This window comes from Delphinus delphis, chromosome 14 (genome assembly GCF_949987515.2).
Source record: "Delphinus delphis chromosome 14, mDelDel1.2, whole genome shotgun sequence".
Lineage (NCBI taxonomy): Eukaryota > Metazoa > Chordata > Mammalia > Artiodactyla > Delphinidae > Delphinus > Delphinus delphis.
The window spans coordinates 57,672,861-57,933,700 of NC_082696.1; the positions used below are offsets into that span (position 1 = coordinate 57,672,861).

The 260,840-nt window shown below is 38.9% G+C and overlaps 6 protein-coding genes across 23 annotated transcripts; 4 read left to right on the forward strand and 2 right to left on the reverse strand.

Moving 5' to 3' along the window:
* Positions 1-50,393: 50,393 nt before the first annotated feature.
* PRDM13 (PR/SET domain 13) lies at positions 50,394-58,038 on the reverse strand. Its single transcript, XM_060030440.1, has 4 exons — positions 57,895-58,038; positions 56,233-56,364; positions 55,820-55,940; positions 50,394-52,141 (listed from the first exon to the last, which is right to left on the reverse strand). The coding sequence occupies exons 1-4, from the start codon at positions 58,036-58,038 to the stop codon at positions 50,394-50,396; spliced, it is 2,145 nt and encodes a 714-aa protein (XP_059886423.1).
* Positions 58,039-94,287: 36,249 nt separating this feature from the next.
* On the forward strand, positions 94,288-119,827 carry CCNC (cyclin C). 3 transcript variants are annotated; one of them, XM_060030194.1, is made up of 12 exons: positions 94,288-94,643; positions 99,213-99,319; positions 100,170-100,254; positions 100,456-100,525; positions 103,167-103,218; positions 109,993-110,048; positions 110,944-110,979; positions 111,655-111,746; positions 112,517-112,584; positions 115,395-115,474; positions 116,309-116,427; positions 117,282-117,901. In XM_060030194.1, exons 1-12 carry the CDS (start codon positions 94,612-94,614, stop codon positions 117,331-117,333), a joined length of 849 nt encoding a protein of 282 aa, XP_059886177.1. In that variant the 5' UTR covers positions 94,288-94,611; the 3' UTR covers positions 117,334-117,901. The 3 variants fall into 3 exon arrangements, with proteins under 3 accessions (XP_059886177.1, XP_059886176.1, XP_059886175.1); XM_060030193.1 differs by lacking the exon at positions 117,282-117,901 and adding an exon at positions 117,918-119,827 and having other exon boundaries at positions 94,294-94,643; XM_060030192.1 differs by lacking the exons at positions 94,288-94,643; positions 117,282-117,901 and adding exons at positions 96,845-96,982; positions 117,918-119,827.
* Positions 119,828-119,954: 127 nt separating this feature from the next.
* Positions 119,955-127,001, reverse strand: LOC132437038 (thiosulfate sulfurtransferase/rhodanese-like domain-containing protein 3). Its single transcript, XM_060030195.1, has 4 exons — positions 126,852-127,001; positions 123,360-123,533; positions 123,104-123,263; positions 119,955-122,801 (listed from the first exon to the last, which is right to left on the reverse strand). Exons 1-4 carry the CDS (start codon positions 126,922-126,924, stop codon positions 122,729-122,731), a joined length of 480 nt encoding a protein of 159 aa, XP_059886178.1. The 5' UTR covers positions 126,925-127,001; the 3' UTR covers positions 119,955-122,728.
* Positions 127,002-130,972: 3,971 nt separating this feature from the next.
* Positions 130,973-195,987, forward strand: USP45 (ubiquitin specific peptidase 45). 9 transcript variants are annotated; one of them, XM_060030183.1, is made up of 19 exons: positions 130,973-130,988; positions 132,709-132,752; positions 135,824-135,933; positions 139,355-139,527; positions 140,779-140,882; positions 143,563-143,663; positions 156,309-156,448; positions 156,881-156,976; positions 162,821-162,951; positions 170,365-170,452; positions 176,607-176,688; positions 178,607-178,698; positions 180,590-180,646; positions 181,354-181,497; positions 182,804-183,476; positions 185,101-185,198; positions 188,493-188,579; positions 191,426-191,579; positions 192,168-195,987. In XM_060030183.1, the coding sequence occupies exons 3-19, from the start codon at positions 135,834-135,836 to the stop codon at positions 192,296-192,298; spliced, it is 2,451 nt and encodes an 816-aa protein (XP_059886166.1). In that variant the 5' UTR covers positions 130,973-130,988; positions 132,709-132,752; positions 135,824-135,833; the 3' UTR covers positions 192,299-195,987. The 9 variants fall into 9 exon arrangements, with proteins under 9 accessions (XP_059886166.1, XP_069397460.1, XP_059886169.1 ...); XM_069541359.1 differs by having other exon boundaries at positions 139,358-139,527; XM_060030186.1 differs by lacking the exon at positions 139,355-139,527.
* Positions 195,988-202,521: 6,534 nt separating this feature from the next.
* Positions 202,522-229,246, forward strand: PNISR (PNN interacting serine and arginine rich protein). 7 transcript variants are annotated; one of them, XM_060030199.1, is made up of 13 exons: positions 202,522-202,626; positions 209,208-209,288; positions 211,042-211,180; positions 212,634-212,822; positions 214,203-214,426; positions 215,881-216,052; positions 217,396-217,586; positions 220,442-220,579; positions 221,743-221,842; positions 222,573-222,626; positions 223,701-223,871; positions 225,347-226,433; positions 226,680-229,246. In XM_060030199.1, the coding sequence occupies exons 3-13, from the start codon at positions 211,093-211,095 to the stop codon at positions 226,708-226,710; spliced, it is 2,445 nt and encodes an 814-aa protein (XP_059886182.1). In that variant the 5' UTR covers positions 202,522-202,626; positions 209,208-209,288; positions 211,042-211,092; the 3' UTR covers positions 226,711-229,246. The 7 variants fall into 7 exon arrangements, with proteins under 7 accessions (XP_059886182.1, XP_059886180.1, XP_059886181.1 ...); XM_060030197.1 differs by having other exon boundaries at positions 211,062-211,180; XM_060030198.1 differs by having other exon boundaries at positions 211,066-211,180.
* A 1,297-nt stretch (positions 229,247-230,543) lies between these two features.
* Positions 230,544-257,980, forward strand: COQ3 (coenzyme Q3, methyltransferase). 2 transcript variants are annotated; one of them, XM_060030204.1, is made up of 9 exons: positions 230,544-231,040; positions 239,358-239,484; positions 240,362-240,544; positions 242,425-242,577; positions 245,368-245,467; positions 248,993-249,235; positions 252,198-252,357; positions 253,593-253,787; positions 257,745-257,980. In XM_060030204.1, exons 1-9 carry the CDS (start codon positions 230,794-230,796, stop codon positions 257,801-257,803), a joined length of 1,467 nt encoding a protein of 488 aa, XP_059886187.1. In that variant the 5' UTR covers positions 230,544-230,793; the 3' UTR covers positions 257,804-257,980. The 2 variants fall into 2 exon arrangements, with proteins under 2 accessions (XP_059886187.1, XP_059886188.1); XM_060030205.1 differs by lacking the exons at positions 240,362-240,544; positions 257,745-257,980 and having other exon boundaries at positions 230,576-231,040; positions 253,593-255,742.
* The last annotated feature ends 2,860 nt before the right edge of the window (positions 257,981-260,840 follow it).

Here is a 260,840-nt window from a genome sequence, read left to right on the forward strand (position 1 = left end):
TGAAATTCCCCTAAAAAATTAGCAGGTGAGGAAATATAAGAGCTATATTTCAGCAAGAAATATGATTCTCCAGAAATATGGAAAGACAAAGGACAAACGGAAGAAACAAAAGGAGGAAGTAAAGAATGAGTAAGCAGAACTCATGATCAACACAATGAGCAGGTCAAAAATACTACTTTGAGGAATTTCCCTGGCAGTCCAGTGGTTAAGACTCCGCACTTCCACTGCAGGGGGAACAGGTTCGATCCCTGGTCCGGGAACTAAGATCCTACATGCTGCGTGGCCAAAAAACAAATACTATTTTGAAAGACATGTCAATAGGTACAGGAGGTTGATACACCAGGCCTTCCTAATTCAAACCTTCCTACCTAACACTATCAACGTGTGAGTAAAATCTCTGTCAACTGCATTATTTATGAATGCATGAGAGCTTACCACTTAAAGTAGTCCTTTTGGTAAACTATAATTTTTTAATAAAGAATCACTCAGCGGGCTTCCCTGATGGCACAGTGGCTGACAGTACGTCTGCCAAGGCAGGGGACACGGGTTCGGGCCCTGGTCCAACAGGATCCCACATGCTGCGGAGCGGCTAAGCCCGTGTGCTACAGCTGCTGAGGCCTGCACGCCTAGAGCCAGTGCTCTGCAGCAAGGGAGGCCACCGCAATGAGAAGCCCACACTCGCTGCAGCTAGAGAGAGCCCGCGCACAGCAACAAAGACCCCACGCAGCCAAGGATGAAATAAATAAAAAAATAAATTAAAAAAAAAAAAAGAATCACTCAGCAATTTATCTTCCATGCTGACACATTTTCGTCAATTCATTTTCCTGGAACTCTAGAACACCTGTAATTTCGCTATTCTCTCTGAATTTGTAATCAAAATATCAAAATTTTCTTCCCAGAAATCCTGAAAATTTTTTGAAATTTTCTTTTGGTTATTTGACATGAGGAAATTGACACTATTTAATCCCTTTCTTAAACCACTGAATTACAAACAAGCCCTCTTAAAAGTTAGAGAGATGTAATGTTCTTCATTTTAAAAAATAAATATTGCCCAATTAACATAAATACCAGATGCAACCTATGATTTCCAATAAATCTTCATGGAAATACATTTCCAGTATATTTACTAGCTCCATCACCTGAAAAAACTTTAAATCTCTTATTTTCTATGTTCTTAATTAATACAGTCTACTTCCCTTAGAAAATAACTTTTGAAATGTAAAACTAATTACATTACCTAGATTAAAAACAAGAGAGCATTTTTTTTTTATTTTCAAAAGAGACTTTTGAACATAAGCTACAGTAGCAATAATCTTTTGCCCCCCCCAAAAAAGCCTCATAGCTATCAGGCTTCAGGAAAGTTCCTCTGTAGCAACCTGTGGCCTGCCCACGAAACTTAATTAGTTTGAGAGATCATGATATAGAACCTCTTCAAACTGGACAGGAGTGGTAGCTCTCTGTGGAGAAATACAGCAAGCTTTTGTACCAGGTAATTTAAGGAGCAGCAACAGGCTAATATGTAGACAAGAGAGGGTGTAGCATGTGGTGTGGTTCTCAGCAGAGCAGCAGGCCTCTAATGAGGCCCAGTAGTGGATAGCAGCTGGTAAACTTGGGGCTCAAAATAGGAGGGTCTGAGGGCCTTTATTTGCTAACAAAAGACTGAAAATTGCTCAAAGGCCTGAGCAGGCAATGAGAACATGTTCATATGGTGAGCCAATATATAAACTTTCAAAACAAATATTACAATATATGAATTTACATTGCAATGAGAAAGAGTTCCATGATTGGAGACATTTTGGTAAGAATAGGTACCAAAATTGGCTACTAAATTTTGTATAAGAAAATCACAACCTGCTCTTCCGTTTCTTCTGGAACACCCAGACTAAAAGGCACTCAGTGTGTGTTGTAACAGTTTGTGTAACCACACCGACACTCTGTCTGCTCCCTCAGATGAATGACAGTGAAAGCACGATATGGTTTACAGGGCATTACAGAATTAATAGAATGTATACATGATGGAATTACTTCCCAGTTACCCAATAATAAATTAATAACGTAACAAATCATATAAACCACAAGAAAAAGCTCAAATATCTTGTGAGAAGAGCAGGTGACCTCTGACCTGGATCTTAGGAACTGATCCTAAACAGGTTCCTATGGATCCTTCACACAGTTTTCTTTTTTTTTTTTTTTTTGCATTTTATTTTTTTATCTTTTTTATTTTACTTTTTAACATCTTTATTGGAGTATAATTGCTTTACAATGTTGTGTTAGTTTCTGCTTTATAACAAAGTGAATCAGTTATACATATACGTATGTCCCCATATCTCCTCCCTCTTGCGTCTCCCTCCCACCCTCCCTACCCCACCCCTCTAGAGGGTCACAAAGCACAGAGCTGATCTCCCTGTGCGATGCAGCTGCTTCCCACTAGCTATCTATTTTACATCTGGTAGTATATATAAGTCCATGCCGCTCTCTCACTTCGTCCCAGCTTCCCCTACCCCCTCCCAGTGTCCTCAAGTCCTTTCTCCACTTCGCACAGTTTTCGAATAACAAGCACTGACTTCAACAGTCCTGCTGCCAGGGAAGCACAACCAGGGATTTCCAAAGGAAAACCATTCATATGAATATTAAATATGCTAATTGGGTAAACACTGAACTTTTTCACTTGTCATTTCCTAGCACCACTGTGAGAAATCTCCAAAGTTTGTTTCTACAATTCTGTATCTCCTGAGTAAACATTTTTAAATTTTGAAGAAAAAGCCCCAGTATAAGTAGGAATCATTCTGTGCGTGCTCTTTTAAGGTAAAGGAGAGCACTTCTTGCCTCCATTACAGACCCAAAGCAAGAAAGACTCCTACATAAAAACACTGTCACAGGTCACTCTTCTCCATTCTCTTATAATAACCTGAACTGCCATTAATTGCAGAGAAACCCCCTTAGCAATTCCTACACAGGCCCTCACTGAAGGGTTTTTTTCTTCTTTGGAACCCTATAATTGTTAACTCCATGATTTCTAACTGGTGCTATTTCTGACTCACATTTTTCCCGTCCTCCCCACATCTAATGCTTCTCCACGTTTTTTTCCAATCCTTCATCTGAAACCTATCTCACGTTTGTAGCCATGCTCCCGTTCTGGCCCCACCATCTCAGCTCTGGAGATGGAGTCTCCATCTTGTCCTCATCTTGTCAATGCTGTTCTGCCCTCAAAGGCCTCACACTCTCTGCTCTACTCTACTGTGTCACTCCTTGACCAAGGGCTTGCAGGGGCTCCTTACTTCCTGAAGGAGCTGTCTACTATTAAAGCCTTCTCCCAACTGTCCTAGAGTTCACACTTGCCATTTCCTGGCAGGCACTGCTTCCCAAGGAATCCTCTGCTTCCTCGTGTAGTCACCAGATACTGCCTAATTCCACCTCCATACCTTGCCTCAGCCCATCTCCCATGCAGTGGTTTCCTAACTGTTGCACGTGTCTGATATTCAAACTAGGCCGTAGCCAAGAAATTAGTTTTCTGCTGGCACTCAAGTAATTTAACAAACATGTATTGAGGGCACTGAATGAATCAAGTATGATGTTGTTAATTCCCAGTAATCCAGATAGACACATATGAAATGCAAGTTACAACCCACATCCTATATCAGATACAATTTTTTTTTTTTTTGGCCGCACTACAGGGCTTGCGGGATCTTAGTTCCACAACGAGGGATTGAACCTGCACCCTTGTCAGTGAAAGTGCAGAATCCTAACCACTGGACCACCAGGGAGTTCCCTCAGTTTCTTCCTCCATTTGGGATGATTCCTGCACAGCCTCTGTCCATTAGAGAAGATAATTACATTGACCAAACAATGACTAATTCTTTCACCTCACCCAATACACACCCGTTTGCTCAACCCCTCTCTCTCCCCTCCCCTTCAACTATGCAATTCATTAAACCTTATTCATTGTTCACAATATTCTATGCAACAGCCTCATTGGAAAGTATCTCATCATTCATTGGTGAATAGGGTAAGTATTCGATCAACAGAAAATGTAAGCAAGAATTAGCTTAGGGGAAGAAGGCGAGGACATGTAGGTTCACCCTTTTCCTGTTCATGCCAGTACTCCCTACCCAGGCAGACACTGCTTCCTTCCGGACAGATCGTGGTGTCCATGACAGACCAGGAGGAAGAATCCTGAGATCCAAGGAGAGTTGACTTCTATACACAGTGCACACAGCAAGCTGCTCTTTCCAACCAGGAATTTTTTCCTGCTTTCATTCATCATTGTCACTAAGCACACAAATTTTTGTTTATAATCCGTGCCACAGTAAAACTGATAAGACCCCTTGCTTCTGATTTGCTTCAGCAAATGGCCGCAGAAGCAGAGCGAGAAGCAAGCAAGTGCGGTCCACGGCTGCCATCTCAGACCCGTCCCCCACCATCCACTCTCCCTCGTACAGCCCTCTTCAAATCCTGATGAGATGAGCCCATCAAAAGTCTCCAGTGTATGATCCTCATTCAATTATAAAGTCCATTCGACGTTATTATAGATCATAATGAAAATACCTGCCTCGGGCTAGAGGAGTGGTCCGGTCAGAAGTGAGAGAATAGGAGCCACTCGGCAGGGGTCAAGCAGAGCACCAGGCAGCCAGGGTTGGTGGCCCAAGGGGTCAGTCATTTGTCACAGTGAGCTTCTGGCGACATTACCTAACCTCCTTGATGTCACACTGCAGTTCCCCTACTGACAGATGGAGCCCTTGGTTAAAATATTCCTGGGCTTTGGTAAAAAGACTTATGTCTGGTTTTTATATTAGCAACTTGCTTTGACTCATAAAATGATCATTTCTAAGATTGATTTTGCTCCGCGATGGTCTTTTATATGCCACATTTTACTAGGAAATCCCAACATTAATGAGTGTGACCTCAGAGTTATTAGCTTTTACTCCAGTGTGAAGGGTAACACTCAGCTGACGTCTTCTCTTGTGTGTATGAGTGCTCAGACCGCCACTATTATTTGAGAATAACATTGCTAAGCACACTCGTACTCACATACTAGTTAGAATCCCCTACTGTGCATAACACAAGTATAATTACCTTTATAATTTCTTCCTTCCCTCGTGGATAAGAAATTCCCAGGGGGAAACGGGATAAGAATCACCTGATTTGTTCATCAACATACACACAGCCCCAAAGACAATGCCTGCCCATGAAGAAAGATGTTTGCTGAATAAATGGTTAAACCATGTAAATCACATATTAACCTCAATCCTCATTTTCTACCATCAGGATAGATATCTGTGTCCAGTATTTGGATATAAGATAATGCCTTCCAGGTGTTCCTTAGCTTAATATCTAGTAGGACGAATCCTCACCAGGAAATATACCTTATTCAAATATAGAGGAAAGCCAGGAAAATTCCAGGGGAATGGAGACTCTCAGCCACATCCTCTCAACTTTCTGTATTGTTATCTTTTTAAACAACAAGATCGCTTTCCTCCTTGCCACCCTTGGGTCTTGACAAAGATAAGTTGTTCCTACCACCTTTTAGGAAGTCATCCAGCCTGAGTTGAGTCTATGTGTGAATAGGATACAGAGATGCAGCTTCAGCCTTCTTTGGCCTCAAAGTTCATACTTCAGCAGTACCAAAGTACCTATAGTTTATACCTCCATGCCTATGTCCTTCTTTCCTCTGCCTGGAAAACCTGCCCTCAATACCATGTCCCTTTTTATCTAGTTATTTCCTGCTTGTCCTTCAAGTCTCAGTTCAGGTTACTTCCTCAAGGAAGCCTTCCCTGACTACACTAGGCTAGGTATGGCAACCCTCCCTATAATGCCCATAGGACACTGTGCTACCTCTATCATCACACATCACATATTAAAATGATGTATTTTCCTGTCTCCCCTAGATTATTAGCTCTGAAAGTGCAGGGATTATGTCTTACTCTTCTTAATTTCCTCAGTTCCTAACACAATGCTGAACAAAACGTAGGTGCTCGATATATGTGTAATGAATTGATCAGCCCAATAACTTCTGCTTAGGAAGACACAGAGATAATAAGGCAGGGGAATATCCATAGGCAATACACTTAACATTTGTCTAGAGCAGCAGCAGGGCATGGGTAACAGTGAAACTGTGAAGAGGCAGGGCAAGGTCAAAAAGGTTCTGAAGGCCCCAGCGGGCAGTGGGATTCTGAAGAGGGGGAGGAAGAGGGACAGAAGACATGGCCCTGACTTTCATCCATTGAAGGCATGAGCTCAGTCTTGCACATTAAGAAACAAACTGAAAATATAAACCAATTCAGAAAAATTCATGAACAACAAGAGGTTAGGATGGTCACTCAGAGTATATAACTAACTTGTCAAAAAGGACATACTCTTGGGACTTCCCTGGTGGCGCAGTGGATAAGACTCCATGCTCCCAGTGCAGGGGGCCCAGGTTCCATCCCTGGTCAGGGAACTAGATCCCACACGCATGCCACAACTAAGAGTTCGCATGCCACAACTAAGGAGCTGGTGAGCTGCAACTAAGGAGCCCACGTGCTGCAACCAAGACCCAGTGCAACCTAATTAATTAATTAATTAATTTAATAAAAAAAGACATACTCTTGCCAAGAAAGACCGCTGGACTGGATGGGCCACAATAAAACACTGTGGAATCCGAATCTTGAAGCACATTTTGCTGGTAATGGCACTTTTGTTACTAACTGTGAAACTGTGCACCTCAGATTGGAACTTGAACCCACGTGCCGGGACTCAAACCTGGCCAAAACTCACGGTCTTCTAACTGAGATCACACACCTGGTTTTACGACTTAATGATGTTCAGGTTCTTGATGTCTCATGGCAGAAAGGATTCGGTGAGAGACAAAGTGATAGGTAAGAAGTGGATTTATTTAGAGAGAAACACACTCCACAGACAGAGCGTGGGCCATCCCGGAAGGCAAGAGAGGCACAAGGGTATGGGGTTGTCATTTTTATAGGGGTGGGTAATTTCATAGGCTAATGAGTGGGAGGAGTATTCCAGCTATTTCAGGAAGGGGCGGGGATTTCCAGGAATTGGGCCACGACCCACTTTTTGATCCTTATGGTCGGGCTTGGAACTGTCATGGCGCCTGTGGGTGTGTCATTTAGCTTGCTGATGTGTCACAATGAGCGTATACTGAGGCTCAAGGTCTAGTGGAAGTTGACTTGCCTGCCATCTTGGACCCATTTGGTTCTAATCAGTTTATGTCACGTCCTCAGGCTCTGTCATTCTTTCAAAGGTTGTGACCTGCCCCCTTCCCTCCTGTTTCAACTGGATGATTTTCCATTTGAAAGTCCTGGCTTATCAGGAGAGAGTGAGAGCATCTCATTTTTCACTTAGCCACCACCAGCTTTATTCACCACCACAGTCACATTCTTACTTCTGCATAAAACGGGCAGAATAAAGTTTGGAAAAAATTCAAAGCATTAAGTATCAAGATCTCTATTAAGACAACCTAAATCAGAAGTTACATACAACTTACATTATCTCCACGACTATGAACTCTTTTTGTTGACTAATTAGCACCCAGTACAAGAGGTTCATCATAACAACAGAGAGAAAATTTGCTTTGCAAAATGTATTTATTGTTGTTTTATCTTTTTGTTTGTTTGGGGTTTTTTGGCCATGCCATGCAGTTTGTGGGATCTTAGTTCCCTGACAGGGATTGAACCCGGGCTCCCACAGTGAAAGCGCTGAGTCCTAACCACTGGACTGCCAGAGAATTCCCTGCAAAATGTATTTTATCATGAAAAGAAATAGCTAAGTCAGAATTTTTTTAATGTATTATTTTCTAATACAAATTCCAGAAGATGTTAGGAAATAAGGGTTACCTGTAGGGTTCTGGGGTCAAATAAATTTCAGAAATACTGAATTAAATACAGACAGACAGGCTTCTTTACTGAAGGACTTCTCAGAGTAGTTATTATGTTAACATTCATTATAAATCTCTAACAGGATAGTATCTTATGCAGTAGTTTGTCAACTTACTTGAAAGCCCTTTTTCATAGCATATACTTTGGGAAACTAGGCTAAATTTCTAGAAAGGCGACTGGATATTCCTGAACCAGTTAGTTGGCCAGTAGCTAGCGACCCACGATGTAAATGGTAGATACCAGTCTCTGAAACCATATGCTGGCTTCACAGCTGTCAGTCCCCTTACAATACATGATAACCCTGGGCATGGTCTGCTCCCAGCTTCCCAGAAACCCCACAGAGTGGCAGATGCCAAGAAGAATCAGCTGCAGTCAAGTGACCTGCATCCTTGGGCAGGAGGAATGGGAAGGTAAGTAGTGCAATCAAACACACTAACATGTCAATATTGCCAAGGAAATCTTAACAGATATCCATTATCCAGTCACCCACCTTTCACTAGATTGAAATATCAAAGGAAAGCAAGACTGCACCCGAATTTTAAATAGATCATCTAGTTTTATTCCAAATGGAATTAAATTGAAATTATGGATCAAAAGTGCCCTAAGGAAAATCTTCTAAAAATTCTGGGCACATAAGTTAATTTGGAGGAAAGAAAAATAAGGAAAGGCAGCAGCACTAGAAAAATCACAGCCAATTGCAGAACGGGCTGGAAAGTCAGCCAACAGGAGCTGGAGATAAAGCTGTAAGAGACAAACCACGGTAGACTCCACTAATTTTCTGGGTCCTGCTTTACACAGAGCTCCGTTGTAAGGAAAGCAGCCACTGCCGACGGATCACACACAAGTTGCTTCACACTGCAGGGCAAGTGACCCTACCACACGGGCCACAGCTAAATGGACTGGAGATGGAGCTGAACTCAAAGGTGGCCATCTGTAGACCAGCCACAGTGAAGACAGGCCAGGATGGAAATCTTACTCCCCCTTGCTTTCTCATCTTTCAGATGGAAAATCCGATCTTCTTAATGGAAATGCCTCTAACTTTGAGAGAAGTTATGTGAACTGAAAGAATATAGGCATGAATAGAGAAAAAGATTTACCTAACTATACCATTCTACTCTATCTTATTTCTCTTCAAAGTCTAGAAATTCTCAACCACATCTACTGATTTCCTCTATTCAAAATGTTCAGTTAATGCACTTTGTATAATGAAATTCTCAGTTTTCTCATTCCCCTTAATAAAGGGTTAGTATCTTAAAAATGTGGAGTTGTAGAAGGAGATACATTTCACAACTATTAGCCACGGGGGAGGGGAATATTCTTACATGATTTGGTTTCTTATTTATTCTAAAAACAGATAAATTTTTCAAACTCAATTTCCCAAAAGTTTCAAATATAACCATTGATTTCAATTTTCTTCTATTCTTTATCAAGCTTCAAAACAGAAGCTGACTGCCCATCCTATGTCTGGGTGGAAGATGGAGAGCCAAAATAAATAGAAGCCATGGATAACCCAGAGCCATATGCATATTCCATTTTTCCTAAAATTTCTATTGTCCATGAAGTAACTCTCCAGGCACAATCAGGTCATTGATACATGAGGTAAGATGATTACAACACTACATCAGTGGAAGCCAAAATTAGACCCGGTGTAACTTAAAATAAAGCATTGTTTGTAATACATTAACCTATATTTTTTTGCATTCTGTAAGTACCATGATAATATGCAGTACCTCCTCCAAATTTATTGGAACTGTTCATCAATTTTCAAATCACATTACATTTTTAAATAGGCTTTCATAAAAATTAGTCATTTTCCCCAATGAGGCTCTTTCTTTATTTATAATTCATTTCAAAAGATTACATAAAAATAGATATATTACCCCCAAATTTACAAAATGTTGCCAATCTCCAGATGAGTAGCTGCACACACTTGCAGTTCTAATACGGCTTCTCTTGCTCTGTCCAGTAACCAGTTTCTACTGTTGGAAGTCAGCTCCAAGCAGCCTTTTGTTTGTTTGCATCTGCCAGAGGCAAGGCCAGAGGGCCCGGATGTATAAAAGTATCTCACATTCAGAAGGAAGCCCTCAGGCCTTTGTGCCAGTAGATGTGCAAAGAAGCTTAAGTAAGTGTGGGAAAACAGCAACTGTGGATCAGAATTTGCCATAAGGCAAGACCTAACACAGTTTTTTGTTGTTGGGTTTTTTTTTTTTCTGGTTTTCCACAGACAGATGGAATAACAGCATAATAGGCTAGGCAAAGGGTCTCCTGAGCTATTCTCTCCATTGTACACACACAACGGAGACAGTAAAGACACAAAGAGACAGTACTTAGGAAGGAAGTGTCTCCTTAAGAGCAAAGCCCTCTACTGTTCATTATTTTCATCAAAAAGTTGGAAAGAGGATTGGTGCAAAATGCTACTATGCTTCCCCCTGGAAGGGCAGTACATTTGTTTCTGAGGGTCAAACTTGCCCCATGGGTACCAGTCTTCACTCTCTGTGCAAAGACAGGCACTAGGGAAAGGACAGCCAAGACTTTTGTAAGGCTGTATCTTAGCTCAGTGTCACCTAAAGACCTAAATCATGCCCTTTGGAAAAACAGCTGGATATCAGCCGCTGGACATCATCAAGGCAAAGGACAACCAAAAGAGCCACAAGAAAGGTTTTGGCCACACCCCTCCAGCCGAACCATAGCTTTACAAGAAAACTGAATTGTCACCTGAAATAACTGAGAACAGGGACAGAGAAAGTTCCTAAAATATTCTCTATTGCTGCCTCACCAAGTACATTTTTTTTGAATTTTATACAGCAGGTTCTTATTAGTTATCTGTTTTATACATATTAGTGTATATATGTCAATCCCAATCTCCCAATTCATCCCACCACCACCACTCTCGCCCCCCGCTTCCCCACCTTGGTATCCATACGTTTGTTCTCTACGTCTGTGTCTCTATTTCTGCCTTGCAGAAACAATGGTTCATCTGTACCATTTTTCTAGATTCCACATATGTGTATTAATATACAATATTTGTTTTTCTCTTTCTGACTTACTTCACTCTGTATGACAGTCTCTAGGTCCATACACGTCTCTACAAATGACCCAATTTCGTTCCTTTTTATGGCTGAGCAATATTCCATTGTATATACAAAGTACATTTTTTAAATCACTGTTAAATTGTGACTGCTAAACAAGTGAAGAAAGAATGGATAGCAGAAAAGACACCCTTTTCTCAAAATGACTTAAAGAGCTGAAATAAGATTGGCCATGAATTTGTCATTGTTGAAGCTAGGAAATGGAGGCATGGGGCTTCAGTATACTATTTTGTCCACTTTTTTGTACATGTTTGAAATTTTCTATGATGACAATTTTTTTATTATTTTATATTTGTATAACTTTTCAGTTTTTCAAACAAAATATAGCATTGCTATACATAGTATAATGCTCATTTTTAAGTTTTTTTTTTAATCTGAGGTTAAGAAAATAGCCTGATTAAAATAAGAATCTACTCCCAAACACAATTATTCCCATAAAATAAGTTGCCTGTAGACACCTAAGAGGGAATAATGCAACTATATTATCCTTTCAGAGAGGTTTAAAAGGGATTTGGGCAGTTCTTCTAAAGTTTTTCTAAGTTTTTCTAAGGAATATGATCTTAAGTCAAAATCTGTGATATGGAAAGAAACTAAAAATCACTATATTCCTATCCACTGAGAAGCTCTGCCCAAAAGCAATGTCTCTAAGAAAGTCATCTGCTTTCTAGTGTCCAGTAATGTAGACTGATATATTCAAAACACACTGCAGCATAATTTCAATTTATTCTCCGCATAAATGTTTCAGTTCAAAGAGGAAAGCCTTTTTTTTTCTCTTTGCCAGCCTACTTCTATATGTCTGTACACACTCTGAGTGTCGTGTATATGATCCTTTTCTTAATTAGATTTTTTCCCAGCTTTACTGAGGTATAATTGACAAATTTAAATTGCATATATTTAAGCCATACAATTTGATGTTTATACATATATATAAATTACCACAATCCAGCTAATTTTGAAGTTATTCAGCAGTAATATTCAAGCACTAAAGATTTATTTTAAAGCCCTTATTTTTTCAAGCAGGTTCCATTTACGTCATTCAATTGAAGAAAACTTTTATGATTTAATGCTACCAATATATAGTAATGCCTGTGGGCCAGGAACTACAATAACATGGCTTTATATAAGACTAATGAGACAAGATTTCCACTTAAGCCTAAAAGTGATATTTGGAGTGAAATACATAATAGTTTAGAGAAATGGCTGGATTGGTTTTGCCTAGGTTAATTAAAGTAATGAAATAAATAAAATTTTTTCAAGAATAGGTAGTGACAATTTTCAGCACATCAACTTAAACAATAACGAAGAGCTATCCTCCACTCTGTTAAGAAGGGGAGGTAAAAATAAAAATTGTCATTAGAAATCTTATCTAAAACATTAGAAAAAAAATGAAAAATGTTGCCATTTACAATCATCAGTACAATAAACGCATTGTGTCCAGCAGAGGAATCCGAAACAAGTATTCAGAAATCAGAAAGACAATACTGTTGCCTGCATAAGTACATTTGACGGTGAGACATGTAAATAGACACTGACAATCAGTGCTCCCCTCATTAAAAATACAAAGTTGGGAGAAGACTGAAATGTAGTTTCCCTGGCAAGCTCCCTATTCATTACTATAAAACTTAATATTTTAACGTTCATATACCAGGGGTTCTATGATTATGATTTCAATTCTAAGAATATAATTTTAATAAATAATAACATTGCTATCTATTAGTAATGATTTAAAATATGTAATCTAGTTGATTCGTTGATGTATTACCTGTATTTTCTCACAAAACAAAACTGAAAAATGTTCACATCTGTTTTCATTATAGTCGACTTCATTTTTTCTCACTGTATTGAGAGCATCCACACCTGAGTATCATTCTCACCATCTTCTTATATTTTGTAAAGAAGAAAGAACTAAGAAGTGGTCAGTCTAGTAGCTCCCTGCAAACAACAATAACTCCCCCTGGATCCAAGTAGGGGAGTTCAGGGGAAACAGCAATAGATGTACCACTTAGCCACACAGCATCACAAAAGTAGTAATTACCTACGAAATCTGCTGCCTCCCGCTCTTCTTTCTGGTTTGTTTTTTTTTTCTGTCTTCTGACATTTCCAGTGGTGTGGACCGTGAAACAAACAAGCCTCTCACTAGACCAAGGAGAATTAAAACAGACTTGTATATTGACATCTAAAAAAGAAGGGGAAAAAACAAAAAAAGAAAAACAAGGTAACATGAGGGGAAGTATTTCTATTATTGTGACACGAAATACAATAATAGATATAACTAAATATATGTTATTAGTTGAGTTGAGCATTAACTTCCATTGGTGTATATAGTGTGTGCTTCACTATATATAGTGCCATTGTCACTGGCAACAGACTTCTGATAAAAACCAAATTCCAGAAGCCTTCTCCAAATGCAATGAAAGAGGTTTCTGAATGGGATTCCAGTATATCTGTATCATTCCTCTCTCCCCAAAATGATAGCCATTAATAATAATGGCAAATATTTACAGACAGGATCACAAATATTAATGCACAGTCATCTTATGAAGTAGGTACTACCATTATTCCCATGAATACAATGTTATTACTATGTGGTGTGACAGGTTAAGTGTGGCATCACTCAGCTCTTCCTGGAGGAGAGGAAGGACAAGGGAAATCTCCAGAAGATATACCTTGAGCTGAGACCTGGGGGGTAAGTCAGAACCCAACAGTTAGATGTAGGATGGGTGAAGGACATCCAGTCAGACGGACAGCACGTGCAAAGACAGAAAGGTACGGGTAGCTACACATGGCTGCAAGAAGTTATGTATGGCTGGAGCAGAGAAGAGCACTGGGGGCAGTGACTAGAAATAAAGTTGAAAAGAATGACAAAGACCTTGGCCCACCAGGCTAAGAAGTTTCAGTTTTACGCTTCAGACGCTGGAGAGTCACTGGGGGCCCTACAGACAAGTAGATGATGAGATCTACATTTTAGACAGATCACTCGTAGTAGTTTAAAAAACAGATTTAAGTGAAACCAAACTGAAAACAAAATAAGCAATTGAGAGTTTAGTTTAATAGTCAGTCCAGGGTAGAAATGATGAGGGCTTGACTAAAGTAGGGGCTGGAGAGACAAAGAAAAGAGATCCTTAGGAGACATATGATGGAGAAATTCTATATAATTTCTCCAGTTCTAACGTCATAATTGTACTTCAAATGTGTTCACAAAGCACTTTTTTTTTTTTTTTTTTGCGGTACGCGGGCCTCTCACTGTTGTGGACTCTCCCGTTGCGGAGCACTAGCTCCGGACGCGCAGGCTCAGCGGCCATGGCTCACGGGCCCAGCCGCTCCCCTGCATGTGGGATCTTCGCGGACCAGGGCACAAACCCGTGTCCACTGCATTGGCAGGCGGACTCCCAACCACTGCACCACCAGGGAAGCCCCCACAAAGCACTTTTTTACATATTGTATCACTGATCCTTACAACAATCCTATGAAATAAGTAGGGAAAGTATTGTTATCTGATTTCTACAGATGAGGAAACTGAGGCTCAAAGAAATTAAGTGGTTTGCCCAAGTTCCCATGGCCAGAAAGCAGTGGAGCTGGGGATGGAATTCACGTTGTCTGCTTCCAAAGCCCCTTTACACAGAAAACTCAAAGGCTTAACGGAAGGGCTCTACACAAAAGGGAAAAAAAAAATGCATGATGTTAGAGTTGCTCATCAAAAAAAACTGTGTCAAATCATCGTGTTAAGACAAAGTACGTGTTTTGTCACAGGGTAGAGTGTAAATAGCTCACTGAAATTCTGACCCTGAGAGGTGGGGGCCAAGCCTTTCACTGACTGAGCACCTTCCTGAGCTTCAGGAAGCTTCTTTAGGAGTGTGGTGCGAGCTCTTCATTATCTCAGTCCTGCTAGAGGTGGGAGACACATGACTTGGAAAGCTTAATGCTGGGCTCTCTTGTAATTTCCTCAGACTTCTAACTTGACCATAAACGTGAAAAGGGTTTAATGTCCTATCATCTTTTTTTTTTTTTTTTGCAGTATGCGGGCCTCTCACTGTTGTGGCCTCTCCCGTTGTGGAGCACAAGCTCCGGACGTGCAGGCTCAGCGGCCATGGCTCACGGGCCCAGCCGCTCCACGGCATGTGGGATCTTCCCGGACCAGGGCACGAACCCGTGTCCCCTGCATCGGCAGGCGGACTCTCAACCACTGTGCCACCAGTGAAGCCCTTTATTTTATTCACCTTACCCAAACACAATCTTTTGCATATTTGTGAACAATTCTGCCCTCAAACAAACATACAAGAATATATTATACACAGGGACTGATTTCCACCTTTGAAATACAATGTTTAATCTACTCAGATTGTCATCAATCTCTTCTTCCTATGTGCATCGTTTCTGCCATATGGGTCACATAAAGACACGAAAGACAACTCTTTTAAATTACAACCAATTGATGTATTTTGTGTTGCTTTCCAGCCTTTGTGATTGATAACCCCTCTTTTAATTCTGAGAAGGGAGGTCTTCCCACTTGGCTACAGATTTCTTCAATAGCTGGGGAGGGGGAATTACTTTTCCTTGTCTCTGTTCATCTCTGTGCCCCACCAAGCAAGCACAGTTTTTGGAAAAAACAGATGATACATATTTCACTTAGTTAAATGTAATTGTCCTAATACTCTTTTCTGACACATAACCTGTCCATGGTAATCATTAGCCGTGGAAAACCACTGTCCTGAACTATCAGTAAATATTCGTTGTTTTATAATTTTCACCTATATAGTAAAGATTCATAAAGAAAATATATATATATACATAAATATACATATATATATATATATATATATATATAGTCCCTTTCTCAAGAGGAAAGAGCCAAAAATAAATCTAGGTTAATAGCAAACTTATCAGAGCTCCAACAGAAGCAAGAGGGGCTGGTACAGAGCAGACATCTCCAAAAAAAAAAGTGCTAAATGAATGTTAAATTAAAAGATTAGGGGGGCTTCCCTGGTGGCGCAGTGGTTGAGAGTCCGCCTGCCGATGCAGGGGACACGGGTTTGTGACCCGGTCCGGGAGGATCCCACATGCCGCGGAGCGGCTGGTCCCGTGAGCCATGGCCACTGAGCCTGCGCGTCCGGAGCCTGTGCTCCGCAACGGGAGAGGCCACAACAGTGAGAGGCCCGCATACCGCAAAAAAAAAAAAAAAAAAAAAAGATTAGGGCTTCCCTGGTGGCGCAGTGGTTGAGAGTCCGCCTGCCAATGCAGGGGACACGGGTTCGTGCCCCGGTCCGGGAAGATCCCACATGCCGCCCACGAGGCCCGTGAGCCATGGCCACTGAGCCTGCGCGTCCGGAGCCTGTGCTCCGCAACGGGAGAGGCCACAACAGTGAGAGGCCTGCGTACCGCAAAAAAAAAAAAAAAAAATTAAAGATGGATATTTAGGGTACTAAAATCACTTCCATCAGGAAGCACCCCGGATTAGTTTTAGGACCTTCTAAGAGAGAAATAGTATTGGGGGCTTTCATTCCTATGTCAGAGGAACAAAAGGATCAAAAACAGAAAGAGTTTCTGGTCTTAATATTTTTAAGACATTAGCTGACTTAGCGATTTTTTCCTTGCATTTTTGCTATGATGAAATTGATTCTTATACTTAGCTTAAGTATAGATTATTAAAGTACAAATATGTATATTGTTTAACAGAGATGTTATTTTCATAGACCAAGCTTAATTGTGATTTATTCATTCTTAATTTTTTATTGAAGTATATTTGATTTACAGTGCTGTGTAAATTCCAGCAAAATGATTTGGTTATACATACATAAACATTCTTGTTTTATATGCTTTTCCATTATGGTTTATCATAAGATATTTCATACAGTTCCCCGTGCTATACAGTAGGACCTTGCTGTTTCTCTATTTTATATATAGAAGTTTGCATCTGCTAACCCCAAACTCCCACTCCATCCCTCCCCCACCCCACCTCCCTCTTGGCCACCACAAATCTGTTCTCTATGTCTGTGAGTCTCTTTCGGTTTCACAGATAAGTTCATTTGTGTTATATTTTAGATTCCACATATAAGTGATATCGTATGGTATTTGTCTTTCTCTTTCTGCCTTACTTCAGTTAGAATGGTAACCTCTAGTTCCATCCATGTGGCTGCAAAAGGCATTATTTTGTTCTTTTTATGACGGAGTAGTATTCCACTGTATATCTATATACAGTGGAATACTGTATACTGTATACTGATATAAAGATGTATCACATCTTTATCCATTCATCTGTTGATGGACATTTAGGTTGTTTCCATGTCTTGGCCATTGTGAATAGTGCTGCTATGAACATAAAGGTGCATTATAGGGGTTTTTTTTTGAATTATAGTTTTTCCAGATATACACCCAGGAGGATTGCTGGATCATATGGCAACTCTACTTTTAGCTTTTTGAGGAAGCTCCATACTGTTTTCCATAGTGGCTGCACCAACTTACATTCCCACCGGCAGTGTAGGAAGGTTCCCTTTTCTCCACACCCTCTCCAGCATTTGTTATTTGTAGACTTTTTAACGATGACCATTCTGACTGGTGTGAGGTGGTACCTCATTGTAGTTTTGATTTGCATTTCTCTAATAAGTAGCAATACTGAGCATCTTTTCATGTGCCTATTGGCTACCTGCATGTCTTCTTTGAAGAAATGTCCATTTTTCTGCCCATTTTTCAATTGGGTTGTTTTTTGTTGTTGTTGTTGAGTTGTATGAACTGTTTGTATATTTTGGAGATTAAGCCCTTGTCAGTCGCAGCATTTGCAAATATCTTCTCCCATTCCGTGGTCGTCTTTTTGTTCTGTTTATGGTTTCCTTTACTGTGCAAAAGCTTGTTAAGTTTCATTAGGTCCCACTTGTTTATTTTTGCTTTTATTTCTATTGCCTTGTGATACTGACCTAAGAAAACATTGGTACAATGTATGTCAGAGAATGTTTTGCCCAGGTTCTCTTCTAGGAGTTTTATGGTGTCATGTCTTATGTTTAAGTCTTTAAGCCATTTTGAGTTTATTTTTGTGTATGGTGTGAGGGTTTGTTCTAAATTCACTGATTTCCATGTGGCTGTCCAACTTTCCCAACAACCCTTGCTGAAGAGACTTTTTCCCATTGTATATTCTTGCCTCCTTTGTCGAAGATTAATTGACTGTATAGACTATTCTATTCCATTCATCCATATGTCTGTTTTTGTGCCAATACCACACCATTTTGATTATTGTAACTTTGTATTATTGTCTGAAGTCTAGGAGGGTTATGTCTCCTGCTTTGTTCTTTTTCCTCAGGATTGCTTTGGCAATTCAGGGTCTTTTATCATTCCATATAAATTTTAGGATGATTTGTTCTAGTTCTGTGGAAAATGTCATGGGTAATTTGATACGGAATTGTAACTTGTTCTTGATTGCCATTGTATTTACACAGAACCAGCTTTACTCTCTGCCTATAAAAACTAATATGACCTAATATGGTATAATGCTATTGCCCAAATTTAAGATTATTCTTTTTTTTTTTTTTTTTTTCCGGTACACGGACCTCTCACTGTTGTGGCCTCTCCCGTTGCGGAGCAACAGGCTCCAGACGCGGAGGCTCAGCAGCCATGGCTCACGGGCCTAGCCGCTCCACGGCACGTGGGATCTTCCCGGACCAGGGCACAAACCCATATCCCCTGCATCGGCAGGCAGACTCTCAACCACTGCGCCACCAGAGAAGCCCAAGATTATTCTCTTTTTTTGAATTTTTTCATTTTATTTTATATATATATTTTTTATACAGGAGGTTCTTATTAGTTATCTATTTTATACATATTAGTGTTTATATATATCAATCCCAATCTCCCAATTCATCCCACCGCCAAATTTATGATTATTCTTTAAAGGAACAGTCCAAACTGAAATGGGTGTTATAAGGATCATTAGTATTCCCTGAGCTGTTAAGAGATGTTCCTGAAAGAAATGGCTCCATGGTTAAAAAAACTGGAAAATGCTGTTACTCCTTCCACTTAGAAAATCATATTTCAGTTAAGAATTCTATTTAACTATGTTTAACTCAGTGTTTCCCAAAAGTATTTGACCATGGAAACATTTTTGTCAAATAACATCTATTAACATCCTATGAAATCTTGGATAACACAGACTAAAACAATTCCCCCTTATTTTAGTAAGTGATTCAAAGCACAATTCAAGACAGGTGCCGTGTGCAAATAATTGAGTTACCAGAGTTAGGGAAAAAAAACTACAGACATAACTCGAAACTTATGCACCAGATTCAGGCATGCAGGGAAATTGACTTGGCTGCCAAAGAGGCCAGTGAAACGCTATGTCTAACTGTGAGAGGTAGAAAGAGATCTAGACTCCAGGTAACATTTGTGAAAAGGGAAGTGCAGAACTGACCTCAAGTGACTCTCCCTGTACACTAGACAACAATAATTAGATCAGATACAAAGGAAATCTCCAAGCCTGAAAGAAAACTGATGCCAAAAGGACAAGGTAAAGAACAACAGGGTCCCTGTCACCAGGCTAAGCTTTAGGGCTCAGTTACAATCCTACAAGGGAAACCATGGTACTCATCAGAAATCATGACCAACAATGGGTAGGAGAGAACTTTATCTACAAGGCAAAATTAGCACTCAAAGCTCATGGCTAGGATGCCAAGTCATAAAGATGATCAGCAAAGTAGTCACTAAATCCAAAAGCCAGGAAGGTGCACACGATGGCACGGCCACGTTGTTGATAGACATTCCTTGTCTCTGGAAGAACAGGCTCATGTGGTTAAGACTCGGCACAAAACTGAGAGGCATGAGTGGTTCTAGCTCTGAGAATATCAAAAGGCAGAGGCAGGAAAAATGAGGTAGAGGCTGGCATTTTGAGATTGCCATTCATTTCTTAGAAAGAAAAGGGGGGAAAAGTTGCTATGATTCAGAAAAGATTGACAGCCCTGTTCTTTTCTTCCTAAACCATTCCTATTCTTCCTTCGCTATTGTTCCCATTCTGCTCTCAAAAGACAATGAAAACGAGAACAAAAACATAACCTTCTCCCAAATTATCCATATAACGGAACAGAACATCTCAAAAGCACTCTGGCATGTGTTATTCTAGCAGAAAACCCTATTCTGTGGAATCACTGGCCTATCATGCTTACCAGGTCACCTAGTTCCACTGTCTTTCATTTAATTTAGTAGTCATTTATTACCTGCTTACTATGACTGCAGCAATGTAAAAGGCACAAAAGGAGAACCAAAGCAAACATAGGCTCTGGAAACTTAGAGACTAGTTAGAGTCAAGAATTTATAAAAGACAACTTACAGTCAAGTGCTAAATAGTCTCATCGTCATTCACTGTGAAAAGGTGAGGAATTCCTTCCTAAGTAAACATAGAAACCACAGAAGTTACAGTAGAAACTAGATATACCAACAGTTTCTACAGAAGTTACAGGAGAAACTGCTGATACATCTAGTTTTATGAAAACATTGATATATTTCCCCATATTCTATAATCCAAATTGCAAATGTAGGAGAAATAAGAAAATAATAAATTTAAGCTAGAACAATAGGAAAGAGTTTCATGAAAAGTAGTATTTGAGCTAAGCTTTGAAGGAAGAGCAGAAGACATTCCAAGTGGGAGACTGACATTCTGAGTGAGAGACTGAAAGAGCATGGCATGTGCAAGGGACAGAAAAGATATTAGCAGAGGTTTCATTTGGGGGATTATGGAAACAGCAATAGATGAGACCAAATTAGGAAGAACTGTATGTAGAAGAATGGGGAGTTGGGAATTGAGAGGCAGCACAGTTGTAAGTTCTTAAGGATAAACTCACAGGACCATTGAATCAGAGAACCTCAGGGTTATAAAGGACTTCAGAAATCATGTAATACAATTTCAACTCAGTGCAATAATAATACCCACATGTGATCATATAGCCACTGCCAGAAAATTTTCAGTGAGAGAAATCAAATGTTCCATCTCTCAAGAGAAAGACTCAAATTGTTAGAAATGTCTTCTTTGTGGAGTTATCATTGTTCTCTTAAATTGATCTATGAAGATATATAATATTTTTATATATGTCATCCCATTTGCACATGACGGGTAAGTGCCAAGAAGTTGGTGTTTATGGCACTGGTCAGCAGAATATATTAGATAGTGACTGTCAGTTCCAAAGAGATCCTAGCACACAGCTCCAGATCCACCTCAGTCCAAGAGACCACTAGAAACTGGGTCTATTCAGACAAACTCATTATTATCATGAGATAAATTCGTATCTGAACCTCTCCAAGTTGCTCAGAATTAGGCTGAGTTTGGTGTCACACAAAACATTAGGATTTTCCCCAAATGTAATCTAATTTCAAGAAGTAAAAGATGTAAGCAGCCTTTGGTCAAAATATACCTAGTTACAACATTCATGGACCATGTAATTTCTCCCTGCTGGTGAAAGAACGCAGATCTATTAAGGAATTTGTTGGTGATTCTGAAGCGTGTCAGAGTTTAGCATATTAGTTCCATTACACTTCTGCAACACTAGGCAATAAATGAGTTTCTACTTTAATTATAGGAAGACGGGTTGTTTTACATTTTTATTCCTTATTTTTTATCCATAAAGAGTCCCCATAGCAGGGCATGGAAAATCCATTCTCTTTGCAATACCAATTTTTCTACTGAATCAACTATTCTCCAAACCATATAAGTAACTGACTGTTGAGGAGGGAGAAGATTAAATATGCCACAGTGGTCCCTTCATAATCATATGAAGTAGGGTTTCTCAACCATGGCACTATCGACATTTGGGGCCAGATAATTCTTTATTGTGAAGGATTGTCCTATGCACTGCAGGACGTTTAGCAGCACCCCTGACCTCTACCTACTAAATGCCAGTAGCACCTTCCCTCTCCAGTCATGAAAATCACAAATATCACCAGGCATTGCCAAATATCCCTTGGGAGTCAAAACTGTCCCTGGTTGAGAAGCACTAATATAAAGATATGGTCTTGGTTAAAACCCACTCTGGGCTCTGCACTCCAGACACATTTCGAAAGTGATGGTTGGCTGCCTTTTCTGGCTCACATCCACATAAAATCTGCTGTTTATTCCAATCTCTTCATAGAAGAGTGTTAACACTCTGTTTCTTGACAAATGACTTTGATTATTAGATTGCACCACAATGTGCATCAAAGTACAAGGTCAGAGCTTGAGCTCCGCTGTCAAGACAACCGCTGCCTCTTCAAGCAAAAGGAAAAGCAAAGACTTGTAGGATGCCGGTTGAGTCAGAACCTTGAGCCAAAGGCAAGTGCGGTGGCCACGACTGAGCACCTGGCACTTCCCTATGAGAGCTGAATACTCAAGAAAATTGAGACTTCAAATGAGATTCCACCTAACAAGCTGCAATTTTGTTTCATTGGGGGAGAGTCAGGGATGAGTTAGGGGAAGAAACCAGAGGAGAATTCAACATGACAGTCCATTTGCTAATTCAGTGAGGAGGAGTCCAAGACAATCCTCAGAATTCGACAAGACAAAAGCATCATTATCTATAATTACTGCTTACCAGTAGCACGGATTGATAACAAGCTTCCTCTGCCAATCTTACCCCGCCATTATGAGAAGAGGTGATTAAACTAATTAACAAATCAACTTTTCTGTGCAACAGTGGGTTCAATAGCAGAAAATAATGAGAAAAGCTAGTTATTTGAAGGGATGAAATGAGATAGAAATCTGAAGTTAACAACAATATGGATAGGGACCTTGACTAATTGGCAAACATATACATTTTGACATTAGAAAATCTGCACATTGGGAAATACTGGACTATTTGTTTAAAGCCACAGTTTAAATAGAAAATGCTTTATTTGAACATGAAAAGTATATTAATTATAACAATCATGCACAGCTCTGTATATGTGACACGCACAAATATAAAATAATACCTCACTATCGAGAAGTCAGATTGTCAGGAACCTCAGTCACCTTGGTCATGGATACTAAGTCAACAAGAATCCAAAAAGTCCTTTCAGCCATAAAGTCACACTACTCTATAGGAAGAGGCAAAGAACTACTACTCTCAGACCATTTGCTATATTCTGTACTCCTCTCAACTCCCTTATTCCTTTTTTTTTTTAATTGGAGTAGAGTTGATTTACATTGAGGTAGGCAGGGACACTGTGTTTTATAGCCCTGTCTCTAGTCTAATGTCTTTTATACACCATAGTAGGGGCTCCATAAACATCTTAAGCAGTGTTGACCAATGTGACAGGCACAACTACATGTGGCTACTGAGCACCTGAAATGTGCCTGGGGCAATTTTATTTAATTTTAATTATTTTAATAAAAAACTGATAATTTTCTCATTGGGAAACTTTAAAATGTATTTGGCTTTGTGAATCTATTTTTTAACTATAAAGTTTATGAAATCTAAGTAAAGAACAAGTATCTAATAAAAATTTTAGCACTGGAATTGAGATGTGCTATAAGAGTAAAATACACATCAGATTTCAAAGATTTGGTATGAAAAAACTAATATAAAATACATTGTAATATTTGTACATTAATTACATGTTGAAATGATAATACTTTTTACATATTGGGTTAAATAAAATAAATCATTAGAGATAATTTCACCTGTTTCTTTTTGCTTTGTTTAACTTGACTACTAGAAAATTTTAAATTACAAATTTGGCTATTCAATAGGACTAGTCTATAGAGTGAATGAATGATATACAACATACAGCAGCATAGCAGAAGCAGTAAGAGAATACTCACAGCAACCAAAAATAACATCTACTACTTGAGGGAGACCAAAAAAATCAACCAAGCACAGTTATCTGGAGACATTTAAAGTTTGAGTATATATCTCGACCTATTTCAGAGGGTCCTAACGGTTCTACAGTTATTTATGTATTATAACTCAACCACAAAAAAAGGGGGGTATTCTATCTGCCTACTGTGTTTAAGAAGACATGATGCTGAATCTTGTAAATATTTTAATATTTAACAATAAGCTCCATTTATCTAAATATTTCACTAATATTTAACAATTCCCACAATAACCTTATAAGATAGCTATTAGTATCAACTTTCTCATTTTGTAGGTAAGGAAACTGGGACTTAGGTTAAGTATAATTTGTCAAGGTTATATATATTTACTACGATAGTCTATTACCTCTATTACAATTCTTTTCCAGTATTTACATGTATCTGTGCTTGACCAAAGTGCTGTTCTCTTCTGTCTTTGAATATTGTCGCCTTTAATGGCCGGGAGAGGTTTAGCCAAATCAACCCTGGGGATGAAAGTTCTGCCAGATGTCTCATGTAGACCTCCATCACATCCTCAAACATTAGTAAATTAAGTCCTGTTGATGGAGGGTCCATAAGGAGACTGCCTTATAAGGTCTTTCTCTTAATTTCTGGTTAAGAGTTGCAAAATTTCTAAAATTCTCTCTGCTTCTTCCACATGGTGGATAATATCCTTAGCAAAGACTTAACAATGACACGTGAAACCGTGAATGTGATATTTGTACTGCATTACCTGGTAATGACATACTCAAAAAAAAGATAAATATTGTGATTTTTTTCAGGTAAGTAAAAATTATCCTTAATCTCTGTGGCTTCCGCTAATATATAAAAGGTTCCACTCAGTGAAAGGTTAGTGAGAAGAATTAAGATGTTTTAGGACACCTAAAAAGATAAAAGGCTGATTGAGACTAGAAGAGGGTGACAACTAAGAAGGCTAAATAATTAAGCCAACAGGTTGAATGAAGAGAATCAGGAATCAGAAGGCAAAATGCTACAGAAAGATCAAAAGATTTAAACCCCATGTGAAATACAAGGGAAGTGAAACTGAGCAGCTTAATAAGGAACTGATTTAGAGAAGTAATAGCAGCATGCAGTGGAGAAAATGAAGCACTTTTTAAGTGTGAGCATTGTGTAACATAGTTTATTAGCACAGAATGCTTAATGTGCTGTGTGTTGAGCTGTTTAGTTTCTCTATTTTCTATTCATGGCTTTGTTTTTCCTCTTTGATGGTTGTTTTCTTTTTCTGAACAAAAACAAATTAATACACTGAGTCGAATATTATAATTTCAAGACATGGAAAATTAAGCATTTGGAATCAAGATTCTTAGTTTTTGTAAAAGGAACATCAGAACATCATCTCTTATTCAACCACTACCTGTTTTTAACCTATTTGATATTATGAAGAGTGAGAAGAGCTATTCAACAGGTTTGTGGACTACTGAATACCCAGGATTCTGTAGATGGTGACCGCTATTCCGCCTTTTTCTGTTGAGTGCCTTGGGAAACATCATCCTATGTATCTTTAATTTTCTTCTGGTAATTTCAGGGTCACTTCTGGGGAATGAGCCTGGAGAAAGGAATCAAGTTTCTCTTTAATCTCATTAGGTCCCCACAGTGCAGACAGACTTTCCCAGAAGCTGTTTAGTGATTTTTATTTGCTGTGTTTTTCCAACAGGAGATGCTTTAAAGGAAAGACGTACTGCTGGCCTGTCAATTCTGGACACTCTACCACAAGGCCTGGCTATCACCACAAGGGTTTACCCAGCTTGCTCTGCAGGGCAGGTAACCCGACCAGAGTCACTAAAGAACCAATACCTGAGAGTCCAGCAAACACCATGACACAGAGCAAAATCTGGTAGACCAACAATTCATGCTGTTCTCAGATCCTTTGACAGAAAAGGCTGGAATCAGAAAAAATTGCTCTATGGAAAATTTAACGTAAAGAACTTTTAAACCTTTAACTGAAGTTTTCCTATCTTGAAATGGTATCTTTCTCAAAGTTCTTTTTATTACATAACTTTCACAGATCTCCTTATGGTTTAGTCCCTTGGGAAACAACATGTATCTTTAATATATTATTTTTTCAAATCTGTTGTGTTTAAATGCTAGAAACAAGTTATTAAAGAGTCATGACAGCAACTGCAATTCCAAACAACCTTAACAAAAGAAATCCACAATTACAGATATGTTTGCATTTGATTATTTGATATTTCTTGGTGCTTATAAATATTCTAAATCCTTTTCATCTTGTTTCTTTTAAATTAGCTTTTGGGCCTTCAGAAAGAATATACTTTTTTTGCTTTCTTTTGAACATCTTTTCTGGTTTAGAACTTGTCTCAAGGGAAAACCTTGAAAGAATCAAACCTTCTTTTTTTAAAGCCCACATCAATTTATTAATATTTTAAAGCTTTTCAACAGAGTTGTATTCACAAATTGGATTTGTACTGTTTGATATGAAACAATTGTTTTATTCCCACTTCAAGTGCTCCACGGTTTTCAAGCTTGTTAATTAAATGTTTTATTTTAAAAAATGCTGCACAAGTTTCTCAAAACTTCATCTGCACCTGCTCTGTAAATGAAAAGACGTCCTTGGAACAAATCCAGTTTATTAAGTGGAAAGCCATTTATTTCACACAAGAATTCAGTCTTTTACCTATAAGCTTTAACAGGAGTTACTAAGCATTGTATTCTTTCACCTGTTATCTTCTGTCAATTAATACAAGCATTTTCAGTGCATAGAGGGGGAAAATGACATGTCGTTTGGAATGTCACGACCACTGCCTGATGCTCCTATGTGTGTGCTCAGCTGACATCTCTGTAAAGCTATTTGGTGGTTTTATCCTTTGGCCTGGCCCTTTTGGTCTTTCCCATCATCCTTTTCCCAACAAAATTGTGTAGTGTGATCTGATGAGATACAGGGATTGTGTGGAGCAGTAAAACTGCTACAACTTCTCAGAAATTTTCATAGCAGAGCCCAAATTAATGAACTGCTTTCTAGCATAGAAAAGAAATGGGAAAGCCGGAATAATTTGTTTACAGATTGGATCTGGAGCATGAGAGAAAGACAGGAGTTATGGATGACCCCCAAATATTGACCTGAGTATCTGAAAGAAATGCCATTTACTAAGAAAAAATGCAGGAGGAGCACATTTGGGGGCAGAAAATCAGGACTTTAGTAAAAAAAAGAGAGAGAGAGAATAAAGAAATGATACACAGTGACTCCTATAGGACCACTAAGACCTTATGCATTCTTGCCAGAAGCATTTGAAATTGATAAGATTAAACACCACTAAAGACAAGTCCTCAGTGAATGAATTTTGGTCACAGATCAATTTAAGATTTCGGAATATCACAATTCCAGTGCCCATCTACCCTTACTTAGCAAAGAAGGCTCATAACGTCTGCTGAAAGAACTGCTAGGACTCAAAAATATCAGCAATATACAATTGTCCTTTGGTGTCCATGAGGGATTGTTTACAAATATCTTTTATAAAATGGTGTAGTATTTGCATATCAACTATGACCATCCCCCCATATACTTTATTTATTTATTTATTTATTTTTAAACATCTTTATTGGAGTATAATTGCTTTACAATGTTGTATTAGCTTCTGCTGTATAACAAAGTGAGTCAGCTATATGTACATATACATCCCCATATCCCCTCCCTCTTGCGTCTCCCTCCCACCCTCCCTGTCCCACCCCTCTAGGTGGTCACAAAGCACTGAGCTGATATCTCTGTGCTATGCAGCTGCTTCCCACTAGCTATCTATTTTACATTTGTTAGTGTATATATGTCAATGCTACTCTCTCACTTCGTCCCAGCTTCCCCTTCCCCCTCCCCGTGTCCTCAAGTCCTTTTACTATGTCTGCGTCTTTATTCCTGTCCTGTCCCTAGGTTCCTCAGAACCTTTTTTTTTTTTTTTTTTTTAGATTCCATATATATGTGTTAGCATACAGTATTTGTTTTTCTCTTTCTGACTTACTTCACTCCGTATGACAGACTCTAGGTCCATCCACCTCACTACAAATAACTCTATTTCATTTCTTTTTATAGCTGAGTAATATTCCACTGTATATATGTGCCACATCTTCTTTATCCATTCATCTGTCGATGGACACTTGGGTTGCTTCCCTGTCCTGGCTATTGTAAATAGTGCTGCAATGAACATTGTGGTACATGTCTCTTTTTGAATTATGGTTTTCTCAGGGTATATGCCCAGTAGTGGGATTGCTGGGTCATATGGTAGTTCTATTTTTCGTTTTTTAAGGAAACTCCATACTGACTGTATCAATTTACATTCCCACCAACAGTGCAAGAGGGTTCCCTTTTCTCCACACCCTCTCCAGCATTTATTGTTTGTTGATTTTTTGATGATGGCCATTCTGACCGGTGTGAGGTGATACCTCATTGTACTTTTGATTTGCATTTCTCTAATGATTAGTGATGCTGAGCATCCTTTCATGTGTTCGTTGGCAATCTGTATATCTTCTTTGGAGAAATGTCTATTTCAGTCTTCTGCCCATTTTTGGATTGGGTTGTTTTTTTGATATTGAGCTGCATGAGCTGCTTGTATATTTTGGAGATTAATCCTTTGTCAGTTGCTTCATTGGCAAATATTTTCTCCCATTCTGAAGGTTGTCTTTTCATCTTGTTTATGGTTTCCTTTGCTGTGCAAAAGCTTTTAAGTTTCATTAGGTCCCATTTGTTTATTTTTGTTTTTATTTCCATTTCTCTAGTAGGTGGGTCAAAAAGGATCTTGCTGTGATTTATGTCAGAGTGTTCTGCCTATGTTTTCCTCTAAGAGGTTTATAGTGTCTGGCCTTACATTTAGGTCTTTAATCCATTTTGAGTTTATTTTTGTGTATGGTGTTAGGGAGTGTTCTAATTTCATTCTTTTACATGTAGCTGTCCAGTTTTCCCAGCACCACTTATTGAAGAAGCTGTCTTTTCTCCATTGTATACTCTTGCCTCCTTTATCAAAGATAAGGTGAGCATATGTGCGTGGGTTTATCTCTGGGCTTTCTATCCTGTTCCATTGATCTATGTTTCTGTTTTTGTGCCAGAACCATACTGTCTTGATTACTGTAGCTTCGTAGAATAGTCTGAAGTCAGGGAGCCTGAGTCCTCCAGATCTGTTTTTCTTTCTCAAGATTGCTTTGGCTATTTGGGGTCTTTTGTGTTTCCCTACAAATTGTGAACTTTTTTGTTCTAGTTCTGTGAAAAACGCCATTGGTAGTTTGATAGGTATTGCATTGAATCTGTAGATGCTTTGGGTAGTATAGTCATTTTCACAATGTTGATTCTTCCAATCCAAGAACATGGTATATCTCTCCCCCCGTATACTTTAAATAATCTCTAGATTACTTATAATACCTAACACAATGCAAGTGCTATGTAAATAATTGACAGCGTGCAGCAAATTCAAGTTTTGCTTTTTGTAACTTTCTGGAATTTTTTTTTTCAATTTTTTTTTTTTTTTTTTTTTTTTTCGGTACGCGGACCTCTCACTGTTGTGGCCTCTCCCGTTGCGGAGCAACAGGCTCTGGACGCGCAGGCTCAGCGGCCATGGCTCACGGGCCTAGCTGCTCCATGGCATGTGGGATCTTCCTGGACCGGGGCACGAACCCGTGTCCCCTGCATCGGCAGGCAGACTCTCAACCACTGCGCCACCAGGGAAGCCCTTTTCAAATATTTTTGATCTTTGGTTGTTTAAATCTGTGGTTGTGGAACCCACAGGTACAGAGGGCCAACTCTATTGTTAAGTTTTTAAAAAGTAGATTACAAAAGTATATAAAGTCTATTTTTATATAAAATCACATTTGTCCATATACATGATAGAGAAGAGTCAGGAAACTAATAGACCAAAGCATTAACACTGTTTTTCACCAGGTAAAGTGACACTGTGGGCATTTTTTAATTGTCTTCTTCTTGCTTGTCTGAATTTTCTGATTTTTCTGCAATGAATATGTACTTCTTCTATGACTTAAAAGAATGAGCTTTTTAAAAATGTTTTTTAAAGATGTATTAGACTGTGTTATATGGAATACAAGGAGTATATAGTAGAAAAACTTCTCTATATTATTAACTGAATCAATGAAATAAATCAAGGAAATTCCATTTTGGAAGATATGCATATTACTTAATAAACAGCTTTAAAGATATTTTGATAATCATAAGAAATTGTATTATGAAGTGTTTAAGGATATGAAAATATCCATGTCTCATTATCTTCCTTTTTTTCTTTATGTCATAAGTAACTGATATTGTTTTATAACTAAATGCTTTTTACAACTTGCTAATCCAGATATCTGAACCCATCCTGGACTCCCCAATATCTCTTCATTTTCCCTACCATTACATAATCTAAAAAAAAAAAAAAATCAGGTATTACTTTTTTAAAATATTCTATCTCAAAGACAGATGCATCTTTTCCATTATTAAATGGGGAGAAGATCTTTCTTAAAATTAAAAAAAGAAAAGCTTCATGTGGTCTTCCTGAACTATAACTGATACTGTAGTACTCAAGGTGGTACTCTTATTACAAGGTGGGTCCCTGTACCAAGATCATATTGCCCAGAGAAAGACTGGAGGGTTTTTTGTTTTTTTGTTTGTCTACATTTTAAATTTTGTGGTTGTTGTTGGAAAATAAAATAAAATGTACCATACAATCAAGTTTTATTCTACTGTCAATAGCGTTAAGTATAATATATTCTCATTGTTATGCAATAAATAGCCTGCATATCTTCCAGAACTTCTCCATCTTGCTGAACTAAACTCTATACCCTTTAAACAACAACTTTCTATTCCCTCCCCACAGCCACTGATAACCACCATCCTACTTTGTTTTTCTATGAATTTGACTACTTTACATACCCCATATATGTAGACTCATAAGTATTTTTCTTTTTGTGACTGGTTTATTTTATTTAGCATATTGTCCTCAAGGTTCATCCGTGTTATCGCATGTGACAGTACTTCCTTCCTTTTAAAGGCTGAATAATATTCCATTGTGTATATAAACCATATATTGTTTATCCATTCATCTCATGATCAACATTTGGGTTGCTTCCACCTCTTTGCTTTTGTGAATAATACCGGTATAAACATGGGTTTGTACATATCCCTTTGAGGCTCTGCTTTCAATTTTTTTGGATATGAACCTAGGATTTGGATTACTAGGTTATACGGTAGTTCTATTTTCAATTTTTCAAAGGACCGCCATACTGTTTTTCATAGTGGTTGGCTCCATTTTACAGTCGCAGCAACAGCACACAAGGGTTTGAATTTCTCCACATCCTCACGAACAGTTGTTATTTTCTGCTTTTTTTTGACAGCAGCTATCTTAATGTGTACAAGGTAACAGCTCATTTTGGTTTCGATTTGCACTTCTCTAAAGATTAGTGATGTTGAGCATCTTTTCATATGCATATCAGCCATTTGTGCATCACCTTTAGAGAAATGTCCATTCAAGACGTTTGTTCATTTCCTTTTTTTTTCTTTTAATTTATTTATTTTATTTATTTATTTATGGCCGCGTTGGGTCTTCGTTGCTGCGGGCGGGCTTTCTCTAGTTGCAGCGAGCAGGGGCTACTCTTTGTTGCGGTGCAACAGGCTTCTCCTGGCGGTGGCTTCTCTTGCTGTGGAGCACGGGCTCTAGGCACGCAGGCTTCAGTATTTGTGGCATGTGGGCTCTATAGTGGTGGCTCACGGGCTCTGCAGGGGCTCGGCCCTGGCTGACAGGGGGCTGGGCAGCGCCTGGAGGGGCAGGAGCGCCATGCCACCCAGGAGCCTTCTCCTCTCCACCCCCCTCCTCCTCCTCCCTCTCCCTCATTTCTTAATCAGGTTATTTGGCTAATGTTGTTAAGTTGTAGTAATTCTTCATATGTTTTATTAACACCTTATCAGATATGTGATTTACAAGTATTTTCTCCCAATCTGTAGATTATCTTTTCAATCTTCTGATTGTGTCCTTTGATGCACAGCAGTCTTTACGCTTGATGTAGTCTCATTTGCCTATTTTTGCTTTTGTTGTCTGTCCTTTTTGGAAATCATTGCCAAATCCAAAGTAAAGAAATTTTCACCTGTTTTCCTCCAGGAGTTTTATAGTTTTGCATCTTATGTTTAGGTCTTTAATACATTTTTGAGTTAATTTTTGTATATGGTGTAATGTAAATGTCCAACTTATTTCTTTTGTATGTGGATCTCCAATTGGCCCAACACTATTTGTTGAACAGACTGTCCTTTCACCATTGAGAGGTTTTGGCATCTTTGTCAAAATCATATACATGATGGTTATTTCTGGGCTTTCTATTCTCCATTGCTCTATACGTGATCCTTGATTGGACCCTGGATCTCTCTATTATAGAACAATCACTTCCCTCTTTCTAGGGATGTGGGGACAGCATTCTCCAGGATTCTCCAGGATTGCATCAGGTCAACTCCACTTCCACACTCTTGGAAAGCCATGCCATGCCTCAGTACCACCCTCTAAATCTCCTCCTAAGTGTCATCTGCCAACTGCCAGATCCTTCCTCCCATGATCTTGGCACCTGGTTACTTTCTTTCCCCTGCCTTGGCTCCTTTCATCATTCTTTGGGACTTCAATATCCATATTTTAAAAAAAAAAAAAACTTTTCCAAAGCATGGCCAAGATGGCAGAGTAGGAAGACCTTGAGCTCACCTCCTCCCGTCAGCACACCAAAATCACAACCATTTACAGAATAACTATTAATGAGAACAACATGAAGACTGGCAGAAAAGATCTGCCACAATTAGAGATATAAAAAAGGAACCACGATGAGATAGGTAGGAGAGATGGAGATACACTATAGTCAAGACCCACACCCCCAGATAGGCAACCCACAAATGGGAAAATCATCAAGATTGCAGAGGTTCCCCCAAGGATCAAGGGGTCCAAGCCACTCACAGGGCTCTCCAGCCCAGGGGTCCTGCACCAGGAAGATAAGCCCTCAGAATGCCTGGCTTTGAAGGCCAGCAAGGCCTGCACACAAGAGAGCTAGAAGAGGTAGGCAAGAGAAACTCACTCTTAAAGGACACACATAAAATCTCACACACTTTGAGACTCAGAGAAGAAGCACTAATTTGAAAGGATTCTGGCTCAGACCCACTCACTGATCTTGGAAAGCCTCCCAGAGATGCAGGAGACAACTAGGACTCCCCGCTGGGGACACAGGTGCCAGCAACTGCCATTTTGGGGAACTTGTTCTACCATGAGAACATTGGTACTAGCCAGCACCATAATGGGGTCTTCCCTCCAGCCTATTAGCCCTGGGGGTTTACCCACCCTGTTGCTAGTCAGCAACAGTCTAAGGACCCCCCAGGCCTCAACAGCCAGCCACACAGGGAGCTGGCCCTGCCATCCCAGCAGGCTGGCAGCCTGTGCAGGAGGAAGGGTCTGGCAGCCAACTGGGCCGGGGGCCAGCCCCACCTACCAGTGCACCCACACAACCCACACAGGGCATACCCCCCTAGAGCATATAGCTCTGGTGACTAGAGAGGAGTGTGCTGCTGAGTCCCATAGAACATCTCCTATATAAGCCACTTCTCCAAGACTGAGAAACATAACCATCCTACCTAATATACAGAAATAAAAACAAAGAATTAGGCAAAATGAGGTGACAGAGGAACATATTCCAAAGGAACAATATCAAACCCCAGAAGAAGGAATAAGCGAAGTAGAGAGAAACAATCTACCCAATAAAGAGTTAAAAGGTAATGATCGTAAAGATGCTCAACAAACTTGGGAGAAGAATGGATGAATACAGTGAGAAGTTTAACAAAGAATTAATAAATATAAAGAACCAAACAGAGATTAAGGATATAATAACTAGTTTAAAAAAAAACTAGAAGGACTCAAAAGTAGATTAGATACAGAGGAACAGTCAGTGAACTAGAAGACAGTAGTGGAAATTACCCAAGCTGAACAGAAAAAAAAAAAATTTTTTTTTAATGAGGACAGTTTAAGAGAACGTTGAACAACACTGAGCATACTAACATTCTCATTATAGGGGTCCCAGAAGAAGAAAAGAGAGAGAAAGGGGGGGAGAAGTTATCTGAAGAAATAATAGCTGAAACAAATATAAATTTATGACTTACTAAGTTTTCTCATCGGCAAAGTGAAGAATAATAACATTACCTAACTCACAGGATAATTATAAGGATCAAAGTAGTTAATATGTATAAAGGGCTTAGAACAGTGTCTGGTACACTGTTTGCTATTATTATGATTTGTTAAATGAATGAAATAACAAAAACAAAGAGTTACCAACCAGTAGAAAAAACTTTGCCAGAATAACCACATACTGACTCATTAATTTCATTTTTAAAATATGTATTACTTGCCTGCTATCTTTCTGTTGCTATAAGTGGCACTGCAGATATAAAAAACAATAGGTAGTTTCAGTCCTAGAAGAGCCCACATTTTAGTAAAAATGACAGGTTCATAAACGAAGATTTAAGATGTGTTACACGGGGCTTCCCTGGCGGCACAGCGCTTAAGAACCCACCTGCCAATGCAGGGAACACGGGTTTGAGTCCTGGTCCGGGAAGATCCCATGTGCCATGGAGCAACAAAGCCCATGCGCCGCAACTACTGAGCCTGCACTCTAGAGCCCGTGAGCCTCAACTACTGAAGCCCGTATGCCTGGAGCCCGTGCTCCACAACAAGAGAAGCCACCGAGAAGCCCGCGGACCGTAACGAGGACCCAACTCAGCCAAAAATAAATAAATAAGTAAATTTATATATATATAAAAAGATGTGTTACAAATACTGTAATACAGATATGTACAAAAGGCAGTGGGAATAATTACTACTATAAGGAAAATCCAGGAAGTCTTCACCAAAAAGATGACACTTGAGCTGGACCTTTCTTCCACACTGAGGAAGGAACAAGCATTTGAAGCAGAGGTAACAGCATTAGCAAATATCAGTCCATGCCTCAGTTTCCCTGCACTCCCCATCAGTCCCACTCATCTTGCCATCTTTAAACCCAGTCCTACTCCTTCCGCAGTAATGAGGTGGCTCAGTGACATCATGTTGGGTCCAAGGACACAAGAGACCAAGTGGAACCCTCTCTGGGTCACCTATTCATTTCACACTGAAGCAGGTAAGTGTGTGCCTGCCCAGTCTCCCAAGCACTGTCTCCACAACCATGCTGGACCCCTGGGATCCATCCTGCCATCTAATACACGTGGAACAAATGAAAGCCTCCCTCATCTTACTCTGAAAATAAATCAGTATCAACACTAAGTTGAGAACTGGTTAATCACTCCTTCTTTTTATACTCCTGTGACACTTCGGATTTCTGAAATCCTCGTTTACCTGCCTGGGTCCTCTCCCAAACTGTGTACTCCTTAACAGCCTCCCACATAGCCTTCCTGATTCCACTCTTGCCTCACTCCACAATACTTTCTCCACTCAGCAGCCAAGGTGAACTTTTGACCATCCATGTCTTTGTAGCTTTTGTGACTGCGCAATGCCTGGCATTAACCAGGCATTCAGCAAATATTTCATGAATGAGTGAATCAACGAGTGAACAGTAGAATCCACAAATGAATGAAAGTCAGACTTTATAATACATGTACACATGCTTTTATTTTTACAAATAATAATGTGTATACATATGCAAAGATACTGTAATATATATAATATCCCGCATATCAATATTATTTCACATGAAAAATTAGAAAATATTAGGAAGAATTTAATAAAGATACTATGGTATATGATATCTGAACATACTAAATACAAAAATAAATTATGTTAGCTAGCTATAGATAATAAATCTATGAAAGGAGAAAAAGCTGTAAGTTTGTTTTTAATTAAAAGGAGAATTATTACTCTATTATTGCTCTTGCAATGTATAGACAGTAGACATATAACCACCTGATGCCATCACTAAACAGGAAAAAAAACTCTGTTTTGTGTCTTCTGCCTTGTTTTCAAAGGATGTTTTATAAAGGATGAAATAACCAATGAAGCCAAAGTTAATGGGAAAAAAAGTACATGTTTATATACGATGTGTTATTATCTGCCAGTCAGAAGAGTTGAAGGTAATTAGAAATTGTTGGCTTAAAGATACAGTGTTTTGTTTGTTTTTTGTTTGTTTTTTGCACAGGGTGTTTTTCCCAATTTTTATTTGTATAAAGATACCACGTTTTTTGATCAAGAGCCACTTCTCCATGTACAGACAGATTTCCACTAGTTTGCCCAAATTCTGTTTGCTTGCACTGGGTCTGACAGGCGAAGAACACAGCCAGCTGGTTTCCAGAGCAATACGCTCCCTGGTCTGAGGAAGGCCTGTGAGACATGTCATAAAACAGCTGCCTCTGTCTCCCCAACCAGCCAGAAATAAGCTGAGCAGAACAAAACCTGAAATAAAAAAACCTCGACTTTTCATGCAAGGACAAAAGGTGGTTATTAGGCATACCAGGAAGGTTCTTTTATAGCTGGTAATTACAAATAAATTGGGGACATATAACAAGAAAAATCATTTCCCTCTTCATTTACTTAAAAATGTGATTTCTGCAGTCATTATATAATTACTGGTATTTTTCAGTAACATTATTAGGAATAAATGGGCTACTGTTTCTGAAATTATCATAAAGATAAAAATACTGAAACTTCCTTTTTAGAACTGGTTGTTGAATAGGTGGAAAGGGAAAATGGTCCATTTCTTTAAAACAGCAAACTGAACTTTCTTCTTTGGCAAAAGTGATCAATCTGCTATTTTCCACCTTTGAAAAAGTGATTCCTCCAGTTTCTCACATATTCTTTCAAGCCCTCCATCTTGCTTAAATTCCACCTTCAAACTTCTTGTTCTTTATTACTGCTGACCTGTAAGGAAAACTCCCCTAGACCCTAGTATCCCTCTGTTTCGTGCTTTCCGGACAACATGGTAGTCAAGAAAAGAATAGGAAACAGAGTCTTGCTTTTGTTTTCTAGGCTATTTCAAGGGCTTAAGCAGAGTCATCCTCAACAGAAGTACAAGGCAATGATTTGTTTTCTCACATCTTTCAACATTTTTCTTCCCCTGCCTTCGACCCCCTCAACAGTCTTCATCCTTGGAGACCCTCACAGAAAAACCTGAACCAAGCCCCAGGTATGCACAGTATCTGTACCAACGGAAACCTCCTTCCCTCACCCAATAGTTCCTTCCATTCCCAGCTATGTGCTCCAGACCCAACTACAGAGATGACAGGTGGTAAGCAGCTAACAATAAGATAAACAAATTCCTGCCAATAGGTTCATTCGTGTGCTGGTCCCATCCTCACTCCCAGATAACGTCATACCTTAACCTGGTTACCATTCACGAGTCTGCAGAAGCCCCTTATGGGAGAATACCACTGCTGGGGGTGTCAGACAGAGAAGAGGAGAATATTTTCATCAAGCCGTCCTTTCAACTCTTCTCAAAGCGTGCCACGCAAACATCAAAACTATGCCACGGCATGAAGCTGACACTGTTCATAATTGTCATTACCTCAAAAGTTTACAGTTTTCAGTGAGAAAGGAGGAAGGGAGGAAATCTCCCTCTGACTCCAGGCTATTTCTCAAAGCAGCATCAGAATTACAGCAGCCAGCGTACAGCTGTGCCAAGAACTTAGCCACAGCTCCTAGGGGAAGTGTGAGTGAACTGGCTAATGCAACCAGCTACAGAGACTTGAGATTTAAAAGATAACATAAGAAATAGCACATGCAGAAGGAATGGTAGAACTAGAAAACCACTATTTTGCACCCCTAACGAAAGAATGGATCTAAGCAAGTTTCATCAACGGCTGCGGAAACCATTAGTTGGAAAGATGATGACTACACCTGGGACTTCACTGCAGTGGTTAAGACTCCCCGCCCCCAACACAGGGGGCCCAGGTTCCATCCCTGGCCATGGAACTAGATCTCACATGCCTGCCACAACTGAGTTTGCATGCCACAACTAAGGAGCCCGCCTGCCGCAACTAAAGGAGCCCACATGCTGCAACTAAGGAGCCTGCCTACCACAACGAAGAGCTGGCACAACCAAATAAATAAATAAATAAATAAATATTTTATTAAAAAGATGATGACTACACCTAAATCCAATCATCGATCTTCACATCACTAAAAGTGGGACATGCACACATTCCACACCCCCTGATGTGATACAATAAGTATGTAGCATCACCTATGAATTATTCCTGCCCCCTCCCCCAAATAAAAACACTGGACCCTAATCTAATCAGTCCTCTAGCTGTAAATTCCAGTTTATAGAAAATATGAGGGATAGAGGAAGGTGTTAAATAACACACTGGGGAAACAACCCGGCAGAAGGCAGATTCAGAACGTGGGAAATTATAAAGGACAAATGACCTGATTTCTTCAACAAATGAAAGCGATGGAGTGGGGGTGAGGGAGAGAGAGGGAGAGCCATTATAAATGTAATAGGACCTTAAAACCATAAAGCAATGCAATGAGTGGACCTAGTTCAGATCCCAATTCAAACAGATTCAACCTTAAAAAGACATCTTTCAGAAAACTGGAGAAATCTAAACATGGACTGGGTATTAGATGATATTAGTGGAAAACTCAATTCTGGTGGGTGAACTGATACAATGCTGGGAATTTATTTTAAAATACTCAAAGCAAAAGCAAATGAAACAAGGTTGGTAAAACATCGGAAGGCTCAATTTACCATTCCCTCAACTTTGGGAAATTTTAGAAAACTTCCACAGTGAAATGTTTTCCGGTTGCTTGTTTGTTTGGGGTTTACCAAGTTACTGTACAGCCTTGATAATTTTATTAGGTAGTCATATCCCTCATTGTCATTTTTTTAAGGCCTGATTTAATTCAGAAGATCCAGATAATCAAAAAAAGAGACAGTTCTTTGCACAAACCATAGAGAAGGTAAATCAGCAACTCAGCCAGGTGTTTCAGAGCCAGCAGCAGCAAGCAGAGTAGGGAGGGCTGTGTGAAATCTTAGGACCTTCCACAACTGGCTTGATGAAGACAATGTTTCAGAGTTTCCCACCCTGAGCACAGACCTGCTGGCTGGTTTCCCACTCCTCATTGCCAGCTGGCTGCAAGAGTCTCAGCGCCTGTGCCCCCGGCTCCCGGGAGCAGAGGGCAGGAAACAAGAGGCAGCTCTACTTGCAGATGGAGCCGACCATCTCTGAGCCAACTGCCCTCCTCCTCCTCCTAGGGCTCCACACAGAGAGGCCCAGAGGGCTGACAGCTCATCGCCCCGAGCCCGCCAGCCTGGGGACACTCACTGCCATGGCACCAGAGGCCTGGGACCCAGCCACTCTCCAATCAGCAGTGAACAATTCCACCGGACGGAGCAGACTGATCAAGTTATTTCTTTTTTAAAAGAAAATATGAATTGCGAAAATAAACGTGTCTGAGTACTAGATATTAAGGAATTAATTTTGCTTGATATGATAGTACAGTTATGGAGGAAAATGTTCTCAGTGCACACTAAACTATGAAGGGGTAATATGTCATGATAACTATAATGGACTTTACTTCAGCAACGAAAAATACCAACATGTTAACAATTACTAAATAACATCACAGAACTAGACTTGCTAAAGTAAAATCAGAAAAGTCAGGGTAATGCACGTGAGAATATGTATAAGCACAGCACAACTACTTTCATATTTTGCATATTACTTCCAGTCTTTATCTAAACAAATGCATATTCTGTAATAACTGCAATCATAATCATATTCAGCTTTTCTCAGTTAATATTGATATTTTCGTTAAGAGTTTTCCACTGTTTTATCTTAACAATTATTTTTAACATTACTTCATAATATATCATAATATTGATGTTCCCTAAATAACCATATCTTAATTTGAATACTTCATTGCTTTTTTTTTCTATAGAATTTATTGCTGCAGTGAAAAACCACATGCATATATAACTTTATGCTTTTGTTAAACTGTTCCTCTAGAATAAATCCTCAGAAATGAGTTCTGAGCCCATATATCGATATATAGCCCTGGCAAATTATCCACATTGCTGGACAAACACCTTTAGTGACATCAGTAAAATGTACTTGTATCAATTTCAGAAGATTACTGGAATTTTCTTAAATTTTTATCTGATTTTTATATTTAAGGAGCTTTTCATGTGCATCTCTGATTTCTATCAAAAAGAACATGCTTGTGCATCTTTGTTTACCAGAAACTTGTTTAATTCTTATCATTTGCGATTTAATTACTGGAATCATGAAGCTTTCTCATAAATTTTAATGAGCTATTTATATAATGCTATTACCTTCGGTTATTGGGAAAACTAATATCTTCCTTGGACTACAACTGCTGTCTTTATTTACAATAATTTATATATTCAAATGCATTGGTCTTTTTTCTTTTGTTTTTTAGGCTTTATTTCTCAACAAAACAGAACACCTCTAAGATCATCTTGACCTAAAGTGAATTTGCCAAAAGCCCACAGACAGTGTGATACTACTGAACACTTTGTAACTGTCCTATCATGAACACTCTTGACTCTCTCTCTTTCTCACACTCCCCCATCCAGTCACAAAATCCTCCCAATGTTACCTCCTAGACATTTAACTTATCCTCTCCTCTCCATCCCTTTTCCCAATGACCCACATCATCTGTCACCTGAAACGCTGAATGCAACTGCCACCTAACTTGTCTCCCTGCCTCCAACACAGTTCTCTTGCAATGCAAACCATCTGTCCACATGGCTTACATCTTCCACAGACCCTCCTTTTATGGCCCCTGCACAACTGTCCAGTCTCTCAAAAACAATTAGCCAACATGCTTTGAATGTTTACTCTGTGCTAAGCACTTTGCAAACATTACTTCAATTAACCCTCACAAGAACCCTTTAAATACAATGCCGTCGTTGTTCCCATTTTACAGGTGAGTACACTGAGGCACATAGAAGTTACATCACTTGACCAAGCACCCATGGCTGGGAAGATGCAGAGCCAGGATTGCAAACTTAACTCTGCCTAACTCCAAAGCCCAGGAATACCTTCTTTTTTTTTTTTTTTTTTTTTGCGGTATGCGGGCCTCTCTCTGTTGTGGCCTCTCCCGTTGCGAAGCACAGGCTCTGGACGTGCAGGCTCAGCGGCCATGGCTCACGGGCCCAGCCGCTCCGCGGCATGTGGGATCTTCCCAGACGGGGGCACGAACCCGTGTTCCCTGCATCGGCAGGCAAACTCTCAACCACTGCGCCACCAGGGAAGCCCCCAGAAATACCTTCTTAACCACTGCACCACACTTCCTCACACATGGATCCTCATCTCTCAGCAATACTGCCTGCCTGCTGCTCTGCCCACCAGTAGCGCTGCACTGCCTGGAATTTCTCACATCCATCCGTGCTGCTTCTCCACTCAGTCTCTTCCCTCATGCTATCCTGTCTGTTGGAAATGTCCTTCCATCTCTCTTTACACTTGAACTATATGACTCTTATCCATCTTTTAAGACTTAGTTCAGGCGTCACCTCCTCTGGGAAGCTTTTGCCTATTTAACTCCTTCCCTGCCCTTACCCTCTTCTTTATTTGATCAAAGAAGTGTCCTTCCTCTGTGCTTATCTCCATCAATATACCCAGAACATCGTGTTATCAATTTCTGTTCCTGCCCTTGCTTCCTCCAGTAGACCACCAGCAGCCTGAGACAATCTTAACCATCCTGTGTCCCCAACCAGTACAATGCCTGGTATGTAGCAGGCACTCAGTGCTTCAACATAGTGTTCAGAAGAATGAGAAATTCAGAGTATTTAATCAATTAATTCTCGAATATCTGTTGCATATCTATGCCTAAGTATTATACCAGGGATATTTTAAAAAGCAAATGACATATTCTGTGTGCAATATATGCCTTTGACAAAATAAGTGACAAATAAGTCCCATAGACCACTTGCTGTGGAAGTTCGAGGAGGAAAAGACCACCTTGGGCTGGGACAGTCAGAGAAAACTACAGAGGACAGGGGAGATTTTAAATAGGGGTTGAAAGATGAATGAGGGTCAGAAAGCAAAGCCACATAGCAATCATCTAAGTCTAATGCTTGAGGAAATGTCTAGGCTGGGGACCACGGCTAGCAATGAAAGACACAGCCGAGAAGATGTTCTTCTTCCTCTTGATCCTCTAAGTTCAGCTCTGTTAAGTTCAACCATTCCCTTACCTAAGCGCAAGATGCCAGATTCAAGTTTTATTGCAAGACACTTAGCCTTTCGGTGATGAGCATCTCACAGAACTCTCAGACCATCTCCTAGGACAGAAAATCATGGAAATGTTTCTAAATAAATTAAAAACCTAGAGATTGTTAGAACATGAGATACACCAATAATGATAAAATGTCAGAAACATGTGCAAATCCAGGTAATGAATTCAGCAACTATCCTAAGGTCATGGATGTCTTCCTGCAAAACACATGTCATTCTGTTTACATCAAACACCGAAAACTCATTTACAAGTGAATGTCATTTTCATCTTTGTTCCATGGCCAAGTGCATCTCAATTGCCTTCGTTTGTTTCCCTACTGGAGTGCTTGCCACTGTTCTACAGCTGGTGTGGGTTGTGCTCTGTGCGTGCTACTCACCACAGGCCCACACTGCAGTCATCCAGTTACAGATGTGAATCATAATCCCAAAGATGGTTTTGCACAAGGTGTTTTTAAATAATACACATCATAGGGAAATCAAAATCTGAGGGTTGTGTAGATAGAAAAGAACTTTAAAGATTCAAATGCCAAGTACACACAAACACATGTTTTCCATGTTAGTGTAACATTAGGATTTCCATGTTGCTTGGCCTGAAGAAGTGCAGTCCTATAGCTAAGGTCTCCCACGGATTCTTTGCCAAATTCCCAAGAGAACACAAGAATGGGATGGAAGCCCCACTGCTGTCTCCCTTTGAAGAATATGGTCAAGAGCTAAAGGTACTCTGAGTTTTCTAACCACGGAGAAAAGGAGCAAGTTGAGCAGTCAGCTACTCATTCATCTCCTAGAGGCTGGTCTGGTTCTGATACTATCCTGGCCAGCTCAGTCCTCACTGACCACCTCCCCACTATAATCAGAGTAGTGACACCTTCTGAAAAATAACTGAGTCACACCTCAAAATCACTTAGCACAAGTTATTCATTGAAGCATTCTTTATAGAAAACAACCCACTTGTCCATCAACAAAACAATGGTTGAATAATCTATGAATGTCTACACACTAGAATACTATGCAGCAGAAAAGAAAAAAGAATGAGGAAGCTCTCTTTGGACTGCTATGGAAAGACCTTCAGAGTATACTACTAAAAGAAAAAAACCCAAAAGGTACAGGGAAAAAATCTTCAGCTTAAGAAAGGGAGGAAAATAAGAATACATCCATTCTTGGGTGTTTATACTTATAAAAGAAACACTGGAAGTACACAAGAAATCAACTAAATAGTTACAAAGTAAAGATCCAGATTTCGTACCTTTTTTTGGGGGGGGATCACTTTAAGAAAAAGAAGACAAAACTAGGTACAAGTCTTGGAAGGAGCTTGTACCAGAGAGCTTCACAATAAATCTACCCCTGAAATTACCTCTAGGACTGGAGTGCACAGTAATGAGGGAGGACTAAGACTCCTAAATATAAACCTATTTATACCTATTTATCTTTGAACATGTGAGCATATTACCTATTTAAAAACCAAAATTATTTTTTTAGAAAATACCGATATCCAGGCTCCAGTCATTCAAGGTCTCACTCCTTCTCCACCTCCTTCATTCTACCCCAACCTTCTTGTTCTAGTTTGGTTTCATTCTGCTGCCTGTATCTACTGAGATTCTGCCTCAGCCTGGCTCTTTCCAGATGGCAATGTGCCTGACATTCTATTTTGATTTTGCCCTTGTATTTCTCTCTTTCTGATCACCCTTGGTTCTACCATCAGCAGAGCAGCTTCAGGGCAGCCCAGTGCCACCGCTGCACCCCACGTGGCCTAGACTCCCAGGAATCTAGCCTGCTACATGTGAAAAAGTTTGAAAATTGACTGAAGTACACCAGAGGTGATCAGTCCCAAGGGATGCTAGGAGACTGGGAAAAAAATTAGGGACTTACTTGGGAATTGGGTGATTCTCTGGTAGTACATAGTTGGTCCTGAAATTCTCAACAGAATTAAATTATCATACCTTCCTTTCTAGGGTCCTCAGGATCACAGGTGGGACATTCTAGACTCACCTCTATAGATACATCTTTGTGTTTAATAAGACCAAGCCAGGTTAGACTAAACGGAACCCAGACTTATAGGGATTTACCAGAATTCAAATAATTTCAAATATATAACAAGGCAAAGATGGTCTCTAATTTAACTCTAGTTCCAGCTGAAAAAGTCTAGGCACCATTGTTCTTTCAGCTCACTGCATCACTGTCCTAGTAAAACATTCACTGGATCCAGTTAAAGGATTCAAACTGAATTTCTGGATACTTCCTACAGCAGATGACTGTTTTAAAGAGGACATATAGAATGCTGAGAGTCAGGCTTGGATTCCACAAGCCTAGGAATGCATTCTAGGACTATTCCTAGCTGGCTGAGCAACATAAGCTTCATTTCCCTTATCTGTAAAATAGGTTGTTACAAAGATTAAATGAGATAATGAAGATGTAATGAAATGAGTTCTCTCCCAAAACATTCTCAATGCAAAGCTAATTTTTTTTCTCACTTTATATGGAGACTGCTGGCCAGTATGTATATCAGGAAGTCCCAAACTACCAATTCACGACAGTAATACACACATTGATTTTGGAAACAAACATAAGGGACAGTATATATACAAGCACCTATAGTTGCAAAGCCAGTATCCTGAGCTTACATTTCAGCATGTTAACTTTAAATAATTCAGAAAGCCTACCCTATAAAGCCCCTAATGGATTTTCTTTTCTCTGTGTCTTCTTGGTTGCTAAGGCATTTCTTTCTCCAGCTTTCTGAAAATCACAAATAGGCTTATAAAATGCGACATCCTGCATTGACTCATTTCTCACTGGACTGACTTTTAGCATACCTGAAAGTATTTTGTTGCTCACAGATGTGTTCTGCTATGGTCCGATGCACTCAAGTAAGCTTAAACCTGACCTGGTCATGTCTCATTTTACCTTAAGGTGATAATTCAGGAATCAACTGCTCAGTGTCAAGTATAGAATCTTATCTTTCTGCCGGTTGTCAGGGATATTTAAAAAAAGGATTAAAAACTATCTTTGACCTTCACTACGTTCTTATGTAAAGCCATCTGCTATTGCATCTCTCTTCATTGTATCTCCTGTCACATAAGACATTTCCACCTAAGGCTTTCTACTCAAATCACTGGAATTGAGTGTCTCCCATTCAAATACAACTTGCCATGAAAAGCTGGATTTTAAATCACTCTCTACTTAAACTAACCTCCAGGAACATTCCTGTACTGCCAACATCAAAAATAGGAAATATGTATAGAAAGCCATTTCCTACAATACTGAATTATGCAAAAGTGTATGTGGATACCAAAAAAAAAAAGGAGAGGAATATTCATGATATTGGGATATCAGATTTATTTTATTTTTAATAAAGTTTCCTCTGTATGAAAACGTTCCTCTCAATCTATTTGATTCGAATTACCAAAAAAATCTTTTATGCTATCACTTTTATATTGTTTAACCAACTTGTGCTTTAATTTTTATCTACTTACATGATATGCTTAAAACTGAAATTATTAAAACATACTGAAATAAAATCAGTCTTTAAAGGGTTTACACGCATACATAGAGTCCACCCAATCTCAGTCACTTTTTGAAGGGCCCTAGTATCGTTTGCAAGGCAAAGGCATTAACAAGTTGTCTGTCTTACAGCGGTTACACCTAATTTGAATTAAACTACAGTCGCAGAGGACAGAAGCGCTCCTTTCATCTTTTGTAGGAAGGTCACCCAGCCCAGAGCGAGTGCCACACTCCTTCTGTAACTAAACACATTGGCCCCGCCGTCTGTTGAGTCCTCCCCTTCACAACCCACACCTGGGTGGCCAAGGGTCACGGCTGACCTCCCGACGGCGCCAGCGCCTCTTCGCTCTTCCCTTTGGGGAAGCAGCAGATGGCGAGGGCGCGCAGTGCTGGTGCCGCAGCTCCCCGCCACCGCCGGCCAGGGACACCGAAACAAGGACTAGTTCGGCGCCTGGGACTCCCCGGGCCGCCTGCTGGGCGCCGCGGGGGTTTTCCCGCGTCTCTCTCCCTTCTGGGCTCCCTGACTGACTGTACACCCAAACGCGGCGACACTCCCACCCTTCTGCCCGGAACCCAGACCTGGAAACCCTCATTCCCAGGGAGACACACACACACACACACACACACACGCACACACACACACACACACACACACACACACACACACACACACATCCCCCCCCCCCCACACACACACACATCCCCCACACCCCGACGCCCTAACACTCACCCAAGCGCCGCCTGGGCCCGGGGTTCTCGCGAGCCTGCCCGGATCTTCGCGCGCGACCAGCCCGCTACCAATAGCAACCCTGGCTCCAAGGGATGAGCCAATGGGAGCGCTCGAACTAACGGGAGCAGCCAATCACCGCCCTCTCGGCTCTGGAACCCCGCAACCAGTACCACTAAGCTCTCTCGCAGCTCCGGCGAACTATAGTTCTAATCTGGAGGCCCGCCGTCGCCTGCCTTCTTCTCTCAATCTAGGCGGTAAATAAACTTTCCCCACACTACAGCCTTGGGGAATTGCAGCTCCTGCCTTGTACTCCGCCCTCTGCTCCGCTCAGGAGGGAAGATGTACGCACGGTCGCCTCCTTTGCATTCTTCTACTAAAACTCATGGCTCACCGCAAGCACAGCCAAGCATTTCAAAAATTAGTGACAACAGACGAAGAACACTTTTCTTCCCGTTCACGTAACCACTATGAACCATTTGAACCAGTGTCTGAATTTTAAATGGAAAGATGGATTAATGAGGAGCTTGAAGAAATTTCTCTTTAGCAAAAGTGTGAGTCCTTTACTGAAACTGTTGAGAGTTTATCGGGGCTAGAAGTGAACCAAGGGGATAGCGAGTGCCCTGCAAAAAGATGCTAATGCTTATGAAAGGGCATCTCCCCTTATCTCGTTCGTTGATGTCTTCGAAATAAAACCACAGAGAGTTGCTAGAGGTTTGTAAATACTGTTAGAGAGCTCACTGTGTGTCAGGCTTGATTCTAAAAGGAGTTTAACTGAATTAACTCATTCAGTCTTCACAACTACCTTATGGTTCATTTCAACCTGTTTTACAGATGAGGAAATTGAGAAAGATTGGCCCAAGATTCCAAGCAAGTGAGAGAAGGCAAGCCTAGAACCCATGTCTGGATGATTTATCCAGCTTAGCAAAACATTTTCATGTCTGAATTAACTAGACCTAAGCAATCTAGAGTCTTTCACTTCTAAAAGGTATGAATTCTCCTATTTTTTAAAATATCTTTTGGGACTTCCTTGGTGGTGCAGTGGTTAAGAATCCGCCTGCCGATGCAGGGGACATGGGTTCGATCCCTGGTCCGGGAAGATCCCACATGCCACGGAGTACATAGCTACTGAGCCTGCACTCTAGAGCCCGCGAACTACAACTACTGAATCCCGCGCGCCTAGAGTCGGTGCTCCGCAACAAGAGAAGCCACCGCTTGCTGCAACTAGAGAAAGCCCGCGCGCAGAAACGAAGACCCAATGCAGTCAAAAATAATTCTTAAAAAAATCTTTTGTTACAAAATATTCAGTTAAAATCTCAGGAACTTCCAGTGGCTTTAGTGTAACCTTCACAGTTAGCTGCGGATATCAGGATGAGAAGAATTGAGGGTTGGGGGCTGGGAGTGGAGAGAAAGGGATAGGAGACTGAAGGAAGTGACCTGAGAAACATTGTCAGCTGAACCACTTAAAATAAGTAATATTGTTACTGATTGTATATCACTGATTTGATTTCATCATTAAAATAAATAATTGCATTAATTATGTATGATAGTGTGCACACCCGCGGACAAATACAGAGGTTATCTGAGGCAACCTATGGAGGATTATGAATGATCTACGATTGAGAGCCTTTTAAATCTCTATTTAATTTTCATTTTTATGTTGGAATTTATTCTAATAACATAGTAGATATCAATTATAAAGGGGAAAACAGAAGGCTGGAGTTGTTTTATTAGATATTTATCAATTTTAATGTATTTCCTTTCCAAACTATTTTTAATTTATTTCTTTAAAGGCTATTTTCACACAAAACAAGTTATAGGACTGAGTACTGAGCTAAGAAATGGGAGAAGGAAACATGACTTTTATAGCTGTTAAAACTTCCTGTGTTTCAAATCTGGGCAGCCTTTCTCACTTTCCTTGAGGACTTACACGATCTGATTTCAGAAAAGTTTTCCAATATTTCTCTGTAAGTGTGGATTTGGTTTTAAGCTTTGCTTCAAAGGGCAGGACCATAATACTAAGTAGGCAGTGATAAGCCCTGGGCTCCTGGAGCCCAGGCTGAACTGGCAGATGCTTGGGTTCACTTCCAATTCTGTGTGGCAAGGCCATCACTAAACCTTGTTCCTCTGCAGAGAAGAAAGAATTGCAAATAGCATAAGGATCAATGGTAGTATCATTGTCACCATATGTAAATGTTAATCCACACATATATTTTGTTTCTCTTTGGGCTTTCTTTTACAAAGCAAAACATTTTCAGGTCAGCTGACACTAAAAAGCCTATAATTCCCAGCATAAGTTTTCCCATAGAAGAAATCTTTTTTGCTGATCACCGCCCATAGAACTTAGATGCCCTTCATCTCCCACCCATGCCTCCTGCCGCGATGGGTTAGAGAAAGTCCCTGCCTGCCACCCAGTGACTGAGGCCGTGTTCCCAAATGGAAGACAGTAGGTGGAGACTGCCACAGTACTCAGGATGCAGAAAATAAAGGACATTTTTAACTGAGTTAAATCATCAGGGTCATATCCAAGACCCTTTGGTGACCCACTAGATGCTTCCCACCAACCTCTGGGAAGAGCGCTGCAGACCTGGGCTGTTAGGGTACCTACCCTTAGCAGAGGAGTGTGACTTGTCCTCCTCTTCCTAGTAACTGCAGTGAAACCCCAGAAAGCATGTTGGGAGAGGGAATGGGAGGTAAAGGAGGTGTTTTCCAATTTTAGCCCACAAAATTATATTCTTTGTGATATCCTTCCATTAATTAGCATTAATTTTTTATACCCATAAAGTCACTGCTTCTAACTGTGCCTTCTAATTATGGGCCTCCCAGTAGTGACCTTGAAGAGTATACTTTCTCTTCTGTAAAATGGGACCCATTCAGACAGCAGGAGATCGTTGAAAGGTGTACATGGCAGGCGGGGGACCTACATAAAGCAGATAGATCAGCACCTCCAACAAAATAGATCCTCCTTTAGTATTTGTTGAATGAATATTAAACTGTACAAATCATAAAAGCACTATTCACGTTTCCTTTTTCTTGCTTCCCATGGGAAGTTCTGTCGAAGTGTACGTAACAAGAAATAGTGATTCTACAGTTCCACAGTTCTTTTTGATGAGAAATATTGTGTGTGGGTGTGTTTTTCCTTGAAGGTCATTAGCTTTTTTCCATAAAGATGAAAACACTTAGCATGATTAACAATGGTTTCAGAAAACAATTGTTTTGCCTGCTAGCTGGGAGCCTGTGAAATGCACGTATTAAAAATTGTATATTTTCCTATTACAACAGTACTTAAAATTTATTTAATGAATAATCAAAGTATTCAAGTGTCCTCTAATTTATTGTATTATGGAGTCTCCTTGAAAACCGTTTTCAAATTAAACTATTTCTTTAAAAGATCTGCTGAAATTGCTAAGTGAACAAACTCTCATTCTTATCTTTATTTTTATTAAAGATTGCACAAACTGGAACCAAGACGAAAATACTGAATCCACTGTACATCATTCATTATAAAACAACATACATCACATTTGTACTCTACCAAATAGGACATTTTCTTTAAAATTATATATTGCGTGCTCTTAGATTCATGCTTTAGATATTTTACATTTGTCACTATTCTCTTATAAATAATTGCAACTTGACCAATTTGTACACCTGCTACCACTATATCTTCAATGCAGCGAGGCGCAGTCCTTGACACGAAAACAGATGAAATGGAAACAAGTGTATGGATGTCACATCTACCGAATTGTGACTACTGTTTTGCCTATGCAGTGAAATGCTAATGTAAAATACACACACAAAACGTCGTTTCAAAAGGCACAATTTTCTCCACAAAAAAAGAACAATTTAAAAATACGTGGCGGTTAAATTCGGCACCCTCGAGGGCCCTGTGGCTTCACATTAATGTGATCCTAAACTCCGAGAGCAGACCGCCTGGCTTGGGGGGTGACGGAGCCTATTCGCGGAGTACAGGAGCCTGCAGCGCGCTGAGACCCGCGGCCCTCGGTACGCTCGGAAGGCAAGATTTCTTTAAGCCACCTCGAAACCTTTGCTCAGAGTTTCAGCATCGGACCAGCGATTTCTCACCATTCCAAATGCGGCGCCCAACCAAAACAAAACCGGTTTTGTCCGCTGGGCCCTTCTCACCACCAGCAGTTCTTCTTCTCCCAGAACAGAAGCCCCTCTTCTCTCTGTCCACGGCCCCACACTCCCTGCTTCCCAGGAAGACTCGTTACGAGTCGCGCTCGCCACCGCCCCCGGCCTCAGGGTCGCTCTGGTCGTCGGTGAAGCAGACGTCCACGTCGCTGTCGTTGTCGCTCTTGGGCTCCCCCGGCTCCTGGGGGTAGTCAGGCTCCGCGCCCGGGCCGTCGGCCGCCTTGGCCAGCAGGTTCTGGCCGGGGTGGCGGGACTTGACGTGGCGCTCCAGATCCCGGCGGCGTACAAGCACCTTGCCGCAGAACTCGCAGCGGTAGGGCGTGTTGCCCTCGGCGTGCAGCCGGATATGCTTGTTGAGATTGCTGGGGTCGCCGAAGGGCCGCAGGCACACTTTGCACTTGAGCGGCTTGTAGCCCGTGTGCGTCCGCATGTGGATCTTGAGCCCGTACTTGCGCGAATACAGCTTGCCGCAGTAGAGGCACAGGTGGCCCGTCTTGGGCTTGCCCGCGCCGCCGCCCCCGCTGCTGCAACCCCCAGCGCCACCCGCCGCCACGACGGCCGCGGGCAACGTTCCCGCGTCCAGGCGGCCGCGGCCTTTCCCGGCCGCCATCTCCGACAGTTGCTGCGTGTGCATGGCGATCTCTCGGTCGATGGTAGCCAGGGAGCCCAGCTCGGCCGGGCTCAGAGCGGTCGCCGCCGCCGCCGCCGCCGCCGCGGGTCCACTGAAATAAGAGAGGGACTCCGGATACTTGAGCAGCCCGCCGAAGTGCAGTTTGAGCGGGTAATAAGTGGCAGCGGCCGGTGAGCCGTAGAGTAGCTCCCCGTTGTAGACGGTAAAGGCCGGCATGACGGCGGGCAGGTGGCTGCACTCGCCACCTGGGTAGCCTTTGAGGCCGCCTGCGTCGAGGGCGGGCAGCACGCAGCGCTCAAGGGGCAGCCCGGCCGCCGGGGGCAACTGCGCGTAACGCGCTCCCGGCAGCTCGGCGGCTGCGGGAGGGGCGCGCTCCACGTGCTTGAAGGCGGACGCTTCTTCTGGGGGCCCAGGGAGCAAAGGGAAGCCGCGCAGAGCCCCGGAGCAGGGCAGGCCAGGAGGAGGCGGCGGGTCCCCCGCGAGCAGGCATTTGGGGTGGTGGTGGTGGTGATGGTGCGCATGGTGGTGATGGTGGTGGCCCGCTTCGCCCGCCGCCGGGTTCTCCCCGCTTCCCGGGCGTCCGCCCACCCGGCCCCCGCCCAGCAGCCTGCTTAAGGCCAGGCTGGCCCCAGGTTTGCCGCCGCCCTCCTCCCGGTAGGGGTCGCAGTGCGCGGCCGCGGCTGCCCTGGCCAAGCCAGCGGGCTTGAAAGCCGAACGCACGCCAGGATAGAAAGCCAAGCCGCCGCCCCCCGCTGGGGAACCTCCCACGATGCCGAGGAAGTGGCCGTGTCCCCGGGCGGCACCACTCATGTCCAGGATGCGCTCTGGCTGCTCCTTGCCCTTCTTGGACGGCCCCCACTTGGCCAGGGGTGGCGAGGTGGCTGAGGGCGCGGAGGAGGCCTCGCGCTTGATGCTCTCCCGCGCTCCGCAAGCCTGGAGGGCCGGCGGGACCTGCGGGTGGGCCCGAAGAGTGCCCGCCGGGGCGGCCGCAGCGAAGTCTGGCGCTGGGGGTTTCGGGGAGAGGCGAAGGCCATCCGCCGCCGGGGCAGCGCCTTGGCGAGCCGTGTGCTCGTGGTGCAGGTAGGCGCGGCCCCCGCCGCTGCTGAGCACACAGTGGAAACGTAGGTGCGCCTTAAGGCTGTTGGGGTATCTAAACGTCCTCCAGCAGTACCAGCAAATGTAGCGCTCCTCCCCTGGGCGAGAAAAAGTGAAAAAGCGACCCAGTGAGAAGCAAGCAAGCGAGAGAGAAAAAAAGCGCCAGCGCGCCCAAGGCAAAGCCCAGGTTTTGACCAGCAGTATGGGAAGAAGCAGGAGTATTCTTGGGTTCCGGCGAATAAGGGAGTTCGGTAGCCCCATTGTAGCGAGGACTCCGAGAAGCCCCAAATGGCCAACTTTGTCACCATCTCCATCCTCTGAGACTACTCAGGGGCCGAGAGGGGTGACCTGGGCCTTTCCAACGAAGACTTCCTCCGGGCCATGCGAGCAAATCTTCCTTGGGAGGGCAGCGCTCAGGCAGGCTGGCCAGGGAAGAGCCGAGAGCAGCTGTTGCTTTAAATCAAGTGTTTGGGGCTGTGCTGGGCCTGGGCCCATCTGTTGGCGTTTGCAGAATAGGTGGCGTATGTCAAGGAGTTTGGGTAAACTGAACAAAGGCCAATCTAATGGTCGTGAGCGCCTCATTACCAGGCGAGACAATATCCTGTATGTATGGGCCATATGTAATCATTCCTTTTCATAGAACAATGTCTTTTATGTCCACTACCCACCCTCCCCACCCCCTCCCAGCCTTAAACACTTTGCCTGAGGTTTTCCTGGAGCGTGACCAACTGAAGGACCACATAGGGACTATGATTTGCTATTCTTCAAAATTATTTGTATCTTTATTTCCTCTTTAACTCCATTTAATTTGATGGGAGAAAAGAAAAAGTCTTATGTCCCGATATTCTAAAAACAGAAGGATGATGTTGCATTACCTTATCAGTTGTTCCACCTGGTAATTAATTAACTCCTAGATAGCTGCACAAATCCAAGCTTAGTAAAGTCCTTGTAAAATATATATGATGTGTGTGTGTGTGTGTGTGTGTGTGTGAATAATATACTCAACTTTTGATAAGTGCACCATTTTATATCAGGGACTATATACATGCTTTTGGCATCAAACCTTTTTTGTGTGTTTAATATTATTAACAGTTGTTTTTAAATTTTGCTAGGGTCTATGAACACAATCAAAAGACACATGTATGAAACAGATTTTGATCACATGGTAGAAGTTAATTTTTACTCAAAAAGATCATGTTACATCCCTACAGAGAACAACGAGCTTGCAATTGGATGTCTTTTTTTTTTTTTTTTTTTTTTTTTGCGGTACGCGGGCCTCTCACTGTTGTGGCCTCTCCCATTGCGGAGCACAGGCTCCGGACGCGCAGGCTCAGCGGCCATGGCTCACGGGCCCAGCCACTCCGCGGCATGTGGGATCTTCCCGGACTGGGGCACGAACCCGCGTCCCCTGCATCGGCAGGCAGACTCTCAACCACCGCACCACCAGGGAAGCCCTGGATGTCTTTTTAAATGCTGTGGTTGATCAATAATACTGAAGGGAAGGATGTCTATGAGAAAGAAGTTAGTTGAGCCACAAGGAAGTATCCAAAGTAAATGTCAGTTTCATTAAATGTAATGGGAAAGTTAAATTTTTCCTCCTTGCACACAAGTAGCTTAAACTACTAAAACATTACTACAGAAACAACAATGGGGGGAATTTTCAGATATTCCTCCCTTCATGTATTTTGCTTCTGAATTTGTATAAAGCAAGTAGTCCTCCCAAATAACTAAGGTGGAAGTTCAAGTAAGGAGCAGATTATTCCAGCTGAAGCCAAGGTAGAGCAGAACGAAAAAGAAGGGAAGAGGATTTGCCTATGTGCCCTATCCTAATTATCTATGGAAGACTTAAACAAAAATCAATTCAATATTTCTGTTGTATTGAACAGCCATGTAAAATAAATCTTCATAAAAAGAGAGGGAGAAGAGACTTCCTGAGTTCTCTTGGTGGGTATGTTGATTTAATATATTAAGTAACCTTCTTCCTGCTAAGTTCAGAACCTCCCTCTCATCACCCCTTTTTAAAGAGAGCACTTTCAGAGGCTGCCCTAGAGTGACTCAGCTCAATGCAAAGCCAAGTAAGCTTTGTTCCTAAAACAAAGAGTCAGTATTTTTGTTAATCTTACTATGGAATTGAAACCCACTGGGGTTAGTCAATATTGGAAGAATAGCAGTCATTCCTACTTATTTCTTCCTCTTTCCAAGGTTTAAGCAAATGTATGTTTTCTGTTTCACTGTGTTTTTTTGTTTGTTTGTTTATCCTAATGAACTGACATGTTCTCTGGATCCTGAAATCCAACCTATGCCAAAAGTACCAAACACACTTCATAAGTGATTTTGCCTCCTCTCCTGGATGTAACTCTAAGGTGGTCAAGATTTCAAGCACCTCAAAGCTGTGGAAATCAGGGTTCAAAGTAACCCACACATTCCCCAAAAGGAAAATGGTGTCTCTTTTGATATCTGTGACCATATGATGTTTATAGGCTCTATTGACTGAAATGAAAACATGAGGGCCACCACTCAAAAAAGTTGCTTTTGTACTATTTGAGAGTGTCTAAAGAAGGGTGTTCTGTGCAAAAATTCCTGGCCCCCAAAGGCCAGGAGTCCTTGAAATTGTTCTATAGTGGCAGATTTGAGAGTTTTCCACTATGGGGCTTTTGTCATGTTTCCCTTTTACTGGAAGAAGTTGACAAGAGGATGTAATGTGATGCAAGGAACAAACTAAGATAACTTTTATGAATACTGTACATACAGATCTACCCACAAAATCAATAGAATTAGTTTACAGAAGACAGTGACACTCTGAAGTGAAGTGATTCATCATTTTGAATTAACTTCATTCTCTTATTCATTAATTGTTTCTTAAGTCCCACACTAGTATTGAGATCTTTAACTCTATTTCTAAAGGAATGAGATTGAGCAGGAAATTCAGGAGAATGTGTTAAAATAGTTGACGGCATCCATGATGTTGAGTTTAAATATAACTGTGTCTTTAGGAGAAATTACAAAACAAAAACAACTGGCAAAGAACAAAGAAAGTCATGGAAGTGTTGTGCAATAACAAGGAGTCTCAAGATCTTAACTATTTTAGCACCTCCCAGCCTTTTTCCACAGGAAGTGTTCCTCAGTGTTCTAGGGAAGGTTTGAAAATGTTTTTCTCTTTAGTTACTGCACCTTAATTTGCATAAATCCGCTCTTGGCTTTGGAAGGGGTCAAATAAATCTGAGAAGAAACTGGGATACATCCCAGTTTCGATTTAAGTAGGGAGAGGGAAATGAATAAATACCATTTAAATGGAAGGGCCTCAGTACCTGCCAACTGACCAGCTGTAAGTACCGTAATGCTTCTAAAATGCTGTAGAAATACGTTACTTTCCTCCAAACCAGTGAATAGATGCCCCTCGGTTTGAGTTACACTTTTTGGAGCTCATGAGGTGGTTACCCTAACACTACGTTAAAGCATCTTTATTGATTCTTAGGTGAGTAAATAACTGTCTCTTTGGGTATGCAATCAGAAAGGATGACCTGCATGAAATTCACGAAGAGTATTTTTTCCCTGCCATCGAGAGCCAGATTATTATGGTTTGTTTTTATCATTTACTGTTGATTTAAAGGAGGTAGTGATGACGTCGCCTCTGCCCACTCCGACAGGGAGTATGAATTCAGTTTTACACAGCGCAGGAAAAAGGCCCTTCAAGTCTAGGGACGGGCCCAAAGACCGGAGGAGGGCTGGACTCTCGCCTACCCGCGCTGACCCGAAGGCTTTCTCAGAGGCGGTACCTTTCTCGTCATGCGTCGGAGTTGCAGTCGTGGGGATGTCAAACCACTGCGCCAAGGAGTTGGAATACCACACGGTCAGCTCCTCCCCTGGCTGGACGTCTCGCAGCGCTCGGTAGAAGATCTGGGACGCAAGGAACAGGACAGCTTGCTGTCATTTCCTGGGTAATCGGTCAAAAAACAACTGAGAGGAAAGGTTCCATTCCGCGCCCTGACTCTGTGTGACGCTGGGAAAACTATTGGACCTCTCTGAACCTCAATTCCCTCATTCTTCAAACCGGGAAAATAATAGTATCTACCTTATAGGGTTGTTGGGACGTTTAAATGAGACCTCTAGCTAAAGTGCTTTGCTCTTAATATCAGTGACTGTTCGGTAGATAGAACTGGCAGTGGGGTGGGGGGGAAGCCCACAGTACCTGTCCTCCGGGTAAGTCTGCAATAGCTTCGAGAGTCTGTTCCTGGGGGTTCCTGGCTGCCCGGATTAACCCTATCCACTCCAGGGGGGAGCCCCCCGACTCGTCCACCAGCTCCCCTCTCACCATGCGCACCTGCAACACAAGCAGTGGTCGTTCTCCCCCGTGCCACGACCAGGCCCACAACCCATCGGGCAAGTGTATCCTCCACCCCCAGCCGACTCAGGAAAATGGTTGTGCTCATGTTGGCCAGACCGCTGTGGGCTGCTGGGAGGAGAGTAAGTCCTTAGGAACCTTGCTTGGGGGAGGGAGGAAGAGGGGAGGCTGGCTAGTATAACAGTTCCCCCCCCCCGCCGACCCCGCCCGTCTTGTCCCACTTTGACAGCACGAGGAGTGAAAGCATCCTGCCCAAGCGCCTGGGCACATCTCGTGCCAAGACGTCTCCCACCCCCACCGCATCTCTCCGTCTCGCAGTTTTAAGAGCAGCCCCGACACCGGGCTAGAGACGTTTCTAAGTCAGTCCCAGAACGCAGGGTGTCCCGCGCCTCTTCTCTTGCCTCCGCATTCCAGCGGCACCGCACCAAAACGCGGAGCTGCACGCGAGCCCCGCGGCGAAACTGAACAAAGCGGCCGCGCGCTGGCCGGCCATTTAAAAGCAATTAAAGCGCGTTTAAAGAAGATGGAGCGGTGCACGGCGAGCCCGGCTATACTACTCTGGGGAAGAGGATGATTGCGTGATGAGCCAGATGCGGGTCCCGTCGACCGGGCCCGGAGCAATTCCTTACAAGAAAGCTGTAGTCTAAAGTCCTCTTCCCAGTCACCCCTGCCCACGCCACCGGACTCCTGCCTTCATTCCTGGTGTCAGTTGACCGACCTTCGCCCGCTGAGACGCCTCGGGGCGGGCGGGGGCCTGTTAGAACCTCTCTCTGGTCGGGGTTCGCGACGCTGTTCGGGAAGTCGGAGCGAGCGTGTTGGCCCTGACGCCTCCCAACTGCGATTCTGGCCCCTCCGAGCCCGGCTGCAGGCGCTCAGCCCCGGTGCCCCTCGCGGCTGGGCGCTCCTCGTCCTCGGAGTCTGCGTCAGAGCCACCACCTGGCGCACCCTCTCTCCATTCACCCCGAACCCGCAAGCAGACACCCGTGGAAGGAAACACCTGGGGAGGTTCTAGGAACTGAGAGTACCCAAGGATAAATTTTTCGGAGACGATGAGATCAAATTATTTGAAGTCAAATTTAAGCCTCAAATTAGCTCATTGAAGGGCAGAAGGTAAGAAAAGTCCTCAGCGCCTGTGAGTTGTATAAAAGAGAAAAGGCATATTTGCCAAGAGAGGAGAGATGCGGCGGGAGGAGGGGTCGCCTCTGCGAAGAACACCTCAGCGCTCCGGGGAAATCGGGGGTTCCGAGTGGTCCCGGCACGTAAAGAGCCCCACGCACCCCACCCGGGGGCTGTCCCCTCTCAGCCACGTCCTCTCCCCTAGCCCGGCCCACGTCCAGCTCTCGGCTAGTGCGACTTGTGGGAAATGATCGGAGTCCCCTTCCAACTGGCAGAATTGGCAGATAACGACTCAGTCACCCCTTTCCTCCCCTGGCCCTATCCACCCCTTTCCTGGAGGGGATAAGGGGAGGCGAACGAACGGCAGGGGGCGGAGGTCGGAATGGCTAATACCTTTTTCTTGGGCCCGGGTTCCCTGCGGTCTGACAGGTACTTGCCCAGCTTGAAGGTTCCAGGCACCGGCCCGAGGCGCAGGCCGGCCGGGATGCAGCAATCGGCACTCACGCTGGTGGCCGGAGCGCGAGCGGCTCCGTGCATTGCTGCCGCCGCCGCCAGGCAGGCGCTCGGGCGCACTGGGTCCTCGGCAGGGCGCGAGCGACAGAGCCTGAGCCGCGCGCTAGCTGGCTAGCCGCGCCCCGACGTGCGTTCTCCGCCCTCGGAGTGACGCGGCCGGGCCGGCACTGCGCCTTTTCAATCTGGGCGGGCGCCTTTTGGCACCGCTAGCGCAAGGGCGCGGAGTTTGGTGAGAGAGTTGCGCTGCAGAGCAGCTGCAGAGTCCCACCCGAGAGGGTCACATGGAATGGTTCCCTCAGCCCCCTGCATAATCGAGGCCTCTGAATGGCTGGCGCACAATGGTCCAGGCGACCTTCCCATTCCTAAAAATCCAATTTGTCAAGGGCGAAGAAAAGGCGCTGGTGAATCAAAGGTCCGGCGGGACCATTAATCCTCAGCATGGGGCATTGTCCTCGAGACAGTTACGATATTTTAAGTGACAAATCCACTGTATAATTTCTCCATAAATTTTACTTCCTTTTATTGTTCACCGACAAACCAGTTTTGGGAAATAAGTGACTACTTTAAGTCTACTTGGCTGATTCCTTTGAGCCTTGATCTACTTCAAAGATTTTTAATTCTCTCCCCTTGGCTTTATTGTAAAGGAGATTAAACAAAGAGATGGGGACTGTTTGGAGGACTTGTTAACTTCTATTGATTTCTGGCGTGTGCCATACAGAAATTAGGCAGGTACTTGATGGGAAAACACCAGAAAATACCTACACTTTTTAAATAACGGCCGTATTACCATTTCAGGGGATTGGGTTCAGGCCAGTCCTCTATTTAGAACCGCTTTATCGTTCCCTCTGTCCTGTTTCGCCCCGAAGTATGAAGCGTCCGGACTAGTTTTGGGAGACGAGGTCAGTTGTTCATCTCTGCTCCCGGATGCACCCCAGGGCCGCACTTTCTCTGGAGAATGGGAAGAGGCCGCAGGACCGGACGCTGCGGGGGTTCGCGTGCCCTGACCGCACCCGAGGTTTGAAGAGGGGTTCTGCGGGCTGGGTTTTTAATCATGTCTCCCCTGCACACCAACCGACGACTCAAGTCCTGCACGCTTTTTTTGTATTTTTGAATTTTATTTATTTTTTATACAGCAGGTTCTTATTAGTTATCTATTTTATACATATTAGTGTATATATGTCAATCCCAATCTCCCAGTTCGTCCCACCACCACCACCACCCGCCACTGTCTCCCTCCACCCCTTGGTGTCCATACTTTCTTCTCTACATCGGTGTCTCTAAGTCCTGCACGCTTTTAAGTTTAAAACGAGGATGAATTCCTTGGGGCTAATTTCCCCAGAACCAACACACCAGACTTTTCCTTTAAAAAAAAAAAAGGAAAAGCACTATAGCAAAGGTCACAGAAAAGAGGGCGAGGTGGGCGTTGATAACCTCTGCCTTTAGCCCAGTTCGTAAGCTAGGAGAACGAGTACTTCGTTAAACTAGAATGTTCCTCGTTTTCTTTTAGGGAAACCTCCGATTTGCGTGGGGACAATTATTTTCATAAGTTAGGCGAGTGATCAATTTCATTAGATATTTGTGACAGTTCTGCCCTCACCTGCCACGTGCTGCTCACCCCGAGCACCACTTCCCAAATCCAGTGGACCGGGACACGAGGCCGACGTGGTATTCCTGGAGAGGACTGAATGACTCTGTGTTCGGGCCTGGTGTTGGAGGCCCAGCCACTGTACAGATGGGCAGAGGACTCCCCGCTGCCGCCACGCCGAAATCTCCACCAAGCTCTGCCCGCGAAACTGCGGTTCTTAGGCCACTGACGTGGATGACTCTGATTAACAACGGCAGCAGAACGCAAGGTGGCGACAGCTGTATTTTAACAGTTCGTCCCATGAAGCCCTCAAAGAAGCTACGTGTGGCACCCTTCGGTGGAGACCTGAGTTCGCAGTACTGGACAAAGTCAAGAGAATGGGGGTCATTCAGTCTGTGCTCCGTCACTCAAGCCTCGAGGAATTACTTCAGAGCCTCAGTCTCCTAATCCGTAAAATGGGAACGATGATGCAGACTCCTGGCTTCCATTCTGCGATTCACTAGCGTTTGTGCGAAGGTCAACAGCAATGATCTGTAGAGTGAATGAATTTAGGGCGCTCCAAAACTCGCGGTTTGCCTAATAGGGGAATCCAAGCCAGGTCAAGGGTCTCAAGTCTAAACATCACAAGTCAGGCGGGGTGGTGACACATGGATGGCCGCTAGGTGGTAACTCCAAGGCCTGTGTAGGCGCGGCAGCTGGAGCAGAAAAGAGCCGCTCGATGGGTCTGGGCGATCATACGCTGCGGTCCCTCTATCCGTGCATCCACACCGTGCCCAGGGCCACTTTCTGAGGGAGCTACCACTGATTTTTTTCCTTCTTAACCCTCCAATTGCCTCTCTTCGGGCCGCGAAGGCTGCCTGATACGGAGAGGAGGGAGCCTTTGATCCAGCTGCCCATGAATGGCAAAAGCCGGGGGAGGGGAGGAGAGGAAGCCGCTCCGAAGAGTTGGAGGGCAATAAATTTAAGCCATGAACATGTCCCTCTAACCTCTGGCCTGGCGACTCCAGGATGACACCCAGTTTAAATTACCAGCACTGCGAGCGGGAAGGGGCGAGTGCGGGGCCTGGGTTCGGGACTCCTCCCCGGCCCTCCTTAATGAGTGAAAAAGCGTGAACGACACGCGAACAATTTTATCAATAGGACCATGTAAAGGCCGACTGTGAGGAAAGTTATTTATTAATATAGCCAATTGTGGCTGGTTCCCAGCCCCACCAGAAGAAAGGGACTGCGCCAGAGGCATTCACACCAGCTCGCCCAGTTTTATTCTGTCCTGTGGCTCAGAGTTGAAGTTCCCCAAGTGAAATAAATTGTCCACAAAGGAGGAAAGGAACACATTTTCTTTTATTTTTCCTCCCCTAAAAAGCAAGGGTGAAACCAATCTAATGTGCCCAGTGGAGCAAGATGGGCCGTGAAAGGCTGGGTGTTAAAAGTAAAAGCGGACTGTGCAGCAAATGGGATGGAAAATTAAATGAAATTAAATAGCTTGAACGGCCGTATTGTCCCTTATTAAAAAGACACATTAATTACATGGTCTCAGCCTTATTCAAAGACAATGTTGAGACTCAATCAAAACATTCCACTTGGCTTTTTTATGGACTGAAAATGGACGTCCAGAGGCCCCGTTAAAGCGAAATCCCTTCTGCGCCGAGGTGCGGGGCCAGGAGGGTTTGGGGGCGGCCCACCGCGGAACCGCGCGGCCAATGCCGCCGCGCGGGTAACAGGTTGCCCCTAAACAGGCGTGGGCGCGGGAGAGCAGCGGCCCTTCCGCCACAGGGGGAGCCTGCCTGGAGTCCAGTCCCACCGCGCCGCTGCGCTCAGCGGGCCTGCGCCAGGGGGCGGCCCCCGCCCGCGCCTGCTGGCGCCGGAGCGCCGGGCTGGAAACGCTGCCGCGCCGCGCACGTGTGACCCTGCTGGGCTCCGCCTAGAGGGAAAGAGCCCCAGCAGGACTTCTCGCTGAACTGCGGGTCTCCCGGGCTCAAAGTCCTTGGGCTTCGGATCCCCAGGGCGGCGGAGCTGGCTGCTCACCCCCCTCCGTGGCGCTTGGCCTTGAGGACTCGGTTGTTGGGCAGTCACCAACCCCACCCCACTCCTTGGCCCACGCGCAGAGTCCCGAACCCAGAGTTGGAGGGAGCGGTGCGGGGTCAAGGACAGCAGGCGAGACCCGGGCGGAGGCAGAGGCCTGGGTCTCCACCGAGTTTGGGCCGGAGGTGGCCTGGCCGCGCCCCCCGATGGTGTCCGCGCCGGCCGGGCGGGCGGGTCAACGCGGACCAGCTGCGCGGCCCCCGAGGCGCGGGTGGGACATTAAGGCCGAGTCTGAATAGGGCGGCGGCGACGACGGGCTCTGGGAACGCCACCAGATGACACGCCGGCGACGGGGCCGTTTTCCCCTTAATTGCGAGGTCGGTGGGTGCGCCGCGGCCGGGAGGCTCCAAACGCGCGCCCAGGACTCAACCGGGACGCCGCTGGTGGGTTTTGTGGTGCCTTTTTTGTTGTTTTTTAAGTCCTTCATTGGAAGCGGCTCAATAAAAGTATTCAGAGTCCCTCTCAAGTTGCCTTTTAACCGGAGTTCCTCAACTTATTTCTTGGTTCTTTCGGTTGACATGGTGCAAAGAAAAGTCAGCGAGCTGTGTTGCTGAATTGCAATGTCTCGGGGCACCTTCACATTCAACGCTCCTCTGCCTGCCGCTGCCGAATGAGCCCGCACTCAATTCGATTTTCCTTGCTGTTGGGCACATTTAGGAGCGCCTCTATTTGTGAAGTTCATTTCTAGGCAAATGTATTCAAGAGCTGATGGGAATGAATAGGACCGTGTGTCAGCCGCCCCTAATTGGGATTAAAGCACTTAGGAGCATATGCAGAGAGTGACAGAAATTCTCAGGTTGCATTGTGTTCAGACTTCCACCCGCTTGGACACTCCTCCTCCAAAGGAGATTTATAAAGCTTGCAGGGAGAAACTGAGGAAAGCAAAGCGAAATGGAAAAGAACCGGGCTAATGGCTCAGGATGGGGCTGTGGTTCAGCAAGTGGTGGTGACAGCTTCTGAGAAAAGATGCTGGGGGATAATTGAACACGGGCGGGGGAGCGGGTCTGAACTCTTTAATCAGAAAGGCGGAGAGTTAAAAGGCAAAATAAAGATGTTCTTGAGATTCCCAGACGGTTTTCCCCCCTTCCCCCCGCCCTTGAAGAGCTCTGCTTTCTTTCTCTTTATCTCTGCCTCCCATCCCCATCCCCAAAGAACATACCCTCTCTTGGGGCAATAATAAGAACAATTTGGTATTTGAATGGGGGGGAAGAGTCAAAAGAAACAAAAGTATCTTCTTTTGTATGTTAAAGAGAACTTCACACCCAAATAAGTCAATGAAAATATTTGCTGATGTATGTGTAAAATATACACACACTATGTTAAAACACAGGCATAATGATAAGTATTCTTGTACATTCAGATGTGTATACAGATGTATATTCTCTTGTAAATCTCCACTCCAAGGTGGCCGCTGGGTTTCTGAGCTGAAGGAGACAAGGTCTTTTAAACGCTGAAAATCAGCCTGAGTTGAGGCTGGGACAGTTGTCTAAGAAGAGAGCAGTGACAGCCTCTTTTAGCCCCTGAGGAGCAGGGAAGCCAGAAATGACAGATGAACACTACACAAAAGAATAGTGAAGGGGAATACAGATTATCTGAATTTCCTTGTTTCTAAGCTCAGGGACAGATGGGGACCTCTCACTTTAGGTGTCATTTTGGTACCATAAGAATGTATCTCCCACCCCACCCCCCCCAAAAAAGAATGTGTTTCCAATTAAAAATTATTTTGAGATTTAATTTTTTAAAAATCTGCATGGGGCAAGAGAAAAAAGAGGGAGAAAAGAAAAACAGTTGATGTGTGGACCTCAAGAAGGAATAATAACCAGTGGTTTCTGTAATAAATTTCTACTCAAAATTATGTTCCCAAACTCAATATCTCTAGGAACACTTCCCCCTCCCTGCCTCCTGCCTGGTGGGAACGTGAGTTCTCCAGTTACAAGGAGGCTGTCTGGGCCGAGAAGATGACCATGTGACAGATGAACAATCCCCATTGGTGAGCCGTAAGTCAAACATTTTTTCTCTCTTCAGTTCCTCCACAGGCCTAAAACCCCTTCTCCCCAGGCGAGCCCACCTCCTGAAGAAAGAACACGTAAATCTATGTTCAGGAGACACAGAATTTTCCTTTAACCCATGACCCAGTGGTGCGTAATGGGAGGAAACTATCCTAGCAGATACCTGTGTAATCCCTAGGACAACCTGTGAGTGATGGAAGTTCATCAAATGGTCATTATGATAGCAATAGGAACAGAACAATAAAAATACCCAGCTCAATGTCACAACTAAAAATCAAACTCAGGTTCATAACCAGCATCTCTGAATAACAATTAGTAGGTTCACTAGTAGGATCCTGTGTACTATCCTAATGTCACCACGAATTATGTGTTTGATTGAAAATGCGACGCCATCGCTTGTGTTATTCGTGCTCACATTATTGTGTCCATGACCAAATGGTGATACATTTTAGTTTCCTGAAAGCATGTTTGAATTTTATAGTAGGGACTTCATTTTATGGTAGGGATTCACATTCAGAAAAGCTTTCAAATATATATATGATCACAACATAAAAATTAAGCAAGGTTATGAAAGGTACGTTTTTATACATATATACAAAACATTTTTCTTAAACAGTTTTATTGAGATATAATTCACTTACCGTACAATTAACCAAATTAATTCAATTGTACAATTCAATGTTGGTGGGTTTTTCTTTTTTTAGTATATACACAGCATTGTGCAACTATCACCACAATCTGATTTTCGAACATTCTCATCTCCCCTCCCCAAAAGAAAGCCCATACCCATTTCCTATCACTCCCCATACGTTCCCAAATTTCCTAGGTAGAGGCAACCACCAGTGCATTTTCCATCTCCAAAGGTTTGCTTATGCTGTAAGCATAAGCATTTTATATAGATGGAACCATATGACATGTGGTCTTTTGCAACTGAATTCTTTCACTTAGCATAATTTATCAAGGTTCATCTATGTTGTAGCATGCATCAGTATGTCATTCCTTATGTATGGATAATATTTTATTGTATAGATATATATTTTATTTATCTATTTATCAGCTGATAGACCTTAGGATTGTTTCTAATTTGCTATTATGTATAATGCCACTATGAACATTTGCACACAGCTTTCTGTGCGCATATATGTTTTCATTTCTTTTTGGATATGTACCTATGAGTGAAATTGCTGGGTCTATGTTAAACTCTTTGAACAACAGTTTAACTGTTTTCCAAAGTGCTGCACCATTTTACATTCCTACCAGTGGTGTATGAGGGTTCAAGTTTCTTCATATCCTCCAACATTTCCTATTATCTACCTTTTTTTACTATACCCATCTTAGCGGGGGTGAAGTGAAATCTCATTGTAGTTTTGGTTTGCATTTCCCTAGTGACTAATGCCCAATCATCTTTTCATGTCCTTCTTGCAATTTGTTTATCTTCTTTGGAGAAATGTTTATGCAAATCCTTTTCCCATTTTACCTGTGTTGTCTTTTTATTATTGAGCACACATACATTTTTATAACTTTTAAAATGTCCAACACAAAACAGGCTGTTAGGTTTAACCATCATAACAACACTATGAGATAGATATTCTTGTGAGGTAGATTTTTTTTTTTTTTTGCGGTACGCAGGCCTCTCACTGTTGTGGCCTCTCCCTTGCGGAGCACAGGCTCCGGACGCGCAGGCTCAGCGGCCATGGCTCACGGGCCCAGCCGCTCCCCTGCATGTGGGATCTTCCCGGACGGGGCCACCGGCAGGCGGACTCTCAACCACTGCGCCACCAAGGAAGCCCTGTGAGGTAGATTTTATTATTTATCTTTTACCAATGAGAAAAGTTCAGGCGTTAAGCAGCTTGCTTAGAGTCACATAACAAATAATAGACAGAACTCCTCCCACACCTTCTGAGTTCAAAGCCCAGTCTATTTTCACTTGACCACATTATATTCAGAAGTTTTAACTGACTTCACATATCTGCTCTTCTCCATGAGGATCATTAAATTATCATGGGATGTCCTAGTGATTGAGAGAGTGGGCTCTAGAGTCAGACTGCCTGGATTCAAATCCTGCCTCTGACACTTACTAACCGTGTGACCTTTAGCAAAAGGAAACTTTCTATTCTTCAGTTTCTTCATCTGTATAATATGAGTAATAAGGAGACCTACTTCACAGCGTTGTTGAGAAGATTATGAGATGTTGATGGAAAGTGCTTAGCATAGAGCTCAGGACAGAGGATGTACTCAAGAATGTTAGTTAGTAATATTTTTTAATGATACTTATGGTACTGTACTGCTAGGCTGGGAATTGTACATGATAAATTAAATGGAGCAGGACTTCTGACACCAGAGGCCACTTAGGCAGGCAGTCACATAAGATATAGATATGCATATCTCAGAGCAACAAATAATGCTGGAGGGGAAACCTCACTTTATAGACATATTCCAGCTAATAAATGAAGAGTTCAGGAACTCAAATATAATTGTTCTGCAACCCTTCATGGAATAATGGATGCAGGCAATGATCTCCAATGATGACTAGCATCGCAAAGAGCAAGGCTCCAAATGGAAATATGCAACACTGCCTATGAAACAGACTTGTCAGTACAAGCAAGCAAGCAAACGAAATGAAACCTGTATCTGATTTCTCTGATAATAGGAAATAGAGAAGACAGATGAACTTGATCAACAAATCCTCGGGGATACGGTCAGAAAAACAGGCTGTGGAACGCTCTACTGGACAAATGACCTGTTTTTATTTTTCACAAATAGGTTGCAAGGGGAAATAAGAAAGAGAGGGGGAATAAAAAGATTTAAAGAGACTCAAAGGATATAATGGTTTTAAAATATGTCCACAGATTCTTTGACAGTCCTCCCTTCTAAAGGTGGAGCCTCGAATGTGAGTCAGATTTAGTAACTCGTTTGTAATGAAGTGACAGTGTGTGATTTTCAAGACTAGGCCATAAAAGGCATTGCAGATTCCACCCTGATAATCCTAGAACTGACTAAATATTTAATGATATGAGAGAGTAATGTTAATTACAAGTGGAGTAATTATAGTATGTTTAATTTTTTAGTCCTTATTTTTCAGAAATACACACTGAAATATTTAAAGATTAAATATGATGTCTAGGATTTGCTTCAGGTAATTCTAAGGTTGGGGGCAGCGGGTACAGGTATAGATAAGGATTTTTCAATCTCAGCACTCTTGACATTCTGGACTGATAATTCTTTGTTGTGGCAGCTGTCCTGTGCATTGTAGGATGTTTAGCAGTGTCCCTGGCCTCTACCTACTAGATGACAATAGAATCCTTCCCCTAATTATGACACCAGACATTGCCAAAATGTCTGGCAATGTCTGAGGGTCAAAATTACCCCAGGGAGAACCACTGGGTATGGATGAAACAAAATTGGCCTTAAATTGATAACTGTTGGATTTGAGTGATGGTAACGTGGGGTTCATTACGCTATTCTCTCTACTTTTGTATGTGCTGGAAATATTCCAAAATAAAATGTTATTTTAAAGTAAGATTTAATTAAAAGAAAAAACAGTAAGGCAGAAGAGATCAGAGGCAAGCAATGGGTACGTATATGTTGCTAATAGCCCACTGAAATCCGTGGGGAAAAAAATAGGTTCTTTGGTTCTATGATCTTTTAAGAAGCTGTACGAGGGATGAGCCAGAGGGAATGTGTTGAGTTGCAGAGTCTGTGATCTAAATGGCCATCTGGAATCTTCACAGCTACAGTGGTGCCCCACCAGGCTTAAGGAACCCACAGGCACAGTGTCCAAAGCTCTCACAGTCAAAAATGTTAATCCCGTGGCACTAAATAAAACTCTTACTCCTACTCTCAGTTGAAACAGAAACCACCAAATGTGTTCCGCACTTAAGACAATTATAAATGGCCTACATTCATTCTATTGGTACAAATACCTTCTCTTAAAAGAAATCAGGGGCTTCCCTGGTGGCGCAGTGGTTAAGAATCCGCCTGCCAATGCAGAGCACACAGGTTCAAGCTCTGGTCCAGGAAGATCCCACATGCCACGGAGCAACTAAGCCCATGTGCCACAACTACTGAGCCTGCGCTCTAGAGCCCACGAGCCACAGCTACTGAAGCCCACGTGCCTAGAGCCTGTGCTCCGCAACAAGAGAAACCACCGCAATGAGAAGCCTGCGCACCGCAACAAAGACACAACACAGCCAGAAAAAATTTTAAAATATAAAATAAATCAGTGACGTTATTTTACATCCATCCTTGACCTTTGAAGTCTTGCAGTTCTGTTTTGGAGAGCAGTAGAAGGAAAGAAGGCAGCGGGGAGGAGGAGAGTCTTCTGTATTACTACTGAGTTTGGGGGTACTGTGCCCCTAACGTGATGTCCTAAGGCATACCTTCATCAGTGAGGGTTATGTATTGTCATGGGTTGAATTGCTCCCGTCAAAATTCATACGTACCACAGAATGTGACGTTATTTGGAGATAGGGAATTCACAGAAGTAATCGAGTTAAAATGAGGCCATTAGTGTGGGCCCTAACACAGTATGACTGGTGTCCTTATAAGACAGGGAAATTTGCACAGAGACATGAATATAGGGAGAACATCATATGAACAACCATCTACAAGCCAAAGTGTAAGGCCTGAAACAGATCCTTCCCTCACGCCCAGGGTTGTTCAGAAGAAACCAACTCTGCCAACGCTTTGATTTTGGACTTCTGGAGACCAGAACTGTGAGACAATAAAGTTCTGTCGCTTAAGCCACCCTGCTTATGGCGCTTTGTTACAACCACTCTAGCAAACCAATCCAGGTACAAACATCAGAAAGCGTGTCTTAGTGGTTGAAGCAGAAAAGGATATGTGGTGGTTTCATTTCTAAGCAATACCAGAAGTCTAGCTTGGAGGCTACTTCCCCAGGAAAACTACCCAAATTAGGCCACTGGATGGCTCCATTGGAGATACAACAGCCCATACACAGGACACAGGCCCCACAAACTGTGCTGTCAGCTCTTGGTGTGAACCTCTGCCACCGCTGCCTCAGGAAGTGTGCTCTCTGCTGCTACCCTCACAAATGGATTCCACATAGGCATTGGCTTTTACACATTATTTACTTCCAAATTAAAGTCCTGGGTGGTGGTGTCTGACTTAGATTCTAAGCTGCATTGCTATGCCCTATAGATTCTAAGCTGCATTGCTATGCCCTAGATGCAAAAAGAAGGCTGAGAAAGTGAGTTTTGACTTACAAACAGGGAAAGGATGGAGCCACAAAGTAGGATATTCCTGGTCACAGTTTCTCGTAGAAAAAATAATGGTAATAATAATAATATGCAATTTCACTACATTGCCTTATTCATTGTAGCAAAGTCTTCTATTTGTCTCCCAAGTATTCATTCTCCCCATCTTCTAAGAGAACTCTGATTACATTACATTCCAGCTGGTTACAGTGCTGTGGCACAAAGGCTGTGTGTCCCAGCCTCTTTGTAGCTAGATGTGGTTATGTAAAGTTCTGGTTAATGTGATGTAAGCAGAGTGTTATCTGAGACTAAGAAGACAACTCAGCCCCCTTTTTCCTTTCCTCATGCCTGAATGCAGGTGCAATGGCTGGCACTACAGCAGCCATTCTTGTTTATGAAATGACCTTGTGTATGGAAGCCATGTGCTGAGCGAGCCCAAACAAAACATAGAAGAAGCAGGATCCCAGATGACTTAATGGAACCACCACACCAAACCTGGATTACCTATGTCTGGACTTCATTTAGGTGAAAATTAACACTGATGTCTTTAAACCATTACTTTGGATGTGTGTGGAGGAGGAGGAGAAGGGAAGAGGGTCTTATTACTCACAGCTGAAAGCAATTCCTCAGTGGTACTACAGACAACTGGAAGATGTTGGTTTGTCTCCTTTGGGGTTTTGGCTGTGTGTGTGTGTGTGTGTGTGTGTGTGTGTGTGTGTGTGTTATCAATGAATTGCCTTTTTAGATTTACTTGTAATTTGGGTCAATTTTTTTTTTGCAGAGGGACTGCCTTTTTAAAATTTATTTATTTATTTTTGCTGTGTTGGGTCTTTGTTTCTGTGCGAGGGCTTTCTCTAGTTGTGGCAAGTGGGGGCCACTCTTCATCACGGTGCGCAGGCCTCTCACTATCGCGGCCTCTCTTGTTGCGAGCACAGGCTCCAGATGCACAGGCTCAGTAGTTGTGGCTCACGGGCCCAGTTGCTCCGCGGCATGTGGGATCCTCCCAGACCAGGGCTCGAACCCGTGTCCCCTGCATTAGCAGGCAGATTCTCAACCACTGCGCCACCAGGGAAGCCCCTGGCTCAATTTTTATATTCAAGAGATATATAAATAAATAAACCTTTTAAACTGAAACACCATTGATTTTATTTTACTCAAAATACCTGGACAATAAAAACAAAACTTCGAATTATTTTAAAACAGGAACCATTCTCCTGAAAACTGCCACTTAATAGTTTTAAATTAAGACATCCTTTGAATCCAGTACCACACTGCCATGCATTCATGGATTTGTGGTCTGTGGTATAAATTATGCACATTGTCAGCTGAGCCAAAGTTTAAATATATTTTAGTAGCTGTTTAATAAAAGACATCTGACTATTTGCACAGCATCTATCTTCCTCGGTTTCTTATTTTTCAAATTTTACTTATTTATTCCTAACATCAAACAGTTGTGTGACAAATTTTAGGCTTCTCAGGGAAAAGCAACAAATGCAAAACTGTGTTAAGTGCAGGACGTAAAAACAGGTTCCCATCAATGAACAATGAAGGAGATACTCTTACTGGTTTCCAAGATCAACCCAAAGGACATAACAGTATAATTTACCACTGATGGTGACAACAGAGGACTTTATTTAATTTCAGCTGCTTCACTTTAAATCATGTGAAGAATTGAGTTGATTTGAGAGAGAGGAATAATAACAAAGAGAAACTAGGAGAGAGGAGTAGATGATAAAGGGGCAGGAGAAAGGAAAAGGAAGAGAAGGGAGGGAGGGATGGAGAGAGAAATGCTGTTAGAAAGAATTCTTTACATTTGAACAACAGAGACAGATGAAATGATGTGCTGATTACCAGGACTGAAAACATGGGGAGAGATGGATTCTGCCAAGACAGCATCTGGATTTAGTACTTCATAAGGAAAATATAATTCAGCAAATATTTTTCTCTTCTATGGTGACTTAGACATTTCAGTGGCCACAAAAAGAGTGGTTTAACAAAAGAACAGCAATCAGAAGCTACTTACTCCCTCATAATTATACCAGAGCAGAAAGGACATGTCTTTTCAGGAAATGTAGCCAGGTTATTAATGAAGTTGACAAATTGAAGACAACTTTCTGGTTCTTGTTTTAATAATGACTTGACTTTCGTTTTCACAACCCAATGATTCTGGGTAAAATAAAACGAATAGACAGAGAATAAATTAGGACAAAGCTTGGTTGCTTTTGTACATGTAAAATATCTAGGAAGATGCTTCATTTTTATCCTGTCCCTGATTCTATTGCCTTCATCCATATTTGAATTCAGTTTTAGATAATTAAATCTTATTAATTTAAAAAATATATAATAAAGCATACATAGCAAAAGTTTTATTCTGCAGACTTGGCCCTCTCATTTCACTCAGTCAGAGCTGAGAGAAGTTGTATAGCAGACCCAAAAGTATGGCTCTTGGATTTTCACAATTCCTCCAGTGATGTTTCTTTTCTCTTCAGTGGTTCATCTCCTGTGCTAAACTGTTACATCATCATCCCCAATGAACCAAACCTCCTGGTATCCATACTCCTGAATAGCGTCCTCTCACAAAAACTCTGGGTTTGCCCATGTGACTTGCCCTGCTCAATGGGACATCAGCAAATGTGACACGATCAGAAACTTGGTAAGTATTTGCACACTGGAGCTTGCCCTTTTGGTGCACTGTTGATTACCATGTGAAGAAGCTGATCTAGTCTCCTTAAAAATGAAAGATCACGTGGAGAGAGAGACCCAGCCCCTAGCTGCCCACCAACGATTACAGCCACTTGAATAAGCCTAGGTGGCACCAGCAAAGGATCCATTCAGATAAGTCCAGCTCAAATTCTGCAGAACTGAGAGCAAAAAAACAGTTGTTCTATGCCACTAAGTTTCAAGGTTGTTAGCTATTCAGCAACAGATAATAGACAAACATCCTGTAAGTGAATACAATTAAATACAACAGAGACAAATGGGGGGAACTGCCTTGAGTCAAATGGTCAGCTGCCTAGAAATGTGAGAGCACAACCTATAAGAGATGGCCAAGAAAACGGGGGTTTCGGTGGATCACAAGGGTGGAAAACACTATTAAGACGTCCACCCGACAGCCGTTGTCTCTACTTCTTTTTTGCTAATAGAAAAAAGTGGTCAAATACTTTTGAGTATAAAAATGGTCAAGTACTTTTTTTTAATGTATTCTTTCAGTCTTTTTTTTTAAATTGAAGTATAGTTGATTTACAATGTTGTGTTAGTTTCTGGTGTACAGCAAAGTGATTCAGTTATACATATATGTGTGTGTGTGTGTGTGTGTGTGTGTGTATTATATATTCTTTTCCATTATGGTTTACTCCAGGATATTGAGTATAGTTCCCGGTGCTATACAGTAGGATCTTGTTGTTTGTCTATTATATATATATATTAGTTTGTATCTGCTAATCTCAAACTCCTAATTTATCCCTCCCCCACCCCCTTTTCCCTTTGGTGACCATAAGTTTGTTTTGTATGTCCGTGAATCTGTTTCTGTTTCATAAATAAGTTCATTTGTGTCATATTTTAGATTCCACATATAAGTGATATCATATGGTATTTGTCTTTCTCTTTCTGACTTACTTCACTTGGTATGATCATCTCTAGGTCCATCCATGTTGCTGCAAATGACATTATTTCGTTCTTTTTTATGGCTGAGTAGTATTCCATTTTATATATATACCACATCTTCTTTATGCATTTATCTGTCGATGAACATTTACAATGCTCCCATGTCTTGGCTATTGTAAATAGTACTATGTTCAATTATGAACATAGGGTTCATGTATCTTTTCAAATTATAGTTTTGTCTGGATATATGCCCAGGAGTGGGATTGCTGGATCATATGTCAATTCTATTTTTAGTTTTTTGAGGAACCTCCATACTGTTCTCCACAGCGGCTGCACCAATTTACATTTCCTCCAGCACTGTAGGAGGGTTCCCTTTTCTCCACACCCTCTCCAGCCCTTGTTATTTGTAGACTTTTTAATGATGGTCATTCTGATCAGTGTAAGGTGGTACCTCACTGTAGTTTTGCATTTCTCTAACAATTAGCTATGTTTGTCTCCCAGTCCATAGACTGTTTTCTTGTTTTGTTTACAGTTTCCTTTGCTGTGCAAATGCTTATAAATTTGATTAGGTCCCATTTGTTTATTTTTGCTTTTATTTCTAATGCCTTGGGAGACTGAGTGGTCAAGTTCTTTAGAGAATGCTAAGTCCCTCCAAATCCCAGGAACTAGGATTAGTTTACATCAGATCTTGGAGTGAGTCAAGATTAGTTTACATCAAATATGGCAGTTCCTTTTCTCTTGCTTGTGATTGGTTTAGAAATGTGCATGTGAAACAATTCTGGCCAAAAGGACATGAGGGTAAGTTTTCTAGAGATACATAGGAAAGGTGTATCTTGATCTTTAAAAGGGTGTTCAAAAGGTAAGGGCCCCATTAGTTCTGTCTTTGAATGTGTGAGAATGAGATTCCTAGAATAGTTACAATCAATCATGAGGGAACAAACCTGAGGACAGAAACCAACATGGTAAGGAGGCCAGAGACTTATCATTAAGCCATTCTGAGACACTGAGTTAACCAATCTTAGAGCAGTTCTGCCTTTAGATAAATAAATAATATCTGAGATGATAAGTGCTATAAAAAAAATAAAGCAAAGCAAATGGTGAAAGACTAATGGAGGAAGGTGTTATTTTATATGGGATGGCTAGGAAAGGTCTGTCTGATAAGATGAAGTTTGAGACTCAAAGGAAGTGAGGGAGAAGGCTATGTGAGGTATCTGGGGGATATGCAAAGGCCCCAAGGTAGAGGTGTACCTAGTAACCTCCAGGTATAGCAAGGCCGGTGTGACTGGAACAGAGTGTGTGAGGGGAAGAGTGGTAAGAGATGAGATTAGAGAGAAAATAATGGGGCCAATTCATATAGGGCCTTTTGAGTCATGTTAGGGACTGTGGATTTTTCTCTGGTGATATGGGGAATCATTATAGGATTTTGAACAGGGGTGTGACACAACTGGAATTTTACTTTAGAAGTATCACACTGGCTGCAATATGGACAATAAGCTAAAGGGGACAAAGGTGGAAGCAGAGACCAATTATGAGACTCTAACAATATCCAGGGGAGATGATGGTGACTTGGACCAGGGTGGTGGTGATGATGAGAAGAGGCAAACTTCTGGAGATGTTTCTAAGGCGGAACCACCAAGATTGGGTTAGGATGTGAAAGAAGGGTATGTCCTAGGTTTTTGGCATAAGCAAATGGTTAGGATGGATTTGCCATTTACTAAGATGAAAAAGACTGAAGGAGCAGAAACTTGGGGAGACACATGAGTTTTTATCAAATTTGAGATGTCCAGTAGCATCCAAGTGGAGGAGAAGTTAAGAAGAAAGTTGGAATATACAAATTTAGAAAAGCAGTCAGGCTAGAGATGTCGTCAGTGTAGATACTGGGAAGTCAATGGGGAAGTCATCAGTGTACAGTATGCATTTAAAGTCATGATAATGATAATGGATGAGCTTGTTAAAGGAATGAGTACATATAGAGATGAAAAATCCAAGGACTGGGCAATGGGGCACTTCAACTTTTAGAAGTCAGAGAGGTGAGCACCGAAGACAGAAGGAACAACTAGTGAAGTAGGAGAACTAAAAGAGTAGTGTCCTGGAAGGCAAGTGAAGTTTCTAGAAAAAAGAATTATGATCTCTTCCAAATGCTGCTGAGAGATCAGGTAAGTTAAGGATTTAAGAGTTGACCATTAGATGTGGCAACATGGTGGTCACTACTGACTTTGGCAGAAGTTTCCATTGGACTGGTGGGGGTGAAAGTCTGATAGGGTGGGGTTCAAAAAAGAATGGGAGAAGAGGAAGCAGGGACAGTGACTATAAACTACTCTTAGAATGATTTTTGCTATAAAGGGAATCAGAAATACGGTAGTAACTGGAGGAGGATATGGGATCAAAGACTTTTTAACAGTTGGAACAGTTGGTAGATACTACAGTAGGCTTGTACAATGATGGTGATAATTCACAAAAGAGGAAAATATTAATGGTGCAAGAAAAAGGAGAGGACAACTGCTGAGTTAATTAAGAGCTAGATCAGGATGGTTGACAATATATCCCTGAAAACTTGTAGCATACTGGGAGACAGGCTCAACAATTCAATCCCTAATACTATTCCTCCTCATCTCTCATCAAATCACAAAACTGGAGGCTTTAACCATCATCTAGTCCAACCTCTTTTATTTTATAAAGGGAAGCCGCGGCATAGGAGGTAGCCACACTTGCTCAAAGCCATATAACCAGTGAGAGGTGCAGTCTGCCCTTTCCATCTCACCAAGCTTCTTCTAGTGTAATTTAAAAGGGAGGAGATGAGAGAAGCAACGTCCCCTTTTCATCTTGGTCCTCTCATGCCTCCTCTTGGAAGTCAGAGGGATTGACCCTATCCCTTGCAGTCCCCTGCTGCAGGGACGGAGGCTGACTGCATGGCCCATCAGCTCTCCTGCAAGCAGCACTGGGGCCCCAGTCAATTTGGGTGACCAGGATCTAAATGAGCTTTTAGATGCATTCATATAAAAACTTTTGATTCTGGGGTCTGAAACCAAGATAGTTTATGGTCTAGTTTGAACTGATCATTTCCTCTGAGCAATCATTAATTTTTCTCCCAAGACTTGCTGAACTCGCAACCATTAACACAGCCTTACCAAAACACTGACAAAACGTAGTTACTAGGCAACTCCTAAAAGCCATTTGTATTGTGTTTCATGAAGCCAAGGATCTCCGAACCTTGGGAGATCTAGAGATTCCAGGTCCCAACCTTCATATACTTTTATGAAATAAAACATATATATATAGAAACAAATACATCTCTTCTAGGTTTTAGGTTGCTGAATTAAATAAAAGTCCACAGGACGTCTTGAATTTATACTTACTGATACTGGAACAGGTGACCATCTCAGAGATACAGGTTCTTACTTCTGTTCCCCTCTTCATTCCTCTTCTCTAGGCACATTTGATCTTCCTTGATCTCGATATTTTATGGTCCAAGAAAAGAGAGATACTTCCTTTCTCAGTACAACATATAAGTTATACCAAAAATGGGGGGAATCCCATGCAAAGTCACTTTAAAGGCATCAAAGCACAGGCATAAATTCAGGACAGGTTATTATTTCCAATAATATCCCTCTATAGAAACACCTCAAGATCCTGGTGTGTTTTAGAGAAAAACAATTTAAAGGCTTAACTTGAAAACAACTGAAATATTTAAAGAGTTATAAAATGTGACAAAATGTTTACAAATGAGAATACTGAAGATATAAGGTACATTTTCTTGAATTTTATTCAATTTTAAGGAACCATAGCTACTCAGTCAAGGCTAAATTGACCAGCTATCCAAAAAAATTTTTTAAATTATTGATATTGTTTAAATGTTGGATAGCATTACCCTCAAAATTCTAATTTTGATTATTTTACATGATGTAGATGATGAGAGTAAATAAAGTAAATTCAGTATGTGTGTTGACCACTGAAACCATTCCTACTTCTTTCATACTGTCTATATAATGGAGAATGAATTTTCAAGGCTTCCCATTATTACAATGGAAGACCAAGGAGATAACATATGGAAAAGAAGAGTAAATATTGCTTAATCTCAGGAAGAAAGTTACACCCTCTTCCAAGTTGGAAAGAATCTGTGAACTAAAGATGGTTGTGATTTATTCAAAGCCCTAACCTATTCTCGGCACCCAAGACAATAAACATGGGAGAAAATGAAAAATAAGAATATACAAAATTGGGACTTCCCTGGTGGTCCAGTGGTTAAGACTCTGAGCTCCCAATGCAGGGCGCCTGGTTAGATCCCCGGTCAGGGAACTAGATCCGCATGCTGCAACTAAAATATCCTGCCTGCTGTAACTAAGACCTGGTGCAGCCAAATAAATAAATATTTTTTAAAAGAATATAATCAAATTTATTAATAAATTTACTTATTACCAAATAAAGACTAAAGATATTTAGATCTGACCAACTGAAATATTCATTTTAAAAGAAGATATTTGCATAAAATGGTGTTACCTTGAAGAGGAAAGAACACCTTTTGCTCTCAGCATCATAAACTTATTCCTTCCAAAACATATTCCGAATTAGGCTTGGTAGATTTGTTTTATTTTGCTTGGTATATTTGTTCCATCTGAGAAAATCAAGGAAGGTTTAGCTTAGATATATAAATTTTAACGAACCGGGGTTTCTACTGTTGAAAAGTCCTGTCCTAAGGAAGGTTTCTGCCAAACTATTTAAGCCTAGGCAATTAGACCTCCACATCAAAGAAAAAAGAAATGGGTGTTTGAGTAACTTGGCAACAATATCTGTAATCTATCGAAAAAAATTTAAATTAATTAATTTATTTTTGGCTGCGTTGGGTCGAGCAGGCTTTCTCTAGTTGCAGAGAGCAGGGGCTACTCTTCTTGCCGTGCCCGGACTTCTCATTGCGGTGGCTTTTCTTGTTACGCAGCATGGGCTCAAGGCATGCGGGGTTCGGTAGTTGTGGTTCGCGGGCCCTAGAGGGCAGGCTCAGTAGTTGTGGCGCACGGGCTTAGTTGCCTCCGCGACCAGGACTCGAGCCCATGTCCCCTGTATCGGCAGGCGGATTCTTAACCACTGCGCCACCAGGGAAGTCCCAATATCTGTAATCTAAGTGTGAGATGTGGGTATTTCGCTTTTCTTCTTCCTCTTGCAAACTGGGGATTGAAATAAAAGAAAGAAAATTGCTGGGAGAATATTTTTAAAGGGGGACCAGTTTTCATTTGCTGTTTTAACTAATTTTTCTAATAGTTTCCCTCCTGCGCTAGCAACTAATTTACCTTTCGTCATTGTTTGGTCTTTCAAAGACTAACTAGAAATTTGTAACAACATTGCAACTCTTAGAAAATATATTCAAACAATCGATTCTACATTCTGGCTATACCAAATGTTACAGTGAATGCTGGAATCTCAAAAAGATTTTTCTTTCTGGAGCAGTGCATTTAGCCGGATTTCTAATGACTAAATGGGTCAACTCCGACAAGAAATGATTGATTGCTCAAAGCATGAGATTTTACTTTATTCCGTCAAAGTGACGCTCAGGTTCAGAAAGCTCTATACATGCGCCCTTTGACAAACACAGACGTGAGAGTGGAATGAAACGTGAGACTCCATCAATTCCCCCATGTGGTCCTTCAGCCCCCTGGAAAAACTGTCTGACCTCGGGCATCAGCAGAAAAGCAGAGGGATTTTTGGAGGAGGAACGCTGGGGATTTCTGCGGGTCCAGCCGAGGCCCGCTCCCCGGCCGCCGAAGAGGGACGCCCCAATCCCTGGTGACCCGAAGGGCTCCACCCGACAGCCGGACTCAGGCGCAGAAGAACGGGAGGTCTGGCTTCTGCCCCACGTCCGGCGCCCCGGGGAGGAGGAGAGCCCTGGTCTCCTCCGGGGCTTGGAAAGGACCCGGCGCCGAAGTCCTTCGGCTCTCCTCCTGGGATTGGACCCGCCAGCGAGCCAGGCTCTTTTCCGGCGCAGGCGAAGAGGAAAGGCTCACCCCAGACCTCCGCGCTGGACCTTTGCCTCTTCCCGTGGACGTCTCACGCCGCCCTAACGCCTTCTTAGTGGTCCGCGTGCGTCGCGGTAGCCCTGGGACTACGCGCTCCTGGAAAGTCGCGCGCGACAACAGAAGCAGTGGCGGAAGCGCGCGTACCCGCGCGCCTCAGGGCGGATTCCTGGAGCTGCAGGCTGAGGGCAGGCGGAGCTGGGCGGCAGGTCTGCGGACCCCGCCCGCTCCTTGAGCAGAATCACCCTCGCGCCCCGCATCCTGCTCTGCGCCTGCGCTCCGCACGCTGCCCAGCCCCGAGCGCGCTAACCTGTACAGCGCAGGGCGCAGCAAGCCGGACCTCCGGGTCCGGCGGCCGCACAGCTCCATGAAGGTTAGAGCGGGTTTGGGGGACTTGGGTACCAAAATCGGAGCGAGGCAGGTGCCACCATGACTGTACCGGGCTAGCGAGGGACTTCCAAGGTAGGAAGCCTTTTATAATAATTCCTTTAAATGCTTTTTACTGATACAGACATAAATGATAATAAAAGAGAAGCAGGAGCTCAGACTTGTCTGTAAAAGTTGGAGTAACCGTCCTCTTGGTGTGAGCACCCTAGGTTAATTCACGCACCACTCATGCTGTAATGAGCACGTACCGTGGGGCAGCTCTACTTGTGCTTGACAAGCATCATGCTAAGCCCTCCCAGGCCCGTCAAATATCATCTTTCCCCACGTTTTCAGGAGCACTGCAAGGTAATTGTTACAGAGACAGTTTTCACGATGTCTGGAGAGCTTCGTGACCATTACAAAGGAACGCAGGAAACGCAGGAAACGTTGTCCAATTCACTTGCAGGGTCCCAGGCTCATGTCTGTCTGGCCCAGGGTTTTGGTTTTTTTTTTTTTTTTTTTTTTTTGCGGTACGCGGGCCTCTCACTGTTGGTGGCCTCTCCTGTTGCGGAGCACAGGCTCAGCGGCCATGGCTCACGGGCCCAGCCGCTCCGCGGCATGTGGGATCTTCCCGGACCGGGGCACGAACCCGTGTCCCCTGTATCGGCAGGCGGACTCTCAAGCACTGCGCCACCAGGGAAGCCCTGGCCCAGGTTTTGATACTTCGAAAAAAATGGACCAAAGTCAAGGGCTTGGTGCTGCCTGGAGGAAGACCAGGAATCTAAATCAAAAATGACTATTTTTGTCATGATTGTTGTTTACTTAAAAAAGTTTGAATGTAAAATTAAGTCCATTTAGTCAAAGAATTACAACCACAGCTGAATAAACCTGTAGTCGATATAAATATTCATATCCTAAGGAAAAATACAGAAAATTGATGAAACTCTGATTGTAAAAGGTAGTGATTCGTTTCCTGTGCCCATAGTGGGCAGGTAGTATGATTCTGTATATTATGAAACACAAGAAAGAGTGCTTACCAAGACGGAAGATTTTTCTTTTGGAAAATGTTGTAGGTGAAAATGTTGAAATTGTCAGGTGATGTCCAACATTATCTTTAAGTAAGACACAAGTGGCAGGAGGGTACAGATGCAGTATTCCCGGTGGGAGTTTAACTCTTCTGGTAGTCCTCCCTCCCATTCCCCTCCTCCACCCGAATTCACTACACAACAGTGGCAGAGCTGGCAGTGTTTGGGGCTATCAGGCAGAAGTAACAGGGCTTCAGAGCTCTTTGCTTAATTAAAAGATGGTTAGTACGTTCCCGAGTGTCCGAGGACGGGCAGGTTGGAGACACACACACCGCCCAGCTTTTGGCTGCTGCTACTGCCGTTGCTGTCCCCCTGCCAGCTCCGACGCGGCAGCCGCGCTCCCTCCTCCAGATCTCTTGCAGCTGTTGAGGGTTTAAGACACAAGGGGAATTTCAAGTTCCCTCTGGAATTCCACCCGTGAGACTGGCCCCTGAACACTGAGGGTTCCTTTGGCTCCAGCTAACCCTGGCCGGAAAAGGAAGCCGCGATTTGACCCTGCCCGGACCGAAGTGAAAGCACCTCTCGGAAACACCATCGCCCCCTCCCCCCCGCCCCCTTGCACCTGGCGCGGGCCGGCGGGAAGAAGCGCGGTGCGGTGCAGCGCCGCCGCTGCCCTCTAGGCTGCGTCCCACGCACTTCCCCGGGCTTGGAACCCGCAAAGCGGAGCAGGTGAGGTCGCAGTGAAGAATTTGGGGGGTTGTTGGGGACTCCGCCGCTGTTCTGGTTCGCAGCCTGGGGATGGGGGGAGCATCACTCCCTGGAGTCCCGCAGGCCTGAGACGCAGCTGAGACGACAGGTGTGTGCTGCCGAATCCCGGAGCACCGGGAAGCTCTGGGAGCGAGAGAGGAACGTCCGGGCGCTAGTCCGTCGGGAGGAATCATCTGGCATTCAAGCAGCTCCCGGGTCCGTTGCTGGCGCTGCAGATCGGTCCGCGCCGCTGGAGCCAGAGGAGCGCCAGGCCAGACCCTTGCAGACGCGCACGCCACCCAGCGCCGCCTTGCGCTGGTCTCAGCCCAGAGATCTTTCCCTCCGTTAGGCAGAACACTTAGCGCGTCTGTTTTTGTTCTCCAGTGCCCGCCTCCACAGGAACCGCAGTGTAGTCGTCACCTCCCTGTTCGTAGCTCCTAGAGTGGTACCGGCACACAGAAGCTCAATAAAATGAATGGTTCATTCATTTAACAAGTATTTGTTGAGCGCCCACTATGTGCCCATGTGCCAGGTACCGATACAGAAGTGAACAACACAAACGAGGCATCTGGCCTCAGCAAGCTTTTATTTCCAGTTGGCTGAATGAATGAAAAAAAAATCAGGTATCAAGAGCAGCGCCTCTGAACAACCTTCCCATTGACCATCTGAAAAAAGACAGGAAAGGAAAACAGGACCAGGGAGATAAAACCAGAACTATCCCCTCCCCCTTGTGTCTCTAGGGATGATTGAAGGGATCTTCTTTAATGTGTTCAATGGGCAAATTACCTACTTTCTCATGGTATTCAGTGCTATGGTCTGAATGTTTGCATCCTTCCAAAATTAGTATGTTGAAACTTAACGTCCAATGTTATGGTATTAGGAGGTGGGCCTTAAGGAAGTGCTTAGGTCATGAGGGTGGAGCCCTCATGAACGGGATTGGTGCTCTCATAAAAGATACCCCAGAGAGACCCCTTCCTCTTCTGCCATGTGAAGAGACACACAGGGAATAACTGCTGTCTATGAACCAGGAAACGGTTTCTCAACATACATCAATCTGTCCCCAGTCTTGATCTTGGACTTCTCAGGCTCCAGAACTGTGAGAAATAAATGTTTGTTGTTTTTAGGCCATGCAGCTTATGGTATTTTGTTACAGCAGCCTAAGTGAACTAAGATGTTCAGTATATTTTCCATACTGAGGAGAGAGCTTTGTCTTTTAAGTTCTAAACATAATCTGTCATTCTAGTCTCATGGAAGAACACCCAAAGAAGACAAAGTCTTAATAAATAAGGTGAATAAAAGGGGGGTGAGTACCCAAGCAGTTCAATGATTAGAAACAAACAAAAAGAATATTGGGATTAATTAACATCAAGTCCTATTTTCCCTTCTCACAAAGAAGCATTGTGAGTTTAAGTCACGTGAACTCTGCACTGTTTTTTTTTCTTTTAACATAGATCAAAATCTGCCAAGTAAAGGAATTAGAATCATAAAATAAATATATCCTGATAACCTTGCCTTGAAGTGGAAGTCATTATTTGATAATACTAAGTACTCTTCTTCCTCTTAAGGTACTTTAGCTTCTGGCTTTGAAAAGACCTGCTGGCCTGTGTTCTGTGCCTAGGTCTTATTTATAAAGGGGACTGAGTAACACCACAGAGAGGTCAGTGCCACTGAAAGAAAAGTTTAATGTTACTCACGATTTCCCTAGAAACAAGAGGGACAGCTCACCACACAGGGCCACAGAAGCAACACCAGATCTTGATCATGAAGCAAAGGCAGGAGTGAGTGATATGTTTAGGGCAGACTTTTTATTAGGGTTCCTGTGAGAAAGGTAAGGCAGGGCAGGGTGAACAATTTAGGTTTGGCTAGTTTGAATAGTTTCCTTGAGTTTTAGGCTATAGCTGAAACCACAGAATGCGTTTCTGGACTCACTTGAGCGTAGGTTCTTCTGTGTCGGTGCAGAAAGAATTCGGCGAGAGGCAGAGTGACAGGTAAGGAAAGAGTTTATTAGTATAGGACACGTGTGAGAGTTACAAGCAGGCAGGCAATGGAGTGCTGCCCTGAGAACCAAAGGAAAAGTGGGGAGGGGAAGAAGACCACCTTCCTCCTCATTCTTTTTTTTTTTTTTTTTTGAGGTATGCGGGCCTCTCACTGTTGTGGCCTCTCCCGTTGCGGAGCACAGGCTCTGGACGCACAGGCTCAGCGGCCGTGGCTCACGGGCCCAGCCGCTTCGCGGCATGTGGGAGCCGGGCACGAACCCATGTCCCCTGCCTCGGCAGGCAGACTCTCAACCACTGCGCCACCAGGGAAGCCCCTTCCTCCTCATTCTTGAGTAGACATCAAGCTTCCATCATCAGTTCCTCCTCCACATCGGGCAGGGGAGTCTTCTTGTCCCTACATGGTCAAACTGGGACTGTCATGGCACAATGGAAATGACCAAAAATGTGGTAACATATACTAAAATATGGTAAATCATCTCAAATTTCAGTATAACGTCACCTTTCCCTTATATTTTTGTCTTTAGTGTGTGCAGAGGAGCATGTCCTAGGAATCATTAACTTACTGATCTCGCTGGGCAGGATAGGGGTCTCATTCCACCACTGTTTTATTGTTTTGGGGCATGTCTCATGCTTCTGCTGCACAGGTTTTGTTGCTAAGCAGGCCTGCTTGGTTTTGTTGTTAAGCAAACCTGCTTTCTTGAGTGATCATTAACTTACAGGGGGTCTTCCATACTTTTTTCTTTACTTATGATTCCCTAGGGGGATTAACTGTTTAATCGCTACTTTGTCCTTTACTCTGCCCCTATCATAGGGGTGGTCCCTAGTTGCCTGGCACCTAGCCCTGTGAGGATTAAGGCAGAGGAATATTGCCTCCTGGGGTGTACGGGCCAGATTGCATAGGTAAGATGGCTCCGTGTTCGTTAGTTTACATATCAGAGGCATGCGTCTCCTTGGACCCTTTGCATTCTCTAAGAATTGGCTAGCCCTGATAGGGGCAGTCTCTCTCCAGCCAGAAAGATTTTTTAAGATGTCAAAATGCCATAATATACTTTCTTCTCTTCAGCTCCAGAAAATGACTTTGGAAAAGAAGCTGATTAGTTTGTGTGGAGGGGTGATAGAATCAAATGAAAAATTCGGAGAAACAGGTTCAGAGAAGTAGAATCCAATGAAGGGATGAAGTTATTAGCTAGGCTTATGGTGGGCTGTTGAGCTTGGTTTACACCATGATCAAGTCTGTGTAGCAGTGGTTGAGCTGACTTTTCCAAAGGAGTGGGTTCGCTATCAAATGGGCCTGTTTGAACTTAGAATTTGAGACTGTAAAGACTTTCTTTATTTGTTCAACAAATCACGTTTTCCAAAGACCGCCTCCATATGTGGTCCCAACATTGGAAAGTAGGCCCAGCAGGTATTGTTATTCTGGTTTGTTCCTTCTTGGCACTGTTGGTATAATACAGAAGTCATACCCACTCTAGACTCACAGACCGGTATTGCATCCTGCCTGGCTCCACCATACCACACTTGTAGATCTGGGCTCATTGTTTAACCTTTCAGCCCAAGTTTTCCCATCCATAAAAAGAGCATAATAATACCTACTTAATAGGCATGTTAATAGGATTAAGTAAAATATGTACATGTGACTATTATTAACTATGATTTCAGGTGGCTGAATTTGATTTTATGGAGATAGAAGATCAAGAATTGATTACCCAGCAGCTGAATAAGGATTTCTGTATTCAAAAATGTGCATTTAAAAGCCTGCTCATATTAAGTGTTTCTAATCATTATTAAGGGTACAATGTGTACGGAGAGAGAGCAATAGAGCATGAGCTCACCAAATTCAAGTATTTTACGATACTGTGTTAATTTCTGCTGTACAGCAAAATGATTTAGATATAAATATATATCTTTTTTATATTCTTTTCCATTATGGTTTATCACAAGGAAAACTTTTTTGGCTGCGTTGGGTCTTTGTTGCTGCATGTGGGCTTTCTCTAGTTGTGGCGAGTGGGGGCTACTCTTCATTGCGGTGCGCAGGCTTCTCATTGTGGTGGCTTCTCTTGTTGCGGAGCATGGGCTCTAGGCGCGAGGGCTTCAATAGTTGCAACACGTGGGCTCAGTAGTTGAGGCACGCAGGCGCTAGAGCACACGGGCTTCAGTAGTTGTGGCACATGGGCTCAGTAGTTGTGGCTCGTGGGCTCTAGAGCGCAGGCTCAGTATTTGTGGAACACGGCTTAGTTGCTCGGTGGCATGTGGGATCTTCCTGGACCAGGGATCGAACCCGTGTCCCCTGCATTGGCAGGCGGATTCTCAACTGCTACGCCACCAGGGAAGTCCCACAAGGAAAACTTTTAAATCAGCTTACGCAAGGCATTTCTCTTACTGGCCATGGATGCCTGAATCTCTTGCCTCCAGTGTTGCCACTAATCTCTTATTAAATAGATACTTTCCATAAGATCATTTAAAGCTTTTCACTATGCTTTGTATTCCTTGATTTCCTCCCTCCTATCACATTAGAAAGAGAAAAAGGAAAAGAAAAATATGGTAATGTTTTTCTTTCTCCATTTTTTCCTGCTCCCATTGTTTTAATAATTAACATAAAAAATTATTTTCCAAGTTCAGTTCCTACAATTTTTCTAAGTTGCAAATTTAAAGAGATCATGCTGTTTTTTCCCCTTTTCAGCATTTTCAGTGTCTTTGAACAGAAAAGTTTCCTCAAAGAATATATAAAAAGTATAATCCATGCTTCCTAATTTCAAGTCACAAATAAGTTTTATTCTATTTTCTGAGAAGTAGAACAAATAAAATCAGTGCAGTTTAATGTGATGGAAGTGCCCAACTGAGCATCTGAACGACAGTTGGAACTTGTTTTGGAGGTCTTCCCAGAGCAAATAAGATTTCAGAGTCAGTACAAGATTGGCCATTTCCTCCTGCCCTGGGAAACTCTGCTTACAGCCACACCACATTTTTTGTCCTAATCCTTCTCTCTTCTTCAGTGTCAACTAGGATAATCTTGTCTGTGGATATCAGAAATAGCAACTGAAAGTTGTTTAAACAATGAAGGGAGTTATTATTTCCACATAACAGGAAGTCTGGAGGCAGGTTCTTGAGCGTGGGTTAATTCCACAATGAACCAATTTTTTCCCGTCTTTTAGTTTTGTCATTCTCAGTCTGACAGCCTTGTCCTCATAAGCATAACACACCTGCCACACATTCTTCACTAAGGAAGACATCTCTTTTTACCCATTTACTTATTGAAGTAAACATTTGTATCAGTATGGATTCAGGATATTTACTTTATTCTTTGGGTTACAATAGTACATGATTTTGTTGTTGTTATTGCTCAAATATTTCCACCTTAGGCTATCGGGGTCTTTTTCAGGTTGACTCCTGTATCCTTTTGATATATTTCCATCCTTCTGTATTTTTGAGCACTTCCTTCCTTACTGGTAGTGTGACTCAGGATCATCTTGTATTTCCCCTGCTCAGCCTTAGAATTAGCCATTTCTCCAAGGATCCTGCATTCCTTTTATTGGAGAATAGTATTTAGAAACCAAGATTTGGTGTGAGTGAGCTCTTTGCAATCGGGAGTGTCACTGCTTCTAGCTTCTCTCAGTAGGCAGACTAGGAAATATATATTATGCGTACTAATCCATGTGTACAAATGTATATATGTCTGTGTATATAATAAGCTAAACAGAGTTAATTCTGTGATCTCTGACTCTCATTCATTACCATAGAGTTCAGTCTAGCCTTCCTCCCTTGATTGTGTGTAACTTCTTTCTCTGACAGTAAGAAACCTGGCTCCCATTATCTACTATCCATTTACTTATTTGTTCAACCTCAGCATACATGTAAAGCAGGTTCAGAATTGTTAACCTATATTCTTATGAGAAACCAGAGTACAATGTTTCTACAGTTCTTTTTGTTTTTAACCTTACAGTTTCCAGTGGAGAACATCTTTTAATCAGAATGTTAATACAGAAAGAGGCCCCACAAAAAATTTTGCCCAAGACCCCATATCTTAGCAGTGGCCCTGTTCTAACTATCCCACTAATCCCATTATCATTTTAATGTCAAAGCATATTCTTCCACGTTTTTCTCCTTGCTCAAACAGGCATATAAATACATGTATGTGTACATTCGTTCTACAGAAGGTTTTTGTCTGGAAGTAAAGTTTGAGAAATACAATGTTTTAGAAACCCCCCAAGTAACTCTAAAATACAGTCAAGATTAAGGACCATCCTCCAAGGCAATCATGGTAATTCTAATCAGGACTGCCCCTAGCTGTGTAGAGTCCCAGAAAAATATTTTGTGTGTGTGACCTCTATGTATATAAATAAACAAAAGAAATAGAGAATGAAGTAGAGTGGAAGTGAAGCTCAAACTTCATGATGTAGAGAAAAGCTGAAGGGCACAAAAATTAAAGTTACAGTGAGCAGAGACTAGGAAGTAGACACAGAATGGGGAGATAATACAGGCTAGCTGGGAACAAGGAAACAGAGAAAACATACAGAAAGAAGTATGCCTCCATGAAAATATGTTCAACATTGCTATTATTAGAGAAATGCAAATCAAAACTACAATGAGGTACCACCTAACACCAGTCAGAATGGCCATCATTAAAAAGTCTATAAATAACAAATGCTGGAGAGGGTGTGAAGAAAAGGGAACCCTCCTACACTGGTGGTGGGAATGTAAGTTGGTGCAGCCACTATGGAGAACAGCATGGAGGTTCCTCAGAAAACTAAAAATAGAACTACCGTATGATCCAGCAATCCCAGTCCTGGGTATATATCCAGACAAAACTATAATTCAAAAAGATACATGCACCCCTATGTTCATAGCTGCACTACTCACAACAGCCAAGACATGGAAACAATCTAAATGTCCATCAACAGATGAATGGATAAATAAGATGTGGTACATATATACAGTGGAATACTACTCAGTCATAAAAAAGAACGAAATAATGCCATTTGCAGCAACATGGATGCAACTAGAGATTATTATACTAAGTGAAATAAGTCAGAAAAAGACAGATACCATATGATATCACTTATATGTGGAATCTAAAATATGACACAAATGAACCTATCTATGAAACAGAAACAGATTCATGGACATAGAGAACAGATTTGTGGTTGCCAAGGAGAAGGGGGTTGGGGGAGGGATGGAGTGGGAGGTTGGGGTCAGCAGATGTAAGCTATTATATACAGAATGGATAAACAACAAGGTCCTACTGTATAGCACAGGGAACTATATTCAATATCCTATGGTAAACCATAATGGAAAAAGTATTTTTTTTAAAAAAAGAATGTGCATATATATATGTGTGTGTGTATATATATATGTATATATAACCGAATCACTTTGCTGTACAGCAGAAATTAACACAACATTGTAAATCAACTATACTTCAATTTAAGAAAAGTATAAAATGAAACTTAGCTCAAAAAGACAATTAAAAATTACCTCAATCCTATTTAGTTTTCTAGTTACAATTCTGGTGTAAATACGTATTTATTTTTATATTGAACTGTAAATTTCTGGAAGTAACATTAGCAATCAAAAGCATCTAATTAAAAGGTACAGCTTTGAAATAAGAATGACTGAAAAGATGGAAGGAAATTGGTCAGTGTTCCAGGGATAAAGGATGTGATGGGAGCAATTAGGAGAGCATTCAGTCCACAGCCAGATAATGAGATCCATTTTGAGTATCAGTTTGAAGAGAAAAGTATATTAAAGTCAGATTTCAATCATTTGGGAAGACCACTGAGACAGATGGATTTCCTCAGGGTCTGAGGATCTGCCTTTTATTCTTGCAGATTCAGAAACCTGAGCTGCCAGCTTACCAAGTCTAGACCGTCTCTTAGGTTTGGACACACACTAATCAAGCTCACAGAAATTCATATATTAAAAGGCCAATATAAATTTATTAATGTGTGAGGATAATAATAATTACCAAATTGACCAGATACTTTTGTTCACTGCTCAGAGTATTATATTTCTATAGGCAAATCCATGTGAAAAGCCAAATTATTATTGGAAGATTGCTTGGTAAGTATACAATCAGATCAATAGGAGTTGCTATCAAGCTATATCACTCTGAGGCATTCACTTCTATTCTAAGCACATACCTCTTGAAGAGCCTAGATATTTAACTCTGTGAGCCAGAGCCTTTGAACAATCTGAAGACACTGCAGAAGTCAGAATAATGCACCCCCTCCAAAGACGTCCACATCCTAATCCCCAGAACCTGTGACTAGGTTAGGTTACATGGCGAAAGGAAGTTAAGGTTGCAGATAGAGTTAAGGTAGTTAGTCAACTGGATTTAAAATAAAGAGATTGGGACTTCCCTGGTGGCACAGTGGTTAAGAATCCATCTGCCAGCGCAGGAGACACGGGTTCAAGCCCTGGTCCAGGAAGATCCCACATGCCGCGGAGCAACTAAGCCCGTGCGCCGCAACTACTGAAGCCTGCGCACCTACAGCCCACGCTCGGCAACAAGAGAAGCCACCGCAATGAGAAACCCATGCACTGCAACGAACTGTAGCCCCCGCTTGCCACAACTAGAGAAAGCCTGAGTGCAGCAACAAAGACCCAACACAGCCAAAAATAAATAAATTTATTAAAAAAATAAATAAAATAGATTATTCTAGTTTATCCAGGTGGGCCCAATGTAGTAATCACAGGGTACCTTAAATGTAGAAAAGGGAGGCAGAAGAGTCAGTGTCAGAGTGATGCTATGTGAGAGTCAACTGGCCGTTGTTGGCTTTGAAAATGAAAGGGGACCATGAGCCGAGGATTGTGGACAACCTCTAGAAGCTGGAAAAGACAAGAAAAACAGATTCTCCTCTAGAGCTTTTAGGAAGGAACACAGCGCTAGTGACACCTTGATTTCAACCCAGTGGGACCCGTGAATTTAGGACTTCTGACCACTGGAACTAAGATAATAAATCTGTGTTGTTATTTACATCACTAAGTTTATGGTAATAAACAAACAGAAACCTTGCCAAATTTGATCTTCCTGACCTCCAGTTATATATTCCACAAATTTCCCTTTCTTAAATACCTTCTTTTTTAAGCAAAATGATACAATAACTTGATGTAAACTTTTGGTTACAATCACAATCCAGACAAGCTTCCCTAGTTGGTTCACCTTGACTGGGCTTAAAATGTTTATTAATTATTTGGACATTTTTTGTTCTGGACAATCTTCTTGGAAATGTTCCATTTCCTGGTCCTGGGAATTTTCAGACAATAGGGATATTTGGGCTCTGACTCTAACATTTATAACTGACACATTGTGTTCTCTCAAAAGTCATTCCAGACTAACTGAAACCAGACTAACTGAATTCCAGAATCCCCCAAATTGTTTGGGTATTCCAAACCTAGGAGTGTACAGGGCAGAACAAATGACTAATGATATGAGTAAACTGGCACATTGTAAATCAGCACATTTGGTTCTTTTCCCTGTGGAGTACAAATGCATTAAAATGTTAAGGGTTAGTGTTAAGAGAGTACATCTTTCTTTGCATCAAAGTAGCACTATTTTCCTTAACTCTGAAAACAAAGTTCTTTATAGTCCAGCTTGTAGAATCTAAACTCTTTTTAAATAATTAAAAACTGAGTTTAAAAAAAAGGTAAAGGGCTTCCCTGGTGGCGCAGTCGTTGAGAGTCCGCCTGCCGATGCAGGGGACATGGGTTCGTGCCCCGGTCCGGGAAGATCCCACATGCCGCAGAGCGGCTGGGCCCGTGAGCCATGGCCGCTGAGCCTGCGCGTCTGGAGCCTGTGCTCCACAACGGGAGAGGCCGCAACAGTGAGAGGCCCGCGTACCGCAAAAAAAAAAAAAGGTAAAGGATAAGAGTTATTGAGCTCTTACCATGTACCAGGCACTATTCTAGTTTCATTTAAGGTTCATTTAAACTTCATCAGAACCCTATGACTTAGGAACTACAATTAAACCTGTTTTTACAGATGACGAAACTGAGGTTAGAGTGGCTAAGTAGTTTGACCAGTAATAGTTACTTTTATAGACTGAACATATGTGTTGCCCCCAAATTCACATGTTAAATCCCTAATCTTCAGTGTGATGGTGTTTGGTGGAAGGGCTTTGTGGAGTTAATTAGGTTTAGATAAGGTCATGAGGGAGGGGCCCCCATGATGGGATCAATGTTCTTTCTCTGCTATGGGAGGACTAAGAAGGTGGCCACCTGCAAGCCAGAAAGGTGGTTCTCACCAGAAACTGAATCTATTGGCAGTTTGATCTTGGACTTCACAGCCTCCAGAATTATAAGGAATAAATGTCTCTGTTTAAGCCATCCAATCTATGGTATCTGTTATAGCAGTCAAAGCTAAGACAGTTACACAACTAGTTTGTGGCAGAGTTATTACTTGAAGGTTCAAGTAATCAGTCTACTTTAGAGACTGAGTTCTTAACTAGTATGTTTACCATAAGTTAGAGGTTTAGCCATTGTCTACAAATACAGATATCCATGAATTAAAATAAAGGGAGGCACAGTGAATGACTAGATAGAGGACATTTTCACAATAAAGATTGTTAGTACCAAAGCAAATTACAATAGTAATTTGATTAAAAGTGAGCGGATAGTCTCCAATAATAGTGTTTGGGAAGAGAAACCTCTACTAAGAACCTGGAATAATGTGGGTTTTTTAAAATATAAATTTATTTATTTTATTTATTTATTTATTTTTGGCTGCTTTGGGTCTTCGTTGCTGCGCATGGGCTTTCTCTAGTTGCAGCAAGTGTGGGCTTCTCTTGTTGCGGAGCACCTGCTCTAGGCACGTGGGCTTCAGTAGTTGTGGCACGTGGGCTCCGTAGCTGTGGCTCGTGGGTTGTAGAGCGCAGGCTCAGCAGTTGTGGCGCACAGGCTTAGTTGCTCCGCGGCATGTGGGATCTTCCTGGACCAGGGCTCGAACCCGTGTCCCCTGCCTTGGCAGGTGGATTCTTAACCACTGCGCCACCAGGGAAGCTCCTAGAATAATGTGTTTACAGTACTGTTGGTCATTACAGTTTTATTGACGCTGTACAGTTGGGTGAAAAGCTCATTGCATTGGGAATCAGAACTGTATTCTAGCTGTTCTTGACACTAACTAGCTAAGTAAGCTTGATACAGCTGCCAAATTTCTAGGCTCTAGTTTCCAAGAAATAGTATTCATGCTGCTGGAGAAAGCACTACAAGATAAATGATAAATACTTTCTTGTCACAAGATAATCAGTATTAGTACCAAGAATTTACTGTTCACATCCCTATGTGAAAAGCACAAAGCATAAATTAGAAGGGACAAGATTGATTGATTTCAGTGAGTTTAAATTATATGGGTAGTGAGGACTGAGAAATAATACTCCTAAAATCATAAAGAAAAGTTTTTTTAAAAGTATCAGAAAACAAAAAAGCAAACTAACATGGCTCATCATCTTTTGCATCCAGGTAAGCTGAGGTATCTAGGCATTCTAACAGCCTTTGTAAATTGCTCTATTCCACCAGAGATATCCTAAAATGAATTTGCTTTTGGTTCAAGTCAATTCAATTCAACCTACATTTACAGGGTCCCTCAGAGATACTTTGAAACTAATGAAGCCTAAGCTTCATGCCCCTGACTTGCACAGCCATTCTGTGCACTGCAGGCTGCTGGTCATTTGGAGTTCTGGGTAGGAAGCAGACACCAAGTTGCACACAGGAAGCATTTCTATGTAGCATTTCTGGTAAATTGCCTATAAGTTCACAGAAGGAAGCGACCTGAATCTCCAAGGCTCTAGTACTTTGTTGTGATTTCTTTTTCTTTCATTCTTTTGCACTCACTTTTCAACGTAATTTTGTCCATAATATTATATTCTTTTTTCTTTAAGCACACAGTACCCCACCCCCCATTGTATAAGTCAGGTTCAAATACCAGTATCTGCTGTGCCTAATAAGTGTTATGCCCAGAACTAATGAAGATACAAAAATGAAGGGGCTCACAGTTTTGTGGGAAGAAGAGTGCAGAATTAGGTATGAAACAGAATGCTAGTCTAGTGGTAGAAACAAAGTGTTACAGGGGCACACAGGAAAAAAACATTGAACAATGCTATTTTGTTGCAGTATCCTTATCTTCTGAAAGATATCAGGCTGACCAAAAATTACGAGAGTTGAAGAAATTCTGAACTTCTGTAAGTAGCCTGTGGCCTGTCGTTTCTTCAGCTATTGCCTTTCAAACTTTCTTGACTATGATTTGCAGTGTAGCAGACAGTAGTGTTAGCCATGCTTCACGCTCCCTACATCTCTCAGCCTACTTTGAAGTTAAGTTAGAGGCATGTGCCTATTCAGGTCAACAGGTCATAAGAGAAGGGGACTGCGTTGTTTCAGGTTCAAGTCTCTTATCATTGATTAAAAGCCCCAGTGAGAGTCCTCTGCACTCTCTCTAGAAAGATTTTAAACCTGGAATCAAAGATTCAAGATGGAGTATTGTTGACCCTTGAACAACTCAGGGGTTAGGGGCCCAGAGCTCTCCCACCCCCAGCCCAGCAGTTGAAAATCAGCATATGATTTTACAGGAGGCCCTCTGTATCCTCGGTTCTGCAACTGAGGATTCAACCAACCTCAAACAGGTTCCGCATCAGAAGCTTCAACAAACCGCAGATCATGTAGTACTGTAGTTTGTATTTTTTTAAAAAATCCACCTATAAGCAGACCCCTGAAATTCAAAGCCCTGTTGCTCAAAGATTAACTGTAGTTGAAAGATGGAAATATACTAGATTCTTGAAGATCTGGAGGAGAACCAACAATGAGAGCAGTCTAATCCACATCAGACTTTATGGGAATGACATGTGACATAAAATACTTTTATGTTAAACTACTAAAATGCATTTCACATCTTGACCTAATACCCATATACATATATAACTGAATCAAAATTTTCAAATAATACCCTTGCTATTTCTGACATACCTGATATTTCATTTCATTTAGTAAAATGCGTATCATACTCAATTTCACAACCTAATTGGTTCCCCCCCCCCCCCAGTGTGGAAAATACTCTTAAGCTACCTCAGAACACTGATCGTCTGTGAAAAACTTTCAGGTGTGTCAACTTATTAGATTAGCAGCTTTACAATAAATGCAATGTTACGATAATAGAAATGTGAAATACAGATTACATCGCGTAAAATTAAATTACTGCATTTTTGGCTCTATGTTTCTCCATTTGGTACACATATGTGAACATACACACATACATATATATGTAATAAAGGAAAAATGTTTTAGGCTGTTCTGCAAAACTGTTAGTCTCTAACATTAAAAGAAAACATTGCTGCTCTAAAAGTTTGCGCTTCATTCCAAAAGAACTCCATTAAGAACGTATTTGGCTTGGTGCCGGTAGGTTTTGGTAGGTCTTTGAGGCCAAAATAATCTTTATGTCTCTTTCCAAACACAGGAGGAAGAAATGAAGTCGGGAAATCGTATATTTTAGTACAAAGCCATTGTGCTGCTTTGGAAGCCTGCAACCACGCAATAATAAAAGCCCGAACACGGCGTCAGCCTTCCGCATTTCACCCCTTCTCGACGAATTGGAGCTGCAGCAGAAGACCGAACAGCGCGGGGTCCCGGCCGAAATCCACGCGAAACTCTCGCGAGAGCCTTCCGACAGCCGCGAGCCTTCGTGGGAGCTAGTTCCCGTCTCCTTTCTCAGGGCTCCCAAGGGCTGTCTCCTCCCCGCCGGCTTCCTCCGCTACCGCGGGGCGGGCCGGAACTTTTATGCATAGGAACTGATTTACACAGTAGAGTGTTGCCGGCCGGCGTCAAGGAGAATAGGGTGCCCTCCTCTTCCTCTCACCGTCGCCGCCGCGGAGCGGAGCCGTGCAGATCAGATCGAGGAGCGCGGTTACCGGGAGGGCTGGGTCTATGGTCGCTCCGCGGGCCGCTCCGCCGGCTGGTGCTTTTTTATCAGGGCAAGCTGTGTTCCATGGCAGGGAACTTTTGGCAGAGCTCCCACTAGTAAGTGATCTTCGGTCTTCTTGTCCGGGGCTGGCTCTTGGGGGTGCTGTGTGGACGGGGCCTGCGACTCCCCTTGGCCTGGATCCCGGCCCATGTCCCGAGCGCCGCGGAGTCTCCCGGGAAGCAGCGGCGGCCGGAAGCGTGATGAGCTTTTTTCGGACGACTCCCCTCACCCCGCCCCCTGGCCGGGTTTCGTTGGGGGGAAAATCTGTTGCGGGGAGGGAAGGGGGTTCAGTCTCCGGAGAAGGAAGGTTCGGGAGTTGAACTTCTGATTCTTGGTTTAGCTAGGCCGGGGGGTGGTGGGGGGAAGGAGGAGCGGAGCCGGTGAGGGTTGGGATGGGATGGGCACAGGTATGGGAAATGTGACACAGTGTAGAACTGTGAGACTGGCTCTTCAGGACAGTTGTGGTTCGCTTTTGCCTGCTATTTCTAAAGTTGGTCGGCATCGTAATCTTTTGTCATTCATCTTCTGTCTTGTGCGGATTTAATATTACTCCGAGGAGAGGAGGGAGTCAGGCTTGTTTCTGCTCATGAACCGCTTTCTGCCACTACCTTAAACCTAGATAGAGTTTTATGTTTGTAAGGTGTAGGACAACTGCTCTCAACATTTGTCCATTTCGTTAGTCTGTGTCTCATATTTTGTTTTAAAAGTGTATTTTCCAGGGACATTGCCAATATCTTTAACGTTTTTTCATGAATTTTTGTTTCTGTCAGTACCATGGAAGAGCTAGAGTAATATTGAAAACATTTCTCCCTAAATACATCTGTTTAAGCAGGTAGGAAGGTGGGTGATAGGACTAGTTGAACTTTGGGTAGGCTGTACACTGTATACTTGAAAGATGAACAGAACCTTATAAAGATGATATCTTAGTGTAAATAATTTTTAATGTTAAGAGAGCATTAGTAACTAAATTTTGAGTGCGAAGAAGATGGATTCCTATATTGTTCATTCGGTTTTTTAGCCTTTTGCACTAGAAAAAAGAAACAATGGACTTTGAAACCTGTTTTCAGAAAAGCAGGTTTTCTTCTTGCTATAAGTGATCCTGTGGAGATGTGATGCTATAGAAGCTTCACTTCTGATCATATTTTTATTTTGCACTGTGTTCATTCACTGAAATATTTGCTTGGGCAAAATTAAAATATGGAAAATTTCGGTAGTGAAGAAGAGGTATTCTGGAAAACTTTGAAAGAAGCTGAGAGAATTGACAGGTAGCTAGCTGTTGATTATCAGAAGTTACAGCCCTTTTTCAACTTAAAAAAAGAAGAGATCCTGCCCCCTTTTGATAAGCATTTTCATTATGCTTTCATTTACTGTCGGCTTATCAAAAGGGGGCCAGGATCTATTTTATAAAACCAACTGTTTTTTCACTTTTCAAATATAAAATACTATAATATTAAATGTGCTTTTTTGGAAAACTGTCCTTGCCTCCCAATTCAAATAGCCCTGGAGGAAGGAGCCACTTTGTCTTACTCAGATCCCTTGAGAATCATGGAGTCCCTCATCTGCAAAAGGTGACAAATGTGAAAGACAAGACAATCAATTCAGTAAAAACAAAAAGATTATGAAAGCCATTATTTTAGGTGATTTTGGTGAAAGAGGAAAATTGACATGAAATATGCTGTTTTCATGGCTTTAAATTGCCCATTTTAACATTTCTGCTATGAGCATGACAATTTTTTTTCTTAGTAACATATGAAATAATGGTGAGTCTTACAATCAGTGTAATCTTTTTTTTTTAATAAATTCTTTTACTTACTTATTTTTGGCTGCATTGGGTCTCTGTTGCTGAGCGAGGGCTTTCTCTAGTTGTGGCGAGCGGGGGCTGCTCTTCATTGTAGTCCATGGGCTTCTCATCGTGGTGGCTTCTCTTGTTGCGGAGCACGGGCTCTATGTGCGCGGGCTTCAGTAGTTGTGGCGCACGGGCTCTAGAGTGCAGGCTCAGTAGTTGTGGTGCACGGGCTTAGCTGCTCCATGGCAAGTGGGATCTCCCTAGACTAGGGCTTGAACCTGTGTCCCCTGCATTGGCAGGCAGATTCTTAACCACTGTGCCACCAGGGAAACCCAATCAGTGTAATCTTAAATTTGGTGATATGTGGTGTTAATTGGTTTATCTTCCATACTGCATGCTGTGAGGAAAAATTTTAAATATTTGTGAAATTTATCTTTTTAAAAACATAAAATGACTGTGGAGAAGAAATTGATAATTCTGGAACAGAGAGAATCCTAGTATTTTCCAGAAAGTTAAAGTAGAACACAACACATTCTTTGATCGTGATGCAGTAAAGCTAGAAGGACACTAAACATTTGCTGGTCGACTGACGACTGACGTAATGAACAGGTAACAAATTAAAACTACAAAAGCAACTCTGGATACTTTATTGTATCAAAGGAAATTGAAAACAGTTACATATTATCTAGGAAATAACATAATGAGATCAATATATATTCATGTCTATGGGAGGTGGTAAAGCCAAATTTATAAGAAAACATCTTGAATAACTGAAAAAGAATAAAAGAATAAAAACATCTTGAATAACTGAAAAAGAATAAAAATTAAATATTTTACTTAAGATGTTTTAAAATAGCATCTCAGGGACTTCCCTGGTGGTCCAGTGTTTAAGACTCCACGCTCCCAATGGAGAGGGCCTGGGTTCGATCCCTGGTCAGGGAACTAGATCCTGCATGCTACAACTAAAAAGATCCCACATGCTGCAATGAAGATCTCGCATGCTGCAACAAAGATCCCGTGTGCGGCAGCTGAGACCTGGTGCAGCCAAATAAAAATTTAAAAAAAAAAAAAAAAAAGGATGGCATAGGAACAAGAAAAACAAATTAAAAATAGGAAATTATGAAGAAGATCCAAATATAATGATAGAATTATATTTCTTGAAATTCTTTGGTGAGGTTTGGATAACCATTTAACAAAACATTTCGCTGGATCCCTACTCTACCCTGTATTAAATTCCAGATTGATCACAAATTGAAAGAAAAAAGCCTTAAGGTTATTAGAAAATATGAGGGAATTTTGTTTTTAAATCATTTTGTGTCAGGGAAGGCCTTCCCATGTGTGACAAACACAAAATCAAAGTAAAATATAGATTTGAATAAATACGTGATTCAGATTTCTGCATTGCAAATCATTAAATACTGAGAGATCATGCTAAACTTGGGGAATGTCTAGAGCATATTTGACAAAGAAATGATTCTTTTATCCATAATGCACAAATTTTAGATCATAAGATTATCTTAATCATAAAATGATGACCATCCCATTAGAAAAATGGTCATGTTAGAGTTACGATGTACCAAAGAACTATATTTGACCAATAAAGGCATGGAGAAATGTTTAACCTTAGAAGTAAATTAAAAAAAAACAGTGAGATACTAATTTGCCTTTAAGTTGTAAAGTATTTAAAAGATTGGCAGTGACCTGTAGGGTTAAGTATTTTAAGACACCCTTATGTGTCACTCCTCTGAATGGAAATTGGTGTGGAAGGCAAGCTGACAATGCATATCAAAATTACCAGCAAAACTGACCCATTAGTTCTAGGAAATGATTCCAAATATTAATCAAATACACAGGGTGAATTACAAAGATGTTCATTAAAGCATGACTTGTAATAGTGAAAAAGATAACTCACATGCCCATCAACAGGAATTAACTAAATAAATAATGATCCATCCATAATGCTGTGCAGCAATTTAAAAGGATGCTGAATAACAAATTCATTGATGTAAAACTTCCAATACATACTGAGTGACAAAAGCAGGATGCAGAATATTTTGGGGATCACGTCAATTACATGTCTGTTTAAAAATAGACTAGACTAGGCAGGAGGTGGAGGCTATTGGTAAAATAAATTTTGAAGCAGCTTTTTTTTTTTTTTCCGTACGCGGGCCTCTCACTGTTATGGTCTCTCCTGTTGCGGAGCACAGGCTCCGGATGCGCAGGCTCAGCAGCCATGGCTCACGGGCCTAGTTGCTCCGCGGCATGTGGGATCTTCCCAGACCGGGGCACGAACCCATGTCTCCTGCATCGGCAGGTGGACTCTCAACCACTACGCCACCAGGGAAGCCCTGAAGCAGCTTTTAACATGATTAGAACTTGTGAAGTAGGAATATTACTCTAGTTACTCATGAACATCTGAGAGAAGATATACTTCAAATCTAAGGCATCGTCAGTCAGTGTCAATTTCACCATTATTTATCACTAAGAAAGTGTAAACATTACTGCCCATTAAAATGCTAGGCATCACTGAAGATGCATCTTGATTTCAGTCTTAAAGTCAATGAAATACACTATAATAGTGACAGAGGTCGGGTGCGGAGAGATAGACTGAGAAGGAAGAGAGAAAAGATTAGAGCAGATTTTTTTCAGGGCATATTTACATTTATTAGTTAGGTAATTCTCAGTGTCAGAGTTTCAAGAAATGTGAAAAATACTGTCTTTCAAGGTTACTTGCATTTTGTACTTCTCAGAATATTAACAACCTCTTCAATCTTAGAATATTTCCTGTAACTTTGTTAGTTGATTTTCTGTAGGATGTCTGAATCTTTGCTTTTTTTAGTTTGCAGTGGATTTTGGATAAACAAGATCTGTTGAAGGAACGCCAGAAGGACTTAAAGTTTCTCTCAGAAGAAGAGTATTGGAAATTACAGATATTTTTTACAAATGGTAAAGTTTTTCTTTAATTGGTTGAATTGGTACAGTTGGTTACCTGTGAATTAAAATGTTTTTCTGTAGTAATTTGTGATGAGCTGTTTTAATCCCTACCTTACATTTTTATTTACATGTGTATTCTTTTTACAACTTATATATCTTTTTTTAAAGTGATTTAAAAGTTTTTTGTGAATCTTACGTGTCAGAGACACTCAAGATGGTCTAAAAATATTAATCTCCCTAAGCTTTATAATGCATCATTAAACCTAATTTAAGATTGGCTAAAGCAAAGTACTTTGAGGATAAATGATTCTTTGGATTGACATCCTGTATTGGTCACTTCTATCTTACAAGTTTGCTTTGGACGGAAGAGTTTTAGAGTTAAAAGATCCTTGCTCTGCCACATGGTAACTTTGTCACAGGATCTTTCTCACCCTCAGTTCACTTCTATGCAAGCCTACCTCTCTGTTGTTTTGAGGATTCATTTTGGGTTTTTAATAAACTTTATTAAGCAGTAGTTATAACGCTAATAGGGGTTTAATAATAGTAATAATATGAAGAGCATTGAAAATACTTGGAAGATAGAGGGGAAATACCTATCATTCAACCTCCTTGATTCAAGAATAGATTTTACTATGAGGCAGTTTCTGTTTTTTTGTTATTGTTTATGCATACCTATATATTTTTTAACAAATTTGCAATCCTAGTACTAGACCACTGTGATCCAAGTAGAGCTTTATAGCATGTGTAGGTTTTTCTCTTTGTTAAAAATGAATATAGTCATGATTTAACTGCATTGAAGTTATTGTTAAATGTTAATATAATGATTTCAGAAATACATTTAACTTTATTATTTTTCTTTTAGTTATCCAAGCATTAGGTGAACATCTTAAATTAAGACAACAAGTTATTGCCACTGCTACGGTCTATTTCAAGAGATTCTATGCCAGGTAGGGCTGTGTTATTTTGGGAATATGTTAATGCTTATTTGAAACTCTTATCTAATGTTGATGAACCTTATATAAGTGAATCGTGTGTTTGCCATAGAGTTGTCCTGATTTTTTTCCATATAAATGTTTTCTATATGAATTCTATTTTCATATGTGTTTTTCTATATGAATGACATTTAACTTTGTTTAATCATATTTTAGGTATTCTCTGAAAAGTATAGATCCTGTATTAATGGCTCCTACATGTGTGTTTTTGGCATCCAAAGTAGAGGTATGAAATAATTTTCTTTTTTTAAAAAAATTAATTAATTTATTTTTGGCTCTGTTGGGTCTTCGTTGCTGCGCACGGACTTTCTCTAGTTGCGGCGAGCAGGGGCTACTCTTCATTGTGGTGCGTGGGCTTCTCACTGCGGTGGCTTCTCTTGTTGTGGAGCACGGGCTCTAGGCGTGCAGACTTCAGTAGTTGTGGCTCGTGGGCTCCAGAGTGCAGGCTCACTCATTGTGGCACATGGGCTTAGTTGCTCCACAGCATATGGGATCTTCCTGGACCAGGGCTCGAACCCATGTCCCCAGCATTGGCAGGCTGATTCTTAACCACTGCGCCACCAGGGAAGTCCTAGTTTTCTGTTCTTTATCAAAGTATAGTCAACGTGTATTGGTTAATCTGCCCCAGTTTCCACATTAACTGTGTAAACATAATAACGGTGATTTATATAAAATATTGAAATTTATACAAAATCAAAGAAATACAAATACTTATGCAGCATTTTACTATGTACCATGTGCTATTCTGACTCCTCTTACAAATTATGACTTAATCCTCATAACAAACTATGGGCTACATAGTTGTAATCTCATTTTATAAGTGAGGAAACTTAGACACAAAGAAATTAAGTTCACATAGCTGATAATTGACAGAGCCAGTATTTAAACCCTGGGAGTCTAGTTCCTAATCCCATGCTCTTAACTGCTTTGCTCTTCTGCCTCTGAGACATTTATTGTTTGGCACTGAGAAGTATTCCATGAATGCCACAGCTTGTCTACTATAACCTGAGAATGTTCTTCCGTCTCCTTCATATGCTTCCTGTGTTCTGCTGTCTTCCCTTCCTGCCTCCTGATGATTGGCTGCCTAGCAAGCCATAGGGAAAGCAAGAGGGAAAGCAAGGATTGGGGTGGCTATAGCAATATATGTTCTAACGAGGAATGGTTTGGGTAGTGAGGATTGAGAAATTAGGTGAGGGAGAGAAGAGAGATGGGAACTTGCAGCTGAGACCAAATCTCTGCTCACCTTATTTACCTTTTTAGTATTTTTGAGAGAGCTCAGCTAAATCCAGATAATAATAGCCGATATTATTAACTGGTCTTCATAATAATCCGTGTAATCTTCAGTAATATGAATCCTTTGTATTATATTTCTATTTTTAGATGATGTCTTTAGATTAGTAATTGTATTCCTGAATATTAATTGTAATTTAATTGTAAGTGGTAATTTAAGGAGGCAGAACCAGCTCTGTTGTTTTTAAGTTCTTTAATGGAAAAGAAGGTGTTTATAAAAGGCCCGTATTATGGGGTGGCCTTTCCAAATATTACCATGTAATTTTATGTATCTGAAGGACAACCAGTATGAGAAACCAAGACAAAATCTTTATAAACTTCTTCTCTTGTAGATTAACTTGGAGTTTTAATTTGTCTTGTGTGCTAAATATCTTTTGTTACGTGATTTACTGAATAGAAACCTATTTTATGATTTATTAGGTGAAAGTTTTTCCTTTAAGAATTTGGGGTAAAGAATTATTCCTGGAAAGAGATGTATCCTTTCATATTTGGTTATACCATTTTTTAAAATCTTTAACTATGACCAAATCTTTCTGTGTTTTGTCCAGTTGTGTGAGAATTGTATTGAAATGGCATTTAAGAAGATGTCTCAGGCATTTAATTTTCAGTATCAGTTATTATGGTGTGAGGTTTAAATGTAAATATAAATACATACACAGGCATACATATCCCCCACCCCCCACAAACACACACAGTTAGATAAGGATTCAGGTTGAAGGTTTTTGAACAGACTGTATTCAGTTTAGTTTCTTCTGTTGGCTAAGGAACCAATTATTGATTTTTCAGCTTTAAAAATTAAGGCTTTGGAGAAATCCCTAGTGGTTCAGTGGTTGGGACTCCACACTCTCACTGCCAAGGACCTGGGTTTGATCCCTGGTCAGGGAACTAAGATCCTACAGGCCACACCACACCGCACGGCCAAAAAAAAAAAAAGAAGCCTTTAATAACTTTATAAGGTTAATCAAATTAAACGAGACTATATGTAAGGTGGATCACCTCATAAATTTTTGTTATTTTTACAGTGGCAGTATATTAAGTTCAAAGAGGAAATGGGAACTGACATCCGAAGTCTTAATGCTAATCATTCTTGTCTTCCTGTTTCAAAAAGAAAAATAATTGTTTGTACGGTCTTTTGAGTTCTTTTGGTGATATTAAAGTTTATTTTCTTCAGAGATTCAACTGTTTTATTATTAAATTCCCTGAAGTACCTGTTTGTTAGTCCAGGTTCAACTGAAAGGAAGCATACTTAATACTTATTCTGGCAACTAAGTGTAGAATCTAAAAACTCTTGGAAACTAATTTAAGTGCAGAAAACTGGCACTGTCACTTTAGGGTCTGGTTTCTAATTTGGTACCTTCCAATAATATTAAATTATAAAATTATTTAAGCATTTGTGTTAAAGTGTAGTAATTTTAAGGAAAGGTCATAAATTTAGAGATTTAAGTACATCATTCCTCAGGTAGATAACTGCAAACATCGGAGGAACATAGGTAATGCTCTGTTTTGAATAGACCTCAGATATACTTAGGTTCATTGGGTTACTATGTACCTAATCTCCTTTACTTTTCTTTTTCTAGGAATTTGGAGTAGTCTCAAATACAAGATTGATTTCTGCTGCTACTTCTGTATGTAAGTGCAAAAAATATATCCTGCTTTAAGATTGTAATTCTAAAGAAAGCTCCATAGGACATAGATGTTTTTCAGTTTATGAGACCTATGAGAGATTAGTTGGGTCTATTCAGTCTCCTGAGGTGAGATCACCTTTATGCCTAATGTATTTGGCTAAAAATTTTAAAATACAAAAAATTTTAAAACCACTTAAAGTATTATCTCTAAGACATTACTTTTTTTTTTTTTTTTTTGTGGTATGCGGGCCTCTCACTGTTGTGGCCTCTCCCGTTGCGGAGCACAGGCTCCGGACGCGCAGGCTCAGCAGCCGTGGCTCACGGGCCCAGCTGCTCCGCGGCATGTGGGATCTTCCCGGACTGGGGCACGAACCTGTGTCCCCTGCATCGGCAGGCGACTCTCAACCACTGCGCCACCAGGGAAGCCCTAAGACATTACTTTTAATGCTAAAAACGGGTAGTAACTATTGAGCCAAAAACATCAACTCTGTGGCTCTTAATTTTATAATAAGGTTAAGAAAGAATTTTTATTTTTCAATTTTATTGTACTTTTATTGCTTCATAATAACTAGCTATTGTGTCATTCTTGTGGGTGAAATAAACTATTTCTTTAGCAATTGTAATTATGTCTTTGATGGGGATTGTGTTTTTTCCCTCTTTGTGGAAAACTATGGCACAGAAAAATATTCTGACTCTTTAGTCCATAGAGCTGATTCTAAGCACCAGTTCTGTCTCTAAGCAGCAGCTGTATAACCTTGAACAAGTTGCTTTACCTGTTTGCCTTAGTTCTTTACCTACAAACATGGGGTTTACGTGCCTATGAATCATGGCATTAAAGGAAATAACATTGTAAAGTAGCAATCGTAAAGTATTGTACACAAGGTAATAATATTATGCTGTGTTCCATCTTCATAGGTTAAGCAAAAAGATATCACCTAACAAAAGATAATTAAAATTATTATTTTTTACTTCTGTGATCTTACACAGAAGAGGCAGAGGCATTTTGTATTAAGTTTCTGAGCCAGAATTTCATGTTTTGGGGGTCATTTCCCTTTCTGAAAGGAGTGTAATAATCTAATTCAATCTTTTTCATGTCATATCTTATTTTGAGGATAGAAGAGTAATAATCAGTTTTGCCATAGAATTTAATATGTCAAATATATCCCATTGGTGAAGTATTGAATTGCCCTCTGGAAAATCAAAATTATTAAAAAAATTGAAAAATGACTGCAAGGAAATGTACCAGAATGTTAGCAGTGCTCATCTCTGAGTAGATTATAGGTGCCTTATTTTCTTCTTACTTCAGTCTCTGTTTTCCAGATTTTTTAGAAGGTGTATATTTTTGAAAATGTAAAATACCTATTACTAAGGTTTGTTTTTTATTTCTCATGCAAAGGCTAAAAGGCACACTCATATTCATTTTACCAATGAATAGGGAACTTTATAGTAGACTATTTTACTTATTTCATAAATTTTACAGTGTATTATATTGCCCAGGGAGCTTAGTTTTCAAATTTCAGCCCCAGTGCTTTTGACATGACAAATTAAGCAAAATATAATCTTTCTGCTATATGAGGATGTTAATAACATCTATGTCATACGGTTGTTGTGAGGATCAAATAAATTAATATCAATAAAGCTCTTAGAACCGTGCTTTGTTCAGTGTGTTAGTTTGCTAGGGCAGCCATAACAAAATGCCAGAGCCTGCGTGGTTTAAACAACAACAGTTTATTTTCTCATGGTTTTGGAAGCTGGAAGTCCAAGATCAGGGTGTCAACAAGTTAAGTTTCCTGAGGCCTCTCTCCCTGGCTTGCAGATGGCTGCCTTACTGCTGTGTCCTCATATGGCCCTTTCTCTGTGTGTGTGCATCCTTAGTGTTTCTTCCCTTTGTAAGGATACCAGTCCTGTAGAATTAAGGCCCCATGCTTATGACCTCATTTAACCTTAATTGCTTCCTTAAAGGCCCTGTCTCAAAATAACAGCCACATTGGGGGTTAGGGCTTCAACATGTAAATTTGGCGGGTGTGTGGGGGGATAATTCAATTCATAATACTAGTAAACTGTAGCGGTTACTATCATTGTCATCAACAACAGCATCATCATCACTGGAAAACACCATACTGGATGCAGTGGTGGATATAAAAATAAAAACAAAGAATTTAAGGACAAGAAAATGAGACATCAATATACAAATATTAATACAGAAGAAACTAAGTGGCATAAGAGAGTAACAGAGGATGTAATGAATATTTTGAGTGGGAAAAGTTGATTTGTTAGATGAATCCAAAAAGGCTTAGATAGAATTTGGTGAAGAAAGAATTTGAACCTGGGGAAATGCAGGGGAAAGATAGTCTAGGAGCATTGAACAGTTTGATCAATATAAGGAAAAGCTACTGAGTTACATTCAGTGAATGGTGAGTAAGGAAATAGTGGGAAATAGCCCCCCTACCTGGCTAAGGCCAGATAACAGATGGCCTTCAGTGAGGAGTCTGCAGCTTGTTTTGTTGTCAGTGGCAGTACCTATGAAAGCTTTATTTTTCAACATGAGGGTGATGCCAGAGTTGTGTATTAGGAAGATGATTCTGGCAGAATTACGTAAGATGAATTGGAGGAGAGTGTGAGTCGAAGTAGACAGACAAAGTTTGAAGTTTTTCATGTGATACAGCATGGATGAACCTTGAGGATATTATGATAAGTGAAATAAGCCAGTCACAGAAAGGTAAATACTGTGTGATTCTACTTATATGAGGTACTTAGAGTAATCAAATTACTAGGCATAGAAAGTAGAATGGTGGCTGTCAGGGGCTGGAGGGAGTGGGAAATGGGGAGTTGTTGCCTAATGAATATAGGGTTTCAGTTTTGCAAGAGGAAAAGAGTTCTGGAGATGGATGGTGGTGATAGTTACATAACAGTGTGAATGTAATTAATACTACTAAACTGTATATTTAAAAACGGTTAACAGCAGAAACTAACACACCATTGTAAAGCAGTTACTCCAATAAAGATGTTAAAAGAAAAAAAAAACGGTTAAAGATGGTAAATTATATGTAATGTATATTTTACCACAATTTAAAAACCACTGGGAGTTTCCTGGTGGTCCAGTGGTTAGGACTTGGTGCTTTCATTGCCGTGGCCCTTGGTTCAACCCCTGGTCGGGGAATTAAGATCTCGCAAGCGTGTGGCATGGCCAAAAAAAACCCCAAAAAAACAAACAAAAAAACTCACCGAAAAAAACCCTTTCCGACATAGTTTTATATATACGGCAAACTGTAGTGAGTACTGTCACCACTGGGTGCTGTAAGAAGTAAAGCTAACTATTTTAAGGTAGGAGAAAACTTTTAAGTTATTGAAATAATAAGGTAAACACTAATGAAACCTTAAAAATAATGTTTTGGTAGCCAGCAAGGAGAATAAGCAAGCTAGGTTTGAATGATAGAGTCAGCAGGACTTTTGAAAAGAAAAGATTTAAGAAGAGTCAGAAATGATATTTGAGGCTTCATACCTGGGCATTGGGAGGTGAAGGTGGTACTGGAAGAGGAGAATGAGTTGGTTCTGAAAAGAATTAGATTTACTCTTCAACATTCTGAGTGTAAATGTATCAGTAGAACATCCTCTTAGAAATGTGAAGCCAGTGATAGAAATTTGAGACTTGATACCTTTTAAGAAAGAGAGCTGCATAGTGTCTTCCGCTGCATAGAAGATGTATACCAAATAAAAAAACCAGACCTTTGGGTTTGTGATCAGGCAGGAAACATACAAGGTGGACCTAGAGCATCTTACAGTGCCAATAAATAAGTAAGTACTCAAAAAAAACAAAACAAAACAGGGCTTCCCTGGTGGTGCAGTGGTTTAGAGTCCACCTGCCGATGCAGGGGATACAGGTTCGTGCCCCGGTCCGGGAAGATCCCACATGCCATGGAGCAGCTAGGCCCGTGAGCCATGGCCGCTGAGCCTGCGCGTCCGGAGCCTGTGCTCCGCAACGGGAGAGGCCACAACAGTGAGAGGCCCGCGTACTGCAAAAAACAAACAAACAAAACAAAAAAAAAACCAAAACCAAACCCCTCATTAATGGGCGTATGTCGAAGACATATAGGAGCCAACTGAAAGAGCTTTCAATGGCCAAAGCTGGAAGAATTTGAGCAACAAAATAAAAAAGAATAATACTGCATTATAACCCGAAGTATAACCCAAGTATAAAATAAATATTCATGCATCCATACTGGTATAAATAAATGATAGTGTAAATAAATAAAAGGGGGGGGAGACAAATCTCCCATACAGAAGAATTTCAAATAATTTATATAGCTAACTCCCCCCTCAAGTAGAGGAAGCATAAATTCCTACTCCTTAGGTGTTGGCTATGCATAGTGACTTTTCTTCTAATGTGTATATTATTGAAAGAAGGTGGGAGTATAATTTTACAGTGGAGAAACCTGACAAGCACTGTCTCAGCCAGGTGATCAAAGTCAGTATCAACAATGATAAATGACATTAATAGTATGTACTTTTGCTGTAATATAATGAAATGGCACTTCACCTCTGTGGTCTTCTTTCTGAAAACCCCAAACCCTGGTCCAGTCATTAAACATCAGATTCCAATAGGGAATCAACCTACGGAATACTTGACTGGTTCTCCTAAAAACTGTTAAAGTCATCAAAGATAAGTTATGTCTGAAAAACTGTCACAGCATACAGAACCTAAGGAGACATGACAAGTAAATGTAATGTGGCATCCTGAAAGAGAGCCTAAAACAGAAAAAGGACATTAGGTTAAAAACTAAGGAGATCAGAATAAATTATGGATTTTAGTTAGTAACAATGTATCTATCTTTGTTCATTAATTATAATAAATGTACCATACTAATGTAACATGTTAATAACAGGATTCTGGGTGAGGGGGCGTCTTGGTCTGCTTCAGCTGCTATAGCAAAACACCAAAGTCTGGGTGGCTTAAACAAGACATTTATTTCTCACAGTTCTGGAGGCTGGGAAGTCCAAGATCAAAGTGCCTGCCTTGATCAGTTCCTTGATTGGCCATGATTAGCTTCCTGGCCTCCAGACAGCCTCCCTCTCAGTGAGTTCTTACATGGCAGCCTACTCAAGAGTCTTACTTTTAAAAAGTAGAGGCATATAATTTGGTAGAGGTTTCATTTGTTTTGCTTTTAAGGGAAATTTGAGCATATTAGTAAGTGATAGGACAGATTTATTGGAGGAGGAATGGTTAAAGGTGCAAAGGAAAAATGTTGACTGTCAGTTGAGTAGATGAAAGCAAATGTACAAGTGGTAGGGGTAGCAATAGAGAGGAGAGATGCATTTTCCTCCAGGTCAGAAGAAAAGGATTAGGAAGTAGAAAATCAAAACGCAGAGCAATTTTATCATGGAATAGGAGAGAAGTTGACAGCATCAGGTAGAATCTAATTCAGTAAGTTAGGTGTCAAGGTCCAGGGGTTAGGGATGTAGATTTGCTTTATATACAGAGATAATTTTACCTTGTTAATTGGTTAACATGATGTAAGTACCTGTTTTGCTTGTACACTTCATATCTTGCTTACATTAAATGGATTTGTGGGGACTTCCCTGGTGGTCCAGTGGTTAAGACTCTGTGCTTCCACTGCAGGGGTGCAGGTTCCCTGGTTGGGGAACTAAGATCCTGCTGCCATGCAGCATGGCCAAAAAATAAAAAAATTATAAAGGGGGGGGGATTTGTAAAACTCAGTAACCTTGATGGGTACATTTTTAAATTAACTAAAAGGAGAGGAAAGGAAAGGTTAAGTAGACATTTCCTAATGTCAAGTTTAAATGGCTTAGGTTTCAAATCTTGGCAAATGTTACCTATCTAAATTAGCTGTTAGAATAGTTAATTCCTACCATTTTTGAGGAGATAGAGGATTAATTAACAGTTTTTTCGTTTGTACTTTCTTAGTGACTAAGAGTGTGTGTGTATATATTTGTGTGTGGTATGAAGAAAGTCCTAGAGACCTTTGCACATATATTCATGATTTTATTAAAATATGTCTTTTGGTAAAGAAATACCTATTATAAAAAGCTTAGAAAGTTCAGATTAGTAAAAAGCCTTAAATCTCAAGAGATAACTACTGTTAACATTTTTTGGTCCATTTTTTGGTCCAATATTGGTCCTTCCAATATTTATATATATAGTTGACCCTTGAACAACACAGGGGTTCGAGGTGCTGACCCTCTGACCCTCTGCAAAGTTGGAAAATCTACATATACAACCTTGGTTCATGTAGTACCTATTTATTGGAAAAATCTGTGTATGCGTGGACATGCATAGTTCAAACCTGTGTTGTTCAAGGGTCAACTGTATATATTTACAAATATAAACATATATATATATATATATATATATATATACTTGTGAACACATATATAACCCATGTTCCTTTTAAGCTAAATTACTAAATAGAACAATACCATTCTAGAGCTGGAAAGATTTTAGAAATGATAAAAGCCAGTGGGTTTTTTTCCATTTCCTTTAGTTTTTAAGCAGCAGAACTCTTTCTTAATATATTAAATATATCATTGAAACTCTCTAATTGTAATATAGATGGGGGCCTAGGGCTTTCTGCCACTCAGTCTTTCCCCTTGCCTGAAAACAAAAAAATCTGCATCCCTAATCATATTCAAGAGCTCCTACTAAAAATTAAAAATGATTTAGCTCTACCTCTAATATTTTACATTGTATTAAAGAAGTTTTGTGTTTATTCACTCCCCATTTTCTCAGTTTAAGTTTTTTTTTTCTTTTTTTTTTCTGCAGTGAAAACTAGATTTTCATATGCCTTTCCAAAGGAATTTCCTTATAGGATGAATCATGTAAGTATATTGTAAAAAATAAAACTACTTGTTAAAGCTGTATGTAAACTGGCAACATTTTATATTAAAATAAACTGAATAGTCTCCTAGAAATGGCAGTTTCAGATTCTACGAGAATATGGATTTTATTTCTAAATTAAAGCTAAAGTGCTTCTACCATTTAAAAAAATACTTTGTTGCAGTAGTTATCAACCCTGGGTGCCCATTAAATCACGTTGGGAGCTTTTTTAATAATACTGATGTCAGGGCCTCTCTGGATCAACTAAATCAGAATTTTCAGGCTTGAAACCTGGACACTGGTATTTTCTAAAGCTCCCAGGTGGCTACTAATGTGCAGCTGGGGTTGAGAATCACTATAATGGAACAGAATGAAAAACATACTTGAAATTTTACATTATTTTAGAAGATGCATTTCTATTGCTATTTTAATAGGCATGTTTTTCTTTTTCCACCTTGCAAGGGATTTTTTCATTCTATTTATATTGTATTTTTGTTTCATTTTCAGTATTCTCTTCTATTATTAATTTGTAATATAACAAAAATAACAGTTAAGTAGAGATAATTACATTTTTGCATTTGTTGAGTGGGAAGTATATTGGAAAATCTGAAGCTTATACAGGATTATTTTAAATAAAAATAAGTAATAAGAACACTTATATGAGGCTGGCTTTTCCTTACAAGGATTAAAATGTTTCATAATCACAGTTGCATGCATTGTATAACAAGTAATTGTTTATAGCATATGTTCATTCTGATATAAGCTATTGTGTTTTCTTGATTTAAAAAAATTTTAGTAAAAATTTTTGATAAATCCTAATTACATTCTTATGTTAGACTAAGTAGACTCATCTAATTTGGTTTCATGTTGACATTTATAATCTTTTTTTTTTAACAGATATTAGAATGTGAATTCTATCTTTTAGAATTAATGGTAAGTATATTTCTTCCTTATGATTAATAGAGTAAAACTTACTTTCAAATTTAGTGAAGTCATAAATTTAAAGAAATAATTGTAGGGAGGTGCATTTTAAAACCATCCAAGTGATATGTGATGGTAAATCATAGTACCTAGTGGCATCATCACCTATATGCTCTTGGAAGCCTGTAAAATAGTTTGTATATACTACTTAGGATGGGAAATTTATTCTGTTCTATAGTAACTATAATAAGAGGATTACAAGCAAACCAGTCAGGACATTAAACCACTGTAAATTATTTGCACAATTTGTGTATGTGTGTGGTGTTATTTAAAGATAGATTATGTCTTTGGCAGAATTCTGCTCCTCCAGTTGGGAATTACGGATTTATAGGCTAATAAGAGGTTTCAGTGTGTTGCAGATGTGACACTTTGAGTCTCTAAGGGAATGGATGCTGACTGACTGCCAACCGATTTACCAAGGTATATTTCAGAGAGAGCACTGCCTTCACTATTACAGTAGAGTTTAGGGCTGCCATACTGCTTGCTTAAGACAATAAGAGGGAAGCAAGCATGAGTTAGAAAAATACATTTTGAAATACACAATTAAAAATCAGTTGGGTAATGGTAAGGTTTTTGTGTTATAATAAATCTGTTTTTATACATACACATTTTTTAAACTGTTTCTAGGATTGTTGCTTGATAGTGTATCATCCTTATAGACCTTTGCTCCAGTATGTGCAGGACATGGGCCAAGAAGACATGTTGCTTCCCCTTGCATGGTAATTAGAACAGAAGTTATTCATAGTGTAACATGTTATTAGCTAGGAAGGTTGACAATTAAATATGAAGTTTAGTATTTTTAAAGTAATTAAACTAGTGCCCCAAGATATTTTATGTTGAGTGAAATATCTGCTTGTTGAATTCTAATAACTATACTGGTATAAATGCTAAAATGATAGATCTTTAAATTATCTATTTGATGAATATTTCCAATAAAATTTGATTCTTATGAAAAACAGACTGTTTACATGAAAATTAAGATTGTTATCTTTAAATTATAATGGAAAAGAATATGAAAAAGAATGTAAATATATGTATAACTGAATCACTGTGTTGTACAGTAGAAATTAACACAACATTGATTTCAACTATATTTCTGTAAAATAAATTAAATGTTATCTTTAAAATAATCAGAATATTTTTGGTGGTATTCAACATATATATTAATTCGTTGTATAATTTCTGGTTTCCTATCTTTCTAATTTTTGGAAAATTAGAAAAATGTTTATCTTATATTAAAATTTATTGTGAGGTTTTAAAATTTTAAATATATTTAGCTGTAATTTTATTCATTAAAATATGCTTATTCATTGTCACATTCATGTATCCATCTTTTTCCTTTGTTGTTCACCTTTGTATCTGTGTTACGGTAATATAAAAGAGATATAAATATATACAGATATGGGAAATCTGGCCCTCTCTGGAGGGTAATGTACAGTCATATGAGGTAGTTCTGCTTTCAGTAATAATATGATTTACATTTCTATAGGAGGATAGTGAATGATACCTACAGAACGGATCTTTGCCTACTGTATCCTCCTTTCATGATAGCTTTAGGTATGTAAATGTGGTGTACCTTTAGCAGCTAAATTGTTGTATACCTATTTAGGTCATCCTAAAAGAAATTTCACCCTATTGTACTTTATGTTTTTATGTTCCTTGAAGTAATAGACTGTTCCTTGAAGTAATAGACTATTCCTTGCATGTGAACTTTCAATAATATGAACTGCAACTATCACAAATCAGGATTATTGTCCCCCCACCCCCCTTTTTTGGTAAGTTTTTTTTTGAAATCATTTAAAATAATTTTAACCAGTGTCTGAATAGAACATTTTTGTTTGTTTAGCGGGAGAAGTTTGGAATTAAGCCTTCTAATACTAGTTGTAACTTATATAAAATAACTAGGTCTTTTATTTCCTGAGCCCAATTAGGTCCTCAGCAGTCAAGTAAAGGAGCCTTTTGTGGTCCTTAATGCCTTGCTAGAGGGAAAGTTATCACCATTCTATTAGCTGTGGAAGGCAGTACTGTCATGAGTTAGAACAGATGGTCCTAGGTTTAAACTTTTCTTTCTTTACAATCGTGGGAAAATTATCTAACCTTTCTGAGTTTGTTTCCTTAATTGTAAAATTGGGGGAGGGTACTAAAAACTCAGTATAGAGTTGTTACAAGAATTAAACGAGTTATCTTTTAAATATTGCTTGCCATATGTTAGGCACTTGTTAGTTTCTGTTCCCTTTCTGTCTTGTATTCATTTCTATGACTCTGTCTTCTTGATTTTCCCCCTATTCTTTTACCAGTCCAGACTAATTTTTGTTGGTTTCCCTTTATTCAGTTACCCCTTAAATGTTAGTGTTTCTCCACCTTCTTACATGAGGGGTGGTAAATAGGTTATACTTCTGTAGTACTGGAGGCTCCCTGGAAGGATTCTGAAGTGTCATCTGGGTTCAGTGGGAAGGAATACTGGGATCTACATGGGTAGGAAGGCCATGTGCCACATCTTTGTCATCCTTGCTGTTTTTGTTCTTCCCAGGCAGTCTCACTGAGGCCCATGGGTTCTGCTATCTCTTACGTGTTGAAACATTTAAATTTCTTTATTTAACCAAGACCTTGCTCCTGAACTGGCCTTTATATCAATCTCTGCCTTTTGGATAGCTTCCTTTGGCATCTCACTGGCCTTCAGACTCATGATTAGGACTGAACTCATCAGTTTGCCCCCAAATATACTCTTTTTAATGTCTTTGCTATGTTGGTGAATAGCACTAGTTGCCTTAGTTGGAAACCCAGTAGTAAGGCTCTTTCATCTTCCTCGATACCTACATCTAGTTGGTAACCAACACCTGTTGTGCCGCACTCTTTAGTAATCTCATAGCCACCTTCTCATTTTTATCCAGGTTATCACAGCAGTCTCCTTCCTGGCTAGTTGGCCTCCAGCATCCCTGTTCTCAGAGAGCCAGTCTATCCTCCACACTTGAGCAAGGCTAGCAGTTCTCAACCAGGGATAATTTTGTTCCCCACAAGATTTTTGGCAATGTCGGGAGATGGTTTTGGTTGTAACAACGGGGGTGGGATGCTACTGGCATCTAGTGAGTAGAAGCCAGGGATACTGCTAAGCATCCTGCAGTGCACAGGGCAGTCTCAAACAATTGTCCAGTTCATGATGTCAGTAGTGCTAAGGTTGAGAAACTCTGAGCTAGAAAGAGCTTTTTAAAATGCAGAATTTGTGCTTCAGTTAAAATCTTTCAGTGCTCCACCCAATTTCTGGATAAAATCCATAGCTTCTTTTTACCATTTATGTATATATCATTCTCTGCTCCCACTCTCACCTTTATTAAAGACTTGGCTCAGATATCATCTCTTTAGTGACACCGTCCCCAACTCCGCACTCTCTGCATCACCTCAGTCTGGGTTTAGGATGTCTCTTTCCCTAATTTACTCTATGTATGCCCTGTCGTGGCATTTTCCACTGTATTTTTATTACCTGTTTTTATAATTTGTCCTTTAGTCCTCAATCCTTCCTGAACCTAAGCCCTACTTTATAGCTTTCTTTAACTTGGGGCAACCAGAATGTTCATGCACGTTTGAGTTGCTGTTTGCCTAGAATGTCATTCTTAGCAAAGTCATATGGGTAACCAGACCAGAGAACATAACATTTAACAAGCTTGTGTGGGATCAAGGTAGGCAGGCTGCTTGGGAGGAATTATATTAGGCAAACTTATGATGTAGACTGTTGTCTTTGGGCTCTTTCGCTATCTTTGTTAGTTTATGTTGTAAGTAATGTATATAACTACATTGTATGCAGTGCATTACATTTTTTTTTCTCTCAGCTCTGTTTGATTACAACACTAAACTCTGTACTAGGGTGCCCAGTTTTCACCTAACTTCATCATTCGCTAATAACTTTAAAAAGCAGAGGCAACACTGCTTTTAATTGAAATACCAAAACACAGTAGTGTTGAAATTTATCAGTATATTGATTGGCTGGTTTTTTGGTTTGTTTGTTTTGTCACTCTGACTTTTGGGTGCATTTTGACCACTACTGTGTACTGCTATGCAGGGATCCTTTCCCTGCTCTGATTTCCTCAGTGGACTTGTTCCTCTCTGACGTGTCCTCTCAAGGCACCTGCATCATGACTAGCTCACAGTGAGAGCAGATGTAAGGACCTTAATATATATATCGCCCAGTAACTTTTCCTCCCTGTGAGATTAAGTTGATGGGGTGGTCAGTGGTAACTATTATATGAATCTATATAATTTTTAAAAAGAATATAAGAAAATACACATAAAATTTAAGTGAATATCTTGTTCTGAGTCCATACATTCCATGTTTGCAGTTAAACATGGACCTTTGTGTCTCATTTTCTCTCCAGCTTGCCTGCATGTAGCCTGTGTTGTACAGCAGAAAGATGCCAGACAGTGGTTTGCTGAGCTTTCTGTGGATATGGAGAAGGTAATCTTTAAGATTCCCTTAACTGAATATAACTTGAACATTTTAAAGTTAATGTCATATTTACTTACCATGAGCCTACAATTCTTAGCCAGGCTAAGAATATTTTTGGTAAAGAAATGTTAAGAAATGTGTTGGCAAGAAGAACTGATGTTGACCATTTAGGTTATATTTTTCTTCAGTTTAGGATTAAACAGAATGGTAAATATATGTTTGATTGGTTGCAAAGTCACCTCTAATTGCCAGGGTTATTTTAAAAGCTACCTAGTGACTACTGTAAACTTCTGTAACACAGACTGTCTCCTGACAAAGTGATTTTTGTCCTTCTACCTTTTCTGCTGAAATGTTCTAGAATCAATCCAAGGTTAGGTCTACTCAGATGCAGAAGAAGGGCTAATTTGGAAACTGGATTTGAGAGATTTGTATAGCTGCCGGTTTTTGAGCACCTTAACTCATGTGCAAAGTAGTTAGTAGAGAATCAAAACAGTCTTTTGTGCACTACCTCCCATTAAATTGTTTGAAACAATTGGTATTAGAGGAGTGTACTCTATAGTGACATACTCTTTCATGATTTAGACCTCTATTTCTAGTACCTCACTATTTTGTTTTGGTTTAAGGTATCAGTAGGTAGAAGGAAACCAACTACAGAGATGGATGAGGATAGACTGAGCATACATATGCTTTCACATTTATCAGGATTGTCTAACCTAATCTGAAGGATAGAGACTATCTTTTCACTGTTTTCTAAGGGATGTCTAGGATATGATGTGTGTTCCTTGTATGCTAAATGTTGCTTGATAATTTGCCATTGAGAACTTTTCAAATATTTTCTTCTAGATTTTGGAAATAATCAGGGTTATTTTAAAACTGTATGAGCAGTGGAAGAATTTTGATGAGAGAAAAGAGATGGCAACTATTCTTAGTAAGATGCCGAAACCAAAACCTCCTCCAAACAGGTACTTTGTAGACTTTAGTTATTGATTTTATTTAATTATATATTTCATATGCATTATCATAATTTTTCATAGATTATGTTGTTTTGTTTTTGTAAAATTTCTTCCAAAACTTCATGACATATTTTTTCTTAATTTGTGACTTGATAGATTGAGAACGTCTCATTTAAAAAAATACATTAATCTGATCATCTGTTAAGTAACTTTTCCTAATGCAATGGCAGGTCTATTACAGGTATCCCTCAACATATGATTATATACTGTACATAAATTTAAACAGAACAGAGAGAGGCAAGTTCATCTAAAATTCAGGGATAAAGAATTCTGTAGTAGTTCCATGTCAGTTTGACTTCTTCCCCCCACTACTGGCTGTTATTCTATTTATAAATTTCAGTAGCATTTTTCAAAAACATAGATGATTGATCTGATATTGTAAAGGTAAATAAATAATTTTGGCTTTTGAGTGACTCAAAGATCCATTGCAAACAGTAACATAATTTTGCTAAGTATGAGTCACTTGTCCTAAAAAGGTTTTTTTGTTGTGGTGGGTTTTTTTTTGTGTTTTTCTGTTTGTTTTGTTTTTTTTAATAGGATCTGTTCATTTAAGTTCAGTGGTTCTCATCTCTCACTGTACATCAGATCGTTTGGGGTAGGGAAAAAAGGTCAGAAGGGAAACAAAGAAATGCTACCCATCTTAATCATTTATTAAGAAAAATAAATAAGTTATATAACATTAAGATAGATTTGTAGATCTGATATGTTAATGTTACCATTTGGAAAAAATTAATACTTGACTTATACAAGGAGCTGTTTAAGGCAGTCATTCAAACAGCTGCCTTTGGATGCATTTTTTGCAGAAATTCCCTGAGTGATTCTTCACTAGTGGCAGGGCCTGAAGCTGCAAGATGATGATGGACAAGATAAGGCAATAATCCTATTGCCACAGTTACTGGTATCTTCAGTTTTAGTTTTTATTTTAAATATTCAGCGTTTTCCAGGAAATTACCATATTTCTTTCTGACTTTTAATTATAAAGGTTTGCTGTACTTACGTATGGTTTTATTACGCCTTTGGACAATAATTTTTTTTGGAAGAACACTTCTTGATTTTCATAATTAGTAGGAATAAGATTTTCTATGTACGATTTAATTTTATAGGAAATTTGTCTAGAAGAAGCTCTAATCTCTATGTTGAGTGATACCTGTAATGACAACAAAATCCCATACCCTAATTTAAATTTTGGAGTGTAATGGACACTAACTTCCAGAATGCTTGTTATGTGTGAGGGCACTAAGTTACATAAGAATAAAAACATAAAACCAAATGTTAGTCTTCTGGATTTTAATTTTTCCACATCTGTGTCTTATAATTGGGAACGTCTTTGTTTTGTAGAGTTGTAGCGTGGAATAACTTTAAAAATTAGTAGGTTTATCAGGGTGTTGAAAACGAGTCTTTTAATTGGTGTAAAATCTCTTTCTTCCCCACTTGAACAGTGAAGGAGAGCAGGGTCCAAATGGAAGTCAGAACTCTAGCTACAGCCAATCTTAAAACATTCCGAAGAATTCTGTAGTGGACCAGTTGGAAATAAACCATTGGACAGATTTCAATAATGTCTTCAATGGAACACAAATGAAAATGAATAGCTTGTTTCTGTCAAGCATGTTGGGAAGTGATTTTATTTTTGCAAAATAAGTTTTTCCTTACCGAATTTGATTCTAGTACATGATTGATTAAAATCTATTGTTTATGAAAGTTTGGAAAGGTTCTAAGGGGACCTACAGACAGACATACATAGACATTTGAAAGTTAATAGCTTTTGATTAGTATAATTTTTCTTAATTTGGATAATAGAAATTGTTGCTTTTTATTAAGCCAGGAAAGATGAAGCATAATTTGTTTAAAATTCTCTTTGGTCATTGAGCGACCAAAAAAGGAAATAAAAAGTCAAATATATGAGGGTTTTTTTTTCCCTCCTTAAGTTAAACTTTGAAACTGTATTTAAGGAATCAAATCTTACAAAATCCTGGAAGGTTTTGATAATGATGATGATAATTTCAGGGAAATTAATCAAGTACCTATTGATTTTAAAGCGTATTTTATTCAATAGTTTTGGTATCTTGCCATGGAGGATACTAGCCCAGCCTAGCAGAAAAGTGCAATATGTATAGCATATTTTGACATTTTAAAAGTTATATTCCATAACCATTTTGAAATGCTGGGCAAACATAAAAAAAAATCCTATACAAAGTTATTTGCATTTAATTCAGTTAATCAGGCATTTTGAAAGCGAATTGGATAAAACACCGTAATATGATTGAAATTTGGTAACATTTTAATGTTATTTTTACTCTACTGTGAAAAGTTTTTTATATGACATACACACCCTAGTTTATTTTTGTGTCTTAGTGTGGACTTACAAATTTACTACAGGTATCCTGAGCCAGGAACACAATCAGGTTGCAGGCCAGTTTGATACTGGCTATTCTTAATTCTCATATGAGTGTAGGACTTCAGACTAAATGTTATGTCAGTGGGACTGTGCTGTCTGTGGAAGTTAATAAATTACGTGATCATTTTCTTCAGACTTGAAGGAGAGTGATAAATAAGATTTGGAATCATAGGATATTGATGTACAATTTAAGGATTAAAATTTTTTATAAATCAGTTGTGAACAATGGATTATTAAATGTTGACTTCCTAGTATAAAACTGCAAGAATAAAAGTAAATTCTCCAGCTATATTGACTAATGTCTTGAATTTATCTTTTTGAATCTGCCTTATGTTGTCTTCTGAGTCTTTCTTCCTTTGGATAAGTATTAAAGCCTTCATAGTTTATCAAGTGGGTAATTAATTTCAAATGGTTTATAACGAGACATTTACAGTTCTGCTTCCTTGTGGATAGTATCACATAAGCTGGAAAGAGAGATTATAAAGTCAGTACCAATGACAGAAGTAGGTCTCCTAGGCTTATGAAATAAGAAAAAAAAGCTCTCCTCAGGTCTGAAGGAATTAAGATTGGGCTTGGGTTGGAAGGGCAGAGTGATTATATATTATAATCATTGACTTAACCCTAATTTTTCCTTTAAGCTTACCTATATTTCTAAAAAAATTTTTATTTTGAAAATACATATGCCTAGTAGTTTTATTTTCAACCTCTTATTTAAGTAGAAAATTTAACACAACATATACAAGAGTAGATAAAATATTGTAATGAACCTCCATATACCTGTCACTCAACTTTAACAATTATCGACACATGGCCAATTTCATCTAAACTCCCACCACTTCCTCCAACATGCATATTATTTTGAAGCAAATACAAGATATCATTTTGTCCATAATTATTTCAGTATGTAATCCTAAGAGATAATGGCTCTTTAAAAAACAAAAAACCCAATAGAAGTCTTACTGTACCCAAAAGTTAGTCAAAATAATTTTGTAATATCAAAATTTACATTTTCAGTTATCTCAATATCATAAATGTTATTAAATAATTCTACTTAGGATCTAAATAAAGACCACACATGCAATTCATTGATAAATCTTTTAAAATTCATGGATTTCTCCTTTATTTCATTTAAAAAATTCCCCATTTTGGTTTGCTTGTCCACTAAGAATTTCCCACCATATGTATTTTGCTGAGTGTATCCTTGAGGTGCTACTTAACATGTTCTTTTCTTCTCTGTATTTCTATAAATTGGTAATTGAATGCAAAAGCTTGATCAGGTTCAGGCTCAAATTTTTTTTTTTCCATTATAGACTACTGTATAAAGTATCTCCTATCAGGAGGCATATAATGGCTGGTTGTCTCTTTCTGTGATTTAGCAGCCATTGATGATGTGTGTTCTTTCTAAACATCAAATATTACCACAGGCTGCACTGTCCAGTGAGATAGCCACTAGCCACACGTGGCTATGGAACACTAAAAATGTGGCTAGTCTGAATTGCAATGTGCTATAAATGTAAAAACACACACTGGATTTCAATACTTGGTACAAAACAAAAGAATGTAAAATATCTAATTTGTTTATATTGATTACATGTTTTAAATGATGATTTTTTAGATACATAGGACTAAATAAAACAGTATTCAAATTAATTTCACCTATTTTACTTAAGTGTAAGAAACCTAAAAATCACATAACGGCTTGCATCATAATTCTTTTGGACAGTGTTGCTATAAGACATAAGGGAGATGTTAGGTCCCAGTCCCATTTTCCCTGCTTCTTATTCCTGCTCCCCAGAGCAACTATTAAGTCATTTCTCTGCTGTTGTGTTACTTCCACACTTCCAAGTAACAAGCTTATAATTATAGCATTTATTGAGCACTTATTATGTGACAAGTATATTCCAAGCTCTCTACATTATGAAGTCATTTAATTCTCAGAACAATCATTTCAGAGATGAGGAAACTCAGGAACAGAAGGTTAAGTAACTTACCCAGTCACAAGTAAGTGACAAGAGCTTGGATTAGAATCTTATTAAAACCTGGGCATCTGGGCTGCAGGTCCCAGGCTCTTAAACACTTTACTGTACTCTTCTTCTGCTTACCCTCCAGTTTCCTTTTTTTTGCTTTTGCTTTTTTTTTTTTTTTTTACTTGTAAATATTATCTCTTAAGTTCCTACTCTGGAAGATGAAGATTTTACTTTCTCACACACCTGCTCTCCACTTCCAGCTCCCACCCCTCCCCGCCCCCAAACTTGTTCTACCCTGGGACTTATACTCCCATCATCCTCCCAATTTAATTGCATAATTTTTGTTAAACTCATATTCAGTATATATTACATATACATAGATAATGTTGTGTTCTTTAGTATTTCCTTTCTTTTAGAATATTTTTTGTCTTTCTGGAAAAGCCTGGTGTGTTTCCCCAGACTCTATACCCTGGTGTATTTACCTGTTCCTGGTTGGGCCCAGTACTTCAATGGTGGTTCACTGTCTATAGCTTTTCTTCTCTGTGAGCTTGTGGCTCTTCAGATCCTCACTTCCTTAATATATATGCCCTAGTAATATTTGTTTATATAAATATATAAATAAAATTTGTTTAAAGGCATGAAAGAATTACAAAGACAGCGAGGATTTGAAGAGTCATGATCCTGGGAGAAGGAAAGCTGTAGAGGATGGACCAACATTGAAAAGTGTGTGTGTGTGTGTGTGTCTGTGTCTGTGTCTGTGTCTGTGTCTGTATTATGTGTATTTTCCAGCTTTTCTAGTTCTTGTAGGGAGTTTGCTAGAAACTAGACTGACATATCAGAAATAGAAGTTCAAGGTGATAATATCACATACCTACCACAGATTCTCCAATGGCTTAAGTCATTTAGGACAAAACCAAGTCCTTATAGTTTACTTGCCAGGCCTTACATGTTCTGAATGACTGTATAAATGAGAGTAAAAACAGATGGGTCTGAAGAGACATGGATGGAAGAAAGCACAAATTTGTTTTACCACTCACCAGTGCACTAGTGTACTAACAAGTGTAGGACTTAACATTCCAAAGAAATATACTTATGCTAGTGGGAGTCATTTGCATTTAAACTTTTTTTCTATTTTCATTATTTTTAATTGAGATGTAATTACAGATAATGTATAGTTTTAAAGTGTTCAATGAGTTTTGGTAAATGTATATACCTCAGTACCAACACCTCAATCAAGATATAGAGCACTTCCATCACCCTAGAAATTTTCCTCCTTGATTTTCCTGTTAATTTCCTTCCTTCAACAGAAGCAACCACTGTTCTGATTACTTTCCCCATAGATCATATTACTTTTTTAAACTGCAAATTATATCACTACCATGCTGGTCACAGTGCCATAAGTCTTTGGATATTGCTAATGTTGTATTTTCATTGTTCATATTTCACCTACTCTTCTGCACCCCAGATTCTTGGTGTTTTAAGGTTAAGTCTTAATTGACTGGTCTAGTTCATAGCCTCTTTGAAGAGTATAGGCACTATATTAACAGAAGTGGTCACACATTATGATTAGGTAGTACAAGTAACCAGGTCTTTTGGAATACTATTGAACTATACTAAACTATTTAAAAATTAATTTTTAGAATCCCAACCCTTATGTTTCCATGGCAAGTCACATACATTATAGCAAGCCTCATTAGCCTTTGGAAGTAGGCAGGGGGGAGTGGTATTCCCAATTTATAGGTGAGAAAAAGATTCAACAAATAATTGACTTACACAAAGTCCCCTTCCCATTAACCAGTGGTTCCAGGGCTACATTTTGATTCTTTTGCTTATTCCACTATCCTAGGCTGCCCGTACACAAGGAAAGGGCCTGCTTGTATGCCAAAATTCAATTTCCTTGTTTCTTCTCCGAAAATTCATAGGTTGCCCATTCCTTCCATCCTCCAGCATAGTGTTGAGCACTAAAAACATACATCAAATAATTAGTTCTCCTGCTTTACAGCACAAGGTTCATAGGAACTTTAGAGATAAGAAATTTAGAGATTTAGAGATGCAATGGCTTCTCACCATACTATTTAGACTTTGAGCCTATTTGAAAGATTGTAGGATGAAAAGTAGAGACTCAGTCTATAAGAGTCTATAGTCTATCCTGCCATTGCTAACATAGCAATTATAAGAAATTCTTCAGTAGGCCAATAAAAATATACTCATGAAATACTGCAATACGTACTCTTAAACCCATTTTTATCCTTCATCTACACACCTGTTAAAGCCCAGAGATATTGCTGTGTCCCTAGCTTTCTTGCTTCTCACTCCAGCTAAACAAGAAAACACTAGACTGTCAGATTTGGATGGCTTTACTTCATTGTACTTCTCTTTGAAGTCTTTTGGATTCATCTGTAGAGCTTCATCTACGTTATCCACTGAAAGAAAATGTTAAGAATTTCGATTAAATTTTAGATACAGTCAGTTACTGGATATATATTTCTAATGAATCAGTTAAGACACATGTCACTTACATGGTATATTGACAGACCCGGGGATTTTTCCATACTCAAGAATTTCCCATGGTTCTCTAACATCAATTAACATAATTTTTTTGGACTCCAAGAGGTTTTTAAGTTCCATATAAGTGACATCTTTACAAATAGCAGTACAAAAATTGTTGCAGCTTCCTTTTAGTGACTTCAAACCTGGAAAGAATAAAATAATTTAGGTACTTTCAAAATGACATCTCTATTAATAGCTGGAAAGAGTAGGTCAAAGGAATTTTCCCCATTGTTCCGGTCAGCTAACCATATTGATCTTTTGACTTTACTAAACTGTATAATCAATGTATATATTTTGCATACAGCCTGACTGAACAGTATAAGATGCAGCCCTATCCTCCTGCCCTGCATACTTATGGCTGGTCTTGGGCCACCTCCAATATTCTACTCTCTCCAAGCCCTTTAATTGGAGGGAGAGTTTATAAATACACATTCAACATTTGGTAACTGAATTTTGCAAATAGTTTGTAAATCTTACCCTAATCTAAGTTTTTCTTGTATAGTAGAGTCATATTAAACCGACGTATAACTTTCTCTAATTCAGCAAGGAGTGGGGTGGGGGGGAGGTGTGGAGAACAGGAAGAGTAATCAGTAAGACTGGATTTCCTGCCTTTCCACTTGGTAAGCAAAAGCCTGAAGCAAGCATGGTCCCTTTAAAAAAATATTTATTTATTTATTTGGCTGCACTGGGTCTTAGTTGTGGCAGGCGGGATCTTCATTGCCGCCTGCGGGATCTTCACTGCGGCATGCAGAATCTTTTTTTAGTTGTGGCACGTGGGATCTTCGTTACAGCATGCGGGATCTTTAGTTGCGGTATGTGGGATCTAGTTCCCTGACCAGGGATCAAACCCAGGCCCCCTGCGTTGGGAGCGCGGAGTCTTAGCCACTGGACCACCAGGGAAGTCCCAAGCATGGTCCCTTGATGAGTCTCAGTTCCCCCAAGCCTCTCACGGTATGAGTCTGTACTCCACACTAATTATTTAAAGCTATAGTGTGTGTGTGTTTTTGTACAACATGGCTTCCACTTGTAAATTAACCACTTCATCTGATGCTCAACCAAAGAAACAGTGGACTGCTCCTACAGTGAGAAAAACTGGCTGTTTGGGAAACACTGAGAGATGATGTGTGGTTCTCTTTTGGGGTTTTCAAGAGTAATACACGCTATACCTAATTTTCACTTTTTGAGCTTAAACTTTGAATAAACTCCAATTTTGCTGTTTCCACACTGGTAGATCCAACCTCACCTGGTTACTCCCTACAGCCTACATTACAGGATTCACAGTCCAAGCTTCTTAGTATGTTCTATAATGTCCTTCAACCCCCCCCCCTTACCAACATAACTTACCAAACCTCCTCCTCATTCCTTCTCTGCCCCAATTATCCTACCCTCCAGCAACATAAAAAGTATACATGTGCTCTAATCTCATTTTTATAGTGGAAAGAGCAGGAATTTTAGAGTCAGATAAACCTAGGTTCAAATCCTGGCTTGCCCACTTGGCTCTGTGACCCTGGGCAGATTACTTAAACTCTCTGGTACTTTGCTTCTTATTTGTAAAATCGAATAATATTATTTAACCTTTTAGAGTTGCTGTGGTTTAGGTTTAAATACTCTATACAGTGCACTGTATAGGTTTAAATACTCTATACAGTGCACAATAAATATCTATTTTCACATTTCCTTCGTGATTTATGGACATTGTTCCCTCTGAAGGGAATACCTTTCTCTCTCTAAGTCTAAGTCTCATACTCTAAGTCTCTTTTATGACCCTGTTAAATGTCACTTGTCACCTCCCCTTTGATACAACAATTCCACTTCTAGGTATCTATTTTTGTAAAATACTTGTACATATGCACAAAGAAGCATGTACAATGATAATTATTGAGAACTTTTTATAATAGCAAAAAACTTGGAAACCAAAATATCCATCAATAAGGGACTAGTTAAATAAACTGTGGTAATTCATAGTAGGGGATATATGCAGTGGTTAAAAGAGTTATATGTGCTGCCGTAGAAAGCTTCTGAATACCTAGGTGAGAAAAAAATTACAGAAAAGCAAGCACAGTGTAGATCACATTATATATAGGTATCTATAGTATATAGTGTATATATATATCTATGGTGTATAGTATATATACAGAGAGATAGATACTATAGATATCCATATATATACTAATCTATTATATATATTAACACACATAGTATTTTCATGTGTACATATATTTATGTATACTCATATCTGGGGAGAGTGCATAAAGGGGACTCATGCTGTGCTTTATTGTTTGTTTTAATATAATGAGAATATAATCATGTATTACAAGTAGAATTTTTTAAATGAAACAGGCACCTTTTCTCTAACACCTTCTCCAACTCAGTCCTTTCCATTGCAGTCTCATTCGACTGGGCTGTGTGTGGTGATGGTTTGTGTGTGTCTAACCCCAAAATGGTGACGTAAACTGTATCCCCAGCAGGACGTCTGGCAGATTAGGAGCTCAATAAATGATTGCTGATTAAAGGTAAAACCAAATAACAGAATTTGCAGGAATGACACCTCTTCAACTACAGAGGCTGTACCAAGAGTTAAAATGGAATAACTGGGGCGGGGCGGGGAGAAAGTGTTACGCTGGGGCCCCTGTATCTTTATCCACAAAGGTTGTTGCTAAAGGAGAGGCAGCACGTAAAGCAAAGAGAAGGGACTGGAGGCCTGCTCTGGGTTCTAGACCCACCTCCTCCACTGACCACCTTCGCTTCTCTGGCTTCTGTTTCGCCAGCTGTAAAATTAGGGGTGGTACTATTACAGCCCTAACGTGGCAACTGTAGGTTTCATAAGCCCATGAGTGCTGCCCTCTAGTGGGTCACAAGTATAACTCGCAAGACTGGGCTCCTCATTGCAACTCTCCCCGGCAGGAACTGGCCACTGAGCTCACTTCTCTGAGTCGCGAACTGACCTTCATTGCTCAGTCAAGCACCCATACATTTATAACTGCCTTCCCACGCGAGCTCCCTGGAGCAACGTTTGCCCCTCTCCCTCTCCGTGCGTACCCCGAGAGCAACCCCAGTAGCCCGGAATCTGAAGGAACAAGAACTGCAAGTGGGTGTTACATTCCCAGGTGCCAAGTGTACTGGGTCTGACTTTTTTTTTTTTTTTCTTTTTGCGGTACGCGGGCCTCTCACTGCTGTGGCCTCTCCCGCTGCGGAGCACAGGCTCCGGACGCGCAGGCTCAGCGGCCATGGCTCACGGGCCCAGCCGCTCCGCGGCATGTGGGATCTTCCCAGACCGGGGCACAAACCCGTGTCCCCTGAATCGGCAGGCGCACTCTCAACCACTGCGCCACCAGGGAAGCCCTGGGTCTGACTTTTAACTGGAAGCCTTTAAAAAAGAAGCGATCACCCTCACCAACGCCATCCCTTCTCAGGGGCCCGAGGTTAGGCGTTCTCCCTTTCCCCGGGAACCCCGAGCTCACCCCAGAGCGCAGTCTCTGCGGACCCGAGGATCGCCAGGCGCCCACTCAAGTGCAATAGTTGCAGCAGCCTCATCTCCGGATCGAGCCTCGGGGCTACTAACCACTTCCTCCTCCTGGTCCTCCTCCTCCTCCCCCCGCCGCCCGGCGAACCGCGCCGGGCTCTCGAGCGCCCTCCAGCCAGGCTCCGGCCGAACCGGGTAGTGCCACTAGGAGTAATCGCGGACGGAAACGTGCCCTGCTGTAAAACTGCCTGGTAAGAAATTAAGGGTTGGGTTTGCTTTTTTGTTTATGATTATTATTTTTTTAAGGAGAGACAAAGTTTAAAAGTGACAAGAGAATATAACAAAGATAGTATTTAAATATATAAAGTAAATAAATTTCTCCAATTTACTTCATAACAGGATTCTCATGCATTGAATTAAAGCAAAGCACATGTGCACTTTTCTAAGAATTGCTCTTCACTCCCATAGCTGGTTCAACTGATGTCAGTATTAATCTCATGCTGTCATCTTTTCCCCCCAACATGATGATATTTGACTATATTTGATGATAACTCAGAGTCAGGTCCAACTAATTTATAAAATGTGTTAGTTTCCAATTGCTACTATACCACAAACTTATTGACTTAAAACAACACAAATTTATTATGTACAGTTTTGAAGGTCAGAAGTCACTAGGCTAAAATTAAGGTGTCAGCAAGCCTGTGTTCCTTCTGAAGGCTGTAGGGGAGAATTTCTGTACTTAAACTTTTCCATCTAGGAGAGGCTGCCTGCATTCCTTGGCTATTGGTCCATTTCCCCATCTTCAAAGCCAACAGTTTGGCATCTTCAGATCTCTAATTCCGACCTCTGCTTGTGCTGTCACATCCTCTTCTCTTCCTCTCACCCTTCTGCCTCCCTCTCATAAGGACCTTTGTGATTACACTGGGACCACTGGGATAATCCTGATTTAATCATATGCACAAAATCCTTTTGCCATGTAAGGTAACATATTCATAGGTTCCAGGAATTAGAACACCTTGGTGTGTGGTTGTGGAGGGAGCATATTCAGCCTACAGCATATAAAGTTTCTTATTACCTTGTTTTTACTTTATTCTCAACTGGGTTCATTACCTTATTTTTAATTTATTCTCAATTTGGTTCCCAAGGATAATGAAAGCCATATTTAACTGCAAATGGATTCACAGTGAAATTTTTAAAAATTAGTTTCCAAATGGCATTATTAAAGTATGTGTTCAAGGAATAATTTCATTAAGCATGCACTTTTAAATTATTCAGCTTTCAATAATTTAATAAAAAAATGACTTCAGATTTCTATACCAATGAAAACATTTACAGTTATGTTTTCCAAGTCATTTGACGTTTAACCATAGTCTCTGTGTAATCTACTTTGTGGATTGACTTTGAACTAAGATGTCATTAAATATTGTAGATTCATGTACTCTCTGTGGCATCCACATCATAAACCACAGGTAGTATGGACACAGATATGGAAACAATGTACTTGGCCTCAATGAATCACATTTAATCTAATTTACACTTTTGCAAGAGCACATATTACTAAACAATTCTTTTCAAGTGTTCATGACTGATTATTTGAGAAATATTTTTCTGTAGGATTTCTTTTTCTGAAAAGATGAATGTGTCCTCCTATAACTAGCACAGTGCCAAACTTGGTTTATTAAAGAGGGCTTAGAGCAAAAAGATCTTGTCAAACAGGAGTACTGATCATTGCTCCTTGGACAAATGTCCAAGTTCTTCCTTCAGAGTAAGTGTGACCAAGGGAAGTAAGGCTTGAAGTGGAATGAAAGGCAGAGAAATAATGTAATGTTTTCTGGGAAAGGTCTACTAGTGATGAGTTGATATGAGTCATTAATTATCAAACAACTCATTTTATTTTTCACCACAATGCAAGTGAAAGACAATTGGAAAGGAGAGGATTTTTAAGAGACTTGGGATTTTTCCCATTTCTTTCTAAATCCACATCAAGCCTGCAGATTTTAGACAAATCAAATGAAGAATTAGGAAATGTATTGCCTTTCATGCAACGTTTTTTCCAAAAGTTTATCAAAACTTGAACATCTTTTTTTAAAAATTTATTTATTTAATTTATTTATTTTTGGCTATGTTGGGTCTTCGTTGCTGCGCGCGGGCTTTCTCTAGTTGTAGCGAGTGGGGGCTACTGTTCGTTGCGGTGCGTGGGCTTCTCATTGCGTTGGCTTCTCTTGTTGCGGAGCACGGGCTCTAGGCACGCGGGCTTAGTAGTTGTGGCTCGCGGGCTCTAGAGCGCAGGCTCAGTAGTTGTGGCGCACGGGCTTAGTTGCTCCGCGGCATGTGGGATCTTCCCGGACCAGGGCTCGAACCCGTGTTCCCTGCATTGGCAGGCGGATTCTTAACCACTGTGCAACCAGGGAAGCCCTTGAGCATCTGTTGACTCAGCATTTTCACCGCCAATAGTTTATCTACTGAAAATATCTGCACAAGTAGGCAAAGATAAATGTACATTAACAGGGGACTGATTGGGAAAAAATGATACATCCATTCACTGGAGTTCTAAGCAACAAGTAAAAAGAATGAGGCTGGTGTGGAGATATGTCCAAGATATACGATCAAGTGAAAAAAAATCAAGTTGTAGAATAGAAAATAGACCGTAATTTAACCTGACTGTGTTCTCTTGTAACAAATGGTAATCATATAAAAATGTAGTACAAAGGCATATTGTACGTGCAAAGACAATTCCTGAAACTATACACAAGAAACAGAAAATAGAGAAGAGGAAATGTTACCTCTGAGGAAAGCAAATGGGAATGAGGGAAGGAGGAAAAGGTGAGGAACTTTATGTGAAACTTTCATGTATTACTTTTATAATAAAGAATGTATCTTTTAAAATACACGATAAAACTTAATATATGTATAGCCTATAGCTTAGCAAAGTATTCCATACATTTTCAGACAGAACAATGACGGTAAAATTAAGATACTTAACATTATTTGAAATGTATACAGAGCTGACCTTAAGCACATTTATATTTCTATTTGATGTTTTGTCATAATGTCTTTGCAATAGCACTAAAAATATACTTACTAGGTACCATTTAAAAATAATTTCCTTCCTTTGAAGAATCTATCAAATAGGAATCCAAGGCTCTTTCCGTAAGGCCACACCTGTCCCCTGGCTGAAGAATTGTGAAAGATTACAAGAATCGTAGAGTTTATCTGTAACTAGTGTTGATGTCTGCAATATCATTCAAACAAAGTATTTTTCAACCAATTACTTTTACTAAACAGATGCAAAGTGCAAACCAGTTTAACGGGTAATCGAGCTTCGAAGAGGTCTAGGTATAGGTCAGGAAATTTTCTAATAAAGAAGTGAAGGAATTCCCTGGTGGTGCAGTGGTTAAGAATCCACCTGCCAATGCAGGGGACACAGGCTCAAGCCCTGGTCCGGGAAGATCCCACATGACGGGGAACAACTAAGCCCGTGTGCCACAACTACTGAGCCTGTGCTCTAGAGCCCGAGCTCCGCAACAAGAGAAGCCACCGCAATGAGAAGCCCGTGCACCACAAGGAAGAGTAGTCCCCACTCGCCACAACTAGAGAAAGCCGGAGCGCAGCAATGAAGACCCAATGCAGCCAAAAATAAATAAATAAAAATAAATTTTAAAAAAATTTTAAAAAAGTGAGAACGACAGGTAAGACAACAATAATGAGAAAAAACAAGAAAATATATGATGTCTGATGTGATTTTATTGCACAGAAGAATGTGACGGCGAGAAGTCGGAGGCTGTCCGGGCACGCTGTCCAGCAACAAGTGGGACTTAATCCTGACTCCAAGAACACCTCAGCTGCGCGAACTCCAGGCCACTATCAGGATCCAATTAACAGTCCACTTAACATTTTTCTAAGATTAGCCGGGGCCTACCTAGACCTGCAAACTTACAGGACGCAGGCGCGACGCGAGTCGGCCCCTCCCCGTCCACGCCCAACTCCGGGTGCGCGGCCACGCGAGGGGCGGCCCCAACCGCCCACCCACTGAACGTGGGGGCGGGCACACGAGGCCCCGCCCCTGCCAGCGGGAGGGGCGGACGCGCAGGCGCAGTCTCTTCCGATTGTAGAGGCGGCCGCCGGGCCTGGCAGGGTGAGTTGGGGCTCGGTGCTGGGGTCGCCGCAGTTTCTCCGTCTTCGTTTCCACAACCCCGGGCCCTTGTGGCTTGACTGGCCTGGGAAAGAACGCCCCCCGCCCCTCCCACGCTCCCTCGCCTTCCCGATCCTTGGGGGCTCCAGGCGATCACCGAGGGCCGCGTGAGCGTGGCCGGGCTGGCCGGGTGTCCGGGCTGCGGCGGGAGGAGCCGGCGAGGTGGGGCGGGAGAGGAGCCGCCTCACCTTGACCAGGGTCGCGACGACCCAGCACCCTTCTGGCCTCCTTTCCGCGCTCATCCTCACGGCGCATTTTCTCTTCAGAAACTTGGGATGTTTTTGTTAGAGACCAGAGGACGAGTCTTACCGCGGGTGTCTGGCAGCATCGTGTAGTATTAGGAACCCTGGAGATGGACTGCCTGGGTCCAAATCTCCATCCACAGCTTACTGGCTCCTGGCTTCTGCAAGTCACCTAACTACTGTGTGTCTCAGTTTCAAGTATAAAATGGGAGAAATAATAGTAACCTATCTCATAAGGTGGTTGGTGGTTGGGAGGATGAAGTGGGTTAGTATCTCTTCAGTGCTGAGAACCGAGTGCGATGCACAAAAAAGTATGTAAGTGCTGGTCATGTTTCTGAGCTTCTAAAAAGAGAGTTTTGTCTCTTTCTTCCCTCCCCCGGCATCCACGCCGAAAATAATCGCCCAAGAGTAGGGAAAAAAAGATTTTTTTCTTTTTTGAGAATATGGGCTTTTGTGTGCACGGCCTTTTAAAAAAATTAAACATTTGTAAACAGTTGCACATCCTACATTAAAGAAAAGACAGGTGTAGGTAAACGCGGAAGTTGAAAACGAAAGTTTTGTTTGGGAAACCACGTGAGAAAAATGGCCAGAATTTATTTGTGCTGAAAACACTTAACATAGCGTGCCTGAGACTGCTGTCCTTAGAAAGGTTAGCGCTTGCTTGGCATCTGGGAACAACATGTTTTATGTTGTAGGGTACGGTTTATGCAGAAGTTTCTAGCCCCCTAAAAATCTGCACCAGTGAGTCTGTAATGGGCTTCCCTGAGAAGAAACGTTTCATAGACATTACTGGATTTTACTTATTGGGGGAAGAGTGTGGTGACCCCTCTTGGGAGGGAGAGAACGATAAGGAAGCCTGCACTTGGATTCCTCTAGACTTCACCTGTGTCTTTTTCATTATGATCAAGCTGTACGTCCATACTACATTGCTGTAATAAGTGTTAGCCATGAATACAACTATATGCTGGGTTTTGTGAGTCCTTATAGTAAATCTCCAAATGAGAGGGTGGTCTCGGAACTCCCCAAACACAATATTGATGATAGACAGTATTTGAAGCTCCAATAATCGGACTTTAATTTTGTCTCTTTTTGCCTGAATGGGGAATTGAAGAAGAAAGCTATACAGATAAGTGACTGCTAAATAGTGGGTTACCATCCAAAATGGCTCTGTATGTTTAGACATGTACATGTGTCAGAAAATCACTGGAAATTGACTCTACATTGCCAAGTTAAGTATGACTCAGTGTTTTTGAAAAAAGGCATAGGTGTTTTATAGATTCTAGGTCAGCTACCTTGTTCTTTTGGTTATTCTGCCAGTATTAGCTATGTGTTAATGCTCATCTTTATCAAGAGTTTACCTGTGCAGGGGGTGTAAAAATATGACCAATTTCTCATGGGCCATTTTTCTTGGATTTTCTTAGTTACGCCTATCTCTTTCCAAGACATCAAGTTAAAAGAGTTGGAGGTAAGTTTGTAAATTGGGGGGTAGAAAGATCCGATTTGCTATTTGATTACATCTCTTTTCTCTCAATCAAGTAGAAGACCAGATGATAATTTGGAGGAGTAGGGAGAGGAGGAGTTGGAGGTTTGGGAGAGTGAAAAAGATTTCAGAAGGCTGTGTGAGGAGTATGTAAGTGAGTTGGCCAGAAGGTGTAGTAGATAATGGGGTGTCTTGATCCGTTTGTGGTCATGATTATGAATTTAGTGGACCCAATCTCCTTTCTTACAAGACTTTCTCCAGCCTGATTGGATGCATTCATGGAGAAGGTGGTTAATTGGATTTGTCTAGGATTGGGGTTCCGTTAGAGGGGTGGTGTGGTAAGTCATTAAGGCTGTGCACACATATTCTGTTCTTTCTGGGTACATGTTAAGGTTGTACTCTTTGTACACTACCCCCCGTGCCCCTCCCCCTTTTGTCTGTTTGAAGCTAAGTGTGGCCATATGACTTGCTTTGGCCAGTAAAATACACTTGCAAGTGAAACTTTAAGAACCAGCACTCGATTTGCCACTTCCCTTTCTCCCTTCCCTGCTACAGTGATCATGGAAGCACTTGTTGAGATGCAGCCTCTTGTCAGCCTGGGCACTAAAGGAGTATTGGAGTGGCTGATGGAAGCAAGCCGGCAAAACTTGAAGTTGTGATCAGAGAACAGAATACTTGAATTAGTGATTTTGCAAGGTGGAACTGTAGGGATAAGTGGATGTGGCAGTCTGGAGGGTGAAGGCAGTCAGAAATGAAGTGGTCAAGGAACTTGGAGACCTTCTGCATCTCTGTAACCCCTAAGGCCTTAATTTATTGCAGCCTTGTTCAATAGTGATGATCCTTGGACTTAAGGAAATGGCTCTTAAAATGGTAAACTCAAAAGCTTCCTTATGTGGAACATAGTATGACTAAATCAGGATTCAGAATTTGTTATTGAATTGAAAGATTCTTCCACCTTGATCAATGAAAGCAAATAAACAACCACAAAAATTACAGTATAGCTTAGCCATGGAGTAGCATGGTATTAGGTAGGATTTAGGATATAGTGGTTTAAAAAAATGCATTAACTTGTATCTAAAATCTTTAGAATTAACTTTGAGTTTTTAAGAAATAGAAGGGATTTCTTAAAAATATATTTAGAGGAGCTTCCCTGGTGTCACGTGGTTAAGAATCCGCCTGCCAATGCAGGGGACACGGGTTTGAGCCCTGATCCGGGAAGATCCCACATGCCGCGGAGCACGGAGCAACTAAGCCCATGCGCCACAACTACTGAACCTGCACTCTAGAGCCAGTGTGCCACAAATACTGAGTCCGTGTGCCACAACTACTGAAGCCCATATGCTTAGAGCCCGTGCTCCACAAGAGAAGCCACCACACTGCTTCCCCACACTGCAGTGAGAAACCCGCACACTGCAACAAAGAGTAGCCCCCACTCACCACAACTAGAGAAAGCCTGCGCGCAGCAACAAAGACCCATCGCAGCCAAAAAAAAAGTTTTCCTTGTGATAAACCGTAATGGAAAAGAATATATATATATATATACACACACACACATATATATATATATATGTCTCTGAGTCACTTTGCTATCCACATTTTAACAAGATCTCCAGTTTGACTCACGTACTGGCCTGATCTCTTTAAAAAAGCCAGTGTCTTAGGAAAGTAAGACAGTATTAGTTCTCCATTTCTTATGGGAAGAACAGTTGTAGATTAAAAGATACTAACTGACATAACCAGTACAAAGTGCAAACCTTGATTAAATCCTTATTCAAAAAACCAGTACAGATGATACTTTGGGTCAGCTGAAGAAATTAGAATATGATAGGATATGAGATGATATTAAGGAATTACTGTTAATTTTCTTAGAAGTGATAATGATAGGACGGTATAGGAGAATCTCCTTAAGGCAGTGGTCCCCAGCCTTTTTGGCAGCAGGGACCGGTTTCGTGGAAGACAGTTTTTCTATGGTAAGAGGGGGATGGTTTAGGCGGTAATGCGAGCGAAGGGGAGCAGCAGATGAAGCTCCGTTCGTTCGCCCACCACTCACCTCCTGCTCTGTGGCCCGATTCCTAAAGGTCGTGGACAGTTAGCAGCCCAGGGGGTGGGGACCCCTGCCTTAAGGGATGTGTGCTCTCTGCAACTTACTTTTAAATAGTTCAGCAAAAACAAACAAACATACATACATGTATAGATATGTCTATATACACATTGATATTTAGATAAAACCAATAGGGCAAGATATTTGAGATGTGGAATCTAGATAGTATATGGGTGTTCATTATCGTGTTCTTGTAACTTTCTTGGAAGTCTAAAATTTTTCATAATAAAAAAGTGGGGGAAAAACTCACAAAAAATGCAGGAGCTGGGCTTCCCTGGTGGCGCAGTGGTTGAGAGTACGCCTGACGATGCAGGGGACACGGGTTCGTGCCCCAGTCCGGGAGGATCCCACATGCCGCGGAGCGGCTGGGCGCGTGAGCCATGGCCGCTGAGCCTGCGCGTCCGGAGCCTGTGCTCTGCGGCGGAATAGGCCACAGCAGTGAGAGGCCCGCGTACCGCAAAAAAAAAAAAAAAAAAGCAAGAGCTTAAAAAGGTAGAAATGTATTTCTCTTTAAGTAGTCCAGTGCTGGGCCGCCCAGTGCAGGGCCGCTCAGTGCAGGAAGGGCGGCCCTGCTATGCTTGGCACTAGGCCTCCACCCCTGGCCCGTTACGGCTCTTGCAGCTCTGCCTGTCTTCTACCTGGTGAAACGAGAGAAAGGGCAAGGGAGGCACAGGAACCAGAAGCAGCGTACACTTCAGGTTTTTTTAATTCACCTGGACATCATACATGTAGGGAACCGTTGGTAAAAGTCAAATGTAGTTTGACTTTTTGTATAAAAAAAGTTTATTGGTTTAATAAAGATTTCTTTGGTTTCAGCTGGTGCTCCCTTCTTCCTCCTCTGTTAATTTACTCGGCCCGTTAAACTTGAAGTCATTTCCATTTTAATATGCGTTAAGTAAAATACATAGTTTTAATTTTGAGGATTAATGTGTATTTTTACCCCCAACCTTTTCAGTAAGTAACAGATGCGGGTGAAAGAGCCATCCAAAGCTTTACCTGAGAAAGCCAAAAGAAGTAGAAGGCCTACCATAGCTCATGATGAAGACTCTTCAGATGACATTGCTGGTAAATTATGATGTCTGGCATCCTGAATAGTGTTGCAGAAGAGAAATAATAATATATGTTTTAATGACTGTTTTCTGCATGAACTTTAAAATCAGCTTGTCTAGATCCTGTGGGCATTTTTATTGAGATTTTGTTTATTTTATATTTGACTTAGAACTGGCATCTTGTTGTTGTTTGTTTCTCCTGGCTGTGAAAACCAAGCCCTCAAGCCAGTGAGGTTGGCAGATGACCCTGGGGAGCTGCTAGCTTCCTGGCTTGCTTTTCTTTTTAGCCTCACGTCTTGGGTTTTAGCTTCTGAGGATTTTCCTTACTGACTTACCAGTTCAGTTCTCCATTTAAAAAGAGGTTTTTAATATATTATTTCCATTTTTAAGTGTTTTTAACTTGGATAATGTTTCAGGATAGATTGCTGTATTGAAGGAAGTCTGAATTATGTCTTTAAATATTTGTTCTATTCTGTTAATAAGGTTTCTTCAGGGATTCTTATTATTCTTATGTTAACTCTCTTTTGCCTATCTTCCATAGGTATCATTTTTTCTCAAATCCTCTAAAACTCCTATTCCCTTTCCCTTTGCGTGCTGTTTTCATTTTTATATTTTACTGTGTGTTCAGCAGTGTTGCTTTCACCTTACACTCTTTTTAATTTTGCATTCGTTTTTGTGGTGTTATTTATTTATTTTTTGATCCTAAACCCTGCTAGTCACTTCCTGTTGCTCTGCCACCTGAGCCTAAAGTGTTTGCTTCTTTTTTGTGGTTTTATTGCGTGGCAGCGATTGCTCTGCCATTTTTCCTTTTCCTTCCTTCCTTTTTCTTATATTATCTTAGCAAAGAATTTGTGGCTTTGATTTTCTTTGACGTAGGGTTGCTTTTCTTGGGCTAGTTCGTTTTAGAATATTTGTGTAAGAAGGAGGGCCAGAGCACTGTTGAGACCTAACTGTTGAATTTGAGCTCATATAGGCTTTACTTCTTTCCAGCCACCAGGATTATGCAGCCCTGGGTTTTTTTTCAGAATCCAAATTATCTCTTCTTTCCAACTGCCATAGAGATAAGGCTGTCCCCTGCAATTATGGCTTGCTTTTTTCTTTTCACTTAGTGAATGAGAAATCCCCTTCTTTCGATTCTTCTCAAAACAAAATTGGATATAGGGGTGCTCCTGCCGCTGTTGTTGCAGCACAGAGATTTAGGTTTTGTTCTGTGTCTGCAAAGCATGCCTTGTTCTCTGTGAAATCTACTGCTGCAGTGTTCTCTCTGCTTCCTTCTGTGCGCACCCCTGTTTGATCTCTGCTGCTTTGAGGTGGGAGGCTTTCCACTTAATTTGTGACTTGGGGCTTCAGCTGTCTCCTGGTTTCTCTGAAAATGAACTCTGTATTTTTGTTTTCTGTTCTTTTTCCCCTTGGGTAATTTTGGGGAGGAGAAAGGGGAAGTGTTAATTTTATGCCACCATTTGCAAACTGGAAGACTCCTTGTAAAATTTTTATTAATATTTAAAGTAAAAAATATAGAGATTTTGATTATTGTTTTTGATTTGTTAATGTGAAACAACTCTAGACTTTAATACATTTTTATATTTTTATATAGGAATCTCTAGAGGACCTATTTGCCAAATGAAATTTAGACAATTGTATGATTAAATGAATTGCAGAAAACTGAGGAAATTTACTTATTAACGTAGAGGATATTTTTCACATTTTCCCCCCACAAAAGATAGTGAATACTGTTTAAACACTGGTTAGCTTTTGTAGGAAAACCTCAGACTTTTGAATTTACTTATAAAAAGTATATATGGTTGAGATATTTAAAAGCTAATAGATTTAATTTAGGGGTCTAGAAGCTTTTTTATCTTGAATTCACTTATCTCTGAATTTATTAAGTTTCAGTTTCATAAGTCTAAATTGTAGAATCAGAGAATGGTTAAGTTTTACTCTGGCCAGATCCCACGCCAGAGATGATATAGAAGGTGTGTGGAATGATTTTTCCCTTAGAATTTTAAAATATAAAAACTCAAAGCAATGACATTTGGTAAACCATTTCTAGGTCCTGTACTTGTGTGGTCAGTTTTGTCGGTCTTGCCCTGAGCAGCCCTTTTTTTAATGGCATGCATCCTTGCTTTTCAAACATAGGACTTCAGAATTACTCCTTTTATGTCTATTCTTATAACTTACTCTTGGTGTAAAATTAGAAGTTTTAATCTTTTATCAGATTTACATATTATTTTTGTTGAAACTATTTATTATAAGTAATTTGTCAGGAATCACATTCTTTATCTTCAGAATGAAGTGGAACTAATGCCTAGTCCCTAGTTAACCAGTAAGTGAAAAGGAATGCTTTGCATTCAGAAAGGGAAGTGGAGAAAGTTGAAATGTACATACTCCTTTTGTTTCCCTCTTCAAGGTATTCAGCCTCTGCTTTTGTTGTTTGGTTTTGGCAGATAGCTGTAGATTTGGTGTTTGGGATATTTGAGGGTTAGAAATTGAAGTGTTCAGGTATTTGGGAGGAATGGAAGTGTTATTGAACCCTTGAGAGAAGAATATGGTTATTTGATAAATTAAAAACATATTTGCTCATTTGGGCCATTTGTCTCCACACAGTGCACACAGTAAGAATCTGTTATAAAGGATAATGAAGGACCATGCAAAATCATTTGTTATTTGGAAATAGTCATTAAGGAGAATTCTGAGAATTCTTGTTCCTGCAAATTATGCCTTTGTTTGTTCTTCTCTTTTCTTTCTCACAACAATGGTGAAAATAGTATCATAGCAGAGCTAGCCCATGAGAAGATTTTACTTGTGTATCTTAGTGAAAGAAAATACACTCAAAATGCTTGATACATAGTAGCTGCTCAATAAATAATCTTATTTATTAAACTTTTAATTTTTGAATTAATCTTAGATTTACAGGAAGGTACAACATGTATACAAGGAGGTCCCATTCAACCTTCATCCAGTCTCTCCTGATGTAACATCTTGTATTTCTGTAGCACAGTATCAAAACCAGGAAACTGACATCGGTACAATCCTTAGAGCTTATTCAGGTTTCACCAGATATACATGCACTTGTGTGTGTGTGTGTGTGTGTGTGTGTGTGTGTATGTATGCAGTTTAATTACATATGTAGCTTTCTATAACCACCAGTCAAGATACTTGATTACAGTATCACCACCTTGAGTGCTAGTTATTCATAGCCCCACCACTGCTCCCCATCTAAAGCCCCTGGCAACTGCTAATCTGTTCTCCAACTCTATAATTTTGTTATTTCACAAATGTTTTGTAAATGGAATCATGCAGTATGTATCCTTTTGAGTTATTTTGTTTTTTGAATCTCTGAGCTTTTTAGTTATAGCATTTTAATATTGTTGACTTTTGCTTGCTAATGGTATCACTTTGGTTTAGCAAAGAAATGTTCAAATTTTTGTCTTATTCAGTAGGTTTCACTTGCCAACATGTGAGTCATGCTATCAGTGTGAATCATGTGAAAAAAGCAATAGTTGAGAATCTGTGGTCAGTTTGCTTGGAATGTTTAAAAGAAAGAAAATTCTATGATGGACAGCCAGTACTTCCTTCTGATATTTGGTTGTGCCTCAAGTGTGGTTTTCAGGTGAGAAAAGTCTCTTTTATGTGAGAGTTTGTCTCAAATATTTTCCTTAAATCTTACTGTGAACTCTGACTGTTGGTCATGCTTAGAACTTAAGATTAATTTATTCTGTGTTTAGATGTAACTCTCCAAGGCCGAGCTTAGAAATGTTTAAGGTAAAGTAAAATGTGTGTATGTTCAGAAATTAATCATGTGTGGTTTATAAATACTTTGAAAGGGAATCCAGCCCACTTGCAGTAGTTCTCATATGTGGTCCTGCCTTTACTTATTTGTATTTACTTAGGAAATGGATCCAAGTTTTGGGGTTTTTAAAAAATGTTTTTGGATTCATTTTTTTCTCTATGAAAAGTGATTATTCTGTCTTTTCTTTTTTTTTTTTTTGCAAAGTAATTTCTCTTAAGAGCTTAGAAGCTATTGGTATCTTTTTTTTTTAACTGGAGTATAGTTGGTTTACAATGTTGTAGAACCTATTGATATCTTTAATAAAGGAATTTTTAAATAAAATTAAAAGTATATATGTATTTTTTAGAATAAGAAGCATCTTTATTATCTCACATAGAAAGCCAGAAGTAGGGCCACTTAAAGTTACTTGCTTCAATGGAAAGAACATTAAAAACTGAGATTTCTTCCATTTTTCTGCTGTGCCATCCTCAGTTTCATGGTTTCAGGATGGTAAAAGACGTTTCATGCACAGTGTATCACACAGCAATCCCCAAAGGCCAGAAAGAAGGCAAAAAGTACATCCCTTCCCTGTGTTCTTTTTTAAAATACATAAAACTTTTCCAGAAACATCCATTAGACTGTCCCTCATGGGACGTTGACTGGAATTGAATCTCATTTCTTTACTTACCTGGTGATGGAAGTCACTGTGATTGGTCTGAGTCTCACTAGTTTTCAGTGGAGTTGGGTGGACGTGTGTAGGGTGTTAGGAAATGTGTGTATAGGGGAGGGGCACCACTGGCCTGTGAGGATGCTCCGTGTCCCACCATGCATCAGACAGAGAGTATGTACACTTTTAAATGGTATGGAAATTAACTTGGCTCATGACTGTTTTTCTATGTAACAGAAGCAAGTTAGCCTCTTTGCAAGAAATTGAATTTAATGAGAATCCTATTGTTTTCTGAAGCTTTTCCCTCCTGCTTGAAACTAAAAACAAAACAAAACTTCTAGTGTGTTTGAGTATGATTTAAGTTTTGATTAATTTGAAATAAACGTGTATGTAAATCATACAAAGGGTGTTCTGTTCATCTTTAGGGATGTGGTAAAAACTCAGAAAGCCAGCATTCATTGAAGCACTTCAAGAGCTGGAGAGCAGAGTTACACTGTATTATAATTAGTCTGAGCACATGGATCATTTGGTAAGTTAGATTTTCTTAGTACTTGTGTTCACTATAAAAACTGTCTTTGAGTTTTATAAGGTATGATATTTAAAGATGATATACCAGCTTATACTTTTTAGCCTAAACACAACCTATGGAATCATTTAAGAAAATTAACAGTATCCATGAATATAAAATTTAAGTAAAAAATTTAGTCATCCCTGTAGTTTTCTTTAACACTTTCTTTGTACAGTAAAGAAAAATTGTTGCTAGTTGACTTTTTGGTAATGAACTTGCTAAATTAGAATGTCAGAGTTCTAGTGGAGGAAGGTACTTCAATCAGTCAAGCCAGTTGGCCATTCTCTGCAGGGGACAAGGAAAGCCTAGGCATAGATAGTTTGTAAAAACTTCTCAGGGGATTCTACTACTTAAGCCTGGTTGGGTACTAAGTCCAGTTCCCTCATTTAATATGTAAGGACACTGAGTATCATTTATTTACCTTTTTGTGGTTACAAAGTAAAGATCCAGGCACTAAAACAAGTCTTTTTGATTCTTTAGTCCCTTACCAGCATACCACACTGCTTCAGTGGTTTAACTGGACACTGTATTGAAAAGCTTTTCCTATATTTTACAGCAAAAATTTTCTCATGAATTTATAGACTCCTAGGGTTATTCAGATGAACTTTCACGCGTTTTCAAGTTTTAAGACAAAAATATTTTAACTTTGTGCTTCATTTCAGGGTTCTAAAATTAATATAAGGATATTTTGGTTTGTAGGAGAGACCATCATCATATAATTTAATTCAGCCACAGGGTTGGATGCCTGCTTCATTTGTGTTTTTGTTGCTGGCCCCAAGTAATAAAATTGGGGTGAATGAGGAAAGAATTGCTAGAACTTAATATGTAAATGAAGCATTGGAGCCAAGGGAGAAGGGTATGATCCCACAGTGTGGCAGGTCAATAAACATTTCTCTGTAGTCTGAATAGAGCAGTGGTCTGCAGCGATAGGGTGTATCAGAATCACTGGGAGGCTTGTTGGAATAGATTGCTGGGTCTCAGGCTTAGAGATTCTGATTTACTAGTTCTGGGGTGGGGCCTGAGAAATTGCATTTCTAACAAGTTCCCAGGTGTTGCCAGTGCTGCTGGCCTGGGACCATAGTTTGAGGACCACTGAAGTAGAAAAAAATGGTGGGAGAATTGAGTGGCACCTGGTAAAATAGGTTCATCTCAAGTGAATCTGAATTGGAACGTCTGTTGTAGCTCTTAGGACCCCGATTATGGTATGAATCATGATTTAATTTCAGCAAAAAAGCCTTACCTAGCGTAATCAATTAGGGTTGTTTTAATTTAATTGTTTTTTAAATTTTATTTAAATTTATTTTAAAATTTTATTTTATATTTAATTGTAATTTTGCTTTCATAGTTATATAGAGTTACAAGGATGGTGAATTTATTGAGTTTTGTAAGATGGATTTGTGAGATTTATATTATACTGAAAATAATTTTAAGTCACATTTGGGGGTCCATAGAACTACTTCTCTTTCAAAGAAAGAAATTCAGGTTTGTCACATGCATTTATAGAAATTTAAAGATTGTGAATATGTAAGGTCATGTTGGTATAATGCATTACATTTACAAAACACTTTCAATATGGTCAAACACTGTTCTTATTTGATCATTGGATCTCATTAAGATGAGAATAGATAGAAGAAACCTTTATTAACTATATGCACTAATGAGTAAACTTAGTGGAGGGTAGTTTTCTGAAAAGGAATGTGCTTTTCAAAATCTCTTCTCTAACCCCCTCTTCACAAATAAACTCCAAACAAAATAAAACACCTCATCCAGTCTTCTCTGTCTCTGTAAGTGGAACCTCCATCGCTTGAATATTTAAGCCAGGAGCCTGGCAGTTGTTTTCTTCCCCTTTTTATCTTACTTTATTTTTCAACCTTTTAACAGAAGTAAACATATGGTATAATGAATTCCTCTATATCCACCACCCAGCTTTAAACACTATCTGCTCACAGGATATCTTGTTTCATCTAGACCAGGATTTCTCAGTCTCAATACTGTTGTCATTTGGGTTGATAGTTCTGTGTTGTGAGGGGGACTGTCCTGTGAGGGGACAGGATTAGCTCTGGCCTCTAACCACTGGGTGCCAGTAGCAGCTTTCCCAGTTGTGACAACCAAAAATGTTTCGCAATTCTGCCAAATGTCCCCTGGGGGACAAAATTGCTCCTGTTTGAGAATCACTGACATACCCACATCAGCTTCTCCCTTTCCTCTTCCTTATCTTTTATATCCAATTCGTTAACTGCTTCTACCTGAAAATATACATCTGTTCATTTCTCTCCAGATCCACTGCATCTGCCCTGATCTCTCTCTATTCCTGATGCCATCCAATCTGACATGAGTCAGAGTGATGTTTTCAAAATGTAAATTGGATCTTATCACTCGCCTGCTTATTAAGCCTCTCGTGGCACTCCGTTCCACTTAGGATAAACTACCAAAACTCTAATTTGAATGCTAAGGCTCTGTATGAACCGTCCCCTGCTTATTTCTGTAGACTTATTTACCTCATTTCTCTTGCCTCACCCTATGTATCCCCCTTACCCCATGACTTAAAGACAAAAGTAGATAAATACCAACTTTATTACCTGATGTGCAAAATTATTGAAGATGCTTTCATAATATTTGCTTACATTGTATATTTTTTCAGGTGTTATGAGTGCGATGAAAAATTATCAACACATTGTAATAAGAAGGTTTTGGCTCAGATAGTTGATTTTCTCCAGAAACATGTTTCTAAAACACAAACAAGTAAGTTAATAGCAGTTGCTAAAGAAATTTGTATTGAAGTATGATATTTTATAATTCTTATAAAGAGATAATAAATTCATAAAGAGTACTTTGGATTTTACTGTGACCTCTCAGTACGAGTGCCATGAATTCTTAGGTAGCAGTTTTGTGATGTTATCTTGTGTTGTATTTACATAACTAATAATGAGAAGCTGGAGAGGATAGTGACTGGATTGTGGGCTTTTGAATCAAACAATGCTGAATTTGAATTTAGTTTCCACCTAAATTACCTACTGTCTGTGTGCCTTTGACTCCTTAGTTTCCTTATGTAAAAAATTAGTACGATAATTCTATCAAGTGGGAATGTTGTGAAGCTTAGGGATGTTTTCTAAAGATTTAGAAATAATGTGTGTAAAAATACTTGCATAGTCCCTGACACATTTATGAAATGATATCTGTTATATCATTGGAATACTGTTCTGACGCTAACTACCTGGAATTAGGCTAACCTTGCAGATTAAGGGCTCAGTTCCCCCAAAAGATTGCCCTTACTTCAGACACCATTCTCAAGCTAGGTGTTCTCAGGACGCACCCGCCCCCCCCATTTCCGACCAACTGGCTACAGGGGTTCCCACTGTCCTCTTAATTCAATAATTTGCTAGAATGACTCAGAAAACACTGGAAAGTGCTATACTTACAATTACAGTTTCATTATAGCAACAACAACAAAAAGAAATAGAAATCAGGACTGGCCAAAAGAAAAGACATGTAAGGTGAGGTCTGGGAAGGTACCAAACATGAAACTTTTCTGTCTTCTTCCTGTGGGGTCAGGATGCCTCACCTTCTCAGCACATTGATGTGTAACAATACACACAGACTGTTGTTAACCAGGGAAGCTCACTGGAGTTTTGGTGTCTAGCGTTTTTATTAGGGTTTCATTGCATAGGCATGGCTGATTGAATCATTGGCCACATGATGTAACTCAGTCTCCAGGATCCCAACCCTCTAATCACACGTTTGGTCTTTCTGGCATGGCTGGCTCCCATCCTGAGTCATCTCATTCGCATACATTGTCTAAGGTCCCACAATGAATAAAAAAATACTTTGTTAACATAAACTACCAAGTGTGGTCTGAGGGGCCCACCATGAGTAAAACAGACACTCCTGTCACTCTGGAAATCCAAGGATTTAGAGGGGGCTTCTCAGGAACCTGGGACAAAAGACAGCCAAATCCTTTATTATACAATAGTAACGTATTATATATTGTACTTTGTTGTCTAACATATAAGCAGTATATAATACACATTAATATAAATTACGAATATATAGGGAAGGAGTTTCTTCATTCAAAAATATTAAGTACCTACCACATGCCATGCTTTATGCTTTATTTGATATGTAGTGGTAAAGCAAAAATAGTTTTTACGTTGCCCTCATGAAGTTTAGAGCATAGTGGGAGAGACAGACAGAAACATAACACATATGTAACTTTGATAAGTGCTACAAAGGAAAAGAACAGATTGCAGTGATAAGTAATAATCTCAAGGTCATAGTGATCAAGAAAGGCCAATATGGCTGGAGTGTGGTTTGCTGGGAGAAAGCAGAATGTGGTAAAGTTAAGATGTAGGTGGGCAGGTCATGAAGGATACTGTAAGGAATTCCATGGTAAAGAATTTTTATTTTATTGGAAGTGTAATGGAAGCTATTAAAGTGTTTTAAGCAGAAGAGTAATAGTCATTTCATCTTTTTAAAAATAAAGATAACTCTACCAAATGGAGAATAGACTGTTGTGGGTTAAGATTGGAGGTGGGGAGATCCTTAAGGAGGTAAAAGGAGGTTATTGTGGTAGGGCGGGTGAGAGATGAGTAGGGGTTCTGGTGGAGAGTGGGTGGACTCTCTGGTGTCCACTCTCTGGTGGAGAGTGGTGTAATGAGTGAGGGAAAGTAGGAGGAATCAAGTACATACCTCAGGATTTTGATTAACTAGGTGAATGGGAATAAATGGCCATGGTAATTTGGAAATGCTTTTAGAGCAGGAATTGAACTGCTTAGTAGGTGGCATCAGAAACTGAAAAATTATATAGAAATATAGTTTTCAGCTGTATTTTCTGTAGCTCAATATAGAATGATTTTTGGTAGCTGTTGCTCTGAGACAGTAATGATGAAGACATTGGAGGAGGAACTAGAGGAGGTAAACTCAGGTTCTTTGACAGCAGAAGAAATGATTAATTTTATCACTCATTCATTGGAAAATATGGTGGTTATAGGCATTTAATACTTATAGAACAGAGGTTGGTCTTAATGCTGTCTCCTGAAAGCTGCCCATTAGTTTTTTTGGCCATAAGAAGAAATGTAGGGGGCTTCCCTTGTGGCGCAGTGGTTAAGAATCCGCCTGCCAATGCAGGGGACACGGGTTCGAGCCCTGGTCCAGGAAGATCCCACATGCCGCAGGGGCAACTAAGCCTGTGTGCCACAACTACTGAGCCTGCGCTCTAGAGCCCGTGAGCCACAACTACTGAGCCCATGTGCCACAACTACTGAAGCCCACACGCCTAGAGCCCATGCTCTGCAACAAGAGAAGCCACTGCAATGAGAAGCCGACACACTGCAACGAAGAGTAGCCCCCGCTCGCCGCAACTAGAGAAAGCCCGCGTGCAGCAAGACAGCCAAAAATAAAATTAAAATAAATTTTTAAAAAAAAGAAGAAGAAATGTAGGGATATGATGGCAAGGGTGGCAAAAGTACAACTGTAGAAGTTATTTTCTCTGGATTTTTTACGTTAGAGGTTCCTTGAGGTTAAGAACAAAGCCAGTCTGATTCCATTCAGTTTTACAGATTTCTTGAATATTTATTATCACAAAGGATGTAAGGTAGGGAGTGTGGAATGGTATGGGAGAAAAACCACGGGCTTTGAGTCAGGGGAGTCTGGCATTCAAATTTGACTCTTTCAATCACTAGCTCTGTGACCTGGGGCATATTACAGTTTGTCTGATCCTCATTTTCCTCAGCACTTTCTCCCTCTTTCCCATGGGAAGAGAGATTGATAAGACCTTTCCTAAAAAAGTTTAAAAAAGGTGTGAGATTTAAAAAATGATGTAAGTCGAAAAGAATTTGTATTTTGAGTGATGTTCAGAGTCCTTCAAATATTCAAAGAGGGATGCAGTGTTCAATTGAAAGGAACTCAAAAGGAATCGTGGAGGAGCTGGCTTCCAAGCCGACCCTTAAAGGATGAACTTGAGTAGGTAGAGAGGAGAGAAGAAATCATTTCAGGTTCCGGGAAGGAAACACCAATGGAAGCTTTAATTGTGTTTATGCAACCATGGGTAGCACCTGGAATGGGGGAAACAGGTTCTTGAAGGAGTTTGAGAGTGTGTAGAGCCTTTAAAGTTAGGGTGAGACAGGGCTTACCTGGTGGCGCAGTGGTTGGGAGTCCGCCTGCTGACGCAGGGGACGCGGGTTCATGCCCCGGTCCGGGAGAATCCCGCGTGCCGCGGAGCGGCTGGGCCCGTGAGCCATGGCCGCTGAGCCTGCGCGTCTGGAGCTTGTGCTCCGCAGCGGGAGAGGCCACAGCGGTGAGAAGCCCACGTACTGCAAGAAAAAAAAGTTAGGGTGAGACATAGTTCTGAATCCAGGGTTTCCAGAAGTTCTAGGGCAAAATGTTAGTATCTTTGTGTTCCAAGTTACAGCAGCTCTCAGGCAAGTTTGACTTAAAATAATATCCCTTGGTATTTTAGAAGTAAGTTTTTTGGGATAGTAATATTTTTATAAGATACTTTACAAATCAAATATGAAAGTTGCTATTGAGGTTTGTAAGAATGCTGGATATGATTATATAGCTATTTTAAATGATAATCGAGAAGATTGTAGAAATGTAAAAATGTCTGTATATGGTAATTCAGAAAGACTATGAAACTGTATATATTGTTTTCAAATCGCAGGATGAGAGTGATTTAAATGGAGCCTTTTTATATTTTGCATTAAGTAAAAATAACTACTGAGAGGAAAGCCTGTACCTGTACCTTAAACATGTTTTTAAGTTGTACGATGCCTGGGCTAATTTCACGTCTGATATATCTAATTCAGCTTCTCTGCTCAGTGAATCTCAACTTTTGTTCCCAGTAGCCCTTTAGACTCTTAAAAAATTATTGAGGACTTAAAGAGCTTTGGTTAGGTAGGGTATATCTATTAATATTTATCATATTAGAAATTAAATATAAAAAATTAGAATATTTATTAATTTACTGAAAAATAGCTGTAATTCCATTACATGTTAACACAAATAACATATTTTTAGAAAAGATAACGGTTTCCAAAACAACACAAACCTAATGAGTGGCATTGTTTTACATTTTTCCAAATCTCTTGATCGTCTGGCTTAATAGAAACAGCTGGATTCTCATATCTACTTCTGCATTCAGTCTGTTCTGATATCACATGGCCTGTAGCCTCTGTAAAACTGCTTTGTATAATTGAGAATGAACAAAAGTAAGAAAACCAAATAACATCTTGGGCTTATTATGAAAATATCTTGGAGCTTAAGGACACCCAAAAGGGGGGGCTTGTCTTCAGATACACTTTGAGAACTGCTAAACTAGCACATTTCTGTCTTTATAGTTTCTGTCTTCAGTCTTTCTTGCCCTAAGGCTCAGCTCAGATCCTACTTCAGTGACACTTTCCCAATCCTTTGTTTTATCTCTTCTTCTATGTAGCATACTTTAGAATCTTAACCCTTGATTTTGTGGCGTTCAGCTTTCATATGTATCTGTATCTTGTTTATAAAACTGTACATGCCTTGAGGATTGTACCCTGGCCTATATTCTTTTTGATTCTCATATGACTAGGTAGTAAATGCTGCTGAATTGAACTGAACTAGCATGTGAGCAGTTTTTACTGAGGAAGTAGATACGCTTTGCATTTTCACCAAAACACCCCTGAATATTATCAAATTATTTTATTTATTCATTCAGTCTATGAATATACTTGAGTTTCTACCTTGTGCCAGACACTGTGCTAGATATTGGAGATACGGTGGTGAATGAGACAGATCTATTTCTCCGTTCCTGCCATTATTGATCTTTTGGTTAGTGAGGGATATTGACAAATCACAATTATAATTGCTGTTTAAATAGTGCTGTGAGGAGCAAGAACAGGGGCCTGTGAGAGCACTTTGGAGTAGTATCTGATCTGGAGTAGAGGATCCAGGAAGGTTTTATTGAGAGGAAGAGATTTCTAAGCTGGAATCTGAAGGATAGCTAGATGTTAGGTAGGCAGAGAGGGAAGGGGTGTGTGCTCCAGGCAGAGGAGATAGCCCATAGATGAGGGAGCCTGATACGTTCAGGGGATTGTATAGAGCTGCAGGGTTGAGTTTTGTGATGATGGCGGGGTGGTGAGAGGTGAGACTCTGGAGGTAAGTAGAAGCAGCTATTGAAGGGCCTTGTAAGTTTAGAGTTTATCCTGGAGGCAATGAAGAGCCACTTATAGGTTCTAAGAGGAGAAGTGGATGATCAGTTTTGTATTTCAGAAAGATCACTTACTGTACTATGGAGGTACACAGGAATGCCTTAATATGTATACCTGCCCATTCATATGTCAATATCAATTTATTATATGACCAAATAAAGATTTCTAAGGCTAATGGTTAACTAAGAGTTAGTGGAATTTTGAGAACAAACATTTGAGGTAATTCTTAGTTGGTTCCAAAGTAGACAAGTAGTGGAATAGCAAGTTTTTCCTTTTTACTCTTTAAAGATTAAACTTCTTTTCAGCTGTAGAAATGGGCAAATTACATTAATACTACATGACTGGTTTAGGTAATTGCATTAAGCAGTTGAGGGAATCCCAGTGCTGGTTCCCAGAAGAATGCTTACAGCTGTGTAGATGCCACATCTGATGCTAGGATTTGCTTTAAAAAAAATAATCTCTCCACACTCTCCCCCTCAAACATATACAAGAAAACTAAAAACAACAAATAAAATCCCCGTATAACGAAAAGGTCATATAACACAAGATTGAAAAAGAGCAAGAAAACTTTCTTGTGAGACCCACCCAGAAATATGTGTTGTTAAAAGTGGGCCAATATTCTCTGAAGGGCTTATTTCTCACTTTGGTAGTCTAGTAAATGTCATGCAAGTGTTCTACAAACACTTATAGAATACGGGAATTCCTGTTGAAATTATATCATTGAATATTGGTTTGCTATGTGTGAACTAGACAGATGATAGATAATCCCACATTCTTTTCTAAACCAATAAATTTGGCCCATAATTTTAATACTGGTGGGATGCCATTTTCAAAGAACTTAAAGAGAGCATAAAATATTATATTCTGTTAAATTCATCAAGCTTATGCTCTTGGTATAGAAAGCCATGTTATGTTGGTTCTTTTGGTTTTATTAAGTATAAGTTTGCTGTATCTTTTTTTTTTTTTTTTTTTTTTTCCGGTACGCGGGCCTCTCACTGTTGTGGCCTCTCCCGTTGCGGAACACAGGCTCCGGACGCGCAGGCTCAGCGGCCATGGCTCACGGGCCTAGGCGCTCCGCGGCACGTGGGATCTTCCCGGACCAGGGCACGAACCCATGTCCCCTGCATCGGCAGGCGGACTCTCAACCACTGCACCACCAGGGAAGCCCTGCTGTATCTTTTTGAAATAAGAAAGTATGGTACATTTGGGATCTGAAATAATGTATCTGAGAATAAATAATATTGTACCCTTTTACAGTAACAGTTTGTAATGTAATACTTTGACTTTTCTTTATAAAGTAATACATTTTGTTATTTCCATATATAAAAGGGGTTAGGGACAAAAAATGTTGAACACTTCAAAAACAATTTGTTTTACCTGTAGGGATGTAAATCTATGGTTCCTCATCCGAACTACAGAACACAGAGTTACTTGAATGACTGTTTTCTCAGTTCCCCCCCAAAATGGCACTAACTTGTGGATATATATAGGGAGAAGTTAATTGGGTACAGTGGGTACCTATGGCATTAGGGCTTAATTTTTTTTGACGAACCCTTTGAGACGGGCTACTATAAACTTTAATAAAACTGTAAATTCGGGCTTCCCTGGTGGCGCAGTGGTTGAGAGTCTGCCTGCCGATGCAGGGGACGCGTGTCCGTGACCCGGTCCGGGAAGATCCCACATGCAGCGGAGCGGCTGGGCCCGTGAGCCATGGCCGCTGAGCCTGCGCGTCCGGAGCCTGTTGCTCCGCAACGGGAGAGGCCACAACAGTGAGAGGCCCGCGTACCGCAAAGAAAACAAAAACAAACTGTAAATTCACACACCAAAAGCATCCAGCAATTGATTACATCCAGCTTTTGCTTAAAAGAAGTGGTCTTTTCTTTCATATCACTACTAGCATTTCATTAGTGTCTTAACTTGTCACACGTATTAACCTTATCATCCATTGTTATACAGACAGATAGCAGATTATAAGGGTTAAGTGTGTGGATTCCGAACCCAGACTACCTGGGTTTAAATCTACTCCCTACACATAGCTGTGTGCCTTCGTTTGATCATCATCTTTACAGTGGGGAAAGTTATCGGAGGAGATGATGCTCTCAGACTTTTTCTTTAAATAAGCAAACTGCAAAATAGGTTTGCTTTCCCCGTGCTTATGAGAAACTTGGGATGTACCAGTGTTCCGTTTCCGGTTTAACCAAGGCAATTCACAAATACTTATACCTTTGAGAAAAGAGAGACATTTAATATTACTTGGCAACAAATCCACTATTGGTTGTTTTCAGTTTTCTCCAAGATGAGCAAAGCTGCATCTCTGTGTACTTATTCTTCTGTTTCTGTAGGTTAAATTTTTTGGAATTTCTGGCCAATTTATAAACATCTTAAATTTTGATTACTGTTGTTTAGCTGCCCTCCAGAAAGATTATACAAAGGGTATAGTTGACAAGAATACTTGTTTTTCCATGTTTAACTTTGTTTATAGTTTTTAGGTTTTTTGGTTTGGTTTTGGGGGGGCAGTAATGAAGTTTTTAGTGTCATTGTTGCCAAGTCCATCAGTCTTTTCTGTAATGGTTTTTTAGCCGTTGGGGTCATGCTTTGAAAGTCTTTTGTACTCCACGTTTATAAAGATATTCACCCATAGTTTTCTGGTACATTCAGGGGTTTTTAAATTTATAACTTAATATCTTTAAACTTGGTTTAAAAAAATAATTAGAGGCTCTTTGTGTTGGAGTCGTTTTTATGGTAGAAAAATTTGAGGTACTTAAGGTTACTTTTTAGATATTAGATAGACTTAGTCTTAGCCAAGTGTGGAAACAGTGTTTTTCTTCTCTTTATTTTGGCTTTGCTGGTGCTTCAGCCAGTTTTCTGTCTTATAAGACTTGAGTTATGTACAAAGCCCATCAGGTCTGCTCAATTAACCAGCTACTCTTTGAGTACTCAGATTATAGGCTTAAAGATATATATAAGACCTATAAAAGACCTATAAAAAGATAGGGATATAAAAGACCTATAAAAAATTTATCTAGAATGCCTGAAGTTTCCTCTTAATCTTCTTTGCATTCTGGGGTCTATGTTATTTTATTACATAAGTGCAATACTTGATGACAGTGTTGGTAATATAAAGGAGATAAGTAAGGTGAGATAATGATATAATATTTATATATTTTATTATAAATATATCTTACATATATTATATTTATATATGTGATATATATTATTAATAACCTTCTAACCCCGAAATTCTGTGAAGATTCTTTTTAATTACAGGCATTTCATGGGTTCAGGTAAAACTTGAGGAAAACAAAACAAATGATCAAAATTTTGTATAGTTTATCTTTTTTGTTATTGCTGTAGCAGCTTTGTCCTTTTAATTATATCATACTTCAAAACATCTTGAAGTTCAGTCCTTAGTGCATTCATTCTGTGTTTGTAAAGGAAGAGTTCTTAAAGTGAATATGATCTAAAATCACTGCCATATTAAGAAAGCTTTGCTGTCTCTAAAGACAAAATGATCAATAATTATTCTTCATTGGAAGTAATAAATTGCATTTTATTAAAACACATACCTGTTTGTAGGTCAGATAATTGAGAGACTGATTCAAACATGCTTGTTTTAAACTAGAATCTTAAACTCTCAGCTGACAGTTTCTTAGTGAGCAAATGTACATAAATACTTAGTTTCTAAAAGTTTTACCAAGGTGTTATCATGAATGTAAGGCTTAATATCTCTATGCTGTTCTATATGTCCTTATACTCTAGTCATAAATCATAGGCAATTAGTTATAAATAATTACAGATAGTGGTTCATATAGTACCTGGTACACAGTGGACATTTGATAAATCAATTTTATTTGAGTTGTTACATTTTATAAACATGCTACTTAGTATTAAGAAAATGAAAAAATTGCACTTTAAGATACATATAAATAGTTCTTAGAAAATGTCATTCTATTTTCTAGTTATATTATCTGATTTATTTAATGTTCAAGTCTAATAGCATAATTAATTTTGAGCATATTCTCACAGACTTAATAAATGTAAAAGTCAACAAACAGACCCTTGCCACTTGTGTGAAGTGGCTATTTAACCATGAAATAAACTATTTTTATTGCCATTGCCCCGTGGATATGTTCTTTCTGGCAGTGCTGTCCATATTTGGTGGCTATATGCATGGAGAGCCAGGTGGTGCTGAAAAGCATCGCACAGTGAAGCGTGGATATATCTAGGTTTGACATTTGTCATCCCTTACTGCTGCAGGGAAGGGTAAAATCTGTTTTTCCATATGCTTACACTTTTTTTGCCTGCAGTTTTGACCAGATGGTCTTATGAACATTGTTTACTTTAGGATGCTATCCCAGATGTTTTGAAAACTGATGGGTAAATGTGGTACACAGATACATAAATCATTTGCATATTATGGTTTAAAAAATGCTATTTGGTCTTATAAGACTAAAATATAATTTATTTCTGGAAGTATTTTTCCAAGTGAATAATAAATATATATTTATGATATATATTTATATATAGTTAATATAATCTATATAATTTATTTTCCCCAACGACTCTGTTTTCATATTAATAAGCTAAAAAATATTATGGCAACATTTATTAAGGATGTTAACGAAAGGAAATACTTTTGAGAAGGCATGTTTGTTTGTGGTTGCATATACTCAAATCTGTAAGAATCTTTCCTGCTAGTTTTTGTAATTCTTCTCATTGTGCATAAATCACTGAAGAGAAATTACCTGGCAAAATGACAACGGATTTATAATCAAAAGATTATCATTATAACCTTGGGCAAATCACTTAACCTGTTGGAAACTGAGTTTTGTTAGCGTAATATCAGAGTAACAGCCTTGCCCCAAAAGATGGAGCACTGCTTGGATTTAATTACTCTTTCATCTTAAATCTCTTACAAATCACTGTGAAACCATCTAGTGGCAACAGCTATAATGTGAGCCTGAAACCGGCTAATTCTGGGCTTTAGTTAGAATCTCAGATATAATTAAGAGGTGCATTGCTCTCGTTTGCAAACCCAGCCAGGATCTGTATGGGGCTTCCTCTTGTTTGTGTAGTGCTTCTTACGCACTGGCTGGCTTTTTTCATTTGCTTTTACATTCCCTTGTAGGTTTGAAGACTGTCTGGCCTTTTCCTGCTTTTCCTTTTTTCTGTGCCTGGACTCTGCACCTCAGTGACCTTCTCCATTGATTGTACCAGCCTTTGTCCCCAAGCTCTGTAATGGGGTTTAATTTTTATCACTTATTTTATTATCTGGAGGACAGGAGAAGAGATCTATTTTGCTAGTGCTTTTCTCTGTTAACTCAGAATTCTAGGGTTGGGCGTTAAAAACAGCTCTTCATTATCTAGACAACAGATATCCAGTAACAACCAATAATGTTTAAAGAATAAACAAACAGGAATAAAGGAGAAAAACAGGTAATAGAGTTTATGATAAAATATTGCATCACAGGATAAAAGTTAAGAGTTGAAAGAAAATTTTTTTCCTTGTAATAGATTTGCTTAATGAAAGAAACATCTGAGAAACCACCAATTTATTTCTCTCAATGAGAGGTTTCCACGTGTCAGAAAGAAAAGCCAGGATCATGAAAACCACAAAGTCAATGTAAAAGGCAAAACTCATATTAGCAATTCAGAAAATCCAGTTAGAAATGAGATAAACTTGAGGGGAACACCTCCAGAAAATATAGGAAATGATAAAAGAGAGAAAAGTGAGAGCAGATAAACAGGGGACATGAAGGATAGTTCTTGAAGATACGGATTTTGGCACAAATAATTTCGGGGGCCTCTCTGGGCTGTTTTTCACGCTCTTAAATAGTGCTTAGCATGCCAGGTGCTTTGCAAAGCAAATTTAACTCATTTGGGCCTTCCCTGGTGGCACAGTGGTTAAGAATCCACCTGCCAATGCGGGGGACACAGGTTTGAGCCCTGGTCTGGGAAGATCCCACATGCCTCAGAGCAGTTAAGCCCGTGCGCCACAACTACTGAGCCTGTGCTCTAGAGCCTGTGAGCCACAACTACTGAGCCCACGTGCCAAAACTACTGAAGCCTGTGCGCCTAGAGCCCATGCTCCGCAAGAAGAGAAGCCACTGCAATGAGAAGCCCACGCACTGCAGCGAAGAGTAGCCCCTGCTCGCCGCAACTAGAGAAAGCCCGCATGCAGCAACGAAGACCCAATGCAGCCAAAAATTTAAAAATAAATAAATAAATTTATTTTAAAAACATTTAGCTCATTTAATCCTTATGAAAACCGTGTGAGGGCTTCCCTGGTGGCGCAGTGGTTAAGAATCCACCTGCCAATGCAGGGGACATGGGTTCGAGCCCCGGTCTGGGAAGATCTTCTTTTTATTAGTTGGGCAGACTAATTTTTATTATCAGGGCAGACTCATTCTCATTTTGTTCAGTGAATAATAATTTATCAGTACCCTTCTTTATTTTGATATTCAAATTGTTCCAGATTGGACCACTGGGAACCTGTTTAAAATGACGCCTGTGTGTTTTGATGTACCGTTTTTTTTTTTTTTGGAGCACTTCCTTATTTTCTGGCATAACAAAAATGTTATAGGCTCATTTGCCTCTTTTGCTGTCCCAGGTTTAGAATCAGCCTTTCCTTCAAGGGGTCTTCATTCCTTTTAGTGGGAATGGTGTTTAGAAACCAAGATCTGGTCCTTCCTACTTTTTTTTAACTTCATTTTAAAATATTTTATTTTATTTTATTTATATTTTTTTTTGCGGTACACGGGCCTCTCACCGTTGTGGCCTCTCCCGCTGTGGAGCACAGGCTCCGGACGCACAGGCTCAGCGGCCATGGCTCACGGGCCCAGCCACTCCGCTGCATGTGGGATCCTCCCGGACCGGGGCACGAACCCGTGTCCCCCGCATCGACAGGCGGACTCCCAACCACTGCGCCACCAGGGAAGCCCCTAAAATATTTTATTTTTAAATTCATCTGGAATTTATTCTACAGTATGGTCTGAGGTACGGATGTGTATATTAAGATGAATTAAAATTAACTGCTTTAGCAGTAGGATACAAAACAGGAGATACTTCTTTGCGTTTATATTCTTGCCCTTCAGGAACATTGATTCAGAGGAAAATCTTATTTAATTTTAAATAATACATTTAAATTATGTCAAATGATATGTATTTAATTTTAAATCTCATGTCCATTATGTTTTCTCTAACTTAGATGCATTTTCTAGAGTCATAAAACTTTATGAAGAAAAATGTGAAACAGGTGATAAAAAGGGAAGAAAAGACAGCAATGTAACATCTGTAAAAGGAATTACAAATTTAGGAAATACTTGCTTTTTTAATGCAGTCATGCAGGTAAGAGCCATGAGAAAACTTTGTAAAATGTAATTATATTATATTAAAATTAAAATAATATAATATGTTAAAATTATATTAATTAATTTGTGTTTATTGGCACACCTGTGGACTGTCACATGACTGCGAAATGTTCGTCTAGAAGTCTGTCTGTTTTCTTTTTGATTGGTTAGGCTATCTTTAGCCATTGTCATACACATACATACTCCTTCTTTTTCCACAGTGCTTCTGAAAGATCTCTGTATTTTACCATGGCTCTGTCAGTAGTAGTGACACTTATTAAACGTAAAATGCATTCAATTAAATTTTCTAAAACTTAAAAATATTTTTGCTAGGCCAGATGACATTTGAAGCTTTGGGAGAGTATTTATTCTGTAAAATCAGAGGCATATTATAACTGAATCAGAAGATGTTGCTTTTGTTTTCTTTCAGAATTTGGCACAGTCTTACATTCTTACTGAACTGATGAATGAGATCAAAGAACACGGTACAAAACTCAAGATTGTTCCTTCCTCAGACTCTCCACTGGTGAGAAATATAATTAGCTGGATAATAGCTCTGTTTAGATAAGCCAGTGATGTTGCCAAAACCTATCTTTCTTATTTGTCACAACTATCAATTGAGATGGTAGTCAGAGAATTTGAAAAAATAATTCAGAAGCATTTTGTGAAAATAAACGATAAGATTTAAAACTTCCAAAGTCATAGCTTTAAGGTATGTTATAGTTCAAACATATCATGGGTCAGACAGCACAAAAAATGTTGAGGCAGCTTTCAAACAGACATACTAGAAAAGACAAACGGTTTTGCCTTTTGTTGAATGAAATGTCTAGGATTCCTGTTTTGTAGTTACTGGTGACAACTACTTAAATACAGCATTTTTGCTCTTTAAAGGTAGATTTAATTTTAATAGTGATCATCTAAAGGTTTTTTGGAGCCTAATTTGACATTGGGTTTTTAAACTAATGAGAAAGGGGAAAAAAGGCAGCCTTCGACATTCAGAAGCTAGCCTGACACCCACAGTTAGGCCATGTTATTCAAACAATCTCACAGAATACCAGACTCGAGCTAGGTTACCCCAAGACTGTTACAATGAGACAGAGCAAGGCCACTTCATAATTTTCTCTAAACACAAACTCTACCACTTAGAAAATCCCAAACACCCTCTTTTGGCCTAAATGAGTCACTGCGACTTTTTTTTAAACTAGTTACAGCTTTATGCTCATTTTAGCCTCCTTTTATTGAGATATCCAATTGTAGAAATACCCTCACTTTCGGACAGCATCCAATTGAGAGCAGACCTCTGCTTCCTTAGATTATTTTCCTTAGATTAACTTCTTCCCTGAATAACGCAACTAAAGCCCAAATTCTACATCAGTTCTCTTGAATACCCTCTGAGAGACACTCCATGGTTCCCCATTGTGTGTGTTCTCCCTCAGTAGAACAAGTATAAACCCACCTTGTTCAACTACAGATGTGTTCCTGGTGGTCTTGGGCTGGAGGGCATTTACACTAATAGTTATGATTTCAGTTAGAAATTGATTTGTGTGTGCGTGTTTTAGAAGAACAGAGAGTGAATGTATAGCTCATGATCTGGCTTTTGAAATACTTAAGAAAGAGGAGTTCTAAAAGTTCTTAGCCCAGTGTAGTAATCTTAGATTTTTCTTCCAAGGAGGCAATTTTTAAAGACAATATTGTTGTATTTTTTTTGTTGAAAAGGCAGTCTGTAAACTCATTGCCTGTTCAGCCTCTTAAAATTTTTATGTTAGAGCCCAGTGCCCTCTTCTAGATTGTAGTGAGATAGTGAAGACTACTTTACTAAATGGAAGTTAATGCTAGTCATTTGAAAAGATTTCTTATTAACTGTGATTGGATGTTAGGTTTAAGTATTTCACATGTGGAGCTGTGAAATTACTATATATGGCAATCATATTATAGCTGATCACTGTAGGTTTGTGTCATTCTAAGAGGGGAATTTTCAATCTTAGGTCTTAGTTTTTTAGGACATACAGCAGACCTGGGCTGTGGGACTATCAGTGTAGATCACTACTTTTTCAGTCACCAGTTTTATTTGGTCCTTCGTAACCTGTATGCCTTTTCTTTCTTTTCCTTACTTTATTGTGCTGGCTCGAGCCACCAGTAACATGTTGAATAGAAGTGATGAGAGCAGACATCCTTGCTTTAATCCCAAAATTAAGGGAAAAACACTCAGTCCTTCATTATAAAGAGTAGGTACAGGGACTTCCCTGGCAGTCCAATGGTTAAAACTCTGCACTCCCAATGCAGGGGGCATGGGTTCTATCCTTGATTGGGGAACTAAGATCCTGCATGGTGAGGCCATAAAAAAAAGAAAAGAGTAGGTACAAAATAAGCTACAAGTTATATTGTACAACACGGGGAATAGCCAATATTTTATAATAACTATAAATGGTGTATAACTTTTAAAAATTATGAACAATAATATTGTACACCTGTAACTTATGTAATATTGTACACCAATATACTTCAATTTAAAAAAAAAAAAGAGGATTTAAGGCTAGACACTGCAGGGGCTTCCCTGGTGGTGCAGTGGTTGAGAGTCTGCCTGCTAATGCAGGGCACACAGGTTTGAGCCCTGGTCTGGGAGGATCCCACATGCCGCGGAGCAACTAAGGCCCGTGAGCCACAACTACTGAGCCTGCGCGTCTGGAGCCTGTGCTCTGCAACAAGAGAGGCCGCGACAGCGAGAGGCCCGCGCACAGCGATGAAGAGTGGCCCCCGCTCGCCACAACTAGAGAAAGCCCTCGCACAGAAACTAAGACCCAACACAGCAAAAATAAATAAAATAATTAATAAACTCCTACCCCCAACATCTTCTTAAAAAAAAAAAACAGACTAGACACTGCACCGAAAAAAAAAGAATGAACTTTTTAATTAATTGATTTATTTATTTTTGATGTTGGGGGTAGGAGTTTTTATTAATTAATTAATTTATTTTTGCTGTGTTGCGTCTTCGTTTCTGTGCGAGGGCTTTCTCTGGTTGTGGCGAGTGGGGGCCACTCTTCATCACGGTGTGCAGGCCTCTCACTATCGCGGCCTCTCTTGTTCCGGAGCACAGGCTCCAGACGCGCAGGCTCAGTAGTTGCGGCTCATGGGCCTAGTTGCTCCGCGGCATGCGGGATCCTCCCAGACCAGGGCTTGAACCCGTGTCCCCTGCATTAGCAGGCAGATTCTCAACCACTGCGCCACCAGGGAAGCCCAAAAAGAATGAACTTAACTGTAGGTTTTTCACAGGCGTTCTTTATAAGGTTGAGGACATTCCCTTCTATTCCTAGTTTTCTGAGCATTTCATCATGAATGGATGTTGAATTTTGTCAAGTGCTTTTCCAGCATCTACTGAGATTATCATAGTTTTTCTTCTTTATTCTCTGTTAATGTGGTAAGTTACATTGATTGATTTTCAAATGTTAAACCTATCTTGTATTCCTGGGACAAACCCCTGTTAGTTATGATGTATTCTTCTTCTTCTATGTTGCTGGATTCAATTTGTTAATATTTATATGAATATCAGCAGTGTGCTTACTTTTTTTTTTAACATCTTTATTGGTATAATTGCTGTACAATGTTGTGTTAGTTTCTGCTGTATAACAAAGTGAATCAGCTATACGTATACATATGTCCCCATATCCCCTCCCTCTTGCGCCTCCCTCCCATCCTCCTTATCCCACCCCTCTAGGTGGTCACAAAGCACCGAGCTGATCTCCCTGTGCTATGCGGCTGCTTCCCACTAGCTATCTATTTTACATCTGGTAGTGTATATATGCCAATGCTACTCTCTCACTTGGTGAGCTTCCCCTTCCCCCTCCCCGTGTCCTCAAGTCCATTCTCTACGTCTGCATCTTTATTCCTGTCCTGTCCCTAGGTTCCTCAGAACCTTTTTTTTTTTTTTTTTTACATTCCATATATATGTGTTAGCATACGGTATTTGTTTTTCTCTTTCTGACTTACTTCACTCTGTATGACAGACTCTAGGTCCATCCAGCTTACTACAAATAGCTCAATTTCGTTTCTTTTTATGGCTGAGTAATATTCCATTGTATATATGTGCCACATCTTCTTTATCCATTCATCTGTCTATGGACACTTAGGTTGCTTCCATGTCCTGGCTATGGTAAATAGTGCTGCAATGAACATTGTGATACATGTCTCTTTTTGAATTATGGTTTTCTCAGGGTATATGCCCGGTAGTGGGATTGCTGGGTCATATGGTAGTTCTAATTTTAGTTTTTTAAGAAACTTCCATCCTGTTCTCCATAGTGGCTGTATCAATTTACATTCCTACCCACAGTACAAGAGGGTTCCCTTTTCTCCACACCCTCTCCAGCATTTATTGTTTGTAGATTTTTTGATGATGGCCATTCTGACCAGTGTGAGGTGATACCTCCTTGCAGTTTTGATTTGCATTTCTCTGATGATTAGTGATGTTGAGTGTCCTTTCATGTGTTTGTTGGCAATCTGTATATCTTCTTTGGAGAAATGTCTGTTTAGGTCTTCTGCCCATTTTTGGATTGGGTTGGTTATTTTTTTGTTATTGAGCTGCATGAGCTGCTTGTAAATTTTGGAGATTAATCCTCTGTCAGTTGCTTCATTTGCAAATATTTTCTCCTATTCTAAGGGTTGTCTTTTCATCTTGTTTATGGTTTCCTTTGCTGTGCAAAAGCTTTTAAGTTTCATTAGGTCCCATTTTATTTTTGTTTTTATTTCCATTTCTCTAGGAGGTGGGTCAGAAAGGATCTTGCTGTGATTTATATCATAGAGTGTTCTATGTTTTACTCTAAGAGTTTGATAGTGTCTGGCCTTACATTTAGGTCTTTAATCCATTTTGAGTTTATTTTTGTGTATGGAGTTAGCGAGTGATCTAATCTCATACTTTTACATGTCGCTGTCTAGTTTTCCCAGCACCACTTATTGAAGAGGCTGTCTTCTCTCCACTGTATATTCTTGTCTCCTTTACCAAAAATAAGGTGACAATGTGTGCGTGGGTTTATCTCTGCGCAGTAGTGTGCTTACTTTTAAAAAACTTTTTATTAAAGTATTCACACAGAGGAGTGTACATCATAAATGTAGAGTTGATGAATTTTCACAAACTGAATACACTGAACTGAAACTAACCAACATTTTTCTCAAGAAACAGAGCTTTACTAGCAGCTAGAAGCCCCCTTCAGGTTGCCTTCCGTTCCCTGCCTTCCTGCCTCACAAGGATAGCCACTAACCTGGTTTCTAAAGGGCAGATTAGTTTTGCCTGTTTTAATATTATATATAAATGAAGTTATACAATATGGACTCTTTTACATTTGGCTTCTGTCAACATGTTAGTGAGATTCACCCATATTTCATTCTCATCAATAAACTTGCTTTTGTTTTCAAAATTTAAATATACTTTTAAAAACAGGTTATTTACTCGCTCAGTTCTGAAGTTTTTAAACTGTCTCAAAATACTTAAGTTGGAAGCAGGGGATACTGCCCCTTAGTGCTTGAGCTTTGAAACTGCCTTAGCTTTTACTTTTGACCCTTGAGGTAGCTTTCAATTTACTGAACATTGCAGAAATCACTTATGATATTCAAAAGCTATAGAAAATTATAGCCTGTCTTTTCTGTGGTTTTAGCCAGATGGCTGATTTTTAAGGATAGTTGGTATGAAATATATATGTAATTTGTATTTCATGAGTTTATGAATGAGACAACATATGTGATAGTTGTCTTAGAAGATAACATTCTATAGAGTCTGAGGATTATATTTGGGATCTGCTTTTTATTCATTGTCTGTAAGGAGAGGGGTTACTAGCAAGGATAACATTTTAGAAGATAAAACTTGACGGGGAAAAAATTCTAGAATAAAGAGTGTTGCTCCTTCACACAGTTGTAGCTGCTTTTGTCAAACTGTATGTCTCTCTCCTTTAAAAGAGGGAGATAGTGTACCAATTTGTGACATAATTTCTCATTCCTTATTTTGTTAGTAAAATATTTGGGGAAAAGAAGAGTATGGGGTTTTGCTCATAAATGTAATTTGTGATTATTTGTGAATTTGTACAAATTTGTGAATTTGTACAAATATCAAGTCGATGAGTAATTTTATTTTAGGAGAGCACATTAAGGGACAGTTACAAGCTGGTTTTTCACTCTTAAGCTAATAGTTTTATTAAGTAAAGGGCAGAGGATATGAAAATACCTGTATTTTTCAAGGTAAGGCATTTAATTTCATTTTTTATATATTCATCTTATATACACTTGAGGTGATTTAGTCATCATTTAAACAGAGTGTAACTTAGATTTTAAAAAATATTTTATTTAAAAATTGTGTATTTCTGATATAGAGTTGATCATGTTTTTAAAGGACCCATTAGTGGTGGAACTTTCAAGCCCTGGACCATTGACCTCAGCCTTGTTCCTGTTTCTTCACAGCATGAAGGAGACTGAAAGAGGACCGCTTTCTCCCAGAGTTCTTTTTAATCAGCTTTGTCAGAAGTGGGTACATCTACATTCTTAATATAAGTAATCATGAGTTACAAAACACTAACGTGTTTATCACTTAATATGAGTAGTTTGACTCTGTGACATGGCTGTTATTGCCTAGACTACCAAGAGAAAGAACTAACATTCGTTTAGTTGCAGCTGTGTGCCTTATCTAAATTATATCTCATAATACTCTGAAGAAGTGATTGTTTATCCCCATTTTATATATAAGGAAACTGAGACCCCCCAGAAGTTGAGTAGCTTACCTTGTTTCATGGTGACAAAAATAGGGTTTAAGTAGATATCTGTCCTGACTCAGAAGCCCATGATGTAATACCATAAAGTGAGAAAATTATAGAATTATAAAATCTAAGAGTGCTATAATAGATCATCTAACCTAGTTTTCTTATTTTTAAAGATGAGCTTTGAGGCATGCAGAATTTAAGTAAATTTCCCAAGATATCACAGTATATTTAAAAACAAAATACTTGTGTGCCTAGAAATAAACACATGTCATAAGGGACCTGACATTCATTTATTCCTTTATAGAAATTTGAGATCAACTACAAGTAGTTGCTAGAATCCAGGGGTACACAGCTTATGATTTATTAAAAACAGACCCTTTCAGGAGCTCATAAACTAGTCCAGTCCACAATTAGTAAAATATGTAGAAACAAAATTCTTTAAATGTGAACTTGCGTTTTTGTATATCTCCAGGTTTTAAAATTTCATTTTAATTTAAGCTAGTTACCTAAGCCATGGTATTGTATTATATTTTATTGCATTTTATTTTATCTCATAGTATTGTACCAATGTTAACTTTCTTTTTAAAAAAAGTTTATTGTGGGGCTTTCCTGGTGGCGCAGTGGTTGAGAGTCTGCCTGCCGATGCGGGGGACACGGGTTCGTGCCCCGGTCTGGGAGGATCCCACATGCCGCGGAGCGGCTGGGCCGGTGAGCCATGGCCGCTGGGCCTGCGCGTCTGGAGCCTGTGTTCCGCGGCGGGAGAGGCCACAACAGTGAGAGGCCCATGTACCGCAAAAAAAAAAAAAAAAAAAAAGTTTATTGTGGAAAGAACACAACATGAGATCTACCCTCTTAAAAAAATTTCAAGTGTACAATGTGTTATTGTTGACTGTAGGTACAGTGTTGCACAGCAGATCTCTAGAGCTTATTCATCTTGCTTGACTAAAACTTGTTCATTAATTAGTAACTCCACTTTTCCCCTCCCCCCTTTCTAGGTACCTCATATAATTGGAATCATGCACTATTTGTCTTATTGTAACTGACTTATTTCACTTAGCATAATGTGCCATGGTATTTTAAATGTAGTCCAAAATATGGAGGGTTTATTATATGTTTCATTTGGTTGCCAGGTGCTGTTTTTTCAAAGCCTAAAGAACGAAAAAGGCCTTTAAAAGTCTCAGAGACCTTGGTGCCTCATAGAGTTAAAAAGTTTTTAGGACATTATGTACTTTAGAAATCTGTTTTCGACTCTCCCCAAAATAACTTTGTTTTGTGTCTTTTTTATTTTCTGGTTTTATAGAGATTTGTAAACATTTTCTAATTATTATTAAAATGATAGGTGCTCATAGATAAAAATTCAGACTACTGTTATCTGTTTTCTTTATTCTATCCAAAAGTGATTATGTATACATAGACATAAAAATAAATTGTTTGCAACTTGCTTGTTTTGCTTAATGTGTTTTATACATCTCTCTATATTAGTACATGTGGCTATAACTTATTTGATTTTACATATAGATATGTGTGTATATGTGTGTGTGTGTGTGTGTGTGTGTATATCATTGCACTTACGAGAGTATGTCTGTGGGATAAATAGAATTACTGGATCAAATGTTATTTGAAAATATTTTTAAATTGCATTTTCTTTTGCTTTATTGTATTTATTTTAAAAAGAGATATGTATATATTAACAAAAGTGATTAAAAAGAAAAAGTCAGGTGAAGATTTAAGCCATATATGTTGGGTCTATTTTTGGACTTTGTTCTGTTCCATTGATCTATATGTCTGTTCTTACCCCAATACTGTACTGTCTTGATTACCATAGCTTCATACTAAGTCTTGGAATTGGATGGTGTGAGTCCTCAAATTTTCTTTTTTTGGGGGGGTGGGTTACTGCTCTAGGTCCTTCACTTTTTTATGTGACTTTTAAATTAGTTTGTCAGTTGGGATTACATTGAATGTGTAGATCAGTTTGGAGAGAAATGACATCTTAACAATGTTGAGTCTTCCAATGCATGATTATCAGATACCTTTTCATTTATTTAGGTCCTTGATTTTTCCTCATCAAAATTTTATGTCTTTCATCCTATGAATCCTGCACCCATTTTGTTAGATTTACCTTAAGAATTTCATGGTTTTTTTTAATGGTAGTTATTGTAATTTGGTACTTAAATTTTTTTTCAATTTCTAGTTGCTCATTGCTAATATAGAGAAATACAATTGATTTTTGTGTATTGACCTTTTTTCTTGCTTCCTTGCTCAGTTCACTTACTGGTTAGAGTAGCTTTATGTAGATTCTTTGGGATTTCTTATGTAGACAATAATGTCATTGGTAAACACAGACCATTTTATTTCTTCTTTTCCAAGCTGTATCCTTTTATATATTTTTCTTATATTGCTGGCAAGGATCTCTAGTGTGGTGATGGAGTGATATAATAGACATCCTTGCTTTGTTCCTGATATAAGGGGCAGAGCATTCAGGCTTTCACACATAAGAATGACAAGAGCTGTAGGTTTTTCATAGATGCCTTTTATCAGGATGAGGAAATTCTCATCCCTAGTTTTTTCTGAGAGATCTTATCAAGAATGGGTATTGGTATACCTTGATTCCTGGCCCAGAGAAAATGAGATAATAAATGTTTGTTGTTTTATAAGAAAAAAGAATGGGTATTAAATTTTACGGAGTGCTTTTTCTGCATCTATTAAAATAATCATATATTTTTTAACCTGTTGAAATAGTGAATTGTATTAATGGATATTCTGAATAGCTTTAGTGAACATATTTGATTTACAATAAACTGTATGTATGTAAAGTGTAATATCAGTTAAGTTTTAACATACGTATACACTTGTAACACCATTGCCACAGTCAATATGATGAATGTATCTGTCACCCCTAAAAGTTTTCTTGGGCCCCTTTGTAATCCCTCTCTGGACTCCTTCCCCAAGCCCCGCCCCAGGGCTACCCCTTACCTATTTTTTGCCACTATAGATTAGTTTGCATTTTTTTAGAATTCTGTATACAGTTGACCCTTGAACAACACAGGGTTTTGGGGCACCAACCCTCCCTGAAGTCAAAAATCTGCATATAACTTTACAGTCAGTCGGCCCTCCAGATCCCAGGTTCCACATTTGTTGATTCAGCCAACTGAGGATTGTGTAGTACTCTAGCACGTATTTACTGAAAAAAATCTGCATGTGAGTGGACCCGTACTGTTCAAACTTGTGTTGTTCAAGGGTCAACTATAAATAGAATCATACAACATGTACTCTTTTTTTGGTTTGGCTTCTTTCACTTGGCATAATTATTTTGAGATTCTTCCATGTTGTATGCATACATTGATTGATTTTTGAAAGTTGAGCCAATCTCTTGAAGATTCTGTTATAATGGTGATTGTCAGACACTTTGACCACTTGTGATGAACTGTTGGGAGCAAATTCTTCAGCTTTCCTCTGGCTTTTTTTTCCCCTTCAGTATCTTATTTTGCAATAGTTTTGAGACTCACAAAAAGTTACAAGAAGAGTACAGAGTTCTGTGTACCCTGCATCCAGCTTCCATCAGTGATAATATCTTATATGATAGTAGTGCATTGTCAAAACCAGGGAATTGACATTAACATAGTACTATCAACTCCGGTATAGATCTTATTTGGGTGTCACTAGTTTTTACATGAACTCTTCCTTGAAAGGTTCAGAGATGCTAGAGTGATTCTATGTCTCCATTCTCATTCATGCCCATTTTTTAAAAATATTTATTTATTTCGTTGCATCGGGTCTTAGTGGCTGCAGGTAGGCTCCTTAGTTGAGGCTCGAGGGCTCCTTAGTTGTGGCATGCAAACTCTTAGTTGTGGCATGCATGTGGGATCTAGTTCCTGGACCAGGGGTCGAACCCAGGCCCACTGCATTGGGAACTCGGAGTCTTAACCACTGTGCCACCAGGGAAGTCCCTCATTCATGCCCACCTTTTTGCTTCCTTTATTCCTTCATGTTGCTAACTAGTATTGATGTGCTGAGCTTTCTTTGGGTTTTGTCCATGAAGAAATTACACACACACACACACATATATATTCCTAGTTTTGTGATATTCTGTGGTGTGTCACGTACCTTAAGGATGCCATCAAAGTCTCAAAATAAGTTGAAAGTTCAGGGACTTGCCTGGCAGTCCAGTGGTTAAGACTCCTCGCTTCCACTGCAGGGGGCATGGGTTCAGTCCCTGGTTGGCCTGGTCGGGAAACTAAGATCCTGATTGCATGGCGGCCCAGCCGAAAAAAAAGATGAAAGTTCAGTATGCTATCTAGTATTCTGGGTATGTTCTTCAGTATTATCTTCTAATTTACTAATTTACCCTTCAACTGTGTATAGTTTAGAGTTTATCCTATTTTTTGTATTTTTATATCTGTAGTTTTATTCTAATATTTTAATTTGCTATCTTATATCTACATGTTCTTATTTAAATTTTTTTCTATTTTTTGTAGTATCTGGGCTTTTATTGGCAGTTATGCCTTTATTTTATGCTTTTGGACATTCTCAACATATTTATGGCAACACCTTTGGGACGGTTCTATACAATTTATTTGGAGTGAAGTAAATTCATTTCAGTTGTTTTTAACATTAGATTTCTTTATGTGTTTTATAATACTGGATTGTAGTCTTCTTTGGAGTGAATTTTTTGTTCTTCTGCTCCTGTCTTCAACTCCTTTGCTTTCTCCCATCCTCTCCCTTCCTCATATCCACCTCCTCTTTCTGCCTAAAAATTTTGAATTTTATGATAGCCTCACCCCTTCCCTCCAGGCTGGCCTTGGAGATCCAGCTCTCTTAATGATTCAATTACCATGCTACCCTGGTTAGCAGATGGGAGAAGAGTCTGTAGAAGGTTTGGCTCAGGTTCAGGTCCCTAGGCTGTGCCTGTGTTCTGTTGTAGCCTTAGGTAACACTTGCCTAAGGGCTTCCTTTCAGGCTCTTGGTAAGATCAACCATCCTTAAACAATGATCCTGGCTCTGGTCTCTGTCTGAAGTACTTTTAGTTTTCTTTACCCTTCAGGGCTGAGCTCTTTCAGGCTTAGAGCCTGTCAAGTCTGTTTTTTAGTCTGCCTACAATTTCATGTTCTAATATTTTTGTTCTGTGAGATTTTTTTTGTATTGAATCCCACTTAAGCCTTTTTCGTTTGTTTGTTTTCTCTTTTTATATTTTGTTATGTTTGGAGCAGAGAGAGTTTTTGGATTATTCTGCACCCAGAAGACATCTCCATGAAGTCTCTCTTGTTTTAAATTTCTTTGTCTTGGCAGTCTGTTCCTGTTTTATGAGTGTGTATACATTTTCCTCTTAGAATTTGAGATTTCTGAAAGTTCTCAACTCTTTCCCACAGTAACGCTTTCACTAAGGCACAGTTCCTGTCAATGTTTAGAGTTTCCCTTGTTTTGAATAGGGTGAATTTTTTCATATATTTAGTGATTTTTCTATGTTTATCCTTTAAGTTTGAAGGTCTCTTTTGGTATTTATTGGTAGAGATTCTATAAGTCATCATATGATTTGTTCCCCAGCCCTAAGTAAAAGAAGAAAGAAAAAAATCTAGGTTTATTAAATGTTCTTCAGCGGTTTAGAAGGCAGTAAGTGCTTTGTGCATGGTTGAGATGGAGCTATAGGTAGAGACCTGGTGAAGACAGTTTCTCCTTTGTTTGGGAACCATTTCTTCCTGTGTGTCTGCTTCGAAAGCCATAAACTATCTCCTCCTACCTGCCGCCTGGCTGTGAGGCTCTCTGAAGGATCCCCATTTCCCCTCCCAGTCTTCTTCTACTTCCCAGACCTTTCCTGATACCTACAGCCTAAGTGTAGTGTCATGCAATTTCTGCCTTTATGAATTCCAACTGGGGAGGCCCTAAGGGGGTTCGAATTTGTATCCATCTTGGTTTCTGTCCTCATCTCTGATCTAGGAGGTGGGCACTATCCACCACACGCAGAAAGGGAAGCCCACCAAGGGAGTAAGTGAAAGTGTTCTCTACATCATGCTGCTATTTGCTACTTCTTAGCAAGAGTGAGTAACTGAAATGATGGTTCCTGTTGCAGGCTAGATTCGCCAGTAGTTCAGAGAGTGTTTTAGCACCAGGGACTCATACTAGTACAATACTAGGATGAATATTCATTATGAGATGATGAGGAATAATGCTTAAAGTACTGGACTCAAGAATCAGAAGACCTGGATTTATATCAGTGGCACTCAACTTGTTCTTCAGTTTTCTCAAGCGTAAAGCGGAGTTCGTATTACAGTTGTCCCTTGGTATCCACAGGGGATTGGTCCCAGGACCCCCGAGGATACCAAAATCCATGGGTGCTCAAGTCACTTATATAAAATGGCGGAGTATGTATTTATGAATTCCGTAACAGCACTGTTGTGTACATCAAATGAAATATGTGGTATATATCATAATAAGACCATTGTAAACTTGTACTACCATGAGATAGTCTTACTATTTTGTATTATTTTGACAAAATTCTTTCTTCATCTTAGCTCAGAGCACTTTTTAAATTTAGTAATTGTTTGCATTTAAGAGAAAAATATTCATTTTAGCATTGAGTTAATTGCAGTAAATATTACTTTTTAAAGTTACTGAAATCAGCTAAACATTTGCTGTGCTGATTTCTCCATGAATAACCCCTTATCCTTTTATTTAATTAATACACAGGAAATCTGATTGTCAAATTCATAAAATGAAAACCTTCATAGAGATAACAGTTTATAGTTCTTTATATTAATATAAATAATCTCTTGCTTTTCTTTTGGTTATATAAGGTAGGAAGATAATAGATCACAGTAGCTTGGGTTTGAATACTGCTTTTTTACCTGCTGTGTGACCTTGCAAATTAAATAGTCCCTCTGAACCCTTATATATAAGCTAAAGAAAATAGTACATTCCAAGCTTGTTTCAGGATTATGTGAAGCTTAACATATGTACTATACTTGGCATGTAGTAGTTGCTTAATAAGTGTTTAGCCATATTATTCTCAGTGTACTGAAGATCTCATCCTAATTGGAACAGTAATCACATTTTGTCTTTCTATTTATAGAAAAAGGAGTAAATTGAATCTTTGAATATATGTTATTTCAAGGTGATTTTAAATAATAATAATATATCATTGATAAAATGTTCTTTTTTTCTTTCCTGTTTTGTTTTTAAATCATAGGGCCCCTGGATTTAAAAGTTTTCAACAACAGGACAGTCAGGAACTTCTTCATTATCTGCTCGATGCAGTGAGGACAGAAGAAACAAAGGTCAGGTTTCTTTGTGTTTATCACATATTCTCTTTAAGAAGAGGGTACAAAACTGAAGGAATTTTTACCAAAATTTTAATGTACGTTTGAGAGTAATTTGATTTTTTTTAAACTTCTATTTACTCTTCTCTTCCCCCCACTTTTTTGCCCCTTCTACCAGAAGATTATTTTTTCACTCTTTCACAGCTCTGTTACCCTTTATTAGTTAATGCCCTTTGGCTATAAATTACAGAAATTAATTAATACTAGCTTAAATAAAGAAAAGGGAATCTAGTAATCCAAATAAAGGGGGATATAGGACAGGAAGGTTCTCAGGAATCCGGAAAGTATTCTCCTTTTCCCCCCAGTTTCTATGGCTCTATAGATTTTCTTTACCCATCTCTCTGTGGACAGAGTAGTTTCTTTGTTTCCCTGTCTGAATGGTAGCACCTGACCACCATGGCTTGCTGCTTGTGAATCCCAATTCTAAATTCCCAAAAGAGAGACGTCCCATTATCCGATGTTGGATTGCAGTCCACTCAGGAACCAGGAAATTGGGGTCCCAGCCTCCTGGATCAGGGACTGTTTCTGAGTAAAAAAGGACTGGTTAGATTTCCCAAACAGGGTTTATTGTAATCCTGTCCCTTAATTGAGTGGCTGTTGGTTGACTTTAATATTAAATTATATTCGCCTTTTTTGGTGGGGTCGTATGCAAATAGTATACAATTTTTCAGAGAAAATACAAGATATTAAAGATGCAAGATTTCAAATACACAGCACATATCCTCCACTTCCTCCCTTTCTCTCTCATAGCAGACCCTGCTCATCATTCATAACAGTTCCACTGAGTCAGTGTTCAGTCTGAGAATCATTCTCAACACAGCACTCTGGGCAGCCCCTGCCAATCATAATTGTTAATAACAGGTGAAATCCTGTTTTCTGTTCAAGGTGAATACCCTTCTTAATCTAAATATTAATATGGTAGTAGAGCAACCAGGTGAAAATGAAGTGCTGATATGTTTGTGGTAGGTGTTTACTATGTTACTAGGCAGGGTGGACCCTCCTTTTTTTTTTTTAAATTCTACTTTGTTTGAATTGTACATAACATTGTAGTGTTTCTTTACTCCTAATGGCCAGTTTTCAGTGAAGAGAGAGTTATGGTTCTAATATTTTTTCGTAAATTATCTTGAAGAATGAGTTAAGGGCTTCCCTGGTGGCGCAGTGGTTGAGAGTCCGCCTGCCGATGCAGGGGACACGGGTTCGTGCCCTGGTCTGGGAAGATCCCACATGCCGCGGATGGCTAGGCCCGTGAGCCATGGCCACTGAGCCTGCGCATCCGGAGCCTGTGCTCCGCAACGGGAGAGGCCACAACAGTGAGAGGCCTGCGTACAGCAAAAAAAAAAAAAAAAAAAAAAAGAATGAGTTAATTACACCCTCCTGCTACCAAACAGTGTATATTACAATCCTATCCTTAATTGGCTGTTGTTAGACTTTCATATTAAATTAGTTGAATTCAGCTTCTGAAGGTGTCATTCCTTTTCTGCCATCTATTTTATATATTTTGATTATGAACCCTACTACCTTCTATTTAGATTTACGTCTATCATCTCTCTTAGATTGTGGTCTCCTCAAGGAATGGTATCCCATGTGCCTTGCACACAGTAGTACTCAGTGAATGTTGAATATGTTGTCTGTGCTTACCCCCCGCCCCACGCCCTTTTTTTGTTGTTGGCCACGCCTCATGGCTTGTTGGATCTTCGTTCCCAGACCAGGGATCAAACCTGTGCCCCTGGCAGTGAAAGCACCAAGTCCTAACCACTGGACCACCAGGGAATTCCCTGTGCTTACCCTTTAAATGGACAGTATTTCTTGAGAATTTGAATTGGGAAGAAAACAGTCTCTTAAATGATTTATACTAGCTAGTTACTTGGGGATTTGCAGTTATTTTGAATATGTTATAATTTGAATAAACTGTTAAATTGACAGGGTAATTCTGCGTTATGTTTTACCTGTAATTTGTTTTGAAAAAAATCAGTAAAGAGATTTGTAATTAGTTAAGTTTTGGGACATTAACACAATCTCCCTGAGCTAATATTTGATCACATTTTCTTAGATCTAGAAACTGATATCAAGAATGGAGATTCAAACTTAAGTCTTTCTGACCTCGAAACTAATTATCTAATTTTATCCAATACTGCTTATTAAAGTTTAATTTTAATTCTTGGTCATCAGTGACTAGTATAAATAACCCATTTTTTAAGCTTGCTATTTAAAATTTAACCATAATTATTTCACTATTTGAAAAAAGTATTAACTCTGATTTAATAATTATGATATATTGATACTCTTATTGAAGGGGTCGATGCAAGGTAGTAAGGTGGAAAGAGATGCTCTGTCTTTGTGTTATGAGTAGTAAATGCATTTTGGCCTTCTGAGCCTACAGATGACATAGTAGTTACTTTAGGATTAATTCAAACCATCAGTTGCTAGAATAATATTTTTTCCCCTATGATTTGCAGGATACATTTGCTACCTGGTGGTCACGTATCATTGTAAATGGAATTAAAAGTCACTCTTTGCAATGTTTTTCTCTGCTGATATTACAAATAAAACAATAAAATCTATCCCTATAATTTTTTTCTGTTTTACTTGTATTACTTGATGGCATTCTTTGTTACAATTAAATTATTCTTTTGTCATAATGATACATTATGATGATTCACAGTATCTTGAAAACTCAGGCAGTACAGCAGGAAACATTGGTTTTTGAAAGCTCTTATCTTTCTTCCTTTATTTGAGGGTTTTAGATGGTGTGGCAGAATTAAAATGTCAAGTCTGTGGATCTATTCAGTCTCGTAAGCAAGGACAGTCGTGCCAGTCAGTTACAGTGAGTACCCAAGCAGGAGCTGCATTGTCTGGCCTGGGAACTCCGCAGCTGTTAATCGGGCTGCTGTTGTAGTTTGTCTCTGCCATGTGTTTTTTGCTTGAAGGAAGGTTACAGCGGTATGTCTGCCACCAGACTCTTCTAGTGATGATTAAAAACTACTGACCTCTTTTCATATTGTTTCACTAGGGTCTTTTTCTTATGACTCTGAAGTCGAGGAATATAACTCGCTGAGTAGAGAGGTAAAGAAAGGGATCATTTGTGCAAAAATTCTAAATTTTTTATGTGTGAAATAAACAAAATAAAATTCACAATAAGAACTTCTTTTATAGGCAGCCTTTTTACCTTAGAAATATATGCTTCTTTACTTTTTTCCTTTTAATTTGAGCTATCTCTAAATGAATGATAATTACATTTGCATTATCAAAGATATATCGCTTTAATACATTACTGGGTAAGATTATTTTAAAGGTAGAATATCTCAGCTAACTTAAATTACGAGTGTTTGCATTATTTTTGAAAGAAGTTTAACATGGAGATTTGAACTAGTCGAACATGGGTACTGCTAAATGATTTACGTGCCGTGGTTGTTAGTCACTCCCTAACCAAAGTCTTTTTTTTTTTTAAACCTAAATGGTTCAAAGCACAACAATGAAAGGTTGGAGATGGACCTAAGCCTATTTATTTTATTCAGCTTGATGAACTACCTATTAACTCTTCAACAGTTTAGGGCAGAGAATATAAATTTGTGGCTAGGATAAAATAAAAAAGCAGAAGTCTAATAGTTTAAAAGTCAATAATTTAAACAGCTTAATTGTTTTTACTCTTTTTTAAAGGTGTGATATCATAGCTTACATTTTAGAGTATGGTGAAGGCTCATTCAATTCTACTGAAAGTCGTCTGAATGTTCAAAATTGTAGAATAAATTTACAGACTTCTAAGTTGAATTAGAGGCTTTATCTTTAGTGGCTGGAGAGGCCTTTTACAGTTATATTAAATATTTATAGGTGAACATGGGTATTTATTGACATCTTTCATTTAAGTCCATTAAAAGTTTCTCTTACATGGAATTCACACCATTCTAATTTTCATATTTTAGTTTAATAAGTTCTCTGTTCAAGGTATAAAAGTCAAGTTTAGCTTGGACAATATCCAAATTATATAAACTTTCAAGTTTATTGAGTCTGAATTGGAGATTATTTCAATACTTAATAGCTTCTGGGCCACATTATTTCAGTTGCTTTCACATATATTTCAGGAGAGCGTGACATGGTATGGATTGCTGTACGTTCACTTTTATACCCTACTTTGTATATATGTAAGGTATACATTGCATTAACTTTCAAAACAACACTTGAAGAGAATAGTGAGCAGTTCTAGGAAATAAAATGTGCTGATCATAGGCTAGTTAATAAACAAAACTCACTTTCATAATTATTGGGGGAGGGTGTTAAAAACTTATTGTAAAACATCACACATACAGAAGAATGTGTACCAATATACATATAGTTTAAAGTATAATATTATTATAAATGTTATTAGCACTTCTCCCTACCACCACCCCCAGAGTTAAAAAAGAAAAAGAATGTTATTAGTACCATAAAAACTACCTCTTTTTTTCAAATACTTCTTCCTTATCAGAGGCAACCGCTCTTTTGACTTTTACAGAAATAATTCCATTGCTTTTTCTTATAGTTTTTGAGAGCTACCTCTGTATGCTTAAATAATATATTGTTTAGTTTTATAAAACTGGGGGGGCTTCCCTGGTGGCGCAGTGGTTGAGAGTCTGCCTGCCAATGCAGGGGACATGGGTTCGTGCCCCGGTCTGGGAAGATCCCACGTGCCGTGGAGCGGCTGGGCCCATGAGCCATGGTCGCTGAGCTGGCGCGTCCAGAGCCTGTGCTTTGCAACGGGAGAGGCCACAACAGTGAGAGGCCCGCGTACCGCAAAATAAAAAAAAAGAGTCAGCTTTCGATTCATTTATTCTCTTCAATTTCTACTTTTATCTTCATTAACTCTTTCCTTATACTTTGGTTTGGTTTGATGTCCTTTTCTAAATTTATAAGTTGGCTGCTTAATTCATTTGTTTTTATTCTTTTCAACTGATTTAAATATATAAAGCTGTGAATTTTCTTCTGAACGGTGGGAAGTATCTTGGATTCTGATATGCAAAGTTTTATTATTCTCTGGGAAGTCTGCAGTTGGGTTTAATTTCTCTGACATAATAATTTTTTAACAGCAGATTTATGTATCATTTTCACACCAAAAAGTCCAGGTCTAACAGTGTTTTCACATATATGAAAACCTGTGATTAAGACTTTACTTAAAAAATATATTTTGAAGAATAATTAATAAGCTTTCCCCTCACCCCACTGTTAAAATGTGAATTAAAGAAGATTAAATTCATCCACTAAGTAGGACCATAATTAGTGTAAAAGATGATAATTTATTAGCTTAAATGTCTTTATTTTTGGAATATATATAGTTTTATTCTGAGAGTTTTTTGTGAGGTTGGATCTTTCCTAAAACACATGCAAGAGATGTGGAACCATAAACCTTATCATTTACTAAGAGTTGCTAATGACTTTAACACATGATTGTTATTGACAACTAAATTCAAATAAAACAACAGTTAAGATTTGGGCTCTTGCTGTGGAGAATATTCTGGACTTTAGTCATCTATGTATATAAGTAAAATAATCTACATGGAGGTCATAGTGACCAGTTTAATAGCTTCTTATATATTTATATTAAGATTTTCTTCATAGGTAAGAAATTTCCTATGGTCTATTTGTTACTTTTTGTCCTAATTAAGGAGTAAATTATTTTAGGGACAGAGTGGGGGAGAGGAAGAGAGGGGACAGGAGACGGGGAGAGATAGGGGAGAGAAGGGAAAAGGAGAACTTACTCTAAACCTATAAGCAAAATGAAACTAGGCTGCTTGCTTTTTGTCGACTGAGAATGCTTTAAACCCAAGAGAGAACCTAAACTTGGGAATCTTGACTTCTGTTTGTGGGAGGATTTGGCATTAGAGCATTATTCATTAATGGAATTTTAGAACTAGAGGAAAGGACATATTTGATTTTTTTTAAAAATTCAGTCATTTTATTTTACTAGGGAACTGAGATCCACTGTACCTTGCTGTTTGAAAGTCCTCCTCTTATTAAGAGGATGAGGCTCAAGTTGATTGGCACTAAAACCAGATTCTATTTACAGGAACACAAAATAATGCTTTGAAAGAATATATTCTAGTATAGATTCTTAATAAATTCTTATTACTTTGTTTTATAGCGAATACAAGCTGGCATTCTCAAAGCATTTAACAACCCAACTACTAAAACTGCTGATGATGAAACTAGAAAAAAAGTCAAAGGTATGTTGACTCTTTCACTATTAAAACTTTTTTCTAGAAGAAAATATTGTAAGTTTCTTTTTGGGGCAGGGAAAGGAACTGAGCATTATGTGAACTAATGGCCTTAAAAGGAGGGTGTACTTACTCCTGTGGCTGCAAGATAGTCTAATGAGTCATCGAAAGAAAATGTTAGAATCCATGTGAATTTTAAAAAATAAAAATAATATCAAATATACAGATTGACACTGATGCCCTTAAGTGAAGTATCTTATGGGAGACTTGAAAGGTTGTTGAAAGTAGCAACCTTGCTTAGAAGTTCACTTTTATCACATTGTATCATTTTGCAGTTGAAGTGTACTTAGATAGGTGGATTTTTGGATATTGTCTAGTCTTAACTAGACAAAATGCTTCAGTGCTCCAAAAATGCTCCAAAAATTCTCCAAAAATTGCTCCAAATGCAAGGAAACCATTATTTATGAGAGTACTATTAAATCAAGCATACATGTCTACTCCTAATGTTGAGTCTTCATCAGCCAAAATATGAGGCAGAAACAGTGATTAACTAATCAAAGATGATCATTTACAGTGATCATTATTTAAGTGTGGATTTATATCCCATGTTATTAACGATTTACCTTGTCTGGAAAGTATATTCTGCCTTGAGATACTAACTAGTGGTAATGTGTAGTCATCATTTATAGAAAATGTTTAAAAATATTATTTGTATTTTACTCTCTTTTTTAACATCTGGGTTTTTTTGGTAGCATTATGTGTACATACTACACGTCTGTAATTTATAAACAAATATACATACATTATGATTGTATATGACAAACTTTATGTGCAGTTAAAGGTTCAAGATTTTGAAAAATACACTCTCAAGTATACTTGTTCTCTTGTTTTCAGATAGTGCCATCTAGTGCATGTTTAGAATAACTGCTCATTTATTCCTTCACTTCTTTCCAGTTTTGTAATCTTAACCTGTTTTCAATCCCTTGTACAATTTTTGTTAATGAAACATCTTAGTTTAACATAACTTCTAAATAGTTATCATCATAATTAATAAATATTTATTGATATATCCAGATAAAAGTCTGCTCTGTCATTCAGTGCTTCAAGTAATGTTCTAAAATGATTTAAAATGTTTGCATGAAATTTGAAGGTAGAGATCAAAAAACGATAGAAGAAAAGTTTGAAAGAGGAGTGAATACGTTTTTTTAATATGTTTTTCCCCATGGTTTACTATGGAAAATTTCAAACTTCCATTAGAGAGACTAGTATAATGATGACCATGTACCTGTGTGCCCATCACCCCGCTTAAATTACATTCAATTCATGGTGTATTATGTTTCATCTGTTCTCCCCCAACTACATATTATTTTGAAGCAAATCATAAGTACAATTTTCTTTTATTTATAAATATTTCCCAAAGAGAATAATTTTAACATTTTTATGTAACACGAGTTACATATATAACTGAGTTATTAATTGCCATGTTAGTTCTTTATCTTATGCAGTGTTTACTTGTCTTTTACTACTCTGTTGTTTCCATAGTTATGGTCCTGGCATCTGTAGTCCTAAATCATAATCTCTTTTCCCATCCCTCTATCTACCTCTAGGGTAGGCACAGAGGCTTTAAAGGGTTTAGTTGGAGCAGTTGAGTGTGGTATGAATATGGTTAATACTCTAATTATTTTACTTCTTAAGTTTAAGAACAGTTTGCTATTTCTTTGAGACTACAGTAGTTGATAGTCACATTTTCTCTGTGGAATTGTAAAGGAGAAAGACACTATAACATCATATAGTGAAATATATTATTAAATATGGTCCTGGATATCTGCCTTATTCAGATTTCTTTTGATTCAATGGAAAAAAAGCCTATTACATTGTTAGGTTAACGGTTGACATGTTTTTTGCATTAAAAGTATTATTTTTACAGCATATGGAAGAGAAGGTGTGAAAATGAACTTCATAGATCGTATCTTTATTGGTGAATTAACTAGCACAGTCATGTGTGAAGAATGTGCAAATGTAGGTACTTTGGAATTCACTTCAACATGGAATAGATTATGGTCACATTGTTTTTATTGTTTTCTTTCACATGTTATCATCAGCAGTCATTTATTTTTATTTGTCACACATGACTACATAGTAGTTTTTAAAAGTATTTTAAAAATATATCCTTCACTCCTAGAAAATAAACATAATGTATAGTTTTTTTAAGTAAACGTGTTATCTAACTTTTCCTCTTGGCACACCTGTGAAGTTCATTAGCCTATTTTAATGTGCTCCAACGTGTTAGCTACTCATTTGGATTGAAAATGAAAGAGAAACTTCTGCGAAGAGAGTAACTATGTTAATATAATTATGTATTGCCCTAAATTGTAATCCCAATAGAAATAATTTAATGTCATAACACAATTTAGGCTGATCTACTTTTTTTTTTTTTTTTGCGGTACGCGGGCCTCTCACCGCTGTGGCCTGTCCCGTTGCGGAGCACAGGCTCCGGACGCGCAGGCTCAGTGGCCATGGCTCACGGGGGCAGCCGCTCCGCGGCATGTGGGATCCTCCCGGACCCGGGCATGAACCCGTGTCCCCTGCATCGGCAGGCGGACTCTCAACCACTGCGCCACCAGGGAAGCCCCTGGCTGATCTACTTTTAAAGTTTACATTTATTTGACTTGTTGGAGTTGTTTTTAAGCAGACTTGACTCATCTTTGCATTTAGTGATAATTTTCATTTTGAATGCCATCTGTACTTTAATAACTTCTTAAAGAATGTATAAATTTTTAGAGGTTTCCAGTTGCTTGGTAAGGAATATTTCTGAAAGCGTGTGACGTATGATAGGTTTCAACTTCTGTCAGATTTTAATCATAAAAGAGTCTTTATGTCCATCTTCCTGTCCCAGATTATGGAGTACATTTCCCCTCTAGTTTTATAAAGTCAGGATTATATATAATATCTCCTTCTAGCCTGTCATACTGAAGCACAGAATGTATCATCATGATATTACGGTTGACCCTTGAACAACATGGGTTTAAACTGCAAGGGCCCACTTATACGCAAATTTTTTTCAATAAATGCTATCAGTACTGCAGTACCACACAATGTGCATTTGGTTGAATCTGCAGATGCGGAACCCTGGATACTGAGCACCAACTGTAAAGTTATACTGTGATTTTTGACAGTTGGGTGGGATGGGGATCAGCATCCCTAAGCCCCACCTTGTTCAATGGTCAAACCCCACTTAAATTTTTAGTATATTCAATGTAGAAGTTAATTTCTTTTTCACAAGCTAGAGAGTATCTTTTTTTTTTTTTTTTTTTTTTGCTGTACACGGATCTCTCACTGTTGTGGCCTCTCCCGTTGCGGAGCACAGGCTCCGGACGCGCAGGCTCCGCGGCCATGGCTCCCCGGACCGGGGCACGAACCCGTGTCCCCTGCATCGGCAGGCGGACTCTCAACCACTGCGCCACCAGGGAAGCCCAAGTATCTTTTAAAGTAGAATTATCCTGAAGAATCTACAAAACACAGTCAAGCTCTCTGGCTTTTTTCATGGCTTTTTCTTAACATTTCATACTTTATTTATGTTATGGCCATAATTTCACCAAAAATATGTTTATATCTTCAGTTAATCACTTTTATTAAACACAGTTTATTTTAGTTACTTTATGTATTACAGGTTAGTCATATTAACAGTATTATAAAATTCAGTTGGGTTGCATTTATTGACGTTTTGGGATATCTTGTTTTGATTAACAATATGTGTTGCTATACCCAATTAAATTACTGTTGGTTCCAGGAACGTTTTTTAACTTAAGATTTTAGTTGCCTGGGAAGTTTGATTTCTTTAAGACTTTACAAAGCTACATTGTCTATGTTAGAATTCTAACTGAAGTTCTCAATATGTTTTCTTTTTAAGATCTCCACAGTAAAAGATCCTTTTATTGATATTTCACTTCCTATAATAGAAGAAAGGGTAAGGAGAAAAAAACTTAAGTCTTTTTGTGAAGGGCATTTATAAATTCATATATTTAGGCATTTGTTGAGTATATTATTAGACATCTGAGCATCATTACTTTTTATATACAGTAATTGAGTTTGTACAGTGTATGTGATATTGGAGTTTGTATATGTATGCGTAAAGTATGATATAGTTCTTCTTTTATATATATATAAATTTATTTATTTATTTTTGGCTGTGTTGGGTCTTCGTTGCTGTGTGCAGGCTTTCTCTAGTTGCGGCAAGCGGGGGCTACTTTTCATTGCAGTGCGCAGGCTTCTCATTGCGGTGGCTTCTCTTGTGGCAGAGCACGGGCTCTAGGTGTGCGGGCTTCAGTAGTTGTGGCACATGGGCTCAGTAGTTGTGGCTCGCGGGCTCTAGAGCACAGGCTCAGTAGTTGTGGCGCACAGGCTTAGTTGCTCCGCGGCATGTGGGATCTTCCTGGATCGGAGCTCGAACCCGTGTCCCCTGCATTGGTAGGCGGATTCTCAACCACTTTGCCACCAGGGAAGCCCCTATGATATAGTTCTTATTCTCAAGGAAGTTAAACCTTTATGCTTCATATTTTGAGAATTAATGTTTAGGAAATTACATTTCAGATGAATTAGAAATTTTAAAAAGTAGATGATATCCAGAATTTATTTCCTAAAGAAGTTTTGTGTTATATATACGGTATCTAATAGGTTTCAAAACCTGTACTTTTGGGAAGAATGAGTAAATATAGAAGTTTACAGGACACAGATAATGGTGAATACAGTGGCACTATTACTATAGAAAATACTCATCAACCTAGAGCCACCAAGAAGCATTCTTCATCTAAAGATAAGGTAAGATTATATGCATTTGTGAGACATCTGTTTTTTAAAACTTTTTATTAAAAAAAATTTCAAAAGTACACAAAAGTAAGGAAGTATGATAAACTCCCATGTACCCATTTCTCAGCGTCATAGTTATCATCTCACAGCTAACCATGTTTTATCTGTATCTATCCCACATTTTCCTCCTCACCATCCTGGATTATTTTGAAATAAATCCCCAATATATCATATACTTAAATGTATATCTCTAAAAGATGCTTTTTAAAGACATAACTATTGTATCATTACTGTACCTAAAATATTTAAAACTTCTTAATAGCATAAATATCTAGTCATAATTAAAATTTCTGCAGTTGTCTCATAAAATACTTGTTTTTGCTTTTGAAAGCATATTTGAATTTAGGATCTAAAAAAGATCTATAGATTGCCATGTCTTTTAAATGTCTTTTAATCCACAGATTCCACCTTGTTTTTTTCTTTGCAATTTATTTGTTGAAGTGATCATATCATTTTTTTCAGCAGTCTCTCACATTCCCACATCAATAGTGTTTCATTTTGCATGTTATAGTAATTCAGTTTGTATGTTGTGGTAAGTCATTTTGCATGCAGTAATTCATCTGCATGTTGTTAAGAGGTGCCTCTGTTCCTTTTGTTTCCTCTCTAAGGCAGTTAGGGACTTATTAAGTTTAAGTTTGATTATTTATTTAATTTTTGGCAAGGAAACTTTTAAGTGGTGGTGTATATTTCCATCATGAGGTGCACATCATGTTTGATGTTTCTCTTTCTGTAATGTTATCAGTCATTGATGACCATTGTCTAGACCCATTATTTCTCTAGGGACATACCTGGTTGATGAATTATGCCGTATACATTTAAAGACATCAATCTGAATTTGCACCTCATTAAAAAAAAACTTTTTTACATGATATGATTTGTACTAACTTGGCAAATTGATGTATTACCAGATTTAACTTACTCTGTTAGAAGGTCCTTTAAGGGGCAAGACAACAGAGATTATGCAAAGGTTTACACTTGAAAAGCCTCCTTCATAGCACTGTTCTACAAAAGTCCTGTTCCCTCTCCATGAATAGGTAACCATTATTGTCGGTTTCTTGTGTAAAAGTTTATTTTCAAATTAGAACTCTTTGTTAGCATATCTTCTATTGATTGTACTTTGGGTAGATTTAGGAAATGGATTTCAGAGGTACTAGAAATAGTATTTTAGAAATTGTCGAATGTTTAAATAAGACTTACTGGCATTTATTTTCAGTAAGGTCACAAGATTCTTTTCTCTGAAAACACTATCAACTTACAGAATCAACTAATTCATGGCAGAAAATGTACAAGAAAATTGTCACCTGGAGAAGATAAAGCTGTTGTCATATACCAGAAAAATGAAAACCTTGAAATGAATAGAGACTCCTCATCGTTTGCAAGCATCGTGAACACTGAGTCGACTCTGACTGAAAGCCCTACCGACGGCAGTGAAAAAGAAGCCAGCCTTTCTGAAAGTAGTGTTGGTGCTGACAGTGAGGCTTCAGAGTCTGAAAGTGCTCCTAAGCAGACTTTGTTGTTGAGATCCAGCAGTGGATACTTTGTGCACACAAATGGACACCTTCGCCATCCGTCAGAGAGTGAACCACTCACCAAGGAGGGTGACAGTGGTGATGAGGGAGTGGCTGGAGCTATTTCTGAACTTCATCTGAGCAGCACTGTAACTGGAGATAGGGATTTTGACAGAGAAAATCAGCCACTAAACGTTTCAAATAATTTGTGTTTTTCAGAGGGCAAGCATATGGTGTCTTACAGCCCCCAAAATGCTTTTCAGACCCTTTCTCAGAGCTATATAACCACTTCTAAAGAATGTTCAATTCAGTCCTGTCTCTATCAGTTTACATCTATGGAATTACTAATGGGGAACAACAAGCTTCTGTGTGAGAACTGTACTGAAAAGAAACAGAAGTACCCAAAGGAAACCAGTTCTGCAGGTAAATATTTAGCTTAATTTTTTAAAAGTATTCATGGATTATCTGATAAACAGTGATAGTGGGTTATAGATCCCACAAAGAGGAGCCTAAGAACCTGGTCTGCATACTTTAGCTGCTTGGAGGCAGGGGTTGTCTTATCGTATTTGTACCTCAACACTGAAGACACTGACTGGGCAGAGTAACTTTTCAGTAGATTTTTGTTGAAATAAATTGAAAGACAGGAAGTATCCATCTCTGCCTCGAAAATGCACACCCACATAATCTTATTTCAGGGAACTAGCTATCTGAAATCTTTCCAGAAAAAAATTCTGTAAAACTTAAAATTACAACACTAGTGAGATTAATGTTCTTCATAAATCCCATCAATCTAGTATAAAGTCATATCATAAGATAGAAATTTGAAGATTTTAAGTAACTGTATGTTATAAAGCTAGCAATATAATAACTGTGTTTTGTTGACCAGAGAAAAGTAGAAAAGGGGGATTTGTCAAGTAAGAAATTTCTGGTGTACCTCTAGCCTTAATTAAATGGAGAGAACACTCTGATTACTTAGTGACTAGTTGTTTCAAAATGCAGGTTTTATTATTCAGGTATGATGAGTCTAACAGATAAGGAGACGATTGCTACTGAAAAGATCGTTTATTACTTATAGTTCCCAAGACGAGGGGGCATGCTAAGCCACGCCACACAGGGCCACAAGGGGAAGCACCAGGGTTGGTCAGGAGACAGAGGGAGCAAGGGGGAAAATGCAGGCAGGAGCCTTTATTGTGGTTTCTAAGGGAAGGAATGGATGTGGCAGGATAGACAGGCTTAGGATTGACTAGTTTTGAAAATTTCAGTGGACTCTGCAGTATAGGGGCTGTCCCTAGCTGTCTGGTACCTGGCTCTGGTGTGATTAGGGCAGGTGAATAGTGGCCTAGAGTTATTAGAGCTCAATAAAGGAGGTGGTTGGGATATGGGTTTTGGATTGGTTGTTTTGCATATGAAAGGCACACTTAAGTTGTTTAGTATCTAGGAATTAGCTAGATCTGGGAAAGGCCTTTTCCAGTGTCAGCAAGGCTCCAGATGTCAAAGCATCAGAAAAAAGACATGATTAATACATTAGTAATTAAAGAAATGTCTATATGGGAGAGGAAGAAATGCCAGCTTACATTAATCCAAGTTAAATATGCAATTAGCCATATTCAAATCCTATCACAAGTCTTTTCTAACAACCTCTTATTGAAATGACCCATCATTCCCATGATACATGATCTCTTTTCACTGCAATGAGTAATGACCCAGTTTTTTCAACTACAGGTGTGTTTCTGTTGTTCTTTGACTGGCGGGCATTGACATAAGTCACTACTGGTCTATTTGCCTTCCAGTTTCCAAAGTTATATTGCAAGTGTCACCTCCCCTATTCTTTCTCCTTATAAGTGTGTGCCTTAAAAAATACTCCCTTTCATATTAGTGGAGTTTTGGGAACGAGTAGAGGCTCCCTGTAATCAGAAGTCTAATTTCTTTTTTAACATTTTTGAAAATGTAGTATGATGCTTCTATTTAAATGTTTACTGTATTATAGGGTAGATAATGTATAAGATGGAAATTTACAAGTAACTTTGTTATCTTGTATTTTATGCAGAAAAGAAAGCAGGAGGGGTTTATACTAATGCCAGGAAGCAATTGCTCATTTCTGCTGTTCCAGCTATCCTAATTCTCCATCTTAAAAGATTTCATCAGGTAAATTCCCTTTAGTAACACTCTACAAATTTTCATCATATGTTTTGCAGAGCCCTAAGTCTTGTTAATTACTGTCAAGGATTAGACAGTAATTTATTGAATTTAAAAATTTGTCATATGAGGGACTTCCCTGGTGGTCCAGTGGTTAAGACTCCGTGCTCCCAAGGCAGGGGGCCTGGGTTCCATCCCTGGTCAGGGAACTAAGAGCCCACATACCGCAACTAAAGATTGCACATGCCGCCGCAACAGAGACTTGGTGCAGCCAAATAAATAAATATTAAAAAAAAAATTTGTCATATAAGATTTATTGCTTTTTCATCCATAATAGCTTACAAGACTTTTCTAAATAAGATTGTTTAATTCACAATATTTGAAGATTTAGGTGGTCGGAACCTCAGTGGCATGTGTGCGTGTGCACGCACATGTGTGTGTGAATGGAAAATAAGATATATTAAGAACCCTTAGAAGCAGAGAAATAACAAGGTGCACATAACTTTCTGAGCTTTCATTCCAATGAGAGTTGTACGTGGGCTGGGTGTGGTTGGCTGGGACCAATTGCAAAAAGGGCTGCAAGGCAGGCCCCACTCTTGTAGGACTAATGGAAGAGAAGCTAAATATAATGTATCAAGTTTTGTTTATAGTTTTAATTCAATGCCTTGTCTCTCTCTCTTTTTTTTTTTTTTTTTTGCATTTGATAAAACGATTTTAAAGTTTCTCGGGAAGAAATTTTAATAATTAAAACAGTATGGTCAGAATTGTCAATAAATAAAATTTGAGTATAATTTAAAGCTCTTTTGTTATGATACAGGATGAATCTCCAATCAGTTGGGGAAGAGGCTAGATTACTCAGTAAAGGGCTTAGGAAAGATGGGTGTTTGAAGAAATAAAAATTTAGAGCTTCCTTCCAGACCATATATATCAATACTATTTTCAGATAAATGTTTTTTAATTGTATGAAACAAATTATCAAAAGACTAGAAGAAAACTTGATGAAAATTATTAACCTGACCTCTGTGTGAAAGATTTTCTAAGTATAAAACCCTTGAAAGAAATCTCAAGGGAAGAGATTGAAAGCTTTGAGTATATATTTGCAACATTTCAGGTGGGCCACAGATGGGCAGGAAGAGATTTTTCTCTATACCCCCATCCCTATCCATGGAAATTTGATTAAATTCTTGATTTTCTATAGCCAACATTATAGAAACCCAGTGGAAATGAAATGGCCATGGAGAGCAGAAGCAGATGCATTGAGTCTCATTACATCAGAATGTGAAATAGAAGGTGTATATCTGCAGTGACTCTGTGTGAATGAGATAGGGTCATGCCAGATCTGAGAATGATGTAGCAGTTATTTTATATTTGGTACTTGCATCCCTTTTAAGAACAACTTACAGAAAGAATTCATGCCCTTAAATGGAGATTTTTATAGATATCTCGGTCCCTTCTTGTTCTCAGGCTAAATGTAATGTCTGCAAAGCCACGTTCTCATTCTCTGGGACTGTGAATTTTACGGATCAGATTCTCTAAGCAATGTCTTTGCTTCTAGTTTTTCAGTGTCCCTGAAAACCTGTTTCCCCGTAGTAACTTTAGAGTTGTATATCAGAAACATCCACAACACTGAAAGGCAAATCTCAACAAGATAGAGCTCTTTGTCATAAATATGGCAAATGATTAATATTGTAAGTATGTAAAGAGCTCTTAAAGATCAATAAGAAAAATATCAAGACTCTAATATGTAAAATGGTAAAGAACATGAATTGACAGTTCATAGAAGAAGTAAAAATTCCAAGAAAGTATGAAAGGTCCACTCTTTCCAGCAAAACAAATGCAAAATAAAATGGCAGTGAGATTCCTTTTTTAGCCTGTCCAAATTGGCGAAGATTATAATAGTGTTGATAGAAGTCTCTTCTAATAAGGGGTAATTTCTCAATAGCAAAGTACCGTCTGGGGAGGACACATTAGCCTGAAATCATCTCAGACAATGCTGGTACCAGCTGCTTATAGAGGTCACCTGATGAGAAGAAAGGAGGCAAACAAATTAAATACATATTAAATAATTATTCCAGACATATGACTTCATAATTTCATGTCTGATATCATGTTAAGACTTCTAAAGATTACTTGAAAATACAAATCACTATGTGGCTATATTTTGGTCAAAAAATAAGTTTTGTTTTGTTTTTTTTCTTTAAAGGTAAGAAATAGGCAACAGAACTGTAGTAAAAGTTATGTGATTAGTATGCAAATAAAATGACTAGTCGTTGAAGTAAGTCATGAAAGCTTTGCATAAAAGGTTGCATCTGTTAATTTTGTCTACCCAAACAACTCAGATTTAAGTATCTTTTTATTCCAAGAGAGTCTGTTTCTATTTGTGGGTTTCTTATCCAATATCTTCGGTGGTCTATCAGCAAATTTTTATCATTACTTAAATGCAAAGTGTACATTTTTCAAGGCCTGCCTTTGGAAACTAAAAGTAGGAAAGAAATAGAGCTTGCTTAACAACATGAATATTCATTTTGATTTATATAATATGTAATGTTTACTTTTACTGTTAAAATGATTTGAGTGTTCAGATTTTTCTCTTTTTAATGAATGAATGTCACTGAATTTTAGAACTGAAGGGACCTAATATAATCCATTTATACCCGTTTTCTGCCTTGATCTAGATGAGGTTGTCTAGAGTCAAGACAACGGTTAACCAGTCGTTGAGTTAGGCCTAGAACACCAGACTCCTGACTCTTCAGTTGAGTACATTTTTATGATAGCATATGTATCAGTAGCTGAGCTTTTATCACATTGAATTTATTTTCCCGTAAGTGTTGAAAGGCACAGTGAAAGTGATTATTTTCATATTGTTTGTGGTAAAAATACCCATGTAAATGAATGATCTTTGCAATAACAGTTTATGAAACCTAATTGAGAACTTAGTCATATATCAGTTTTGGACTGTTCATTAGTCATATTTTTATATCTATGAAAAAAGGTCAAGGATTCCTCTTTTTTTTTTTCTTTGCGGTACGCGGGCCTCTCACTGTTGTGGCCTCTCCCGCTGCGGAGCACAGGCTCCGGACGCGCAGGCCCAGCGGCCATGGCTCACGGGCCCAGCCGCTCCGCGGCATGTGGGATTCGCCCGGACCGGGGCACAAACCCGCGTCCCCTACATCGGCAGGCGGACTCTCAACCACTGCGCCACCAGGGAAGCCCTAGGATTCCTCTTTTGGTTTTAATTAACAAACGCAATGATCTAGATTAAGTTTGTTACATTAAGAAAATTTGTTGTTGTTTTTTTTTGAGGCTGGCCTGAGTCTTCGCAAAGTAAACAGACATGTAGATTTCCCACTGACGCTTGACTTAGCACCATTCTGTTCTGCTACTTGTAAGGTATAGTATATTATTAAGATATTTAATTGTCATGCAAATAATATGCTTCAAAATATCCTATGTATTGTTTATTAGGCCATGTCTTCCTCTCTCCCTCCCACCTTCTCTCTCTCTCCCCCTCCTTCCCTCCCTTTCTTCCTTCCATCCAACATTTAACACACTATCACTTTTGTCTTTTGGGAGATAGAATAAGTTGAAAAGATGCATAAAGCACAAGTGAGGCACGATGTTCATGAAGATCAGAGCTGCTTGTAAATGCTACTAGAATCAGATAGCTGCTGAGAGAAGTAAGCAGATTTTGTGCCCTCTCCTGTTCCTTGTGAATGTTGTGCTTAATTGACAGTAGTTTTAGCAGTTGAAGAGTTCTTTATCTTTTGTAAATCGATATACTAGTGCATTGTTTTTCATGCCATTTCATGTACACTACTGAGAATAGTGTACTTGTGAACTGAGTATGATACTTTACAATTACTAATACTTTAATACTTAGATATAGAAGGCAAATTGGTTTATAATTGCTCGTACTTGTATGTAAGAACTCTGTAGGTGAAATTGATGACTTTGCTTTCCGTGAGGGAACTACACAGTTCTAGGGTAACTAACATGTTGTCCGGCTCACAATTACTGGTTAGCAGTCTAGGATTTGTGGTACATAAACTTACTGAACTTAATACTTTCAATACATTGATCAATCAAAGCGAAATATCTTAAATGCAATTTTTCAGTGAATCCAGTTCATCTGCTATGGAATACTAGCACTATCTGTCAATTATTCACATTCAGTATTCACAGAATTTGATAGTATGGTAAACAAAATATCTAGCAAGCTCTGTATTAAACTTACAAAAGCATATTTTTTAGAAGTACCTATTATGGAGAATTTCCAGCGTACATCAAAGTAGACAGAACAGTACAATGAACCTCAAGCACACATCACACAAACCTTAGATATATGGCCAGTCCTGCCCCATGCACATGCTCATCTACTTCCTCCTCTTATATTATTTTTTTTTCTCTTATGTTATTTTGAAGCAGGTATCAGACATCATTTCATTCATAAATCTTTTCCTATACGTGTCTCTAAACGATAAGAATCACCCCCACCTTTTTAAATGTAACCACAATACCACTTTCACACTAAAAAAATTAACAATTTTTTTCATATCATCTAGTGTATATATTTCCAGTTGTCTAATAAATGAAATTTTCAAAATGAATTAGTATCAAAGTAAGGACTACACATCATGATTGAAAAATATCTTTTAGTCCCTTTTAATATACAGTGTCCCTTTCCCATCTCTGCCCCTTGCAATTTATTTGTTGAAGAAACTGGATCATTTTTCTGGTAGTTTCCTATAGTTTAGATTTTGATGATTATTCCTCTATCCTCTTTATTTCCTACAGATAGGTAGTTGGATCAAGAGAGGCTTGAACAGATTCAGGTTTGATATTCCTCCCACTCCCGGTAAGGCTATTTCATAGGGAGTGTTCTGTTCTTTCATCAGGTGGCACATAAATGCCAGTTACCTTTCTGTGATATTAGCAACCAGCGTTGCTCAATGAGTTCATTAAGATTTACAGAATGGTAATCCTGTTATTCTTTCTTCGTTTATTTGCTAGAATACTTCTATATAAAGAGAAATTCCTTTCATCTATTTAGTTATCTTATGGTATAGTTCTTATAGAAAAGACAGGGTAAATGCTCAGTTCTCTCCCCGTCCCCCTTTTAAACCAGTTTTCAGAATAATGAATTAATTCACTGTCATCCTCAAACTGTGATCAGTTAATTTATCATTATGAATTCATGGATTTAAACACATTAATAATATTTCAATTTACTGCACTTTTCTTTTAATTCGTGGTCTAATACGTTAGTCTAATGGGTCTGTTGTTGGCTACTGAGAGCCACTTCAAGTTGGCTTCTGGGTTCTTTTGACATGACCCTTGTGGTTGCTCTCTGAGTGATTATGCCACCAACTGGATATTCATTTGCTTAATTTTTAAATTTTCATTTTTAGGGATTGTTACTTAAATTTAAAAATTTTGTTTAATAATTACATAAAATATTTACGTAGTTCCAAAGTCAAATGTATAAAACAAGGTAAATTCAGACAAGTGTAGTTTTTCTCCATGTCTGTTCTACTTGTTTCTTTCCTCCCTTTATAGATAACCATTTTTTCAAATTATTGTTTATTCATCTATTATTTTTTTTAAATGTAAACAAATAGGTATATATATCTGCATCTCGCCTCTTTAATAATAATAGCTTACAGTATGTATCCTTTTTTCTACCTTATTCTTAACATTGTATCCTGGAGATTATTTCATAGCAATATTTAGAGATAGTCTGCCCTCCATTTTTCAAATAGCATAGTACTCTATTGTATGGATGCATTATAGTTTATTCAACCAGTCCCCAATTTATGGACATTTGAGTCTACTCCAGTTTTTTGATATTACAGATAATCCTGCAATCACTAGTATGGTACATGTCTTTTTACATATTGCTCATGTTCCTGTGAGATAGAATCCTAGAAAAAGGATCGATAAATCCAAGAGTAATACCTGTGTAACTTAGCTAGATAACGTGAAATATCCCTGAATAGGGGTGTACCCCTTTGCGTTCCCATATGACAGCATTCTTTTCCCTACAGCCCAGCCAATAGAGAATGTTGTCAAGCTTTTTCATTTTGCTGGTCTAATACAGGTGGGAACGTATGCCAGTGTAGTTTTAATATGCATTGCTCTTATTTTAAGTAGGACTTGGCATTTGGCTTAATTTTCCTTATAATAAGAGTTCACTAAATATTACTAATTAATTTGAGGTTTTTTCCTTTGTCTAAAAGAATGTAAGTGTGGGAGATAAAGTTCTCTATGGTCTCTATGGCGTGGTGGAACATAGTGGCTCAATGAGAGGAGGCCACTACACCGCTTACGTGAAAGTGAGAACACCCTCCAGGAAATTACTGGAACATATCACTGGAAAGAAAAATGTACCTGGTATGCCATCCTAAGTTTATTTTATTCTTAAAAACAAATGAATTCATTCTTCCTTTTCTGGGAGAGGTAAGTTCTTTCATGGATACTTCAAGTGGATTCACTTTAAGTGAGGAAAACCTTTAAGAGTACCTAGATAATCTTAAATATCATAAAACTGTACCCTTCAGGTCATGTGAAGTGACACCCAGTTTTTCAAGGTGTTAAGTCATTGTGTATTGCAGTGGAATAGCATTTTATTTAACAATACCAATAGTTTTTAAAGACATACCAGGTCCTCAGACTAGAGTTGGAGTTGAAAATTTACTTCAGCAAACTAACTGTGTATTTTCTTCCTTCTCTTTTAGTGCAGATGCCCTTTTCCTTGAATAAATAAATATTCATAAGACTATCTAATATTTCACTAGATATTTAAAGTAAATGATACTAATATTAACGCTTTGAAAGAGTTCATTTTGGAAGATGTTTAGCCCAAGAAGAAACAGCCTTATGCAATAAAGTCTAGCATTAGAGTTTGTGATAAATGTGTTGTCTTTAATGTAAAGTCAGAACATACTTATTGTAAAATTATATTTCTTTTTGTTTTGTTAGGTTTGAAAGAACCTGATAGTGAATCAGCAGGCCAGTGGGTCCATGTTAGTGACACTTACGTGCAGGTGGTTCCAGAATCGAGAGCACTTAGCGCACAAGCGTACCTTCTTTTTTATGAAAGAATATTATAATTATTTGTTAATTGTTAATGGTAATGATTATTTAGATCACTTTTATTTAAATGCTGCAGCGACAACCATTATATGCAATGTGTCTTTGTAGTCTTTTCTGTAGGAATGGCATGTCCCTCAAATGCTCCTGGACATGTTTACCATTTTGGTGAATCCTTTTAAAGTAAATTAAATTTACTAAAGCTTTCAAAATTATATTCTTAAAATAAATGTAAGCACATGTTTTTAAAAACATATTTGTCCTGGCAAAAAAAAAACACAGAATTTACAGTAGTAGAGGAAACTCCTTTATAATGTGGCTTATTACTACAAGCATTCAGAAATGATGCTGGCTAAGTCAAATCATTCCTTTAAAACAGTGTTTCCCAAATGTGAGTCAATACCACCTTTCTGTTTTCATATATATATGTATATATATCTCGTATGCCATTGTTTACTTATTATTTTTTAAGCTTTTTAAGGCTTTTTAAGCCTATTTTTAGCCTTTTTAAGCCATAGTCTTATTTTGAGCATATTCTACATTTTATGTGCTAGTTACATTTTTTTCTAATAAACATTAAAATAAATATATAACTAAAGAAAAATTGCTCATTCATGTAGCACTTCACTAAAAATCATCTCAGGGCTATCCAGTGGTATATTACACTGCTGTGTGGGACACATTGCTATAACATATACTTACACAATTGGCATAGTGACCTTGTCATATTTTGTATGATTCAACCATATAAAAAGGTACCACTGTAGCTTCAGTAATATGGATTTACAAATAATATACTGGTTAGCTTATTGCTTTGAGGTTTTGAGAACTGGAAAAATACTGAAATATTTTATCAACATATTATTTGCAGCCTATTCATGATGGAGTTGAGAATAATTTGCAAGAGATTAGCCAGTCAAAATATATTTATAGATAATTGTTACATGCAGAATTGGTAAATAGAAGTTGTTAATCCATATGGGACCATAGGATACCTTTGAAATGTAAATTACCAAATCATATTTGTAAATGATAGAGAATTATATTCTTATTATGCTTAATAGGAAAATGTAATACATTTTCTAGTTCTGTAGATCAGTAAATATTAATCATAGTTTTGGGGTTTTGAGATCACCTTTTATCTTCAGCAAGCATCATCAGTAAGTTCAAATAGGTTTAGTTTTTATTTTAATGGAGCATAAAGTTGGCATTTTGGATTTTCTTTTAAAATAATTAATAGCAAACATATGGTAGTTTTTCCCCCCTAGAAAACAAATTATTAAGCTGTCAAAACTTGGCATGAAAATGTTACCATTACTTAGGCTTAAATTTTTAAAAAATGACTACTTTGGTGTTACATTATTAAATCAAAACACATAACTGCATGCTTCAAGCATCCTAATCATTAGGGCTAACGAATGATAGTACAGGCAGATGCTGGGTAAGTGCCTGGTCCTAGTTCATTGTCCTCTTGTTAAGGAAGGATAAGAATAATGGCTGTAGTTAATGTGTGGAAATATTTCATGAAGACTCTCACCCTTCTTAATATTTAAGTATATGTAATATTATCAAGGTTACCAGTGCCGCCTTTTGATATATGGATGAATGGAATTGTGATTAGTGTTAAAGATGGTAATAATATATGAAATTCAGAGCTTAAAAATGTCATTGCATAAATTGTATTTTCAAGCTGTTGAAATTTCAATAATAGTGGTTTTCTTGATTTTTAACAGTGAAATGATGGAGAAATGTATCTTTATAAGTTAAGCTGTAAACTCAGGTTGTGTCATGTAAAAGGTAAACAGTGTTTAAATGTTTTCTGTTTAATTGTAATGCGTTAACATTGAAGACTTCAGTACCAGAGCCGTGAAATTTTTTGAAAACTATTAGTTAATCCTCTTTATTCAAGTCAACCGTCTTGGTAATGACAATTACCATCCCCTCCCCCAAATGTAAATATTAAATTGTCTCATTTTTCTCCTAGAAAAGATACCATTAAGAGGCATGCACTTTTCATTGGATGGTCACCTGCTTCTTATTTCATTGATAGATGGATAGATGAAAGAGAGAGAGAGAGAAAGAAAGAAAGAAAGAAAGAAAGAGGGAAAGGAAGAAAGAGGGAAAGGAAGCAAGAAAGGAGGGAAACAAACAAGACCATTCTTTTCTGTTGCCTCTTGGCTTATCCCTTACAGAGTTAAGTAGAGATGGTAAGTGATAAGTGAGGGCAAGAATCAAGGAAAGTGCCTAGTTCCTCTTTTCATTGGATGCCAGGAAATGAACTAGTGCTAAATTTATCAAATTAGGAGTTCTTTTAAGCTTTATTCTGAATACCAGTTAAGACTGATTTTTCATTAAGTGAGTGATACATTGTAGCTTCAGAACATTACCTCACTACTCAAATACCACAGTAGTTTTTATGCTTAACTTCACATTTATTCATTAAGTATATATTTATTGAACATCTACTAAGGGTCAGGCCCTGGGCTGACACTGTTTTAACATGTTTTAAAATGAAAAGGCCTATGTAAGTTTTAGACATTATTCTAGAAGTAATAAGATACTTTTATTTTCATTTCCACAGTGTTAAATGAGTTAATTCTGAAATCTGTTTTTTTATGGCCTAAAGTTTATGAATGCTTTGCTTGTCCAGGTCTGCTGGTAATGGAATGAATTTGATTTTGAGATCTAAGACTTTCCTAAAGATAGCTTTTGTAATAGAGAGAGTATGTTAAGTTACACATGGATCTACATTTAAATTTTTGTTTTTATTTTGAATATTTCCAAAGCACATTTGCAGGGGTACTAAATTGTGAGCTACTTTAGTAACAGTGGCTTCCAGATGACCTCAGGAAACAGTACAAATCAGTGAGAATGTTTACAGATCCTCAAAAAAACTACTCTAGTGTTTGGCGAAATGAATTTAAGAAGTAAAACAGGAGTTTAACTAGCTTTATTTAGAAACTGGTTTATATCTAACCTCGGGTTCCCCTAGTTTTTCCATGTTTAAAATGATACATTTTTGACTATATGCCAATTATGTGAATATTTTTGACATAACCAAATGTATGTTTATATTTAAGATTTTGTCATTTAATGTTTTTAAAACTGATGTGAAGGCCACCTTTTTGAGTGGCCAGGGAGAGTGGTTTCAGTTCTAAGAGCAGTTGATACCTGTTTTCTTATTGTAAATGTGCCAACAAAACTATTTTACTATGATACGTATTTAAGAGCTCTTAGTTCGCATGTTTGACTTTAGTCAATGATCTTATATGATATCTGAATAAAATTTCCTGAGGATTAAGCTGTGAAATATATCACCTTCATCTAATTTTTGAGGTATAAAATAGTATCTTGCCTACTTTTATTAAATTCATACTCATAATTTGTCTGCGTGCTACCTGAAAAAATAAGCCTAAACCAGATATGTTATGTGCAATAAAAGTGATTCTTTATATATTATCTGCTGCATTAAGAAAGACTATTTTTAGATATTTAAAATGTTCTGGTTCATGTAGAAATCCATCAATTCAAATCTATTTAAAAGATAGATGACTATATTTTTAAATTTTGAGTAATAATTGATTATATATCATTCCTACCATTTTATCTTTTTTTTGCAGTGTTTTTGGAAAATAGCTATGTAACTTATGGAGTATTATTTTGATGTTACTGTATAAACATGCATAAAATATTAAATTCATATTTACTTTATGTTTCAAGATTGGTCCTGGAGTTTTTTTCAATGCACATTATTGACAGAATATTTTGTGTACAAACACTGTATTTGCTTTCAAAATATCCTTCCTATTTCAGAAGTTTATGATTTCCAAATAAAATATCTCATGGGCCTCTTTCATTCAGATTTCAGTGTCTGCCAAGGGTGAGTCTTCATCCTTTCAGATGTTTCTTTGAGTTTTTTAGGCAGGATAATTCATTAGGAAACATTTGGTCTACCTTTTTGTATTTAACCTTTTTTAAGTCATGAAGCTCTTTGAGATTATAATGAATGTTATAGACCATCTTTCATATTTATTGAATATCTGCTGTGTGGTAGGCATTGGGGATACAGCATTGACCATGGGAGATAGAAATCTCTCCAAGAAGTGAGGAAATAGACATTCTAAGATGTGAAGATTAAAGAAAAGATATTTCAAATGGTAAATGATATGGAGAAAAATCAAGCAACATTACCCACAGAGCCATATGGGAATTAAGGTCCATGGGATGAAGGGTGTTCTAGGGATAAAAGGTGTATGATATTAGTCCTGATAGTCCCAAAGAGAAGCTATGAGTGTTGGAGGAAGTGGAGGGTTTTAATTCTGGGGCCCTCTCCTCACTCCTGCTGATGGCAATAGAGAGGCTGGGAAGGGAAATCTTGGCACTTACATCTTCTTAGAAAAATATATGCCCCAGATTTTTGTATGTAATTTCAGAGGCTCACAGACCCCCTGAAGCCATTTTCATACATTTTTTTTAAGTTGCACTCAGGCAGAAATATCTAAAATGTTTGCATTCCCATATGTATTAGAATAGGCTGGGTTATGCTGCAGTAACAAATAACTTCACATCCCAGTGGCTTAGCACAACAAAAGTTTATTTCTTCCTCACCCAAAATCACTGTGAGTCTGGTCAATCTGCAAAAGCAACTGTTTTCCGACTGGTGACTCTGTAATCCTCTGGCTGATTGTCTTCTGGCTCTATCATTTTAATGCCAGGCCTCTTCACTGGCAGGGGAGGAGAACACCAAAGGTCTTGCATCAGCAATGAAATCCTTCATCTTGGATGCGTTGCGCACAACCCAGTGGCCAGAAGTAGTCACATTGGCCCTGCCTAATTGCAAGGAAGGATGGGTAGGAAAGAGTAAGTCTCCCAGGGCTCAGAAGAAAAGGAGAATGGACTAGAAGTCTCTCACAGTCTACCCTCTGGTCACCAAATACTCAGCTCTTCTTTCTACACGTGGAACACAGTGACTCCCTTTTCAAGAGAAACAGCCTCAAAGGACCATCCACCATTCCAGAGCCAGGCTCTTTGGAAGTGCTATGTCAGGTCTGGGTGTTGCTCCCACTGGTCTGGAGACCCAGGAGCCAAAAGAATATGTTCTGTTTTCCACACACTTACTGTACAGTGGTGAAACCAGTGGAACTATAACCACAATCAACATTCTAATTCAGAAAGGGGAAGACGAATGGAGATATTGTCAATCTCTTACCCTGGGCATGGGGAATGTTCATTGTTAGACCTTTCCTCTATTCCCTAAGAATTCCCTTCTCCACTGTTCTCTGTGACTCCAGACTTCACCCCTTGGAAGAATCTTTTTTTTTTTTTATTATCCTCCTTGGCTACATCTGAATGGCTGTTGAGGAATATGCCATCCTTGAAAGTTGCACAGCTTTGTTTCAATCTGTTTCCTCGATAATTGGGGGCTGAAGTTGTTTGTTTGTTTAAAGTTTGGAATAGTCACAATTTCTGTTAGCCAAGGCTTATGGTTTCTTTTCCAGTACCACTCTTAAAAGCTTAGTAGCCCTCTTCGTTGACGGTCAGATTTATATGCCAGTAACCATACCATTTTTTTTGAGACAACTAGTTCTTGGGTTGATTGTATTTCTTTGATTTCCTACCTCCCTACCTCTCTCCTGACCTTATGGCAGGTACCTTCTGTCTATAAGCTTTGATGGGAGAGCCATCCTCTTAACCACATTTCCGTCCTTAGGTTTATTTTTTTTTCCAAGTGAGAAAAAAATTAAGGTTACCTTAATTACATCCTTAATTAACCCACTGAAAATTTCCAAAATAACTATGATGTTTACACCCTTCGTTACGATCTTTGCTGCAAGGCTGAGTTTTAATGATCCTTTGTCATTTAAAGGCTTTCTCAAGTTTATCTCCTACTGCTTATCTCCTACTGCTTGGAGTTGAAAAACACAAACGTGAGGGTCAAATTCTGGTTGCCTCTTCCCTCGCGTCAGCTTCTACAAATCAACCATTCCTCTCTGAGCTCCACTCTTTCCCAAAATACCGTGCCAAATACATCCAATAGTACCCAACACACACTTATTTTTCAACTTCTTCCCCTAGCTCAAAAGTCAGTAGGTACATTTTCTGCCTCTCAGGTTATTGGGGATGACAATTATATTAAATTTTTTACCATTGCATAATGTGATGTCCCTGTATCTAGCCTCCAATATTAGTTTCCTATGTATACCAACCAACCTCTAAGCTAATGCCACATATTTTCAGTTCTTTGAGCAGCACCCAACTCCTGTTACCAATATCTATATGTGTCAGGCTAAGTTAGGCTTGTGCTTTATTAACAAATGTCTCCAGAATCTCAGCAACTTATTTTGTGGTCATTGCAAAGTCTTTCGCTGATTTGGGGCTCTTTCTGGCCACTGTTTCCCATAAGGCAACTCAGTGATCGTGGCTGACAGAGAATATACCAACCTGTAGCTGCCCCTTTATCTGCCTGTAGACTTCTTGGTTGATGTGACAATGCTTACAGTTCTTGTAAGCTTAGGTCCAGAAATAACTGTCATCACTTAACCCACAGTCCATTGGCCAGAAGTAATTCACTGAGTACTACCTAAACTTTAAGGAGGCTTAAACCTTCTGTGTGCTGTAAGTCAGTGGAGAATCAGATATTGGTGAATACTAATAATGTCTACTACATCATACAAGTGACTTAAGTATAGAAACAGTAGTTTGAATCACAAAAGATTTTTAAGTAAGAATATGCCAGTCAGTGAACATAGGGGTACCTTACTTTCTCCAATCTGGTCTAAATGGTCATTACATGCATAAAGCCCAGTTTGGTCCATTGTTTTTTCGGGTTTTTTTCTTAATTTATTTTACTGAAGTATAGTTGATTTACAGTGTTGTCTTATTTTCTGCTGTACAGCAAAGTGATTCAGTTATATATTTGTGTAAATTCTTTTTCATTATGGTTTATTACAGGATATTGAATATAGGTTCCCTGTGCTATACAGTAGGATCTTGTTTATCCATTCTATGTATAATAGTTTACATGGTCCATTGTTAAATAACTGAATTATTATTGTATGTTCTCATATTTCATTATGACACATATTCTCACTACTTTCTAGGAGATGCTTAAGTAAGAATTAAAAGAGTTGTAATTTATTAAGAATTTAAACAGTTGTTTTAAGAATTATTATTTAAGAATTAAAACAGTTGTAATTTTTAATAATTTGCTTGTAGCATATTAGCTTTATATACTTTTTAATCCTCCATTGTAGTTCTACTGTGGTAAAGTAGATGTAACATAAAATTTACTGTTTTAACCACTTTTAGGTGTACAATTCAGTGGCACTAAGTACGTTCACAATGTTGTTCAAATATCACCATTTCTAGAACCCTGTCCTCATCCCCAACAGAAATTCTGTGCCCATTAAATAATAACTCCCTATTCCTCTCTTCCTCCAACCCCCAGCAACTGCTCTCTGTCTCTATGAATTTGCCTATTCTAGGGACCTCATATAAGTGAAATTATACAACACTTGTCCTTTTGTGTCTGTCTTGTTTCACTTAGCGTAATCTTTTCAAGGTTCATCCATGTTGTAGCATGTATCAGAATTTCATTCCTTTTCAAGGCTGAATAATATTTGATTGTATGTATATACCACAGCTTTAAATAACTTTTTATTATATAAGTTTCATATATACAGCATTATAATTCAACATCTGTATACACTACAAAGTGATCACTACCACAAGTCTAGTTACCATTAAATAATTTTTATTCTTAAATTTTAAGATGGATGTGATATGGAACATAATAACACCTTAAAAGTTCAGATCTCAAGAAGTAGGAATATTTAATTGTTTCTTTTCCACATCTCATTTAACCTTTTTCCACTTTACCTTAAGGATAACTTGTTTTCATAATAATGCAAAGTACTAACTTGAATATATCCTCCCCTTCAAACACTCTGCAACGAGGGCAAGTTAATAAAAAATTTAACTTACGAAGCGCCCTGATTGTTAGTCATAGACAGCAGATTGCTAAGACTGGCAAGATGGCAACTGTTAACTGCACTTTCTAATCAAGGTGCAGAATGACTGGACTGCAGCAGCTCGTGTACACAATAGCTGCTCAAATAGACACTTGAATACAAAAATACACTGTGAGAAAGTCTGGTGTTGAAATACAAGTGCCTGATGATGTCTCCTTCGAATCCTAAAGTTACAGGGAAATTCTAGGTGAAAGTAATAAGGGAAAGGGAACTATGGGACTGTAAAACTCATTTCCTGGTCTGGCAAACAGTGATTGCTGAGAGTGCCTCATTAAACTGGCAGAAGGAACAAACGTGAGTTATTTAATAATTCTCTCATTCGACAAATGGAGAACTTTCTGTATGCTAAGCAGTACGCTGGCCAGCTGGAGCACAGAGATGGGAAAAACAAAAAACAAAAAACTACCAGAAAACTGCTTCAACTTTACTAGGGAAACAAGCAAACAAATACAAGATGATTATAGAAAGTAGGAACATATGAAAGTTTCTCTAGGGCAATCAGGTTTCACAAGGAAGATAGAATGTTTCTCTGATTAGAATGTTTCTCAGAGAAACTTGAAAATCAGGCCCTGGGCAAAAACTTGGAAAATGATCACAGAGCAAAATCAGAGACGACCACTGATAATATGTGGTAAATGTCCTAGTTTTTGTTCCATAAAGTGATTTAAAAAATCATACTAGGGAATTTCCTGGCGGTCCAGTGGTTAGGACTCCGTCCTTTCACTGCCCTGGGTCCAGGTTCAATACCTGTTCGGGGAACTAAGATCCCACAAACCGCAGGGCTGGCCAAAAATACCCCAAAATAAATAAAAATCGCACTAGATTGTTGTGTCATCCTTTTGTGTGTGTGTGCGCGCGCTTTTTTTGTGAAATTATGGAAAGGGTCAAAGGAACCAAATTTTCTTTTTGCCTCCAGTAATACTATGCCCTCACATTATTGTGTTGGTAGAGGTGTAATTAGTTATCGTTTCTCCCAAGATGAAGTTGTATTTTGTGGGCTACTTGGATTTGAGGACCAGCGAATCTTTAGCTATTGAGGACTTTGTTCTAACGCTGATGCAGGAGAATCTTGGTTTCAAGTGTTTCTTCAAGAAGACTGGATTTCATGCAAACCGGATCTATTCTCACGTCTATCTTTATCTTCTTTATCCATCTAGCTGTATTCGTAATATTTTATTTCTACTGTTATTTGCTCTTTCTTTTGCACAATTCCCAATGAAACAATTTAGATACTTGGTGCGCAAAAGTTTCATGTTACTCTCTAGAAAGGCACTTTCCAATATTTATTTCCAATATTTATTTTCCAATGTATCTTCGGAACAGTTTTGTTTGTAGCTTCTAGCCTGGAAATCGATACTTTTGATACCTGAACGTCGTTCATATTAAAACACCATGGAATCAAAGTATTCCATTCGAAGAACTGAATTGCGTAAGTCCTGTCGGGAGGCCATCTTGTGGTTGAGAGAAAGGGGCAGCAGGATGGAAACGGGACGTCTCCGCCACTTTACCCTAAAGGTCCTAGAGAAGGAACGAAACAACAGGACTAGCAGGGTGAGGCAGAGCTGAGCAAGTGTCCCCGGAAGGGGGCGCTATGTTTTCGAGGTTAACAAAGAGTGACCGCTGCGGGGGTCAGCTAAGGTCTCCGCTATAGCTACCATCTACACCGGTCACTTCACCAACGTCCCGTCTCCCTGGAGGCGGAGCCCTCGGAGGCGCTCCATGAGACCCAAGTCGGGAGCATTCCGGAAGTTCGGGCCAGACTCTGGTCGGTGTGAAATACGGCTAAGGGCGCACCGAGCAACCCGCCGGAGTCGGTTCATTTGACCCTGGGGCCCCTCCGTAGTCTGAAAGGAGTGCCGCGAACTCAAGCCATCTTTTCGGAAGGGAACATACCTCCCCTTGAAGGGGGATCACGTTGCTAAAGTAAAAATTTTGAGCGCGCTCTGTACAGAACACTCAAACTCTTGGCTTTCTGCCCACTGTAAAGATAAAAGTGGGTCGGGCATGGCGCTGGCTACGTTAAAAGGTAACGTACAGGAATGTCCAGACATTTGCATGGTGTTGACTACATAGTCGAGGTGGTTTTGCCCATAACAAAAATGGCGTTGAAACAATGTTAACCGGGTACAGTCACGTGGTAAAAGACCTGGCAGTGGGACAGTATGGCTTCAAATGACAAACGGATGTTATTATTATTCACTTCCGGGTGAGACTAATCGGGCGCCATCTTGTCTTGTTCGCGAAGAAGTAGAAGCATCGAAAGGGTTGGAGAGGTATTATAGGAACGGTGGCGACACGGTGTTCCGGAATCAGAGTGGGTAAGTGGTGGCGAACGATTAGGCGTGGGGACTTTCCGGGTCATTAGAATCTTCTTGGTTTCTGTGGCGAAGGTAGCATAACTTAAACACGTAGGCTGCGTACGCTGCTTGGCGCGACCGCTGGAACCTCATCTTCCTTAAAGCGGTGGCGTCCGCCTGACTTGGTGAATCATGGCGCTGCTCCCGGTTTAAAGGAAATGTTCGTATTAAGGAGAGTGCTCGCGACCTCTCCCTCTACCTGTGAGAGTTCCCTCTAGGAAGAGAAGGGAGTGATTGTTGGGCTCCCGACCGGCCGTTAAGCACTGCGCGTGCGCAGTGGGAACCCCCCCCCCCACCCCGCTTATGGGGAGGGGGTGCAGGGGAGCAGAGGAGGAAGGGGCCCGGACCTGGACCTTCTCTGCTGTGCACCTCCGATTCCGCAGGCGCAGCGAAGGGCAACTGTGTCCTTTTAACTAACTACAGTTAGGTTCCTTAGTTTGTATTAATGTGTTTTTAAAGTCATAGACACTATGTGTTAAGTAAGCTTCGGGAAAGAAGGAGGTAGCTTCCAACGTTTCAGTTTTATTATCCTGTGATGGATATTATTGTCATCTGAACATCATGGGTACTCGACACATTTTGGTTGTTGGTGGTTAATTCATAGAACAAAATAAACTTGGAATTTCTGGTTTGAGTGCAGCAAGGCAAACGCAACAAAAACCAGAACCTTGAAGGTGTTTTGTAAGGTGTTACGTGGCTGTAGGTAAGGTAACAGTAAATCAGTTCTTTTAAGATGGTGTTGATTGAGACTGTATGTTAAAATTTTGTTGTTGTTGTTAATAGACTTTGCTTTTTTAGGACAGTTTTGATTTACAGAAAAATTGAGCAGATAGTACAGCTTTACCATATGAACTACCCCCCAACCCCCCTCAGAGAGTTTTTCCTATTGTTAACATATATTAGTGTGGTACATGTACATTTGTCACATTGAATGGACCAATATTGACACATTATTGTTATTTAAAGTCCATAGTTTATTCACATTTCCTAAGTTTAAACCTAATGTCCTTTTTCTAGCCCAAGATCCTATTTAGAACACCCTATAACATTTAATTGTCATGTGTCCGTAGTCGTCTTTGGTTGTGACAGTTTTTCAGGCTTGTTTTCTATGACTGTTACAGGCTGAAAATTCTTACAGTGAAGACCTAACTTCAGTGCCTCAGAATATGACTGTATTTGGAGACAGGGTCTTTAAAGAAGTAAAATGGGGTCGTTAGGGTAGGCCCTGTGTGCTATAATGGTGTCCTTATAAAAAGAGCAGTACACAGAGGGAAGACCACATAAAGACAAAGGTAGGAGACAGCCATCTACAAGCCAAGAAGAGAGGCCCCAGAGTGAAACCCACCCTGATGACAGTTTGATCTTGGACTTCTAGCCTCCAGAACCATAAGGAAATAAATTTCTGTCGTATGAGCTACCCAGTCTGTGGTACTTTGTTATGGCAGCCCTAGCAAAGTAATACAGTGACCTTGACAGTTTTGAGGGGTACTGGCTAGGGATATTGTAGGGTGACCTGCTATTGGAATTTGTCTGATGTTTTTCTCATGATAAGACTGGTATTAGGGGTTTTGAGGAAGAAGGTCACAGAGGTAAAATGCCTTTTTCATCACATTCTATCAAGGCTACATACTATGAACATGACTTATCATGTTGATATTGTCCTTGATCACCTGCTTGAGGTAGTGTTTGTCTAATTTCTCCACTGTAAAGTTACTCTCCTCTGTCCACTCCCTCCTTTCCATATTGTACTCTTTGGGAAGGAAGTACCTTTGCACAAAGGACACTTAAGGAGTGGAGAGTTAAGCTCTCCCTCCTTTAGGGTGGAGTATCTACATAATTTATTTGGAATCCCTCCGCATGGAAGATTGTCTCTTCCCTCCAATTTATTTATGTCAGTAAGGATTCAATAGATATTTATGTCATAATTTGTGTTATAATCCAGTAATACTTTATTGCCCAGATTGTTCCAGTTTTGGACATTGGTAGCTCCTTCAGTTGTCTACTGTGCACCTTTGACATGCCCCCATCTTCCTCCTCCCCCCTTTTTTCCCCTCCCCCTTTTCCCGAGCATCTTCTTACTTCCTGGCACTACAAGATGCTCCAGGCTCATTTTGTATATTTCTTGCCCTAGTTCTAAGAATCAGCTATTTCTCTAATGATCCCTGATTCCTTTACTTTGTTAGAGAATGGTATTAGAACCAAGACGTGTGCTTTTTGCCACTGAGGGGTTGTTTCCTTTAGGCTTTTTACATTTCTTTTTTTTTCTTCCAAATTTATTTTTCAATTATCACTTTTTTTTCGGTATCTATAACCAAACTATTCAATTCTCCAATATTTTTTGACTACCTTTCTTGAGCTGCAGACTACAAAGTATTTCAATATATACTAAAATGCATGTCACATCAAATATCAAAAAAGGTTACTACATTTCAAATAATTACAAGATTAACTTTGTTAGTGCCATTTCCACCTAATCTGAATTGATCCAAATGATTTCTTTTTGACTTTGAGATCCATTACCTGGAGTGTAAGACTGAAATGGCAGGGGAGAAGAGGATTGTTGCGTTTTGTGGTTTCTAAACTTTGTGTTTGATGTGAGAAACATTTCATTATATGCACCAAAGGATGGGTGTGTTACTGTATTTCTTTGATTTTGAAATTGATGCTTAAGGGCTTTAAAACAAGCACTACAGTTTCATTCTCATTTATCTGTCACACAGTCTAAGGGATGACTTTTGCAAATATTAATGTTTGTCATTTAAGCAAGTAATTTTAAGAACCTCAAAGCAATGAATGTTCTAATATAGAGTCATGTAAGAAATAAGATAAATGACAGTCATTTCTGGCTGTGTTAGTTTCTTAGGGATGCTGTACCAAATTACCACAGACTGGCCTTAAAACAACAGAAATTTGTTCTTTCACAGTTCTCCAGGCTACAGATATGACTGAAATAAAGATTTTGGTAGGCTCATGCATGTGTGCTCCACAGCCCTCTCTCTTTCTCTCTCCCTCCCTCCCTCCCTCTCTCTCTCTCTCTCTCTCTCTCTCTCTCTCTCTCCCTCTCCCTCTCCTTTTCTTTTCTTTTCTTTTCTCTTCTTCTCTCTTCTGTCTCTCCTCTAGGGGAGGATCCTTCCTTGCCTCCTTCTAGTTTCTGTTGGTTCCCAGCAATCTTTGGCTTTCCTTGGCTGTAGACACTTTATTCCAGTCTCTGCTTCTGTAGTCATGTGGCATTCTCCCTGTCTTGTGTCTTCTTCTAAAAGCACTAATCATTACTGGATTAGGACCTGCTTTAATCCAGTATGACCTCAACTTAACTGGACTACGTTTGCCAAGACCCTATTTCCAAATAAGGTCATGTTCACAGTTAATGGGAGTGGAGGTAGGACTTCAACATATCTTCTAGGGGGACACAAGTCAATCCATAACACTGGTCAAATTCATAAACTAGATTTTTATAGCTCTGTGCGATAATGTGCATAATCTGCAGCAAATCCTGGTTGTTGATCTTTCTGTTCTTCCCAAATCCCAGTTGTTTCCAAGGAAATAGCAATTAATTTAATCCTGTAAAGGGAAAGTCTTGTAGCCTGGCTCATCAATAATCACATTTCTCTAAACTTGAGAAATGGAGCTTAAGAATCTTTAAAATTAAAGCTAAAGGAAGAATGAATAAATTGGAATTGATTTTTGATGTTATAAAGTCAGAGTAGCAGTACTAGAGTTTCATCTTCATTGTTGAATATTAATATATTTACTTGATAATAAATTTCAGTGAATGAGTAAAATGTTTTACCACTTAATATGGGCAAAGCACTTTGGAGAATTCAAATAACTATTAAGACATTTCCACTGCCCTCAAGAAGATTCTCGTTTGAGCCAAGACAAAACACGTGAAGATTTTCATGACCAGCTTCCTGATTCTTCGTATCTTTAAAAATCTGTAGTAGATTTATTTTAAAAAATACACACTCATGGTTAAATAATTCAAAGAATATAGAAAGATAGTGAATAAAAAATTAACGTTAACTCATCTCTGTTTTCCCTCTCCAGAGCTTACCAATTTTAAGAGGTTTTTGGTAATGTAGGAATTTTCTATACTAAATTGTGTTCTTCTTTAAAAAAAAGGAACTTCAAGTGGCATCATTATTCATCCTGTATCACATGATTTTTTTCACTATACAATTCATAATACAGTTCGTACATCAGTGTATGACAGCATATAAAAGTCTACTTTATTCATTTTAATGGCTGAATAGGAGTCCACTGTATGGTTCACTCTTATCTCACCTACTGCCCTTTGAGTGTCACTGAAAGCAGATGTTCACTGTTACAGACATGCTGCAGGTTTTTGAGTTACATGGTGTGTATGCTCATCCATGGTTTTAAGTCCTTGAAGTGGAGTTGCTGGGTCAGAGGGATGATTATTTACAATTTTGATAAAATACTTTAATGCTAACTTGTCTTCCAAAAAGACTGAACATTTGGTGTTTTACCTACACCCTTGTTCAACACACCCTCTGTAGCCAAATAAAGTTTCTCAATTGCAGATTTAATTGAAGCATTTTATTAAATAGCTTCTAACTTCTTACTTCCTTGACTTTTACTGTTACCTTCTTTGCTGTGTTTTATTCTGCTCTGTTTCTCACAGTTTTACATCCTTTCCATATTTTTCTCAGCCTAAGTGTATCAATCATTGTATTTGAATAATAGCTTCTATAAAAACTTTAGGGGGAAAAGAGCTTTGGAAAGCATAGTAAAACTAGAAGCGGTTGGTTTTAACAAACAAAAATGGCTACAAATAATACAGATCACTCTTGAAAATATGGAAGTAAAAGCTCTTTGTGCGTAGGAAAACATGGAAGTTTTTGTTTTGTTTTAATAAAAGCTGCAACCTATGATGTTGTGAGAAGTAGGGACATTCCAAAGATAAAATGAAATCTGGATAAGTCTTAGATTGCTTTAAGAGAAGAAAATGGAATTGAGTAGAAGTGGATTGGCTTGATCACCTGTCCCCACCCCCAGTTGTAAACTTGAGTGCTATCAAAAACAATACTGAGAAAATCTTAGTGGTGATATTGACCACTACTTATTGAAGCTTTCTGTGCCAAGTTTTTATATGTTTCCCATTTAATCCTCACAGTAACCCTATGAGGTAGACATTTATTACATTCACCACTTTACAGATGAGAAAACCAAGGATTAGAGAGTAGTTAATTTGCGCATATTCACACAGCTATTGAGTGGTATAGGCAGGCATCATGAACCAGGGCTTGTGTTCTTAAGTCTAGGTGACAAGTGGTAATCAGAAAACTTAAAAGGGGAATTGAAAATGTTGGCCATGATAACCATTAAACAGGAGTAAGTAAAAGAAACTTAGTTTAGAGTGATTTCTAGAAAAGTAAATCTATGTATTGGAAATGATGATAGGGAGTCAATATACATCATTTTCATCATTAAAGTGGTTTTATTGTGTGCACATCTATTTGCAACTCCAGTGCGCACTGTGTAGCGCTAGTTATAATGCCTACATTGTATGAGTTTACAACCTGCGACAGAAAAATCTATGCAGTGAACTCTGATGTGCCATTAGAGCTTTGGAAAACATAGCAAGCTCTGCTTACACCAGCTTTTTTGGTTCTCCTGTATATAGGTCAACAGCTTTCTTATCATTAACCTTTAAAAGAAAACAGGGAAAGAAGAACCTGTAGACCATTCGTTTCTTCATTTGTTGCTTAGTGACTGCTGGTCACTTGCTTTAGGGCAGCAAGAAGCTGTCTGGTACCTTTGGAAGATAAAAAGATGAATACATTTGTCTTTCTATCAGCTTTAAAAAGGTATTAATCTGGGTATTAATCTGAGGACTTCCCTGGTGGTCCAGTGGCTAAGACTTTGCCTTCCAGTGCAGGGGGGTGCAGGTTTGATCCCTGTTGGGGAGGTAAGATCCCACATGCCTCATGGCCAAAAAACCAAAACATAAAAACAACAGAAGCAATAATGTAACAAATTCAATAAAGACTTTAAAAATGGTCCACATCAAAAAAAATCTAAAAAAAAAAAAATTAATCTAATGGGAAGAAGATGAAACCGTTTGAGGGACAAGTTGTTCTCACCTTGCTGATGTAATTTTTAAACTTAGAATTCCATAGAAAAATCTGAATTTATTACCTTATTTGTACCATTTAAGTTCATATCAGATGGATGAAATCTTTTAAAATGTTTGTTGTTCCTTTTTTTCTCAGCATATATGACAATTCCTAAATTGCTTGACATTATTTTGTATTGTTAATGAATTGTTCAAGTAAATAAAAAAGATATTTTTGAAAGAAAAATGTTTTTAAAGCTTTGCCTTCTCATTTGTGATGTACCTGTTTCCCTTAACTTTATAATGGTAAATCTTTTCTCATTATAAAATTAATGGAAGAGAAAGTTCAAATTAATTTGGAGATGATCACACTTCCGTGTTGCATCTCTAGAATTTATTTTTATTAGTTCAAATAGCTCTTCATAATTTAAGTGCAAACATACACTTTTTTTTTTTTTTTCAGGGCATAAGTAATCTTGCTGCTATGCTTCCAAGCTGTAGTTCTGAATCAACCTAAATTTTAAACAGAAGGTGAACCTCTGAGGTCAGTCAAAATAGCAGTTGGTATTTCTTCTGGGTGTTCCTCTTTATTTATTTAGTTACTTTTTAATTAAAGTTAATTAAAGTTTTCAAGAGTGCTAATGAGTTATTGGTCTTTAAAGGGCTTTAAAGGTATAGTAAGTATTTTTAGCTTGGAATTGATACCCAGTACAGTTGTTGGCCTCAGGTGTGGTACTATTTAGTGCCTATTTTGCCATATTCTAATAATCCCATTATAATAGAATATATTAATACAACTAGAAGATAAGTGCACTTGACTCGTAAGTAAACAAGGTATAACAAAGGAATGCATCTTTCCTAATGTACAGTGTTCTTCAGTTGAGAGGTCAGGATCTGCCATTGACAGAACTATGTAACATTCTGAGAATGCTGCAAAGACTGTGGTTGCAAGCTCTAAGAGCCTGGATTGTAGTAGCCAATTGTATTAAAGTTGGTGTCTGTTACTTCCTTAATATCTGGCTTTCCCACTTTTTGTGACCCTGCAATAAATACTAAGGCGTAGTTTTGTATTATTTTTAGAATAGAGGAAAGGGTCAGTCTGACAGGATTCATTTAGTAAACATTTATTTAATGCCTGCTACGTGCTAAGTCCTGGGGTACAAAAATGAAGAAGCATACTCTGCTTACTATGTGTGTCATTGGTACTTGAATAGGGTTGTATATCAGTGTTGGATGAAGTACAGAGATAAAATGACTGTAAGCATTTAAAACTTTTTATTATGGACGTTTTCAAACTAGTTTACAGATAAGTAAACTAGTGTGATGAACCCCCCTGCCCCCATACTCATCACCTAGATTTAATAGGTATTAATGTATGTTTTTCCCCTCTACTTTTCCATGTTAATTATATGTTAAGAAACCTGGTCTTGGGTAGTTCCCTGGTGGCCTAGTGGTTAGGATTCTGGGCTTTCACTGCCGTGACCGGGTTCAGTCCCTGGTCGGAGAACTGAGGTCCCACAAGCTGTGCGATGCGGCCCCCCACCAAAAAAAAAAGGAAAGAAAAGATACCTGGTTTTGTGGACTGTCTCACCTTCTAGATTTGTCTGATTGTTTCTTTTGATACTATTTGGCCAGTACCTTTTTCCCCTAATAATTCCTTTACACTGAAAGTGAGAGCTGAAAGCTCAGTTGGATTCAGGTAAACATTTTTGGTGAAAATATTCATAGTGCTTCTGGGGATGTAATTTTGTATCTCGTGAGGAGACACTTAATAATCTGTAGGGATGATATTTCGGCAACCTTTGAATTTTTGATTTCCCATCAGCTTTTCTTCAAAGACTGCCTGAATCAGCTGTTTTTATTAGGTTTGACAATATGGCAATGTTCTAAGTCTTTTCTACCTTATGCATTCATTAACTATAATTTATAAGGAAGAGTTTTCCTTCATTAGCTAGAGCTATCTGGTTACCCTCTTCAGTGAGCCTTGGTTTGAGGGAGGCTAAATCACTTTTTTTTTATAATCTTCAAAATAATTACATTTCCAGAGAGTTATATTGGGAAAAATTATATTTTCCCCCTTTTGAGCTAAATTGAATAGAGCTGTGCTTGCCCCCAAACTCTTGACATCAGCATTAACATGAAATTTTATACTCTTGCTTGCCAACTAAAAAATTCCAATTGTCTTTGGCAACCTTTTGAGCAGAATTTTAGAGCTCTGATCACATAAATGTATCATCATATAATAATTTCTGATGTGTGAGCTTTAACATTAAAGAACACTCATTCTCATTTTTAAGCTATGTTTATTTTGTTGAAGACAGAAAATCAGATACACTTTAAAAGTCAGGATGTGGGATCAAGGAGGACAGCCTTGGCAGCAATGGCCCTTGAATCAACAACAATGGATGCAGTCATTCCAGCACCAGCAGGATCCAAGTAAGGAAACAAATTGAATTTGGGGAACGGGGGAGGGGGTTGTCTAGAGATGAGTGGGACATAGGCACTGGAATTAAGGGAGGTACAGTTGGGATTGGTTTATTGGATCATTTTATGGTCAGATTTTAATTTTTTCTTGTAAATAATCTTACCTAGCATACATATTAGGGAATGGATTTCCCTTTGGAAGATTTCCTCAAAGAGTAGAAAGCTTTATGTAGATTTTAATATTTTTAAAACTGATTTAGTTCTTGTTTTCTAAAGAAAGAGGAAAGTCTTAAATGTGTTGCTTAATCATACTTTTGTTAATTCGGAATCTTAAAATTCCATGTAGATCATAGTCAACTGATGGTATGCTGTATCATTTTTAAATTTCTCTTTAATATGGAATATTTCAAGCATATACAGATGTAGAAACGAGTATAGGGAGCCCCCATTTATTACTTAGCTCCTGCAGTGGTTAATTCGTAGCCAATTTTAACCTGATATGACCCCTTCCACTGTCCTGCCTTTACTGGGTTAATCTTATCCTATTTCTTTTTTTTAATAGCTACATAGCATTCTGTTATAGGACTGTACTGTAATAAATCCACTTTTAGATGATAGATTGTCTGTGACTTTTTGCTTTTTGAAGTCATTCCCATAATTTTGTATATGTACCATTATTACTTGTCCAATTATTTTCTTAGGAAAAAAAAATCTAAGAGCTAGGTTTGATAGATCACAGTTGTACATTTAAAAGTTTTAGATGTACATTGTCAAGTTTAACTTCATTTTCATCAAAAGGTATGAGAATATATTTATTTAATCTTTGCTAAACTGAGATGTAAAAAACTGTATCTTAATCTACTTTGTTTACTTTATTAATAGAATTAGATCTTAAAATGGTAACTAGATATTTGATGAAAGGAGGAACTTTAAGATAGCAGAAACAATGAATTTTGAATAAAGAATGGCTAAGAAGTTGTTAAGGAGATATATTTTGACTAGAGAAGGGAGTTAAAGATGCTAAAGAAGGGTGACTGAGAAGGAACAAGAATAGCTATCTATATTCACGTGAGGTATATAGGATCCAGAGTAGACCTGGATGGGACCTGTTAGAGAAAGAGTGAGGTTAATCATTTGTTTTTATAGTGGTTTAAAAAAGGAATAAGAGTTTAAAAAAAATCAGTAAACTTAAGGTGCAGGGAATAAATTTTCTTATGAGTTAATATTAGAAATTGGTTAAGTGTTTTTGTGGATGTCTTAAGTAATTTTCTGAATGTCTTAAGTAATTTTTATTATTTTATAGCCTGAGTATGGGTTAGTTTTATGTATTATTTTCAACTATAACATTGTGTAATATTTAAAATCTCTAGTAAGGAATAACTGAGAAGCTTGTTTTACATAGAGGCACTGTTTTTTTAGCTCCTACATTCTGAATGCCAAATTCTGCTATGTTAAATTATGTTAGGCCAGATTGACTGGGCTGCATTGGCTCAAGCTTGGATTGCCCAAAGAGAAGCTTCAGGACAGCAAAGCATGGTAGAACAACCACCAGGAATGATGCCAAATGGACAAGATATGTCTACAATGGAGTCTGGTCCAAACAATCATGGGAATTTCCAAGGGGATTCGAACTTTAACAGAATGTGGCAACCAGGTTTGTTGTTTATGTTTTCCAAATTTTAGGGCTATTTTTAAAATAAAATGAGGATTAAAATTAAATTGTTTAATTTGCTTAGTTTTATGACTTCTTGAAATTAATGCTTCTTAAAGACTAGGCAGTTTCAATTATATTTGACCTTGAAATTTTGTGGTTAAAATTATTCTATACTCATCTGCTAGCATTGTGGCACTCAGTTTGATTCTTTTCTTGGTTCTTCATTCCTAGGCTGACAGGGGCTGGGAACACTGGAAACCTCACTTGGCATCTAGGGAAGAGAGCATTCTATGTCTCTCTGTTGCAACCTCTGGCCTTTTCAGCAGCAGCACTGGCAGAGCAAAACATGTCTAGTCTCTAATTAAAGAAAAATTGTGTCACTATGTGACAAATTAGTCTGTCAAATATACTCTGCCCCTACCATCCACCCATCTCTCTCTTCCCTTTTTTTCAGATAGTGAAGATCTTCCATAAGTTTTTATGTTTATTTTTTTTGTTTGTTTGCTTTTTTACTTCGCAGTATGACTAGGTTCCTTGATGCTAGTTCAGTTTTCTATGACTTGTGTTATTAATTATTTAACAGTCACTTCACGTTTTTATAGGTGAATCTTATTTTGATTATGCTAATGGTGAAGTCATAGCTCCTTTTCTTTATTAGTACTTACTATTGTTTCTCAATGTAAGAATGGAAAACTCAGGAAGTAATCCTCTAATATCACTTTTAAAAGAATAACGAATATTCTAATCTTTAATACTGAGAAGTAGTTCATTTCTAGTTTTCTGGAGTCTGTGCCAAATTTTCCCACATTTGAAAATGTTTTGGTTCCTAAGTTCATCAGTGATTCACCCTGGCATTCCCACTTCCCCAACCCACTTCCCCAACTTTACTCTGCTGGTGTTCTTTGTGTCCCAGGCAAGTGATTTACCTCTGTGTGCCTCAATTTCCCTTCCTGAAATTGGCAAAAATAGTACCTGATTTCTCCCTACCTCACAGGGATGTTGTGAGGATAAATGTGTTCATGGAAGAAAGGAATTATATAAAAATCTCAAGGTATTATTTTTATGGTATTGTTACTGAACAGAAATAGAAAAATTCAACAGAAGATTGCTTTGGATTTTGTTATGTTCATTAAAAATAATTTTGGGCATTTGGTTTCCATTTGTTTAGGATATGAATTAGAGTGGAAGTTAGCTCATTCGAATTATTTATTAGATTAATTCATTGCTTATTTTTAAGGTATGCAAAAGAAATTGGACCAAGAAGTCATAAATTTTTTAATCTTTCTTTACTGAAAAATGTAGCTTTCTTGAGATCTTAAAGATGTGTGCTGATTTTGTTATAACCCCTGTTGAATGTTTTTATGCCTAAATCCTGAATAGAATGGGGAATGCATCAGCAGCCCCCACACCCCCCTCCAGAGCAGCCATGGATGCCACCAACACCAGGCCCAATGGACATTGTTCCTCCTTCCGAAGACAGCAACAGTCAGGACAGTGGGGAATTTGCCCCTGACAACAGGCATATATTTAACCAGAACAATCACAACTTTGGTGGACCACCCGATAATTTTGCAGTGGGGCCAGTGAACCAGTTTGACTATCAGGTGAAAGATATTTTGTTGCTTTAATATTGTAGATGTGCACGTAATCCATTCTTTGGAGGTGTCTCATCAAGAGTACCTAAGATATGTGTTTCACTTTTCAGTCTTGTACAGATAAGCACATATTATGTCTCAAAAAAAGTTATCAGTTTTTGAGTATTAAAATCATTAGATTTTTATTTTCTGGTTTTTGATTTGCTTAGGAAAATGGTATAAAGGATTGTTAGGGAAAAATTTGGATAAAATGCAAAATGTGTAAGTGCAATAGCTATATGATGTTTTGTTTTCTAATTTCAAGATGGTACCTTTAAACATTAAATAAAGTTTAGAAAATGCACGGTAGTTGAATACATTATTTATCAAAAATTATGGTTAAGACATGAATAAAATACATGAAGAACATAGATCATCTTCCTAAATGCAGTTCCTTCTGCTATGTAGAGTTAAGACATTTTCTAGTGTTGTCGTTTTTTTTCCATTCTGACATGACATGTTAATGGAATTGTACATAATTTTCTTTGTAGCATCTAATTCATTCCTAGGGACATAGAACTCTATGGGGAATAGTGTCATTAAGAGGGGCTATATTTTCTCTAATCACTCTGCCAGGGTCCACCCTTAAATTATAGTGCTAGGTGTCATTTTGAAATAATTGATTGCAATCGTTACCTTTAAACTGAGCTATCATTTAAAATTTTGGGAAAAACCCATGTTATTTCACTAATTGTATGGATAATGGGCATAATCGTAAACAGTATTCACCTTGAGACAGTAATCCTCTTAATCATTCAGATACTTTTTGTATATGAATATTTGGTATACAGATAGGACAGTTTCTCTTTGTTTTGAAAAAATGTAGTAGTGGGGAGCTTCTACTTAGACAACATTTGCTTGGTAGGTCCCCATGCTAACAAGACAAAGAGCTCTGCTGGCATCTGGCTTAGAAAAGCATCTGAAAATGGCAAAATTACAAAAAAAAAATATAATGTTATGATTCAGTAGCTTTTATCTTAGCTTAAAATAGATATTTCTTGCAAGATGATAGAAATAAGTTCATAACTAGGAAGTTGGAATTGATTTAAAACTTTTTTTTCCTGTGGTTTTCTAGTTACAGAAAAACTGGCATTTATTTGATTTCTTGGTAGTGGAAGGATATAAATGGATTCAGAATGAAAAAGCTCATTTATATATCCTTTTTTATACTTCTTGAATATAGTATATTATCAGCTGGATTTTATATGGCTCTTTGCATTTACGTAGGCAGAAAATCTTTATCTTTCTTAGGAAAAGTAAGCCTAGGTTCTTGGGGCTACAGAAATATCGGTGGATATTAGAACCATGGAATTCTTGGATTTGCTGCACACATGGATTTCTACTGTCCCAGTTCATAACACACGTGTGTCCCAGAGAGTATGTTGTATTAATGTGAAGAAAAATAAACTGCAATACTCTTTCAGCATGGGGCTGCTTTTGGTCCACCGCAAGGTGGATTTCATCCTCCTTATTGGCAACCAGGACCTCCAGGACCTCCAGCACCTCCCCAGAATCGAAGAGAAAGACCATCATCATTCAGGGATCGGCAGCGCTCACCTATTGCACTTCCTGTGAAGCAGGAGCCGCCACAAATTGGTAGCTATTTAAGTTTAGTGAACCACAATTGGCATGATTTTTTGATCATGTAAAAAGGATGTTTTATTTTCTTAAATTGTTCTAATACTCTGATATGTTAGGAAATGATACTTTAAAATCCTATCTTTTTATAGTCATAAACCTTAAAATTACAAAAAAGATGCATGCTATCTAAAATCTTTAAAGTTTTGAATATGTTTCTTTAAAATGAATCTTTACCTTAAACTCCAGGTTTTGTGATGAAATTTAAATTTATTGTGACCATAGCATGTTGATATTTCTTCAATGTTGATAGCTACATTATGCCAGTATATGATCAGTTCCCCCTTTAAAATCTCCTGTTCTCTCTCTATGGACTCTTTGCACTCTCAGTTCATCTGATAATACTGCTGTCAGATTAATTTCTTTATTTCACTTTCCATAGTGTTTGGCAGAAAATTTTAATTTTTAAATAACATAATAGAACTAGTCTATTGCAACTGACAAGTTACATATTTATGTTCCTTTTTATCTGGACATCCAAATCTAGCACTTAAGTCTTTCTCTTTTTTTTTTAATCACAAAGTAGACATTTTAGGAAGATTCTAACTTCTGTTTTAACTTAAGGAATAATATTAGTTCAGATGAATTCTTACTGTGAAGGCTTGTGGTTTTGTTTAATTCTGTTCTGTTTTCACATTTTAGGAAGCAGCATAGTATAACAGTTGGCTGTGAATTAGCCCACATCACTACTTATTGTCTTTGTAACCTTGAGCACATCACTTAATCTCTTTGAGCCTCGGTTTCCTCACTTAAAAAGAGATGGAGTAATAGTAGTGCTCTTTTAGGGCTTTTGGGGATTAAGAGAGATGATGGACTTCCCTAGTGCCTTGGCACATTATAAGCATTAAGGCAGTGTTCACTCTTGCTATTAAAATTGATGATTTTAAAGAAAATCATTATGTTTAGTGGATTTTTTTTTTTTTTGGCGGTACGCGGGCCTCTCACTGTTGTGGCCTCTCCCGTTGCGGAGCACAGGCTCCGGACGCGCAGGCTCGGCGGCCATGGCTCACGGGCCCAGCCGCTCCGCGGCATGTGGGATCTTCCCGGACCGGGGCACGAACCCGTGTCCCCTGCATCGGCAGGCGGACTCTCAACCACTGCGCCACCAGGGAAGCCCTAGTGGATTGTTTGTATTACCACTGCCTTGCTGGAGAATGATAGTATTTGTCACTAGCACTCAAGTGGCACCAGAATTATTTTTTTTTAAGTTACAAAGATTGTAGAAATTTAAGAATAAGAAACTCATGCATTTACAATTTTTACTTAGCTGACTTATGAATATTTTGTCCCACGTGAAACAGATGCAGTAAAACGCAGGACTCTTCCAGCTTGGATTCGAGAAGGTCTTGAAAAAATGGAACGTGAAAAGCAGAAGAAGTTGGAGAAAGAAAGAATGGAACAACAACGTTCACAGTTGTCCAAAAAAGAAAAGAAGGCTGCAGAAGATGCTGAAGGAGGAGATGGCCCTCGTTTACCTCAGAGAAGTAAATTTGTAAGTAGACACTCCTGACATAAAACTCCTTGTGACATCTGTGTGAAAAGTTAGTTGACTTTTTCTGTCTTATTTGACTTGGTATGATAATCTCTAGGTCCATCCATGTTACTGTAAATGGCATTGTTTCTTTTTTATGGCTGAGTAATATTCCAATGTGTGTATATGGAATATTACACATGCACACCACGTCGTCTTTATTCATTCATCTGTCAGTGGCCATTTAGGGTACTTCCATGTCTTGGCTACTGTAAATAGTGCTACTGTGATCATGAGGGTGCATATATCTTCCTGAATTAGATTTCATCTTTTCTGGATATATGCCCAGGAGTGGGATTGCTGGATCATATGGGAACTCTATTTTTAGTTTTTTAAGGAACTTGCATACTGTTTTCCATAGTGGCTGCACCAATTTACATTTATAAATATCATATGATATCATTTATATGTGGAATCTAAAAAAAAAGATACAAATGAACTTATTTATACAACAGAATAGACTCACAGACATAGAAAAACTTATGGTTACCAAAGGGGAAAGGTGGGGGGAGGGATAATTTGGGAATTTGGGATTAACAGATACACACTACTATAAAATAAACAGCAAGGACCTACTGTAAAGCACAGGGAACTTTGTTCAGTATCTTGTAATAACCTATAATGGAGAAGAATCTGAAAAAAATATATGTATACTGAATCACTTGCTGTACTCCTGAAACATTGTAAATCAACGATACTTTAATTTTAAAAAAGTATTGAAATAAATAGATATTAATTTAGCTTATACAAAAGTATTAATGTCCTTGAGATTACTTTCAGTAAGTATATTGGAGATTGTTTTTATGTATGTATTGTTGAGGGTAGTAAGGAGAAAGGGGACAGCAAATTTATAAAACATTTCATTCCAGAGAGAAATTATTCATTGGGGTGCTAGATAATAGGCTTTACCTTGACAAACAAGTCTGTGTTCTTTTGTTGTAGTACAGCTAACTCCCTAGTGATGGACTATAAAACAAAACTATACTTACACCAACGGATGTAATAGCTTTCATAGTTTTTGACATAGGCACTGAAAGTAACAAAGTTTTAACTCTTTAATAAATCTCCATCAGTGGGCTTCCCTGGTGGCACAGTGGTTAAGAATCCGCCTGCCAGTGCAGGGAACACGGGTTCGAGCCCTGGTCCGGGAAGGTCCCACATGCCGCGGAGCCACTAAGCCCGTGAGCCACAACTACCGAGCCTGCGTTCTAGAGCCCGCGAGCCACAACTACTGAGCCCACGAGCCACAACTACTGAAGCCCGCGCACCTAGAGCCCATGCTCTGCAACAAGAGAAGCCACCGCAATGAGAAGCCCACCTGCAGCGAAGAGTAGCCGCTGCTTGCTGCAACTAGAGAAAGCCCGCGTGCAACAGTGAAGACCCAGTGCAGTCAAAATAAATAAATATTAAAAACTAAAGAACTCCATCAGTTAGATGGCATTGAGTGGCTTAGAAATTTTTTTGTTTAGCAGCAGTATGCTCCTAGATGGTATGACAGCCACAGCACTGGCCAGTAATGCAATTCAGGAAATGGTTCTTCCTCCCAAGGCCATTTTCTGCTTCAGCAATAAGTCTCAAAGACAGCAGATTAACTAGACTTAAGCAGATTGGCTTTGCTTAAATTCCATGAATGCCATAAATTACTTCTATTTTTTAACAAAAGAACCGTGCCAAAGATGTGATTTTATTCTGGGTGTTATATCGGTAAGAAACAACAGGCTGCCACTATTAAAGTTTACCTTTAACAAAGAAAAAAAAATTTTTTTCAAAAGACATGAAATAGTGGATTTTCAGGTTTGATGTTTTTTTTTAAGTGTCAAAAAAACTGGAGATTATCCTCCCTCTTCTCCCTGGTGCTTTTGGACTTGTGTCACATGTATCTTCCCCTGGTTCAAATAGTCTTTCCATAGTTGTATTTAGGTGATCACCTTGTCTTTTACTTAGTAGGATTGTTAGAGTGACTATGGAATACTTCTTTGCCTAAAGAAGTCCCCTTTTTAAGGTATGCTCTCTGGATACTGAAAACCTAAAACCATTCAGAGAGACAAACTGCTGGTATTTCCTCTATCTGAAGTAGACCTCATTTCTTGCTTATCTGTCTGTTACGTAGCTAAAAAAAGCAAATTTCACTAGCTAGCTGATATCTGGAAACTGACTTTAGATTTTTAAGTCACATGATTTTAGGTAAATAGCTTACATTTACAGCTGTAAAAGTTACACTGAGGGCTTCCCTGGTGGTGCAATGGTTGAGATGCATGGGACATGGGTTCGTGCCGCCGTCCGGGAAGATCCCACATGCTGCGGAGCGGCTAGGCCCGTGAGCCATGGCCGCTGAGCCTGCGCGTCCGGAGCCTGTTGCTCCGCAACGGGAGAGGCCACAACAGTGAGAGGCCCGCGTACCGCAAAAAAAAAAAAAAAAAAAAGTTACACTGCATAATATGACTGTGGTGCATTTATCCAAAATTCTACACGCCACTCATGTCAGGACCATCATATATAATGGATATTAATTAAATCAGTCTCTGGGCCTGATGTGCTTCTAGTTATTTATAAAATAAGGTAAAACTTAGAAAAAAAATTGAAAAATAATTGAAATTGATTCTCATAAGTCATCTTGTAGTCTTAATATTTCCTCTCAGGTAACATTTTAAATTATCAAATGAAATCTATAGCACAAAAATGTAATTTAGAGAAATTTCATTTTTATATATGTTTCATAGACTTTAATTTGGGTTTTAAAATAGAATATATAAGATAATTATTTTATATTATAAGCATGAATTTGGGCTACCCGAAAGTGCTATTACTTTTTTTAGGATAGTGATGAGGAAGATGAAGACACTGAAAATGTGGAGGCCGCAAGCAGTGGAAAAGTCACCAGAAGTCCATCTCCAGTTCCTCAAGAAGATCAAAGTGAACCAGAAATGACCGAAGAAGAGAAAGAGTATCAAATGGTAGAATGTTAAATTTCTTACCTTTACCATGTACAGGCTTAAAAAAATTTTTTTTAATTGAGGTGTAATTGACATGCTACGTTATATTATAGGGTTTATCTTGTTTATAATTTTTAAAATTATTGGTTGGCTATCAAACTTGAGAGAGAACTTGTGAAACAGTTATAAAATGTATATTTGCTGGGTGATAATGTCTGCAAAATCCAAGTAACAATGCAAAATCACAGCTTATAAAGCAGTTATTTAAGCACATTTTTAATTAAACAGTGTTTTACTACATGAGACCCAAGAGAACATTTATTATTTATTATTTTTCTAAAATGTGTGTTTTGAATACTGAAAAAGATTAAAAGGCTGCGTAGAAGTATAAATTTAGGAAGCACTGGATTGAACACAGTTAAACATATTTCTTCATTGCAAGATTTCTCAAAGACTTCAGTGCCTATAATGTGTATTGTCAGTTTCTGAGTTTGGGAATATAATGTGCTGCGTTTCTCATATTGAAAGACCAGTGATATTTGAAATGTCTTTAGATGAAGCTGATTCAGTATACTCTTATTTTAGTAGATGAGTAATCTGAATCCCAGAGAGGCCCACATTTGAAACAGCTGTTGGTAGCCAAACCAGTGCTAGAATCCAGCTCTTATTTCAAGTCTATTGTACGCTGTGCTATAGTAATCAAGAAAAAAAGGACTTCATCTCACAGAATGGAATGACTGCCTTTTTGTTATTTTCCTTGTTTTTTTCCCCTCAGATTTTACTTTGAGCTGAGGGTTAATGTAAGTTCCTAAGTGACATGAGAAACTAGTATTGTGCTGCTTACTAATAATATTATTAAATGAAGGGATATTCCTCTCAAAACACTTGTGGAAACTTTTATTAATAGGGACTTGAAAAAAATACTTTGTCTCTAGAATTAGAATTCAGTTTCTCTACTATACAGATAAATTCATATATATATTTTTTAATCCACATGATTTTAAAATTTTTAAAGTTTTGATAATACAGTAATTTTCAAGATACTCTTTTCCTTGGAATAGCTGGTCTGATCTCTTCTCTAAAAATGTTTTATAAAATGGCTTTGCCTTTTAATTTTTTTGAAAATGTCAAACTATCAGTAGCTAGAATAAATTAGAAAAAAAATATAAAATATCCTTCCTTAGATGTTGCTGACAAAAATGCTTCTGACTGAAATTCTACTGGATGTCACAGATGAAGAAATTTATTATGTAGCCAAAGATGCACACCGGAAAGCAACGAAAGGTATATTGTGGGTGTTCTTGGTTCTCTTTTTCTGGGGGTCTTTTGGTTTTGGTGGCTACTTTGGACTTTTTTTGTTGTCCTTGTTGAATTACTAGCAGATTTTGAATATTCTCTTGCATGTTTTAACTCTTTGGGAAAGGTTAGATTTGTAGACACCATATTAAAAACTATACAGATACTTTTGTTTTATCCAACCTACCTGAGCACAGATTAGCAGTTTTGCTGTTGTTCTATAAAATGTATTGTGGAAAATTCTTGATGTTCAATTTCACCTGATTTTTTTTTATATATATAGATACCATGGTATTGGTATATGATTTCTAATACAACTAGTTTGCCTAATGAATTATGAACCTTCAGAATTTTCACAGTTTACCACTTACAATTTTTACAGAAGCAGCTAATGTCCCCCCCTCCCATATTTTTAGTAACACTTAAAAAGTATATTGAAAGAAAAATTTGAATTATGGGCCATACCTAAAAAAAAAAAAAATACCAGTGTACTGGTCAACATTTTTCCTCATTATCAACCAATTACAGCTCACATCAGAATTATAATTTCAAGGCCAGACATGCTACTGGTTTAAAATGAATGTTATGTTTTTAATGTTTCTTCTCTCCCCAAAAAGCAGCAATAGTAGTAGATTTAACAATACCATAGACTCTCATGACTATGAAATCGTGGCTATTTGTGTTAACATGTTGTTCCTGTTGTTGATGTGATACAAAGCTCCTGCAAAACAGCTGGCACAGTCCAGTGCACTGGCTTCCCTCACTGGACTCGGTAAGTATTCTCCTTATTTGTGAGAGGGCCTTAAAGGGAAAAATGACACTTACCTGTCTCTCTACGTGTTCTGTTTTGAAACTGTACTAGTCCTACACAGTTTATAAAATTTAGGTTTTAGGGTTATAGCCTCTAAAAGGTTTTTTTTCTTTTTTTTTTTTTACTAAAGCATTCACAATGGGATTATTATAAATGTGGTGGCTAATTCATAGTTTATTAGTACAAGTTATAATAGTTCATAATTTAGCCATGATAGCATTTAAGCTCACTTTCAGAATTATTACATACATGCCGTAGGGAAAAACCTATCCGCTATTGCTCTTAAGGACCTTTATTTAGATTGTGTTGCAGCAAGTCAAGTTTTTACATAGAGGAAAGGGTTTATCTTACAGCATGATAGTAGTGATGTGTTCGTAATTTGCAATTTGCATGATATATTATCAAGTATATAAGAGCTTGAATTTGCCTTTTCCACATCATCATTTCAAATTAATATTTGTGAGGGTCAACAGAAATGGGTAAAACCAAATGCCCATGTGATTTTGTTATGATTACTATTTAGATCACTTCAGGGTGGGGAGCAGTTTTAGCACCAAAGCATTTCTGCATCAGTGAGAATTACAGTATTCCAACTTTGTTAGGAAAAAAATATTTAGCATCCCTTGGATTTCTAAGCTTTGAATAAAGAAAGAGTTAATTTTAGAAATATTTTCAGGATCATCATAAATTTGAGTAAGGTAGTTTGAATTGATTATGCTTTAGTAAGGCTTTGTTACTGCCCTATTAAATGGCTTTGTTGGTTAGCATGGACAGTAAGACAATAATTTTCAAGATTCCCTTATGGTGAGAAATATATGAAATATTCTTGAAAGAATAAGAAACTAAGTATCAGTTTTCTTGAGGATTCTGTGTTCTCCTTAAGCATTGTAATTTATACTCCTCCCCACCCCGAATAAGCATATTCTTCCAAGAAAAAGCAATGAAAAAAGAAATGAGCTTTCTTCTCGGACCTTAAAAAGTTTTTAGTGCCTAGAATAATTTTTACATATGATAGACTGGGCTTTATGCACACAGGTGGACTGGGTGGTTATGGATCAGGAGACAGTGAAGATGAGAGGAGCGACCGAGGTTCTGAGTCATCTGACACTGATGATGAGGAATTACGGCACCGAATCCGGCAAAAACAGGAAGCTTTTTGGAGAAAAGAAAAAGAACAGCAGCTGTTACATGATAAACAGATGGAAGGTATATCTTTTAGACTCAATGTTTGTACAGTTCTGTTCGTATTTCTTTTTTTAAATTTTATTTATTATTTTTTTTTGCGGTACGCGGGCCTCTCACTGTTGTGGCCTGTCCCGTTGCGGAGCACAGGCTCCGGATGCGCAGGCTCAGCGGCCATGGCTCACGGGCCCAGCCGCTCCGCGGCATGTGGGATCTTCCCGGACCAGGGCACGAACCCGTGTCCCCTGCATCGGCAGGCGGACTCTCAACCACTGTGCCACCAGGGAAGCCCCATATTTCTTTTTATTTTATAACCATCTTAGAAATACCAATGATAGAATCAAGGCTAGATTATAAATAATATGTGATGTAACTGAAACTAAGGTGTTTTGGCTCATTTGCAGTTTTTATCAAAGTCAGAATTGATTGTAAAAAGTTATAGTTTATAAAAGTTTTTTTGTTTTGTTTTGGGAGACATTAGTTCCATTGGCTGTAAGTTAAGCTATTTAGTGTATTTTTATTTCTTATTAAAGTTCTTAACAGGACTACCCTGGTGGTCCAGTGGTTGAGACTTCATCTTCCAATGCAGGGGGTGCAGGTTTGATTCCTGGTCAGGGAGCTAAGATCCCACATGCCTCAAGACCAAAAACCCAAAACATAAAAACGAAGCAATGTTGTAACAAATTCAATAAAGACTTTAAAAATGGTCCACATCAAAAAATCTTTAAGAAAAAAAAAGTTCTTAAAATGAAAAAACTTTTGAAAGGGGAAATATATTGTAAACTATTGAAAAGTAATTTGTGCTAGCATATTTAAGGATAATAGAGGACTTTTTAGAAGGTTTTTTATGTAAAATGCTGTACATGTATACAGTTCTTAGTTTATATAATGATACTAGGAATAATGAAAGAATATTTATTTAGAATTTCTTTTTTGAAAAATCTTATTTGGACAATTTGAGAAGTAATTATTAAGAGTTAACAGCCAAAAATTTCCTATAAATTACTTACTTACCTTCAAGTTGCCTTACTGTACAAAAGGGAAATCTTTTCTTACTTGCTTTACTGTACCTCTACAATTTGGTACTCTATTGCTGTACTGTCCAGGAAGGCAGCTAACTGCATGTAGCTATTGAGCATTTCAAATGAAGCCAGCCCAAATTGAGATGTGCTGTAGGTATAAAATACACACTGTATTTCAAAGACTTTACATTAAAAAAAAAAAAAAGCAGATTATCTCAATATTCTTTTTAACTGATCACATGTTGAAATGATAATATTTTTTATATGTTGGGTTAATAAAATATGAAAATCAGTTTCACCTGTTTCTTTTTACTTTTTAAATGTAGCTGTTAAAAATCCCTGAATTGCTTATGCATTCTATTTCTGTTGAACAGTGCTGCTGTATTTTTGTAGTCTGATAGCTTGAAATTTGGTAGCATGGGAGTTTTTTCATTGCACGTTTGCCTTTCTTACTGTTTTTGTCTTTTTCTGTTTCAGAAGAAAAGCAACAAACAGAAAGGGTTACAAAAGAGATGAATGAATTTATCCATAAAGAGCAAAATAGTTTATCACTACTAGAAGCAAGAGAAGCAGATGGTGATGTGGTTAATGAAAAGAAAAGGACTCCAAATGAAACTACATCAGTTTTAGAACCAAAAAAAGAGCATAAAGAAAAAGAGAAACAAGGAAGGAGTAGATCAGGAAGTTCCAGTAGTGGTAGTTCCAGTAGCAATAGCAGAAGTAGTAGTACTAGTAGTACTGTCTCTAGCTCTTCATACAGTTCTAGCTCAGGTAGTAGTCGCACTTCTTCCCGATCTTCTTCTCCTAAAAGAAAAAAGAGACATAGTAGGAGTAGATCGCCAACAATTAAAGCTAGGCGTAGTAGGAGTAGAAGTTACTCTCGCAGAATTAAAATAGAGAGCAATAGGGCTAGAGTAAAGATTAGAGATAGGAGGAGGTCTAATAGAACTAGCATTGAAAGAGAAAGACGAAGAAATCGAAGTCCTTCCCGAGAGAGACGTAGAAGTAGAAGTCGCTCAAGGGATAGGCGAACCAATCGGTCCAGTCGCAGTAGGAGTCGAGATAGGCGTAAAATTGATGATCAACGTGGAAATCTTAGTGGGAGCAGTCATAAGCATAAAGGTGAGGCTAAAGAACAAGAGAGGAAAAAAGAGAGGAGTCGAAGTATAGATAAAGATAGGAAAAAGAAAGACAAAGAAAGGGAGCGTGAACAGGATAAAAGAAAAGAGAAACAAAAAAGGGAAGAAAAAGATTTTAAGTTCAGTAGTCAGGATGATAGGTTAAAAAGGAAACGAGAAAGTGAAAGAACATTCTCTAGGAGTGGTTCTATATCTGTTAAAATCATAAGACATGATTCTAGACAGGATAGTAAGAAAAGTACTACCAAAGACAGTAAAAAACATTCAGGCTCTGATTCTAGTGGAAGGAGCAGTTCTGAATCTCCAGGAAGTAGCAAAGAAAAGAAGGCTAAGAAGCCTAAACATAGTCGATCGCGATCCATGGAGAAATCTCAAAGGTCTGGTAAGAAGGCAAGCCGCAAACACAAGTCTAAGTCCCGATCAAGGTAGTATACTTTTTAAAGTATTTTGTCTGATTTTTAAAAAAAAAAATTTGACTGAATTTATGCAAAGTTGAAAGTGTCCTTTCTCTCTCTCTCTTTAATAAACTCAGTTTGGTACTTGATAAATGATCATAGTCTTAAGTAATTTTAGAAATCCTATATAATATTATTTATTTGAAAATTGCAGATTCTTTAGTATAAAATACATTTTTATTTTTAAATTTTATCTTTTCCCTTTCTTTTTTTCAGATCTACAACCCCTCCCCGTCGTAAACGCTGAGGAATGATGTGGCAAGAATGCCATGATGTTTAAAAAATTCCATGAGTTTTAAGGGCTTGTCTCATTATAGAGGCACATTGTGGCTGTGTAGGTGAAACCAGAATTTTTTTTTTTTTTTAATCTGTAAATAGGTGTACTTTTTCCAAATGCTGCTCCAAGTTACTTAATAGGATTTCTTTGTATTACATTTTTTCAAAAAATAGTGCATAATAAGACTATAAACATGCCATTCTCTTTCAGCTGTAATGTTCTTAAAATTATTCTTGAATGTACTGTGATGTCAATAAAGCTCTTTAGTTCATTTTTGTTAACCTCTTGCACATTAATTTTATGATTTTAATCTAAGGAACGTACTTTTATAAAAAGGCAGCTGGAGTTTTGTATAACAGATTTTAAAGGTACTTCCTCTCATCTCCCCCAAAGAAAATGGTTTTAAATTAATAGTTTGTCAAAATCTGTAAATTGTACCCATGGATTTTTGTCAAATTTTAACTATAAGGGTGTAGAAGAGGGCCAGAAATAGATCTTTACGTTCATTTGGAAGCATTTGACAGCTTTCTAAACTTTTCTTCCTGTTTTGGGGATTTTCAAGTAATATGTTCTCTGTGTGTATAAAGTATGGTTCACTCCTGTAAAATGAAATTGCTGGATTCAATCAGAGCAGTGCACCATTAGAATTATTTATAAGGAATTACTGTGTTTGACAGTAGCAGCAGTGCAAGTCTGGAACTATATTCTGCAGTTTCCCACTTCTGTTTTAAAGCATATTTTAAACACTTTGGGGTTACTATAGAACTAAAACTCACAATTTGATATATTTATTTATATTTTTAAAGTATAATATGACCTCAGCTCAGTGGAGGAATACTGTATTATTCAGGTTTGTGTCAGTTTCATAACATTAAAATTTGGTTTTGTCAGTTTCTTAAAATTATGATCAGTGAGTGGTCTAGCAGTTTAAGGCAGTCATAACTTATGAGTAAAACGAGGCTCTGCAGGCACTGAAATGCTCAACTGAAATGCTTTTAGGGTCCACTTTATATGATTACTCACTTATGCCACAATAGATAAATCTTTGAAAACAAATGCTTTTAAATTTTAAGTTAAAAAGGAAAAAGCAGGTTCAGGTCACAAGAGTTTTAGAGTATGCCTTGTTACCAGCAGTAGTTCATATTAAAGTAAGCCAGGTTTTTGCCAAGGTCAGTGTTTCCTCAAAATGAAGGTAGAAATAGACTTATAATAGTGTGCTCTTGTACCTTTACATAGGTTCTTAAATAATTTTTAGCAGTTACGCATTTATCTAGAGGAAGTCAACTGTGAATAAATGCATGTTTACCAAAATGATTGTTTTACAGTGCATTTAGTTCTGATATTTATTAAGTTGACATTTCACACAATAACTTTTAAATAGTTTGGAATTCTATATAGTTTAGACATCAGTCACATCTGAGATAAGTAAAGGAAAATGTGCAATATTTTTTATGTAGGTGAGCTACCACAGTGTACCTAATTGCGGAATTATCTGATTAATTTGTAATAGATAAGTTGTATAACATTTTCATATCTAAAGATGTTTTTTAGATCAATCTCAAGTGAAATAATATTTTCAGAATAAAATTCTACAGAAAAAGTCTACTGGCTATGATATGCACATTTTTAAGCAAGATATGAACTAGAGCCAAAAGTAGCATTTGACAGTTTGATTTACTCTGCCATAATATGCAAGCTTCTTATCTGTAGATATTTTTTAAAACATAGTCATGATGTATGTGATTATTAGTAAATACATCAGTATTATAATTAGATATTTGGGTTTTCAGTTTAGAGAATTCATCATTTCACTGACATTAATGGAGTATGTTTACCTTGAATGGTAAGATTTTATAAATAGGGCTTCCATGATTTGGGATGTGAATGCTAAAACTTATACGTAAGTTAATTAGATGTGTAATTTGGTTATGAAGTCTTTTCTAAAATGATACCACCAGAAAATTAATAGATTAATTTTTTGAGACAATCATTGGTCTGGATTGGTTAATAAAAACTGTCTTAAGAGGTTTTCTTTTCAAATATTTCTAGTGTATTAATCATACTTGTTTTTGTGGAATGGGGGTAAACCACACCATTAAAAGAATAAAATGTAATTTGGAAAGAGGTAATTATAAGATTTGTTTCAGGCCCCAAAATATAAATAAAGATTGGTGTGGAATTTCAGTGTATATGTTTCCTGCCCTTGTAAAATGTCTTTTTGAAAAAGCATCTGTTTCTAATGGTATAACACAATAGGTGAATCTTTTTTTTAATGTCTGAGTTATTTTGTTTCTTCAAAGGAAGATATGAAGTATAAATAGTATTTTTAATTTATTGAAGTTTCTAAAATGTGCAAAGCATGGTTTAGTGGAAATAGTATTAGATTCATTGGATTGTCCTGCCTCTGCTGTTTGATATATTTTGGGCAAATCACTTAATCACAGTGGAACTCAGTTTCTTCAGCTGTATAACGGTGGAATTAGATTATCTCTAAGGTCTTAAGTTCTTCAGTTTTAAGTAGAATTTGGTTGTAATGTCTAAACCTTATATGAGAAAATGGGCTTAAAATAACTTAATAGCCCTTAAAATAACTCATGTGTGATGAGTTACATTGATACCATGAAGGTTTACTAGGTGTCATCCATAGAGTTTTCCTATAAAAACACATAAATCTGCCACATTCTGATTGTGGTAATGTTAAGATAAAATTATCTTAAGTTACCAATTTATTGAATATACGGAATTTTGTAAATACAAAAATTTACCAGTTAAACCTAAGTGGATGTAGTAGTGTTATCATTTCAAAGAGGTAAAACTGTGTTAGCTATAAGGGAGCACTTAACCCTTAACTTTAATGAAAAAAGTTTATATAAAATTGAATTTCAAAGTATTAAATAGATATTTAGTTTTATAGCAAAATAAACTGTAGACTCTGTAACACGTTTATGGGTGAGACCATGGGGATGATCTGAGAAATATCTCACAACAGCCATACATCGCATTATAGCTGCTGTTCCTCCAGTACAACTTGGGTTTAAGTGTCATTGGAAGAGCCTTTTATTGATATTTGTAGAGAAAAGTACTGCAAGCTAGTTTTGCTTTTCTGAGCCAAACTAGTGGGTATTTAAGAGGCTTTTGTTTCCTATTGGTATTAAGGCAAATCACTGATTGCCTTTGTTGAACTGAAAATGTAGTGGAGAGGCTCTGAAGCCCAGTGAGGGGAATCATTCAGAGAAAGTACATGTAAATCAAGCTCTTAGAACTTTAATCATACTTGCACTTTGCTTTTTCCTGCGATCTGTCACTCCAGCAGATATAACACATGCTAAATGTTCTTTTGTGCAGAGCTTTCTGCCTTCAGTTGGAGAGATGGTCATGCATCTTGAGGAGCTCTGAAGACAACTTGAAAAATCTGCAACCACTCTTAGGAGGAGGTCAATATTTTACTAAGAAACCATAAGGGAAAGACCATTACTGAGCAGTAAATTTGACTAATTCAAAGAACCCTTTACCAGTCTGATCCTGCCTGTTAAAAATGTATGATTTTGTCTTTGATGTTGGACATTTATCATTGTTTGTACCCAAGGAAAGGCTGTTACACATTTAGGAGTAAAATGTTAGGTTGCCTGTTCTAACCCTTAAGTGAAGTTTGCCTAGCCTGAGTGATTAACAGTTTCCTGCTATGTAATGTGTGCCCTGTCGGGAACATTATCAGGTCACTCACAGAAAACAAACTTCCAATATAGACTTCTGGCCCTCTGACATTTGAGTGCCTTGAAATGGGAAACAATTCTCTTAGGGAAGAAGTGCTTCGGATCTTTTGTAATTATAAGTTTCGGTCAGTGTCTTACAGGAGTGTCCTTGGGAGACATCTGTTTAATATGAAATAATTAGAGCTATACAGGAATAAAAGCTAGATCACATAGCTTGAAGTGGTATCATTACTGATGGCTACTTTGAGGTGGTCATACAGGAATAGGCATAATGGAGGATCTTGAAGTTAGTTTATGACAACAGAAACATTCTATAGTTTAACTGCATGCACAATTTGACATGTTGAGCGTTAAAAGTAACTACAGTCACACATCTGTAACACCCATCACTGCGACCATGATTAGTTTGGCTCTCGGAACCTTTCTGTTGGGGATCTTTTGCGGGAGGGACCGGAAGAGGTGGATCCTTTATGTCACGATGTGGGGAGGCCGCAAGCTGAGCTCCTCCGGGAGTCGATTTTTAGGAGCGCATAGGTCGGCGTTCCGGGGCACACAGGCTGACTGTCCTCGATTAACGACGTCGGCGGGTGAGTGTGTGGGTGGGGGTCACTCGCACGCAGCCCACGGCGCGGGACGGCTGTTCTGCGCAGGCGCGGGCGGCGGGCTGTCTCGGGAATCCGCGCGGGGTCAGCCAAAGACCTGTACGTTAGGTCCTGGGCCTCGCTGTCCGTAGAACGCTCAGCCTGGGCTCTTACCGTCCCTTACCCAGAGGCTGGGAAAAATAGCTGAGGACTAGAGGTCCTGGCCGAGGAGAGCGCAGCCTGCGGGCCGCCGCCATGTATCCAGTGACCTTTGTCTTATTTTCGTTGAGCTCCTGCAGGAGCCGGCCGCCGCTGTGCTGGCTGGATTCTCAAGGTCATGTGCCTTTTTCCTTTGCCCCGGCGGGAAAGGACACCAGCTGTCTCATAGTCATCGCCTTTTGTTTGTGTTTTGTTTGCATGTATCTTGCCATGTTTCAGAATTTAAGGCAGCAATATTATTTTTTGATGAATAGGTTAATTCAACACATTGTATTGGCAAATAAGATCAAGAAAGTAGCACACCGAACCTGATCCTTGTAGAAGACAGTTTGATTATTTAACTCCCAATATTAACCAGAACGTTAAGTTCATTTTTTACATGAAACTCATTTAACAAATACTGCTTGCCAGGCACTGGGAATTTTTAAAGAAGTGATACCTAAGGGCCCCTTTAAAAAAACGTCAGGATGGAACTAAGATCATCTTATAAAGAGCAAAAACTGGGAAACTTAAAGGCCTCCAATAGAATTGACAAGTTGTGGGAGTTCCCTGGTAGCCTAGTGGTTAGGCTCCCGGGATTTCACTGCGGTAGCTGGGGTTCAGTCCCTGGTAGAGGAACTGAGCTTACGCAAGCTGTGTGGCCTGGCCAAAAAAACAAAAACAAAAAAAGAATTGATAAGCTGTTACTCTCAATAGAGTGAAAAATAGTGCAGCCAATAAACATGATTTAAATCAATGTGTAGCCACATGGAAAATGATTAGATGTAGTGTTAAGAAGGTAAGTTACAGAAGACCTAAATAGACATTTCTCTGAGGAAGGCGTACAGATGGCCAACGGGCACAAGAAAAGATGCTCAATATTGCTAATTATTAGAGAAATGCAAATCTGCAGTGCGTTATCACCTCACACCAGTCAGAATAGCCACCATTAAAAAGTCTACAAATAATGCTGGAGAGGGTGTGGAGAAAAGGAAGGCTCCTACACTCTTGGTGGGAATGTAAATTGGTGCAGCCACTATGAAGAACGGTATGGAGGTTCCTTAAAAAACTAAAAATAGAGTTACCATATGATCTTGCATTCCCATTCCTGGGTATATACCTGGAGAAAGCTCTAATTTCAAAAGATACATGCACCTCAGTGTTCATAGCAGCACTATTTACAATAGCCAAGACACGGAAGGAAACTAAGAGTCCTTTGACAGATGAATGGATATAGAAGATGTGGTATATATACACAATGGAATACTACTCAGCACAAAAAAGTGAAATAATGCCATTTGCAGCAACATGGATGGACCTAGAGATTATCATACTAAGTAAGTCAGACAGACAAATATCATATCGTTTATATGTGAAATCTAAAAAAATGATATAAACGAACTTATTTACGAAAACAGAAATAGACTCACAGACATAGAAAACAAACTTACGGTTACCAAAGGGGATAGTGGTGGTGGGGGGGAATAAATTATGAGTTTGGTATTAACATATATACACTAATATCTATAAAATAACAAGAACCTACTGTATAGCACAGGGAACTCTATTCAATATCTTGTAATAACCTGTAATGGAAAAGAATCTGTCTGAATCACTTTTCGGTACACCTGAAACTAATGCAACATTGTAAATTAACTATACTTCAATTTTTAAAAAGGTAAAAAAAACCCTTACAAATCAGTTTGTATTATGAACTTGGAGATATATAGTGAGAATAGAGATACATCAAAATTTTAACAGTGATTATCTGAGGTGGAGTTGGTGATCTATCATTTTATCATTCGTTATATACTTTTCATAATTTTTTTCAGTAAATATGTCTTTTATAATCAGAAATTTAGAAAAAATACAGTATAAATATTTCCAAATTTTGGAAGTGAACATAGAAGGAATAAATATTTGGGATGAGGGAAACTTCTTAAACAAGATATTTAGGGAGCTGTCTTGAAGTTGTCCAGTTTTAGAAGAAGTTGGAGTGGCCAAAGGACCAGCTTGAGTATCAATGAGGAGGTTTCTAGGAAACTGCGAGGTGTTCCTTGAAAAGTACAGTGTGGCTGGAGGGCTGGAAAAGAGGGCAGAGAATGGCCAGGGATAAGACAGAGTTTTTAGGCCATGACAACTACACGAAAGACCACGTACACCTCCTGGGATTGACTTTCTCTTCAAGACAGTGGGAAATTACGGAACGAACAACATACTCAGACTCGTTTTTTAGAAATAACACTTGGCAGCTGTGTAGACAGTGGGACGGAGGCAGACAAGACTAGGCTCAGGGAGGCCTTAGAGTAATCCAGACAATAAATGATGAATGCTGGAACCACGCCGTTGGCACGGTAGAGGGCTTGTTCACTGTCAGCGTGGTATCTGATAGGTGCTGATAAATGACTTTTTGAATAAATTAGATGAAAAATTTCCCCATTCCTTTAAAATTTCAAATACCAGAATGATCACAGATTCGAGGTAAAGAAGGAATTGGTAGCATTCTATTAATACAAACTTGATTAGTTTCTCTCTCAGTTATGGTGAGGTAGATTTTAAGGCCCTTAAGAATTCTGGCCATACTGATGACTGAGGGACTAATTTTCCAGAAATAGGGGAGGTGAGAGGGAGATTGGGGTCATCACTGACCAGAGAGCAAGGACTGTGTTGAAATCTTTGTGGCTCAATTTCATGATAATACCTTACACAGTTGACCCTTGAACAACACAAGTTTGAACTGCACCAGTCCTCTTAAATGTGGGGAGTTTTCTCCCAATAAATATGTACTACAGTACTACATTGCCTGAGGTTGGTTGAATCCAAGGACGTGGAGCAGCAGATGTGGAGGGCCGACTGCAAAGTTATACCTGGATTTTTGACTGCATGCGTGCCTTGGCGCTGCTAACCGCCACATTGTTCAAGGGTCAACTGTAAATCCTTATCTGTGTATCACAGTCTACATAATTCTCTGATATCTCATTTACCTACCTAAAGTCATAAGGGAGGTGATATTTGACCTGGGTCTTAAAAAATAACACAGATAGAAATGGTGGAAGAGAGAATAACTTGAGCTAAAGCCTAGAAGCACAAACTTTTTTTCTGAGGATGTTAAAATGAATTTTGGCCAGGCTGTGAGGTCCTATTAAACAAAACAAAATTTTAAAAACATAAAAAGCTCAGGAGAAAAATGTTCAGAGACTATGAAAAGACAAGACATGAAAAATAAATGACCATTTGTCTTAGTCCATTCCTACTGCTACAGCAAAATACCACAGGCTAGGTGGCTTATTAACAAGAAAAATTTATTTCTCACAGTCCTGGAGATTGCAGAGTCCAAGATTCGGTGTCTGGTGAGCGCTCACTCCCTGGTTCATAGGTGGAGCCTTTTGCTCTCTGGGGTCTCTTTTTATAAGGGCACTAAACCCAATCATGAGGGTTCCACCCTCTCAAAGACCCCCGCCTCCTAATACCATCCCCTTGAGGGTCAGGATTTCAACATGTGAATTTGAGGGAGACACAAATATTCAGACCATAGCACCATTAAACTTAAAAAAAGACACTTAACCTCACTCATGATTAATTAAAATTATAGTGAGATACCATTTTCACCTATTGGATTAGCAAAGATAAAAAAAGTTTGATAATACACTGCATAGGTGACTATCAAAGTATTATCAGTGTGGGGAAACCAACACTAGAAACTCATAGTTTCTAGTGAGATTGCAAATTGGTTCAACGTCTAAGAAAGTAATTACAAATTTATAAATGCACATGCCAATTGACACAATTCTTGCGGTTTTACATACAGGTACTCTCAAAAAGAAATTACCTATGTAATTCAAGCTTATGTTTTCAGAATAGCAAAAGATTAGAAATAATTTAAATAAATGTACATTAATAGGGCACTGCTTAAGGCAGAAATAGAGACACATGTAGAGAACAAATGGCATTTACCAAGGGGGAAAATTGGCGGGGGGTGGTGGTGGTGGTGTGATGAATTGGGAGATTGGGATTGGCATGTATACACTGTTGTATATAAAAGGATGACTAATAAGAACCTGCTGTGTAAAAAATAAATAAAATTCAAAAAAAAATAGGGCACTGCTTAAATAAACGATGAGTTACAGCCATACAATGGATTACCTTGCAAACCTAAAAAAAAGGAAGTTCTTTATGCTCTATTATGAAAAAAATCTCCAAGATACATTGATAGGTGGAAAGAGCAAGGTGCAGAACAATGAGTATACTGTGCTACATTTTGTATAAAATAAGAGAGAAATTGATACACAAAAATGAAATATGTATAAAATATCTGGAGGCTTACATGCAAATCTAGTAACATTGGTTGCTTGCAGAGAGGGAAGTTGGATACCTAGAGTCAGGGGGAGGAGAAGCACTTTGTAGTGTCCACTTTTATACTTTTTAACTAAAAATTTTTTATTTTGAAATAGACTCATAAGAAGGTGCAAAAATAATACAGAGAATTTCCATATGCCCTTCACCCAATTCCTCAGTGATAACATCTTACATAACCATAATACATTGTCAGAGTCAGGAAATTGACGTTAGTATGATACCATCAACTAAACTACAGTCCTTTGGATTTCACCACCTTTACATGCACTCATTGTGTGTGTGTGTGTGTGTGTGTGTGTTACCACACATAGAGATTTGTGTAATAACCACCACAATCAGGATATGGAACTGTTCCACAATCACAGCGAAACTCCTGGTAATACTCCTTTATAGTCAAACCTTACCACCAACCTTAAACCTTGATCTATTTTCCATTACATTATATTATTATTTCCATTATAATTTTGCCATTTCACAAGTGTTATGTAAGTGGAATCTTACAGTATATACCTTTTGAAAAAATGTTTCTGCACTCAACATAAATACCCTTGAAATCCATCCAAGTTTTTGCATGTATCAGTAGTTCATTCCTCTTGATTTCTGAGTAGTATTTCATGATATGAATATGCCACAGTTTGTTTAACCATTCATCTATTGTAGGATATTTTGATTGATTCCAGTTTGGGGCTGTTATGGATAAAGTTGCTGTGAACGTTGATGTACAGGTTTTTGTGTGGATGTAAGTTTTCACTTCTCTGGGATAAATGCCCAGGAATGCACTTGCAAAGCTGCATGATAAATATATGTTTAACTTTATTAGAAACTGCTAAACTGCTTTTCATGGTGTCTGTACCATTTTACATTCCCACTAGCAATATATAAGAGATCTAGTTTTTTCATGTCTTGGTCCACACCTGGTAATATCAGGGATGGTTAAATTTTAGCCAATTTGATAGGTATGTAGTGGCTTTCATTTGCATTCCTCTAATGGCTACTGCTATTTAACATCTCTTCATGTGCTTATTTGCATCTGTATATCTTCTTTGATGAAATGTCTGTGTCTTTTTATAATACCCGCAGCCATTTTAAAATTGGATTGCTTATTTTGTTTTTCTGTGGGAGGTTTTTTGTTTTTCTGTTTCGTTTTACTGTTGAGTTTAAAGAGTATCTTTATATATTCCAGATACAAGTTCTTTATGGGATATATGTTTTACAAATATTTCCTCCCATTCTGTGACTTGACTTTTCTTTTTCTTAACAAGGTGTTTTGCCGAGCAAAAGTTTTAAACTTTGATTAAATCCAATTTAATCAATATTTTCTTTTATGGATTGTGATTTTGGTGTCAGATGTGAGAACTCTGTGTGTAACCCTAAATCAGGAAGAGCTTCTCCTATATTTTCTTCTAAAAGTTTTATAGTTTTGCATTTAGATCATTTTGAGTTCAGTTTTGTATAAGATGTGAGATTTCGGACAAAATTTTCTTTTTTGTCTATGACGTCTAATTGTTTTAACACCATTTACTAAAAAGACCATTCTTCCTCCTTTGAACTGCTTTTGCACCATTGTCAAAATATCAGTTGGGTGAATTTTTTTTTTTTTTTCCCTCTTGACACTCTTGTTGCATTGCTATTTCAGTCTGTCTCTCCTCCAGTACCACACTGTCTTGATTACTGTAGCTCTATGATAAGTCTTAGAATTCGGTATTTGATTTCTGCAGTTTTATTCTCCTTTTTAACATTGTTTATTCTGTCTCTTTTGATAGAAATTGTTTCAAACATATAGATCAATTTGGGGAGGATTTATGTTGACTCTTCCAATCCATGAACACAGTATGTTTCATCATTTACTAGGTTGTCTTTGATTTCTTTCATCAGTGTTTTATATAAATTTTCAGCATACAGAATCTGAACATGTTTTGAGGGATTTATACAACAATGGAAATATTCTTTCTTGGACTGATTTTAAATAATAGAGCATTTTGAATTTTGCTTTCCAGTTGTTCATTGTTAATGTATAGAAATAATTGACTTTTTTGTGTGTTGAATTTGTAGTCTGTTACCTTGCTGAACCGACTTATTCCAGGAGCTTTTTATTTTTATTTTTTAAAGATTTCTTGGGATTTTATACATAGACAATCATATCTGCAAATAGGGACCGTTTAATTTCTTCCTTTCCATTCTGTATGCCTTTTATTTCCTTTTCTTGCCTTATTGTACTGGCTAAGATTTTTAGTAGTACACTGAATAGGAATCATGAGAATGGGCATTCTTGCCTTGTTCTTGATTTTAGGTGTAAAGTACTTAGTCTATCACCATTAAGTACTTTGTGAGCTATAGAATTTTTATGGGTGTTCTATCAGATTGAAGAATTTCTCTTTTATTCTTAGTTTGCTGAGAGTTTTTAGTCATAAGTGGGTGTGGAGTTTGTCAAATGTTTTGTCCACATTAATTAGTAAGCTATGTGTGTTCTTCTCTCAACTATTAATATGGTAGATTACATTGATTGATTTTCTACTCTTGAACTAGTGTTGCATAGCTAGAATAAATCCTACTTGGTTATGCTATATTTTTCCTTTTATATGTTGCTGGATTCTGTTTACTAATTATTGAGAATTTTTGTGTCTTTTCATGAGAGAAATTGGTCTGTGGTTTTCTTTGCTGTACCATCTTTGTCTGGTTTTTGTCTGGTTTTTGCTAGAGTAATTTGTCTTCTTGGTGGATTCTCTCTCTCTCTTTTTTTTTTAATTGAAGTATAGTTGATTTACATCTATATATGTAGACATTTATATATTTATATTTATATATACATTTATATATACATATTTATATATACATTTATATATAGATGTAAATCTATAGATTTACATCTGTATATGTAGGTTATTACATGTATATATAACCTATATATCCTGTATATAACGTATATATCCTTTATAGGTTATTACAAGATATTGAATATAGTTTCCTGTACTATATAGTAAATCCTTGCTGTTTTATCACAATGTAATGTCCCTGGTAGTTTTCTTTGCTCTAAGGTCTACTTTGTTTAAATGTTTATTGAACAACTGAATATTCTGCAGCAGAGTAACTAGTTCATAAAGCAGATCCCTGTGTAAGTTGGAACATATAAACTGAATGACTGTTTATTTTAGGAGATATATATGTCTATAAGTGCACATTTTTTTTCCTCTGTAAAATGTGTTGAGCATACATATAAATCCATTTCATGTAGCTAACATGAAAGTGACATAATTTGAGCTGGTTTTGATAAATAATCTCAAAATTAATATTACCCTAGCTTGTGGGAATTCCCTGGTGGTCCAGTGGTTAGGACTCTGCGCTGTCACTGCTAAGGGCCCGGGTTTGATTCCTGGTTGGGGAACTAAGATCCCACAAGGTGTGTGGTGTGGCAAAAAAAAAAAAATTACTCTAGTTTAAAAGGTAATGTAGTTTTAATTTGAATATCATTTTTTAATAATTTTGTGCAGCATAATATGTATGTAAAAACAAATGGCATGAAAAACTTTACCATAGGCATTACTTATGTTTGATGATTATTATTTCAGAAATATGTGATTGGAGTTAGATGGCAGAATGCAAGATTTTTATTTTATAATTTAAAGTAAAATCCAAAATTAAGGGGAAAAAACCCTTTTGTTTATCAACTGTAATATAAGACTGCTGTATAAAATAGTTTCTTCAATTACATGCATATCAGGGATTCATACTGTGCAATGCTTTCTCTAGACATTTAATTTTCTTTTTTCAGCTTATTCAAAAAATCAGCTCAGTTGGACTCTACAAATTAAACCATCGGTTTTCAGTGAATACAGAAGCATGTGTTTCAAATCCTATAGCATGACTTTTGCCTGCCTGAATAGGATGAAAAGTTACAGGTAAGTTTATTCATTACTGTGGCAAATTTTCACATAATTATGTGCAAGAATAGTTTCGTATTGATTGTGTTTAATAAACTTTGTCAGTATAGCTCATGTGGTTTGATTAAGGTAGCTTTTATTTATTTAAATATTCTTATTTTCCCAACAGCTTTTAAATTTGGGAAATTTCAAACCCAGAGAAAATCTGTAATATAGTATACATCAAGTGCATGCCTTTCATCCATATTTAGCGATAGCTTTTATTTTATTTTTTATATATATATATTTTTGCAGTGCGCGGGCCTCTCACCGCTACGGCCTCTCCCGCTGCGGAGCACAGGCTCCGGACGCGCAGGCCCAGCGGCCATGGCTCACGGGCCCAGCTGCTCCGCGGCGGCACGTGGGATCTTCCCGGACCGGGGCACGAACCCGTGTCCCCTGCATCGGCAGGCGGACTCTCAACCACTGCGCCACCAGGGAAGCCCCCGATAGCTTTTATTTTTAATGCAAGGCTATATTACTCAGAGAACTACTTTTTACTTACTCATAATATCCTTATGACAGGACACAAATAACACAGTGCTTAGATCATAAATGATTTGGGTGTAACATAAATATAAGGTGGTTAAGTATACATTCTAGATAGTAAGATTGAATCAAAGTAATATCTTTATGTATTCATATATTAGAAACCAATTTCTAACTTTGTGAAAAATATTGCATTGGGTTAAGGTATAAGCTCTGTTTTCCAAGTGCATGCTCTGCTTCTCATAAATGAACTGGCTCTTTTAAGATTGGATGTCTGTAATATCATTCTTACTCAACTGAGCAACCACCTACTGTTAACTATTGTAAGTTAGTCCTTTTTTTTTTTTTTTTTTTTTGCGATAAGCAGGCCTCTCACTGTTGTGGCCTCTCCCATTGCGGAGCGCAGGCTGCGGACATACAGGCCCAGCGGCCATGGCTCACGGGCCCAGCCGTTCCGCGGCATGTGGGATCCTCCTGGACCGGGGCACGAACCCGTGTCCCCTGCATCGGCAGGCGGACTCTCAACCACTGCGCCACCAGGGAAGCCCAAGTTAGTCCTTTTTAAAAAAAATTTATTTAATTTATTTTTGGCTTCGTTGGGTCTTAGTTGTGCATGTGGGATCTTTTGTTGTGGCACACAGGCTTCTCTCTAGTTGTGGCGTGCAGATTTTTTTTTTTCTCTCTAGTTGTGGCGTGCAGGCTTCAGAGCACGTGGGCTCTCTAGTTGAGGCGCGTGGGCTCAGTAGTTGTGGTGAGGGGGCTTTGTTGCCCCCTGGCATGTGGGATCTTAGTTCCCCAACCAGGGATTGAACCCGCGTCCCTTGTGTTGGAAGGCAGATTCTTTACCACTGGACCACCAGGGAAGTCCCTGTAAGTTAGTCCTTGATTACTGAGGCTTTGCATGAAGCATGAAAAAGAGGGTAATATTCATAAAATAATATTAAAGAAGAGTGATATTGAAATCTTAAAAGGATATTAAGTAATCAATATAGAATGTAGTCTATGTAGCTTAGAAAAACGTAGTAAAAATTTAAATGGCATTACCTATGCTAATGTAACAACCTATTCTCTTTTACCCAAGAACCTCTGAAGGATTTTCCTATCGTGTACTTTGACATGGGACCTGGTGTAGTGTCTGTCTGATCCCCATTTAGTCCCTGTTTGATTCCATTTGATTAAAAAATATATTTACGTGAATTATATGCTTTTCTGGGGCTTCTCCTTCAGATTATTTATTTGACAAATGTTTCCCGAGCACCAACTGTGTTTTAGGAACTGTGCTTGTCACTAGGAATAAAATGGTAAGCGAGACAGCTTATGTTCTAATGGAGAGACATGATCAACTAATCACATAGGCTCACAAAGAAGTACAGAGTTGTAGAGGAGTTAAAATAGGACAGTATTAGATGGCATTCCATTTAAACTAAGCTCTAAAGGATGAGAAGAAATTAATTAGGTGTGTAGAGGAGGGAGCAGGGAATGTGAGAACAATGTTCCAGGCAGAGGGAATGACATGTCCAAAGTATCTGGGGAATGAACAAGCATGGCCAATTCAAAGAACTTAAACAAGGCCCATGTGGCTGGAGTGGGGAGGATGAAGAGAGTAGTGGGAAGTGACTTTGGAGAGGGAAGAAACTTGGGACCAACTAATTCAGAATACTGTATGCTATGCTAAAGATTTTGGTCTTTTTCCCAATGTCACTGGAAAGCCATGGAAGCATTTTAAGTGGGAAAATAGCATGATCATATTTATATTTCAGAACAGTCACTCTGGGTGCATTGTGGGGAACAGATTAGAGGGGATGAAGTCCTAAGCAGGCCAACTAATTAGAAGGCTAGGACAATAGTTCAGGCAAGAGATGACGGGAGCTTGGATTAGTATGTTCAAGCAGTAGAAACGGAGAGAAGGCTGAGGCATCTGAGTTCAAATCCTGGATCCACCACTTAATCTCTCTGAGCCTTCCTTTTCTTGTCTGTGCACTAGAGATAATAATAGTACCTACCTTATGGAGTTGCTGAGGATTAAATAAGATGACATATGACATATAGGGATTTCTTAAACAAGCAGTACCTGGTATTTAGTAAGTATTCAGTAAATAGTTACTACTACTACTACTACTACGTGACCCAAAAGGCCAAGTTTTATAAAGTTTCATTTTTGTTGTAACTTACTTCGAAAGCAAATTAATTTGTTTCATCTGTGACTATATATATATACATATATATATATATACACACACACATATACATATATATATATTTATAAGCAATGTGATTATAAGAAAACTTGTTTTGAAGCATCAAAAATGAGCGATACATGTATTTAGAATCTAGTAAATTGCAAATTAGAATATCTTTCTACTTAATATATCCTATGTTACATTTTTTTAAATGGCAGTTTTTGCCTGCCTCTTCCTTCTGATCTCTTAGCCTCCCTTGGACAAGACCGTACAGTACTTCCCGGACCACTGTAGACAGCAGTGAGGTGAAGACCTTCCTGGCCTTGGCGCACAGGTGGTGGGACGAGCAAGGAGTATATGCACCTCTTCACTCTATGAATGACCTGAGGGTGCCGTTCATTAGGTAACATTACAGAAATTCTAGATCTTTTAAAATACAACTCTTTTCAATAATTCATTTTCTTTCGAGTTCATTTTTCTCTCGGTTTATGCCTAGGTTCAAAATGCTGCACTTTAACTTTGCTTTAGAAATTAGGGAGATTCTCTTCAATATCCATTGTTTGACACTATTAATTTTTTTTTTTTTTTTTTTGCGGTACGCGGGCCTCTCACTGTCGCGGCCTCTCCCGTTGTGGAGCACAGGCTCCGGACGCGCAGGCTCAGCGGCCGTGGCTCACGGGCCCAGCCGCTCCACAGCATGTGGGATCTTCCCGGACCGGGGCACGAATCCGTGTCCCCTGCATCGGCAGGCGGACTTTCAACCACTGTGTCACCAGGGAAGCCCTAAATATTTTTTTTAATTTATTTTATTTACTTATTTTTGGCTGCGTTGGGTCTTCGTTGCTGCACACGGGATTTCTCCAGGTGTGACGAGCAGGGGCTACTCTTCATTGCAGTGCACAGGCTTCTCATTGCGGTGGCCTCTCTTGTTGCGGAGCACAGGCTCTAGGCGCGTGGGCTCAGTAGTTGTGGCTCACCGGCTCTAGAGCGCAGGCTTAGTAGTTGTGGCACACAGGCTTAGTTGCTCCGCGGCATGTGAGATCTTCCCGGACCAGGGCTTGAACCCATGTCCCCTGCACTGGCAGGTGGATTCTTAACCACTGTCCCACCAGGGAAGTCCCGAAACTATTTATTTTTTAATAGCATCACTCGAGTTCTACACTGTTTCATAAATTAACTTGAAGTATTTTTGGATATTATCGAGTTAATTAGAATTAAATCCATATGAAAAGGAATTAGGGTCCTATGGCATCAAGGTCATCTTATAGCATCTTTGGCCTTTAGGCAGTTCTGATAAAGGGAATAGTACTGAGAAAGTTCAATTCAACAGATATTTTTTTGAGAACTTACCTTGTACAGAGCTTGGGGGCTGGAATCTGTAAAAGCTACTGAGATATTCAGCATTCAAAACACAGTCTGTGGGGAGGGTGGGAGGGAGGGAGACACAACAGGGAAGACATATGGGAACATATGTTTATGTATGACTGATTCACTTTGTTATAAAGCAGAAACTAACACACCATTGTAAAGCAATTATACACCAATAAAGATGTTAAAAAAAAAAATAAAAAAAAAAAAATAAAAAGCATGGAGACCCCTGAGCTAATGTATATAATAATAAAGTCATTATTTCAAAAAAAAAAAACAAAAAAAAAACACAGTCTGTGTGCTTCAGGAACTTAGAGTTTGCCATGGGAGATAAAGGCAAGGGTTCATCAGACTCCACTTATCAAGACTCCACTTATCAATTGTTCATTCGTTCTTCTGTCCATTTATTTATTTATTTATTAAACATTTTTGAGCAGCCGACATGGGCAAGGCACTGTGATAGACACAGAATATCAGATTCAGACTGCCCTCAAGGAACTTCCTGATCGGTTTTTGCTGGTTTTATCAGTGCAGCAAAAAGGAAAACATTGGCACATTCTTATTACCACTGAATTAGTGGATCATTGAAACACTAAGGCAGAGAAAAGCAGAAATGTCATTCTGTTAGGCTAGATCAGTGGTTCTCAAGGTTAGCCCTGGACTAGCAACATCAGTATCACCTGTGATCTTGATAGAAATACAAAATTCTCAGGTATCACACTGGACCTACTGCTTTGGGGGGTCAGCAGTCTGTGTTTTCCTTCCAGGTGATTCTGATGCACGCTCAGGTTGAGAACTACTCTGTTCCAACTAATGTGACACTACTAGTTAGACATCACACTAGAAAAGACCATCCAGGGCAGTACAAATTATGGTTAGAAGCTTAGATTTTATTCTGATCATAATGAAAACCATTGAAAGGGAGCAATGTGATCTAAACTATGATATAAAGAGGTCATTTTGGCCAATGTGTGAGGAATGGATTGGATTTCATTTGAAATGGGTCCTTCCTGTATATTATAACGTTCTGAAATTATCTACTTAACCACTGTCTAGGTTTTTCTTAGAAGTCAATTAATTTGAATAGCAATAAAAGATTTCCTAAGATGTCCTTATTATATATGACGTTTATTTTAATATAAGTATAATTAGAATTTGTATGTAGTCCAACTTAAAAGTTTAGTTTACGATACTGTTAGCTGTATATATCTGTGTGTGTATATGGGTGTGTATGTGTGTGTGCTTACATTTGTGTATGTGGGAAAATATTGCTATAATTATCTTAGAATTAAGTTTACTTGATTTGGGTGCCTGTTTACATGATCATGAAAACACCACTAAGAAGATGAAAAGTGACTCAATTTAGAAGGGAATGTAGGCAAATTCTGCAAATATAGATCTCCAGTCTGCTTCTACTAAACCCTGTAAAATAACCTATTTGTTGCTGATATGAAATGGGTCTAGCAAGTACTAGCAACATAGCTAATAATACCTCAGGTGACATGATATCTCAAGTGAATAAAATTAGGTTAATCTAAATTAGATTGTTTTTAAAGTTTTTCTTTAGATTATTACTAAAGTAATAGTTAAGTCATAATTATTACTAGGTTATTTCAAGAACTTTAAACCTCCTTCTTCTGATTAATAAAAATATCTTATAAATTAAGCATAATGGCATTTTATGCTGAAAATAAGTTTTTTTACCCCCAAAATCAATAGTCTATTTAAAAAGAGAGTTTAATATGTCTTTGAAAATTATGCACTTTTAAGACTTTATTGATAAAATTAATGATTTGTTTTTATATATTTTGAATTTTTTTAAAAGAGACAATCTTTTAAAAACAGTTGCTGATCACCAGCCAGGAAAACCTTTGTCTGGGATGAAGATTCTTGATGTTGGCTGTGGTGGTGGATTGTTAACGGAGGTAAGTGATTTACAACTTTCCTGGCATTTTTCTTTTTTTTTTTTAAAGGGAACTTTATATTTATTTATTTATTTATTTATGGCTGTGTTGGGTCTTCGTTGCTGTGTGGGCTTTCTCTAGTTGCGGCGAGCGGGGGCTACTGTTCATTGCGGTGCGCGGGCTTCTCATTGCAGTGGATTCTCTTGTTGCGGAGCATGGCCTCTAGGTGTGCAGGCTTCAGTAGTTGTGGCACGCGGACTCAGTAGTTGTGGCTCTCGGGCTCTAGAGCCCAGCCTCCGTAGTTGTGGCGCACGGGTTTAGTTGCTCCGCGACATGTGGGATCTTCCCGGACCCGGGCTCAAACCTGTGTCCCCTGCATTGGCAGGCGGATTCTTAACCACTGTGCCACCAGGAAAGCCCAACTTTCCTGGCATTTTTAACTGGGGAAAAAAAAAAATTGAGAAAATGTGGGCTTATGCCTCTTTTATCCTTTTAACAAATAATATTGTTCATTTTTAAAACAGGAAGTGTATAATGTTGTTTTTAATATTTTTATGATTATAAACTAGTACATGCTTTTTACTTTCTTAAAAATATATAAGTATTTCAGAAAATAATAGTGAGGATTTTTTTTTTTACACAAAAATGGGGCACTGGTAAAAATAAATAAATGGGACTAATTAAACTTAAAAGCTTTTTCACAACAAAGGAAGCCAGCATCAGAACAAAAAGATAACCTACTAAATGGGAGAAAGTATTTGCAAATGATATGATTGATAAGGGGTTAATATCCAAAATATATAAACAGCTCATACAACTCAACATCAAAAAACAAACAACCAGGTCAAAAAACAAACAACCAGGTTAAAAAACGAGCAGAAGACCTGAGTAGAATTCTTCCAAAGAAGATATACGGATGGCCAATAGGCACATGAAAAGATGCTCAACATTGCTAATCATCAGAGAAAGGCATGTCAAAACCACGATTAGATATCACCTCACACCAGTCAGAATGGCTATCATTAAAAATTCTACAAATAACAAATGCTGATGACGATGTGGAGAAAACAGAACCGTAGTACACTGTTGGTGGGAATGTAAATTGGTGCAGCCACTACAGGAAACAGTATGGAGGTTCCTCAAAAAACTAAAGATAGAACTACCATATGACCGAGCAGTTCCACTCCTGGGTATACATCTGAAGAAAACAAAAAAACTAATTCGAAAAGATACACGCACCCCAATGTTCATAGCAGCCCTATTTACAAGAGCCAAGATATGGAAGCAACCTAAGTGTCCATCAACAGATAAATGGATAAAGAAGATGTCTCTCTGTCTCTCTGTCTCTCTGTCTGTCTCTCTCTGTCTCTCTGTCTCTGTCTCTGTCTCTGTCTCTGTCTCTCTCTCTCTCTCTCTCTCACACACACACACACACACACACACACAGGAATAATAGCCATAAAAAAGAATGAAAATTTTGCCATTTGCAACAATGTGGGTGGACCTAGAGGGTATTACACTTAGTAAAATAAGTCAGACAAAGACAAATACTGTATGTTACCGCTTATGTATGGAATCTTTTTTTTTTTTTTTTTTTTTTTGCGGTACGCGGGCCTCTCACCGCTGTGGCCTCTCCTGTTGTGGAGCACAGGCTCCAGACACGCAGGCCCAGTGGCCATGGCTCACGGGCCCAGCCGCTCCGCGGCATGTGGGATCCTCCCGGACCAGGGCACGAACCCGTGTCCCCTGCATCAGCAGGCAGACTCTCAACCACTGCGCCACCAGGGAAGCCCTATGTATGGAATCTTAAAAATAAAGCAAACAGGGCTTCCAGTGGTTGAGAGTCCGCCTGCCGATGCAGGGGACACGGGTTCGTGCCCTGGTCTGGGAGGATCCCACATGCCGCAGAGCGGCTGGGCCCGTGAGCCGTGGCCGCTGGGCCTGTGCGTCCAGAGCCTGTGCTCCGCAACGGGAGAGGCCACAGCAGTGAGAGGCCCGCGTACCGCAGGAAAAAAAAAAAAATCAAACAAATGAATATAACAAAACAGAAACAGATTCACAGATACAGAGAACAAACCAGTGGTTGCCAGTGGGGAGAAGGAAGGGGACAGGTGCAAGACATGGGTAGGAGGATTAAGAAGTACAAACTACTATGCATAAAATAAATAAGCAACAAGGATATATTGTACAGCACAGGGAAATATAGCCATTATTTTATAATAACTTTAAATGGAGTATAATCTATAAAAGTATTGAATTACTATGTTGTACACCTGAAACTAATATAATATTGTAAATCAACTATACTTCAATTAAAAAAAAAGCACTGGTCATTTGAATAGCTTTGGAAATTTTGTTGTCTCTTCTCTCCCAAGATATTAGGCAATTTCCACTGGTTTAAATGCACTGATAAGCTGTCCTTTTGCACTTGCTTCAGTATCAAAACGTAACAGAATTTTGCCTGCTTTGGGGGCTCTCCCCTTCTTAGGTGCTCTAGAGTACTTCTCCCTGTGAACAATACTCGCTTTAGCTGACAGAATATTTATGCCCTACAGTTCTATTTTGTAATATCCTATCAACACAATAACTTTTTGTTTAAATGCTGCATCATAATCTTTGCTTGAAAGATATTTTAAGCAAACAGTACAGGATACAAATGTAAGTGAAGATACAATGGTGTGTGTTACTGTCAAGGTCATAACAGCCAAGTTGACAGTGAGGTTAACAGAGGCCTTTGATACATAGCTAAGTTTCCATATGCACAGAAAATGTGTTCTTCATATGGCAGTGTGCTGGTTTCTCTTGACATCAATTATAAAATTTCAGGAAATGTAAAATATGTGAAAATACATCCCTTAGAATCAAGAATATAAGGTGTATCAAATTGTAAATTAGTACACTTTTACTCTATGTGTTCTATGATCTTCTCCGTGTATTATTACAGATCTATGTCTCTAAAGTTAAAATAATTTGATTTATACTTTTAACTTATTAACTAAAGAGTTATAAAATAAATGCTATGCAGTTTTGATCAAAATAAAGGCTGTGTTTAAAAATTGGGCATGTCATGGGAAGTGACTGACTATAAAGGCTGAAAGAAGAATTAGCTACGAAGAATCGTTTTTAGTCAGTCACAAGAGAAACTATGGAGAAAAAAATGTGCTTCAGAGAATTTGAGTATTAGAAAATTTTGCTCTTTTTACAATGACATGTTACATTTATTGCACTTTAAATATGTTAATACTGTACTGTGTGCCTGTAAATATATCTAGAGAATGTAGACAAAAATTTCCTCACTATGCTTAAGCAGTTCCTGATAAGTTTTGTTGTTGTTGTGATTATTGTTCTCACTTTTAAGCTTTTTATTATGGAAATTATCAAACATGTACAAACTAGAGAAAATGGTATATTGAACTTTCGTGTACCCATAAATGATCTCCAGCAATTAACACCTCGTGCCTAATCTTGTCTCCTTTTTGAGAAGCTTTTTATTGCTAACGTGTGTTCTATTTTCTTCCTGAGGGTAATGATTTCTTATGCCATTAGCCTCTAGGGCGGCTTGGGGCTTCAGTTATTGGAATTGATCCTGTGGATGAGAACATTAAAACAGCACAGCACCATAAATCATTTGACCCAGTCCTGGATAAGAGGATAGAGTACAGAGCATGTTCCCTGGAAAAGATTGTGGAAGAAACTGCAGAAACATTTGATGCTGTCATAGCTTCTGAAGTTGTAGAACATGTGATTGATCTAGAAATGTTTATACAGTGCTGCTGTCAAGTGTTAAAAGTAAGACTTACAGAGTTTACTTATTTGTTTTTTCTTTTGAGTTTGTGTATGTATCCATAGCAATAAATGTTTTATAATACTTGAAACCAGGAAGACAGGTTGAGGGGACAGCATCTCTGCTGGAGATTACTTCTGCCTCTCAGCCTGCCCTCGATATCTGGGGTTTTCCAGATCTAGTATCTTGATGTCCAGGGATCTTGAAAAATGTTGGTGCTGAACACTGCAATACAAACAATAGATTTATAGTGGTGTTTTTCTTTGGTGTAGTCTGGATTAATTACCTAATAGGCATTGAATGACAATTACTAAGAAATTGACTTGGATTAATACTTAAAAATAAAAAACCATTATTAGCATAAATTGGTTAGCCAGCATTTGTTAAGTCACTCTGTATATGTGATATGTGTGACAGTTATCAGCTTATAAAAGAATACTTCATACAAATGATCTCATCAGATCTTACCTACAACCAGGTGAGGAAGGTAAGGCAGGCATTATGACCTCCTTTGACCCAATGAAGATCAGAATCTGAGGTGTCAGAGGTCACATGGTCTTTAAGTCAAAGGTCACTAGGCACTTAAGTAGGGCTTAAGGCTACATCTTTTTATCTGCTCAGCGGCATGTGGGATCTTTCTGGACCAGGGCTCGAACGTGTGTCCCCTGCATTGGCAGGCGGATTCTTAACCACTGCGCCACCAGGGAAGTCCCTACATTATTATGCTTATATAATTTGACACAGTCCTCTGAAGGTGGTTCCAAATTTTCTTTTAATAAATATTTCCAAAGTATTATTATTACTATATCAACTCTGTTGTTTATGTATTCAAGAGGTAACTCCCTAAGGTCAAGAGCTAAAAGAATTAAATGCTTAGCCTTTATCTAAATAGAGCTTTTAAAAAATACTTTTAAAATAATTTTAGATTTATAGAAGAGTTGGAAAGATAGTACACAGTGTTCCCACTGTGAAGGGTGGTGAAGGGTGCCCTTCACCCAGTATCCCCTACTGTTAACATTCTACATAATAAGGGTAGGAACTGGGGTGAGGCAGGTGTGGCAGAAAGTCAAAGGCGGCACTCGCTATTCTGTGCCAGTCCTGCATTTGCATGCCCCAGAGAGTGAGTGCCTCCTTGGATTCTGTGCCCTCAGTACCTCACTTGCCTCACCGTACTCCTAGCCCTGTATGTAGCCCATGGTATATTTCTCAAAACTACAAAATTAGTTGACATTATACTATTAACTACACTACAGACCCTGTTAAATTTCATTAGTGTTTCCACTAATGTCATTTTTCTGTTGTAGGATCCAATCCAGTATTCCATATTGCATTTAGTTGCCATATCTCCGTAGTCTTCTTCAATGTGTATAGTTTCTTGGTGGTGTTTCCTCTTAAAAACAAATTTTATTAGGTATACCTCCTATTTTCCAAGGAAAATTCCCTAATTATTTCTTTTTGAGTAGTGTCTCAGTCAGTGTGTATGGATGGAAGTTCTCACATATATTAGGGATACCGGCATCATGGAATTTAAAACTAATTTTTGCTTTAATGGAAAGACTATTTAAAAAAAAATGACCAATGCTCATCACTATTTCCTTAGAGTAAGATTTTATGAAACACAGATTAGATATTTATAAGTAATTTTTCCCTTAGCTCTACTGAGATATAATTGACACATAAGTGATTTTTTTTTTTTTTTCGCGGTACGCGGACCTCTCACTGCTGTGGCCTCACCCGTTGCGGAGCACAGGCTCCGGACGCGCAGGCTCAGCGGGCATGGCTCATGGGCCCAGCCGCTCCGCGGCATGTGGGATCTTCCCGGACCGGGGCACGAACCCGTGTTCCCTGCATCAGCAGGCGGACTCTCAACCACTGCGCCACCAGGAAGCCCACACATAAGTGATTTTTAATGAGATATTTTAGAATACTAGAGTTTTACAGAGAAAAGTTATAATGTGTAATGAAGTAGTGTCTGATATTTTAGTCTTAAGGGCACATCCCAATATTTCAGGGCCTTCTCTTATCATTTTTATTTTTGGTTTAGAGTGTTATTTGAGATATTTTCATACATATATATCTTAATATGATTATTTTGGAAGGGGTCTTAGGCATTTTATCTCCATCAGGTGCTAATGAGAATGTGTGGAAGAGACATTAATGTTCTTGCCATTTGTGGGAGTACATACAGGAAACACTATAAATATAGTCACTAAAAAGTGGCAGACTAAACAATCCCGTAAGTGGTTTGCATTCACTGAAGTTCTTATCTTGATCTCTTTATATTCTTTATACTAATGAAATCAAAACAAAACAAAACACTTTCATACCTTAATCATTAAGGCTTTTGTCAGAGAACACTTATTGGCCTTGCCAGCCTGCACAAACCATGGGGCAGTGTGCGCTGTACCAAACAAGTTAGGCAGACTTGGCACCCAAAAAGAAAGCAGTGTTGACACATTAAGACATCAGTGTGGACATGTAACAAGGAAGAGCAGCCGGATCTCATTTCTATATTTTTATTACAAATTATTTGATATGTACAAAAGAATGTATAAATATAAACATAAATCATAGGAATGTATGATTTTAGGAGTTAGTTGTAAGCACTGTTGCATAAACTCAGTACACGCATCTGTAGTGGACTGCCCATAACAATGAACTTCCCGAGAGAAAAAAAACCTCTATTTTGGTAGATTATATTTTATTCACACTTGTGGGTTTGTGTTTTGTTTTTTTTTGACCACGCGGTGTGGGATCTCAGTTCCCTGACCAGGGATCGAACCTGTGCCCCCTGCACTGGGAGCACAGAGTCTTAACCACTGGACCCCCAGGGAAGTCCCCATACTTGTGTATCTTAACTGCACTTAAATTGTTTGGAAGGAAGGAGGAGGGTGGAGGAAGCCAAGCCTTTATCTAACTGTTACTCCTAACATTTAAAATTTTACTTCTACACATATTTTTTTTTAGCCTGGTGGTTCTTTATTCATTACTACAATCAACAAAACACAGCTGTCCTATGCCTTGGGAATTGTATTTTCAGAGCAGATTGCAGGTATTGTACCAAAAGGTACTCATACATGGGAGAAGTTTGTTTCACCTGAAAAGCTAGAGAGCATTCTGGAATCAAGTAAGTATTAAAATTTTTTCCAATTTCCAAGGCCTAACTGAACTTTTAATGTGCCTATAATTATTAATCACATTAACCTAGCACTTAATGAAATAGGCCACTATTCTTTGGATGTTGGTTTTCTCTCCTCAACTAGATCATAAACGCCTTGAAGTTAGGATTAAGTATTACATCCACTTTTCTCTCACCTATGGCACCTAACCCAGGGCCAAGCAAATCATAGATGATCAATGAATACTTTTTGGCTGTTTAGTCCTCACCTGTTTAAGGATGAGGTACAAATGTCTTTTAGTTACACATCCTCAGTTTGTCCTATTGAGGCCGTGCTTGAATCAGCTTATTTTACGTATTACTTCCTTCATAGTCAGATATATTTTGAACTTCCTTGTCATTTTTTTTTTTTTTTTTTTTTTTTTGCCGTATGCGGGTCTCTCACTGTTGCGGCCTCTCCCGTTGCGGAGCACAGGCTCCGGACGCGCAGGCTCAGCGGCCATGTCTCACGGGCCTAGCCCCTCCACAGCATGTGGGATCTTCCCGGACCGGGGCACGAACCCGTGTCCCCTGCATCGGCAGGCGGACTCTCAACCACTGCGCCACCAGGGGAGCCCGTCACTTTTTATGTAGTGTTTTATGCTAGTTATAGCATGCCTTATAGTACGGTTATTTTAGTGTTCTTAACCTCTTTCTGGCTTGAAGGCAAGACTGTCTCCTTTTTGTGCTCCCCACAGTGCCTAGCTCTGCTTTACACCTTGTGAGCACTTGATTTACCTGTTGAATTCCTGTCAAGTAATAACACTTGTCAGTTCATTTGTTTGGCATTTGGTATTCCTCTTAGGCTCATGTGTGTCTCATGCTTTTTGTTCATGTAATAGTATATCAATAAACTTGATTTTACTTGGAATATTATCTGTCCAATGAAATGTGGTAATTTCTTCTCTGCAAGTAACTTTTTTGAAAATAGAGTAGAAAAAATATTTTAAAGATGATTGGAACAGTCAGTTGTTGGCCGGTATTTTCTAAAAACAGCTAACATTTATTGAGTATTTACCAAATCCCAAATACCGTGCTAGAGTTTATGTTCTGCTGCAGTAAAGAATGAGCTGTACATGGCTACAAAGTATTTGTGCCTATTGAGTTAGGAATCCTTTTTTAATTTGGAGAGTTGCATGAGACTCTTGGCATGTGGAAGGTAAATATTTATTAAATATGCTCTGTCTGATATTTTTTTTTCTCAGACGGTCTGTCAGTTCAAACTGTGGCAGGAATGCTCTACAACCCCTTCTCAGGTTACTGGCATTGGAGTAAAAACACCAGCCTTAATTATGCAGCTCATGCCGTGAAATCCAGCATACAGGAACACCCAGCTCCTGCCGAGTTTGCTTTAAAGGAGGAAACAGAAGAGGTCCGAATTGAAACCTCCACCAACTCAGGTGTGCATGAAGAGCTGAAGAAATGAATTGTTTCTAAGGACTGTAGTAAAATGGCTTGAAAGTCTGATGTTTACAAATACACAAAATATACCATTTGTCTTTTTTTTTTTTTTTTTTTTTTGGTACGCGGGCCTCTCACCGCTGTGGCCTCTCCCGTTGCGGAGCACAGGCTCCGGACGCGCAGGCTCAGCGGCCATGGCTAACGGGCCCAGCCGCCCCGTGGCATGTGGGATCCTCCCAGACCGGGGCACGAACCTGTGTCCCCTGCCTTGGCAGGTGGACTCTCTACCACTGCGCCACCAGGGAAGCCCACCATCTGTCTTTTGAGACGGGATCATAAAGAAAAGAAAGTCAATAGAAAGGGCTAAAACCTTAGAAAAAAGCTTTTGTTGTTTCATCTAATAGCTACCTTCAAGGGATTAGTCTATGGATTAAAAAAAGTTTTGATGAGGTATTATGTGATCTAGGAGTTTAAGTTTCTCAGCCTTTGTTATATAAATAGGGTATACATATTTCACTTCATCTTACAGATTATATGATATTTTTCCTGCATGTATGCACATACATATATACTGTAATGTTTTAATTTAAGTAAATTTGTATCATCTAGGTTCTTCTTTATTTGGTTTTAGTTAAAGGCAGTTATGCTTCTGACTGGTTTTATTTTATACCACTTATATTTAGGAAGATAAAATGTCTTTTTTCCTTTAAATTTTGGTTTTTGGAAAGCAAATTGATTGTTAAATATATACTGGGTTTGGTCAAACATTAGAATCAAGAAATTCAGATTATGTTGGACATTTTTCTCTGTACAGTTCTATAAATGTTTTGTGGTGCCTTTTTTAAGTAGAAAAGATTTTTGAACTCAATTTAAGAGTTTAGTTACGGAAATTTTCTTTTTCGGCTAACATTTTGTAATTAGAGGGACTGACTTGAAATATACTTTCACGCCTCTTGAAGTATGTGATTTTTTGGCTTTTTCTGAAAGTCCAGAATGTATAAGGACTTTGATAGAGGGTGTTGACCAAATATGAGAAATATAGGTTGAACACCTGTGACTCATATAGAAAGGCAGCTTTTACTTTCTAGCCTTTCTCACCATTTTTTTTTTTTTTTTTGGCTGCACCCCACTGGACCGCCGGGAATTCCCTAGCCTTTCTCACTTTTAAGCTCATAAGCTTTCAGTATTTCTTTGTCAATGCCTGTTGGATTGGGCTCACCACGCAAACAATTCCCAACCATCTTAGCTTATCATTTGCATTCCAGGGAGGAAACTGAAATTTAAAGGGTTAAAAGAAATTTTAACTTCAGTTGCTAATGTCTAATTAGGACACTAAAAATCAGGAGTTCCCACTGGGTTTCATTTAAAAGTTTGATTCTTAGTCTGAATTCTAGTAGTTTTGTTACTAAAGCAAAGCTTCTTCATTCTATCTGTTGGGAAAAAAGAAAAGTGTTGGTATTAATCTAAATGGAAAACCAGAAACTGTAAAACTCTTAGAAGAAAACATAGGTGGAATACTCTGACATAAATTGTAGCAATGTATTTTTGTTTTTTTTTTTGGTCTCCTCAAGCAAAGGAAACAAAAGCAAAAATAAATGAATGGAACCCAATTAAACTTAAAAACTTTTGCACAGCAAAGAAAACCAACAACAAAACAAAAAGACAACGTACTGAATGGGAAAAAGTATTTGCAAATGATATGATTGATAAGGGGTTAATATCCAAAATATATAAACAGCTCATACAACTCAACATCAAAAAAACAACCAGATTAAAAGATAGACAAGGCTTCCCTGGTGGCACAGTGGTTGAAAGTCCGCCTGCCGATGCAGGGGAAACGGGTTCGTGCCCCGGTCTGGGAAGATTCCACATGCCGCAGAGCGGCTGGGCCCGTGAGCCATGGCCGCTGAGCCTGTGCATCCGGAGCCTGTGCTCTGCAACGGGAGAGGCCACAACAGTGAGAGGCCCGTGTACTGCAAAAAAAAAAAAAAAGATAGATGACCTGAATAGACATTTTTCCAAAGAAGATATACAGATGGCCAACAGGCACATGAAAAGATGCTCAACATCGCTAATCACCAGGGAAATGCAAATCAAAACCACAATGAGGTATCAACTCTCATCTGTCAGAATTGCTATCATCAAAAAGTCTACAAATAACAAGTGTTGGCAAGAATGTGGACAAAAGAGAACCCTTGTACACTGTTGGTGGGCATGTGAATTGGTGCAGCCCCTACAGAAAACAGTATGGAGATTCCTCAAAAAACTAAAAATAGAACTACCATATGACCCAGCAAGTCCACTCCTGAGTATTTATCCAAACAAAACAAAAACAAAAATACTAATTCAAAAAGATATGTGCACCCCAACGTTCATAGCAGCACTATTTACAATTGCCAAGATATGGAGGCAACCTAACTGTCCATCAGCAGATGAATGGATAAGGAAGATGTTATTTATATATATGTATTGGGTTGGGCAAAAAGTTCGTTCAGGTTTTTCCACCCGAACAGTTTTTTTTTGCCACCCTAATACACACACACACACACACACACACACACACACACACACACACAATGGAATACTACTCAGCCACAAAAAAGAATGAAATTTTGCCATTTGCAACAACATGGATATTGTTGGAGGGTCTTAGATGCTAAGTGAAATAAGACAGAAAGATAAGGTGAAGGGGCAAGATACAAGAGATACAAACTACTATGAATAAAATAAACTACAAGGATATATTGTACAGGGACTTTCCTGGTGGCACAGTGGTTAAGAATCCGCCTGCCAATGCAGGGGAGGTGGGTTCGATTCCTGGTCCAGAAAGATCCCACAGGCCGTGGAACAGTTAAGCCCGTGCACCACACCTACTGAGCCTGCGCTCTAGAGCCCGTGCACCGCAACTACAAAAGCTGGTAAACCTGGAGCCCGTGCTCTGCAACAAGAGAAACCATTGAAATGAGAAGCGCGCGCACCGAAACGAAGAGTAGCCCTTCCTCACCACAACTAGAGAAAGCCCGTGCACAGCAGCAAAAACCCAATGCAGCCAAAAATAAATTAAAAAGTTAAAAAAAAAACGATTAATCTAAGGACTGTGTAATGAAATTGATTAAAAAGCAGCCCCCAAAGGGCATTTATTTTAGAAAGAACACTCTTTCAATTATTAAAAATATACATTGTTAAGTGATGGAAATTCAGTATGATTCAGTAATAGCCCCATTAGGTAGGGACTACCGTCCACTCCATTTCACAGAGATGTTTTTAAATGTATTCAGCCTCTCACAAGTAGTGAGATGCAGACCCAGGCAGTCTGATTGCTGAGCTTGTGCACGTCACCACTTTGATACTTGTACCTAGTATCTGTACCATCATATGGTCATCGTGGTAGAATAACCACACACAACTGGATTATTATCACGTATGTGAATTGTCTGTATGCAAGGTAGCACCTTCAAAAGCATTTAAATCAAACAGCATCACAAAATCTAGAGTCTGGGCTATTTGCCTCAGTTCTCTTAGAGCTTCATTGCCTTTCTATGACTGTAACAATTACATGCTACTGATGGCAACTTAGTAAAATGCTTTAAAGACTCCAAATAAAATTATAGCCTTACTTTCTATTATAGTTACAGGTTTTACTATTGTATTAATTATAAATTGAAGAGAAGTATTGAATTCAAGTACTACACAACAAAAATATCTCAGTCAAGCAAAAAAGTAAAAAATTTTGACATCATTTGAAATGTCTTTTTGACGTGTGCTAGGGACACTCAACGAGGGCTTCTGTGCTACCGTTGACCTGGAATACACAATATTGAGAGGCATCAAGTAAAGATTTAGAGAGACTGCTCGGTAACGAGGCATAGGAGTAAGTCATGCTTACTGGAAATATTTTTTAAACCTGGATTGGCAAGGTCCCTGCAATTCTGTAAAACATATTTGTATAATTACAGGCTTACAGACATTGATCCAAAAATCTACGAATCCTAAGAAAATGTCAATGGAGAAATAAAGACGGAAACGAAACCAAATGAAAGTGTTAGAACAGTCAACACATAATTGCTTTTATTAACTTACAATGCGACTCTATTAGAAGGGAGATTCTTACTTGACTATTACTAATGAGATGCAAATGACATGCAAGTCTTCTCTGTATCAAAAAAAAAAAAAAAAAAAAAGCCAAAAATCCTGACACTGATGGTTTGCATGAAAATCAAGCAAAAGAATTTATTGTGAGATCAATAAACCTCTTGTATCCCAGCAAGAAAAGGATGCAGCACATATAAACGAGCCACTGTCTAGGAACTAAAAGCCACCAGTTGGAGCCAAAGGAAGAAAATATGTTCTCAAGATGATGTGAACAGAACTGAGAATGGGGGTGGAGAGTTACAAAGTAAATATGGACACGAGATGTTTCCACTCTGATAGATTTGATTTTGTTTCCCGTTGATAGATGGGACCCAACAGACATAAAGTCACTGACATCATATAAGATCTGCACATGTCTTTCTGACTCTAAAACAGGCTCTGTATCTGGGGTCCTGATATAGGCTTCTGAGGTTCTAGGAGGCCCCTGAAATAGGGAACAAAGTTTTGCGTGTGTGTGTATTTTTCTGCCGAGAATGTCCCATAGCTTTCATCAGAGTCTCAAAAGTTTCATGACCCCCAAAAAAGGTTAAAGGAGACTATAGTTAAAGTACTGCAGTAGGGAAATATAGTCTTTACTTGACAGAATATGTCAGGAAAAGAAAAATACGGTCACTCTGTCTTCTGCTTATATTTTGTAAAAGTGAACATGAAGGGTGTCACTAGCTGTGAAAGGTGAAAACTGGATCATGATTTAAATTGCCTCTTTTTGGTCATTCTTTTGATATTAAATTGAAGAGACATTCTGGGATTCCGTTTTTAGACTTAGTTTTGTCAGGATGGGATGGTAGAAGTCTAGATTAATTAACAATCAGATTTATGCAACGTTTAAAGAATTTCAACTCATTAAAAAAACGGATTGATTTTATTATTTATGTATTTATTTATTTTTTGGTCGCGCCCTTGGCAGTGAAAGCACAGAGTCCTAATCACTGGACCGCCAGGGAATTCCCAAAAGATTTATTTTAAATAGAGATAAATAGTTGGATTAGCCACCTAGGTAGCAGGCTAGGTGGGTGGATGGATGAGAAATACGCAACCCAATGTTATCAAAGAGCCTAAGGGAACTGCCTTGTGCAGTGGGATGTCCCAGCAGCTCTCCTCATCTTCATCTGCCCCCATCCTCACACACACCACCAGGTAGCACCCAGACTCACCGCATAGTAACGAGGGCTCTGCGCTCTCAGGCCTCTGGTTGTTTACCTGAGCACCCACAGACCTGGCAGTTTTGCTCTCGTTTTTCCCTGAGAACCAATCAATGGATGCTGAACCTTAACTCTTCCAGAGGCAAATCTCTCCATGCTCTTGAGATGACATCTTCCTCTGAGATCAATCAGTTCAGGCCCAGGTGACTGGCACTCTACAGACCTGCTGGGGCCAAATGTTTTTGACACTTTTGTAGCCTTATAAGGATCCCTGCAATCCCTAGTCGTTGCCCAAGATTCAGACACACACACTGATTCTTTTCTATAATCTCTCCCTAAGACTGTTTCTTGAATTTGTCTTCCCTGACTCAACCTCCCACTTCTCCCTTCTATACTTTTCTGCTGTGACCTCTATAAGCACCAGTTCATGATTTATCAACTACCCTACTTCTCAAGTCTGCCTTGAAGTTTCCTTTACTTTCTACCTTAACTGAAACCTGGCTTTCCTCTGAGGATTTGATTTCACCTGCAGCCATTCTGAGAGGAAGTTTCATATTGTCTATGAACCTCAGAGTTGCGAGATGGGATTTGAGTCCTTTTCACTCACTGCCATTACTCTTTTTTCTTTTTTTCTGCTTTTTAAAAATTCTTTTACAGAGGTGGGCTCATACTACATATGAGGTTTTATAAATGTACTGTTTCAAATTTATTTATTTATTTTAGGCCCCGCCATGTGGCATGTGGCACCTGGTTCCCTGACCAGGGATTAAACCCGCACACCCTGCATTGGGAGTGCAGAGTCTTAACCGCTGGACCATCAGGAAAGTCCCATTACTCTTTTTTTTTAATATTTATTCATTTATTTGGCTGTGCCAGGTCTTAGTTGCGGCATGTGGGATCTTTAGTTGCAGCATGCGAACTCTTAGTTGTGCATGTGGGGTGTAGTTCCTTGACCAGGGATCAAACATGGGCCCCCTGCATTGGGAGCGAGGAGTCTTAGCCACTGGACCACTGCCATTACTGCCATTACTCTTGAATAAAAGCTCTCATGTCTCCAAGCCTCAAGTCTAGCTCTCCTAACCTTTACTCCCTGTTTATTGCCAAACTCCACTTCTGGCCACAACCCTCAATCACAGTGTCTTTGTTCTTACCTAAGTCCTCCCAGCTTCCTGAGTAACTCCAACGTCTATGTGGATGGTTTGTGCATTACCTCATCAGCAACAGAACCTTGTCTCTAGAGACTTCTACCATACCTTTATGGTCAACACCTGAGGTTACCTAAGAACATCTGAAGCCATAGATTGGAACATCCCACTCAGAGGAGAAGGCCTCTTTGAAACTATGATAGAAAACCAAGAAGCCATAGAAGAAAAAATTGAAAAATAGCAAGCTGGGGAAAATGTTTGCAAACTAATTTACAGAAAAAGAATTCTCTTTCTCAATTAGGACCTCATATAAATCAATGAAAAATACTAATAACCCAGTGAAGAAAATGAACAGTTCATAGAAAAGTCAATACAAATGCATCTTTCAAAAAAAATGTACTCAACCTCACACATAATAAGAAACACAAATTTAAAACTACGAGACTGCTTTCTCATTGACAATTAGGAAGGATCAAAATATTTAAGAATATGTGTGGTTAGGCTATGCATGAGAAAAGAGACACTTTCAAAACACTGTCAAAACTAAGAGTGTGTATTGCTCTTTATGGAGAACAATATGGCAACATCTATCACAATTACAATGCATGGCTCT

What these genes read in the sequence shown, in the direction of transcription:
- PRDM13 (XM_060030440.1), bottom strand. Translation starts at nt 58,038, where the DNA reads ATGCACGGAGCCGCTCGCGCTCCGGCCACCAGCGTGAGTGCCGATTGC. An exon ending in CAGACTTACCCGGAGGACAG is followed by an intron (nt 55,941 to 56,232) that starts GTACTGTGGGCT and finishes CTTGCGTCCCAG; the next exon opens with ATCTTCTACCGAGCGCTGCG. An exon ending in TCCGACGCATGACGAGAAAG is followed by an intron (nt 52,142 to 55,819) that starts GTACCGCCTCTG and finishes TTTCTCGCCCAG; the next exon opens with GGGAGGAGCGCTACATTTGC.
- CCNC (XM_060030193.1), top strand. Translation starts at nt 94,612, where the DNA reads ATGGCAGGGAACTTTTGGCAGAGCTCCCACTA. An exon ending in TTTTGGCAGAGCTCCCACTA is followed by an intron (nt 94,644 to 99,212) that starts GTAAGTGATCTT and finishes TGCTTTTTTTAG; the next exon opens with TTTGCAGTGGATTTTGGATA. An exon ending in TTCAAGAGATTCTATGCCAG is followed by an intron (nt 100,255 to 100,455) that starts GTAGGGCTGTGT and finishes ATCATATTTTAG; the next exon opens with GTATTCTCTGAAAAGTATAG.
- LOC132437038 (XM_060030195.1), bottom strand. Translation starts at nt 126,924, where the DNA reads ATGAGGCTGCTGCAACTATTGCACTTGAGTGGGCGCCTGGCGATCCTC. An exon ending in CGCAGAGACTGCGCTCTGGG is followed by an intron (nt 123,534 to 126,851) that starts GTGAGCTCGGGG and finishes TATTCTTTCCAG; the next exon opens with GTTTGAAGTCACTAAAAGGA. An exon ending in CGGGTCTGTCAATATACCAT is followed by an intron (nt 123,264 to 123,359) that starts GTAAGTGACATG and finishes ATTTTCTTTCAG; the next exon opens with TGGATAACGTAGATGAAGCT.
- USP45 (XM_060030183.1), top strand. Translation starts at nt 135,834, where the DNA reads ATGCGGGTGAAAGAGCCATCCAAAGCTTTACCTGAGAAAGCCAAAAGA. An exon ending in CTTCCTCAGACTCTCCACTG is followed by an intron (nt 156,977 to 162,820) that starts GTGAGAAATATA and finishes ATGTTTTTAAAG; the next exon opens with GACCCATTAGTGGTGGAACT. An exon ending in AACTAGAAAAAAAGTCAAAG is followed by an intron (nt 176,689 to 178,606) that starts GTATGTTGACTC and finishes TTATTTTTACAG; the next exon opens with CATATGGAAGAGAAGGTGTG.
- PNISR (XM_060030199.1), top strand. Translation starts at nt 211,093, where the DNA reads ATGTGGGATCAAGGAGGACAGCCTTGGCAGCAATGGCCCTTGAATCAA. An exon ending in GCAGGAGCCGCCACAAATTG is followed by an intron (nt 216,053 to 217,395) that starts GTAGCTATTTAA and finishes CACGTGAAACAG; the next exon opens with ATGCAGTAAAACGCAGGACT. An exon ending in GGCTTCCCTCACTGGACTCG is followed by an intron (nt 222,627 to 223,700) that starts GTAAGTATTCTC and finishes TTATGCACACAG; the next exon opens with GTGGACTGGGTGGTTATGGA.
- COQ3 (XM_060030204.1), top strand. Translation starts at nt 230,794, where the DNA reads ATGTTGAGCGTTAAAAGTAACTACAGTCACACATCTGTAACACCCATC. An exon ending in TCGATTAACGACGTCGGCGG is followed by an intron (nt 231,041 to 239,357) that starts GTGAGTGTGTGG and finishes TTCTTTTTTCAG; the next exon opens with CTTATTCAAAAAATCAGCTC. An exon ending in GCGCCACCAGGGAAGCCCAA is followed by an intron (nt 240,545 to 242,424) that starts GTTAGTCCTTTT and finishes CTGATCTCTTAG; the next exon opens with CCTCCCTTGGACAAGACCGT.